Source organism: Astatotilapia calliptera, chromosome 22 (genome assembly GCF_964374335.1).
Source record: "Astatotilapia calliptera chromosome 22, fAstCal68.1, whole genome shotgun sequence".
Taxonomy (NCBI): Eukaryota; Metazoa; Chordata; class Actinopteri; order Cichliformes; family Cichlidae; genus Astatotilapia; species Astatotilapia calliptera.
This window is the reverse complement of record NC_137442.1, coordinates 22,110,718-22,339,940: the sequence shown is the minus strand read 5'-3', so window position 1 is coordinate 22,339,940 and position 229,223 is coordinate 22,110,718. Positions and strand designations below refer to the sequence as shown.

General features: G+C 40.9%; 6 protein-coding genes across 14 annotated transcripts; 1 reads left to right on the top strand and 5 right to left on the bottom strand.

Moving 5' to 3' along the window:
• Nucleotides 1-95,530: 95,530 nt before the first annotated feature.
• On the bottom strand, nt 95,531-102,543 carry trappc3 (trafficking protein particle complex subunit 3). The gene is made up of 5 exons (XM_026157468.2): nt 102,354-102,543; nt 101,461-101,558; nt 98,870-98,969; nt 97,259-97,441; nt 95,531-96,129 (listed from the first exon to the last, which is right to left on the bottom strand). Exons 1-5 carry the CDS (start codon nt 102,393-102,395, stop codon nt 96,010-96,012), a joined length of 543 nt encoding a protein of 180 aa, XP_026013253.1. The 5' UTR covers nt 102,396-102,543; the 3' UTR covers nt 95,531-96,009.
• Nucleotides 102,544-102,870: 327 nt separating this feature from the next.
• Nucleotides 102,871-121,201, top strand: smap2 (small ArfGAP2). 3 transcript variants are annotated; one of them, XM_026157462.2, is made up of 9 exons: nt 102,871-103,554; nt 114,518-114,651; nt 115,818-115,982; nt 116,134-116,193; nt 116,904-116,961; nt 117,197-117,354; nt 117,448-117,628; nt 117,730-118,169; nt 118,248-121,201. In XM_026157462.2, exons 1-9 carry the CDS (start codon nt 103,449-103,451, stop codon nt 118,371-118,373), a joined length of 1,428 nt encoding a protein of 475 aa, XP_026013247.1. In that variant the 5' UTR covers nt 102,871-103,448; the 3' UTR covers nt 118,374-121,201. The 3 variants fall into 3 exon arrangements, with proteins under 3 accessions (XP_026013247.1, XP_026013249.1, XP_080152683.1); XM_026157464.2 differs by having other exon boundaries at nt 102,873-103,554; nt 117,727-118,169; XM_080296557.1 differs by lacking the exon at nt 102,871-103,554 and adding an exon at nt 114,293-114,311 and having other exon boundaries at nt 117,727-118,169.
• Nucleotides 121,202-121,980: 779 nt separating this feature from the next.
• rims3 (regulating synaptic membrane exocytosis 3) lies at nt 121,981-174,329 on the bottom strand. Of its 4 annotated transcripts, none has more exons than XM_026157465.2 (7): nt 173,815-174,329; nt 152,983-153,305; nt 129,791-129,932; nt 129,591-129,703; nt 128,894-128,995; nt 128,671-128,810; nt 121,981-128,343 (listed from the first exon to the last, which is right to left on the bottom strand). In XM_026157465.2, the coding sequence occupies exons 2-7, from the start codon at nt 153,245-153,247 to the stop codon at nt 128,131-128,133; spliced, it is 975 nt and encodes a 324-aa protein (XP_026013250.1). In that variant the 5' UTR covers nt 153,248-153,305; nt 173,815-174,329; the 3' UTR covers nt 121,981-128,130. The 4 variants fall into 4 exon arrangements, with proteins under 4 accessions (XP_026013250.1, XP_026013251.1, XP_080152687.1 ...); XM_026157466.2 differs by having other exon boundaries at nt 173,822-174,329; XM_080296561.1 differs by lacking the exon at nt 173,815-174,329 and adding an exon at nt 157,806-157,905.
• A 3,571-nt stretch (nt 174,330-177,900) lies between these two features.
• Nucleotides 177,901-182,830, bottom strand: nup42 (nucleoporin 42). Of its 2 annotated transcripts, none has more exons than XM_080296558.1 (7): nt 182,556-182,830; nt 181,444-181,738; nt 181,248-181,336; nt 181,085-181,161; nt 180,322-180,408; nt 179,868-179,970; nt 177,901-179,637 (listed from the first exon to the last, which is right to left on the bottom strand). In XM_080296558.1, the coding sequence occupies exons 1-7, from the start codon at nt 182,722-182,724 to the stop codon at nt 179,126-179,128; spliced, it is 1,332 nt and encodes a 443-aa protein (XP_080152684.1). In that variant the 5' UTR covers nt 182,725-182,830; the 3' UTR covers nt 177,901-179,125. The 2 variants fall into 2 exon arrangements, with proteins under 2 accessions (XP_080152684.1, XP_026012850.2); XM_026157065.2 differs by having other exon boundaries at nt 182,550-182,829.
• Nucleotides 182,831-183,804: 974 nt separating this feature from the next.
• On the bottom strand, nt 183,805-194,418 carry LOC113014732 (gasdermin-E-like). 2 transcript variants are annotated; one of them, XM_026156445.2, is made up of 10 exons: nt 194,225-194,415; nt 192,746-192,981; nt 192,442-192,634; nt 192,027-192,204; nt 189,471-189,591; nt 187,416-187,565; nt 186,959-187,080; nt 186,592-186,712; nt 186,407-186,477; nt 183,805-185,867 (listed from the first exon to the last, which is right to left on the bottom strand). In XM_026156445.2, the coding sequence occupies exons 2-10, from the start codon at nt 192,951-192,953 to the stop codon at nt 185,640-185,642; spliced, it is 1,392 nt and encodes a 463-aa protein (XP_026012230.2). In that variant the 5' UTR covers nt 192,954-192,981; nt 194,225-194,415; the 3' UTR covers nt 183,805-185,639. The 2 variants fall into 2 exon arrangements, with proteins under 2 accessions (XP_026012230.2, XP_080152294.1); XM_080296168.1 differs by having other exon boundaries at nt 186,407-186,712; nt 194,225-194,418.
• Nucleotides 194,419-200,629: 6,211 nt separating this feature from the next.
• LOC113014677 (oxysterol-binding protein-related protein 3-like) lies at nt 200,630-225,218 on the bottom strand. Of its 2 annotated transcripts, XM_026156352.2 has the most exons (22): nt 225,093-225,218; nt 214,988-215,178; nt 214,533-214,649; nt 213,773-213,826; nt 213,557-213,670; nt 213,211-213,363; nt 213,023-213,113; nt 212,788-212,891; nt 212,140-212,229; nt 211,849-212,020; nt 211,579-211,703; nt 211,341-211,466; nt 210,628-210,721; nt 209,509-209,744; nt 208,362-208,499; nt 207,967-208,030; nt 207,511-207,589; nt 207,274-207,418; nt 206,622-206,766; nt 206,377-206,503; nt 203,914-204,036; nt 200,630-201,530 (listed from the first exon to the last, which is right to left on the bottom strand). In XM_026156352.2, exons 2-22 carry the CDS (start codon nt 215,048-215,050, stop codon nt 201,434-201,436), a joined length of 2,457 nt encoding a protein of 818 aa, XP_026012137.1. In that variant the 5' UTR covers nt 215,051-215,178; nt 225,093-225,218; the 3' UTR covers nt 200,630-201,433. The 2 variants fall into 2 exon arrangements, with proteins under 2 accessions (XP_026012137.1, XP_080152577.1); XM_080296451.1 differs by lacking the exon at nt 212,140-212,229.
• Between the last annotated feature and the right edge of the window lie 4,005 nt (nt 225,219-229,223).

The window sequence follows — 229,223 nt, the reverse complement described above, 5'->3', positions numbered from 1 at the left end:
TTAGTCCGCCTCATCTATTCGTGGCACGTATTACAAGTATCAACTATTCCTCATCTTTGAAGCGTGCCAGGCGATTGCCGGGAAAATAAGCAAATTCTCATGAAAACTGGTAATGTTTTGGATGTTTGCTAACAACCTGGATGAGCCACAGCCATCCCTTATCATTTAGTACAGGTTACTTCCCACACAGCAGCAACTTAGTAGGATCAAAACAGACTTAGCATTCAGTGTTTAACTGGCAGCGTGCTAGCTGGCTCTTTGCTATGGTAGTGGACCTTGACGAGCATGCTGTTCCACGCTTCTGATTGGATACACTGGGAGGAAAGCTGGCCTAGCCTTTTCCTGAAAGACCTACTGGGACAGAGCCACTGGCTGATTTAAAGATCAGATAGAGACTGGGATTCCAAACAGATCCGCACCAAGAGGAAAGAGAGAGAGAGAGGGAGAAACAATAAAGAGGATTTTAGAGTTGCCCGAGTTCTTCCCCTCATTATGACGTTGTGCCAGTTATTGGTTTATTTAAGGCTCTGTCATTTCGGCAGCATCCACTGATTCATTGCTTCAGTCACTCTGCAAGTAACAGAGAGTTGTCAAAAGTTGGCAGCCCCACGGCACTTTCTCTCATTCATGTTTTGCACATGAGGAGTAATAAACGTCCCCAGACTGTGTAATCGACCAACTTTTAGAAGCAAAGTCGGGCTGAAGTCAGCTTTTCCTTGCATGAGAGCGTCTCAAAAGGGCATATTTGGATCATTATTATAATATTTAATGGGGATCTGCTTTTTGAAGGGTGCCATTATGGCAAAATTTATAGTGCAAATGGGGTTTTATGCATTTTATTTGCACTCTTTTGAGCAAATATCAAGATAGCAAAGTGATTAGACGTGCATGAGAGGGCTAAAAAGGAGACATCTGCAGTGATGGATGGTCATAAATGTGACTGCTGATAATTGCCATAAGTGCCATCGTGATCAGCTAAAATAAGTATCCTGTTCACGACTGGAGCCGACCAAATTGAATAATTAAAAAAAAAAAAAGCAACAGGCGTCATTCCTTTGAAAGAGCCATGGTGCAAGTTGAATGGTCCTCTGAACATATAAAGGGTGGAGTAACCATATGCCCAGTAATGATGTCATCAATAGGAACCCTGTGTAGTAGTTAGGCCTGTCATTCATTCCCCTCCCCAGGTGTATGTGTTTCTGCGTGCATGCGTGCCGCTTGTTGATCACACCCCGCCGCACAAGTGATCGCTGTTTGTACCTCAATGGGGCAAAAAAAATCAGTCGGCGGAGGCTCGCATACAACCACAAGAAAGCCTCCGCCTCTTCCAGTTATGGTACAGTTGCACTGAAGAATTCCACCTCGGGCTCATCAACAAATCTCAGCTAACCTTCTAATACTCTCACACAGACACAAAACAAACGCTTATGTTCACTCATTTGGTCAGCCTACACTCACCCCCTGAAAAGTCCCCACACCACTCACCACTATAGCATGGTACGAAAGCCCCCTCCCACTCGCTTTGCTTTTACAAGGTGAAACATTCCCGAGGAGAGGGAAAAAACACCTGGTCGTCATAAGTTTGCCTTTTTTCACTCCACTTTTTCCCCTCCGCTCCATTCCATTAGTAAGAACAAAAACAAACAGTGGCTGGAAAATCGTTGCATTGCATCACACGGACCCGCTTTGCTCTTGATGTTGGTCAGAAACCCCCAAAATAAGACATCAGGGACAGGTTGGCGTCACAGATAAACTACACCCTACACCACGCCTAGTGTGCCCAAACATAGACTCCCTATGTACTAACGTATGGGGGTCTGTTCTCAAAGGTGGTGTGTTAAGGGTGGAGGGAGTTTGTCTGGGGGTGCACTGAGCATGTGTGTTCCTTGTGTGGGTCCTGTGAATGGCTGGAGTGTGTTATAGGGTGGAGTTGCTTTTGAGCTTGATTGAAATTAAGTTTGGGGTTGTAATATGACCTTGTTTATTCGATTCAGTGGTCACTCTCTGAGTGAAGTATTGTATGGCAGTGACTGCGTTGATAGCATAAGCTAACATGGGTAACGGTTAAGAGTGTTTGGAGACATTATTCTGATTCACAGCGTTCATTCACTTTTCATAGCAGGATTAGGAGCACCTACACCTAATGCACTTTCCTTCAGCTAAGCCCCTTTTATTCAAACAAGCCATTGATATCCATTAGCGAAGGTCAGAGTTGAAGGTTCACACAAGGACAACAGAGGACAGGTGTTCCTCTCTTCCATCCTGCTCTTTTCTCCTGTGCTTCTATAGTCCCTCTTTTATTCACTATCAGCCTCTCTTTCCCTTGTGCGACAATTCAAAAGGGCTGTTTTCTCTCAGGTGATGTGGTCCACCTTTGTCTGTTCTAACCTTACAAAGGAATGCCTGGCATTCACCAGGCTGTGCCTGCACAAGGCAGTTTAAGATGAGTGAAAAAAGCTGGTGAGGGAGGAAGGGAAGGGATAAGGCATAAGAAAAGGAAATTTCAAGAAGGGAATAATAAAGCAGCACAACAGAGATGCAAAAAACATTAAAAAGCTAATGCGAAGAGGATAACCAAAAAGGAAAAGACAGAAACTTTTAAAGAAGGTGCCATACAGAAGCAAGGGAGGAATGGAAAGTGAATGCTAGAGTTATTGGAGGTTCAGTAGTTTCACACACTGTGGATAAAACTTGAAGCCTCTGAAATTTATGTGAATTTCAACAAGGAAATTCCTCTGAGAAGGGCTTGGGGCTCTGCCCTTAGTTGGCATGAGGGTGGAGAGTGTGGGTGGGGTTATGGGAGGGCACAAGAGAGTAGAGAAGCGAGAAGAATGGATAGGTGGATGGATAGAGCGGGTAGAGGAGGAGAATTTTTTTTTTTTTTTTGTGGCTAGACTCCTCTTGGCTCACCTGACGCATATTGTTGCCGAGCTCAGTTTCCCCCTGGGGTAATCATTTGACACTGATAAAAAGGGGGAAGGGGAGAGAGTGGAGAGAAAAAGGATGACAGTGTTTCCACCCTGGGAAAAAGCTCTCTATGGAGATTAGAGGACAGCTGGGGTAATTCTTCCGTCTGTTGGACTGGGGAAAGGGAAGACCGGGGGAAAAGAAGAGAAGAGAGTGAACAAAAAAATTCAAGAAGAGTTTCAGGAGAGAATAGCAGGAATTGTTCTGCATTTTGGAAGGTGTTGTTGAAGTAATTCCCCTCCCTTTCTTCACACGCGCCACACATGCACTAAAATGACTGGAGACAGAAAGAGGAGAGGCAGGGGGTGTTTGGAGGTAGAGAGGTGTGCGCACATTTTTAAGTGTTTCCACAGTCACAAGTCCAGATTTCTAGCTTTGGCACACCTATGTGCACATGCACACGTATACACACACAAACACACACACACGATGCTGCAGCATGTGCAAATAGAAGAGTGGCGACTGAATGGTATTTTACTGCTTCTGTATTTATGGCAGGTTATTTTGACCCTGGGTGGTCCCCGCTGAAAGACTTCTGGGGTCATTAATCATCAGTCAGGAATCAGATGTCAGGTGTGTGAGTGTGTGCGGGAGAAAGGAAAGAGAGTTGGTCAGTAACCAAAGAAGAGCAAGCCCATTTACTGTACTGTACTGTATTGTGCTGTATGAGCAGGAAGGGTAGGGAAAAAAAACAGCAAGTGTGTACGTGCATGTTTGAGGTTTGCCTCGCAAACCAGTGGATATCCTAATCAGCTGAGCTGGTGGTGAGATGAAAGAATGTGAAGATTATTGCCTGGTAATTGTTTCCAGAGTGCAACAGTGCTGCTATATCTCAAAAAACTCTCACTGAGCTGTTGTACACATCCACCATCCACCACACATTAGGGTCATGGGATACGTGCATGCCCCAAAAGGAGCAGCCCTTTGAGTTAAAGCCAGCCCACCAGATCATCGGGCTATTGTCTTTTACTGACTGATCTCAAAGGTTCATCCAAAGACAAACACACTCTGAAACGGCAATTTCCCTACCCGCTAACTTTTTTGTCAACATGCTTGCGCACAAACAGCAAAAACAAGACGCCCAGAGATCTGCGCTTGACTGATAAGCTCATCACTCTATCAGCTAGTCGGCTGTTAGAATGCCATTTTCTTTCTACCGCTTGTTGACAGCCCCTCGTCTCAGCCAGCCGGCCCTGAGAGGGCAGAGGGAACTGAGATCAAACAGAGACAGAACTGTTTAGCTTTTGTTTTATTACATTTTTTTAAACCCATGTTCCGTTTCCGAACCATTGGGCAAGACAGCTATTTCCTTTTTACAGCAGGAGCAACAGAATCACGAAACCCAAACAATCGGGTTACAATAAATAAATTTGACTGCCGGAGTTTGGAGATTTCAGCAGAACATCCAAAGACTCCACCCGAGTTAGATATGTGGCACTAATGCTGTGGGTCAAGGATGAGCATCACTGAAGGGTATCCTAACTATGATTGATTTGTATAAGAAAAAAACATCAAATGTCTTCTGTGTAAACAGGATTTCCACTGGAGAAAGCGACAGCTGAATCTGAATGTGTTATCCTTCTTCCTCCTAGAATAACAGAATTATCTGAATCGTCTCTGATTAACCTGTTTCACAGCTGTGACTTGATTATCTTATTATGTAGTTATATAAGATTTCACTTGTGTGGCGCCAGTTGTTGCATCTCTTAATCGCATTCGTTTGCACACATGATTTTAATCACAGTATCAAACACACTGACTAGACGTATTCTCGTGATCACTTAAATAATTCAATCTGACTCGAGCATGCTTTTGTTTTGACTTTATTGAAAACACTTCAAAACAATGAACGTACCGTCTGGTTATTTTCTGCTCGGCAGCCCTGGTAGTTACTGAGTAATCACGGCTGCTCTTCTTCCACTGTCCATATCCAATGGGTCAGGTCCACAGAGCACATTTATTGGTGCGATAAACGGTTTACTTTGACATAATGATACACTCAGACTGTAATTACAAGAAAAAATGTGTTTGATATGTCAAGATAGCAACCTAAACTGTTTTCTCAGGATAACTGGCAAGACACAATGCATATTTGTTATCTCTAGATAATTAGATAAGTAATTTGCCAGAAAAATAGGCTCATATGGAAGAAAAAAAAGCTAATTAAGCTGTGATCTTGCGATAACAGGCTAAACAAATATGATAAGTAACCATTACAGAATTCCTGCTTTGAAAACTAAAACAGGATTGTCCCAGTGAGACGGGTTAGAGTTTAACCCAGATGAAGTGTTGTTCTTGGTCTGTCACACAATATACAGTTCAGTGAAAACTGCTGTAATACTGGTCTATGTAACACTTCTTGGTCTATGAGCCTACTTGTCTGAGCAGCAATGCAAAGATATTGAACTAACTTATTCAGTTATCAAAATTACTCATCTATTCAGATACTCATTTCACCTCACCTAAATGTGTAGTCATGCGAAAAAGAAAATGTCTCTATGCAGTCCTATGAAGAACTAAGCCTATCCTCACCGTTTCCATAGGAATTGAGAAGATAAGTAGTAGCTAAGTTGGCTTGTTAAATGTTAAACTTCATAACAGTGGAGTTGGAAAAGGACTGAACAAGCATGGCTGGTTTGAAAGTGTAGAAAGCCTCTTCTATATAAAATGACCATGATAGCGCGACGAAGCTTTAGAGAGTTGCTTCTGAACAAACCACTGAACAAAGATTGGAACAAGAAAGATGTTTGAACATAATGTGCAGAACCATGTTTAGTGAAACCCAAACATTGCATTTTAGCGCAAACACATGATACCATCTGTCATGCACGGTGGTGGAGGGGTAATGATTTTGCTTTTTTTGCATTTTTGCTGTCAAACATGAGTAGACAATGATCAGCAAGTTCAGCAAGAACATTTACAACAAAATCGTTAAAAAAAAAACCAATCACAATGTCGCATTGGCCTGATCAAAGTTCAGACCTCAGCCTAACTCAAACCTTTGGTGGATCTTCAAGAGAACTGTGCATAAGCGAATGAAAATAAATCTCAAGGGACTGATGCAAAGCCTTTTGACCAAGTCGTAAAGACACGTGGGTCAAAGGTCATCCACAGTGATGTGAAAGTCTGATAAGGTGTTTGATGTACTTGTTTTTTCACACAACAGTATATTAAAAAGTAGGATTCACTGGTACACTGTACATGTAGGGTGAAAATTGAGCTGAAATCTTTATCTTTCCCTTCTTAGCCATACTGGATATTAGTGATGGGAATCGAGAACCAGTTCCTGGTAGTTCAATTCCTTTGAATTGATCATCTGCCTGCCTATCAATTGTGTTTATTGGTTCTGCCTACTCTTGCGTAACAATTAGCTGATTTCAGTTTGTGTGCGGGAAGAGGAAAATGGTGGTGCAGCATAAGGGTGGATATCGACATTACTTTTATTTTTACTGAGCAAAGGGACAAGAGTGCAATGGTAAAGTTCATCCAGAACAGAAACATCTGCATTATCTAACTAATTAAACTTCAGCTCTTTACAAGCACCTGCATAGACAACATGCTAATGCTAAGCTAGCCAAGAAACCAGAATGATGATAAAACAGAGTTTTATCATCTACCCACAGCCTGAACCTTAACAGGTAACAAAAGCAGTGAGGAGCAGTCATGCTGTGCACGTTCATGTATCTGAAGTAGAATCACTGTGGTGATCGCTTTTTGCTAGTTTCCATCTTTGCTTTGCGTTGCTGGCTTTGTGTTTGTACCCAAGTACTTTGAGAAAAATCATGCATGTGGCCTTATTAGGATAAGGATTTGTTTTGGTGTGTGTGACTGTGGACTATCAGTGTATATTGTTAAATGGTAATTATGAGAAAATGCATTTGAGCTCATTTTACAGAGAACACTAAACCGATATAAGGAGTAGTATAAAGAATTACTTTCTCCTGAGAGTAAAATGGCCTGTATTTGTATAGCGCTTTACTTGTCCCTAAGGACCCCAAAGGGCTTTACACATCCAGTCATCTACCCATTCACACACTGGTGATGGCAAGCTACATTGTAGCCACAGCCACCCTGGGGCGCACTGACAGAGGCGAGGCTGCCGAACACTGGCGCCACCGGGTCCTCTGACCACCACCAGTAGGCAACGGGTGTCTTGCCCAAGGACACAACGACCGAGACTGTCCAAGCCGGGGCTCGAACCGGCAACCTTCCGATTACAAGACGAACACCCAACTCTTGAGCCACGATTGCCCCAGTAGTGAAGTAATGTACTGCATTACTTTTAGGACAAGTGTTCTGTGTAATATGTGTAACCCATTACTTTTTTTGAGTAACGACTCCAACAAGCACAAACATGTGGAGCCAGTGAGAACCCAATGAAAATCAATAAGAGAATCGATAAGGAATCAAACCGATAATTGATGTCGATAATAGACTCAGAATTGTTAGCTTCTTATCAATTCCCATCCCTACTGGATTAGCAGAATTGTTTAAAGAGAAGCTAATAGAAACCTAGAAACATTAACTTTATACAGTGATAAGACAACAATGCTGACAGCCAGTACTGTGTTTGCAAGTATTGCTTTCCCAAGCCTTACAACAGCCTGGGTTGTGACCTCTTGAGTGGCAGCAATCCTTTTCCCTGACCTTTGGCCTCTGTACTCCCACTAAGCAGATTCTGTGCTCCTGCTGCAAATGCCTTAGGTCTCCTCAGCCCCCTCAAACAAGCTGTTGTAAGTTTAGTCCTATTATAACAAACTAATTTATTCACTTGACCACTTGCTGACCCTGGATGAGCTTCTAGTGTTGTTTCTTTTGTGTTTCAGTGCCTGAGAAGCCAAATAAGCTTTTGTCTGCACATGCACACTTGCTCACACTCATGGGCTGTATACTGGTGCCCCGTCTCACCTGGCGTCCTGTCTGGCTTTGTGAGTGCGTCCTGACCTTGGCGCTTACAGGAACCTCCTCCCTAAACAGCTGTCCCAACACCCAATGTCGTATATACACAAGGAAACAGAGAAATTGCACTACAGGATCACGGGTCAATTCCCGCACAGTCTGTGGGTATCACATCATGAATTTCGCATTCGGAGTGGGTGATATGTCCTGAGAAATGCATCTGGGAAAGCAGTTTGAATAACACAAAATTGGTTCTCAGTGGGACATTAAGAAATATTAACTGTCGGAAGGGATTGTTTTTCAACTTTGATCATTGTGGGAGAATAAACAGCAAACAATATGACCTTGTTCAGATCAGGGTGAATTAGCTATAAAGCACCGGTGACTGAGTGACTGTTTCATGCGTAATGCACTCTTTGGGGAGACCATTTTTTTCACGCAAAATTCATAATGTTGACTTATTCCTGAGAAACAGAGAAGACAGGGCGGAGCAAGGATGGAAATATGTGTGTGTATATTACACAAAACAAGCAGTCAAAATGAAGGATAAATAATGAAGCTGTCAACATTAGTGCCAGGCCTTTGCCTACAAACCACAGTTTATGTCAGAAGAACAGGGCTTACACTAACTCTCACATACACACCTACTGGAGAATGTGGCAAGTTAGGTTTAAATGCAAAGCATTTCTGTTATTCTGCCTTGCTGATCCTCCGCCCTACTTTTGTTCTCCACTCTTTTGCCCACTTTCTCCTTGAAAGCCTGCAGATGTGTAGATACGCAAAAGAAAACAGGCAGCGGGCCTCCGGCTTTGGTTAACATGGTAAAACACGCCAGAAAAACAAAAGACCCGTGAAATGCACAAACACCACAGTAGAAAAACTGCAGCAAGGACCACCCATGAAGGTGGCAAGTGAGCCACTAAGACCTAAATCAGTTTCTTGGATGTGGGTGCTACTAGATAAAGAGTATGACATGCATGGATGGGTAAAGAGGCAGACACAGATGTGCCACAAAACAGTTGCAGTAATAAAGAGGAACACAGAGAGGGGAGTAAATGGACATGTGGCTTCGCCATAATGCAGTTCAGCATCTCCAGGAATTATGTTAACCTTGGGTATTCTCCACCTCACAATTTATAGTCAACGTTCAGTGCAACTACTGAAAGTAGTGTGCCACTATGTAGTGATGCATAAAATAAGGGTGTGAGGGTGTCCAGTGATTATACTCTATCCAGTATAATTGCAAACAGTATAACTGCATATTGTCAGAGACACTGAAGAAGTTTAGTTTAGTCCAGTGTACTCTTAAAATTCATCGAGAAGAGTCTTTATTGAAGGAGATACTTCTCCACACAGACCCCCACATGTCCTGGTTATCTCAATATAAGCAGGAGATTATGGATAAAAGAGTTCAAAGTCATTGATTAGATATAAAAGATCTGAAGTAAGGCCAATGTGGAAATGGCTTATACCTGTATTTTCTCTAATGGCCAGCAGTGGACAACTCCTCCGGCTTCAAAGCAAGGACCATCTGGTTCTCTTGAGCCATGAGTTTATGAGCTCAATCACTAGCTTCAAGTCGTGTCCATGTCTTGAATTAGGTTCCTTTTTCATGCTTTGTCACAGTTAAGTGGCTTGACAAACAAAATTTCTAAAAACGGTCCGGTACAAGGACTGGACTAAGTGAAAAAGCAGCCAGTGTCCAAAGAAAACCTTGAAAGGTCTTCAGAAAGTTTGTTTCGCAAGAGCACTTTAAAAAACATACATGATACAATACAAATCTGGCTCTTTTGAAGCAGATCAGGAGTGGCTCAAGACTTTTGCATGTACTGTGTATTCTTTTTGATTTGTATGCTTTACCACAAAAGTAGACAATGTGTTACTAGGTACATGCTGTAGCCTTAGGAAATGTTGGGATTTCAGCAGTAATGTGGTGTTATGGGACTAAACAATAACAGGATGACATTGGGTAGTATAACAGAGTTTAACAAATTTCCCATGTGTGGGACTAATAAAGGTTATCTTATAATATTACAATACCACTCAATTACATACATATAATGTTTATAAGAAATACCTCATGCATGTGAAGGCAGTCTGAATCTAGCCACCTAGCAACCACCAGTAATGTCTACACACTGGAAAGATGACAGTCTAAAGAGGTCAGTTTTATTTACCTCTTAAGAAGAACCAGAGGTTACCTGCCAGGAACACAATCATGTCCTAAATTTCTCCATGTTTTCTACATCCTGATCTTGCAGAGGAAGAAAGAATCTGTAAAACAATGGCACCGAGTGCTGAAAACAAAACGCTAAGATTGTAGCAGAATGTAGTTTGTCTAATAACATGCTTTCATATTCTCAGGTCCAAGAATGTCACAGAAAATCTTCTCTAGTTACCGCTGCTCATTGCAGACTCAGGCCTGAGGAGAGCTTATCTCTCCTCGGGCTTGTGTCTTGTCTGTCTGCACATCTAGAAGTGTTTATGGGTGACAGCTGTTGGCTTGAAAATGTGCAGGATATCTACATTTTCTCTCATAGATTTCCTGCTTTGACTAGCTGCTACCGGCAGGCGTGTCTTTTCTTTCCTGAGACAGATGAATAAACATTATTGTTGGAGCTAAGGCCAGCAGCTTGTATAATAACTAGGTTGTGACTTTTGTCAGCTGTGCATGTGTGTGCTCAGGAAAGAACAGAAAATAGAAGAATGAAAATAAGCAACAGGGGATAAACATTCCAAAAGCAGGCATTAAATATAGTCATTTAAGCACCTGCGAGGCTGTGAAGCTGTGAATTAGGAGTTATTCAAACGGTAGATAATTCTTTATTCAATCAATAATCTTGACAACAGTTTGAATGGGCTTGTAATTGCAACCTTTTCATGCACAGCATGAGTAGAGACTGCAGCCATTTTCAACAAAACCATAGTTATCGTGTTGTTAATGTGGCTAAAATCCAGCACAATCAAGTCCAGAAGAAATTCCAGGGGGGAAAAAAAAGTTTACACTCCGCATCCAATATTGTGCTATTCTTGAATGGTAAAATACAAATAACTTGCGGAAGGACAGAGCTGAGCCTGCGCACGCTCCCGGCCAATTTCTCGTGGGAAGAGAAGCCGAATAGAATAAGAACATTTTGAACAAAAGCATATTAATGATTGTTAGCGTTGCAATTACAGTTAAATTGCGTGAAATTGCTGCTAACACAGTTGGTGTAATTCATGAAGTCTCAAATTTTAACACAGCATGCAAGGCTGTTTAATGTCTGAGTATGTTTTAAGTGTTTGTACTAGATTTGGGGGCATGATAGAAAGCTGTATAATATATATATATATATATATATATATATATATATATATATATATATATATATATATATATATATATATATATATATATATATATATATATATATATATCTACTCTACATGGCAATGATATTTCCACATGTACCTCATGAACTCTGGATCTGATTTATATACATCTCAACCAATATTATGCTAACACACATATATATAGATAATTTCATCCACATAAAGCCAAGCTACATCTTATGTCTTACATAAATATTTGTTTTCTTGCATGAGGTTGATCTTTCATCCTCTCTTATTGCCTTATAGAGATTAAGTCATGCTATCCTGGAAAAGATATTTGTCTCTGTTTTATATGAAACCTAAAGCCACTAACTGTATTTGAATAACCACTTCAACATAATATTCTGCAATTCAACATTCATTTCACTAAGAGCTGGCATAGGTTGTAGTAGGGAAAACAAATGATAGGTTCAAGGTGGATTAAACCCTATACATACAGCTGTACTTGAAAAGTCTTTGGCTTACTTCTGATCTTTTGTTCATCGTCTTTCTCCTTCTAATGCTTTTGTTCTCTCTGCTGCAGCCTCTTGCCCTCCATCCTTTACATATTTCTTCCTTTGGTGTGTGTGTATTATAAAGCCTTCAACCCAACCAGTGGGTTGCGGTTCCCTCCTAAACCATTCACATGGAACTGGTTAAGAAGACATTCCTTCCATGGAGAGAATGTCTGGCACCAAGCGCCTGTAATACAGAAATCATAAACGGGAGGTCCAGCCTAATCACATCCCGTGGCACTCTCACCCTCTCTGAGCTCCCTTTTCCTCCTTCATCTTCCTCTCGTCGTCTCTGAGGGGTTATTAAGAACGGGATTGGGAGACCAGGAGCGTTAGCTGAGTCTATCTTTTCCTTTCCCTAGCAATCTAAGAGTGTAAATCAATTGTGGATACTGATCTGAATCCGGTGGTTGGCAAATGTTCCTGCTTATCTGATGTGCTGTATCCATTCATGAAAGATGAATTTTGTATTTGGGTAAATAAAGCAATACAAAGAAAAACATGATAGAAGGAAAAAACTATTTGTGGTGGATTGTTTAGTTATTGTCCAATGCTAGCTAGCTTTGCTAGCAAGATGGATTCAAAGATCATGTGGGTGATCTGCACAGATATAAACATTTGCTAATTACTGCTAACATTAAAGAAAACTATACTAGAATTTCACAGACAAAGAAAAAAACACAATACAAACCTCTTGTATGGGCTGTTGGTACAATTAGCTAGTCATGCAAGTTACTGTTTCTCATCATCTGGAATAAAATGGTCAAAACGGCTCCAAAACAGTTGGGAGGTCTTACTTTAGGCCTTACCCAACTTCAGAGCGTAATGAGTAATGAGTTACAAAAACATAAAAAGAAAAAGAAAAATCACCTGGTAAAGTTGTCATGCAGAGAGAAATTTCCCATACAAACCAAAACCGCTTTTGCACCAGGCTGTAAACATGTTTATTTCTACTATAAAGTCGGCATTTTAACACGAAGGTCTGTGGGGACTGACTCACTTTGGAAGCCAGACTCAAGTGATCAACGAGCCTTAGTTTTTGGCACTGATTTGTCAGATGCAGCTGACAGGATAATAACCCAGTGCAGTGGCGCATTCCCAACAATGTCTAGCACCACAACAAGCATTTACAGCAGAGTGTCACACCAGCTGATCAAATTTACCACCATCACTAATCTCCTGGTTACTAATTTCTTGTTCCCTGTTTATTTTCTACATTATTCAACTTTGTTTGTTGCTCATTCCCTGAACCTGTACCACTCATCCTCTCCATCATCATGAATTCTTCCTTTAAAGTTTCTTCGTTCCATGGTATATTTAACCTGTTGCTGAGGTTTCTTTTTGTGTAATGCAATGAAACCTCATTCGAAACTGGAGACTAATTGCACTGTGGCATGCAAGGATCAAGCCGGGAGCAAAGGTATCAGAACATGAAATAGGGAGTCTGTAATTTTGATCTCATCTACACCATTTATAGAAAAATGGCTCATAAAGATAATGTGGATAGTGGGATCAGGTTTGGTGTGCGCCAAGTAAGTGCTCGTGAAACATTGTTAAACTCAATATAAAGCATCTTACAAGTATAAACCCAGTGAAAATAGAGTGTTGTGCAGAAGTCTATAGCCAACCCTCATTTCTTTGTATTTCACTTCCAAGGAGTGAGACTTTCCTGTTATTGTGAAAGTGGTCTTGAGAAATAGTTCTCCGTGTTTTCTGAAGGTCTTTCAATGTTTTACTTTGTGGTGGTGTATGTGGTGCTTTTTCACACAATTCAAGTCCACCTCTTGTCCTGTCCAATCATGAAAAAGATACCAGGAGTAAGCTTTGTTACCAGTAGCCTGTAACGCAAACATTTTTCCCCATTTTTTTACTTCAAATTAGTTAAAAAATATACCAAAAATAACACAGTTTCGCAGGTATAACATAGTGTTTTGGCATGAAAAATGTGATTCCCAAAGAGCTATTAGACAAAAACTGAAGAAATTAAAGAGACATGGCCTAAAAAAACTATATACAGCAGATGGATATTATCTGAAAGTCATGTTCTAAAGAAATAGGGAAAAATTAAAAGACCTGAAAGACAGGACCTGAGAGATGTACTGTACATGGCTCTATTTACTGATGCCTCATCAAATGGTCTCAATGGCTTAAGAAGTCATTCTTTACATATGAGGAGAAAGGGCTGAGAAAGGCTGGACTGAAAATTGGTACCAAAAGGTCTCATAGAGTGATGGATCCAAATGTAAAATCTTTGTTTGAAATCATTAGCGAGGAAGAGATTAGGAGAGAGATACAACGGAGAGCATCTACAGCTGTCTGTAAAACACCGTGGCGGCTCTGTCATAGTTTAGGATTGCATTTCAGCTGGTGGTGCTGGGCATCTTGTTAAAATTGGTGGAATTAAGAACACATAAAAGTGATTTGAGTTGATCTCCCATGTAATACCAACTAGAAAGAAACTGATGGGTAATATCTCCACACACTTCCATTGGAGTAAAAGCATAGCTTGATAGAAATACACATACTGGATTATTATTATTAGTTTATTAGTCATGGATTCGCTTCCCCATTGCCCAGACTTCAAACATTACTGAAGCAATGAAGGATCATCTTGGGAGAGAGAAGAACAAAAGGCAGTTAAAATCCAAAAACAAGCTTTGAATGCCATTCAAGATGCTTGGAGAACTATTCCCGAAGACTACTTGAAGATTTTACCAAACATTTCAGGCTATGTTGACGAACTCTTTTTTCGCCTGCTGTACTGTAATTCTGTGTCTGTTTACACCTTTTTCAATAAACTACTGCACCTCTTTCGCATTTTAGCAAAATATAAGACAATAAATGATGGCTTGGGACTTTTGCACAGTGCTCTATGTGCATTGGGGCGATCGTGGCTCAAGAGCTGGCAGTTTGATTTGTAATTGGAAGGTTGCCGGTTCGAGCCCAGGCTCCGACAGTCTCGGTCGTTGTGTCCTTGGGCAAGACACTTCACCCGTTGCCTACTGGTGGTCAGAGGGCCCGGTGGCGCCAGTGTCTGGCAGCCTCGCCTTTGTCACTGCTCCCCAGGGCAGCTGTGGCTACAATGTTGCTTGCCATCACCAGTGTGTGAATGGGTGGATGACTGAATGTAGTGTAAAGTGCTTTGGGGTCCATAGGGACTAAGTAAAGTGCTATACAAATACAGGCCATTTTAACATGGGGTATTGTTAGCATTGGCATTACAGTATCATTTTGGGTATTACCACAGGGGGTCTCCAAAGCCAGATATTTTCCAAATATAAACAAAGTCAGTAAAGAAAAAAACTACTTTAGAAAGAAAATGTTCTTGATGAGTTCCAACTCAGTTAAGCCTTTTTAAAATAGCCACATTCACTAATGCATGACTGATGATGAAATAAAGATGTGGCTGTAAATACTGCTTTTTATTGTTTATTGTAACAAATCAATTCTCTCCTCACAAGTCCAGTTTGTATAACTAATAAGCACAAATCTATATTTCTTCCAAAAAGGATAAATGAGTAGTTGATCTCTGCCCTGCTCTTCTCGCTCTTCCTCTGTCTTCTTGGAACTGTGTGCCCTCCCTAATAAGCTCCAACAAGTCTTCGTCAGTCTTTCTGGCTCAGTTTGGGGAACCTACAGATGTCTCTGCCTGTGTTTCCTCCTCCTGTTTCTCCACTGCTGCACTTGGCCCTTGTTCTTCCTCTTGGAGAGAGGCAATGAGAAACGGGGCGGCAGAGGATTGCCTCTGTCCCAGTGCCTCATCCGAACGCCAAGTAGAAGTGGGTTTCCACTTGATGTTCCCACTCCTGAACTTTGGCAATTGAAATCCCAAAATAGAGAAAAATCAAGCTCAGTCTAATTTTTTAGCTGACAGCTTTAGAATTTGCTGGCTGAAATTTAATCTTCAGATTTTATTAACTTTTGGTAATTAGCATTAATTACACAAGTTTGTCAAACTATAGTAATGACTATAGTATGTTTTAACATGTTGTAATTTTGCATGGATATTTAAAACAGGTCCCTCTTGAAAATGAGACTTTGTGTCCCAATGAGATTTACCTGTTTAAATAAAGGTCAAATTAAATGTTTTAAAAACTTTCAACATAATGTTTGTAATATTCTGTCCATTTTCTTTGAGAAACACAATTCTGTACAATTTCAGCAAGCAAAAAAATCATCATTACCCAATGACACTGAAGCCAATTGACCTGTTGATTCAACAGCAGTGGTTCTGACATTTGTTTTGCAGAGAAGGGGGGGGGGGGGGGGTAAAAACAGCAAAGATTGAAATCACTGTGATGCATTTCCAAGTAGGTTACAAGATTGGGTGCCAGATAATTCATGCTGTCATCGAACACAAATAGTATATTTACTAAATGTATGAAGAAAACAAGTAGAAGGCAACCAGTGATTGTCCTAATTTCTTTCCTGTCTCAACCGTTACCATCTGTCTCAGTGATTTTAGGTCTTTCTCATCATTTTGTCTAAATACTGTGGCACCTCCACATCTCTCTCTGGGTTTGGGTTTCTAAAGGAAACACCCCATCATTGAACCCTTGAAAAACTGACCGAGGGAAACAATGGTGCCCTTGAATTTCTCCTGCTCATTTTGCATGTAATGATATCTAGATTAAACACAATATTATTGTTGGCCCATGCAAGCCAATCGCGATTTTCTCTCACCCGTGTATCAGTGCATGGCGAATGTGGAAATAGTCCTTATTTCAAAACATCAGCTTTACTTACAGCTTCCTGACGGTAGTTTTGGGGAGAGGGGCAGGAAAAAGAGAGGGTAATTACAGTGTAGAAAGGAAAAGAATACTGAAGCAGCAAAGGAACAAAAATGCATCTCCAAGATCAACTGTTTCACTGAAGATGGAAAAAGAATGAATTTATGCATGTTCACTCAGACATCAATGGACTTTTTTAAGGTTTATCATGATCCATGATTATTAGTAGCACAATTTGTGGTTGAAAGAAAAATACTCATTTACTTTCTTGCCAAGAGCGAGATATGAAGACTGAGATCTCTGTCTGCCCTATAATTATCTTGACTAAGACTGAAAACACAGCAACAGAGCTGTGCTCTCACCTATAAATGCACCTACCAACATTTCAGTAATCCGATTCATGTGCATTGAGGTTTTCAGTCCAGCATTCTATCCAGCTGAATAATGGCTCATGCTTTCCATATGTATCTGTAAATGTGACTGGCAGCATATTTTGTGCTATATACGACCTCTAAGCACTTCCAAAATGAGAGCGACCCCAACACACTGTGCTGAGAAGCAAGTGAACATCAACTGGGCTGGAAAAACCCAGCTGGAGAACAACTGAACTATGTATGAAACAGCACAAGAAGAGAACCTGAATGAATGGCAAATATTAAATGATGGAAATGTTTGTTTCTCAAATGGAGATAGACTGCACCCTAAAGTGTTTGCAAAAAATGCATTCTTCATTTTCTTCATTTCGAAAAACCTGAAATACCCAAATGATCTGATGTAGATCTGTGATGGACAATTCATCTCACCAAGTTGAACTTGGTGACGCTCAGGATGCTGCCAAAGCAGTAACAACAGTAACAATAGGAAATAACCTTTATTTTAAATTATATGTTTAAAAACTGTGTTACTGGCAACATGTTACAAAAATACAATTTGTTCCCATTTCTTTAATTCAATTCAGTTCAATTAAATTTTATTTATATACTACTAAATCAGATCAACAGTTGCCTCAAGGTTCCCTGATTTTGTAAGATAAAAACACTGCAATATGAGTAGTTTCATTGTTTAGTTGATTCTAATAAAAATGCCAAGGATAACACGGTTTGGCAGGCATAAAATAGTGTTTCTGCACCAACAAGGTAATTCCCAAAGAGCTATTACAGTAAAACTTGGCATAGTTTGGTATGGTGTGAAATGTATCCTTAAATAAATTCAGGAAACTGGACAAAAGAAGAAACGGTAGGCCTAAGCATGTATGTTGCACTTAAGCCTATCCTCACTATGCTGGAGGAAAATGTGACATCATTTCCGGGGTAAAACCGCAAAGGATTGTAGGTACGAGTGGCAAGCAGTACTAGTGCACGCAGGCTTTCACATGAAAACAGTCACACAGCAATAAAAAGAAACACAAATAATGGCAAGAAGCTGTTGTATTATTAACTGCAATAGCCGGTCGCATGACAGCCACGGGAAGCCGACTGGTAAAGAAATTATTTTTTATCGGATTCCGTCGTGGAAGAGAAATTGTTCAAGCCATGTTTCCAAAGTAACAAAGAGCTGACGGATGGCCTGGATTGCAGCCATTCGAAGACCAAATATAACGTTTCAGAACAATCCAGCTCGCATGTTAGTGCTCCAAGCATTTCCACAAAGGTAAATCTTCTAGTAGTTATTACGTAATTTATCATAACAAAATTGTTGATGTAGGTTACAAATAAGTCTTATATTGATTTGAATTGAATTTGTTGCACTATGTTGCTTTGTTTATTGTGGCTTTGTGGGCTAATATTTGTTGTGTTTTGTAGGAAAACAAGCCTGCAAAATGCTGGAAAAATTAACAACAGCTGTGAAATGGAATAGTCCAAATCACCGAAGTAAACTGGACCTGGGTTTGCTGCAGGGATCTGAAGTTACTAAGCATTTTGTGAGTGTATGCACTCACACTTTGTCATAAACTGGCTGTGTGGAGGCAGATGAGGACCCAAACGCAAAACTCACGGAGACAGGAACTGAACTCAAAACTGCTTTATTGCAGTCTTCACAAAGACACAGAACTAAACTGGGAATGCTAACAGAGGGCCGAGGTAACACAGAAAGGCACACAGGTTCGGGGAGGAGACATTGGCGACGCGACACTGAACTGAGGGAGACTTGCACATAAATACACAGAGGGTTAACGAGGGAAGTGGGAGCACACGGGGAACACAGCTGACACAGATAATCATAACGAGACACGGCAGTAGTAAACACAACACTGACGGGAGACTGTCAAAGTAAAACAGGAAGTACAGAGGTGCAGACAGGGGGAGAGAGAGCACAGGCATAGCGGGCTGGGGAAACATGGAATAAAACACAAGGAGGGGAGACGAGGGCTCACAGATACAGAGGGACACACAGAGGGAAAAAGTCACAAGTGGAAATCAAAATAAGGAACAACTTAACAGAGCAACCCAGAGAGGAACCATGGAGGAACCATGGCCTAAATAAAGAACAAAATGCAAAAATACCCGAAAACTAAGAATGCTGGGCCTGGATGGCCTGGATTGCCCCCCCCCCCCCCCCCCTCCGCCCTCAAGGGCTGGCTCCCGACAGCCCAAACCCAAGAACCAAAACACAAGAAAAAACAGAAAACAACCCACCCAGGGCGGGAGGCGGGGGACCAGGACGGAGGGAACAAAACCAAACAAAAGACAAGGAGCATGAGACCAAAACTGAGTCCACAAATACACAAAAACAGTTCAAGACAGGGAAGCAATGTCCAAAGAGGTCAGAAGGTCAACCAGGGAGGCGACAGCACAAAAGTTCACAGTTCGGCTGTTCCGGGGGCCGGCCACGTGAAAAGTGGCCGTGTGGAAGACGGCTCTCAAGCGTCGGGTGTACTGGTCGAGGCTTGGTGGGCACAGGACCAGACGAGGCAGGACCAGACGAGGCAGGACCAGATGGTGGCGTGGCAGCCACAGGCAACGGAGCTGGACCAGACGATGGCGTCTTGGACCCTCCAGCGGAGACGAGGAGCGGCTGGAGAGGTTCTCCTGAACCCCCAGCGAGAACAGATGCAGAGCCAGCAGGTGTGGAGACTTCTGGCTGAGGGGACGCTAACTGTAGCTGCACAGGGCACACGGCTGGGGCTGTGCAGGGCAAACAGTCTGTCCAAAGTTTGTCAGTACCACGCAGTCCTCAGCTGGCGGTGCAGGGACGAGCTGGGCGGTCTGCATCTTCCCACCGCAGGGAAAAGGGTAACACCACCTGGGTCTGGGTGCAGTTTCCCCCTCCAGGGGCAAGGGTACCTAGACCCGGGGCTTAGAGTACGCTTGGGGAGTGTGATTGTGTGTACAGTGTCTCTTTATGTCTGTCTCCACGTTGGGTGAGTGTTGAGTAATTTAAAAAAAAAAAAAAAAGGGACGAGCTGGGCTCTGGCTACCTTTGCCCTGGGGGCCGGTGTAGGTGCAGGAGCTAGCTGGACCTCTGCCACTCCCACCCGAGGAACTGAGACAGGTGCAGGAGTCGGCAGGGTCACAGTTGACCTCACCCGGGGAACCGGAACAGGCGCAGGCAACAGCTGGGTGTCCATCAACCCCACCCGAGGAGCAGGTATGGGTGCCGGGATGAACGGAGCCTCTGCCAGGCTGGAGACAGAAGCAGGGACCAGCTGGACCTCAGCCACCCTCACCCGAGGAACTGATACGGGTGCAAGGGAAAGCTGGGCCCACGCTGCCCTGGGTACAGGAACTGGAGATGGAGAGCTGAGCTCAGGAGCAGTAACAGACACTGGGAAAACCAAGTTAGTGGAGCCAAACACAGTTTCAGCAAACAGAGACTTATGGCGGGCTGGTCTTAGCAACTCTGCTGTACTAAAGTTGTCCATGTCATAATTAGCAGCCTTTAAAGGTTGGAAGACACACAGTTCATTTTCCAGGGGGTCCCCTCTGGTTTCAGCAGGAACAGGAACCTCAGGACTGTTTGTTTTTAATATTTAGTTCACAGGTATGCAACTCAAAAATAGTCTTTTGCTTTTCTAAAGTGAGATTATCAGTTAATTACTGCTGACCTGGGAGGAGCAAAGGAAAAACAGTCATTCTCAAACACGGGCGTGAGGGTTTGTAATGCAGGCTCTGGATTAACTGTCCCAGAAGACACCGAGTTAACGGCCTCTGGGATGACGCACACAGAGTTTACAGTGTCAGAATTATTTCGTTCAGCCTGAACAGCATGCATCATGCTTAATAGGTGCAGAGGTGAACTTCGAAACGTTATGAGGCTTGCAAACACAGTCATTTTCAAACTTATTATTCCTCTCCGATGAGTTACAGACATGAAAAACTGCGGACTCAGGAACAGAATATTGTCCAATTTAGTCAGGCTCGGAAGTGGCATGGAAGAAACACTCACCACCAGGGTTTGCTCAGTAACTTTAGGGTGGCGACGGCGTGAGCGTCGTTTTTTCCTGGTAACTGTGCCGTGAGTTGCCGGGGCTGTAGACGCAGGCACCTCTAAGACGTCGGCTGACTGAGCCGATGACGGGCCGAGCTGCGTCGAAGAGACAGGGAGCTTGTGCAGCTCCGAGCGTGGAAGTCCCAGGAAGAGCGCAAAGGACTGCAGCGGAGATAGGCTGCATGACACACTTAGGACCATATAATAATAAATATGTGGGTGATGAAAGTTGGGCAGCATGCTCACATCCTTACTCCACTCTGTATGCTCGTATGGGTCTGACCCTTTCACTCCTTTGATTTTTTCCTCCTACTGTTTTTTTTTTTGCATTTTCGTCAAGTCTGTCTTTGTACTGGCCTGCCGTGTTCTCTGTCGTTTTGTACATAACTGTTTTGGGGCATATAAAATGCAAGTAGGGATTAAAACCGCAGAATTAATGATTACCGGTGCTGGAAATGCTAGCGCTTGATGCAGTGTTTTGATTTTGTTGCCACTCGTACCCACAATGCAATGCGCGAAAGTCACGTAGTCTGTCATTCTCTTTTCCCTGCTGCTGCCAGCCTCTTAGGAGTGGACGTCGCCGTGGATAGCGGCTACATACATGCCGGCTACGGGAGTCGGCTGGCGTGCATGTTGATTTACTTGATTATTAAATTAGAGTAGTCGGGCGGACGGCAATTTGGAGTAATACAGTAATACAGGTTTTGTTTAGTCTGTATGTCTGGCTCTATGTTCTTTTGATTTGTAGTTTAGTTTTTGTTACACCACTGGTATTGTGTATTGTGTATTTTGTTGTACAGTTATTTTATTTTCAACTTTAATTTATATATTTATCTTTATCTTATTCTTCCCAGTTAAATTTACCCTTCATTCTAATTTGTGTTGTACAGTTATTTCATTTTTAACCTTAATTTATATTTTATTCCTTCCTAGTTAAATTTACCCTTTTTAATTTTTCATATTTATTTCCTATCTTATTCATAGCCTTTTCCTTTTTTGTTTTCTTTAGGTCACGAGCAGTTGTCCAAGCATTTCACTACATATCGTACTGTGTATGACTGTGTACGTGACAAATAAAATTTGAATTTGAATTTGAATTTGGTAGGAGGCCCTTTTTCTAGCTGCGGATCACCAGTGTGTTCCTGCAGTTGGGCTAACCCAAGCATGTGCCTATTAGGTTTTTTTGTTTGCTTGTTTTTTTGGAATATATTATAATTTTCTTTGGGGTTTTTTATTCAGATGCTGAGGGCCTGACGTGGAGGAGACCAGGGGTGCCTTAGTGGTGGGATCCTTTGAGTATTACACACCTGCATTTTTAGTTCATTAGTGTGAGTGTGTGACAGTATGCTGCACTTGTGTATTGGTGAGTTGTTGTTATTTTTGTTTTGTTTTTGTGTGTGGCATCCCTGTCCCCCACTGGTAAGCAGTGGGGGACAGGGCAACCTAGACAGTAGAATATTTGTATACTGGTATGTATGCTTGTGCTTTTATATGATGTTTTAAATAATTAGTAATAAATTCTCAATATGTTTTATCATTGCACCACATCTCTGTATTGAGTATAACGAACCTAAATGCCTTCTTGGTGATTAGAATCCTCTTGATCCAGTATTCTCTGGGTGAAATTCCCAGTGTGGTGTTGTTTGCTAAATTGTGAAGAGTATTTATTCCATCCCCACCTCCTGCATCCACAGAAAAACACACAATGGAACACTGACAGCCAAGGTGCTATGACATCATGAAACAAAGCTTTAGTAAAGAGGACTCCATATGACCTATTTCTATCTTTAAACAAAAAGCCATGACAACCACCTTACATAATGAACAGTTTTCTTCACCACTGAACCAACAGCCAGCTGTTGGTGGGTGTTGGTAAGGTTTTGTCCAATGTGAAATGGGAGAAGACACATGACGAAAACCGCATCCAATCATTTCAAGACAATAATGATGTGAATTCCCCTCCCTTTTATTACAATGTGCCCGCTACCACTACCAAGATACCCACATTCTTTCCTTAATTGTTCCCCTCTTATCTTATGTATCTCTTCTCTGTGGACCCCTGACTAACAGGAGCGCAGAGAAACGGAGTAATCTGTCTGGGTCAATGTGCTGGGCTATGCTGGGGCTCATGTTGAGGTCAGCCTAATCACCTTTCAGATCAGCTTGGAGAACAGAGGCGACTGCACCTTTTATCCCAAACCAAAGTCAACAAGGCAGGATTCTTGGGAAGCATTGCAGACATTCTTGAAAGCAAAGTGGAGGGGTGAATTAAAGAGCAAATGACCTTTCTCTCGTAATTTTTAAGGGCAGTAGACAGTGAGGAAGGAGAGAAATAAACGTTCTTTTGCCTGATGTGAAGGACGCTCTAAATGTTCCAGCAATTTTTCTTTTATCACATGTCATGAGTTAAAAATTTGTAGCTGATACTTCCTTTGGAAATATCTTTCAAAAAATGCACAACATTTTGACCTACATCACTGCTTTCACCCCTGTTTTCCCCGAGGGATAGTTAATAACTCCAGTATAGGTGCTGTTTGCACAGATGGACCTCCTCCTTCAGAATTCGCCAACCTTTTGACCGATGCTATTTCCTCTCTACTGTCAACCTGATCTATCACATGCTGAGTAAAAACTGACATTCACTAAAGACGCCAAGCACAGCAGTACTCCTGTAGAAGTATGAAAGTGATAGTTCACCTCGTGGTTGTCCATATAGTAGTTGTGCCTTCGGATTTCCTATTTGTGCATCTTACACCTAACAGATTACAGAGTTCCAGCTAACCTGAATCAAAATGTACATACATGTTTTAATTACATAAAAACAGAACGAAAAAAAGAGAGAGATGGCTAAAATCTCTCATAAGTTTTGAAAATGTACACCCCCTGATTTAGAACAGGGGTGTCCAACTCCAGTCCTCGAGAGCTACTGTCCTGCAGCTTTTCGATGCATCCCTACTCCAACACAGCTGAATCAAATGATTGGATTACCTCTTCAGCATGCCATCAAGTTTGGCAAAGGCCTAGTAACAAGCCATTCATTTGATTCAGGTATGTCGGAACAAGCATGCATCTAAAAGCTGCAGGACAGCAGCTCTCGAGGACTGGAGTTGGACACCCCTGATTTAGAAGCTTGTGGAGCCACCGTTGGCTGCAATAATTGGAAGTAATCATTTTCTGTATGGATTTATGAGTCTCTCACATCACTGTAGAGAAAGCTTGTCAAACTATTTAGACAGCATTGCTAGATCTCGTTTCTCTTTTCATTTTATTGACGTTTCCAGGCAGTTGTACATGCACAGCTCTCTTAAGGTCCCTGACTTGGATTGGGTCATTGCATGTTGATTCTTTTTCAGCCATCCTGTGTGTGAATGGGTGGATGACTGGATATGTAAAGCGCTTTGGGGTCCTTAGGGACTAGTAAGGCGCTATATAAATACAGGCCATTTACCATCCTGTTGTAGATTTGCTGCTGTCCTTGGAACTATTGTCCTGTTGTACGATCCAGTCTCAGCCAAGCTTCAGCTGCTGTACAGGTGGCCTCACATTTGATTCTGGAATACTTTGCTATACAGAGAAGTTCATGGTCGACTCAATTGCTGGAAGGCCCAAACAAGCCCAAATTATCATCCCTCCACCACCGTGTTTGACAGCTGATATGAGGTGTTTGTGCAGTCTACCAAATGGGTTGCTGTGAATTACTCAGATCCAAGATTGCAAATCAAAGCCATTCTTCCACATTCCTTTTAGAAAGAAGTGGCTTTCTCTTGACAACCCTTCCAAAATTGTATTGACATGATTTTTAACCTTTAATATACTAACTAAGGCTGAAAATTGCTCTTGGGCGTTGTTTACACTTTGAGTATTATATTATCTGGCCTGAGGGACACTTTGTGATGTCAACTCCAGGAAAGACTGGGCCATGGCATTGACACATGTCTGAGTTTTCCAGTTTGTAAGCCATCTGAGGTTGTATGAACCTAATTGGGTGAGGATAAGGTTATTTTTTATTATGTTTTGACATGTAAAACCTTAGAATTCTTTTTACCATGACTCTAAGCTACACAAGGTAGCTTAGAGTCATGTTTGGTCTGAACACAGCATTATGTTACTGAGTGCAGTGTGCATTGATTTGACTGGTGAACAAGAGCTGGTCCATATTCAAATAAGACACCTAATCAAAAACATGTCAGCATAAATGTTTTCCCTCTAGACACAGATATGGCTCCTTGTAAGCAATCCTGTTCTTGATGATCATCCATGCTAGTTTATCCCAAGGCTTTGCTGACTACACTTTACTGCAGTGCAGTCTGGAAATATGCCAAAGGAACATATTTCTGTACAGCAAAAGGATGCAAAGGAATTCCAAAAACATAAGAATCCAACACATTAACCAACATTTTGATTCGAAACAGTAATGTAATTACATGCATGTAACTAGTTATATGGAGAAGGTTAATTCCCAGTACTGCTCATACCTTTGTTAATTGAAGCGTCTGCATTCTCTGATTCATAATAACAACTCTGACCACATTCAAAAAGAAAAAAATGAGTGAAATTTAAAGAAAATTAACAGAAAGCAAAAGGATAAGTGGTAGAGAGAAAGTGAATAGCAGTGGCCGTAGGACGATGGGATTGGAGACATTTTGGCCAGGGATGTCAGAAAGGAATCAGTGAATAACTTGGCTCGTTTCTTTGTGGTGAGAACAGCATGGGCTGGAAGCTGGAGCCAGAGCCCACAATGTCTAGCCTGGAAGGTTCTCTCATTAGAAAGATTGGAGCGAGCAACCTCCTGGGAACTGCAGCGCCAGAGTCCTGGGAACGCTTACTCTCAAGGCCAGCTCAGGTATAATGTAGTGGAGATTGCTGTTTTCTTGGGTTTTTTTTTTTTTTTTTTTTTTTAATTGGTTGTCACTCGGCTCTTTTGCCTCTGTCCACCATGTGTCTTATGTTTGTGGTGATGCTTGGATTTGCCCACCCCTCTGAGTTTGACATTTGAGAATGTGTCTGAGAGTATACAATGAGACATGAGCCCAGTCTCTGTACTGCCTCCAATGCCAGAAAAATCCACTTTGAAGGAGTGCAAAAGCATGCCAGTGTTTTTTGTTTAAACACTCATTTTATAGCTTTCAGGGAGCGGAGCAGAGCTGGTTGGCAGGAGCAATGACAAAATGCAGAGAAGGAGCACAAGAGGGAAGGGGGGAAGAAAAGCAAAGGGTACAAATATTCCAGTGTGGGGTCCTCGGGCCTACAGATCATTGGGACCATCTGCGGCAAAGCCTCAGAGGCGATCTTTACCGCTCCCCCATAAATTGGGAGAAAAAATATTTGAACCTGTGTACTCAGCCAGAAACTACAAACGGCCAGAAGCCTTAGGAAGAGCAACGCACATGTAATTGCAACAATCAAAAAGTCACAGGGGTGCACATGTAGAAGTCCGTTCTTTCCTAAATGATTCCTGACATGTGGCTCCAATAGCAGGCCATAAAACACCAGTATCTTTAACGTTACAGAACCTCACTTAGCCTCTTTGGAGGGATGCCCGTTTGTTTTAAAGATGATGAGGATGCTTTTTGTAGGTTATCGCTGACTTAGCTGGTGAGTTTAACTCGTGGAATGGCATGCGTGCGCGGGTGTATATCCGCCTAAATATCTGACTGTCAAATGGTGTGATTTCTGTGAGACGCTCTGTCTGAGATTTTTCTGAACTTGAGCTTAAGCATGTGTGTGGCTTGTCAGTGGTCACATTCAAAAATGTGTTCAGAAATACTTTTATATGCTTAGTGCATGAATGTGATCTCAATTTAAGATTAGCTTCACCAGATAGCTATATTAACATTTGGAAAATGTCTGAGAAATGCTTAACAGAAACAGAAACATTTCCAACTAAAGGATTTTAACTGATGAAGACATCTGACTAAAATGAACTCCAGATTGAAATCAAGGAACTCAGTCAGTCACTGTTGTTTTAAACGTTTCCACTTTGGGTGGGAGTACAGAACATATTCCTTTAGATTAATTATGGCTGTCTCCCAGGTCAGTACTATAAACTTACAGTACCAGGTACGGGTGGTAAGCTATGTGATTTTTGTGAACGATTTTTTCTAGCTGCATAAGTCCCCAAAGGTAACTATGTATAGTGTTCTCTTACCTGACCAGATAGATTCTTTACCGTTTTTTGTCTCAGTTTGCCATTTAGAGTGCACTCAGTGTGAAAAGCTTTAAGGAACAAATTTACTGTCAAATCTCCAGTAAAGTCAAACCAAGCCTTGAGACATGGCAGAGCCAAAGAAAGGACTGAGTGGTCTCACTGAGTCTCACTCAGTTGTGACTCAAATATGGCATCTTCTGTGCAAACAGGACGTGCCACTGCATGACTCACAACACAAATCAGAGCAAATGTGTTTTTTTCCGGTGAAATGAGTCAAATGAACTGCATCCTGAAGAAAAAAAAAGATTTCTTTTACCCGTCCTTCATCTACAAGACTGATATTGTTTGCATGACCAAAATGTAGAGGAAGCTTAACCTCTGCTACACTGTTTAGTAAAAGTGGGAATCACCAGACACCCCACCATACGATATCATGACAATACTTACTTCACGATAAGATATTCTTAAAGTGATTTTTTTTGCAATAACAAATACTGTGATTTATCACCCTTTGCCAACTTCAAATTATGTCCTCAAACTTTCTGTTTTATCCAGTAAGATAAAGTTACCATACATTAGTTATTAAAATGATTGTCAGGCACACCAACAATGTCTGCCATAAATGTCACTCTGCTGCCCAGATTCAAGTTGGCAACTGCATGTAGTCTGTTTCAGACAACAAACCAATTAACTGTGAGAAATCATCAAACATCATATATGTGTTGCTTTCTATATAGACAGAAATTCATTTACATTTGCACTCAGCAACCTTCCTGTTCTACAGGAATATACCCAGAGCACAATCAGCTGGCAGCAATTTCTGTTGAGTTCCCTCGAACTGGGCTCATTGACAAAGACTCATTCAGACTGATGGCAACATGCTGGCAATCAACAAATCAGATCGCATTCATTTGCAAATCTTCAGCAATCCCTCTGAGAGTGATAATAGTCAGTCAATTTGCAGAAAGGCTGCCTCCTATCAGGTGAAACGAGTCTTATTCACAGTATTCCCACGGGAAGGGTGTGCTTAATATGGAACTATTATGCTTTCCTTTATTTTCCTGTTGTACCTATGCTCATATTTGGCTAACTAAAACAATTTCAACTAAAGAGGTCAGCACATAGTTTATTATAGCTACTAGGGTTACCCCCACCCACCTGCTGCACAAGACTTTGCAGCCAATCAGAAGAAAGTTGGCTCAAAGAGGGTGGTGTCAAACAGTAGTTGAACTGAGGGACTGCAGTACAGCCCCTGTATAGAATAAATAAAGAACGTTTTTAGTTATGAGTAATTGAAAGCTGGTCTAGTAGCAAAAATCAATCAATCAATAAAACTGTAGCTGGGAATGTGCATGACAGAGCCCCTTTACCTCTGCCATCTGGTTTTTGGGTCCAACACCCAGGGTTTTAAATTTAGAGAATGATAAGGGTTTTTGGTTTTGTATTCTATATTGCCATTTAGCTAACTCTATGGGTTGTTTCTATACATTATACGAGTCCCCTTTGTTGTATTTTATATCTTTATTTCTGTGCCTTTAGTTCCCTGATTGTTTTAGTTCACAGGTTGGTAATCCCCTTTTGTATTCCCATTCTGATCCTTCAATTGTGTCTCCTTGTTTATGTTCTGTATCTCTGTCAGGTTCACATGTCATTTGTCACTTCCTGTTTTATTTTGTGTGTCATTAGCCTCTTGTGCATCGTGTCTAGTTCTACTTCCTCTGTCTCGTCATGTGCTATTAGTTTCAGCCTTGTTCCCACCGGTTGCCTTTTCCCCCATCATGTGTATATATTGTTTCTGTCTTCCCTTGGCCTTTGTTGTGTTCGTCATCGAGCGGTGTGTGTCTCTCCTTGCGTTTCTCCTGTAAGTGATCGTTGACTTAATTGTTCTTGGTATATGTTACAGTATGTTACTTTTTATGTTTTCACCAATAAAGATGCTTTTGAATTTTATGTCCTACTTTCTGGGTCTTCCTCCGGCTACCACACAGCCGGCCTTGACAGTTTTTGTAAAACGTTGCATACCCAATTAAGTCCAGAGGATGAGGGAAATAACAATAATTGGGAGAATCGTTTTCGTTAGTTTTTTCGTATCACTTTGGATTTAAAAAAAAGTGAGTTTTCTACATTAAGGAGAAAAGAAACACAGTGATGGCTTCACATCCACTTTATTTACTCAACGTTTTAGATGAGAAAACATTAGAAAGCCCAGACATGTAATGGCATACTGTGATCTGTGATGTACGCTGCCTCCATGTAGCCTTGGGAACACGGTGTAAAATAGCCACTGAATCATTTAGACTACCTCAGCACTGGGGAATTTAAAGAATCTGCACGGCCTCGATGTGACTGTTGTGCATCCAGGTATGTCATGCTTTCATGATCTTGTTACCACTCACACTAATTCACTAGGGACAAGCTAAATTGGAACTGAAAATTAAAAGGTTTTACCTGGCATCCACATATGTGGACATCACATTTTGGGTTATTTAGACCAAAATACTCAATTTTGCTCTACAAGGGCCTGATATCCACTTACGAGGACATTATACTGCTACTGTTCTATCGAAATTTTAAACGAATATCCTCATATGTGGCTCTTATTTTTCTTAAAAACAAAAATAAGGTAAAAAAAATAAATCTGGTAATTCTTTGTTTTTACATTTATCGGGCCCCAATATGCCCAAATATCAAAGAGAATGCATGCCGTGGAAGAGTTCAGGTCTTAGGAGGTTAAGTTGAAGTTAATGAAATGCTGTCCTGGTGGTCTTTCTTTAAGTTGCTTGAAGATGTTTCGCCTCTCATCCGAGAAGCTTCTTCAGTTCTATAGTCAAATGGTGGAGAGTCCCAGATTTAAATCCTGTGAGAGTTTCCCCCCAAAGAAGGAACAAAGGACCCCCTAATGATCCTCTACCTAATCACATGAGCCAAGGTGTGAAAACGGGTGTAGGTCACAATCAGCCAGGGTTTTGGGTGAGCTCATTGTGAAACCTGGCCCCACCCTATCATGTGATTTCCTAAGGTCAGATGGCCCAGGATGTGAGTGGGCGTTAAGGCGTCTGGGAAGGGATCTCAAAACTGGATTATAGAAATCAGACAGTTGGTGTCGTAAATCACTACCTCTGTTCAAAGATGGTCGCTCACAGTGGACATAAATGGCTTCTTTTACTCCTCTTTCAAATCACCTATCTTCTCTTTCCAAAATGTGAACATTGGCGTTTAGATGCAGATGGACCACTGAGTCTTCTCCCATGGAGGTCTTGATGGTGACCTGTGCTCCCGATCACACCAATTTATCCTGCTGATTGTTATTACTATTACTGAATATTTAAGGCAAGTAGCAAACTTTTTAATTTTTCTTAAAGATACCAAAATGTTCAAAAAAGCCTCAGGTTACCACTGTGGCGTTCAAGGAACGAGTCCGGTCTACAGCACAGCAGGCTGTTTTACATATAATGCTTTTAATGCAAGTTCATTCTCTATTTTAAAAACGTTCTGAGGCCTGATGTGAGTTTTCAGAGATCCTGGTTGTGACTGAGTAAAAGTGCTGGGTTTGAGACCTGTGTGCCACAGGTGAGCAAGTGATTTCGTGTGTGTGTGTGTGTGTGTGTGTGTGTGTGTGTGTGTGTGTGTGTGTGTGTGTGTGTGTTGGAGAGTCTGAGACACTTCAGAGCCATGACTCAGCGCTCACACATGAGTTTAACTCGAGAGGCTGAAAATGAAATGAAACCATCGCAGAGTGCATGTATTAAACAGTCAAAAACTGTCAGTGCCATTAAGTGCAAACACAAGCAGCTTCTGCAGGGCACTCATGACTCCACTCCAGACGCTTCTCCCTAGTGTTACTGTTTTTCAAAATAACAGCTCGGCACAGTTGCTACCTTCATCATTTTCTTCTACGTCAATCCTCAAAGGTTAGTAGGTTGTTCTTTCCCAAAATACCCAGCCAGAACCTTCCTTCAACATTTACCTCATGAGATGCACGAATGAAAGGCTTCTTGTATGGAAAACCTGGTGATTAATTTTGCCCCCAGCATCATAACAGTGTTGATTGTATTCCCTCTGTGGGACACGTGTCTAAGCTGGCCTGGTCTAAACGAATGGCATTTGACATTCTCGCTGCAAGAAGAGCTTTTTGAGTAACTGACGTAGCCTCTTCCAAGACAATATTAAAATCCTTTTTCACTAACTTGTTTTGACACAGAGCGGTTCAGCACTTTACTCCGGACATGCTCATTAGTTTATAAAAAAATAGTTTGTGCAACGGAAATCTAACCTTTTGGTCTTCTCCTTTAACAATCTTTCAGTTGTGTTCATCAGATTTCTCTCTCAGGGAATCATTTCCAGAACCTTCTTTTACTGATTTCACTGGTCTTCATATGGACATTGTAAATTGAGTTATCATGGCACCATATGTGGCGCTATAGATGAGTCTTTAAATATACAAAATAAAACAAAGCTAGTAAGCTTATGGAAGCATTTAGCTCAAATTAACTGCATCTGGCAAAACTAATTACAAGAAATAATCAGCTAAAATCACATCATTACCCTGCATATATATAGAGAGAGTACATTTATGAAACAACCTATAGTGGAGGATAATATGGCCAGTCAGAGGCCTTAAGTTGTGAGTTTGTGTGTGTGTGTGTGTGTGTGTGTGTGTGTGTGTGTGTGTGTGTGTGTGTGTGTGTGTGTGTGTGTGTGTGTGTGTGTGTGTGTTTGTGTTTAACATATTGGGTAATTCGCCTTCCTGTAGATCAAGTGTGCTAACCACACTGAATGGCTCATGTACAGCATGTTTGGGTGGGCCAGCACTTAGGCCGCAACTAAATCCTAGTGTAAATCCACCCAGGGTGCAGTGTCCTGTGAAGAAAAACACTTAAAGGTCATCAGAGAACAAGGCAGGAAAAACTGCTCAATGGTTAATTCACTGCAATGGAACGATGTATTATATAGCAGGAGACTATGAGAGACGCATCCAAGTACATATTACTGGCATGTTCATGTCTTTCCAATCGCCATGTATTAGGCTGCAAGTGGCTTTGCAGCGAAAACATGAGATGCAACTCAAAAGCTACAGTTTAAGTAATCGATCCATATGTTTGAAACAATATTAGCTGCCAAAACACTGCATACTGGTTGAGAAAAGTAAACCATAACACACCCACTAAGAATGCATGAAAATGCATGATTCCTCTTAATCCGACACTAAGCCCATCCCATGGGTGTCCCTAGCACAGAGTGCACATTCAGACATAAATACCAAAAGTATAAAGGCACTTTTTCTCAAGAGCTTGACAAATCTTCTTACATTCTACTCAAACACCGACACAACAACCCTCGATTTTGACACTTCCCGAGTCAGCGGCAGGGTCTCTGGTTCACACTTGTGTGTAATCAGGTGTGTGTATCCAAGGTTCCCAGGCTATGCACACACCTTAAAAAGAGTACATCCTGATAAATCAAGGCTTCTGATCTTGCAGCCAGAAATTCCAGGCTGCCTGGGCCACACCATTCAGATCCGTGAAATACGGAAACAGCAGCTCCACACACCAAGAATTCAAAGAATGCTATTAGAGTTCATTTGTTTTCCGTGAAGGAAACTAGAATAGGAAGGGTATGGAAGGCAATGAAGGAATGAGGGAATGAAGACATTGTCTGATTTAAAAGAAGCAAAAATAATCCACTTTTAACCATGGCCACATGTTGTGCTTTTGGGTAGACCACACATGAACACATGCAGAAATCTGTGCTCTTGCCACACGCAACAAAAATGCAAAACATAAAGCGCGGAGCTACAAAGTGAAAAAAGATGAATGAGCCTAAAAAGGCACACAGCCACAGGTGCACATACATTCCAGTGCATATCATGTGATCCAAAATAGGAACGTCCCAATTCTATAGTTATAGCGGTGTCAGAACTGATTTTTCTCAAGCATCTTCCATCACATCATGCTGCTCTCAACTAGCTCATTAGTGAGACTGGAGTACTATTACATGAGGAAAGGAAAGGTGGGTGGAACGCACGAAGAACTGCACAGTATCTCAGCATGAGAAACAGCCTCCAGCTGCAGCCTAAACTGTCATCTTCTGTGTATTCATAGTTTCTGAGGAATGTTCCTGATGTTTCAGTGCTTAGATTTAAGGGGAAATCACAAAGGAGAGGTTAAAGACATCAACAAGTGTTAAAGACAATGTGCTGAAAAGATGCTGTAAAAGTGCCTTGTATGCTTGAGTTTATGTGAATGTGGCCTCGAAATTTCCATATATGACAGTGAACCAACATTTCACATGGAAAAGTGTTCAAACTGTTTCACTTTATCACTTTTTCCCATTTTGTAGAATTCATTTTTATTCATCTACACTCAACATTGTATAATGACAAGAAATAATGGTTTTAAAATGTTGTCAAAAACTGAAATCTAAGGAATTCTCTACTTTTTGTGGTGCTTTTCAATGTTAACTCTTTCAGACTAAAAATCTACAAGCTTTTCATACCTGAATTTTTATCTCAATCTTCTTTGAACATCCTATCAGGCTCTGTGAGATTGCTGTCTTTGGGTTTCATTAGTCTCAGGTCATACATATGCTCAATCAGGTTTTCTTTCCAAAGATCTGTTTCTATCTTGTTGGTTTCATCCTTTCATCACCTCTGATCAATAATTCTGTCCCTCCTGATGAGAGGCACCCACTGCATGATGCTACCATCACCCTGCGCAGTCTGTAAGGTTGGTTTATAAGGTAAACAGCTATGCCTGGTTCTCTCAAGATATAGTACTTGAAGTTCTGCCCAGTGTGCAGGTTTTGTTTCGTCTGACCAGAGAGTCAGTTTTCTTCTTTCTTACTAGCCATCTAGCAAATTGCAAGCGGGCCTTGCACACAAAAATGTTTCAGTCTATTTCCTGTGCCAAATTTCTCCAAATTTCTCCCATCTCTGCAAAAGGCTTCTGAAACTCTATTAGACTGACTTTTTGTCATCAACAATGGTTTTAATGTTTCATTATTCCAATTTCAGATTTATTTGTAAAACAAGTTGTAGAGATGTCCAATTTTGCATTATTTTGTAATGGTAGGGAATCCTTCCAAAGATTTTTGTATCCCTTTAAGGAGCTGCATCAACTGCACAAATTTATAATTTCGAAGATGAGGTAAGACCTACTTCTGGTGTATTTTTAATGCAAAACAGACAGATTGATAGAATATAAAGTCAATTTTATTCATTTAAAATTAAATCTACAACATAATAAACTTTGTGAAAGGGTCTGAATATGTTGTGAAGCAAATATATGGCAAATGATAATGATCCAAACAAAATACTTTCTACTTATATATCTGTAATAAGTGTGTTCAACAAAAAGGGTGTGCATTCCTGTGCAGTTGGAAATATTAAAGGAGACACCCGAGCTAGAGTCACACAACTGGAATTTGCAGAAAATGGAGGTAGAAGTGTGATCTAGTGATCAAAAGCTATAAAGAGAACATTTGACATCATAATTTGAGTTTGAGGCCAGCAGCTAAGCCTAGCTCTTTGTTGTGGTATCAGCCTTCTGCTCACATCTCTTTCAGGGAATCAAAAAAACCCCACAATTTTCACATGACAAACTGACTTTCCACTGTCAGGCTCTGCAAGGTGAGACAAAGCCTTATAATTTATTTTAAATGTAATAGAGAGAATGTGAGTGCCAAAGGTGCATTGGTTTAGGTGTTATTCTGTTGCTTTAAGTCTTCTTTTTTCAGAAGAAAATAAAAGTCATATGTGTGGCTTCCAAGACTGACAGTTAAGTCTATCCTGATCAGAGAGCAACTGACTTGACCTCAGTAATGCAAAAGAAAACACGCTCATTGATCTTTTAGAAGCCAAATCCCATTGAAGGAAAATGGGATTGTCATCATGCATCCTTCTCTCTCTTTCCATACATGTGTTTTATTACAAAAATGGAACAACCAAAAAAAATCTTCAGATTGTATTTTAAAGTTGGAGTCCAAAGTAAAACTCCAATCCTCTCTTCATTTCCATGCTTGTCAGGTCATTGCAAAAGGCCAGTGCTGAATGAAAACATCCGCCATTGGAGTACATCATTGCCTCACAACAGAGATGGAGCTGGATGCTCATCAAACAGCAGCTCTTGGAAAAGCAAGAGAAAACATTTCCAAGCATGTCAGATTTCAATGACACACACATCACCACCTCAAACTCAGAAACAGGTAAAAGACAAGCAATGAGTATCTGACATAGGAAAAAGTTTAGTTGGAAGTGATGGCTTTGGGAGTAAAATGTTGGAAGTTCATTTCGAGGGCTGTTCTCCTGAGCTAAAGTCAAATTCTTCCTATATCTGCTAATCTAGTTTTACGTCTTACCAATTTCTTAAAAATTCAATATAATTTCAGACAGACTAAATGTTCTATGGCATTTTGAGAATCAACAAACAAGGTTTAACTTTACCTCAAGTCAATGTATCAATTACTTTAGAGGAGAAAATATATACTTTGGAAATTGCAGTCATGGATCAGAGTGGTATATCGCATGTCATAGACTTTGCTATACTTATATTTGCTCTCTTACTGCTAAATTTGTCTGATTTTCTCGTTTGTGGTCATCCACTGTTGAATTAATTGTACTTCTTCCAATACTTATATTGGAAGCCCTAAACAATAAAACCGACTTTTCCCCATTTCCTAAACCACGGGTTTCTAAATACACTGTTGATCATATAAGTCATGACCAACTTCGTCTTTTGGTCTGTGTCTGATAATACTATACTTCTTGCATAAGACAAATAGATTTTTTTAGTGTTTTTCACTTATTTAAAGATGACCAAGAAGCCAGATTGTGGTTAGGGATACCCTAATGTTCTGTGTATGTTTTGATTTCACCTGTTCCATAAAGGCAAGCAAGGCATGCAGTGCTTGACCAGTGAAATCTAAAACTAGACAACTATGAAAATCTAACAAAATGAAAGGAATCATCCTATTTGCATCTCAAGCAGCATTCTGTCATAAACCTCACTTTTTATATCTCTCTTCTAAATTACTGCTGTATTATGGCCACAGTTGATTACTGTGTCTGGAAGAAGGCTTAACTCTGCTTGGTTACGAGTCACTGGAATCTTTACAGTCTGTTGCTTTAATGGCATATCTCTAACTAAAAAACAGGCTCATGAGTGGGTGATCAATCGAGGATTTGTCACATTGATTTTTTTTGTTGTTGTTTTTAATTTATTTTGTGATAATTGTGTGCAAAAGGGGGGATTGCAAAAAGTTATTCTCAACAAAAAGTTATTTTGGACAAATAACCTCAAAAGTTTTAATGCTGTCAGGGTCCACTAAACAGATTTTACTTTAATATAATTGAATCTGTCAGTTTCATGCACTTTTAAAATTTGCAGCGGCTTACTTGGTAATATTCATTTCAGTATTGCATGATTTTGAATGTATCACATTAAAAAGTAGGCACAGAAAAGAATATGACAAGGCACAGGTCATTAAGACACCGTCTTGCAATCTCTGTGTCACTGAGTCTGAATTCACTTCATGTAAGCCTTAAAGCGTTTTCTATTTTTTTTCTCCACACAGTAACATTAAAATGAAAAACCAGTTTAGCTGATATACACAGAGACCTCCCCAAAACTGCCAAATACCTTTCACTTATATACGGTAGTTTTGTTTTGCTGTACAATTTCACATATTTTTAAGAATGAAATATCTTTAATATACAACTTTACAGTTCACAGCAGACTCACTGGTAATGAATCATATCGGAGTTTTGACACAACGGCCATTTGTAGCTATTTATTACGTACCTGCAGCAACACTCAGCAGCAGAAAAATCAATGACTTAGCCACATGTACACATGTGACATGTGACACAACAGCTGTAACTTCAAGCTTACTTACACTACATCAGTGGTTTCCAAATAGTGTGCCAAGGGATTCTGTGACAACTAGACATCATTACAGCAATATAAAGTCAGAGAAAACCATCTGTCAGGATAAGTTGGCTAAAGCTAGAATGGCGCCAAACAAGCTAAAGAGGCACTTAAAAACCAAACATCCACTCTCAGAGAAAATTACTGCTGGAAGAGTAGCTCAAGAAGGGAACTGGCTCAGATGATTTGCTGGATTGTATGACATATCATGCTTGGTCCAGATGCAGTAAACGAGCTCTCCAAGGTGCATTTCTCTGACAATACAATCAAAAGAAGAACTGATGACATGTCACAAAAAGCTTGAAAACCTCTGTACTAAATTATACTCTTCATCCCTTCTGAGTATTCAATAGTAACAGCTGCTCCACTGAAAAGATGAAATTTAAACCATAGGTATATAATGGCTATATCCTGTGAACTTCAGTAAAGTTTTACTAGCTTTTGCTTTAATGCTCTTTTAATGAAGTGTGGCTTGGAGCCTGGTCTCAGTAAGAGGTGATTAGTTTTAATGTCAAAATGTCAAAACTGAGACTAAACTGACAACACTTCTCGACTTAGCCGTGCAAGCAGCCCCTTGAATACAGGCAAAGTCAACAAAAATAAGGCACTATGCATGCGTACTGCCAGAGTGACATGCAAAAACAGCTACCCTGAGGTACCCCTGAGCAAGGTACCGTCCCTACACACTGCTCCCCAGGCGCCTGCTTAGTGGGCTGCCCACTGCTTCACAGAGTGAATGGGTCAAATGCAGAGAAAAACAAGTAATTTCCCCATGGGGATCAATAAAGTATCCATTATTATTATTATTATTATTAAATGCCCAGCCAGGTGTATCCACGCAGGCACTCAGGAGGTAAAATACACTGAAGGCCACATTTTATAGGCCCTTAAAGCTAATATAAGCTGTTAACCTTTCTGTGGCAAATACCTTCCTGCTCAGAGGCGGAAAATTACATGCGAGGCATTAGATCATTTTGAAACAATGTCCATATTTTTATACCTTTTATTTGAGGTAAGTGACTTATAAGTCTGAGTCTGCACATCAGGGGTCTTGTATAACCTGTGTTTCAACATGCTATCATGTAGTAATATCCAGAGGCTCCACTTCTGTTAAACATTATGCTCATAGTTCCCTACTCTGGATGACCACTCCTTGGCTTTTCCCCTTGCAGTCTGTGTCAAAGTTTCATGAGGTATGCCGGTGTGAAAGAATGCTGAAAATGTGGAGGAATTGCTAAGATTATATCGGCGTGTTGGGGGCAAGACTGGAATTTGTTACCAATGGCAGCATGTTACTACAAGCACCGGACAGGAATGTAGTTGATGTAGTCAGAAAATAAAGTACCATACTTTACCTTCATTTTACCTTTATGTTGCAGATGCTGCCTTTGTATTCAGGGTATATTCCCTTCTGTACTTTTGGTTGAACCTTGCAAAGACAAGTCTTGGACCAGTCTTTGGACTGGGATACTAGACGTGGGTAGATCAAGCCAAAGCCAGTATTGGTATAAGGTCGATACTGCCTTGGCTGGATCGATGCTTTGTTTCTATCCATTAAAATATGATTCTGTCCTTTTCTGAGGTCTTTTTGTAAATGAAAAAAACATACTTCAGTCACGACTATAAAAAATGTCTGAACCTTTTTGTGTTGAGTGTCTCATCTATTTTACTTAGAGCCTATAACACATTTAAACAACAGATGTTGGCCCAAGGTCCTTTAGAGACAGGTACATTTACATCCCAGGTCTCCAAGAAACCCAAGTACATGAAAACCTGAAAGGTGTATTTTGTAGCATTAACTAATTATTTTAGAGAGTGAAAATCAGAGTGATTTTGTGGTCATTAGAATGTGTTGAGTTTGCCAATTGATTAATATTCATCTCATAAATCATGACACATTGCCACCCACTCCATAAGCTGCCTTTATAGGTTAAAAGAAGTATTGGTATTGGCAATACTGGCCCTGTAATTACTTGGTATAAGATCAATACCAAATTTGCACTATTGCACTGTGTTACTGGATACCTTGCCATCACTGAGTCAATCATGAACTCCTCTGAATACCAAAGTATTCCAGAGTCAAATGTGAGGCCATGTGTCTGAAAGCAAAAGCTTTGCCTAAATTGGGTCACGAAGCGGGGCAGTGATCCTAAGCACAGCAACAAATCTACAACAGAATGGCTGAAAAAGAAAAGAACCAAAGTGTTGCAATGATGCAGTCAAAGTCCGGACCTCAATCTGACTTAAAACCTGTGGCAGAACTTTAAACGAGCTGTACATAAACAAATGGCTGCAAATCAACTAGATTTTTTTTTATATGGTCCAAAATTCCTCTACAATGATGTGACTGATAAAGTCATAGAGAAAATGATTACTTTGAGTTATTGTATGTTGTCTGGATAGTTTTCACAGGATTACATAAAGTCCAGTGAAACCTTTTGAGCACATCGTTATTTAAAAATTGAGCAGCTGGTTTCTGGAGAGTACATTTTCTCTTTGTCTTTAACAGTTGAACACCTCAACTGTCCTCTGGATTACCTGTAAGAGTCCTTCACTTTGGCTGCAGGTCAAACATCTTGCCAGCAGATCTGGCGATAAAAGATCACTGGCGGTGCTGTTTCACTTTGTTCAAAATCTTCTCCTGTGTTCTGCGAGAAACGCATCTGACCCTTGCCCTCTATTTGACCTGCAGTAAAAACAAAGGTGACATTGTTCCTTGGAAAGCTTCCCCTTTCTCTCCTCATTGGCTAAATAAACCAAGAGATAGCACACATCTCCTCTCTGACTCTCCTTTTAAACCAAAGTTGCTCTTTTAGTTCCTCTGTAAGCCACAGGCCTGATGATAAATAGACACCCCCCCCCCCCCCACACACACACACACACACACACACACACACATACACACACTGCACATTATTGCCTGATCAGTCCATTAATACAAGCAAGCAAGTAATAATGTGACGACAACAGGTTCCCTTTGGATTATGACATTTTTCATAGAAAAACATATTGTTTTAATTATTTTCTCAACTCTGACTATACACTCAACAATGCCAAGCATTCCGGCTTCATCACTGTCCATTCCTTTCATAAGAGGGCAATTCACAGCTAGTCAGCAATGTAACTTTCCACTAGTCCAATGCATTTCTAGATTTATTTAGACTCCTATCTATACTCCAAGTAGAAGTCTAGACATGCACCTCATCACTACCGATTCTTTTATAAATGAAAAGGAGTTGGGGGGAATGGGCACATTCCTTCCTATTCCTAAAAAGGGAATACAAAGACACATTTTTGCCATAGTTCATGGAAGAATGAAACAGAAAAGACTATGATTGATAGTTTTTGCAAAAGGAAGGATTATAGGTGAATGTGCAACGTGAAACAGAATAGTGTAAAGATAGACTGAATGCAGTGTTAACCTAATGGAATGAAAACAGTCATTCGTCAGCTTTGATTAGGCTGCTTTCCAGTAGTTTATGGCTATTAGAGAGGCAGTTGTTATTTGACTCATGGCTAGGTCAATGAAAAAGCCTTTAGGGAGCAATTCACATCTCACTATAATAATATAATTTCTGTGAAACTCCTAGTGTGTACATCTTCCAGTGTGTCAAAACTGCAAGCCTTCAACTTTAATTACAATTTTAGGGAAGAGGTTCAAGTTGCAAGGAACCATATCTATTGAGAAGCGCGGATAGGGAGTGAAAATGCTGTTTGTCTCAAAGTTAAATAACAAGGTCAATCCCATTGCAATCTTTGACTCAGAGGATGAGCAGATGGGTAAGTTGACGGAGAGGTTGTGGGTTTTAGCATGTTATAGTTAATGGAGCTGGCCGGGTGAGATGGACGAACAGAACAGTAAAGTGTTCCTGTGACAAGAAACCAAATTATCAATAACAAACACTGATATTATTCTCAGTGACTTGGTGACATTCAATAGGGGCTCAGAGGAGAACCATTATTCCTCTGAATCCAAAGGAGCCAGTTGAAGTTCAGGCATCTGAGTAGGATGCGTCCTGAGTGCCTTGTGGGTGATTTGTTCTAGGCAAGTCCCACTAGGAGGAGGCCCCAGGGCATACCCAGGACATGCTAGAGAGATTACATCTCTTGGCAAGTTTGGGAACACTTCACTGTTCTGAAGGAGCTGAAGGAAGTGGCTGGGGAGAGGGAGGTGTGGGGTTCTCTGCTTAGACTGCTGCTCCCATGACCTGGCCCCGGATAAGCAGAAGAAAATGGATGAATGAATGAATATTATTCTAAACATTTAGACTATGGAGCATGCCATTGCTACTACTTCTGCAAGCAGAACAACCTGGCAATGGATTGAAGGGAAGCTGGTCCTTATTGTAGTATTATGGTTGATGACATAATGACATACAGATGTGACACAACACAGTTGAGATGACCTCAGAGGGGACAGTAACCGAATTGTAATCAGACTGTAATGAGAATTGTAATGAGAGTCACAAAATCTCCAGGTGGTAAACTGTTCCCACAGTCATCTGTCGCTCCACTGAAAGATGGAAATGGGTTCCCATCCAGTTTGATATAACAGGTGTATGTTTCAAAAGTCACCTAGTTTATTGTTGCACTGTGTATGCTTAAGCTGCATGCACACTAGGTGGATGAACATATAGGAGGTGAGTCATTATCAGTGACCGCAGAAAGTGAATAACATTCAGCAACTTCAAGCAATTATGGGCAAAACAAAATGCTAGCATAAGTTAGCAGGACCTGAGATAAACTTCTCTCAACTTCCAGGCAACCGACTAAAGTCACTACCAATAGGTGCATGGGATACTGATGATTGACGTTTGACCAGGTATTAAATACATCAGAGCAGTGATGTGGGCCAGAGCCTTGCAGTGGGCTGCCAAGGTACTGCAGGTGAGCCATAGTAATAACAGAAATTCAGTTTGAAATTACTGGCATATACAGTTATATATGTACAAAAATTTATTTATTTAGATAAAAAGTTCAAAACAACTGGCAATAAGTGGTGGTAAGCTGCTTGGAACTACATTTACTGCTCCATTATGGAAGTTTGTGTCCCAGTTGAAGACGTGTCACACATTGATACTTATGTTATTAATGGTACTGGCTGCAGCATTAGTGACATAAATGACAATTTATAGCCAAAAGCTTGTGTTGTTTAGTCGGCCCCATAGGATTTCCTGTTTTTTTAGGTGGGCCTCAGTAATCTTGATTTTGATTGCTGCATTAGAGTGTTACCAAAGCATCCTGAACCTGGAACTTGAATACTTCGGCTTATTATAACCTGCCAAAGGCACAAACATGCACACTTCAGCACCTCCAAGTTCAAGACTCTTCCCAAGCCTCTGGGTAAAACAGTAATGAGTCAAAATATTTGTACATTTTTCATATTCAGAAATAGGCAACAGAAACTGTTGGCTACACAAGAAACTTTACGTTTGTGGCTTTTGTCAGGAAAAAAAACCCAATAGGTTCATCTTCAGTCCAGCAGGCTAGCAGAACAAACAGATTATGATACCAACATTTCATCTGCACATGGACTCAGGTGATGATCTCATCCAACTTGTATGACACTAACAAAGCCGCAAGTCCACAGACTGGATCAAATCAGATTGTCCTCCTAAGGCTCTAACACCTTTCACAGACAAAATTCTGTTTTACATTTTCTCCTCTTCTGTAGCATTTCTAATACTCATGCCAACTTTTCTTCACTTGAGCCAGTCAAAACATATATGGTCAATGTCGCTCTTGTCCTCTCTGAGCATGTATGATCAAAGCCTGTTGTCGAGCGTTTTGCCAGATCCCTTGTAAACCATCACCAGATAATTCCAAAATCCTGCGCAAATCCAGGCCATGGAATTGTTCCGAGCTTCTTCCGGAAATATCAATCAAACCATAGAGGCAAAACATTTCCAAAGCTCTGAGCGGGCTGCACACCTGTGACCACTTGCGGAGGGAAAAAAAAGAAAGAAAAAAAAAACATGATACGCTGGGACAACGTTTTGGAACGGAGAAATGCTAAATATTTATTCTAGCTCTCGGGAGAGATGATGGAACATTTTTTGTTTTGTGTGGTTGAAAAGAAGATTTGAAAAGAGTGAAAAACTGAGAAATCGAGGCGGGAGATCACGAGAGCTTGTCCTTGAATGACAAATAAAAGGAAAATGGATTTCATGTTTGCGATCATTGCACAACTGAAGTGTGCGACCAAAATTCGCTGTTTGTTTTCTTACTTTCATTTTTCCCTCCTCTATTTTGGCTTAAACAAATTTTCTCATCCTTACCAAAATACACAGCTGTCACTTCTCCAAATTTTCAATGTCTCTAGGAGAAGAAATGTTGATTATTTGCCCGAGAGTTCTCCAACGGCAGCAACCCCACAACTGTTTCATCCGTCATTTCCTATTTACACAATCCACAGCGATGGGTCTAACTAGGCTTGCTTAACACATTGGAAAAGGATCTATTGTGCAATTATCTTTAGTCAGGAATTATCGAAAAAGCCAAAGTCATTGCAGAAATGTTTAAAGAGTCTGGGGAGAAGTAATCCATATTCATGTTTCTATCCAACTGTGCAGGCGATCTTACTTAAACACAACAGAGAAATGAGCTTCGACTGGCAGAGTGCACTGCCAGTCGAAGCTCTTTGCTATGAGTTGTGTGTTTTTACTTATTCAACGAAAAAACGTGTTCCTTTGTTTTTTGGGGTCTTTTTTCTTCAAGGATAAATGAATCAATTTATTTTTCAACCACAAGGACTTATTTGGTTTTTGGTTGTGCAAAGACCCTGAATAAAGAGAGTTTAACAACTACAATCAAATTCAGTCTAGTTTTTGGATAAAAACTACTTTTAAGGCCATTACACACCGAGCAAAAAACAACACGAAATTCCAGTTTTTCCAAGATGCGGTGTTGTCGTGTAGGCAGTGGTCTCATTGTTCAGATTCATTGATTCACATCCTAAAAATCTGAAAAAATTCGAGGTCGGTTTGAAACGATAAATACCGCAAATTTATCCAGCAAAATTACACGGCCCATGCGAACAGCAGCATTAAGAAAAGATGAGTCTGAAAATTATTTGTAAGAAGCAAAATACTTGCATGGCTTTTACATTTTACATCCAGTGTGTAAAGGCCTTTAAACACAAACAACAAAAGAGAAAGGAAAAAGATATTCCCAAAGGCATTTCTAATGTCACCTAATCTAGACCCAGGGTTCAATATCCATCGCAGTCCAACACAGGCTAAAAAAAGAGAAACAGACAAGAATTTACACCTACAGTTGACTTGGAATCAAATAACATAACATGCATGTCTTTGGACTGTTAGAGGATGCCAGAATACCAAGAGAGAACCCATGCAACCACTTAAAGAACATTCAGACTTCACACAGAAAGGCTTGTTGGTGGAATTGTACCAAGGACCTTACTACTATAAGGCATAAGTGCTAACTACTGCATCACCGTGTTGTACATATAATGTGTATCCTTACATTTAAATTATATGTAAAGCTAGCTTGTTTTTAATTATATAAAATTCCATTGTAGCATATTTTTCTGTAACCACCACCCGCTGCTCTATCGTATTAGAAGCTCTACAGGGTAACATGAAGAGGAAGTCTGCATATTTAGTTTTATTTCTGTTTATTTCCCTTTACTTACCCTGTCAGGAGATTAAAAATGATGGCTTTCTTGTTGTTAAGAGACTATCCTAACCCCTATACTGTCCCATTTAATGTATTTGACAAAATGAAATGAAAAGAAACAAAGTGAAGCAACCCTGTGAAATAATAGGCACAGCGATAATGCAGCAATTTTGGTTTAAAGGGAAGACTAAAGCCATTTCAGCACCTTGTAAAAGTTAAAACTGAATGACTTTTTACAGCATAGCATGCTGCCATTTATTATGTGGCCACGTAATAAATGGCTTGCTTTGTTTTTTAACGTAGCCTCATGTCAAGCCTGTACTTACTCAGAGTTAGCTTCTTTCCTGTCTGCTGTGATCTCCATTTTCAAAGTGAGGGTTGCATGGCAATCGTGTAGTGCTTGTCACCCAGTCACAACTTGCCCCAAGTCCAAAAACAAGCAGCTACAGATTGCCAAAATACAAATAAATTTTTTTAAAAGATATTTAAATAATCACTCACTATCACCGTGGTTATATTAGATTCGATTCTTTAGGGCCTGGATTTCATTGCCATGTGTAATCTGAGTACTGTACACTTAGGGCCATAAATTGTTGGTCAAAGAGACAGTTTTTGTGTGATTGAAGTGCAGATTTTACAGCTCGTAATCCAAAACATACTATATTATCTGTCAATGTTTCATATAGACGTAGTTATGCATGTATGTCATGTATGGCTGCCAGTGGAACCAGATCACAAGCGATTACTGATGATCTGACCGCTGATAGAAGAAGCAGGCTGAACTGTAAAGTGTACAGGGCTATATGTTCTGCTCAGATTCAGCCAAACACTGCAAAACTGTTCAACTGCTTATTAATGCAAATATCTAATCAACCAGTCACATGATATCAACTCAATGGGTTAGGTGTATAGACATGGTCAAGGCAATGTCCTGAAGTTCAAAGAGAGCATCAGAATGGGGAAGAAAGTTGATTTAAGAGATTTTTGAATGTTGCATGGTTATTGGTGCCACACACATTGGTCTGTGTTCCTGAAATTGCTGGTAATTTGCCATAAATGAAAGAATGGATCCATCCTGTTTTGAGTGGTGGTATTTCAGTGGTTAAGGCTGCTGCTGATGTAATATTGGGGGATATTTTCTTGGCACACTTTGGGGCCTTTAGAACCAGCTGAGCATTGTTTAAATGCCACAGCCAACCTGAGTATTGTTGCTGACCATGTTGATTCCTTTACAACCACGGTATACCCATCTTTTCAACCATCTTTGTGTTATCTTGTCTTTTATGAGGATAACACACAATATCACAAAGCTCAAATCATTTCAAACTGGTTCCTAAAACATGATGATGAGTTCATTCTACTAATATTGTCTCCACAGTCAGCAGATATCAAACCTTTGGGATGATGTGCAGCCAACAAATCTGCAGAAACTGTGTGATTCAAGGTCAGTATAGACCACGTCTGAGGCATGTTTCCAGCACCTTGCTGAATCTATGTCAAAAAGAATTAAGGCAGTCCACGAATACTTATGCTTACTTTGAGTATGATTTTATACTTAGACCATGTTGCTGCTCTCATGCTTCCCTGTGCAGTATTGGAAAAGTTGAGTGACTTTATTGCTGTGCCGGCTTTAGAGACACAGTGAAATCTCCTGCTGTGTAACTAGACAGTGATTGATGACATGGCTTATAGAATAGTGGCTGAAGCCTAAGACCTCCAGCTGCTCTACAGTCTGGAGGTCCACTTATCTACAATCTGCTCCCGTGTATGTGGCAGCCCCAAATCTCTCATATTGTACCTTTATATTACACGGCCACACACACAAACACATGGTCACAAGCGCACAAACATCAAAAACATGAAGTTACTGCAAGAGCTTGTATGCTGGAAAATACATGCAGACACACACACGTGCCAAGAGAAACCTCAGCTGGTAATCCAGCAGCACTTAATTCCGAAGAATCAAATGTACAAAGGTTATCCGTGTTGCTTGGCTCCAGGTTGTTGTAATAAATGCAGAATGTTGTTTGGCATTATCTTGCTGTAATAAGCAAGACCTTCCTTGGCAAGGACAGACTGGGTGGTCCAAAACCGGCATGCAATGCTCTTTTAATATCAAATCGTGTTTTTAACCTGTTGTCAATTAATCTGATAAGAAGTGTGGGGGGGTTTGGCATTGAGCAACTTTTTTCATCTTTTGTTGCCCTATCACAGCTTTTATGAAAATTGTGCAAAGTTCAAAAGAATACAGTAATAATGAGAATATAATTGGGGGGGAAAGCTTTCAAATTCAACATTAAATGTTAATTTTTGTGCAGTTTTTCAACATTTCTTTTTTACTTTTTCCCAGCAAAAAGTAAACTGGACATTTTAAATAATGTGAGCAATGCTTTTCACACAGCTAAGGAGCAGAGGCTGCTGTTGGAGCTGTTCAAGCGAATAGGCTTGGCACAGCAATTTTTGTGTCCTCCATCTGTCTTTTTTCCCCCTTCTTCATTCTTTTTTGTGCAAACATTAAGGGTGAGGATCCTACATACTCTGTGGAATTGTTGCATAGTGTCAGCCCTTTTGTGTAAAGTGTAAGCACTTTATTCCAAAGATCTTAGTTTTATTTTGAAGTTTTTGAGACATCAGTAGCTTTTTTTTTTTGGGGGGGGGGGGGGGGGGTGCTTTGTTTTTTTGAAAACTCAGACTCTTCACGTCTTCCTCACAGACTCGGTCCGTGGGTAGTAGGGAGAAGCAGTGGGCCAGCTAATCATTTGCGGAATGTGGCGTGGATATAAGATAGGGCCAGATTGGGAATGCGCGGAGCCAGAGGAATGGTAATTACTGTGGAAATCAAACACCATCAATTGTGAGGTTTTTCAACATTTCACAGTGTCCCTCTCTCCCTTTCCCCTTCCAAAGCCCCTTCATCACTCGCTCCAACTCAAACGGCCCTCGCTGCCACTCCCTCAGGCCTTCAACCCCTCCCTCCCTCCCTCCTGCCCTCCTTATTTTTTTCCCACTATTTTCCACCCTGCTCCACTCTTCTACTTATACTTGCCTTTTTACCCTCCCATTTATTTTCCTTTAATTTTCTCCACCTCACTCCACCCTCTGCTTTATCTATCCTCACTTTGTTTTCCCCGTCTTTCGCAACGCGCCCACTTATACCTAATCCCACGGCCAAAATGCGCTTCCCTTCCCATCCTATGCGCTCCGCCCAGGGCTCATTTGCACACAAACATGCATGCATCCAGGCGCTCACACAAATGACCACATAACACAAACGACCCTCATCGCTGTATGTCTGGAATGTAAAAACACTGGAAAAACTGGGCCCGAAACATTTGTTACACATTCCATATGGTTTTGGAGACTTTGCACTATGCTGTCTAGCTAATACTAATTCACTCCATGGATTACATTTGATAAATGACTTCAAATGTTTTTGTCTTCTCCAGTGTCTGTCTGCCCTATTCGTCAGACAGAAAAACACACACCGTGATTACTCCGGGCCTCAAGTCTTCTCACATATACACTGGGGTGGCTGACACACACATGCAGACTCAGTGCAATCAAAAGCACTTTTTGACAGTCTGATACATGTGGTCCTGCACATTCCAACCACTTTCTAGCTGTGTGTGTGGGTGTAAATATCAAAGTGGTGTTGTTACATAGCACACACTTTGTTCTGTCCTTCATCTCATCATTCACTTGCCTTTATGACAAAGAGCAAATGTGAATTGAACAAGCAGGGCCTCTGCCATGGGTGACTTCCAGCGATAAGGAGGAGAGAGCCCCTGAGAGGGAGCCAGGGCCCACACTTCATCCATCATTCGAGCCCTGAAACCCCCAGCTGCAGTCTCCAGAGCCACTCCAGTCAGCAGCTGTAATATTCCTGAATGCAGTTCTTAATTGGCTGTTGAGCAGAGGCATATGCCCACACTGCTGATTTGGCATGAAGGATATGCTTGGCCAAGCCAAAGATGTGGACATTTGTCTTATTTTTGACACTGTCTTGAGTGCACACGAATGCTTTATTAATAGCAGGGATGGTATTTGGTGATGTAAAGGTCTACAGGGCTGTTGAAAGTGTCAGAGCAGGACAAGTTGAAATCTTATCTGAGTCCACTTTGCAAAGACAGCCATTCGTCTGCGAGAGGACCAAGGAGGGAGGAAAACGTGCACAGATTCAGACGCACGCATGCACGCACGCGCGTCTGCACATTCGAAGGCGGTCCAGACAGCAACAGCGTTCCCTGCCAAGTGTCACTGGGCAGTGTTTGTCAGAACATAACACTCACACCGCGCCATGGCAACAGGCACTTCCTGCTTCCTGTTCTCACTGCGTGATGAGACAATCTGAGGAAATCAATTTAGCTGCAATGCTGCAAAGCAGAGCAGAAACAAAAACATGCATAAAATGCATGGATGTTTTTTAAAGCACTATGGAAAATATTGGCACAAATGTAATCCATTTTAAAACAATCGTTATTGAACCAGTTACTGCTTTGGAGAAAACACTAGCAGAATGAATTCCAAATATTTTCATATGATGAAACTGAAAAGAAAAACTATTAATTTGCACGCAACAAAACAATGAACCTTTTCATATTTTTCATGAACTAGGAAAAACCCAAAGCCTGGTTGATAAACAAACTTCATAAAAGACCTTTCACTGCAATAAATGGATCCAGCCTCCATGTTTCATCACCCAGAGGAGAAAGTAAGTGTATCAAAATAAATGAATTTGCATACAATACTGTTGAAGGAAACTTTGCTGAGGTCTAAACAAACCGTAATCAAAATAAACTGCACTGACGCTTGGGTTAAAATGCTTCCTGTTTGCGAAAGTGTGCTTATCATAATATCCTGTCTGGGCTTAGGTGCAAACAGCAGATTGGGCATTTAATTTCCCAAACATCTGACAGGCCAGGCTGGTCATGTGGGAAAAGTGAGCTTTTTGGTTGGGTAAACTAGAAATACAGCTTTTCAATGTGAGTTTTCTAACTGAAAAACAGAAAGAGAGTGGGTGAGGAGATCAAAGTGCTGATGATCTTGGAAAAAAGGCACAGATATAATTTTTACAATGGCATAACTGTGATATTAGAGCTTTAACTTTTTACTTCACTGAAACTGTTTGAGTTTGTCACATTGGCCTCAAAACCTCAGTCTTTCCGTTATCAGAGTAATAGAGGAGATTACTACAGTAGCTGAAGTCGGTAAACAATAATTATTGTTTGACCTAAAATTACTCTGTGGCCTTGGCAGATTTCTTATATTAGTCTGATGAAAAATCTTGTTTACGTTGTCCTCCCAGCTAGCAGTAAACTGAGGCCACAGCCAATGATAGAGGAACATACATCAACTGACATAACTGCAAGATGTAATGATAAAGACAGACCATCAGCACTGGCTATAAAAATATTTGGAGACAGAGGGTTTCATTTCCACAGCTACTTAAATCTTTCGGTATGTTTTTTTTACAGCATTTTTTTACTTGTGAGCTCAAAATTGTTTTACAAAATCTTAAATTGCTCTGAGAACAAATTGCTCAAAAAATTGCACAAATTGTTTGTCCATCATGACTATGTTGTCTCTCATGGGGAAAAAAAATTCACAGCAATGTTATCAGTTAAGTCAAAAGTAGGCACACATTTGACAAGAACTTTCTCGGTCAACCCATTTCACCCTGAGGATTTTTCAAAGTAAGAGCCTTAACCTCAGGAGGTAGACGGGTGCAGGTGCATGAACTTGCATTCAAAGATTTTTCCTTCCTGATCTTTAGTTTTTTTCACTAGTTTTGCATTTGGCTGAGCTCTCAGTATCAACTGAATAACTGGCATCATACTTTTCTGTTTAGGGGGGAATTTCTGGTTACCACAGATTTCGCTGCATTTTTCTTTACATTCTTGCATAGTATAGTATCATCCTGCCTTAAAATCCCTAAAAAGAGCAATCAAAAGCACTAACCAAAGTATGCAATAAATGCTGTGAGCTACAACAGGTCTACTGTACATTCTTTTATCCACACTATGGGCGATTAAAGGCAGAAAGAAGCCAGTGGTGTGCCTAAAAAAAAATAAAGAAGTAACAACACTCTAACATGTCACTCAACTTTTATGGATAAAATTCCACTTTTAAATTAATCATCACGGATGCAAGCACCCATGAAGTGAATCGACCCTGACACACACATGCACACAGACACAGAGGCAAACATAAGGGAGCTAATAAAGGAAATCAAAGTAGAGAGCTGCACTTGGTGATGACAGAGTGCCCCAGAGTCTTCGTCGTGTAGCCCCCGGATGGTCTGTCTGCTCCCATGGCAACGCCCGTTCTCTGATCTCATCTCTCTTATAAACAGCATTCGATACTCCTGTAAATACAAACAGTGCAGCCTGCATCCATCATCCAGTGGCCAGAACACACTATTGACTTACAGTTTACTGCTTTGGTGGCTAGTTTTCCCAGTTGTTTTTTATTTGCTTTTGCATTCCCATGTTATGACCACTTGCTGCGTTGAAAGTTTAATGAATGTATGTGTGTGTTTGTGTGTGTGTGTGTGAGAGAGACTCTGTGTGAATGTCACTCATTGTGACGAATGCCTAACACCAAGGGCTACTGGGACGGGCTGATACGACAAAAGTAAACCCACCGTCTCGTAAAACTTTCATCTGTTTTATTCTGGAGTTTCGTGATGGATTTCTTGACCCCAGAAGCATGTTACCAACACAAACACAGACAAGGAAAAAGAAAAGCATTAGCCTGTATGTGTGAGTGCCAAACTCCCTCATGGAAACTAATAATTTAATTTAACAATCTACGACTTTCCACAATTTTAAGTGACTAAAATATATAATTTTAAACCGCATAATTTAGAAATTCTTTGCATGTCATGTCATGGTTTTGAGCACGGGGGCGATCCGCGGTAGTTCGTTAACGGAGATTTGCCGTGTTGTGGCGTTAACGTCATTTCAGATTAATGCTGACAGCACTAGTGGGAACAAAATTAATATGACTGCACATTTACGCCGACATCATCCTAGTGCAAAGACAAGTGGAAGCAGACAAAAACAACAAGCACGCATGCTACAAACTTTAGCCGAGTCATTTAGACAGTCGTTAGCACATGATTCTCCTTATGGGGACCTGATATGTTTAATATGCTGCTGAGAATATAGCCCAGAAGATGCGTATAGTATAGCTTTTATTTTGGAAAGAGCCATTTCTCTGTAATAAAGTCTCTTTTCCAAAGATGAGTGATTCCTCGATCAGATAGATTTATTTTTTTATTACTTTGTTTCAGCAACATTAAATTTAAAAACTGTACTTTTGAGTTAAAATATATATTTATAATTTTAATAAATGACAAATTAAAAAAGCATGAAGGTTTTTTTGTATCAAAAAAATATCGAACCGTGACACCAAAGTATCGAACCGAACCGTGAATTTTGTGTATCGTTGCACCCCTACTACCTACGTCCAATGGGCATAGATTTTAATGCTGGACAGTAATTAACTGAGTAAATACAGAATGCAGTCTTTCAATTTATTCATTAAGGGGAAGAAAACTATCCAAACCTACCTGGTCTTGTGTGTGTGTGTGTGGGGGGGGGAGTCATTCTCCATTTATTAAATCATTAATTAACTGTGATCAACTACATCTTTGGAAAGCTGAGTTCGATTTCACTTGGCACACGCAGGTCTAATTACTGCCAGACCATAAATCGCTTAAACTGAACCTGTCTGAAAAGTGAAGTAGAAGATCTCACAAAGAAAAACATCATACCATGACCGAGAGAGTCAGCCATATCCACCCACCTGGCCTGATTTAAAAAAATAATTCCCCCCAAACAGAATAAGCTGGAATCTAGCATTTGTGATGAATGGTAATACGTCTTCACATCACTGTGGAGGAATTCTGACCCACTTTTCTTTGGGTAAGCGTTGCATAATTCAGCATCATTGGAGAGTTTTTGAGGTCATGCCAAAACCTCTCAATCTGATGTAAGTCCAGATGTTGACAAAAACGTTTATTTTTTATTTATTTTTTTATTTATTTTGGAGCCATTCAAAGGTGGACTTGCTGGTGTGTTTTGAATCATTGTCTTGCTGCATAATTCAAGTGCTCTTGAGCTTCAAGGCACAAACTGATGGCCAGACATTCTCCTTTAGGATGCTAGTAGAGACTAGAATGGGTCCATCTATTGTGACTATTCTTACAGGTCCTAAAGCAGCAAAGTACCCTCAGACCATCAAACTACCACCATGTTTGATTGTTGATATGGTTTTCTATTTATGAAATGTTTTGTTAGTTTTATGCCAGATATAACAGGATGTAAATCTTCCAAGGAGTTCAATTCTCAGTTAAGTCCACAGAATATTTTCCCAAAAGTCTTGGATTTCTTCATGATGTTTCTTTGCCAAATGTGAGACAAGCTTTTGTGATCTTTTTGCCCAGCCGTGGTTTTCTCCTTGGAACTCTCCCATAGATGCCATTTTTGTCCACTCGCTTTCCTATTGTTGAATCATGAAATCTGACCTGAACTGAGGCAAATGAGGCCTGCAGTTCTTTAGATGTTGTTCTGGGTTCCTTTGTGACCTCCTGGCTGAATCGTCGATGCGCTCTTGAAGTAGTTTTGTAGGCCGGCCGTTCCTGGGAAGGTTCACCACTGTTCCAAGTTTTGCTCCATTTGTGGATAATGGCTTTCACCTTGATACACTGGAGCCCCAAAGTTTTAGAAATAGCTTTGTAACCCTTTCCAGACTGACTTTGATTCCCAGCTGTTTTTTTTATTTGTCACATGTTGCTTTTTGAAGTATTTTGGCCTACTTCACTTTGTTAGACAGATTTTTTGAGGTGATTTGTGGTCTGGCAGTAATCAAGCCTGGCAGTGGATAGTGAAATTGCACTCAGCTTTCAAACACAATGTAGTTATTTGCAGTTAATTCATGATTTAACAAAAGGACAATGGCTTTTTCAAACAGGACCAGGTAGGTTTGGATAGCCTAAGTAGTAATATACCTGCACTTTTACAGTCTTATGAATTACAGAATGTAAAATTCAGCTTTTCAGTAAGTTTTAGTTGACGTCACTGTGGCTCATTGTCAGGCAGCCAGTCATGGCTTAGATGAGGAACATGTTAACTTATGAAAAGGCTCTGTTTTATCCAAAAAGAATGACCTTTTCCTTAACACATCTTCACATAATTAAGTGAACCCTCCTGGTGTCCTGGTTAATTATCTGTTAGTTAATGGCTTTCCCAATTCTGCATATGTTGTTTTGGAAGTACAAAGTTAAAAAAAATAAAGATCAGGCAAATCACACTCATGAAAGCAAAAGGCAAGTCACACTTTATTAGACAAAGATAACTTGAGTAAACACAGAATGCAGTTTTTAAATGATGATTTCATTTATTACGGGAAGTAGGCTAGTAGTAATATACCTGCACTTTTGCCATGTAGAAAACATAGTTTGTTTGGAACACATCAGCAGAGAGGTAGAATTCATCGCTGTTCATAAGAGTTTAATTTAATCAAACCTCATTTTACGGATCTAAGTGGCTCCTCATCACTAGCCAATTCACCATTTTATTTAAATATCTGAATTTTCGGACTAATGATCCAAGCGGGACACAGAGGCTGCTAGTTTTACTGCACCAGAATGCAAATATAAATAAAAGCCTGGCTATCCAGAGAGCCTAGCCGCAGCAACACCTTTCTTTCACACGGTTGCCTGGATGTGCGTTGGAGCCGACTTTGCTACCCGCACAGAGCGTTTCTGACAGTCGGGCGTTGCTTATACAACAGAGAAAAGCAACAGCGTGTTTCTCTGCTCCAAGACATCCGCGGTCCTTTCACACGGTAAGCATGTCTGTTATACCCAGCGCATAAATGTCTGTATGTCAGCGGTGATTATTCAAACCCTGTTTAAAATGTGACACATTTGTTGTCCAAAAACAATTCTTCTAATTTGCAAAGTTACGGATTTAAAAAATATATTTTTGAATTTTTAATTGCATGACAAACATATGATAGACTCTTGAACATGTTTTTATAGCTAATTTCACAATGGCATAACCGTGCTAAATAAAAGATGCCCAAGCACCAATGCACTCTAATGCAAGCCTCTGAACTGTATGTTGATAAGTGCATGAAGTGTACCTGTACCTCTGAAAACAGTCTGTATCCACACTTTGAGGATCTGCTGAAATGTTGTTAATGGCACTTTTTTTTTGACGAACTGCAGATGATGAATTTCTCTTTATTGGAGAAACTGTCCCTAAGCTATTGTTGTTCATACTTACTGAGTTCCCTAGCTACTTCCTTACTATGTCAGTAGACATTTTGAACAATAAAAGGTATGGTAGATTTAAAGACACACTTTAATTGAAGCAAAGGAAAAATTAGAATGAATTTTATGTGACTGTTCATATTAAATCCAACAAAGTGAAAATCCAAAACCTGCTGCAATCCTTTGTATTAATGACCTCTCTCTCTCTCTCCCCTTCTGTGTGTGTGTGTGTGTGTGTGTGTGTGTGTGTGTGTGTGTGTGTGTGTGTGTGTGTGTGTGTGTGTGTGTGTGTGTGTGTGTGTGTGCGCGCAGCAGACGTTCTTGCCAAAGTAAAAGTCCTTTCCATTAATAACAGTTTGAATGTAAAGACATACCAATCCCATTCAACTCAGTCATACCGATTCACTTTGCTCTCCATCCTTTAATCTCTGAATCACATGCAGAAAGAAAAAGGGGGTTATTTCAGGAAAGTCAGAATGTATTTTCTTTCTAAACTCCTTCCTTTGTTCCTTTTTCTTTGTTTCATCCAGGACTCTAAGCTTTTTTTTCTTGCAACAGGAGCAAGAAATGTTAGCTTAAGGAATAACACTCAACGTGATGTCTTAGAAATCATGACAGCACTGCAGATGGAAAACATGCAACCAGTGTGCACTTGGTTAAAAAAATAAGAAAACAAAAGAAAGAAAAAAAAAAGTCCTGCCATCTACAAAACCACCTCTGCTTAAAGGAGTTTTAAACTTTATACTAACTCAGTTTGACATTTCGCTGCATGGGACAGTCGGCTGTTGTTAATGGTCTTTAACAGAAAATTGAATTTTCAAACATTTTTTAAAAGAAATATAAGGATACTAAAGCTATTGTTCTTGAGGAAAAAACAGTTTTATCTGTGGAGACAGCCTCTGAGCTCCAAGCCTGGTTTTTGGTTTTTTGGGGTTTTTAAGTACAAACAGTTTGACTTAACTTAATATCTGTCTTTTTTTCAAGATTTACCACTTTTGTGGACCCACTTTTTTATTAAATCCCTTAGATGCTAGCTAATTTTGCCTCTATTCTGAAACTGAAAACTAGTTTGCACGTTTTTTGTGGGGGGAAAAAAAGAGTCAGAAAAACAGCAAAACACCCTTTTTATGTGAGCGCAGAGTCTGAAATAGAAAGCCAGAAAGGGATTTCCAGTATTTCTTTTTTTTTTTTTAATGATTGGTGGTGGCAAATGAATGTCAGGTTTGTCACTTGTTGGCTTTGTTAATCTACTAAGCATGTCTCAAACATGTCTCTATCCTTTTGGCACAACACCTAACACATAGTTGATAATCACTGTCATGATACCGGTTGTCTCTATCTGGGAGTTAGAGTGGAGCGAGCGCTTTGGTGACAGTGGGAAGGAAAGACTCCCTTTTAACAGGAAGAAACCTCCAGCAGAACCAGGCTCAGGGAGGGGCGGCCATCTGCCATGACCGGTTGGAGTGAAGTAGTCCCTAATCCAAAGAAACGCTTCTTAGGATAACAGGTGATTGTGTCCCTTTTATGGTTTTCTCATATAACAACATATATTGTCACATTTTCCCAGACTTTAACCTGCAGCATTGACATAAGGCCAGGTTATGAAATACTCATAAGGAAGTACAGAAGTGTGAACAATGAGACCAATAGATAAAAAAACATGCATATCTGGAGCAAAATACCCATCGTTCCAGAAATTCACTTGTGTTTATTTATATGAGCCAGACAATTTTTCAAAACTAAATCCCAAGCCGGCCCTAAAGTTATTATATTTTTCACAATTTCCTATGGAACAAACAGAAATCAAAGCATCATGTTCTGTATGGGTACTATCAATTTAAAGTTATGTTAACAAATCTGAATTATTAAGCGAAATCCATAACACGTGAGTAAAGAAAATCATCTGTGTCTGAGTTAGTGAACACAAACAACGTTTTTTGTTCCGTTTCTTCATATAATAAATATTTATACCTTCATACAAAGAAAATACACAGGCAAAAAGGCAATCACCTGGCTCAGCTCACATGGGCCTTAAAGCCTGCCAAAGACTCAAAGCTCGCATGAGAGTTGTAAGGCTGCGGCGTGTAGGAGTTGTTCTCTAAAAGCTTTCACTGTCTGGGATCTGATCCTTGAGCTAAAAATAAAAAGAGCCTGCAATGTAAAGTTCTCACATTTGATTATATAACGGGATATCGGCTCTGGGGGGAACAGTATGGAAGCCGTATAGGATCAGGGGTTACTGGGTTCATAAAGTAGTGACATACACCTGTTTTTTACATGCTCCATGTGCATGCACATGCACGCAATTATGATTATATAACGTTGAAAAAAAAGCCTAGATAGACAATAAAAAAGGAAATCACGCTATCTTTTTCTAAATAGTTTATAGTGTTCATGGTCATCCTATCTTATACGGAATACACAAACGCACACAGATCCCGGCACATGCGCGCACACACTCGTGCAAAATGTTGAAAACCAAACAGTGCAGACATAGCCTGGAGCAGAGTTCAGCTGTGGTGCAGATGTGCGGCATAGAGTGGACAGATGGAGTACAACATACACACGTGCACATATTCACACACACAGTTTCGCGCAATTACTTGTCAGTGGAGATAAAGAGGGAGTCTTAAGACGAGGCGAAGGGTGAGTGAGAGATAAGCGTCACATAACCTCTTCAAACAGGTACGATATTAAGATGGGGAAACAAAGGAAATATTCCTCAAAAACAGCTGCAGGGTCAGGAAGACAGAGTGAGAGGAAGTTGGAATGAAAGAGCAGAGGAATGAGGATGGCAGCGAGTGGAACTAAGACTCTGACATGCAATTCAGATTATGATTCGCTGCCATGGGCATCCTAAAAGGAGAAACCCGTGTGCCGATCCCAAAAAAAAAAACTGGCATTGTGGGGCTGGAGGCTCCTGAGAGGGCATGAGCGTTCTGCACTACTGGCAGTGTGGTGAAACAGTGCACGAACAGGTTCATTTATTAAACACAGTACTTCCCTGAAAGTAGGGACATTTGTGTCCCGTGGGGAAATAACTCACACAACATTTAACACGCTCAGACAAAACCTTACTCACTTGTTGGCCATTCCTGTTCCCACGCTGTGTCAGACAAAGTCAGCGTGCATCTCATTTTAAATAAACTGTTTGGAAAAAGCCAGCTGTCATTTGCACACACAAAGCAACATGAAATGATTCATATTTTTTCAATTTCTAATCGCTTGTAATCATGTTTTGTCAGTTAGGCAATGGAAAGCTTGCTCTCATGGTTTTTTAACTTAAAAAAGGCACAACTTTTCCCGAACAAATGATTTATGTTTTTGTGTCTGAGATCTTAATGCACCACTGATAAACAGGTAACACAAATTAGGCACAAACTCTCATATTGAAGTAATCAAAGTGAAGTAGTTTCTAAATGTGTTCCTAATAGGGGCCAGGGTGAACTGTTACAGGGTCTGTTTCTGATCTGCAAGAAAACAAAACAAAAAATTCCACTGAACTCCAAGCAAAAAGGAGGCTCCAGCATCCAGAGAAGGACCACCAGCATCATGTGGACAGACAGGAAGTTATTAGTAGTGTGTGTCATAGTAACAGACAGCCACAATACTTCGTCATATTATTGTTATATCATCTCTTGTTCTCATGTTCTGATAAAATGTCCCCCTAAAGTAATGGTGTTTGTTGGAGTGCCTCTTTGTAGTATTCCATCTGTTCCCCTACCAGGTACAAATAGTATCTTTTGTGTAAAGAATGGGTCTTATTGGCATAGCAGTTTACCAAACCCTTCCACACCAGGCTGTTTTCACTGATTTGTCATAAGAGTCCTCGGGTCCTCAAACTCATCTGCGCCCCCGAATGGCATTAGGAAACCAGACAAAGACAAAGACACCACACACATTTTGGATGGACTCTACTATCCCACAGATATAATCACTTCTGGAAGAGTATCCAATAGTCTGTTTCCCATTTCAAACCTCAACGAATCCCATCCTTATCCTTTAAAAGCACACAGACACGCGTGCACACCATGGCCTGAAGACATGGTTACACTATGTCTACTCAGTGGAAAATTTCAGAACCACAAAAACAAAGGCATTTTTGGTAGAATAGAACTTTCACACCAGTCAGCCACAACACTAAAACCACCTGCCTAATATTGTGTGGGTCCACCTGATTCTCACATTACAGGTCACTGCTGTTGGTGTCTTTTTTTGCCCTGACGGCAGCGGTGGGATCTCTGTGAATCAGGCTTTCTCCTTGAGTTGTTGGATCAGACTGGAATCTAGGGAGTGTAAACCAATGCGTTATTGTGCTCCTTAAGCCTTTCCATGAGCAATTTTTGAAGCGTTATACAGGGAAGGCTGGTCTAAGCGAGCTGGACTTGGATTAAGAGAACTAAACAGAGGGTTAGAAGGTCCTTAACCCATCGGCAAGACCAGTATGTGCTCCTTTACGCAAAGAGGAACACTGCCTGAGATACAAAATGACCTCTGTAGAATAGGTAACAGCAATCTAACTGCCATCAGGTATCAGGATGAAAGCGTTGGACCCAGTATCAGACCCTACGCTGGTGCAGTAGATCCTGGGTTCTTCGTGGTGAACGACAATCCCCAGCCTTATGTGGCGGGAGGGTGCAGGCAGTTCCTTGACAATGAAGGAATGGATGCCACTGAATTGCCCCCACACTTGCTGACCCAAATCCAATAGAAAACCTCTCACATATTATGTATCAGTACATCTAACCCAGCCGGGTTATAGATCAGACTGCCCAGGAGGATGCCCTAACACTGTTAGGCATGCATGAGTACCATTTTGAGCTGCTGCAATGGAATTTACCGTATCCTTTTTTCACTTTGATTTTCAGGGTGTCTTTGAATTCAGCCCTCTGTAGGTTGACATTTATTATTTCCCTTAAACAATGTGGTATCCTTTCTTTTCTAACACATTACCCGTTCCATATTAGTATGGCTATAGTCATGTTTTCTTCATCGATCTTTTAATTTTACATATCCCATTGATGCATGAAATGCCTTTTCATTTAGTTAGGTTCTATGCTGCCTACTTATTTATCCAGCTTGTCAATATCCTCATCATGTGTGTGATAGGGAAATCAATAAGTGTTTAACCTTTAAAGAGAACTGGATTTTTTTTTTTATTCCAAATTTGAGAAATAGTCTACTTAGATGTTTGTGTCAGATTAAAAGCAGAATGTTCCTCATTCATGTTTTTGTTTTCTGCCTTTTTTAAGAACAGCAAAGCCTAACCTTCCAATGAGTTGATCTATTTAAAGACAGTAGTAAGTCCTAAAGCATTCTGCTCTTTCCTTTTCCGTGCTGTATGTCGCAAAAAAAGGAAAGCGTGTTTTTAAGCTGTAACATTCGGTCGTATGCCCTTGTTACAAAAACGGTCTTGGCTGGAGCTGTCTGTTTCCAATGTGGGTTCTGAGGATCAAAATGGAAACATATTGAAACATCGGTACAGATCCAGCTCTCTTTGAGTTGTGTACATTCTTCAACAGCAGTGAGCACTGCTGAATCAGAAAGACTTACATAACAAAGTTGCGAAACAAAGAGTCGCAGGGCAACCAAAAGCTCCTGGTTGTCCTGTTTGTGGTAGTTTTACCTCAAGTCCTTATAAAAATGTAAACAAATTCAGTGCCTTTCACCTGTAAGAAAACCTGTGCATATTTTTGCCATTTCATTACTGTGATCATTCCTGAGAATCTCCTTTTAAAGAGTTTGCAGGATATGATTGTAGACTGATAGAGGCCTTCACTGCCAGTTTGGCTCTGCAGATTCAGCCAGAATTGGACAACAGCAGTTTATTTTGTGCCTTTCCATGGTAGTGGTGGGAGTGATCAAATCATTAATGTCATCTGTATTTACAATTCAATTCACAAGGGAAGAAAGCCAGACTGACCACAGACTGTGCAACCTCAAAGTGGGCCTGAACACAACCATATCCTGCTTGCATCTGATTAAAATCCAACAATACAGCAGAAATGCTTTTACCATAAACAGGGATTACAGTGACACAAAACATGTCTCATACAGGGTAATAACAGGATATTAGGGACAGGGTACAACCAAAACACACCCGATAGTGCTGAGAAAGAGAGAGTTGGGGTAATTATTGTGATTGTAGACATGCAATGGAGCAGTGGTGGTGTTTTGGTCTCACTTGCCACTCTGGGCCAAACTTAAAACTATAGGACGGTTTGTTTCTCATGTTTCTCTGTTTATAGTGCACAGAGAATATCTGTGTGTTTATTGATGTTCCTTTTTAATTAGCACCAAAAGCAGCAGCAGTGAATCAAAGTTGTTACTTGTTAACTTTTTGCATTAACATTGACTAGACCAGGAATTTAGGTGCAGACCCCCAAAGCTAAAAATGAAGCCACTGCACTTAAAAGCTTAATGGAATTATTTCAAAATAATATTACTCATCCAAGAGATTTTGCCTCAGTTCTGGTGTGTGAAACGCTAGAATTTTTTTATTTTTTATTATTATTATTAGGGGGTTTTTTTTGGTTTGCTTTCATCTGCTTGTTAGCGCTTAATGACTAGTGGCAGTTTCCAAAATGCTAACATTAGGGTTTCACACTACAGAGTCAAAAAGCCAATGAGTGGCTTCACTGTGGCTACAGTCTATGGTGCTAATTAGCTTATTTGTACTGACCTAAAATGGCAAGCATGCTAAGTACTCCATCCATCAATTTTCTACTGCTCATCAGCTTAAGCACAGATGCCCAGACCTCCCTCTCCCTGGCCACCTCCTTGAACTAGTTCAGCCAAGCCAGCCAAGAAAGATGTTCTTTGCAACATGTCCTAGGTGTGGCTCCTCCTGATATGCCATGCCTTTATCACCACACTTAAGAGAGCCAAACTTCCTCTGGCTCCACAATGAAAGGAATAATAATATCACACAGAGACTGATGGTGTCCTTCTATCGAGCTACCATTGAGAGTGTACTAACTGATGGCATATGCGTTTGGTACCCTAGCTGTACGGCAGCTCAGAGGAAAGCACTCCAAGGGGTCATTAACACCACCCAAAAGATCACTGGCTGCCCTCTCCCTGTGCTGAAGGATTTACATGAAAACCATTGCTTGGAAAAAAATTCAGAACATGATTAAAGACACTTCTCACCCCGGCTATTCCCTGTTGAAACTGCTGCCCTCGGGCAGATGGTATACGACAAACAAAGCAAGAACAAACAGACTTAAACACAGCTTCTACCCAACAGCAATATCATATTTGAACATCAGCATTAGCAACCGTACCCTGTACCATGCTGTGGAATAACTTGCAACTAATTGATCCATATGTATTGGAATGAATGTGAATGTTCTGTTGTTTTATTGGTATTTCAAGGTTTTTAGCTGATCAAAGACAACTGTTAATCTCGTTGTTCAAGCGACAATGACAATAAAGATATTCAGTTCAATAAAAACAGACATGTCTGCTCACCTTTATGAAGCTGGATCCATATGGCGTTATTTTTGTGCCACTATTCTGAGTGGACGTAAAAAAAAAAAAAAGAATTGAGCGCACGTAAAAGAATTTGCAGGTGCAAGTGTTGCATTTTGAGGAGAAATTTATTTTGAGCGAAGAAAAGCTAAATTTGAGTGAACAAAATTCATTGCTGCATGCAAAAAATGTATTTCAGTGTTTGCTGTTATCCATACACACACAATAGCAGCCCCTCTCGCTCAGTTTTTGCATTTGCGCTCGCTCGCAATGTCTTGCTTGGGATCTCAACATTTCTGCCTGTGAGCGCTCAACTCTTACAAAACTCTTACAAAACTCTTACAAAACCAGCCAATCACAGACTTGAAAAAAAAACTCAAACGAGGCAGTGGCGGAGGAACACAGAGTGGCGGAGTTTGAAATGTTACTCTTTCTGGGTCACAAAATAAACTTTTAAGATATTTTCATGCGATAATGTAGCTGTGTAAACTTCAAATATCTGCTCGATTTATCAAGACATCACATATTTGCATAATTTTTTTTACGTGCGCCCAGAATAGTGGCACAAAAATAACATAGATCCAGAGGGGAGGGGGTGTTTCTGACCACAATTTAAAATAATTTAATATTCGAGTCAGATTCACAAACGTGTGTTTTTTATCATGCATTCATTCTACAGAATGTCTATTAATCAGGTCTGGGTACTGCTGTAATTTTTCATAATTCCTTCCTCACTTAAACAGCAAGAGGCAGGGAGCCATTAAAAATACTCTGCCTGTTTTAGGCGAGGAATTTTCTTGGATTAGATTATGAAGGAGACCTCTCGTGACCTGCAGTTCACCTGCACTATTCTAACATTATCCCATATCAAAAGCTGGCAAGTTAAAGACTGTTTAGTGTCCAGTCACCATTCTCACATGTACCTACACCAGGTAATGCTTAGGAAAGTTCAGGGTTGCAGTATGTATCTGGAAAAAGTTGATGAGAGACCACGTTTCACTTCTGGTGGAGCAAATCAAAACAATTTCCTCTGATTTTAAACACACCAGTTCTGATAAACCTTTTGTCTGGACCTCATACAGCTGCTTATACGGCTGTAGAGTCTTGTTGTTGTTGACAAAGTAGGTCAAATTATGCTGTACTGCCCATTGTGCAGTAACTATGAATGGCTTAATAGCAAGCACAAACTGATAAGAATCTGGGCTCCGATAAATTGTAAAATGATTCTCAGATTTTCCTTTACGACCTCATTTTAGTGACCGTGTGTTGAGTCTGGACTCGCTTTAGGGTTTTACTCTGGTCTTTCTTATCACTCTATTTATTTATTTATTTATTTTATGCACATTGTCTATCCAAGCAAAATTATTTTGAATGTGTAGACATGATGTAACAAAGACTGAAATGGTAATTATGGTGCAAATTTTGTCTGGCTAAATGTTTTCATCCATGAACCTCAAGGCGTGCGTAAGGACTACCACTGAAACCACCTGTTAATACTCCCGTGTACAATAAAAGCAACGCCCACCCTTTGTCATGCCCACTGGTGAGGAAACAAATAGAAAATAGAAGCTCAAAGTGTTCCACAGACCAAAACAAACACGTGGGATCAGATTTGTGTATGAGCGACTTTTCGGGTTTTGATTGGGAACATTCCACATTGGTGTTTACATTTGAAAGGCAGAATGTACAAAATATATCAGCTATTGGAGGGGGAAAAGATGGAAATAAGGTAAAAGTGGAGTCTCTCCAATTAGAAAATAGAAAACACATGTATTGGAGGAAGGTTGCCAATATTTTGTAAGTCTACAGACTTCAAGAATGAAAGCTCACATCACTGCTGTGCTACACATGTGCTACCCATATCACAAGGCTGAAAATTCATGCGTGTTTTTGTACTCATACACACACAAACCCATGCACATTTATTTGCACCACTTTTGGATCCCATGCCATGATTAGCACCGAGCTCAGCTTCTCTAGGGAGTTCAGCAGAGGGGGCAAAATTCTCTTTTAGGGCCCGCCACTAAAAATCTCCAAGGCTTTGCAGCGCATCGATGGCCCAGTGCTTCAAAACACAGTCCAAATCCTGGAGATCACGCTGAGAGGGAACATCTGTGGACTGGGACAGGCTGCAGATAAGACTCCAGAGTGTGTGTAGGCATGCATGTGTTTGTACGTGATTAGCAGATTGTGGCTGAGTGTAGTTAAAGGAATAGGTAGGCCATGATTTATGTGAAACAGTATTTAAATTCATGTACACTGTATAAGCCCTAATTACTGGGGTCACTGTAGTGTGTGTGTGTGTGTGTGTGTGTGTGTGTGTGTGTGTGTGTGTGTGTGTGTGTGTGTGTGTGTGTGTGTGCATGCGCACTATCAAGTGATCCAGGTCTGACTCCCTGAAATCCCAAAGCCATCAGTGTTTCTGGGTATATAATTCTGTAATTGGTATCATATGTGTAAAGAGACAAAAAGGAGGTATGTGTGAGGTATGTGTACATTATCCTTACATTTAACTGACAAGTGACCTCTTGAGTGCATTTAAATAATGATTACAACTGTATAAAAAAAGAAGAATCAGAGTTTTCTTTTCACCATCGAGTCCAAATTTAAACACCCTTAATCTTGACCCTGATGCAGTTTTAGAATGCACACATTCTCAGAAGGATTACACTACTAACAAACTACCTCCTTGTAAGTTCGGTATAACGACTTGGAAATCCCGCTTTGTGCTAAGGCTGCAAAGCCTACACCTCTCCCAGCTACAACGGCAACAACAGACATGCTGTAAAAGTTCACACACAGTGCAAAGACTTGATTACTGTGCAACCAAATAACCTGAACGTTATATGGACAACGTCCTTGAGTCCACATCCCTCACACATGCTGCGCTTTGAGCCAACAGCAACTCTGACAGCTTAAGCAGATTGAGTCTATTTGTTCCCGTCAGGTGCGTTGACTGGCGAGCAGAGGGTTTAAATCCAAAACGCCACTCTAAACAGAAAGTGGGCGTATATTTAAACAGGTCACCACCAACTAGCCAAGGAAAGCAGTGCTAAGTAGCCACCTCAGCAAACAGCTCGATCAAAAAGGATCTACCACCGATTTCTGGGTTAAAGTTACAGTGGAAACATTTGGAGAGAGGGTTGCTATCAACATGAATTACCATTGACATGTTAGCACATTTCAAAAGGAAGGGAAAGGGGGCATGGCAAACAACATAGCAAGGAGTGGAGAAATACAGAAAACAAAAGAAAAGAATAGGGAAGGTGAAAGCGTGGTGCTGATTTTATGAGAGGGGCCAACGACTTCCCCGATATGCGTTTCTCTGCGGGGAGCATGTTGAAGGCTGAGTACGCCCTAGTATGTGGTTTTTCCAAGGCCGAGCTAAACCAGGCTGGCCCGTCTCTTTTTCATAGATACACTGAGTTATACAGCACTTCTCAGAGGGAGGGAGAGGCCGGGTTTTCCTGTTCATGTGGAAAAAAGGGAGGGAAGAATGAGTGGAGGTAACCCTAGCCGCCGAGGTGGCCCTCTGGTAGGGCCCAAATTCTGCTATTCTCCTTCCTGAATGTCTCAGCCGCTCTCACATTTACAGACGCATACGAGCGAACTGAACACATGGGGCGAGGCACCGTGTATGGATGTCGTTTGGTAGGGTGGGCTCTGTATGCTGCTAAAGCCTCTCCCTGTTTTTGACCACAGTTATGGTACTTGCCAGTGGGTGTCTGGTTAAGAAAATAAAGCAGCGTGTTGGCCACGTCCAGGCTCATATATAAAGCATATGTCTCAAAACACAGGAATCCAAATTCCAAAGGCAGGAATTTTAGCAGAGTTCTTAAGTTCGACTTCACTGCAGCATTGAGTGCTTTGGATCCAAAGCGTGATTATCCTCCTAACAAATTGTTTTAGAAATGCATGGGTTTGCAGCATTGTGGAGAACTGGATTTAACTATAACTGTCAAACTCTGGGTTATTTGTGTCTGTCCGTATCTGGTGTCTACTTTCTTTCTGCTCCCTCCATCATCATGTCTTGCTCTTTCCTTCTCACTCCATCTTTCCCTTTCTCCCTTTCTTTCCCTCTCTGAGACACTGTGCAGGCAGCCCAGCGAGGGCTTGCTGAAGAGGGATGTGGATTCCATAAAGCGCTCGGCTCTATAAACGTCTCCCAATCCACATTCAGCACCTGGGTAAATATTATCCCAGCAATGCTGTGGTGACATCCTCAGAACACACGACTGATAATTAAGTTGATATTGATATTGCATATGGCATATTTTTAAGAATATTCATGGAGTTGTACGATAAAAACTGTCCAACAATAAAATACAACAGAAAGCACAAATATTCAGATAGACCATGGCTCACTAAGGGTTTACAAAATGCATGTAAAAAGAAAAATACACTCTATAGGGAATACCTAAAACAAAGAACAAAAGATGCTGAAAATAAATATAAAAAATACAAAAATAAGTTGACCAATATTATACGTGTATGTAGAAAGGAGTATTATAGTAAAATATTGAACAACAATAAACATAATATGAAAGGAATATGGGATGTTTTAAACGGTATCATTAAAAATAATTCTGGACAAAAAAGTTATCCACAATACTTTATCGATAATGGCAATATTATGGAAAACACTGCTGATAAGGTCAACAGCTTTAATCATTATTTTGTAAATATTGGACCAAAACTGGCAGAACAAATTCCTGAGTCACTGCCATCAGTAGAATGTAGTGAAAACCTGATTGATAGGAACCCTAACTCAATGTTCCTTACATCAGTGGAGGAAAAAGAAATAATTGACATTGTACACATGTGTAAATATAAAACATCTACTGATTGTAATGATATTGACATGAAAATCGTCAAGAAGGTCATTGAAGGAATTGTAGGACCTCTAACATATATTTGCAACTTATCATTTCAGACTGGAAAAGTGCCAAACAAAATGAAAATAGCTAAAGTTGTGCCGCTGTATAAAACCGGGGATAGACGCCACTTCACAAATTACAGGCCTGTTTCTTTACTACCACAATTCTCCAAAATCCTAGAAAACCTGTTTAATAAACGATTAGACAAATTCTTAGATAAATATAAATTACTCTCTGACAGTCAATATGGATTCAGATCAAAAAGATCAACATCTCTGGCATTAATCGAATCAATTGAGGAGATTACGAATGCTATAGATCAGAAACAGTATGCAGCTGGAGTATTTCTGGATCTCAAGAAAGCATTCGACACAATCAATCATGACATATTAATTAATAAACTGGAACAGTATGGGATTAGGGGGGTTGTACTGCAATGGGTGAAAAATTATTTAAGTGACCGGAAACAATTTGTGAAGCTGGGTGTCCATTCCTCATCATGCTTGGACATTGCTTGTGGTGTTCCACAAGGCTCTGTACTGGGTCCAAAATTATTTATTATTTATATAAATTATATTTGTAAGGCATCTGATATATTAAAATTAGTATTATTTGCAGATGACACAAATATTTTTTGTTCTGGGGGGAATCTAAAGGAGCTGCTGGATACAATTACTTCAGAAATGTGCAAAATTAAAAAATGGTTTAACAGGAACAAACTATCGCTAAATCTAAGTAAAACTAAAATTATCTTATTTGGGAATTCCCTTAGAAATGCACAAGTGCAGATTCATGTAGATGGTGTGGAAATTGAAAGAATACTTGAACATAAGTTTCTTGGTGTGATTATAGATGATAAATTAAACTGGAAGTCTCATATAAATCATATACATAACAAAATTTCAAGAAGTGTCTCAATCTTGAGTAAAGTAAAACACATTCTGGACCACAAATCACTCCACAATCTCTATTGTTCCCTGATTGCACCGTATTTGAATTACTGTGCAGAGGTTTGGGGCAATACTTACAAATGTTCGCTATCATCAATCTTTATATTACAAAAAAGGGCCATAAGGATAATCCATAAAACTGGTTACAGAGATCATACAAATCCACTATTCTTAAAATCAAAAATTCTAAAATTCACAGATCTGGTTCATTTTCTCACAGCACAAATTATATATAAAGCAATAAATAACCTGCTTCCTGACAATATTCTAAAAATGTTTTCTAAAAGGGAACAGGGATACAATTTGAGGGGGGAATTAAATTTAAAACATCCTCGTATCCGTACAACATTAAAAAGTTTTTGCATCTCTGTGTGTGGAGTGAAGCTGTGGAACAGACTAAGTAAAGATATGAAGCAATGTCCAAGCGTGGCGCAGTTTAAAAAGCGGTTTAAGGATATGGTTTTTACAGGGTACAGGGAAAAGGTAGAGATTTGATAGGGTGTTCTTGTCTAATATTTTCATGTGTGTGCGCATGCACGGGTTTGTTGGTGTGTGTGTGTGTGTGTGTGTATATATAAATATATATATATATATATATATATGCTGGATAGCGTAGTGGTTAGACTACACGCCTTTCGAACAAAGGATCGCAAGTTCGATTCCTGCCTGGGGCGTCTGTATCCAGTAAGGGTCCTAAGGCTAGACCCCCTATGCTAAGCAAGCCTACCGCAGACATGAGCGAGACAGATAAATATGAAGGCATGCCGGCTCGGACGTCGCCCGGATCAACAAGGTCCGCGTCAGGTGTTGAGGAACCAGGGCACCCTGACGAAAAGTGGGCTACTGGAACAAGAAGGCATCGGTGGGCAAGAGACGAAAACAGGGCGTTGTTGGAATAAGATAAGATAAGATAACTCTTTATTGTCATTGCACAGTCATACATAGTACAGTAGTACAATGAAATTGGAAAAACTGTCCTACGTCGGCACTACATATAACACAGCACGACACGATATGACACATCACAACGTAACAAACAACACAACACAGTATATTAAGTATAAAAAAGAAGAATAAGTGTATGTGTATTGCACACTGTTATTATTGCACATTAATTATTATTGCACCTTGTTATAAATATAAATATTATTGTTATCGTTTTAAACATTGTTACCTCCCCCTAAAAAGTCCAGGGAGGTATCCAGTCAGGTCAGCTATTTACATTGATCAGGGCTATTGCCCTGTTGTAAAAGCTGTCCTTGAGTCTATTTGTTCGGGACCTCAGCAGCCTGAACCTCCTGCCAGACGGCAGCAGCTTAAACACCCGGTGTCCTGGGTGTGTGCAGTCCCGTAGGATGCTGCGTGCCCTCTTGAGACAGCGAGTGCTGTACAGGTCCTTCAGGGAGGGAAGAGGATGTCCAATGATTTTTTGGGCCATGTTGATGACCCTCTGGAGTGCCTTTCTGTGTGCTGTGGTGCAGCTGGAGAACCACACACCGATGCAATATGTCAGCACACTTTCAATGGCGCAGCGGTAGAAGACGGTCAGCAGCTCCTTCTTCAGGTCCATTTTTCTGAGGATTCTCAGAAAGTGGAGACGCTGTTGGGCCTTCTTTAAGACCGCAGAGGTGTTAGAGCTCCATTGGAGGTCTGTGTCTATGTGCACACCCAGAAACTTGAAACTGGAGACCCTTTCCACGCACTCCCCGTTGATGCTGACAGGCTGCAGCTCGGACTTCCTCCTTCTGAAGTCAACTACCAGTTCTTTTGTTTTGGTGGTATTGAGGTCCAGGTTGTTGTCTGCACACCAATCTGACAGCCTCTGAACTTCAGCTCTGTATGCAGTCTCATCTCCCCCTGAGATGAGCCCCACCACAGTGGTATCATCTGCAAACTTGATGACTGTGTTGTCTGGGTGGGAACTAACACAGTCATGTGTGTACAGAGTGTACAGTAGGGGACTCAGTACACAGCCTTGTGGAGAGCCGGTGTTGAGGCTGAGGGCTGAGGAAAGATGAGGCCCCACTCTAACTCTCTGTACACGGTCTGAGAGGAAGTCTCTGATCCAGCGGCAGGTGGTGGAAGGAAGTCCAATTTCCAGCAGTTTATCTATTAGTCTGTCCGGGAGTATCGTATTGAAAGCAGAGCTAAAGTCAACAAAGAGCAGCCTGGCGTAACGGCCCTGCACTTCCAGGTGAGAGATGGTGGTGTGGAGCGTTGTAGCAATGGCATCTTCAGTTGATCTGTTAGCTCTGTATGCAAACTGGAGCGGGTCGAGTGTGGGTGGCAGGCAGGACATGATGTGACGTCGGACCAGTTTCTCAAAGCACTTCATTATAACAGGTGTTAGAGCAACTGGTCGGTAGTCGTTGAGGCTGCTAATGTTAGTACGCTTTGGCAGTGGGACAATTGTGGCTGACTTTAGGCACGGCGGGATGCAGGACTGGGACAGTGAAGTGTTGAAGATCTTAGTGAAGACCCCAGCCAGCTGGTCTGCACACTCTTTTAGGACCTTTGCGGTTACCCCATCTGGTCCGGTGGCCTTCCTGGGGTTCACTGCCCTCAGTGTGCGCCTCACCTCATATTCCTGCACTATGAGGCTTGGGCTGCTGCTGTCCGATGTTTTTGCTGCTGCTGCCTCTGGTCCCTTCACCTCAAAGCGTGCGAAGAAGTGGTTCAGCTCCTCTGCAAGCTCCGCGTTACCCTCAGTCAACGTGGTATTGCCAGGTTTGTAGTTGGTTAAGTGCTGAACTCCCTGCCATACCTGTCGTGAGTTGTTGGTGGTGAAGTGGTCTTCGATCCTTCTCTTGTACGCTGCCTTGGCCTCTCTGATGCCTCTTTTCAACTGAGATCTGGCTGCACTGTACTGCATACCATCACCGGATCTAAAAGCGGCGTCACGTTGCTTCAGCAGGACCTGGACCTCTTTAGTCATCCAGGGTTTCTGGTTGGGATACACCCGGAGACGTTTGTCCACAGTGAAACTGTTGACACAGAAGTTAATATATGAGAGCACTGATGTTGTGTGCTCTTCAAGGTTCTGATGTTCGAACACGCTCCAGTCCGTGTTTTCAAAACAGTCCTGCAGCTGATGTGATGCACCTTCTGGCCAGGTTTTCACAGTTTTTGTGACTGGGGGGGCTCTTCTCCTAATGGGAGTGTATGCAGGGATCAACAGCATGGACATGTGGTCTGACAAACCTAGATGTGGTAGAGGGGTTGCTCTGTAGCCTTTTTGGATGTTGCTGTAGGCTTTATCCAATGTGTTTTTCCCCCTCGTTGCACATTTAATATGCTGTTCAAATCTGGGGAATACTGACCTTAAATCAGCATGGTTGAAGTCCCCAGCTATAATGTGCACTGCGTTTGGATGGGAGTTCTGCTGGTTGCTTATTGTCTTGTGCAGCTCCTCCATGGCAGAGTTAGCATTAGCATCGGGTGGTACATACACGGCCGTTACCATGACAACAGTAAACTCGCGAGGTATGTAGACGGGTCTGCACTTCACAGTCAAGTATTCCAAATCCGGGGAACAGTGGCTGTCTACAGTCTTTGTGTTTTTGCACCAGCTGTCATTGGTGTAGATGCATAAACCCCCTCCTTTGATCTTACCGGAGTGGCCGTTCCTGTCGTGACGGTGAACCGTGCGGCCTGCTAGCTCAATAGCCGAGTCCGGAATTGATGGCTGCAGCCAAGTCTCTGTGAGTAATATTATGCTGCTGTCCCGTACACACTTATTGACTGCAATTTGTAATCTCAGTTCGTCGATTTTGTTGGTTATGGACCTGACGTTGGAGAGGAAAATACTCGGAAGCGGTGGCTTAAATGGCTGTTTCTTTAGCCGAGCTAGTGGACCCGCCCTGCAGCCACGCTTTTGCCTCCTTTGTTTATGTTTCCTCTTTGTCTTGCCGCTGGGAAGAACCAACCACGGAGACCCTGGAGCTCTTATTATGTCCTCCGGAATGCTGTGAAAGTGGTGGTAGTCCGATGTAATGCTCCTTGCACAGCGTAATCCCAAACTCAAAAGGTCCTGACGACTGTAGGTGGACTCTACTCGATGTATAATGATAAAAAGCACACACATCCACACAGATACACGTAGAGAAAGTAAAAAACAAAACACCGAACGTGAGGAGCAGTGAGCCGCTGTGTCTGTGCGCGCCGCCATCTTGGACAACAACATCTTGGAATGCTACGGCGGAAGGGGCTACATGAATAGGATGACGGACCTATGGATTCTTCGATACCCAACATCCACAATGACGGCGAAACAACTAGTAGCTCAGTGTTCCAACATTCGAAAGAAGGGACTGCTCTCACAGCTAGAGATTGACGAGGTACAACACAAATGCTACGGCAAGGAGGAGTCAGGACGCCAGGTCAGGGGGGAGATATCATCACCCCCACCCGAGATTGGGTACATAGCCCCAAGTGCGATAGGAGAAGTATCGTTGAGTGCGAGAGGAACTGACCTGAAAAATAGGATAATGGCCAAGCTTGAAACCTGGATACCCCGTAGCCGGTTACCAAGATTACGTGAAGTACCCTCAGAAGGTCTGCTAGATGATGTTAATGCAGCACTACGGACAATACCTACAACCACGATTACCGACACTAACAAGCTGATCTACAATACGGCAGCAGTGATCAGTGAGATGCTTGGCTACAAGTTGAACAGCCACAAGGGGCAGTACCCTCCATGGAGAAGGAGGCTAGAGGGCAAGATCAAAGTAGCACGGAGGGAGGTTAGCCAACTAACGGAGTTGCAGAAAGGTGCGACAAAGAAGGTGCATAAGAAATACAGCAAGCTGTCCATACCTGAGGCCTTGGAAACTGCCAAGCAAAGACTCACAGCCTTGGCCAGCCACTTGAGGAGGTACACCAGAGAGATAGAAGGCAGGAGAATAAACCAGCTGTTCTCCACAGAACCAGCAAAGGTGTACTCTCAGTGGCAAGGGAACAATAAGAGAACAGCACCACCAAGGCTGGAGACGGAGCAATACTGGAAGAGCATATGGGAGAAGGACGCAACCCATAACGGCAATGCTCAGTGGCTAGTGGATCTGAGGGCAGACCACAGCGACCTCCCTGAACAGGGTCCAGTAACCACCACAGTGGCAGATATCCAAGAAAGGGTCTCCAGTATGAAGAGTTGGACAGCACCAGGGCCCGACATGGTTCACGCCTACTGGCTAAAGAAGCTGACTGCACTCCACGAGCGTCTGGCAGCACAAATGAACCAGCTGCTAGTTAACGAGAGACACCCGGAATGGCTAACCGAAGGTCGGACGGTCCTGATCCCCAAGGACCCCAAGAAGGGACCGGTCCCCTCCAACTACCGACCAATAACCTGCCTCAGTACTACATGGAAGCTCCTGTCAGGCATCATATCGGCTAAGATGAACAGGCACATGGGTCAATACATGAGTGGGACACAGAAAGGAATTGGCAAGAATACCAGAGGCGCAAAACACCAGCTACTGCTAGACAGAACAGTCAGCCGAGACTGCAAGACCAGACTGACCAACCTGTGCACTGCCTGGATTGATTACAAGAAGGCCTATGACTCAATGCCCCACAGCTGGATACTGGAATGCCTAGAATTGTACAAGATCAATGGGACCCTAAGAGCCTTCATCAGGAACTCAATGGGGATGTGGCGTACAACACTAGAGGCCAACTCCAAGCCCATAGCACAAGTCACCATCAAGTGCGGGATCTACCAAGGAGATGCTCTGTCCCCACTGCTGTTCTGCATAGGCCTGAACCCCCTCAGTGAGATCATTAACAAGACTGGCTACGGATACCGACTACGGAACGGAGCAGTTGTCAGCCACCTCCTGTACATGGATGACATCAAGCTGTATGCCAAGAGTGAACGAGACATCGATTCACTGATCCACACTACCAGGCTATACAGCAATGACATTGGAATGTCGTTCGGACTGGAGAAGTGTAGTCGGATGGTAACAAAGAGAGGGAAGGTAGTCAGAACTGAGGGGATTGAACTACCAGAAGGCAACATTGCAGACATAGAGGACAGTTACAAGTACCTGGGGATCCCGCAGGCAAATGGGAACCATGAAGAGGCCGCTAGAAAGGCTGCAACCACCAAGTACCTGCAGAGGGTCAGGCAAGTCCTGAGGAGTCAGCTGAATGGTAAGAACAAGATCCGGGCCATCAACACGTACGCCCTGCCCGTGATCAGATACCCTGCTGGGGTAATAGGCTGGCCAAAGGAGGAGATAGAAGCCACTGACATAAAGACAAGAAAGCTCCTTACCATGCATGGAGGGTTTCACCCCAAGTCCAGCACCCTGAGGCTGTACGCTAAGCGTAAGGAAGGGGGCCGGGGACTGGTGAGTGTCAGCACCACAGTCCAGGATGAGACAACGAACATCTAAGAATACATTGGGAAGATGGCCCCAACTGACCGAGTGCTCAGTGAATACCTCAGGCAGCAGAAACCCAAGAAAGAGGAGGGAGACGAGGAACCATCATGGAAGGACAGGCCCCTGCACGGTATGTACCACCGGCAGATAGAGGAGGTGGCTGATATCCAGAAATCCTACCAGTGGCTGGACAAAGCTGGACTGAAAGACAGCACAGAGGCACTAATCATGGCAGCACAAGAACAAGCTCTGAGCACAAGATCCATAGAGGCTGGGGTCTATCACACCAGGCAAGACCCCAGGTGCAGGCTGTGTAAAGATGCCCCAGAGACAATCCAGCACATAACAGCAGGGTGCAAGATGCTAGCAGGCAAGGCATACATGGAACGCCATAACCAAGTGGCCGGCATAGTGTACAGGAACATCTGTGCCGAGGTCAAAATGGGACATGCCCCCAAGGGTGGTGGAGAATGACCGAGCTAAGATCCTGTGGGACTTCCAGATACAGACGGACAAAATGGTGGTGGCTAACCAACCGGACATAGTGGTGGTAGACAAACAGAAGAAGACGGCCGTAGTGATCGATGTAGCGGTTCCGAATGACAGCAATATCAGGAAGAAGGAACACGAGAAGCTGGAGAAATACCAAGGGCTCAGAGAAGAGCTCGAGAGGATGTGGAGGGTGAAGGTAATGGTGGTCCCCGTGGTAATCGGAGCACTAGGTGCGGTGACTCCCAAGCTAGGCGAGTGGCTCCAGCAGATCCCGGGAATAACATCGGAGATCTCTGTCCAGAAGAGCGCAGTCCTGGGAACAGCTAAGATACTGCGCAGGACCCTCAAGCTCCCAGGCCTCTGATAGAGGACCCGAGCTTGAAGGATAAACCGCCCGCAGGAGCGTGCTGGGTGTTTTTTTTTTTTATATATATATATATATATAATTGTAGGTTGTGTATCCTTGAGGTGTTAATGGGGTTATTGAAAATGTGTATATGTGCGTATGTGTGTATATACGTATGTATGGATAGATAGAAACATATATGTGTATATATTAAAAAAAAAAATTACACATAACATATAATGTAATTGCAAGGAGGTATTTCTGTAGTCTATTGATACTAGATAGTGGAAAAGGGGTGGGATTAAATAAGCTTATGCTTCTTCCTGCTCCTTTTTGAACATGGACGTTATTTGGAGTTGTGGTTGCTCGTTTTCCTTTTGTTTGCTTTGTTCATTTGTCTCTTTTAATTCTATTTTTTTTATACTTTTTCAACATGTTCAAAATAAAGATTCAATCAATCAATCAATCAAAGTTTAAAAAAATTGTTATACAAACTTCGTACAAAAACCAGTGACTTCTTAATATTTACTTATAACTCATATTTTTTTAAAATGTCAGGTCATAAATATTCAGTATTGGGCAAAGGTCTTGAGACAGCCCTCATGTCAAGGAGCCACACTCTTTTGTAATTTTTTTAAAGTGGTCTTGAGCAACAGTTCTCCAGGTTTTCTGAAGGATGTAGGAACGAGCCAAACCATGAAGGCCGTGTAGCCAAACAGGAGGATCTTGAAATTGATTTTGAACCTCACTGGCAACTATTGGAGAGCTAAAACAGGTGTGATATGATCTCTTTGTCGGGTGCCTGCGAGGAGCCTACCAGCAGCATTCTGGACAGGCTGGAAATGAGAAAGAGAGGACTGAGTGAGTCCAGTATAAAGTGAATTGCAGTTTTCCAAGCGGGAGGAAATGAGAACTGAATGACAATTTTGCCATCTCTCACAGAAAGGAAGTGCTTCATTTTTTTTTTTGATGTGACGCAGAGATGGAAATAACCTCATCACAAATAGTAACACTGGAAGGACGTCACGGCGGCTTATGGAGGGAAGAATCCAAATTTAACATTTTTAGTTCAAGTCGTCATTATATGTGAAGGAGAGAGGTACAGGAGTGAGTGTCTCCAACCATCTGTAAAACACAGTGGAGGCTCTGTCATGGTTTGGAGCTGCATTTTAGCCAGTGGTTTGGGGGTCTAGTCAAAATTGATAGAATTATGAATAATGAAGAATAACATCCGCTTTTGATCCACTATGTTTCTGATTGGCAATGGCTTCATGGTAATGACCCCCAAACACTCCAGTAAAGGCATACCTGGATAAAAGAACACACAATGGATGGTTGTAGCTAAGGGAGAAAAGCAGTTCATCTATTAATGGGAAGGTTGGTGGTTGAATCCTTAGCACTATAATGAATTATCCTATGAAATAGGAACAATTTATTTTAAAACATCATACAGGAATTTACTATTTATGTCTGGCTATCATAAGTTAAGAAGGTTACCAACTAAGTTTAGCAAACTCTCAGCTTAGGTATAACTTGAGCTAATTTCTATCTTCATATTCTTATTCTTGGACTAGCATTGCAAGAGTCACAGTTCTAAACAACCCTTGTTTATCTTATACCAGGCCTTGGTGCAGCCCCTCAGTTTACCCACAGTCTAAAAAGAGACATTTTAGTTCTTTTCCTTTTAAGGTCAACTTGGTTTTTTATTAGCTGTAAATGGCCAATTTGAACAGCACATGGGTGGGACTATTTCTGCCCTCACTGACATACAGAGCCAGCAGTTCTAACAGTTCAGACTAATGTGAAGCCTGAGATTTAGCATACATAATTTTGCACTCTATTACCTTATTATCTGCCACTTTATAACATTATAACCTTTATTAAAGCGCTTTGGGGTCCATACAGGCCATTTACCATTTATTAGAGTATGTCCCAAAAGGTTGATTCTGTTCATCTGGATATAGCGTTTTCAGTGGGAGAAACACTTCGTCACTTATACAAGAGACTTCTTCAGTCTCAGCTCACTGCAGGTTTCCCCAACCTTATAAACAGTACATTTGCACAATAACTGAAACCAGCCCACTGAATGAACAATGGGCTGTGAGGTCAGTTCCTTGATCATTAATATGCAAATTGTCATGAACATTGATCAACAACCACTGATTAAAGCCCATTGATTAAAGGGTATGCAAAATAAATGACAAAAAGTATAAAAGTCTCCTTTAAGCATGTATAATAATAAATACTTGCATACATAATTTTGTTTTTTTAGTGGGGGGTAATGCTACACATCTGTTGTGTGGCTCATTTTTATTGGCTTTGTTTATGTGACCTCTAACCGCAATAGGAAACTAAGGTAGGAAGTGAATGGATGCCTTGGGAGAAAAATTTGGTTACTATATTACAGCAGATGAATGCAGCATTCAGCAACACATTTGCTCTTGTGTCTGAAAAGGCATATCTTCCAAACTCTTTGAAAGCTGAAAAGCTCCCTTAGATACCCAAGAACGCTGCTTTGGTACACTGAGAACTGGCTTGCTGTGTTTAGTTGCAGTTGCTAGGCTAGGGCTGGACAATCACTCCTGTGTGGAGCAATTTTTCCACTCACACGCAGCATATTGTGTGTTTGTGAAATAAGTAGTTATTTTTGACTGAATCTGAAAGCTGCAAACACACACACGTAGGGCAGACCTAATATGTGACTGAGACTGTTTATTAGAACTCCGGCACCAACCTCCTCGACCACACGCAATTACAAAATCAGAGAAGTTTGTGAGGATGAAAAAGACTCGAGGGTATGGTACTTGTAAGATGTCTGTTCTATTTATCATATATTACCTTATTTTTGGTGGTTTGAGTAATGTAACAAATAAATGGCAGCACATTAAAAACTTAAATTACCATACTGTATTTAATGAGAGAGAGTTCATGTGACCCAAACAACTGGAACAAAAGTATGTGACAGCTTTGGCCCCCAGAAACTCTCCCCTCTACTTGGAATGAATTCTGTTCAATCTCTGTGTAAAAGAATGTGTTGCATTTTGAAGTACGACCACAGTCACGTTTTTAGGATTTTATGACGAGAATGTCTTAACTCAGAGGCATACTGCACCATTAATAACTGCAGGCTTGCTGAGGAAACAGGCCAGGGGTAGTTACGGACAAATGAAGGGGAAGGAGGAATAAAGGAGCGATGTCTCGTCTCATTTTAAAGAATCTGTGAATTAAGGTGTTTGATAAATTAATAGCACGTCACTGGCTTGCAAATTAGATGCATTAGCAGGTCTTGTTGCAGCTGGCTTAAAGTCGATCCAAGCCTCATTTTAAATCTCACGTGAAGTCAACAGATCTTCGTCTAGAGTCAATCTGATTTTAAAAAAATGGTCCTTTTAGTTTAATCTCATAGCTAGGCCCAGAAGTCCAACATGCTCATTTTTAAAGGGCTTTGGTGGTTCAAAATAAAAAGCGCTCGAGTTACCGCAGCTGCACTCTGCACGGATCAATTTGGGAAACCAGTTTGGAAGGATGGATCCAAGATAGAGATGGGTTCCAGTGGACTCAATACGACCTGGACTACCTCAGCCAGTGCACACTGACAGTGATGGAGAAGAAAAACAAAGGGCCGCAGGGAGGGGGGGCGAGGAGTCGCAGAGGAAATGAATATCTTACAGTAACACATGGTGTGAAAGAAAGAAATGTCTCTCTGCTGACCTCCTTGTGCTTTTCATTCCTCCTCTCTACCCCCCCCCCCCCCCTCCCTCTCAGCCTCCCTCCTCCACCCTTCACTTGTGCTCCATGCCGATTGAAATATGCAAGCATAATAGTCTGGGAAATAGGATCAAGAGGTTTATGTAGAAAAGTGTGTTTGGCCTGGGGCTGCTATGCAGTGGTAAATGACTGTCTTTGATCGACAAAAAGGATTTATGCTCTTAAGGTAAATTGAAGTTATCACACTGCAACCACAAAACCTCAAAGAGAAAATGATGCAGAGAAGTGTAAAGGACGAGGATAAAGGAGAGTACTGAAGAAAGGCAAATTAATCAATGGTTTAGGCTTGAATGACTTACTGGACAAAGGGGAATTTTACTTATTTTATTCATCGTGGGCCTCACAGCCTGATGCAGCTCTCCAAACTTTAATTGCTAGCTCACCGACACATGCTGAAGAACAAGCTGGGTCTGGATAGTGACAGCATTCGTCGGTCCATACAAGGTCCATACAAGGAAAATGGACGAGCCAGGCAGACTGTGGTCAGACTACAAAGATTTAAAGATAAACAATTAATTTTCTCATCTGCCAAAAAACTGAAAGGTACCAATCTTTACATCAACGAGGATTTCTCAGAGTCCAGAACTGTTACCACAGCTGAGAGCGGCCAGAGACAGAGGTGATATTGCCGTCCTGAAATATGACAAATTAATTGTTAAACCGAGGTCACAGAACGCCGGAATTAATATTTAGACTTCAGCAATGTTGTCATTTATAGCTGTTGAGATCAATCGGTCTGCAAATGTCTGACCCTATACTTGTTCCCGGATTCTCTGGTAAAGATTTTTCAGTAGCTCATGTCAATATTTGTAGCCTTAAATATAAGATTCTGGAAATTCAGTCACTGTTGTCAACAAATACGATAAGTGTGCTGGCTATTTCCGAGACTCATTTAGACGATGCCTTTGAGAATAATGAATTTGAAATAAAAGGTTATAAATTGTATAGGAAGGACAGAAACAGATTTGGAGGGGGCGTAGCCCTATACATTAATGATAATTTGGCAAGCAAACTACGTATGGACTTAACACTTGACGATCTGGAAATTGTGTGGGTTCAGTTACACCCGCTCTATGGCAGGCCTGTATTAGTAGGTTGCTGCTATAGACCCCCATGTAGTAATATGTTGTATGATGTAGAACGAATGTGAAATGCTGGAAAGAGTAACTGAGGAAAACAAAGACATGTTCTTATTTGGAGACTTTAATATCAATTGGTAAGCTCCTTGTTGTCCTTTAAGGAAAAAGATAAGTTCATCAGCGTCGGCTTGTTGCCTGTCTCAGATGATCACCATTCCCACACGGGTCACGGTCAACGCAGGAGGTCATAGGTCATCATCGTGTATTGATCACATATATGCAAATGTTCCTGAGCATTGCTCTAATATTGTTTCTATTCCAGTTGGTTATAGTGACCATAATCTTGTAGGTTTGACCAAGAAAATGAAACCACTGAAAACTGCACAAAAGATTATTTTTCATAGATCATACAAAAATTTCAATGCAGATAAGTATATTAATGACGTATAAGGAATTCACTGGACTGACATCTGCCTCGAGCGTGACCCTGATATGGCATTATCTATTATTATTGAAAACTTTTGCTACCTGGCTGACAAACATGCCCCCTTTGATTTACTGATTTACTGTTAAAAAGAACTACACACCTTGGCTAGATAATGAACTTAAGGCTGCAATGTCAGAAAGGGATATAGCAAAAGCACATAAGTCTGTCAGTCCACAAGAGTAGGCAAGATATCGCGAGTTAAGAAATCAAGTAACTAAATTGAATAGGCGCAAGAAGAAAGAATATTATCAACTCAAGCTCAAGGAGGCCAATAAGGACAGAAAGAAGGTGTGGAAAGTTTTAAATAATATAATGGGTAGTAAACTGCTCAAAGTTGCAGCCAAGTTTGTGTCCCTTCCTATAGGTCACATATTTAATAGATCTTTGGCATGCAGCTTATTTCCATTGCAGTGGAAAGAATCGAAAATAATTCCCATTCCTAAAAACAAGAATGACGTTTTTAATAGTGTCAATAACAGACCTATTAGTCTACTCCCCATTCTAAGTAAAATTATGGAGAGGATTGTCTATGAACAAATTCAACATTACCTAACAGAAAATCAGTTACTCACTCAGTTTCAACATGCCTACAAACCTGGTTATTCCACCAGTTCAGCTCTCATTCACATGACAGATAACTGGTATAAATATCTAGATAATGGGAATTTGGCCGGGGTGGTATTTTTGGATTTTAGTGCTGCATTTGATTTGATAAATCATGATCTTTTGATAGATAAACTAAAATGTTATGGATTTTCACCAGCTGCTTTGTGCTGGATAGAAAGTTATTTGTCTGGAAGAAGGCAAAAGGTTTATTATAATGGTTATTTCTCGGAGGGCTGTGAAATGAACTGTGGTCTCAAGGCAGCTGCCTCAGTCCACTTCTCTATTCAGTCTTCACGAATGATTTGCCGTACGTCCTGGATAAATCTCATCTTGTAATGTATGCTGATGATTCCACCATGTTTTATTCAGCCAGTAGCCACCCTGAATTGACAAGCGTATTACAACTAGATTTGCTGAACGTGTTTGACTGGATAAGTAAAAACAACACGATTTTAAACGTGTCTAAATCCAAATCCATGTTAATAGGAAGTAGAGTACGCTTAGTCAACAGCCCACAATGAAATCTTTCCATAGCTGGATCGGTATTAGAACAGGTCACCCAGATTAAATTACTTGGTGTTACCATAAACCACCACCTTTCATGGTCTCAGCACATCAACTCTGTTATTAAGAAAATGGGACAGGGCATAGCTATAGCTAGGAAATGCTCCTTTTATATTACTTCTTCAATTATGAAAGATGTCATTAATGCACTAGTATTATCTCATCTAGAGTACTGCTCAATCATTTGGTCAGCAGCTAATAAGACAGATCTGAACAGACTTCAGTTAGTCCAAAGTAGGGCGGCCAGATTAGTGTTAAGGTGTTCATATTATACAAATATTGATAAAATGCACGATAAACTTTCTTGGCTTTCTGTACAAGCTAAATTATACTATGGCTTACTTGTATTTTTAAAGAAAGCAATATTGGTAAACACGGTATCCAGATGAAATACATAATCATGCTACACGATTCTCAACTAACCACAATTTAGTAACTCCTCGAGTTAAAAGTAACTTTTTGAAAAACTCTGTTATATTTAGAGCATCTTTTCAGTGGAATAAGTTGCCTTATACAATTAGAGAATTGGCTTCTATTCATAATTTTAAAAATCACCTAAAAGCCTAGTTAGGCTGTTTTTAAGAGGGTAATGGAAATTGTGTATTTTGTTTGAGTGTTTTTTATGGTTTTTTTATATTTACATGCTTATATTTTCAGAATTGTAAAACCTTATTGTCGATGTAAGAGCCAAATTATGTGGATATTTTGCATTCACTTCATTGAATGCAATTAGAGAAAACCTGGCAGATGATATTTACGATAATAAAATACAGGAAAATACTCAAATAGAGATGCCTTTCAGACAAACGAGAGCAGTGTGCAAAAGCCCCAGCTAATTGCACAGTGCTAATTGCACTGTTGCCAGTTTTGATGGCCTTGGAAATAGTCCATGAAACAGGGCAGGCATCAAACACGAGAAGATAACTACAAACATGAGGGGAAAATAATAAAAGGACACAAGAAAAAAAACAAGCATTTTAATCTCAGAGCTGATGCTGGAAAACTTTCCAATTTGTTACTTCTAAGCAAGGCATCAGTAAGGTTAATATGGGTTCAAACCAATCATTGGTTCAAACAAGGGTGGTCAAAAAACCTGAAAGGATCCTAGCTATCCCAAAATCCTTCACAGCATTATATGTTCTGCCCAGTTTCACCTCAAAGTCACTTTGAGGTAATAAAGGCAGAAGGATGATGAAGCATCTATCTCCCCTATTCTGCATTACAGCTTTGTCTGCCTTCACTCACCCAGGAGGATAATAGATACCAATTATCCTGCACCACTGATTTCATAATTGCTTTAAAGGGATCACTACAACACACACATTCCCATCTTTGCCTGTCAAGAGAAGCTAATCAGATCCCTAAATTAGACTGAAGTGATAGACTTATTAGGGACTAATTTCTGTATTGCTAAACTAACAAAATCACCTGTCCAAAACCAACAAGAAATGATGGTCTTGATCATGTCTAGGTTGTTCTGATTATATCTTCTGATCACAGTGTCATGTTATCCCCAGAGAGCACATCACTCCCAGACTGCAGGCTTAGTTGTAGGTCCCAGAATTTCAATGATTAAGATGTAAGACAAAGGCTTTTCCAGCTGGATCAGGAGATGCTGAAATATCCCTCAGTTATGTTGCTATAGGCTCAAGCTGTTGGGGAACATCCTGTGATTCGCTGAGCATTTCTTCTCCACTCCCCCCTCTTTTCACTCCTTATATGTTTATATACCACCACTGCATCTCATTAGCTTTTTGGCCCCTCTCCCATAGTTTATTATTCCTTGTCTCTTTATGCTCTTCTTTTTTCTCTTTTTTTCTCCTCACTCCACAACTACTCAGCGGGTTCTGCTGAAGTCATTTTGCTTAAGCAAGGGGTTCGTCCTCCCTACAGTCGGCAAATTGATTTGCCAAAAGGGATTGTTTGATTGTTGGGGTTTTCTCTCTAATATTGTGGGCTCTCTCACATGCAATATAAAATGCCTTAAGGGGATTGTAGTTATGAAGTGATATAAAGACATGAATTTCAGCCTTCAGTTTAGCTGGAATGGAAAACATTAAAAAGGCTAAAATTTCTGAACTTTCCTTAGTTTAGATTCAATCTAATCTCAATGCATGATGCCCTATCAAAATTCAACACGCTGCACTGATCAGGCGCTATTGTAAGGTAAATCAGACAGCGATGACCTAAGCCGGCCCCAGATGACGACTTACATTTCCTATCCCCGGTAGACAGGTCACACAACTGCATCCTACTTCCTTTTCCTACAGGCATGGACATTCGTCACACCTCAGTCTCCTGGTGGCCTAAAACGGAAACATCAGATGGGAAACGCTGTTAACACCCTACAATATTCCCAACATGGGGTTGTGACTATTTGCGTATAGAAAGTTTACAATGGCTAAGACATACATCAAATGATTTAAATAAATCATCACTATAAAGATCGTAGTGTGTCTGCATGTTTGTTCTGAAACTTTTCCTAGCTAACTGATAATATAATATATTTATATAGCACCTTTCAAGAAACCCAAGGTTGCATTATACAGAAAACTCAAAGCCCACAGGCCTCCAGTATGTGAGGAAAACTGAAGGCGTTTTCACCATCTTTGGGAAATTAAAGTCATTCTCTGTTGCTTGGCCTTTAGAACGCCAGAAGTGAGGGTGGATTCAGAGGTGGTGTGGTGTGATGTGACTCTGCACACATCATACCACCACATCATTTTGGTTTTGAACACGTCACACACTTCCATTAGTGGCCAAAATGTGCAGATGGAAACATCAGATGGAGTTTTCCAAGCATGTTAATTCTTGCTTCTATTTTAGGATGCAGTGTACCTTTTTTAAATGAGGTACACAAGTCTATAAAGAGGTGCTAATGAATGACTCACACTTCATGGAACCCTCCACTATGCGTGTCATTCTTTCCTTGCTGGGTCCACACCTTGCACCACTGACTACTGACTAGAATAATTCTATTATTTTCATCACAGTAGCAATAAATACTAGTCACAGATCATGCCAACTCTCTTCTATCATTGCTTTTCACAACCCCTTCATCAATCCATCTGTTACTGTTTCCATCACCAGTCCCACCAGTCTTTCTGGAAGGTCTGTACACCAATATCATAAATGTGTTCTACGATTTAGGCAAATTCTACTACACAGCTTCTGTTAACTCTACACAAACCATCTGAATAAAGTTGCTTGTAATTCATCAGAAACTGAGCAATATACTTTGTGACAAATGCTTAAAAAGGAAGAAAAAAAACATTAATCATGGGCCAGTAAATTCAACCCCCAGGTTAAGTTTGCCATGGTGGAGCTCTACTGTAAAGTCCTGAGGTGTCTGACTGAGGACACTCAGAGCAAACCAGTCTGAAGTTTGGCATGTACCAGTATTGCACCCTATCTGCCCTGCTCACCAAAGTTGGGTCCCTGTAACATGTGTCCACTTCCACCAAAAAGAAATTCTAGTTAAAGGTTTGTCATTTTGAAACACTGAAGGACATCCAACACATATTAGACACACATTTACAGGATATTAAAAATTGCATTTGAAGAGGTCTAGAGGTGTAGAAGGAGACAACCTTGAAGTCGCCAATAAATCAGGTAACTTTTTCAAAACTTCATCTGTGTAAGTTGCAGAACTTGAGTTGCACTGAATACTAGGAGAAAGGTTTCATAAATATGTTTTCATAGTGCTTAAACATTTGAAAATAACTTTTGCTGCCTTTTCATGTTTCTGCAGGTCCATACAATGGACAAACCAAACACTGAGAGTCAGTCAGAGCCCCTTTAATGTTTCTGTTTTTGTTTTTTCTTCCTACATATATTCAGCTGGTTGTAATCTGCAACCTCACCAGTAGATGTTACTAAATTCTAAACATTGCATATTTAAGCAATTGTAGCTTCTGAGTATACTGGGGTCTACACTCAATGTATAGCGCATTATGTTGAGTATAAAGATGTTGAGGGGAGCCTCATGTATCATAAGACCCACTGTGTCAGTATTTTCGCCAGATGTGGCTCATAGGTCACTGGGGTGTGAAGGAGATGCGGGAAATGAAACTGACGGCACCTTGTTGCTAAATAATTACAGCTATGTTCAACCCTAGATTTCTTCCGAACACATTCATGTCCTGAATTGTTATTTTATGTTTTGTTTTGTTTTTTTCCCTCTCTCGTGTGCCGGTCTCAGTTATATCCTCCACTGACATGTTTTCTCAGAGTCTGTGTTATTGCTTATATGGTTAGAGCTGGAAAACCAAACAAAGCCTGACACAGCACTCCATCACCTGGCCCGATGATGTCATGATGTCTTAAGTGTCCCACTTTGACTGTGGCCCCACCTTCCTCTCAGCACATGTCAGAGGTTGGTGAACCATGCACAGGTGTGTGTGTGTGTGTCTGCGTGTGCAAATCAGTGACATATTTTTGGAGGCTGAGAACCCCCACAGGTTGTAAAGTTGTTCCAGACCACGTTGTACCGGAGCTGGGTGTGAATGGGGGTTATGTCTCTGAACAGTCCACTCTTTGAGCTTCATTTCCAGGTCGACCCCTTCCAGAGCATGGTTCATGGTAGAGGTGTCGTCATCTGATTGGTTAGAGCTCCTGGCCTCACATTTTGCTGTTCATCAATCAAATCTAGATTTCCATTACTACCAAGTAGACCTGAAATTTCTTATTTCCGCTCAGTCTTCTTAGTACACGAGCCTTGCTCACAGTATGCTGCACTCATACTCCATTGACCTAAGTTCACACTTGCAGTTTCTTAAGTGCTAGTCAGAAGTTCTGCTAGTGCTTGAAGAAAACACTACTATAATTAAACATAATGATGATTTACATTGGCCAGCAGTTGAGCATGCTCCTTACAATGAGAGTGCCAAGATGCTGATGTTTGTTGGTAACATTTACCAAGACGAAAATACTCCATCCACACATTAAAGAGGTACTCATGTATTGATTTGTGGTGAGAATATTTGCTTCTTCGGAAAAAGTTCTGGATTTGCTGTCATGTGGACAAAGCCATGATCTAGTTACTCATGCCAAATAACCGGACTGCTTGAAAGAGCGTGTCATCACTTTCGTCTTGGACGATCCACTTCCTAATTTTTCTCACAGCGTCATCTATTTGTGCTCATTCACATCTGCCAAGAAGTAGATAGAACCGGTGGGAGGGATTTTGAATGTTGGATATCCCTTCACATTCACAAGTCATTCTTTTGCCTTCCAAGGCACATCTCCAAGGACATCCAGGTCTCATTCACTCAGCCCCACTGGCTTTTATGTCCACTGAAAATGTCTCAGTGGTGTGTGCCGCAACTTGAGTGCAAAAGAAACCAAATGTGGTATTCTGAAAACAGACTGTCTATGTGATTTTGTTACATTGTCTTTTGTTTCTGTGGAATACAGTTTTGGTTTAAATTATTATGGTTTAATGTCTAAATCAAAGAAACGCTTTGATAGGATTAAAAGAGAGGAAATGGGAAATAATTATATGGTCTCACAACACATTAGCAACATAAGAGGTTCATTGTAACAGTGGAACATGAAACCACAGTGTGCTCAAATGATGGTGGCTGGAAATACTACAACAAACACAGAGAGAATCTCAGTTGATGACAATCAACTGCTCTCTGTTTACTGAAAACAATAAAACCCCTCTGCTGACACGAGGCAGGCTTCTGGTAGAGTCTGTCCGTAGAAGAAACATTTAATGGCTCCATGTGGGGTTGTTTGCTGCTTAATCTGTGGTTGTAACATCCACTCAGACATGTGTGTCTATTTTTTCCTGTTTCAAAGCGTATGACATTCCTTTAACCGGATAACTGATGTGGATTCTGACAGTTGGTGGGGCCAGATGCTGACCTGGCTCATCAGAGGCCTGGAAACAATCCAACAAAATGCTACACAGCTTTGGAGAACTCCCTTCCTTTTTACTTGCTCCATGTATCCCTTTGGAGCAAGATGTTGCAGGTCAGATTTACAGTAGATCTATGCGCCACTGAGCCGAACTTGGGCAAGCTAATTGGAAAAAGGATTTGTACGTTATGTGGCCCGCAGCGGGTCCTTTCAGCAACCAAGCAAGGAAATCACAAAGGACGGCACACAGGTGAAGCAGATGTACATATGAATGTGTGTAAAGATATATCCTCCACAGTACGAATGCATGCACAGGGCTCTAGAGTGCGACCAATTTGGTCGCAAATGCGACCAAATTGCAGGTTTTGTCTCTCTCCAACCAAAATCCACCGAGCCAGCAGCAAAAGAAGCAGCAAACTGCGCTTCACATTTGATCAATGTCGTCATGAATTTTGCTGTTTTGCTTCCACGACTATTAAAATCACACTCCATGCACAGCTAGCTCTCTCTCTATCTCTCTCTGTACTTCAAGAACAGTTTCCCGTCTCCAATCTCTGTTTTCTGTATTATTCATTTGCTTATTACCCACCAGTCTACCGTTGTTTACAGCGCTGTCGGCTGCTGTCTTTTTCTTTTCTTTTTTTCACTTAAATGACCTCGGACAAGAAAGCCTATTTTTTCTGTTGTTCAATATTGAAGAAATTTAAACTTTATATGCAGAACGTTGTAGAATATTTTTAAGGTTATCTGCTATAAAAAGCCAGACCAGGAAAATCTCCTTCATGTTTTTCTGTGTTTTATTCTCAGTTACTTTCACACAAAGGCATCTGCTGTGATGTTCACAACTCTGAAGAAGTCAGTACTGATAAATGATCAGAATTATAATATTTCTGACTGTCTGAGGCTAAGTTGAATCGAATCGGGACTTTGAAAACCGGAATCGAATGGATTATAGAAATCAGTGATGATACCCAGCCCTAGTGAGCAGCCTAGGCACCACAGAAGTGGATGTAGCTGTAATAGGAAAAGAACTATTGCTAACTTTTCTGTTAAGTTAAGGCCTGATCCTTCTGAAATTCATAGCCAGTGCTCTGACACGGTGTCATCAATCTTTGAATGCTGAAAAAGCACAGTGTGTCCAGAAAAACACATTATATTATATAAATTATTATAAAATTTGTGTGCGCCTAACTTTTGTGCGCCCATGGCAAAAAGTTAGTCTAGAGCCCTGATGCATGTGCACACAGAATGTTTTGAAGACCATAAAAAATTAAGAAGTGATTTTGGCACGCTGCTCACATTACTGAATGACATGAACAAGGAAATGAGGAGGTTGAACTTTAAGTTACACATGTCTGGCAAGCACATTGCCATCGGAGAATACACTGACAGCATCCCAAATATATGTATGCATGTGTTATATATGAAGGGGAAAAAGATCAGGCATCTATACATGTAGAAATATGACTCATTTCCTGCACTGAAAACACTGTACTAATGGACTGTTCTGCACTCTTCTCATGCAATTTTAATTCTATTGTGTTTCTAACCTCATTTTATCTCTGATTTCCATTATGGATTGCCAAAGAGGAACCCTCTGTCTGATAAAAATGGTCCATTACATAAATGGCTCATCATTCCGAGGCCTTTGTGTGTCTGCCCAGCAGGTGAACAAGAGGTCTTCAACTTGGCAAAAATAGAAAGACTTTGAAGACTTTACAGTTGGAGAGACACATCATCACAGACTCCAGCAGTAATGGGACACAGTAACACTACACCTGATGAAAATAATACTAATAGTGACAATGTGAACAATAGTCTGGTCTTGTCATTCATGACAAAAGGTTGATGTCCCAAAATGATTATTAAACCTCATTATATCTTACAAGTTCATTTACTACAAATGTTGAGTTAACTATTATAGAACAAATTCTTGAAGTTGGTTGAAAGTGATGGACTTGTCTACCAACACTAGTGAAACTGAAATTGAGACTGTTTGCCTTCAAAGTAAAAGTTGCACCTTTTGAAACATGTTGGCTGCAATGCTGAGGCACAACTTTACTACAAGCAAATGTGGCAATCTACTAGAAACCAAAGCAATTACTGAGGGGGGAATACAACCTGTGGTTGTATCACATCCAATATGGCAGACAGCTGTTGAGCATTGTGCACATGACATCACATAAGAAACCTCAATAAAAGATGGACGTAGCCTCTGCAGGGCAAAAATGAAGCCAATGTGAAAGTGCCTTCTAGTGAAAACTACCTGAAAACCACTAGATGGCAATAGCTGTTGTCTAAAAAGATTTCTGCTTAAAACTTTAAGGTAGAAAAGCGTTTTGACTTGACTTGAGTCCAAAATAAGGTCATTTTGTAAATCTTGGTCATACAATGTTACTAAAATGAGGATTATCTATGGTAAAAACCACATTCTGACATTCAGACAGTTACAGTGATGCAATGTTGAAAGTTTTAATCTCTAGGCTTCAAAACTGGGCTTTAGAAACCAATCAGTGATGTCCCAGTAGCCATATCCATCCTTTATACTCTCTATAGCTAGTTCAAAACCTACCACGCTAACGCAACTGCTCGGCGCAGCTCTAGCGTAACAACAAAAAGGCGCACCAGAAAAACACACAGTTGCAGAGAGGGCGTGTCACATGGTAACCATGGCAACATAATGCTGCCGCCTGAAACAACAGAACACAGCTGTCAAACAAAACCCAAAACAGCCCTGACCCGCTACAATATTTTAGCTGAAATAACAACCATCTAACATTTTAAAATAAGACAGTGACCACGATTAAATATTGTCTGTTGGATGGATGGATGTTAGTGAGCATTCTAGCAGAAATCAGTTCAACGTCAGTTTCCGTGTTAGCATTTAGCTCAATGTACTTAGTGTCATAAAGCTACTAGGATAGCTAGGTAGTCATTTCCCAGAAAGGCGAAGATCAGTATTGTAAATTAAGATTTAAAAAAAAAAAAATTACAAAAGTGTTCAAATGTGAGTAACAAAGATCAAATTTGAATCTGTAGAGAGCAGTTCTAACAGCTACAGTTTTTCCAGATATACATTGCCATCGGAGAATGGTAATTTGCAGATAACACTAACTATACAACAATAACTATATAGCACTAACTATACACCCATGTGTAACATTTTCAGCATAAAATTTGAAGAAAATATAAACACACTACTCACCTAATATTAACCTTTACAATGAAAATGCATCCATGGCTAAATCATTTGTTAGCTTGTTTTTAACACGAAGAAGTCATTTAATGTGCTGACTTATTTTGACTTTATAACCTGTGTTTTGTTTTGCTTTGTTTGTTTATTTGTTTCAAGTTTGAAATGGATGAAATTATAAAATGGTGGCTACATTTTATCCAAGAAGGCAACACTGACCTATGAGACGTCTCATTAATTAACTTCAAGACACGTTACAATGTCAAACATAAACTGTCCAAGCTTTGATCAAAATGCAATATTTGCTACTATATGGCTTCATTTGCCATTACTTTTTCATTTTTTTAACATGCATAAAATGCACTCAACATTTAAATAGCATCATACTATATATTGCTACATCATGTTATTGGTCAGGTGAGCCTCAAATTCCAGTGTATTTGAAGAGAGAGTCAGTTTTTCAGGCATGAAAATCTTTAGCCTCTACAATGAGACTATCCAGAGCCCTTCTAATCACAATAATTTGCATAAAACAATTGCTTAAAATCAGGGGGAAATAAATGTTTTGCTGAAGATATAAATCCTAGAGCTGGTGTCTGGATTTATGCCTTGCATACTAGCATGGATAACGTACTATGAAATGTAGATAGATGGCCAGCTTGACTCATTTGAAGTAAGCTGCCCTAATTAGTGTACAGTCTGTTTTGTCACTCAAATTAGTGTACAGTCTGTGTGTCACACAAAATATTAATGTGACACACACACACACACGGTCAGCTCATGCTTGGCAGCAATGAGCAGTGACATCCCGTCCAGTGCAGCTGGTCTGCAGCCTCTAGGCAGTCCTACGCTCTGGGAGGGAAGCCTGGTTTGATTTTAGTCAAACCAGGGCAAACCAGGACTTTCACATTCCAGCTTTTCAACTGAAATTATTTGTTACTGCCCCAGAGACTCATAGAGCGCTTACATATATGAATTTTGGAGGAATAATGTCTTAAAGTGTTAGCTAAGGTGCTGTTTGCCCTCGGGCTAGCCAGTGTAAAATTACACACACCACTTTTTCTTTTCCTTTTTGCTCTTTCTCTCTCTCTCATTCTCCTTGCTCTATCTTGAAGTGAGGCTGTTCCAAGCTGGAAAGTTCTGCCGCTGTTACATAAACTCCAGCTCGAGCTGGGTCAAGAAAAAGGGAAGAAAAGAGGGAGAAAAACAAGACAAGAGCTGAGGAATATTGTGGGAAAATAAGGGCCAAAGATAAAAAGGATCTGGATTGGGTAAAACCTGTGTCATCAGGAATATCTAAAAAAAAACCTCCTCTTCATAAGATTCCGGAGAAAAGAGGAAGAACAAAAGAGCAGGAGGAAATTGGAAGCAGAGTGAAGGCAGCTTAGCAGCTCCTATCCAAAAAGCCTGGAAGAAAGGGAAGAAGGAAAAACTGAAAACAAAGCATTAAATGGCTTGGAATTGTCCAAGGCCCGCCTGAAACCCTCTCTGGAACCAGCCAGGCCGCCGCTGATACACAAAAGAGCCAACTTCAACCTGACATGTCTTCCTGTTGAAAAGACAGAAACACAACTTTCCCGGAGCACTGGCGATCCAGGAATTCATTGTGTGGGTTACCTGGTGCCGATCTGTTTTTATTGTTGGGAATTGAGGGGTTTTGTTGCTAGTTTAGTTTCTCTTTTCCTGCCAGCACACTTAATGACCCAAACATTACTTTGGGAAGCCTAATAACTTCTCACTTTCTATTGGATGTACAACCCATGGTAGATGACTGAGCGAAGCATGAGTTATTAGATTTATAGGAAGTGCTCAACAGTTTGTCTGGAAGTGGGTAATGAATCATATTCCAAATGGCTTGCAGATGCTGTAGCAGATCTCGGTGGGTACATGCTGCGACTGAATACCAAATCAACTTATAATTACCTCTCGAAACCACATCCACATTTATTTACTGAGGTGTTTATGCGCATAAATCCCAATCGAACATCCCCTCAAACCACTAAAAATCACACGGAGCAACAGGGAGGTGTGTTTTAGCAGACAAGGGACGTTCCTATGAATAACTCCTGTACTGGCAAGAGCATCTTTTCAGGTGTGCACGCTCATTAAATCAGCCACCTCTACTGCTTCACTGCCCAGGAGCATTTTTCAGTTAGTCAGGGTTTTAATTTACCATGAATCCACTTGTATGCTGACTCACTGCATTTTCTCCTTTTATGAAGTGCTGTCCGTACTGCTTTCATCTCAGCTGTTCTCACTGACTAGCTGCAAAACACACACACACATTGTGGAAACCTCTGAAAATCCTAGGTGACTGACTCTTCGGCCAGCCTTTACTTCACCTGTGAGGCAGCACGATTCCCAGCAGATACAGGACATTCCCAAAAACTGCAAAGTAAACAGGTTGAATAATGGAAACATTGTGAAAGTCAGAGGGAAAAAGGAAAGGGGGGGGGGGGGGGGGGGGGGGGCTAAACGTTGAGAGGATGGGGTTGGAAATAGATGGGGTGGAGGTAGAAGAAAGGGATGCGGTATTCAATAAGCGCAGGTCCATTACCAGGCTGTGTGCTGGGCTTTACTGTCACAGCGTGCCTTTCACCATTTGTTTCCCATAAAGGCCACATGGAAACATTTAGCTGGCTTAAAGCAGATCAGAGCACGCTGTCTCAGGCCCGTAACATTTGCTACTTGTATTCCAGGTCTGTCCTAATAAAGTTTTCTGAAAAATATAGGCAGCTGCAATAAATAATATTAATAAATATTTTTTAAATGGCAGCACGTCCGCTTGTGGGAGACGGCGAACAAACTGCCTGCATGTTAGGAAGCATCGTAGACTGTTTGAAACTATGAGACAGAAAGAAGGGGAATAAATATGAATAGCATCTTCAAAGTAGTTCCTCGTGGCTCGATGAGTCTTAAGTGCCTCAAACAACTCTTTTTTTCTCTCTCTCTCCCTCCCTCTCTCTTCTGTGACACCATCTGCAGTCCTGCAGAGGGAATAGAAATCCCAGATGCTCAGGTTATAAGCAGAGCGCTAGTTAGTCTTCATACTTTCTTGCTTAATGGGTAAAACTGTGAAAACAATCAACACAAAGCTCTCACCAAGAGCCGAGAAACAGTTGACTGTTTGCATGATCGGTCCTTCTAGAAAGCATTAACACCGACGCGAGAGTGCTGCGGCGGTAATAAATTCATCCTCGCTTTGGGCTCCGTGACCAGCATGTGTGTATGCATTTGTCAAGGTAAATTCCTGTAAGCATATGGCAGAGGGATACCGGTTTTCACAAGTACACAAACCCAGCTGTCTATGCATCCCTCAGGTCCAGCTCCAAACCTGCCAAGTCATTTACATTAAGCTTCTGCACACAACCACCCAAAAAATAGATTTCCTGAAATACTCTACATCCAACATCCACATGACAGGCCTACAGGGTGCATAGATACGCGCGCGTAATGTGTTGAGTGCTCGCCTAATGGCCTGCCGAGTTTATTGTTGGCCCTTGTGGTGCCTCCGCTTTCCATTCTTTATCCTTTTAAATGAGCGCTACCCCAGACGGGAGTAGGCAGATGCTTCAGACAATGCATAATAATGAGAAATCCCTCCCTAATACATCTTATAAAGTAGAGTTGACTGTATGTTGTCAATGTTTCTCTCATCTCGAGCCAGATCAAAGCTATTAGCACCATCTGAAAAAAATAGAGCCTTATTATTTACGTTTTCTTGCAGATCCGGCCAGTACTCCCACAAGTAAGGGAATGTACACCCCCACACCGCAATATATCCATCTTTGGCAGGAAAAAAAAAAGTACATCGTTTAAACCACATGCCCGCAGAGGAAAGCTAATGTACACAGCAACCTCTTGTGGCTGTTTGGAGAATTGACCTCAAGTCAACAGAATTTGTCATGGGTTCATGTAATAGCACTAGTAGCTATAAAATAAGAATGTGTAGGGCCTCGAGGTTTCCAGCAGTTAATGGCTGACAGATTTCTCCAAAAGGAAATCCCTATCTGACAATCTCAATCTCTAAGTGCTTTCAGCAGACTCGTGAGTTTGGTACTCTTGCTGTTCTGTTACACAATAAAAAAATGAATAAAAATGAGGAATTAAGAAAATATTGCTAATGTTCTCATTGTAGCCAGACCAATTTTTTTTCTTCCTTTCAAATGTGGAACCACAGATAGATTGTGTGTGTGCATGTGCTACATCTCATGAATGGCCGCCTGTGTTTTAAGTTATTGATGAGGTGTGCAGCAGGTCTGACTGAGAGGTTCTGTTCATTACTTGTAAGGGAGCTATTCACAGGTGTGACAGCCCCAACTGGTGACTTTTCTGCACCCATGCAAATTGCTTCTATGGGCCCTGAACAAACATAAGAGAGAAATTAAGGTCGGTTATTGTTTGCCTTTGCAGAACAGCTCCAAAGAAATAACTTCCACAGTACACTGAAACATTTTGTGTGTTTGTGTAAGAAAGAGCTTGGTTTAAAGTGTTCAAGGTCCCCAAGCAGGCATGTTAGAAGGTTTCAAATCTCATAAATGGATGAGAAAAGCATCGCATCAAATATGTCACTTTTACTGAACATCATCATAAATTAACATGCCAAATAATTGGCAGCAATAAAGTGTGATTTCATTAAAAACAAAGAAGATAGACCCAAAAAAAACCAAACAAACCAAAAAAAAAAAAGAAAAACTTGGCATAAGACTTACTCGCCTTGTGCCGATCAAAAATAAACGAAACACTTTATTCATGAGAAAAAGATGTCAACGAGAGTCTTTAAACATGGGTTAGTAACAAATAAATGGTCAAACTGAAGCTACGAGTCGATTCAGGTATTTTTAGTGAATCATCCATCAGCCTCTTATGCTCACATCGACTCGTAGAGATGTTATGTTGCCAGAAAAGTAACCATCCTGTTAAAGTTGAGCATGCGGTCTGATGGTGTGAATCGTGTTCATCTTTTAAAGTGTGAAAGTGTTCTGTGTTTAAATCAGTCCTCCCTCTGTGGGATGCAGGTGATCTCTGCGTTTCCATCACTCGTCTCCCGCAGGCAGGTTTTCTTCAATCCTCTTAATGAACTTCATGCGGATTTCTGTCACACTGTCCCCTCTCAGAGTGTCCTGGGCAAATTTCACATCCACCGCCATCTGGACCTAAACCACATTCATAAAGATTTTGTTTTAAAAAAAACAAAAAGGAAGACAGACTTTTATCCTCATTTGTTCATTTTCCACTATTAAAGTTGTGGTCAGAAGTTGTATCTCATCATGGGCATGAATGTTCATCAGGTTTTATGTCCACAGCAAGTTTTACATTGTCATAGATTGACAAGGTGCTGACCAGGAAAGAAGCACCTGCTCCAAAATCAAGCAGCTTTCGGAAGAAAAGTATAATGTGAGATAAGACAAAGTTTGAGCTATGTGGCCACAATGACAAGAGATGTGTTAGGCTTTCAAATCTAAGAGCACGGCGCCTACTCAAGTATGGTGTTGGCAGCAAAAAAAAAGGAGCATCATGCACGAGTGAAGGAGGACAACTATCTCGAAATTTTTCTATTTCACCTAGAATCAAAATCTTGACTGTTGAAGGCTGGACACAGCTGGGTGTTCAACAAGACAATGATCCCAAACACACAACAAAACTGGTGTTGGAATGGATAAAGCTGGCCAACATTAACATTCTGAAAACTTCCCAAAACTCCACCCTGGGGGGGCTGTAGCTCAGGAGGTAGAGCAGGTCACCTACTGATCGGAAGGTTGGTGGTTCAATTCCTGGCTCCTCCAGTCTGCATGTCAAGTATCCTTGGGCAAGATACTAACCGATGCATCCATCGGAGTATGAATGTGTGTGAATGTAGTTAGAAAGCACTACTTGTAGAGAAAGTGCTCGTGAGAATGGGTGTGATTGGGTGAATGTGGCTTGTTGTATACAGCGCTTTGAGTACTTTGGGAGAGTAGAAAAGCGCTATATAAGAATCAGTCCATTTACCATTAACCCTATTGGAAATTTGTGGACTACACTTAAAAGCCAGGTCTGTGCCAGAAAACCAACCAATTTAAATAAACTCTACCAATGTATTTATATATGTATTTGTTTGAGCCTGTGTGGATTAGAGGAAATCCAAAATAAAATTGGTAGTAGACATCATTAAAGATGTATGCCATCATTTTACGGCATAAACTAAATGTAACTGTGCACTGGAACCATATCACCATTGTTTCTTTATATTTTTCCATACATCCTATACACGCGGCACCTTAAAACTTCTGAGGTTTATCTTACCATCTCCAGGGCTCCTCTGAGGACGCCGCACAGAAGGTTGGAGTAGATGAGTGTGCTGTGGTTATCTGGCAACTCCACAAAGTCTACCAGTGGATTATTCTCGAGGATAAGGGAAAACTCATCTCCTGCAGGGCTCCAGTTGGTCACGCTTGGGGTGATTCCTAGGTACATTTTAAAAGCAACCTAATGAAGACCCCAATATTAACAACAGAGGAGAAAAAGGGAAAAAAAACATCAATCATTTACAAATATTTTCTGATAAAGTCATCAGTTTTTTTGGCTTTTGTTCTTCTTTATCACTTTTTCATAGAGGGAACGGCAGGCTTTCTCATTTTCTGACAAATAAAATTTCAATGGCGCAAACAAAATCCCAGTTGCACGCTCCAATTCCAACATTAAGCTGGCCTGGGCAGATTTGCACTCATATGTAAAATGTTTGCTGTCCTTATTCCAGTTTTTAAACATCACTAGCCATAGAATAATAATGAAAATATGATCCACAGCTGTAGAAAATCTGTTGTGACCACATAACAGACCTCTTCTGCGTCTATTTAACTGAAGAATTGCTGAGGTGATTTCAGAGTTTAGCTAGAGGTCACGAGATATCCTGAAGCAGTCATTCACTGCACCTTCCAAACCGCTGTCCCATAGTGGTCCTCCATTTACAGAGCTGACCTCTCTCTTCATGACCACGAGCCAGGTCCCTGAGCTGGAGTGTTGTTACATCTGTGGAATGACTCCCTTTGCACGCAGATGTAACACCTCGAAAGCAACTGAAGAGGCTCAACGTGCCCGAGAGCCGCCTTCCTGGTCTGTCTGTGTCCTTTTGTCACAAGGAAGTCATATGGAAAAACTGACAGCCAGGTGACTTAGTATAAAACCAGACTCAGTTATGCAGCCCTGTTGCCAAAGCTGAACAGAGACCCATTTTGTTAACTTCCAGCTATTTTAACAACTATGCATGATTCACATTTGAAAATAATTCTTATTTTTCTTATACTGGGCCTTGGTAAAGCACATCACTACATCTACTACACGAACAATAAACAAATAAATAAATTGTTCCTTTTAAGGCCTGTAACCTTCTAACTGGCTGCCGCTCACTACCAGAAAGTTTGAATAGCAGGTGGGTGTGGTTTCTGTGCTCACAGTCAGTATTTAGAGCCTTTGGTTCATAGGGATTACTCTTAACTTGTTACTTTGGCCATGACAAATGTGAGCGTCTATGATAGCAACAGCAAATATGTTAGAGAAAATAAGGAAAAGCTTAACAGGTTCTCTTTCAAAATAAAAGTCCAAAGATGGCAAACCAGAGATGTTTCACTGAATTTGCATCACATTTCACATCGGATCATTTCTACACACTCACACGAATGTGATTTTAGCATAAAGTTTAGAAATATGCTTCATTCTGTGTTTTGAGCTTTTCTTGTCTACTTACCCCTTACCCTTATCCTGACACTCTTTCACCCATCCTGTGTTAGGGTGTTTTATTAGAAATGTTCCCTCTAATCTGTCCCTTCTGTCCCTTCCTCCCTCTCCTATTTCCCTCTGTCTATCTTGGGAGAAGTCCATGGTCATGCTCTGATTGGCCTGGAACCTTCCAGTTACCTTAGCAATGACATCGGCTGTTTCTCGGAAATCCTGACACCTGCCGATGCTTGAGCGTGCCAGGAAGTCCTCGATCAGACGCACACCAATGTTATAACCCCTGTGGAAGTCAGAACGTCAGAGAGAGAGAGAGAGAGAAGTGGGTAAGAGACAAAGTCATGTTTTCTTTTTATATTAAAGGAAAAGTAGTTGGGGGGAAATGACAGGCTAACCTGCGGCAAACTGTAAAGCCAAGGCAGACAGCTTCAAATCCTTCAAAATATTTTTGGTTCATATACTTGCCAAATAATGACATTTCTGATTAAAGAGTCCAGACAACTTAACCTAACAGCAGAGTCTGAAGCCAATGGATGCATCCCAATCCTAACATGGTCCGTCTCTAACCAGCTGGATGGCATCTGGCAGATTGGGCAGTGCAGATTCACTGCCTTCTAAGGCCAGGTAAGACGAGCCCCGTCCTGACAGCTCAGGGTTACCGCACAGCCAGAGAAACAAAGTACATCCAGTCCAAAGGTCTGTCAGCATGACAGGATAATTTAAATTTCTTAAGTTAGAAACCAATCATTTTGTCTTAATCTTATTCTGGGGGAGTACTGTCTCCTGCTTGGCATTCCTAAGATTCTTCTGTCTTAATATTAAATATTTGCTTCTTCAAAAGACCCCATCCAAAGAACTTACAAGAGGAGAAGCAGCAGTGTAAGAAATGAAATCCGATAAGACTACGTCTTTGCTCCATTTTGTGTCAAGCTATGTTATGAACTGAAAATAGGAAAACGCTTAAAGAGTATAATGAAGCTGTCAGCTATAAAGAGTCACCCAAGAGGCTTCAAAAATCCCAAAGGATGCATGATTGAGAGCATCCACTGAAAACCACAGGCTCAACATATGCGAGACAGAAGAACTGAACTTTGTTACAGATAAATACTCATGTACAGAATACTCGGCAATACCTTGTCATCAGCATTGTACTTCCTGTGATACGTTCAAAATTATGTATGATGTTATAAATTGTGTGTTTATTGCATTATGGCTTTGTGATGCACACCTGCACATCATAACAGTTATGTAGTGAGTTTCAGCGGCTTGGAATTATCTACCAGAAGAGCCAGGTTTATGTTTCTTAATGTATCAAATTAAACAGGCTGAATGATAGCACATACTTAATGGTACATAGATGAACTTATTAACTATAAATTAAACAAAGGGTGCCTTTGTTTTGACCTCAGATCATCAGATTGAGATGATCTGAGGTTTGGGACATGGTACTTAATCCTGCTGGAAAAAACCATCAGAAGATGGATACACTACACATTACTACATCACCAGCTTGATGCCGGACTGATCCATGCCTTCATGTTATTTAATAGCTTATCAAGCTTTTACGAGCTTAAAAGTCAGTTTTCTGTGTCACAAAAGTGGCTCTCTTTTTACCTAGCTAAATCACCGTGGTAACTTATGTTGAAGACCTGACCAGGTTATGTTCCAATTTTCAGTTTAAAATAAGCTGGATGGACCATGTTCGCACAGGTTTTTTAATTTGGTGCCAAATCTCTTTTACATTGCTGGAATTGCAGCTACCAGAACAAAACACATTCATTTCACTTTCCTCTGCTGACAAAGTAAAATGATTTCCACATCTCCTTTGTTAGGCTACAGAACAGAAACCTTTAATGTTTAAATGGAACTAGTTCAAAGATTCAAAGCGCAAATGTGCCGCAGTCACCTTTAAAATAAATAGCAGCACATGGAACTGTTTATTTACCGCTGTGTGAAATAAATCCCAAGATTAATGTTCTTCAGTAGCATTCTCTTTGTGACAATGGTGCATTTTACTGGTATATTTTTAATCACCATTTTATGATCATTATCTGAGGATCTGTCTCTTATTGCAGTAGGTGATACTCACTTTGTGTGAAAGAAGAGTCACATGACCTGTAAAATCACTATTTTTATGTAATCATTCACATAGCAGAGCAGAAACCCAGCTTAACAGAAAGGTGGTAAAAAGCACTGTGGTGGCTATTTTCGGTGACTGGGGCTTTTGACTGTGTCAAGCCAGCTAACACAGAAAAAGCGCTGTGCTTTTGAACTTCTGCTGCTGTATCCCAGTGTTTGACACACCGTGTATTCACAGATGCTCTTCTACATACCTTGGTGGGAACAAGTGCTTATTTGAGTTACTGTTGCCTCCCTAACAGCTTGAGACAGGATAACCTAAATGAACTGAGGTGTGATTGGCTGATTAGGAATTTGTGTTGAAGGGCAGCAAATAGGTGTACCTCATAAAGTACCTAGTTACTGTTTAAGTGATGGAAAAGTTTACCTTCTGTGTTTCTAATTAAGTAATGCTTTTTTGTTTCACACAGCAAGTGCATTTAACAGTATTTACACAATTTTCAACCGACAGCTGGGTGTGAGCCCCAAAAGAGGATTTGGCAAGACTCGAGCTTAATTCAAAGTTTGTTATTCAAATGGTCACAAATTGAAGCACTAATGTCTGTCGGTTGTGCTTTAAAAAAAATGCCTTTGCTGTATGTGGAGCAAATGGTTCGTTCAAAGACAGGAAAAATCCTGCTTGAAAGAGTACTCACATCTTATCCAGCTGTTTATTGACCTCCTCATCATTCTCATAGTCTTTACAAAGCTGGGTGACCAGGGCCCCATAAGTCAGTGTGAACAACTCCGAGTTCTAAAAGACAAACAAACAAAAAACCAACAGAAACCACACAGATCACATGTTATGTTTGCCACACACAAATCTGGACAAATGACAACCTTTTTACCAGCAAGAAAAGCCTATATAAAATTTTTTAAATTAAATAATAATTTGGGGATGGGATATTTTTGAACATCTAGAAGTTAAACAGATCGTCCCAGGGCAGCTCCTAGAATTGAACTAACGTTTGATGCCAGCTTAGGATTGAATAACGTTTCATTAATATGTGGCACATTTTTCTATTGCTGATCTTTCAGTTTTCACACCAAACTTTAAAAGCTATACAGATCTAATGCTATGACCATAAAATAACTGTTAAGATTATAGCCACAGCTGACATGAATGACCTGTCACGGCACAGGAGCTACGATACCTGCTTGGAAAATAGTGTTTTAGCGTCGTTTTTAGAAAGGTATATTACAGTTTTAGTCAGCTCAGTTAATAAATTGCAAATTCATATACGTTCAACTGAAAAATCCTTTAAGAAATAGCTTTTAAATGTGTTTTTGTGTTTTGTTGTCATAGCTTAGCTTGTAGCTCCACTTCCTGTCAAAGCCAAACCCGGCATTAAGCAACAGTGAAATAAATGTTAAACAGGTACAAATATACCTCTTGTACCTAGCCACACGTGCAAGATAAATATGCATAATTTGGCGAGTAGCTCAGCTCAGAGACATGAGTGAGTTGTTAATTTAGCCTTACAGCCACGGTTAGCATCCTGCTAGCTAAGCTTGCTATGTTGCCATTAATCCTGTGGGAGTCGCCTACCATCTTCTTGCTGTCTGTTGCCCGGTTGGCTTGTCTGGACATTGTGACGGGTGTTACGGGCTTACACAGGTGGTGCACTCGATATTAATCCTTTATTTATTTGATTCGGGCTAAGCAGTTATTTCCGTAATCGCCTGTTTAAGTCGCTCTCGCTGTATCAAGCGTCATGAGATAGAAACATGAACTTCCGGTCTTACTTAAAAGTAAAAGCTTTATTGCGGGAAATTCGCGAGTAAACCATTGAAACTAAAGAAAACGGTGCAATGAGGAATAAAAAGCCTTTAAAATTACACTCTGTTGTTGCCGATATTTAGACAAATGTAGCCTCTTATGTATAACACCAGATAATACACTTTATTTTGAAAGAAACCCATTTTTTCCTACAGTTTTAGGGGTGTGTTTGACGCCGTTTTTGTTCAGCTGCTTATCTTACCGCCCTCTGGCGTCTTGGAGGGGAACCGAGGACCGCAAATTCTTGGTCTCAACAAAATCTTCCCATAATTGACCACACGATGGCGATATGGGCAATATATTGATAAATTGGGAGTTTTAAAAGCCTGCTTTATAAAATTGTAAGATTCCTTGACAAATAATTTGAAACCTATAGTCGTTAAAAAAGTTTTTTCTCAATAAGTGTAGTGATTACTCTTGCTCATAACATAACTTTTAACTCTACAGATATTGTCCGTGTGTGAAAGAGAGAGAAAGTGAGGTAGAGGGAGAGGGAGAGAGAGGGAGAGAGAAAGACGGAGGAAGGGGGTTCACACACACAGAGAGAATATAGTAGTGATAGGTAACAGATGTGCTTCAAAGTCAGCATCACATTTTAAATCTCAGACATCACATGGCATCCTCTTCGTCCTGATTGGGGGTATTTTCACCTCGAATAAGCCGCATGCTGGTTGGTTGAAAGGCAATCATCCCATCGTCGTGAAGCAAACTCTGCGCTCCACGGCGAGGAAGAGGAAGAAGAGGGACGGCGGAGCAGATCGCCCGTGCTCACACTTTCCTTTTTTTTTTTTTGTTAAGGGCTCGTTTGGCAATAGCCGGCACAGACCGCAGGAACTGTTGTGTTGGTGGTGGTGGTGGAGGAGGATGATGACGGGCAAATCTGTGAAAGACGTTGACAGATACCAGGCTGTCCTCAACTCTTTACTGGCGCTGGAGGAGAACAAATACTGCGCTGACTGTGAATCGAAAGGTAGGTGATTTCCATCAGGGTCATGTTTCCCCGGGTTTTGTGCCCGAGGCGCGCGCCCGGCGCTTGAATCGACCCTCTTTGATCGTTTACTACGCTGGAAAAAAAAATGCTGCACTGCATTCATCATCCCTCGGCCAATTGCATTGTACTATGGTGCAAAGACGTGGAGCCACATCCTTACACGGCTGGAGCATGGCATGCAGTTACATCATGCCAAGCTACCTCAAGTAATAGGATCCAAAAAGGTTTTAAAGGGTGAGAACTGCGTGGCGGGATGAAGTGAGAAAATGCGCTCATTAGTGAAAATGACTCCAGCTATCGCCGCTCAGAGATGGAGTTGAAGGCACCTGTGCTGACTTTGAGTCACCCTGAACACACTGTTCTTGCAGACTGGGAGCAGGCAGTGAAACCCAACTCTTAACAAAGAGGCACTGCAATGTTCTTACAACACTGAGCTGCAATTCTCAGTGATTACCTATATAGCAAGGAGACTTATTGAGTTGCTTGATTGTAGTGGAGCCAGGCTGTCTTTTTATACACTGAATCACCATAATCAGACTGTCAGGTGTTCTGTGTGTTCATTTGTGTGTTGCCTCAAGGAGGCCTTGAACCTTTATTTTTGCCATAGGGGTGGGTAAACACTGGTGTTTTGGTCGCAAATACACTCAGTCAGAGTCTTGAGTCAACAAACAGACTATTCAAAGGTTGCTCTTTATTTGGTTTTCGGATGAGCCATCAACAAGTTGATGAGGCCGTGGGGCTGTTTCCTTATGTTAGTTAAAGAGCTCTTGCATATTTTTCTGGAAAAGGAATGTTTTTGTTTACATGCATGTTGTGTGGGCCTTGTGGGTGGATTCTGTAGAGCATACAGCCGGTGTTGGGCTTATCGAGATCAACATCACTGACTCTAAATGTTTGAAAGGAAGCGCTGTGTGTACACAAATCACTGTAACGCAGGAGGACACCCTTGGTAAATACAAACTTTGAGAATGATATGTAGACAGATCCCAGTTTAAAATGGGAGTATTCACTATATATGCGAAAGTTACTGACCACTTGGCAAACATTAAAGGCAACCATCAGAAGATGGGCACACTGGGGTCATAAAGGGATGGACATGCTCAGGAACAGCACTCTAGTAGGCTGTGGTGATTTAAACGATGCTTAGTTGGTATGAAAATATTCCCCACGCAGGATGGATCCATGCTTTCATGTTGTTTCTAGCAAACTCTGACCCTAACATCCAAATATTGCAGTAGAGATCTCGATTCATCAGACTGGGCAACATTTTTACGTCTTCTGTTGTCCATGTGTGGTGAGCTTGTATGAATTGTAGCCTCAGTTTCCTGTTCTCAGCTGACAGGATTTACACCCAGTATGATCTTCTGTGGTTTGAAGTACATTTGCTTCAAAGTTTGTTGTGCCTTCAGAGATGCTGTTCTGTATACCTTGGTTGTAACGAGTGATTCTTTGTGTTTCAACATTAAATCTGTCTGGCCATTCTCCTCAAACCTCCAACATCAACAAGGTATTTTCAGGCAGAGAATTTATGGTCAATCTTCTGTTTACAAGGGGCAACCAATCAGATTTGGCTTGTCTCAGACATAGGAAGATCTAAATGAAGATAAATAAGGATTATTCTGAACTCTGATTCATGCAAAGCTACTTTAGCAGAGTCCAAGACTAAAAACACAGACTTAGTAGTGAGCATATTAGTATCCTTTTTTTTATAATAATACCGAATTATATGCAAAGTTTTGCCTTAATAAAAAAATCTAACATCTATAGGCTAAACTGTATAGTCAGCTAAGTCTATACAAGTTCAAGTGTGTAATTAAAGCTTTAGAAAAAATCAGTTCCAGCTGTCAAGTCAGTACAGCACATCATCTGTCCTGGGAGGATGTTAATACTGTATCTAATTTGTGATAGACATTTTTTTCCTTTTAAAACACATTTGTACATTACTTTAGTAAGATGACATGTGACCACAAGGTCTTAGTTGTATTTAAACTGAATAAGTCACCAGATCTATGAATACAACAACGCAGGGTTTTGTTAATGTTCCTATTGCCTTTGGGTGCTCTTTTAAACAAGATATTTAGAAGTGATGCTGTTCGCCTTCAGGCAAACACACTCGTGACTGCTCAGTGGACAGTTTGAAAACAGCACAGTATGATTGGGCTCCTGCAGCTTATTTACATACTGTTTGAAGGCTCGGACGCAGACTTCAGAAGCACAGAGAATAAATGATATCTTAGAAGATTATATTTGCATATGTGATGCTAATACGATGCTAATTTTATGACTTTTTACTCCCAAATCAGGCACATGTGGAGAGAGAAAGGGTATTTAAGTTAGCTACACAAGTTTGATTACTACTACGTTTCTCCTTCTTCTTGCATATTAAAATCATGGTCACAAAGGCTCTCTTGGTGTGAACTCTTTAGATTTTCAATGTAAGAGCTCGACATCCCTGCCAACCACACCCACACACACGAACAAAAACATGTTTTCTGTCAAGATTTCACACATTACAAAATCTTTGTACAATTTGCTAAAAGGGTGTCCACACAGGAAGGCTCTTGCAGCAATGTGACGAGCAGTGACCGTGGGATGACAGTAAAAATTTGAATTGTGGTCACAACAGGAAAAATAACCACTGGCGAGTAAGGGAATTAACCACCAATGGGTTTAAAGAAAATGACTGACATGTGACTGTGTGATTCATGAGTACACCCTGGACAGGTTGCCAGATCTTATTATTTTTGATTTTTAAAATATAATGTTTTGTTCCAAAATAAAAAAATTTCCAGTAAATATGAATACAGTTTTAAAGAACAGCAAATATTATTTTGTTATAAAAAGCTTTTATTTTGAAAGGTTACAAAGTCCTGGCTGACTCTGTGATCTGAGCTGATGCTCAGAGAGTGTTTTTTTACCTCTTTGCTGAGTAGTGCATTTCTCAAAACTGTAAGTACAGATTCCAGACTACACACTCGAGTCGTGCACAGCCGCACAAGTGCACACCTCAAGCACATTAGTGCCCTCCCCTGCCCTCTCTCTCTTATCAGGTTTTCTTTTTTCTTTTTGGCCATATGGCTCATGATGGGGTTTGGTCTAATCTTGTTTGCACCTGATTGCCGTTGCACGTTCATCACCTACCTCTCTCCCTCCCTCCCTCCCTCCCTCTCTCAGGATGATCAGAGAGGAAGTGGTGTGGTGTATGGAGCCAAGAACGTGTTTATTCCAGCGAATGCAAACACACAACAGCAGCACTCTCAGACATTCCCCTGTCTATTATATACTGCGCCGCTTAACAATATCTCTTTCTCCGACTGTAGATTACTGCCTGTGCGCCGCAAACTTCCTGTCTCTGTCTGTTTCTCTGGGCTGAATGACTTTGTGTGCTATTTGTTTATTTATTTCTACCACTTCCTCATAAAGTCACACCCCTCCAGTAAATCCTTAATACTGCCAGGAAATAATAAAGAGACAGGGGGAGAGGCAGAGGGTTAGGCAGGGTGCATAATGTAGTCAACACTTCAACCTCTGGCTTCAGTCTCAAGGGGCTGTGTACATGTGCGTGCATGTGTGTGCATGTGTGTTTGAATGAGCATAAAAGCATGTCTCCCTTATTGTCTCTATTGTACTTGTGTTTACTCATGCTGGGCCCTGGTTGCTGTGGTGATATCACCTGATGATGCCAGGCTGTCTACCTCTACCATGAGCTCTCAGTCCCCTCCTCCCCTCGGACCCTTTTTAATCTCATCCAATGAGAAGTCAGCAGAGATTTCCATTCAGAGAAGAAGGTTATTGGACGTGTGTGTCGGTGTGTGTTTGTTTGCGCGTGTGTCCTTGGCTGGCACAAAGTACAGAGCCTCAGTACCAGAGAGAGGGTGGCACCGTGCTACATTGCTGTGCGCACAACTCTCTAATACACAGCGATGGCCAGATTAAGCTGCAAAGGGCTTTGGGACAAATAAGCTGCTGGGTCCCTTTTTAACAACCCTGATCCTGCTTTTACACCTGCAAATCGTATCACTGCGCAGGAGGACACACGCGTCTCGTGCTAGTGACAGCGTGACAGGATGTAAACATTAAGGGAGTCCTTCCTCAGCTGAGCTGTAATGTTGTCAGCTGCATGCTTCCTTACCAAGAAAAGGACTCATACCAGAAACTGCTCACCGTAGTGTTTTGGAGTAAATGGGTCACGATTTCTGGAAAAAGATGCTACTGTTGAGTTAGTAAGCAGTTTTTAACCATGTATTTCCATTATAATGAAAAGAAGGCACAGCTAACATCACCAAAACTAGTTAACTTTATTAACACAGAATATCAAAACAGAGGAAAAACCCATACATTTGCTTTTGGTGTGAACTATCCCTTTAAGAATGCTGAATATGTAAGCGCCAGCTTAGCAATCGCTAAGCAATAGTGGGAAGGAAAAAGTGTCGTTTTAGCAGGAAGAAACCTCCAGCACAACCAGGCTCAAGGAGCTGCAGCCATCTGCCATGACTGGCTGGGGGTGAGAGGATGGAGACACAGGACAAAAGATACACTGTGGAGGAGAGCCAGAGATTAATGATTAAATGCAAAGTGGTGTATAAACACAGAACGAGTGAAAAGAAAATCAGTCTGAGGCTGAGCTGGGCTCTTAGAGAGTTCTTGTACATTGAAACTTTGGCCATTTTTAACATGAGCACTGACCACTGTAACAATTTATAGGATAAAACATAAAGATATTGCCCCTCCGTAAGACTATCCTAAACACGACTTTTCTCGTGGCCCCTGAGTTGCCCGTTTGGACTGATTGGTGATTCAGCCTTATACAACCATGTAGGAAAAACACACAGAAGTATAATAAGGTCACACGTCAGTCTGCTGGGGTTTTTTATCTGTGAATTGGCCGCACAGGAAGCAGACAAAATGTCAGGAGCAGCTTAAAGAGAGCAGTTATTAAAAACCTAAAAATCATATAGCTGTGAGCTCCTCAAAGGTAAGTTATGTCACGTGAATTGTGCTGTTACTGTTTCACCGGGTGATAAATTGGTTCTAAGGATGCGTTTTAGTTCTATAGATAGTGGTTATCTTAGTGTAGGGGATTGCTCTAATAGCTAAGCAAATAACACAGATGACTACTCAGCACAATAACCTTATAACATTTCAGGGGATAAAAACAATATGTGGGCAATAAGATTAAAAAAGACATAAAAGCAGGACTAAAAATTTGGACTACCTTACTCATCTTTTTATATGTAACACTGTTCGACCTCAATTACTCACCTGCAGGATCACAGTCATGATGTTTGCATGGTAACACAGATGGTGGGTGTGCCTTTTGTAAATTATCAATAGGTTCCATCTGCTTGGTTCAGATTGGGTCACTGGGTGGCTCCAGGGTATCTGGATTGGTTTAGATGCTAATGGGCTAGAGAGTAAGGGACAAAGGGGTGTATGCATGAGTGTGTGTTTTGTGTGGCGGCGGAGCAGGGCATGGGATCCGCTGATGGCTGAGATGCTCCGTGGGATTAACTGGGTACATGCAGAGAGCACCATTTATCCTTGTGGGATGTAGGCTAATGGACCATATGTACCTGCTCATGAACAAGTGTGTATGTGTGTGAGAGTCGGTGGACCAGTGTATTTGTGTAACGTGTGCACCTGTGTGTTTGTAACTGTAAGGATTCAGACAGGGTTTTAAACAGAGATGTGTTTAAGATGAGAAGTTAATGACTAAGTCGCCAGAAATGGTATGGAAAAGCATTCAAATACGTGTGTGTAAATGACAGCGAAGTTCATTACAGATCTCTGTGTGCGCTCTCTGCTCGTCATACCCCCGTTACACCCCAGCAGGACGTCTAAAGTCCACCATTTGATGACTATAAAAATCCCCTCCTGCTTGTCTCTGTTTTTGGCTCTCGCTGTGGCTCTGCCTTCTCCACCCCTAATGTGCTTCAGCCTGCGTGTTTCACAACCATGACCACAGCCATTTTTTTTATTTAATTATTTATTTAGTTTTGCCAGGGTGATTCATCAGTTGTCTCTGCTTTTGGATGCTTTTCCGTGTAAAAACTGAGAAAGGGACTTATTAGTCAGACCTGGAGAATTTAATTAGACCTTTAAATGATGTTGGCATTTGCTCTTTTGATCACATCAAGAAAAGAGGACATGTATTCACTGCTGCTGGTGAACAGTGGAGCAGTCTACACTCACTGTGATGCCAGCCACAAAGAAAAAGTGATTCATAGGGATCGTTGGTTCAATCTTTTCTTCCCTTTTTAGACGTCTCCTCCACCTACTTCCTTGTATATCTGTTCAAAGCACCTGTAGGTGTGCAGTGCTGCCGGACAGACGCACTGCATATGGGTTCTTACTCAAGCATAGCATTGATTGGAACAAGAGAAGGCTGCTTCTCTGTGGTGTGCAGGTGTGATCTGCCTTAAATGTAGCCTTCATCTGTGTGCTCTTTCTGCTCCCCCGGCTCACCGGATCAGCGCACTCGGGTGCACACCTGAGGACCATGACTCCAAACATTCATAATACCCAGCTGGAAGCAGATTAAATCTTCGCATGAGGGGAGAAAAATAACAGGCAGTGTATGGAAAAAGGACTCTGAAGCCATGCTAGCAGCTCAGTTGAACTGTATAACAGCGCTTTTAGCTAAGTGCTAACGTCAAGATGCTAACAGTGACGGTGCTGATTTTTACTGGGTATGTTTATCGGTTTAGCATGTAAAGGCTGATTTGGACTTTTGTGGTGAATCTTTGTAGAGCCTATGACCTACATACAGTGGCTTGCAAACGTATTCGGCCCCCTTGAACTTTTCCACATTTTGTCACATTACAGCCACAAACATGAATCAGTTTTATCGGAATTCCACATGAAAGACCAACACAAAGTGGTGTACACGTGAGAAGTGGAACAAAAATCATACATGATTCCAAACATTTTTTACAAATAAATAACTGAAAAGTGGGGTGTGCGTGATTATTCAGCCCCCTGAGTCAATACCTTGTAGAACCACCTTTTGCTGCAATTACAGCTGCCAGTCTTTTAGGGTATGTCACTACCAGCTTTGCACATCTAGAGACTGAAATCCTTGCCCATTCTTCTTTGCAAAAGGCCAACTTTGTGCGGTGCATGACTAATAGTTGCCCTATGGACAGATTCCCCCACCTGAGCTGTAGATCTCTGCAGCTCGTCCAGAGTCACCATGGGCCTCTTGGCTGCATTTCTGATTAGCGCTCTCCTTGTTCGGCCTGTGAGTTTAGGTGGACGGCCTTGTCTTGGTAGGTTTACAGTTGTGCCATACTCCTTTCATTTCTGAATGATGGCTTGAACAGTGCTCCGTGGGACATTCAAGGCTTGGGAAATCTTTCTGTAGCCTAAGCCTGCTTCAAATTTCTCAATAACTTTATCCCTGACCTGTCTGGTGTCTAGATCCAATCGAGAATCTGTGGCAAGATCTGAAAACTGCTGTTCACAAACGCTGTCCATCTAATCTGACTGAGCTGGAGCTGTTTTGCAAAGAAGAATGGGCAAGGATTTCAGTCTCTAGATGTGCAAAGCTGGTAGAGACAGACCCTAAAAGACTGGCAGCTGTAATTGCAGCAAAAGGTGGTTCTACAAAGTATTGACTCAGAGGGCTGAGTAATTACGCACACCCCACTTTGCAGTTATTTATTTGTAAAAAATGTTTGGAATCATGTATGATTTTCGTTCCACTTCTCACGTGTACACCACTTTGTGTTGGTCTTTCACGTGGAATTCCAATAAAATTGATTCATGTTTGTGGCTGTAATGTGACAAAATGTGGAAAAGTTCAAGGGGGCCGAATACTTTTGCAAGCCACTGTAAGTGGCCAACACTGTTACTAGTATTCATGCTTGTGCATGGTGCATTATGTGTTATTAATTATTTTGAATGCTGTACCAGCCATGACAGAAACATATTTCTCCGTTCCCTCATGTCCACTCCAGTAGTTTGTTACGGCGTTTGTTACATCTTAGGGTTTCAGAGGGGTGTGCGGTTTTGAGTTGTGTTACAGTGTAACACAGAAGTAAGCGAGGACAAGTGTTCCCTAATTGACAATAAATAGAAATTACAGCTGAATTTTAGTGTAATTCCGTTAATCAAGAAAGAAAAGGTGTGAGGTTGTTCACTGTCAATTACTAGTGGACATGCATGCTCCAGTCACATAGGTGGCTGGCTACCTCCCTTAAGCAGGGGTTGGGAATTAATTTTCCCAAGGGGCGACATGAGAAACTGGGACTGTTGTAAAGGGCCACACCAATAAACTTCTTCTTTTGGCTGCTCAAAGTGGGTTCTGTTTACTAAGGACCCACCAACTTTGAGTTACTTGAACAGAATATTGTCATTTTACACATTATGACTTCCTGATCAAACCTGACTAATTTATCAATGTTTACATTGCATATCATCCAGGTAAGTAAATCCCCAAAAGTTGATTCTGTTCATCTGGACGTAGCGTTTTCAGCGGGAGAAACGTTTGGTCACTCATCCAAGTGACTTCTTCAGTCTCAGCTGACTGCAGGTTTCCCCAATCTTATAAACCGTACATTTGCAAAATCACTGAAACCAGCCCACTGAAGGAACAATGGGCTGGGAGGGCACCTTCATCATAATTATGCAAATTCTCATGACCATTGATCAACAACCACTGATCAAAGCTCATTGATCAAAGACAATTGATCCATGGCCGTGAGTACCATTCACAGAGTTGGGGAATGGCTGGAATCACAGCATTGTAAGATGGCGAAAGATGTAACCTTAGGCCCCCTCCTCGATTCAGAGATGGTCTTTCCCTTTTCGTATGACTCTGCGCTCACACCAGCGTTCCTCCCTGTCCAGGATGTGTACATCCTTATCATTGAAAGAGTGTCCACTGGCCTGTAGGTGTCTATAAGATTGGGGAAACCTGCAGTCAGCTGAGACTGAAGAAGTCACTTGGATGAGTGATGAAACGTTTCTCCCACTGAAAACGCTACGTCCAGATGACAGAATCAACTTTTGGGGATTTACATTGCATAGTTTGTCTACCAGACGGCACTCTACAGCTTCCCTGCTGGCAACATAACAACCAAACAACCATCCGAGGAGAGTCAGACAAACGAGGCCAAATGAGTAAACAAAGAGTTACACGTAACAGATGTTAGGGAAATCTATGTTTTGTGTGTCTAAAGGGACAAAATACAAACGTATAGTGGTTGGGCTCTGCCTGTTAAAGCAAAGTTAAGCTATTGTAACGCATGCCATAATTTCGAAGACATTTCAGCTAAAAGCACAGACATCAGCCTCATAATGATGACTGAGAAGAGGTCAGGTCAGCTATGATTCATCTTCTGAACATCAGGAGCACCTAAACTATGTTTCATGACAGCTGATCTAATTGTTATTATAGACTCGCCTATTTTTTTGTAGAGACATCAGTCAAAACTGTGCATTGCTATAAAAAAAAAAAGGAGAAACTTTTCAATATGCAAATGGAAAAAGCATTCCCACAAATCGCAGAAAACATGAGGGCAGAAAATAAACAGAAAGGAAGAAATGGAACTGGTGTGAAAGAGATATAAGCAGACAAAGGAGAACATGAGGGAGGCAGCCGTAGTGAGAAAGATAAGAAATGGCGGCTAGAGCACAGAGGGAGCATTAGAATAAGAGATGAGAAGGACAAACTAATTCCAGTGTTCAGGGACTTCAACACTATTGACAGCGTCTCTGTCTTTCTCTGTGTCTGTGTCGGCGTGTACAGTGGCTAAGCAGGCTTTGCAGAGTAATTCTACTATTATTAGCCAGTAGACAGCTAATGCTGCAGCTAGACAGTGAGGAAGACCAGTGCACATGGTGTTTTTTGCATTTGTGATTCGCAGTTTAAAAAGATGGAGAAAACTGAAAACTAACTCTTAATAGTGCAAACAGAATTCTAGTAGGATTCAAGAAGGAGCCTATTCATTGCAGTGTTTTTCTCAGAGGAAAAGAGGAAGGCGCTGCATGTTTTTCCCTTCTCAAACTCGACTTCCCCTTTCATTTGCATAGAATGGCCTTTTCTTAAGCTCTGCACAATGCCTTTATCTGCCAGAAGAGGAGAAATCCAAATCGAAAAGCTGCTCTTCCCCCTAGTGGCGTGAAGGCCACAGTGCACGGACCTGTGGCAGCAGGGTTGCAGGGACTCACAGCAGAGATGGTTTGGAGAAGTGGAGGCAGAGAGTCGCAGAAAGAGATGGAGGCAAGGAAAGAGGAGGAGGGAGATATGGTAAAGATGTAAGAACAGCACAAATATTATCTTTGAAGCTGAGTGCAGTCCCCAAAGAGGATGGTTGCATATCTTGAGCAAAAATAAATAAATAACGATCTCATCTATGATGTTTTTATTTCTTTTATGTTCTGAATATAGAAGAAAGATTTGCAAGCATGCTTTTAAGCTAAAACATATGCAGCATAAGCAATAAACAGTCTCCACAAAATCTGAGTGGATCCATACGTTTGGCTCAGATCACAGTGCTCCCACACACACAGGCTCTTGATCAAATGAGTAATCATCCCTGCAGGTATCCAGGCCCTGAGTGTGTGTGATTGCTTGTGTGTGTGAGGTGCGTGTTTGTGGGACTTTGTACTCCTCCTCTCGCCTCTCAGTTATGTAGGCTAACTCTCGTATTGGATCCTGTTATGTGTTAGGCCACCGCATGACTTACACAGGATTAGATGTGCTCCCTGCTGAGTTCAGACTCATAATTGAGGTTTCAGACTTGTCTCTTTATAATTGGTCTAAAATTAATTGTTTTTTTCCCTCATGTTTCTCTAGTCTACTCACTTAGCCCTCTTTCTTGTTTAACCTAAATCTCTTTTATACGTTTAGCTTGGCTTATCACCACCTCCTTGCATCGCTCCTCTGCGAAGACTCTCTCCTCTCCTCTAAATTTCATTCCCCCCGTTGCTCTTCCAGGTCCACGATGGGCATCCTGGAATTTGGGCATCTTCATCTGTATCCGCTGTGCTGGTATCCATCGAAACCTGGGGGTTCACATCTCCAAGGTCAAGTCTGTCAACCTGGATCAGTGGACGCAGGAGCAAGTCCAGGTCAGTGGTCTTCACTATGAAAGTTTCATAACCACTAAAAAACCCAAAAGCTTTTAAATATTGGGTTAAATATTTTGAACTGTCCCTGATTATTAAACGCTATAAATGTTGGCTTTCTTATTTGTTTTTTGGTTGTCTGTTTGTTTTTCAAGTTTCTCTAATTAGCTTAACTGACACTAGCCTGGCTCAAATTTCCTTGTATGGTCATTTCAGACTAGAAGGTGGCTTACAAGGCATGGGTTCTGTTTGTGGAAGCCAAGTGAGGGGCATCCAATCAGAAGAAGGTTGTCTATTAAGGAGTGGCACATTAAAGAGACAGCTTATTTCAGATAGAGGATAAACTAAGGGGATGTATTATGACCCAGTAAAACATGTGTAATGGGGGGCGGGGCGGGGGGCGGTATACTGTGGATATAATCCAAATCACAATCAATCAATTAGCTTAGCATAAGATCGAGAAAAACCACTACTGTTCACTTTTAAACTGGTTACTTAAAAGTTGAAGTAAATAAGATTATTGTGTTAATCAGTGAGTTTGTTTTAAAATGGTCAGACATGTTTGGCTGACTCTGTTTTGAGTCTTTATGGTAAAGCAACACAAATGAAATGTGCTGGTTATATCTTTAGATTTTTAAGTTAAATTTTAAAATAGGTGGTATTGTTCATTGCATAAGACTGTTAACAAGAAAACACCTGTTTTCCCAAAATTCTAAGCTGTTGCTTCTTTTGTGAAAATCTTTCAGAAAGTAAAACCTTTAAATAAAATAGATTTCCATGCAATATAGAGATGGATAGAAAATAAACAACAATATAATTTTTTGTAATTTAGTAATTTTATTCTATGTATATATGCTTATTTTATCTGGTAGTTGGTATTTTCACATACAGTATAACTGACGATTTTCCACCTCCGAGTAGCCTCTTTCTCTTTAGTATGCAGCTCATCTCGTCTGGTCTGATAGACAAGACAGTCAGCGTGATGCTTCTCAGTGTGAGGGGATTTCTTTGGTCAGCACTTTTTCTTTAGTTCTCTACAGCTCTCACTGTAAGAATCCTGCTTTTTCATATAACCGCACTTTAACAAGGACACCTTGGATATTGCATTTGAACATTACTAGATTTCTTTGCAATGTGTCAGTTTTTTTGTTCTCCGTTGGTATCCCCAGTGTGTTCAAGAGATGGGAAATGCCAAGGCCAAACGGCTCTACGAGGCTTTTTTACCCGAGTGCTTCCAGCGTCCCGAGACAGACCAGGCTGCCGAGATCTTTATTAGGGACAAATACGAAAAGAAGAAATACATGGATAAAGTCATTGACATCCAGATGCTCAGGGTGAGTCCACACAAACAGATCCACGTGTTTGTTCTTGTGTCTCCAGCAGAATCTGCAGAACAGGTTTGGAGAGTGAATTTCTCTTACTTTCCTGCTACCCTCGACCAACCTTGAGTGTCGTCAAACAAAACCACTTCTTTTCTTTGTGCAGAAAGAAAAGAGTTGTGACAACATCCCAAAGGAGCCAGTTGTATTTGAGAAGATGAAATTGGTAGGTGCATCATTCCATGTTCATATCATAGACCAGAGATTCCATTCTGGCCTTTGTTATTTTGGTTTTGTTTATTATATTGTTAAGTTGCTAAATTGATTTAAAAAAAAATCAAGAGGCAACCAAAGTCTAATGCAGTAGTAGTCAATCGTCGCAACCACACTCCCTGTCTTCAAGCCTGAACAAGATTTTTGAAAAAAGCTAACCCCCAACCGGTTGCCAGAGATGGTTGCCCCTCCCTGAGCCTGGTTCTACCAGAGGTTTCTTCCTGTTAAAAGGGAGTTTTTCCTTCACACTGTCGCCAGGTGCTTGGTTGGCACCGATAGGAGGTTGTCTGATTTTTGGGGTTTTCTCTGTATTTTTGTAAACTCTGTACCTTACAAAACAAAACAACTTGAGTCAACTGTTGTGATTTGATGCTATATAAATAAAATTGAATTGAAGTGATATAAACATTTTAGCATCTGGACAGATGATGCATATTGTAGATCATTCTTGTTAAACTTAATTATCAAATACAGGTCATCCCTGTATTTGAAAAGGCGTCAACAAAAGGCAGAGAAAAGCTGGTAACTTTTATTGTGGTGACTTGAATGGAACAGTCATGTTATACCACTAGTGAGTGTGAAGAGTAAAAGAATCGGCAGACAGACTCATTCGCCAGTGCAGAATTGTTGCATTAATTACACTGATTTTCTCTGTTGTGACAGAAAAAGGACGTCAGCCCAAAGACAGATTCCCAGTCTGTCACAGACCTGCTTGGACTAGGTATTCTGCCTTATGCACCTGCACGCATGCGCTTACACTAACACAGAGTCCAAAAAATTTGCACACCAGGAAACTGCTGTCTTAATATAGAACTGCTTTATGTTGCAAGTCTGCACCTAAAAAGCAAATAAACATGCCAGGCATCTATTTTAGGACAGAAAGCTGAATCTTAATTAGATGAGCTGCTTTGAACGTGGATACCTGAAACGGTTGTTATCATCATTACCTCTATTAGATGCCCCAGCTCCAAGCCCTGTGGTGTCTAATGGTGGAGGATGTGTTCCAGACAGTAATGAGAGCCCAGTGGTGTCTAACGCAGCCCTTGCACACTCTGCACTGGATCTCTTCAGCTCCCTTGCAGCCCCCTCCCCTGCTTCCTCTACAAAAAGCACGGTAGTAGACAACACACTGTACATGCTATAAGCTGCTGAGTTTTTATTTGCGTACATTCAGACAGACTTTCATCTTTGCCTTGTGTCTGTCCAGTCTGTTTCCAGCACCATGCCTCAGAGCAGAGTGACTGCCTCAGTGCCTGAGAATCTGAGCTTGTTCTTAGACGCAGCACCCAAAGCAGAGGAGGGCACTGTCAAGAAACTATCCAAGGACTCCATTCTTTCCCTGTACGCCTCCACTCCCTCGGTACATGCCAGCAGTATGGCTGCACATGGTAAGAGTTTATAAGATTTCTGTCAGATGTGGTCCAGATCTGGATGTTGACACGGTGATAGTCTGCTCATCGTTATTGGTGTCTGTGATTGCTCTCAGCAGGCTTGTACATGAACCAAATGGGATATCCAACACACCCGTATGGTCCATACCATTCTTTAGCCCAGGCGGGGGGAATGGGAGGCACTATGATGACATCACAGATGGCCATGATGGGGCAGCAACAGAGCGGGGTGATGGCAGTGCCACAAAACAGCATGATTGGAATTCAGCAGAACTGCATGATGGGGCAGCAGAATGGCTTAATGGGCGCTCAGGGTGTCACGGCTCAGCCTAGCGGCGTTGTGCCGTCGCCCTACATGACAGGAATGATGGGACAGCAGCAAACTGGAATGATGGTACAGCAGCAGAACAGCATTATAGGACAGCAACAAAGTGGGATGATGGGGCAGCAGCAGCAGGTTGGGGGTTTGCCCGCATTACCCCAGCAGCAGACTTATGGAGTCCAGCAAGCCCAGCAGCTACAGTGGAACATCAGTCAGGTGTGTGTTTGTTTTTTGGGGTTTTGAAAGTTGTGAGAGGAGTGGATCCGTTGCTAAAGTTCATTTTGTGCCCTTCAGATGACTCAGCACATGGCCGGCATGAATCTTTACAACACCAGCGGTATGATGGGATACAGTGGTCAACAAATGGGAGGTTCAGCAGCTCCAAGTTCGGCACACATGACAGCGCACGTGTGGAAATGAGCTTGTCTATCTGAGATTCGATGGAGCGCCAACGACCCACAAAAGGAGAAGAGAAACGACGTGGATCAGACTCTCCATTAAACATTTTCTGATGCAAGGGAGGAGGAGGAGGAGACTGAGGTGGAGAAGAAGAAGAAGGTTTGAGAAACCACTACTACCTCTCTCTCTCCTCTCTGGCCGCGCTTCCTCTTGCCGTCTCATGCATAGCCATGTTCTGCAGATTTCCATGTTTGCCTTCAGGACCTTTTCATATGACGACTACGACAAGGCGGTTCTGAGGCCACTGGTTAGGACTCCAGAGCTTTCTTTCTGCCCAGCCTTTATGAGAGAGAGCTTGTGTGCAGAAACATTATGAGGGTATCAAGCAGCTGCAGAATTGCACTGTTTCATATTTAATCAGATGGCACTGGGGTTGGCATTGGGGTTAGCCTAGCTTTAAAAGCTCAAATAGACCGAGATATATAATCTGGCAACCTAAATAGGTGGCTCATACTTTACGCCCTACATTACCAGTATTTACGCAACTGATGGGGCGACATTTAGTGATGATATATACAGTGGCCCTGAGAGGTCAAACACACTGCTGCCTAATAAAACACCAGCAAAAATGAAAAATGGTGCAAAATCACACAAAAAATAATTGAAGTTCAATAAAACCCAATGGAAATGGAAAGAAAAACACTGGAGAAGCTAACAGAAAAAACCCAAACAAAACACAACAAAAATGTTTTTGGCTAACAGCTAACAGTAAACGGCTAACAGCAACCATGTACCTACAGTGTCCATTGTGTTTTGTCAGAATTTTTTTTTCTATGTCCGTTATGTTTTAATCAACTTCTGTGGTGCTTTTGCAAAATGTTAATGTTTTGCTGGTGTTTTCTACAGTTGCAGTGCATGTGACCTCTCAGGGCCACCGTAGACATAGCTACATTTTAACAGCAGCCATATTTGCAAAGTGTAGCAGCTACAACTTTATTCAGCCAATTTCAAGTTCGAGATTTAGAGCTTTTCAAAAGTATATTTTCACATAAGTGATATGAGCTGCTGCTAATTCACTTAATAATCATTAAAAAATATAAAAGCTAGGCTAGCCTAATAGTCCCTTCATGCTGCATGCAGAAGACAAATACGCATAACCATTTTTAGCCACATATATCTAGAAATTCTACTCATCTAACAATATTTAATTCAAGCAACAAATCCTACCTACACAGCCCGTAATATTGATGTCTTCATCTGAATATCTAGAGGGCTTCTTTTAGAATCTTTAATCTTCAAATGTCAAAAGTCCAAAACCATATTTTGGGAGACCAAAGATCAACACTAGCTTTACTGTAAGTGGACAGTATTCCTGTATGCTTTTTCCTGTTCAACCACTTAACTAGTGATTAATAGAAAAAAAAAACAGCAATTCAGCAGTCCAGCATCACTGTCTTCACTGTGCTGTTCTTTCACCAAGGGTAGGACACTTAAAAAAATAAAAAATAAAAAAAGAAGAAGAAAGAAATAATTTTGCATGCAGTGTCATCAGCGCCCGCACACCTCCAGTTAAGAATCTGCCTGGTGCATTAGTGGCCTCAAATAACGTTGAATGTCTGTAAATAGGAGGTGAACAGAGAAGTGGGAGTAGAAACGGAAAACTTCAAGGTGAAGGTCAGCCGGGTTTCAGATGTTTCCACTGAATTGCATGAAAAGAATGTGTATCTAGCTCTGATTGTATGTACTGTACTGTATGTTTGTTAAGATTTGCGAATGTGTCTCTCTGAATGTTTCTCCCTCTGACAAAGTCTTTGATAAAGACTGACAAAAAAACAATAAAAAAAAAATGGGTAAAACATGTGCTCTGAATGTGATCTCGGTTGACTCGTTTGATCGCGCGCACTTGGGTTTCGATGTGTTTTTGTTTTTTATATATTCCTCGTCTAGAAACGTGCACCTTGTGTCTCTCGAACGTCTGTGCTCGATGGCATCCTGTGGGTTTCCAGTTTTGCTGTAACGGCCTCACCTTTACGTTGGGGGCAAACAGTGAGCTGTTGTTTTGTTTTTTTCTTTTTGAGAGGGGATGAGAGTATTCAACAAGCTGGCCAAACCACATCGTGAAGCATAAAGCGATTGTACATCCGCAATCTGTCACATCTGTTTTAGCTGATGCTTGTACGCTTCTCCCACACAAACCATCTCTGTGCCCCGATTTCTCTTAAAAGTGTTGCTAAATCTGCCTTTTCTGATGAATGCTTATGGAAATGCTGTGTTTCTGTTATTTTAATTTTATTTGACACTTGTGTTAAGCTGGTAAGATGCTGCTTTTAATGTGAGTGGCAGCAATATAGGAGGTGCCTATGTGCAGCATATAAGGACTTATTTCACAACAGTGTGACAGCAGCAGTCACCTTCTCCACTGAGAGCAACATTTATATAAGAGAGAGCACATCCAGCACAGCAACAGCAAATCTGTCAGTCAACAAAAGCTTCTGGAAAGGCAATGCAAGTCCACCTCTGTGGACGCTAAGGCCTCACCTGAGCTTTTCCATTTGTGATCAGGCTACTTTTTTTTTTTTGGTCCAATATTTTTTCAGTGAAATAAAAACGAATAAAGGAATGTAACTTTGTACGTACTTGTCGATCAAGATACTGTATATTTTAATTCTTTATCAGAATATCGCTGTATATTATGTTTCTTAAACAACATGTTCTGTATATTAGTTTTTCTTTTCCACATGCTTTGCCCCACTTTACACAATTTCAATAAAATTTAACAATGTATATGTGACATATGATAATTGTCCCCGTGAAAACATGCAAATAAATATTGTTTTCGTTAAATTTTATGTTGTTTTGTTTGTTGTGTTCATTGCTGGGCTTTGTCTTTAGTCCCTTTTCGTTATTTCTTACACTATTAAACCACGCAAATGCCTGTTCACACGATTCTTCTGCATGAATTGTTTGCATTCTGCAGAAAATCGCCTATTCTGCTTGACTGCTGTCAACAAAAAAAGGAGTGGCTGCACAGATGTTTAATACTACTGTGGAAGTTTGTTAGTAATTTTTTTCTGGCCTCATGTACAGGTCACAAAGGTCACGAAGCTCAAGGTAGTTTGAGTATAGACACATTATAGACACATTAATGTTGCTCTGCATGTGCATGACTTAAACAGTAGTAAATGGTTTCCTTGTAGGCTCTCAAAATCAACTAAAAGTGCAACTGTGTAATACTATAAAGCTTGTTTCTACTGCCCACTAGTGGCCATACATGTTCATGTGTGGCTGACTCATATGCTTTGTTGTGTGGCCTACTTCTTTGTCCATTTTAATCTAACTGAGACCATAATTTATAAAAATGAGCATCTTGTTGTATTAAAAATGTGTGAAAGCAGCAACTGAGGCCATATAACCAAGAGAAAGGTGTTTGCTGAGGTCATTAATGGTGTTTTTTTCCTCATAGACTTTTATACGTTTGACTTCTTTTTCCATAGGGAGGAGGTGCCCCCTGGTGGCCATCGGAAAGAATGCAGCTCTTCTTTTACGTGACTTGAACAAAGATTCATCAAAGATACACAAAGAATGCACGACCTGCATTAGAAAAGTGAAGACACGGAGAATGAATGTCTGTGATTCAAATAAACTTTATTGACTTTGCGTCCAGATGTCAAAGGGCATGCAAATACAGGCTTCTGAATCCCATTGTTTTTTTTCCTTTTCTCCTCAGTTTGGTTCTATTTTCTTACAAAACTACGTGCACCTTAAGTAATCAATTTTGCAGCGTACAAACCACAAAAATACCAGTTTTACATTATCAAATACTGCACATAGAAAACATTTACAAAGCACAGGTATAAAATTACAGCTCCCTTTGTTTTGTTTTGTTTTTTCCTTCATCTTTGCCATAAACCACATCCTTTCATCAGCCAGGCAGCTACGCTATCCTTCGTTTTGCTTCTTGGTGGAACGTTTAAGGCCTGTTCAGAAAAGACAAACCCTCATTTACCAAAACAGCTATTCCAATTGAACTGGGATGATGAATCCGTAATTTGCAGGGAAAAAGAGGCATCGAGTCTACTACATGTGCTTTGGGAATGTGATTGTGGTCCATTTAAATATCAGTTAAACCATTAGTTTGGGTTGTGTTCTGTGCTTTCCTAGGCTTGATAAGATAAGGTTTGCCTTGATAGCAGGGAGGGGAGCTACTATGGACCTAATACAATCTGACAGACGGCGAAAAAGGACAGAAAGGTTACAAAGCAAAACTTGTGCTGTGATCGCTGACATAGACGTGGATGAAGACAAACGAACTGAGGCCGTCAGGTCAACGGCAATGTCTGTGTTTGTTCTCATGGACAGCTGTAACGCTGGCAAATCAAACACCTGGAATGCATGCGTCTGGAATGCAACGTCGAAGAGAAAATTAAACTTGTTGATCACGAACTCTACTGTCATACAGCAGTAAATCACAATGCACTGCATGCTTTGTTAAATTTATCCCAGCGCTTAAATTTATGGTTACACTTTTATCTTATTTATGGTAGCTCAACTGATACCAGTGTTGTGCCAAAAGCCAGAAAGTGATTTCTGATGTTTCCATGAGTTTCTTTGATGTCTAATATCTTTACTCATATCGGTAAATAGACGGTAGATGTATGAAGGGGTCAAATATGAATAAAGAAATAACTGGTTTTTCATTGCCTTTTGGTCCCTTATAGTGTGTTTCAAGAACTGTGATGTTGTATTTGACGCCCTCTCGGCCAGATCTCTCTTGAAAAAGACATTTTTAATGTCAATGAGACTTTTTACCCGAATATATAAAGGAAATATAACAGTCACTTTGCCAAAAAACCTGATTCAAGCTTCTACCTTGTGAAGGGGAACTTCTTTCTGGCTCAAAATGACTTGATATCATTCATGAGAAATAAGTCCGATATATTTTTCACACAAATTAGGCCAATCACTTTTTGGGCGAATATCGGAAATCACTTTCTGGCGCCACATGCTCAGCTCTGGGGTCACGAGAGAGAGAGAGAGAGAGAGAGAGAGAGAGAGAGAGAGAGAGAGAGTGAAGCCGTGGGCGAAGGCGCCCACGACAGCAAATGCTACAGCCAATGTTTATTGCCAGAAGAAAAACATCATAAAATGTAAGGCTTGGCTCATGCTACTGCAAGATAACAGTGTTTTTAATCATAAAAGTTCTTTTGCATCTCTCTGGATGCTGTTCTGGGTCTGATCGCCCCCACCGCTGTCGCTTGTTGGTCTCATCGTGATCAAACCATCATTAAAGGTTAAATACAAGGTCAGAAATGCAAATATCAGAGTAACCATGCGGCAAATATTTCCTAGATCAAAATACAAATATAATAATTCCATCAGCTTGATAGACAAAGGGTTGGTGGCGGGGGGAGGGCAAACCCTTCTGCTCAAAACCCATCTTGGCGATTGAAATAAATAAAATAACCGCATCTCGCCAGACGGAATTCATGCTTGTTTACAAACACAGAGCTGTTCCTTTAAAACACAAATCATAAGACATACAGTATTACAGTACAGGAAAAGTAGGGGCCGCCTGATTGGGTGCAGGCGGGGTCCCCGGAAAGTCTCCAGAAGAGACAGTATAGCAAACAAGATGACGAAAAAGAGTTACACTCCTCCTCGGTGTTAGGGTTTAGAAATACATTCATAAAACTATACATATACACATAGAGAACTTCGGTACAATATCTCAAGCAAAATACATTTGTTCAAAACTTTCAGCTGTGTGCTACAAGAGTGAAGCAACGTCTCCTACGCAAAGTAAGGCCATTGTAAACTGAACAAGCCCTCGTTTTTTTGCAAAAAAAGCTAAAAGGCGGGTTTTGCCCACGCTGTCCTCCTTCTCTGAATAATACCTCTGTCCTTAGAAAAATAAAATACATATAATACTATATTTCGATATAGTGCACAAACTATGACTCAGGTATGTGTTATTAAGATGCGTTACACACAATACATTTTTTGGGTTAAAAAGATGCTTTTTTTATAGCAAGTTTGTGGGGTTTTACATTCTGAGCATTGGCAGCCTCTCCATTCAAATGTCACCTGAGCCGTGTCGACTTCATGCATCTGGACACCTTCACGTTGACAAAAAGAAAACGAAAACAGTCTATGCGTCACTCAGCTCCACAAAAGCAACCTGCTTGATCTCCGTCCCGTCATCCCTGCTGCTAATGAGGCTTCGACCCCCTTTTTTTGTTAATTGTGTGTCCAAATAAATCAAATGACCTTGTGTGAGACAATGCACAATGATCAGGTGACACTACAGTTTATATATAATATTTTTTTTTCTTTAAATGTAAGGTAAAGAGAAAGTTCAAAGTTAATGTTGGCGTTCATATCTGAAAACTCTGATCCACTCACACCTTGCTGCCCTGTCGCTCATTATGCATCACACTAACACACTAAATGCATCTCTCTAAAAGACATACACCCGCACTACACTTTAAACAAAGGCAATATTTAAAACTTATCCTCTAGGTTGCAAGAATCAAAGGATTTGGGCAAGTTTTGGCTAATCCTGCCTTTCTTATAAGATATATAATACATTTCTTTGCATCTATTCAATCATTAGAATGGGTAATGCTCTGAGGATGATTGATATATAGCAAAGGGACACACATACACACGCAGTCTCATAAAAGCTCCACACATTTTCAACAGTATTTTGATAGTTTACCAAGGAGTGGAACAATCAGCAGGGAAGTTACACAGATCTATAAATTTCATTATCTTGTTTTTTGAGGATTCTTATTCCTTTTTTTTCCATATTTGTATAACATGCCAGCTGTCCCAAGAAAACAAATCAATACATGAAATTACTTCCTAGGCGGGACCATACAAGTACAGATCCAGCAAGGAATAGCTCCGAACCATAAAACAAATGACAACACCTCTTTAACAAAGAAAACATTTTGTATACATATGATAGGAGGATTAAAAATAAACATCATAAATCATCCTCCCAAAAATTCAAGAATGCCAGATATCCCTTTAGTTTATCCAAAGTTCAAAAAGCATTGAAACGTGAATTGTGTTGTTCTGAGGTGCTGCGAGACTATAAAAAACCTCGCATTTTCCCTTTTTTTTTGCAGAAAGATGAGGAGAGAGGAACAAATGAGGTGGTGATAAAAGCAAATTCAGAGCTCATAAACACGCAGAAGCTTTTAAGAGAGGAACTCGAGACTGTGTCTTTGCACCTCTTCAAAATATGAGCTCTGTTAGCGCCTTTGCCCGTGTTCATGTATATACAAGGATTGATGTTGGTCAGAAAAAAATAAAATAAACCCTCCCCCCCCAGACATCTGCACCTTAAATAAACCAGTAAGAAAGCAGTAGCTTAATTTGGATGCTAGTCCCTCTGCTGCCAGTGAAGACTCCATTATCATCACACCTTTAACTGTTTTGTTGATTTTTTCTGCAAACACCCATATAGTTAGTGCAAAGCGGACTCAGAGGAAATGTAAATGGGAAAAGGTGGCTGAACAAGGTTAAAAGCCTTCAAGAAGTCTAAATCCGGCAGCAGAAGTCACCTGGATCAGCTGTTCTAGTGCACTCGACTTACATTTCCATGCTGCAATTCAAAACAATTGCGCAGCGCAGTGTGACCAAATAAAAATGCAAACGAAAATAAAAAGAAGAAGCAGTCAACCGCTGCGTGCTCCGCGTGAATATTTTACAGTAAAGTGCTATTTAAAGAAAACGCAAACACGCCGCCTGACGGGAAATATAAAACGAGAGTGCTGGAAATGTGTCACTGCCACGTTTGCACCTGAAACAAGTAAAACCACCATATGGCAGGTACGCTAGTAAATGTAGTGCTGACATAATAGTCGGCTATCGCAAAGAAATTCAATTCACACTGACACATTTAAAAGAGGTTTAGTTAGCGTCAAAGGGAAAGTTAGGAGGGTTAAAGGTTTCACAAGCTGTGCGCATGTTAATGTTTCCGGTGTTGTCCCAAAAAGTCATTCCCGTTGTTCCTGTGTGTTTTTTATGTATAATCTCTTTGCTTATATTGGTAAACAGACTACAGAGTCTATTGGATTTCTGAAGGGCTTATATACAAAATGAAGAAACTACCTGTTTTGAAAGCTTCTTATCATGATTGTGTATTATTTGCACCTACATTATAATCAATCCAGTCTCTTCTGGCTTTTCTAAAACATTTATGCTATATTTGTTGCAATTTCTGTTGCCCTCTTGGCTGGATTTCTATTACAATAAGACATTTATAATGTAAATTACACTTCTTAGCTAGATAAATAAAGGATTTATAAGAGTCACTTTGCCAAAAACTGAATGTATCTTGTGACAGGAATGTTGTTTGTGGCTCAAAAGGACTTGATATCATTCATGAGAAACAGGTTTGACATATGTTTCACAGATTATAGGCCATTTACAACAGTTTATTTTTTGGCACAACACCGGCTACATTTGATCGGAAAAGGAGAGGTGCAGAGGCACGCCGGCCATCTCCCCACATCCCTCATCAAGTAGGACGGGGAAAAAAATGGGGAACTCAACTGGAAGCTGGAACAAGTCCAGGTGCTGGTAGAGGCCCTTTCCCCAGAATACGCGAGGACGGGCTACAAAGCGGTCACATTTCTCCGAACGCCTAAGGTGAAGGCAGGGATCATAAATGTGTTTGTCCGCTGGCTGGCTTATTTTGTTCTCGTCTTCTGCAGATAGCGATGACAGCCAACCCCTTCGCTCCGCCATCACCACAGCCCTATCCTTCTCCCCAACTCAGTGCGGTGTGCTCCCTTCTCGGCACAAAATAAAGCAGCACTACACTGCTGTCACATTGGTCAAAGCAAGCTAAATGAAAAAGGTTTAAGCACTTTAAAATGTCTCGCAAGCAAACATGCAGAATGCAGCCGACACATATATATAAACACAAGTAAGTTTTTAACTATATATCTATTTTGATATATATATATCTATATATAAACTCTGCCCTGTGAAAATTATAGAATAGCAGTGTTGCTACCTCACATAATAGCCATTATGTGAATATCCGAGCCTGTTATCCAGGTATGTGTATGTGTTTGGCCTCCCGTGCCCAGCTTGTGTGCGTGTGCGTGCGCGTGCGTGTGTGTGTATCGTCATTTTTTTTTTTTTTTGTATTACATCTAAGTCATTGACTCTGCTACATATCCATATTTTATATTGTATACTAGTTCACCTACTACTTATAATAGTAATATTAACAACAATAACAATTGCTTTGGTTTAAAAAATAAAGTTTTTTTTTCTTAGTTTGGCATAGAGAGTTTAGAAACTGGCATCAGGATGTGCCCCCGGGATGAGCTGTGCCACGGAAAATCTTGGACTGCAGAACACCCGGTGAATCCTGGTTTTCGTGGTATGAGATGTTGGAAACAGGTGGGTGGAAAAATGCTACATGTTCAGGTAAATTACGCCTTCTCCTGTTTTGGATCTGCTAATCGTTTTGCCAGTAAACACTGAGCGGTGGGTGAGAGTGTGAACGGACAGTCGAGAGGATATTCCAGTAAAGACTATGGCAGCATGTTGAGAGTGCATGTGTGTCAGTGTGGCTGGGATCAGGTATTTGTGTGTATGTCAAGTGTGTCTTCCTGCACGGATGCATCGCTTTGTGTATGTATGCCTACCTGGCTTTGCACTTACATAGTCGTCGTGTATATACAGTACGTGCGCCTGTGTGTGCGTGACTCTGCCTTGCGCGCGCGTGTGTGTGTGTATGTATTCTGGGTGTCTAGGTGCATGAAGGGCTGGTGGCGCTCTCCAGGGAGGACTGAGAGAGGCGTCGGGTGAGGGGTCCGATGCTGGGGTCTGCCAGGGAGGAGGTAGGGAACAGCTTATACCAGCCGCTGACTGTGGCAGACAGGTCCAAGTCCTCCAGGAGGATTTGGGCCATTCCCATGAAGCACTTGTGGTCCATACGCCCATAATCCCCCCACACTATTACCTGGAGAAGAAATGACAGCAATTTTTTTTTTTTACTGCTTTCCAGTGCTGTGGAGACTTCTCAGCTACTGGAAGACCCCAAATCTATTTTTCATACAACAAATTTACTAACTCAATAATTATAAGTCCTATGAAGTTTTTGATTGGTGCATAAGAACTTTCAGTATCACCCAGTTTAAACCTGTGAGACCAGCAAAGACAGCGTAAAATCAATTATTTGGGGTGTTCGGGATCAAAAGAAAAATGCGTGAGACGTTTCATTTTTGGGTGATGAAGCTTAAAATGTTTGGCGGAAAATTGTAAAGGCTAGAAAAAGAGGATTACTTACCTGTAGGACTTTGCCCTGAGGACTCTCATCGAACAACAAAGCCTGCTGGTAGGTGGGGTCCAGAGTCTTCTTCACTACTTTGGTTTTCTTCTTAGCCAAGCACACGCCGTTCTCCAGAAGATACACCTTCACATAGGTTGCTGCAGAGGAAAAAAGAAAAAGTGAGCCTCATGCATGTGCTGCTAAGCCCACAGAATTGTAGCTTTCATCAAGAAGTGAGTACCTGGTATGTTCTTGGAGCCTGGTTTGGGGGTCAACCCTCTGGCCTGGTTGACCTCCACCTCTAGCTGCCCTCCTCTGTCTACCATGCCTACATTTACATCCCCTATAGATCAAAACAAACCAAAACTCAATATAACACCATAATAAAAAATTATTTTTTTTTTAAAAACCCTGAAGTTTCAATGCAGCTGAGATCTCTGTGGTACTCAGCTAACAATCAAACGAGAGCCTGGACTGCAGCTGCAACAGACAATGTTCAGCAGCAGAGGGCCACATAGTGCTACAACGCCATCTTCACCACCAGATATAAAGGAGCACACTGCTCTGGGTAGTTATTTTTTCAAAACCAGTAACCTTTGCATGAAAGATTTATAGCTCACGCAGGAATAACTTCATTCCTGCTGAGCGAATACACGATTACTGGGCAGTATTTCACGATGCTGTTGTGCATTTAAGTGGATGCATGCTGCAAAAAGTTTTAAACAGAAACCGGAGGTTCTGATTGATGATGTATTAACTGAATGATCTGACTGTGCTGGTGTGCGATATATTGTCCTGCTTATATGCCTCACATTTCAATCAAACGCTATCAAGTAGAAACAATTGATGACTTCTACTAGTTTTGTATGATAAAAACAGATGAGAATGGAGTGGACTGCACGGGACTAGATGGTGATGCTGGCCGACTTCACGCTTACCCATTGGGGGTGTGGCTAATGTTTGCCGGCCTACAATCTGAGCGGGGCCTAGTCCGTCCAGGAAGTCACTGAACTGGCTCTCAGGGCCCAGGCGTGTGGTAGGGAAGACAAACCTGCAAGAGGAGAAACAGACATGCTGGATGAACAGGTATTGTGTATATGGACGAGCGAACGGATACACTGTTGGACGGGACACGCACGTTCCATCGGAGCTGTTTGAGTTAGTGCTGCCGTCGGTTGAGTCCTTGCTGCCCTGCCGTGTCACTCGGTTTCTCATCTCGACGGCGATTCCGGTCTCCGTGCTTCGCCGGATGGTGCTGCGGAGCTTCTTTGTCCCGCCATCTGAAAGCAGAACACAGAGGTCATGTTCCCTTCTTTAAGTACCTTTATTTCAACAGGCTAATCCACTAAGTATAATAATCCAAGGATTATTAGAGCTGCCTGTTAAGGGCGCCAGGGGTTAACGGTGAAATTATGTGACCCTTATGAGAATTTAAGATACTTCGTAAAGCCAAGCAAAGTTTACACACATACACACTCAGTTGCACAAATTGCCTAAAAATGTCTGATGTTTCTCTTTAGTTATTTGTGAGTGTGTTTCTGTGTAAAATGTTTGCTTTTTCAAAGCTACCTACCACAAATAATCAAGAATTCAAGTTTGCCTAGAAAGCTCAGATTCCTGCACTCTTTATTATGAAGCGAGGCCACTCTAGCGAGAAGGCAATATCCACTGGGGTGTCCCTGCGCTACTGAAAAACAGCTCCACATCACAGGTATAACTACAGTCCATTTTAAATGCACAAAGCCCATTTTGCAATGGCTGTTGCAACTAGGGAGCAATAAGCCTTTAGCAGGACCTCCTGAGCCTCGGCTTGTAAGGCAGAAACACAAATTGGCAGCATGGGGAAGAGTAGTGGGTGGCAGGGCAAGGGGAGAGGTGAGAGGCTGAGCTCAGAAAGATGAGGAGATGAGAGGAGGAGAGGGGAGGGTTATCAAGGCTTTGCAAGTCCTGCTGACGTTAGGAGAATGAGAGCAAGCCAGAGAGTGCTAACCCCAGAAGAAGCTTTCAGGACATCATCCCCTGTAATGACACACTGTATCTCCGTGTGACTCGGCATGCTGAAATAGCAGCAGCAGGGCACAGATGAAGTGATTTGGGTTCAGGATATGAAGTGTAAGGTTGTGCAGCTCTTTCCTTCACTTTTACCACTCCACACCTCGGCCTCGATGTCATTCTTGTAGCATTAGCCATAGAGTTTTAGGTCAGTTTTATCAAAGAGTTGGCATTTGCCAACTCTTTGATAAGAGATCGATGTTCACAACTGTAAATTCACACCTTTACACGGGTATGCAGTAGGGGTGCAACGATATTCGTATCGATATTGAACCGTTCGATACAGTGCTTTCGGTTCGGTACGCATATGTATCGAACAATACAACATTTGTAATTTATTTTATCAATTTTCCTTCTGACGATGCTGTCTGTGTTGAGCGCTCAGTGAATCTGTGTTCGACTACTCCGCCTAGGCTGCACTGTCCAGCGCAGATCCACTGAGCGCTCAACACAGACAGTATAGTCAGAAGGAAGAGCGCAGGGCACCTCCCCCACCCTCATTCAGATCTGGCGTTTGGAATTATTTTGGTTTTCATGTGACGTATGACCCTGAAGGTAAGCGAGTCATGGACTAAAGTAAAACAGTATGTTGGATGTGCCATGCAATGCTCAATTACATTGGTGTGAACTAGTGTGCTAGCGCAGTTAGCTCGTTAACGTGTTGGCCGTCTAGCCCCATGCACAGAGCGATCGGCGGTAGCTCGTTAACGGAGATTTGCCGTGTTGTGGCGTTAAGGTCATTTCAACGAGATTAACCTGAAAGCACTAGCGGGAACACAACGAATATGACTGCACATTTACGCCGACATCATCCTAGTGCAAAGACAAGTGGAAGCAGACAAAAAAAAGCAAGCATGCTACTAACTTTAGCCGAGTCATTTAGACAGCTGTTAGCACATGATTCTCCTTATGCTGCTGAGAATATAGCCCAGAAGAAGCGGATAGTATAGCTTTTATTTTGGAAAGAGACATTTCTCTGTAATAAACTCTCTTTTCCAAAGATGAGTGATTCCTCAATCAGATACAGGGCTTGCAATATCGCTAGCCCGACGTCCCGGAGCTAGCGATTTTTTCAGTCGGGCTACCAAAATCTATCTCTGCCCTGCCCGTCGGGCTATTGTAGGAAAAATATATGTCAATGCTTTTGCATTCTTTCAGAAATGTAGCTGGGTAATTATGTCATTGGCATCGGTGAGCCACTGTCATATGTGACATATTGAAGTCGCGTTTGAATTTGCGCTCGTTTTTTTGCTTTCACTTTGCAATCGTGCGAACTGTGTATAGAGAGCGACAGCACTGATCTGTGAGTGATGATAATTTGTGCACCAATTCCTCTGACATCGTCTTATTAATCGTTAGCTTACTATGCAAACATGACAAGTGAAATCTCCCGCAGCAAGCTTAAACATGTGAGAGGTTGATCGCGCAGAGAATCGCTGAGCTTATGTGAGTGAGTGTGTAAAAGCATTTCAGTTCTGCTGAGCCAAATAAGACAGGTCAGGGTGAAGAAGTGACAGCCAAAGAAAAGCTTACCACAAAACGGAGAAGTTATGACAAATCAGACTATAAGGCAAAAAGAAAGTGCAGCTTTATGGTTTCATGGACAAAAGAATTTCTGTGGCTGCGATATGACGAGCTAAATAACCAGGGCTGCACATAAGTGGTCCGCAGGTGCGCATTCGCTGTCAAAATAAAAAACACGCACAAGGGTTAGGGTTAAATTTAAAAACTGTACTTTTGAGTTAAAATATATATTTATAATTTTAATAAATGACAAATTAAAAATGCATGAACATTTTTTTGTATCGAAAAAATATCGAACCGTGACACCAAAGTATCGAACCGAACCGAACCGTGAATTTTGTGTATCGTTGCACCCCTAGTATGCAGCTTGCGCACTCACACCTCTGTGCAACATGTGCACAAAGTGTCTGCACGTGAACAGCCCGGGCCACACAGTGACAGTTTAGTCACACGGGAGGATGAGAAAGCAGCTGTGAGCTGTCATGTCAGCAAAGCTCACTTTAGAAAAACCTCCACAGTGGCTCTGACTAATTTCTGGGTCAACCCTATGAAAGGAGATTTTCTGGCCAAAAATATTTTTCAAAAACTTTCCAGTGGGGATTAAAAGCTTTCCTCTTCTTTGAGCTTGTTAATTATGAGGCAAATGGCTGCTTATCAAAGCAATAACAAAGAGAAGTAATACATCACAGAGCGCCTTTACGACTACAGCGGTGGTTGCTGTAGAAACATGTACATCTGCCCTGTATAGGAGCCTGGATATATAGCAAAACAGCACAGTGAAGGCACAGCAGACTTAACAAGTGGTTCCTTATCGCTGCCAGTTAAGCGAACACCCAGCCGTCCCACTTCATTAGCCCGAGCATCTCCAGTCTCATTAAGCATCCTTACCATGCCAGGCTCATTACCATGACAACCACAGACACCCTGCATCATCACCATCACTGTGGAGATAAACAGACAGCAAAACAGAGGCCCTTGATGGTAGTTTTGGGTGTTAAAATGATGATAATGACAGACGAGGACAGATCTATGTATCTCTCTATCAATCTGCTAGACCTTCTCTTGCTTTCACCTGAACAAATCTTAAAATGCTACAGGTTACTGAACAGAGCTCTTTTGTTCCAGCTGAAAATAAACTGTTGTGCATCCCATGTTAACAAAAATGCTGTCGATGTCTGCAACAATCTAAAAAGATGCATGTTAGGTTGAAGCGGACTAGTATAAACCTTTACAAAAAAAATGCTGCATCTGTGGGGCTCTAAAGAAGAGAGAGGACGAGTGCTGAGGATAGATGGGTGAAAAGGAAGATGAGAATGATAGGGTCCCATGGGCATTGAAGATGAGGAGAGGGGTGCTGCCTTCTGGTACCTTCTATTTATAATCCTGCAGTAAAGAGTATTTCCAACAGCCTGTGTGTGTATGTGTGCGTATGTGTGTGTGTGCGTGTGTGTGTGTGCACGAGAGAGAGACACCGAGAGAGAAAGGGAAAGGTCTGTATGTGTTGTAGCATGACACCCAGACAAACTCCATGCACTCCTGCTGCCATGACAACCCCCGCCCTCAGATCTGGACCTCAGACAATGCCACCTGAGACAACTAGCGCCATAGCGACAGGCTCATCCGCTATTGCCTTTTATTTTATTTCATTTAAAAAAAAAATAAGAATCGTAACTTGTACAGGAAATACTTGACTGTAACTTCTGCACTAACTTCCTCTCCAAAACTTTGTCCTCGCTCACAACCAAACCGCACAAGTCTGCTGAAGAGTGTGTTTAAATTTTAACACAAGTGCGACGACGCCTCTGTTACGATGAGTAGTTTCATGCACACAAGTGGGAGAACTCCAGTGTTAAACTATCGAGAAGCTATTCATTTAACTCCATTTCCACACTTGTTACTCGTTTGTCTACCGGCCCCTCCCCTCTCGTGAAAATAGCCCCCTACACAGTATGAGGCACTGATCTCTTCCTTCCTATTTAATCCCCTCCTCCTCCTCCTTGTCTGCTCTTTCCCTCCATTCGTTTCCATGGCAATGCCTTCTGCATTGCACCAAGAGCCCCGGCCGGCATGTTCGCTCACAAGCCTTTCCCCCTTACTCATATTGTCCCCTCCACAAGTCCCACTCTTTGAATCGAGCCTCCACTGCTTTTCCACTGTCATATTCTCCTCTTATTGCTCCTCTTTCTCTCCAGCTTTTTGTCTGCTAGTTATCTTATGAACCCCTTCCTAACCAATTCCTTTTCTTCTTTTCTTATTGTATCTGCCTCATCTTATTTCCTGCTTCATAATCATTTTGGATGTATTTTCTCCCAACCTGCTGGTGAATTCAGTCTGTTATACTGTTAACATCAAAACACACAAAGCACACATCCCGGAAGAAGTAATTAGAGGTTGTCTGACATATATGCCATTTGAGCAGCTAAAACAAAAACATTGCATAAGCTGTTGTGCTTTATTGTGCTACAGTAGAGGGTTTTCAGTTTCTGTGTGTTACAAAAACAGTTAAAGTGTCTCCTGTTGGCTTCACTACGATGAGTAATACCCCGCCCCTGTAAACAACCTCATGAATCTCGCGGAAATGCGAAGCACGGGAATAAAAAACACTAAACTTTTTTTCTCAGCTGCTTATGCACATGTTATGTATCATGGTAGAGGAAAAAAATATAAGGGTGTAACACAAAAGTGTTAGGGTGGAAAGAACTAAGGCTACGTTCACACTGCAGGCGAAAGCGCATCAAATCCGATTTTTTTGACCCTATGCGACCCATATCCGATCATGCTATGACAGTGTGAACGGCGCAAATCCGATATTTTCAAATCCGATCTGGGTCACTTTCGTATGTGGTACTGAATCCGATACATATCCGATGTTTTAAAAAGCGACTGCTGTTTGAACGGTCAAGTCGCATTAAATCCGCCTTTTACGTCACCGACACAAGACTGAAGCCAATTATCAGCGCCCGAGAAGACATCGCGAACGCTTCCTAGCCATCCAGTGTAGATGTCAGTGAAACTGTTGGGAAGACAACGTAAACATTTTATTTGTACTGTATAATCTGCAGATTCTGACAGAAATCTGCAGCTATCCTTTGAAGCACCGCTCCTCTCTTAAACAGCAATAAGGATAATTATTAGGTTATTTACATTATTATGTAAATAACAAAATAACTTAAAGCAAAAATTGGGAAACGTAAAGTCCGAAGTCTTTATATTAACGGCCATCAGTCAAACAATACTGTTTGTTCTTGGTCTAAACAGAGCGCGTTGTGTGTGACATCTCGTTTTGCGCATGCGGGCCGCTTTGAGCGTTCACACTAGAGCGCGTTTGCTGTCGCATTTTATTTGTAGTGTGAACGAGGAGACAAAAAAATCGGATTTGATCAAAAAATCGGAATTGAGCATTAAGACCTGCAGTGTGAACGTAGCCTAATAGGTTCAACACTGAACACTATTAGGAAGGTGAGATTGCTTAAAAATGCCAACAATGCAGAAAAGAGCCACACACTGTGACTGCATGCACACTCACACATGACATATAGCTTCTTTGTGTGTGTGTGTGTGTGTGTGTGTGTGTGTGTGTGTGTGTGTGTGTGTGTGTGTGTGTGTGTGTGCTCAGTAGATCATTAAAACTGCTCTGACATTTGGAGAGCACACTGATGAAGCCATTCTCATTATATGCTGTAATATAGAATGCTGTTTTTAGACTCCCGGGTTACGCCGACATGCCTATTGGATGCACCGGTGACGGCAACGATCCACCATGCATAGCAACAGTAACCAAGCATGGGTGTTGGAGATGAAGGATATGTTGTGGTATATTTACTGCCAGACCCCAGCTAAATTTGGACTAAGGGAAGATTCAAAGTGGAAGCTTAAGTAAGACCAAGAGGTTATAGTGTACATATGAATCAGAGATTCAGAGCCATATTTACAGTTTACACAATTCATGTGTCATATGACACATTTGGAGCTATTCCTGTATTATGGAGTTTATTCAAAATGAGTCAAGCCAGTTAACAAACAGCAAATAAAAACTTAGATTAAGTTTAAAGGTTTTGTTGAACACCCCACAATGTAACCCTCTAGTTTTTACAAAATAATCAACAATCACTAGCGACCTCCTTTGCTTTACCTTAGGAAGCTAAAATCCTGAAAATTAAAACTCCTAATTAGCCTGGCATTATTGCACTATTTGTGACCACAGACTGTATATAAAAGATGGAACACTCAAAAAAATCACCCATTGGTTTTTTGACTACTGCTTTAACATCTCGAGTCTGGTGCTTTGGTCATTGCTGTCGTGGTTTAATAACGTCGAGAAGTGACAAGATCTGAATAAAACTGAAAACATTATCAGGTAATGCTGGTTATCTTGATTAGCAATGTGCGTCATATAAACTGATATACCCGCCAATTACTCACAACGCAGAAAAAACACAATGCTAGAATTTCAAGTAACAGAAAAAGATGGATGATTAATACATTAAGTTCACAGCAAAACATATTATTAGTAACATCACTTTTTTAAATAACCCAAAGCAATTTAATTAGTTAAGGTGCAATTTGGTAGACAGCTAGCACCAATTATATTAGCCTCCGTGACACTATTAGCATGCTTCTGATAATGCATCAAGTCCTTACACAACACAAACTTCACAGCAGCCATTTTGATATGAAATAGTAGGTAAACACAGGTTTTTAGCGTATAATTAATTTGTTCTTGTTACAAAGGCAAAGGTTTAATGAGTGTGACAAAAGTATCATTGGATGTGTCTATTATTTTATGTCAAATTGGCTTAAAAAAGCAAACTAGCTAAACCGGTATAATTCAGCCACTGATGAATACATGGTGAAATTAGCTTAAAAGGCCCACACTGTTAAAAAAAAAAAAAAAAAAAAATAGGACAAACAAGCGTGGCAATCTTTAGAGAATGATTTCTGATCTTTTAGAACCAATTTCAAACGGCTGTTGGAGGATCAGCAGTTTTTACTCCAGTTAGAAAAAAATAGTCTAATAGCAGTTGGTTGACTGGCCAGTTTCACTCTGTGAAATGTAACCAAACCACATCTACACAGACGTAACATTTTTTTAGTGCAGGGCATAGTTGTCTTTTGATAAATGTCTCAAATGTGCATTTGTAGTTTTTGCCAAGAAGTCTGTAGGATAAATACAACTCTCATTTCAATACTAAAGACTGGATTGATTCAGATATGAAGAGATATACAGATATTTGCAAAGCCAGTTATTTCTTTATTTATATAGAACCCCTTCAAATATCTTCTTCACTACAGCCCATTTACCAATATCAGTAGAGATATTAGACATAAAAAAAAACTAAAAGAAACATCAGAAATCACTTTTTGGCAATCCATTGTGTCAGTTGAGCTACCACAAATAAGATAAAAGTGTAACCACATTTTCAAACACTGGGAGCAACTTAACAAATCACGCAGTGCATTGGGGTTTACTGCTGTATGACAGTAGAGCTTGTGACCAACAAATTTAATTTTCTCTTTGATGTTGCATTTCTTTTAGAAAGACGCATGCATTCCAAGTGTTTGTTTTGCCAGCGTTACAGCTGTCCATGAGAACAAACACAGACATTACCGTTGACCTGACGGCCTCAGTTCGTTTGTCTTCATCCACGTCTATGTCAGCGATCACAGCACAGGTTTTGCTTTGTAACCTTTCTGTCCTTTTTTGCCATCTGTCAGATTGTATTAGGGCCATAGTCGCTCCCCTCCCTGCTATCAAGGCAAACCTCATCTTATCAAGCCTAGGAAAGTTTAACTTGGAGCCTCTAAATGAAGATAGCTATGATAACATTTAAATAGTGATAACATGTCATTAAATAGATCATAATCACATTCCCAAAGCACATGACTTAATGCCCCCTTTTTTCCCAATGATGAATTATTCAATCAAGTTGAATTGGAATAGCTGGTCTTGGTAAATGAAGGTTTGTCTTTTCTGAACTGCCCTTAAACATTTCACCGAGGAATAAAAAAGGCAAAGCAACACATAACAATATAACAAGTAAAAAAAAGCATGAAAATCACTACAGCCAAGTTAACTCAAACATGTAAAAAGCAGAAATTTACCGAGCAAGTTGGCTCGGCTGGCTTTTTTGTTTTATTGATTCCAATCAGCCCTCCCAAGAGACCCCGGGCATCTGTCTACAGTCACGAAAAAATAAAGGTCCACCTCTTTCAGTTCTAAGGTTTTAAATATTAGTAAGTACACCCCATGATTCAGTATCTTGTAGAACCAAATTTAGTCATGACTTTATCAATGTTTGACATCATCATGGAGGAAATCTGGGCAGCTCATGGGGCCAAAGAATTGCTTCAGTTCATTTTGCAGGCATTTGTTTATGCACAGTTGTTATCAGTTTGATGTTTGGACTCCGAGTGGACCAGAGCAACATTTTTATTTTCTTCTTTAGAAATTCTGTTGTAAATGGCCTGTATTTATATAGCGCTTTACTAGTCCCTAAGGACCCCAAAGCGCTTTACATATCCAGTCATCCACCCATTCACACACACATTCACACACTGGTGATGGCAAGCTACATTGTTGTTGTAGATTCTTTGCTGTGCTTGGGATCATTGTTCTGTTTTAAAACCCAGAGTTGGGCAACTTTTAGCTGTAAAGTAGATGCCCTCACCTATTTTGTCCCGTGGCTGTAAAATAAGGCCAAATCATCACCCTCCACCAAATGTAACACTGTGCTTTATGACCAATCACCTCCACTTTGGTATCCTTTGAGATCTGCACAGTCTGAGATAGAGCCTTTTGTTCTTTGCAGTTTTTTTCTTTTTTCTTTTTGATCATTGAATATATATTGACATTGGATTGCATTTGCTGAGATGACCACTCCTGGAAATCTTAGTCACAAATATTTGACTAAGATTTCCAGGAGTGGAAATCTTAGTGTAGAAAGCTGAAACTCAAACTGTTTGAAAATGGACTTATAACCTTTCCCAGATTGTCTTCCCAAAGATCGTTGATGATATCTTTCCATCTTGGAACACACCTGGTTGTTTACTAACCTTCCTGATTTCTATGGAAGCAGTAAGGGTGTACTTAATTTTTTACACAATGTTTTGCATTTTGGTTTGATTTTTGCTAAATAATGTTGTAATCATTTGGTTTTTGCATTCACCTCATTTTAAAACCAGCCAAGGATATGATTTGTATTTATTTTATTTTTTACTGTACAGTGAAAGCAGGACTTGATCAGCCATAATCATGGTTTGTTTCCCCATCTGTATGCTAAGATAAGCTAACTACAAGTATTTCTCACTTTGAACCATTTGTTTAAGGGCATATCAGCTTTTTGACAAACAACAGCCATAGAACGAATATAATGTAGGGGCAACAGTTCAGAAAGTGCATAAAAACTATTTACAGTACAAGTAATTAGGTTAATGATCGTGACTTCTCAAAATTGGTTTATTATGTTGTATTAATGTGCAATCATAAGCTTTGTTTCCTTGTTTTTTCCCCCATTTGCTGTGCTGCATCTGTATTTTTATCCTTCCAAAAGAATCCTTTTCTCTATAATTTAACCATTTATGAAACACTGCCAGCGTTCCACTTTTCCAAGTCAGTTATTTAACTCTAACAGAGCATGCAAAAACAAATAAATGTGGTCGAGGGTTAAGTGTAGCCTAGTCTTACCCCGTCTTTAAAGATAATGCATGGGAATTAAACAAATCGAATTTCCCCTTTGTGTGCACGTGTGTGCACGTGTGTGCACTGTCGCTGTGTGTGAACTGCAATGCAACATTTCAGGCAAAGACCTAAGTTAGGGAGTGGTCAATGTGAAGTAAGTGATTAGCGCTTCTCAGCATCGGGTTGCATGGGAAATTATTTCATGAAATCAAAAAAAACGTTCATGTATGGCAGGATGTCTGTCAGCGAGTTAATATGCCACACAGGCTCTTGTCTAACGGCAATTAATTACGATGAGGAAAAGAGTAATTTAATTTAGATGTAATTTCCTCTTGATTACTTGACTCTGTGGCTGATGACCAAAGGATTAGGGATGGCAGAGCATTTCATTTTTTTTGAGAAAAAGCAGATGAGAAAAAAATAAGACAATATGGGCAAAATATGGCGAAAAAACAAACGAAATCACAAGACCTTCTGCTGCTTGTTAAACTACCACTAACACACAGAGCAAAACATGTAAAGAGCAAAACAAAACTGATCTCAAACCTGCCTTTACATAAATGCTTTGTAAAATTCTACTACTGGGATGGAATATTTAAATTTCCTTCTGATTTAATTTAGCTGTTTTCCAGGTTCCAGCCAGTGTATCTTCAATAAAAGCAGGATTATGAGAGCAATAACTTTTCATGAAGAAAATTTCATTTAGGTCAAGAAAATTCCCCAAACAACCTGATCAGAAGGGGAGCTCTATATCTAGCTTACAGATACTTTGTGCTCCGGTTCAACAGGAGATAACATTTCAGGGTAGAAATTAAATCGCTTGTTGAGCGCTTCCTGCAGTGCAGCAGCAGCAGCGTCTCTGTGCCATGAAACAGAATTAGAAATCAATCTGCCTGTATGTTCCCATTGCTTGAGAAAGAAGCAGAACTGTGTGCTGCTCCTATGCACCAAAAGCTGTTCTCCCCATCCCCATCCAAAACACCACACGGCAGGCAGCAGTAGGCTTGCGTATGCTCTGTGTAAGCGCAGTGTTTACTGTGCTTTTTAATTTTACCTTAGACTTAGATATGTTACATATGAACACGTTGACTCATGCCTCGCTTATTGACATGAGCAGTTTGGGGATATTTATTGAGAAAAGACCACTCTGCTGTCAAGTACAATTACGTGACTTTGATCAAGTGTAGAGGTCTAACATTTTGCAAAATGTGTTTATTAAATACACAGAACAGCAGACAAACAAGATAAAATACTGCTTCAATGCACCGATGTATGCAGAAGAGCGTCTCTGAGTGGACAACACGTTGAACCTTAAAGCAGATAGGCTACAACAGCAGAAGAACACACCAGGTGCTCTTCCTGTCGGCCAAGAAGAAGAAAGTTAGGCTGCAGTTCATACAGGCTCACTAGAACTGGACAAGAAAAGTGTCACACTTTTCCCTGTTTCATTACCACTCACTGGCTAGTTGGCAGTGTTTGGACAAATGTACAAACCAATTTCATCTAGCGACAATCACCCATCTCTGGCAATCACCTGCAAACTGGTCGGGGAACATTTTTCCCTTGCGACCTGTGGCTAGCGGGCGCTTGCTGACTTGTCTTTAAGCCTGTGTGAGTGAGGCATTTGGGGTTGTCAAAAGATTTATAGCCATTTGGACAGTGGGCAAGCCTTTTTGCAAAGTCATAACATAACGGTAACATAGGACACCATATCAGCTAGCATATCAGGCGAGATGAGCTAACCCCCATCCCCACTGAAAATCATTTGAAAATATTGGCAAGTATGCTGCTGTAAACAGTTGCATCTTAAAGACGGTATATCAAATGTCAACGTTGAATCAGATTGCAGGCAGTGTGCTTTGAATCCACATGCTGTTTAGATGTAGTGTTTTACATGCAGAAGCTACACTTCCAAAATTGCAAAGCCACAAAGAAAGAAAGAGTGAAATAGTTCACCAATCTGTCTCGCTAAGAATAGAGCATTGATGGGTTGGTGGGCGAGATTGAGAAAACGTGATAGATGCTGCGTGAAAGTGAGAGCCAAAGAGATTGAGATTAATTGCGGAGAGATAAAGGGGAGGGGAAATTACGATGTCGGCGAGCTTGTGGAAACAAAGGGAGGACAATGAGGAAGTGGAGACATGAGAGGCAGAAAGAGGACAGAAAGTGATCGTCGGTCAGTTTAGCTGTGTGTTTGGCGGCCTCCAGAAGGACCAGTATGGAGGAGAAAGCTTTTAGAGACAGGAGTAAGGTTTCAGTTTCTACAGTATGTGTCAGGAGAGCCAATCACACAATGTTGCTTTCAAAGCAAAAAGACGTGCCAGCGCTTGAAATTACAAAAAAAAGAGCAGTTTCACCTGAAATAGCAGCTTGAAAGACGCAAGGACTTTTTCTTTGATTAGTCATAGTGGATAAGAATAGCAATCAAGTGAGTCATCCACAGAAATAGCTTTCATTATCAAAAGGGCAGCACGTGTGTTACTACAGTTCGGATGCTGCAGAGACTCAGCAACTTTCATTGTTATTATTCTAACAATTCATAGTCTTTGCTCTTGCTCTTTTTGTCCGGGCTTTTCTGAGCTAAAGTGACATTTAAGAATCTCCCTTTGGAGGTGAGTTTTCCCTCAAAGGATCTAAATCACTGTAAGCTTTCCAAGATGCGCCTGCCAAAATTCCTAATGTGTGTTTCCTAGCTTTGACTCAGAAACTGAGCTGGAAGTAGGGCATGAGTCACCACAAAAACACCCTCAGAACTGAAACGCAAGGTCTCTTTAATCTACTATAGTATAGTGTAGAGGACGCGCTTTAACTTGTTGCCTTTAAGTGTGTTGTTGCTGGGCTTATTTCTCCTGTCAAAGCACCCTTTAAAAACAAGAAAACATTATTTACAAGATTGTGAAGAGAGAGAGATCATTTCCTTTCAAAACATTTTCAGTTAAGAGTGAAGAGAGAACCTCAAAAATGAGAGAAAAAGACTTAACTAGATGGAAACGGCTCCTCCGAAAAATGTATCCTTTGCTATCTTCCCTCTGCATCACATCATCCTGTCTAGCCTGAGCTTTTTCAGACTGGGGGAGTACAACCTTCATATTATCAGTATTTAGGAAACTAGGAGAACTGCTACTGGCCGCCTGGCATTGTCCTGCAGATATACCGCTATCAGCTTATATAACGTCTTATCTTCTTTTTTTCTTTCTGAGAACCTGATGCTTGTAGCAATTTTAGAAAAGTTGTCACCAAATCTCTGGCTCCACTGTTTAAAATGCTCTGTGCACTGTCGGCCACACATGTAGCATCACAGCTTAGCAGATGTTGGTGCAGAGTCAAGCAGTCTCTTTGCAATAAATTGCTAAATATGGGTCAAACACTGGCTGAGTTTTCATCCACAGCTGGTTGCATCTTATTGTAGCTAACAGAGTGTACAGTCATATCTAAAAGCACATTTGCATTGGACTCTGTGCAGTCATGTAAAAAAACTAAGCACACCCAGATTCATTGGCTTTAGAAGCAATAACTTGAAGTAATCTGTTTCTGCATCACTTTATCAGCCTCTCACATCTTTCCCTCATGCCTTTACAGCGTTGCTTCCGTTCATTGAGGTTTATGGGCATCCGAACATCCAAAGCTCTCTTAAGTTCCCACAACAGCATTTCAATCAGGTTGAGATCTGAGCTTTTACTGACTGGGGCAACTGCAACACTTTGATTCCTTTCGTTTTCAGATTTGATGCTGTGATTGTGATCATTGCCCTGCTGCATCACAAAATTTCAGCTGAGCTGTCAAACAGATGGCCTCACATTTTAATATTTCGGTACAGAGAGGAGTTCGTGGTCAGGCGCCCAAATTCTGTGCACGGTTGTCGAAAAAATTGGTACCCGGACACTAATCAATAATAGAAATTGCTACTGAATTAAATATTCTTTTGCAACAGTATCAATACCAACAGTGCCATCTTCGCCTCCTGCTGCTGACACACAACCTCAGACAGCCCCTCTCCTCACTAGCAGCTAAAGTAGTTGACGTTTTTCTCACACCTAATGAGAAATTTCAAGAGGTCACTATAGCTCACATTTCAACAGCGTTGAACAGTTATCATAAATGTTAATCTGTCCGGGGCATGCGAGCCATTGAACTATTAGCAGTTAACCAAAAGTAGCATTAGCTATCATTAAGTTAGCGGCTAACAGCTATAGCTAAATAATGTGATAGCATTAATGTGAAAGGTAGGCAGTTATCAGTCCCACCCAAATATAACAAGAATAAAATTGTAAACACTTTCCTGGTATTGGTACTGAGTTTAAAATACTAGTCTTGTGACAACTAAAGCTTTGTCGCTTAAGTACAATTTGTCCTGTGTTGAGAAACAAAAGGCTAATTTAACATAAATTAAGTATTTGCTCTATTTTTTTTCTCCTTTGGTATACAACAACAAAGTAAAATTCACTGGAGGAAACACCTGTGTTATTTTCTTGAAAGACAAATATAAAAATGAGTCAGAAGCACTTAACATTACTGGCAATGGTGCAAGTCCCTCTGCATATTTTTCACAGCCTGGAGCTAGAGTTACAGGCTCAAAAATATTTGTCTGACGACAGCATACTCAGAAATGTGGTTGCTATTGGTCACAGAGCGTAGCTGGAATCATTTTAATAAGCAAAGGAACAAGTATTCTCGTCACGTGTCAAACATATTTCCATTTCTGTCTCTGTTTCTTTTCCGTATCTCTGGCGTCCTTCCAGCAGGAGCTACAGCGTCATAGTAATAAATAATAAATAAACACACAGGAGTCAAGATTTTAAAAAGGAGGTCAAAGAAAAAAAAGCATGGACGCTGAGCTAAATAGAGCAGGAAAGAGTAAGGTGTTTTAGACACATATGAGCTGGGGTGTGTGTGGGGGGGGGGCTTTCAGTGGGACACACAAACATGCATATCTATGCCTGGTTTCCTTTAATCTAACTCTCTTGGTGCACTGCATCACATGATTGGTGCTTGTTTCTCTGAATCCACGTCCCTCTGTGCAGACAGACAGTGCACTGGGAGCGCTCTGCTGGCTCTGTTTTCGCAGTCATGGATAAACCTGCTCAGAAGATAAGACCATGTTCAGCTGAGGAGTGACTCACCCAATAAACCTGGGAAACCGTTTCTGTGTGTGTGTGTGTGTGTGTGTGTGTGTGTGTGTGTGTGTGTGTGTGTGTGTGTGTGTGTGTGTGTGCCTTCTCCTCACCGGTACTAATAATAGCAGGTAATAAATAGAACACAGACAGAACCAAAATGCCATCCCCAACACTGTTACAAAACCCAGAATAATGAGACAGTGGGAGTCGGGGCTTTGAATGGAATAACATGAGGAACACTGAGCTGCATTACGGTAGAAAAAAATACACCAAGTCGGTAGGAAGCGTGAAAATAGTCAAGATAGGGAGCTATACATGGTATCAAATGTTACACAACAACAGAACACAAAGTGTACTGTACTTTTATACAACATGCAGGCACTCGCAGTGTATGTAACCTTATTTTCTATACCACTAGATAAACTTGTAATGTACATACTGTAAGTGTCTTTACTCTGACCTGATGCTTTTATTCATGCAGTTCTCTTTAAAGAGACAGTTGCTGAAACATTTCCACTGAATGACAATTACCCATTTTGCTGCAAAATAGAGACCTGACCCCTAAAGTCTTTTTTTTTCTTGGAAACACCTAAGGGCGCAATTAAATTTCACGCATTAAGACGACGAACTGGCAGAGGTCTCAGCTGTTGTCTGACAGTTCTGACAAGTCCTAGAAAACGTCCTTGCCCTACTTCAAATATGTAAAATCAGTTTATGTATGAATAATATACTTGGATAGGTGGGTCAATTCCCAAAAGCACTAATTAAATAAATTAATAATCTTGTTGCATTCTTCACTGCGCACAGTTTGTTCTCATTTTCCACCTTGTGACGAAGGAGATTTGAGCATGTGTCAGAGATCCTGAGTGCTTTGCCACTGGGAAATTTACCCTGAAGCAGGTTTAACCAAACAGACTGATCTCAAATGATTGGCCTGATGAAAGACACAACACCAGCTCTCCAACTTAAGGGGTTGTGTGTGGCAACACTGATACTTAATCAGCAGTTCTGCCTGGAAATTTACAAGTAGCTGATTAGGAAAGGAATTTTATCTTTGTTACAACCCTAATGACAACTCCTACAGAAACGTGATTCAATGTAATTAAGCCTACCTTGACAAACGGTCAAGAACCCCACTAAGAGCATCAGATGATGCTGATGTTGTTATTTGGGAATCAGATAAAATAAATGTGCTTGAACGCATCTGTAGAAAAAAAAAAGTTTGCATTAGACCTTACCTTAAGTGATTCTGCAGATCGCTGTAAATTGACTGGATCCAATTCACAAAATAAGAACGTACCTGGTAGGAACTGTGACACAATAATACCACAAGTGCATTACCTCCTAAAAGCGTTTTATCGGTAAGATGCTGGCATATTCCTTCAATGTCTTTACATTTTGGTGTCTACCAGTTACCTCGTTGCTAAGTCACATTCTTCATCATTCTCCTTCACCGTGTTCACGTTTTGCACACAAACTGTATTGTTTGCAGCAGCAGAACCATCCATTTTTTTTAACTTGATAACAAGAAGGCTGCTTGTGATCTCATTTTAAAAGTTATGAAAAAATAGAGCACAACACATGCAGAACACTGAAGTTACTGTATATGCATTTAATAGATTTGCGGAGTGCTGTGAGAGTCTGTGTTTCTCCTCAAGGTTCCCTTCCCCAACAACATCCAATCAAATCAATCAATAAGTCATTTAATGAAATAATCTATGTTGAGTTTTGGGTTCGTTTTCCTTTCCCATTCATGCATCCAGTCCAAGACCAAATCTGCATCAATATTGTGTGTTATTGGTTATTAGCTGGTCATCTTTTCCCCACATACCTACCCCCCTCTGGTCAATCGATGCTGGTGTCATTCTAAACATGGAGCACCGAGAGCTGACCGGATTAGGTCATTATTGACTGCCACAAAGAAAAGAAAGGACCCTAATCGAACCCGACCAAGTGAGAAGGAATGTTGTGTGTGGGTCACATGCCTAATTATCTGCATCTGATATGTCCTTCTAGCTGGTGTAAACTATGAGCTGATGACATGTTAGGTTGGAGTAAACAACCTTGTTTTTTTTCTTCCAGCAACAGGTTTTCAGTCTTTACCTGGTTAAGCTTTGAGAAACAGGCAAATTCCTAGTAGAGCAGTGACATAATCTTGTTGGGTGACTGTTACGTAAAAAGACCTGGACAGTGATTCAATTTACACCTAAATCAATTGGAATGTTGACTGTCTGAGCCTGAGCCTACCCTCCACTTAATCAGCTTGGAGATGCAATGGCCAAACTGATTCTGATACTCGGGATATCTATCAGTACTGAGTCACAAAGCACCATCAGTTCTCTCTTTTTCCCCAAAACATTGAAATCGATATAACACTGATGCCACTGTCAGCAGGCTCTGTATCTACAAAGCTGCAGTTGACTCTATGAGATTCTGTTAGATGGGCTGCACACAATTGACCTGTGTGTGTGACCCATCTCTCCTGCTTAAGTGACACTTTATAGCTCAGTTTATCAGATTGGCTGCTAGTAGCTTATTTTTTTTAATAAGATATTGTGTCCACGGTCATGATCTAAACCACTCTACTTTAGAATATCTTGTTATAGGACTGAGAACAGATTTCTTTATTCATATCTCGTACTGAGTCTCAGCTCATCAGAGGTGTGCTTTAAAAAAATCATTTCATAACCTGTTGCCAGCGCAGCAAAGTGAGAAAACTAGCGAACTTCTAATGCGGTGAGATGTGGTATCGACAGAAGAAGAAGAAGAAGAAGAAGAAAGAGCCATCTACGATACTGTGATTTTGTTCCAGGCACAATGTGCTGCTCCGGCAGCTGAGAACATCTAAATTTAGATGCACCCCTTGTCTCCCCTTCCTCTTCTCTACCTCGTCAGCCCCTCCTAGCCTCCCCATCTGCACTTTCCCTTTGTTGTGCTCTCTTCATCACCGCAAACACGACACGAAAGCCCCCGTGGTGAAAATATCGACAGTTCTCCCTGCGTCAGACAAGTGTCAGCTGTGATGAGTGAAGCAAGCTCTTTGTTTGTGTCACTGTGTATGAGTGTGTGTGTGTCCACAGAGCCCTGGTTACAACAGCCATTTTAAGCTGATTTCAAAGGCAGGTAATGATAGGGGATAACAATGCAGAATTATGGTGAGTGGATGTGTTTGCATTTATCTAATGGTTGCTTTCTTCTTACTTATCCTTCAGGATAAGCTGTCGCTGGAGACAGAAAGTAAAGCTAAACTGCCTGGCTTTGTTACATTTGCGGTACAAATAAAAGCCGATTAATAAGTGAATCAAATGACCTTGTTTGACAAACATGCAGTCCTACACATATCAAGATGCGCTATAGCCAGAAAATTTATACTTCGGCTGCTATACAGTGTTTAAACACTGACCCAAATTTTTTACTTAAATAAATATAATGTCAAATTATAACTTACGGGACATGCCAAATGAGTTCAATAAAGAATCTGTACATAAAAGATGGATGTAGCTGCTGTGTCTGAAGAGTTGATACAGATGTGCTTTCTTTAAATGTTACAATTTACCCCCTAAACTGGAGTCAGTTACAGAATTTGCTTCTCTCAGTTAAATAGCTCCAAAATAAAGTGGTCTGCTACTGAAAAGCAGCACAAATAATTACCCGGACAAACCTGACATTTTTCACTTTACCAAACAAAACCAGGCCGACAGAGTTATATAACAAAACAAATTTCAAGTACTTACATCATTTTCCAGCATGTTTTTAAATTCACCAGACACTTGCACTTTGTAATTATCCCCATAACTGCTTTGATCCTCTTGCTCTTACCAGGGCAGCTGGCCTCTGGCTGGCTCTGAGCTCTGGACAGCCACTTTGCTTTTGTAAGCCTCTTTAAAGTGTCCATGTTCAGGCTGAAGGTGATTTAAGTGTCTGATTAGTTCTGTTTTTCTGAACATTTTCATGGTTGTCCCCCTACAGTTTACTTTGTCAAACTTTGTTTTTTCACTCTGCGTGAAGAGCTACCACACTAACTGCATGCTAGCGTATGAATGTGAGCATACAGCTATGTGCCTGCGCCGCTGTGCATGTGTTGCCCATGCATGGAGCAGACCAGTTCATAATAGGACTTTCATTAAGCTGAAAAGCTGGGCCCTATTTCAGGAAGCCGGTTTAGTGCAAACTCTGAGTAAGTATACCCTGAGTTAACGAAAACTCTGGGTTTTCGGTTTCACAAAGCGAGTTTAGATTAATCCTGAGTGAGTTACTATGACGACACACTCCGTGAAGCTAACCTGCCCCCTAGCAGGTTTACTTCAACTAACCTTGACTTTCTCCGCCTCTTTGTCGGAAACCTGACTGTAGGAAGTGTCAGACATGGCGTGCTCCTTCCTTGAAGAGCCAGTAGATGTTGAAGCCCAAATTCTCCGCAGAGCTCTCCGCCGGGAGAGAGTGATTAGAGCGCGTTCGGACATTTTATCATTTCCTGATGATTTCCTGTGTGAACGTTACCGTTTTTCAGCACAATCTATAATTTATTTGAATAACATCCTCAGGCCTAATATTGCTCATAAGACACATCGCGGACATTCTCTCAGTTCTGTACATATTATTTGTATTGTACTTCGGTTTTTTGCAAACGGGAGCTTTCTGTATAATATTGGTGACGCTGAGCACGTTTCCAAGGCTACCGTCTGTCGGGCAGTCAGGAATGTTAGAGTTGCACTGAAACGTCTCCTGTACTCGTTTGTGGTGTTCCCCGGTCATAGACCCACAAGATTTATCAAAGAGGGATGCCACAAAATTGCAGGTATCAGGATGAACAAAACTTAATTCATGATGTGGTGATACTTGAACTACTACTTAAATTTTACATTTATTCTCACGGTTCCCAGGCGTGATTGGCTGTATAGATGGCACTCACATTCCAATCATTGCTCCTTCAGTAAATGGAGGAGACTATGTGAACAGGAAGTCTTTCCACAGCATTAATGTACAGGTACACAGTTCCCTGTAGCATTTCAAACTAACAAATTATTTCATCATAGTAATGGATGCTAATTTGTGTTCTCTGCACTGTGAAGATCATATGTGATGCTGCCAACATTATCACAAATGTGGAAGCCAACTGCTCAGCCTCTGTGAGTGGTGGTGGTGGAGGACCCCCACCTGTTTTTCTCATAATACAATTACACCTTACCTGTTTGGACTATATTTTTATATTTCATTTTTACTTGCTGCCAGGAACGTTTGGGGCCTGTTGGGTTGCACCTGCGCTCACATCACATCACAAAATAAAATGTATGAAATAAAAAATAAAATAAAATAGAATAAAATAACGTGTTAAATGGGTGGAAATCCCTAGATCAATGTTTAAATTAACACTCACGCATTGACTCTGTCGGCTATGTTTTGCCATGCATGCTCTCTTTCTTTTGCAGCTGAGGCTGTGTTACTTTTTTTCCGCAAAATTTGCATGTTATCGGCATATACTGCCATCAAAATTTTGGCCTCAAGCGCTGTAAAACACATTGACCGCGCCTCCTTTCCCTCCGTCTCCATGGTGACTCGCTTAATCTGTGCTCCACTAATCAGGGCTTTATGTATCCTCGTGTGCGCGCTTAATTTGGGGTTAAAGCAACTCCGCGTTGACTGAACTAATTGTTATCAGCCTTTCTGAAACCGAATATTCCGAGTTGGACAGTTCGGGGTTACTCAACCCCGTGTATCATTTTTAACTCTGAGTTTTCTAAACCCGCTTCCTGAAATAGGGCCCTGGTCTCTGGTTAGGGCACAAAACTGTCATATGCCAGCCGTTGGCCAATTACTCGGTGGAGTTCTAAGAATAAATCACAATTCTATGAAAAATAATATGCTTTAAGGTCCAAACTTAGCATCCCACAGAGTATCACAGTGTCAATTAATAGCCACTAGCTCAACTTGGCAATATACCATCAACTATCACAAAATGTGCATGGGGTCGTTGTAGCAACGCAGCCAAAAGTCCTGTGACATCATTTATATTCAACACCAACACCACAACAATGGAGGATGTTGAGACGATGGTATACCTGCTGCTCGTTGTATGGCTTTTTGTCAGACTCGGGAACCACTGTGCTGATTTTTGTGTAGCCATTTCCCATATTGCTGGAATGTATTTTCATGAAGGGACTCATAGGGCTCATGACTCATTAACTGAAGCCACTGACTAGCCAAACAATTGGATGCAGTCTGTTGATGTCACATTTTCACCTCAGATCGCTTGGAACCCTGGCCGAGTAGGTACTAAAAAAGTACCTGGTACCAGATACTACCACTTTATGGAAAGCCCTAAAAACAGCATCAACCCACGCTGGTACTAGTGGAAAAAGGCTATAAGATATCTAGGGCTAGAGTTAGGCCCCACTTGCATAGCCAAACATGCGCCATACGGCAATAACAAATTGCGAGGGGAAAATGTGCATTCTCCAACCGATTGCTGGAGCAGTCACTGTGAAATCGAATGCTCCACTCACAAAAGCCTTTAGACCGGTTAATAATGCCCACTTGTAAGCACTGTTACCCAGGGATAAGTGTGTATTCTGCAACCAGTTAGCAAGTGATTGTTGGAGGCTGCTGGGAGTCACTAGTGTTAAATTTGGCGCAAAGAGCATAGCACAACTTCTACTTTGAAGGTGAATGTTCTCCGGTTTGTGCTACACCTTTTTTGGTTTCAAAACAGCTTAAAAAATAAATGGCAAGTGTTTGCAGATGAGTCAACGCCGTCTATTGTGAAATCTTTCAATTGCACAGTTTTGTCTGACTGACAAATATACACAACTGAGCAGGTACAATAAATACGTATTTGACATTTTTGTTTAAAATAAAGCGCTTATATAATTTAAAGTACCGGTAAAAACACGCTGCTGCACAAAGCAGCAGAGAGCCAGATCTTGTGATATATTTCAACACTTACACAGAATTAGACACAGACGGTGTACAGCTAGGCAAGAAGAAAGAAAGAAACATGCAGACACGAACACTCTGTTCTGTAAAAGTTACAGTTTGATGTGCTGAGACGAGAAACAGAATGTGTAAGAGGACACGAGGAGATGAACAACTTCTTTCATACTGACAGATAGAGGAATGAAAAAGAAAAAAGGAAAAATTTGGCTGCACTCAAATAAGATGCATCCCCTGCTCCCCTTGCCCCTCCTGCCCATGCCTCTCAGCCTTTACAAAGTCTCAGTGTGTGACATGTTTTTCTTATTTTCCACCAGGAAAGAGTAGGTTTGTGTTCGCCACTGAGGCGCAAAGTGAGAAACGCTTTTCTTGCAGCTGCACAGGATCTGTAATTATACGCCGCAGGAGACGCATTAGAACATAATGCCGCTACCAAACAATCACCATGCGTACTTGCTGCTGCCGCTGCAAACCCGCTGCAGAGTTCAACACATGGCGACGCTCACAAATGTGCTGCAGCCTTTCAAAAAGGACTCGCTACAATACTAACACCTTAAAAGATAAAGCTTGTTCAATCAAATACTGTAGCTGTCAAAATAACCCCAGATACACTTTAGAGTGGATTATGCTAATGTTAACTATAATAATAATTATTCTGTTATAACAGTTTTAGTGTCATTTTAACAATTGCAGCAAGGTATTTAAATCAATTTAAAGGAACAAGGGTTAAAGAAAATTCAGGAGGATAAAAATGATCCTCCTTCCTCTTCGAAATAACAAAACCCCAATTTTAAAAAGAATCTAAAATCTTCAAACTTTTAAAATCACAATAAAACAGATGGGGAGAGACCAAGGTTAGAACTAAGGAAAGGATACAGAAAGAAAAAACAGAAGCTATGAGGATGACGGCTGGGGAAATGAGGAAAAACAGATGAATTTGCCTTGGTGAAAGTGTCAGAAAGGTGGAATCAGAAAGTGAACATACATAGAGATAACGACTGACAGATTAAGTAGTTTAGACTGTAAACTGACCTTGCTGGTTGAGCTGCTGTGTGCTCTTGCTCCACTGTGACAACCCCACAATGGCCACCATCTTGGCACCCAAACTGGAGCGCCGCTTCTTAGTCCCAGTCAGTGATGCAGAGTCTGGGCCCCCGCTGCCAGGACTTTTCTCCAGGCTGTACATGGCCCCTGAGATACTGGAGGAGCGCACCACGTTCCGGGCAGCCGTGCTCAGCCCGCTCAAGCCACTCATCCCTCCCGGGCGGGGCACCTCCACGGAGCTGCTGAGCATCATGGTCCTGTTGGACTGGAGGGCCGATGGGCTGGGGGGGAGAAGGGGCCGGAAAGTTTGGCTTGACAAAAGAGACGAGAGAGGACAGAGAGTCAGGTGATCGTGAAAGAACAAATAGGGGAGAAGAGCTCAAATAAAAGGACGTCTTGACGTGCAGTGTGTCTCATAAAACACAGTGGAAAAGCTTGTCTTACAGCCGCAGCAGCAGCTCCCCGGGGCTGAAGGACACCAAGTTTCGATTTCAACCACAGTTTGGTTTTACACACTTACTGCAGAGGCAGAAAAAATGAGTTCTTACACCATAAAAGACACAGTGAAAAAGTGAAAAGCTCTAAAAAGTCTTTTTCATCTTCAACAGTTTTGAAAACTGAGAAAACAAAGAACACAAAGGTCAGCAGGCGAGGACAGTGCAGATGGCAGCACACTGTCCAAGTGAGGTAAACTATATCTGTGGCATCACACACACTCACGCACACAAATGTCAGGACTGGCCTGCTGTTGAGGGGTGACCCTGTCAGCTGGTATTTGTCTCCTGTATTTTTTTTAATCTTTTTTTTTTTTTTTGTCTGACCTTAAACAGCGACAGATGATAAACTCCAGAGCCAAGTCATCACTGGCTGGCTGAATCATGGCAGTGCGCGCGTGTACTCGCTCGCCAAACTCTGATCACCTTTGTATTCTCAAACTGATGTGTACGCCACCTTTTGTACTGGCAGAGGTACAATTCTACTAATAAAACTTTTTTTCACTAGCTATTAAATGGGATTCAGCCATTGCTTACACCTGCAGTTGTGTTAAGCCAAAAAAAAACCAAAAACCATCTGTGACTTGGGACCTTCTTTAACTCTGCTCCTTTTCTCTCCCATCACAAGAGCGATCATACGGAGGCTAAACCGACAGCCTGGAGGCACATTAAATATGTAGTTGTGCTGTGGCCGACATTGTGCTTTTATACTCACCCTAAATATTTCTTGTTCATCACTGCGCATTTTCTATAACGCTTATCTCATTGCCTCATAAAATTTGTATCACATATCACACTCAGGTAGCTTAGATGCCTAAACTTAAAGTAATGCAGATGAGAACTAGGTTAAGACAGTCAGAATTACATCACTTCGACACATCTATTGAACCTTAGAAGATAGCTCTCTTTCAAATGACAATGGCACAAATAAATGTAAAACAAAAAGAAAAGAGCGGTTTGGCCACCCTTTCTTTTGCAAATTTAAGACCTCACAGTAGGATAATATACTGCATTAATTTAGAGCCTTAGAGCTTTCAACCAAGTGCCCCCTTGTCTTTGGGTCTCTTTCTCCCGGACCTAACTCACAATACTGATTCTCTCCCGATCTTTAAAGCCAGTCATAAAACACATATTTTATTTAAAAATGGCCTATTCTGTTTGAATTTGAGGTTATGATGTATTAGCTTTTTATTCTATGGCGTTTCTTAACTACTTTATGTATACTGTGACTTTGGTAAGTAATTCCTTGTCAGGTGTTCTTATTTAAAGGTGAAAGTCATCTGTACATGAAATGTATTATTAGTAGTAGTAGTATTATCCTATCACAGCACTTCACTCTCAGACTGTAGGCTTACTTGTTTTTCCTAGAGTTTTGAAAAGTAAGAGCCTTTAGCTGTCAGGAGACAGACAGCATCTCTACTTTCAAGATCAGGCTTCGAAGTTTTTCATATTTGATAAAGCAAATACTTAGAGTTGGATCAGCTGCCACAGGCTTAGGCGTGCCAGAAGATTTCCCATAATGCAATGAGCACCTCTTCTCCACTTCCCTCTTTTCAGTCCCCGCGTGTTTAAATGCCATGATTGCATGCCATTGAGTTTTGTCTTCTCTCTCCAATGGCTTCTGTTTGGTCCTTTGTTTCACATAGCTGCCCCTCACTGAGCCTGGTTGTGCCGAGGTCTCTTCTTCTTCCTTCCCACTGTCACCTAGTCCTCCTCATAGGGCATCTATTATTCTAACATCTTTACAGTCTAAAGCACTTGGAGGCGATTGTTGTTGTGAATTGGTGCTATATAAACAAAACTGAATTAAATTGACTTTGCCTCCCTGTGACTTTATTTACTTCCCAATGGTGAAACGCAGTGAGGTCCAGCACACATCAGAGGAATAAATACAAATGTGGTTTTAGGGCTTTTTTGTTTGTTTATTTTTTTACAGAGTGATCCAAAAACTGCAAGCACACTTATAACATTGCAGAGGTGCATGAGAAGATCATCTTAAGAGAAAGATCAGTCCAAGTGTATGTATAAGGTAAGGTTTTGGATTTTTAATAGAGTAATGTCTGGGATTTTTGGTCTTCTCGCATATGATGCTAAATGAAACAATTAACTCAGGACAACAATCCTTCATCTCAATTCAGCCAGACCTATTGGAGCAGCAGAATACAGTTTATCATTCCTTACAATTGTACTACAACCACTGTGATGTCACAGTGATGCATAGTAATGTGTTTGACGCACTGCAGCTGAAATTGCCCTCTTTTAAGAAGTTTTAATCGCCCTGTCCTACCATGTTTACCATGCATGTTTAGCATGCTACAATGTGCTAGCCTAATCTGATGGTATAGGAGAGCTATGGAGTTCCTCAATGTCAGTAGAATTCATCATTTTAGGATTTTAAATGTCAGTGGAAAACTTCATGGCAATCCTTCTATTCATTATTGCCAAAAAAGCAGTGGAAATTTCCGTCTCTCCAGCCGTCCCACATGTGTGGCTAAAAGACTCAGTCGGTGATCGCTGGAAATGGCACAAAATGAGTTTACTATTAAAACATCCCCACTGCTGGAAATCATAAATAATATATACATACATGCAGTAAAATATGCCCTTTATGCATTTTTGGAAGAGAATACATGTAAAAGCAGTGTGTTTCATTTGTCTGCGTGAATCATTCTCCCAACCACTTTCTGCCACGTCACCATAAGCCCAAAGTAGCTGGCTGATTTTTAGAAGAAAACAAAGCAAAAAAATGACCAGAATAGGCAAAGTGGATTATTTTGAGGAACAATGAACTGATGTAGCAAAGGGCAGATTTTGGTATTTTGTAATGAAAGTCATAATAATAAGCTGAAGAGGGGGAGGAGGAGGTTGAGGCAGCGGGTCTGCATGCTTTGACATTTGTTACTGAGAGGAAACAGAGGCAGCAGGAGGGGGAGGAGCAGGGGCTTGAAAACAGAAATCCAGGTGAACATGTACTCCCTGTATATTCTTCTCATGTCTTTCTCCTTTTCCCCTCTCTTCTCTTCTCTCCTTTTTCTCTATTCCAGCTCTCTCTTTTCTGGCTCTCTTGGAACATGCAGTGATAGAGCGGGAGAAAATGAGGATAGGATAGAGATAGAGAGAAGGCTGCGAGAGATAAATAGAATAACTGTGGGTTTTAGAGAGGACACACAAGAAAAGTGAAGGAAATGAAAGGATGGGGACTGAAACGTGGGAGGATGAGAGATGCTTCATAATGAATGGACAGTGTAAAAAAGGGGGGGAAACTGCACAAAGCTGCAGTCTGATCTGTGTGAAATAATGGAGAGAAGGAAAGAGGAGAGGGAGAAGAATATGACACTGACAGTGACAGTAACTGAGACATCTATCCCAGCCTCCTTATTCTTTCTAATGAGATCTTCCACAGTATCAGTGAGTGTGGATCACAGGCTTAAATGTGACACAAGCTAAACTGAATGTGTGCTTCATATATGTTAATTTGCTACATTAATGTATTGCATTAGAAGCTAACAAAAGTAAGTATGTTTGTTTCTTTTTCACAAACAAAGAGTTAGAAACAGGCTGTACATACAATCAGTTACAATTCATTATTACTTATTTTCATTCGTTATTAATAATCTCGGACTCTCTTCCACCGCGTGTCTTTTGTCCTGTCTTCCTCCCCTCACCCACAACCAGTCATAACAGGTGACTGTGCCTCCCTGAGTCTGGTTCTGCTGGAGGCTTCTTCCTGTTAAAAGGGAGTTTTTCCTTTCCACTGTTACCAAAATGCTTACTCATAGGGGGTCATCTGGTTGTTGGGGGTTTCGCTTTTTTCTCTGTATTTTTGCAGGGTCTTTAAAATTTAAAGCATCTTGAGGCAACTGTAGTTGTTATTTGGTGCTAACTAAAAATTTGAAAACACACTTGATATAGAAACCAGCTCTGCAAAGTGGAGCCAATTCAGAAGGGACTTTAATCTGTGTTCATTGTAGTACCCAGCAAGGGGAAAACTAATCTGCTTGTCGAAACGACCTCAGTTGAATTGGCAATCATGCTCTTAAGGAGAGTAAAATAGAAGATGAAAAAGAATATTATTTTGGGTTTGCTTACATCGTGATTAACAAGCCATGTGAGATTCACATTCATGTCATTCAGATTCACCCATCTGGTTTAAAATAAAACAACAACAAAACCCACAAGACAAAATACTGTCTCTGTTTTAAGGCTTCAGAAATGGATTTCCAGTGGGTGGCGTCACTGTGGCTAAATCCATCTTTTATATACAGCTATGGTTCAGAATCAATGTCTTAAGCACTTCTCCACTTCCTTACACTGTACCTTAAATATAGAGCCGTGAGACGTTATCTTAGCCCAGCGTTGCAAAAAGACTGCAGAAACAGCATACCTGTCTCAGTCCATATATAGTAAATCTGCCTACCAGCAGTTCTGGTTGTCTCCAGTGGTTTCCTGGCAACCAAGTCAAATGGTTTGGGATACCACGTAACTGCTACCCCCACAGTTTGTTTCAACTGTCAAATCTTTGTCGCATACCACACATCCCTCATTCTTTGCTCATTTCCTACCTATCAAAAAACCCTTAACCTCCTAAACAGCCACACATTTTCGGTTTTTACATTTTGTTTTGTTAAACAAAGCAGACATAATGATGAGCTTTAAAGTCACTAAGGCTACGTTCACACTGCAGGTCTTAATGCTCAATTCCAATTTTCTGTCTGCTTGTTCACACTACAAATAAAATGTGACAGCAAACGCGCTCTAGTGTGAACCCTCAAAGCCGCCCGCGTGCGCAAAAGAAGACGTCACACACAACGCGCTCTGTTTAGACCCAGACCAAACAGTATTGTTTGACTGATGGCCCTTAATATAAAGACTTGTTTCCCAATTTTGCTTTAAGTTATAACGTTATTTTGTTATTTACATATGGCCTAATAATTATCCTTATTGCTGTTTTAGAGGAGCGGTGCTTCAAAGGATAGTTGCAGATTTCTGTCAGAACCTGCAGATTATACAGTACAAATAAAATGTTCACGTTTCTCCAACGTTGTCTTCCAAACAGTTTCACTAACATCTACACTGGATGGCCAGGAAGCATTCGCGATGACATAAAAGACGGATTTAATGCGACATGACCATTTAAACAGCAGTCGCTTCTAAAACATCAGATATGTATCGGATTCAGCACCGCATACGAAAGTGACCCAGTTCGGTGCACACCATTGTTTTTCTTGTGACATTACCAATAAGTTTGATGTGTCACATGGCCCTCTTCCTATTGAAAAAACAAAAGTTGTATCCAAGATGGCCGACTTCTAAATGGCCACCATGGTCACCACCCATCTTGAGGAGTTTGCCCCCTCACATATACTAATGTGCCACAAACAGGACTGATTGGAATGATTTTTTTCCCTTACAGTGTGCCATGATGTATCAAGCCAAACAAAATATAATACATTTAAAGTGGGTCAGATCATTTCAGTAATAAGTAATTCTTTTGTTCGTTTGTATACTGCAGTGACATGGTTACACCGCCTAACATTCTTTCAGTCTGTCTACTTCTAAAATCTAAGATATAATGTCACTGCTCAATATGGCACTATGCACCTGTCCCCATACAGCGTTTTCCTCAACCTACAGGCAGACTCAGAGCCCATCCATCCTCATCTCTATGTCAGACAGCTCCCTCGCCATATGTCTCTGTGCTCTCTAACTTCTCATCTCAAAGCTCATTTATTTCCCCTCCTGTCAGCAAACCACCCTCTCCGCCCATTCTGGTGGCTCTGAGCTCACCCTCCACACCTCAACATAACCCGTCTCCAGCCCGCAGAACCCCTAGCTTTCACTTATTAAAGTGCATCAGGTGGAGTCAAGTAAAAGTTTATATCTATAGTACATTTTAACAACCTCAATTGATCAAAGTGTTGTACATGTTATACAAAACATACACTAGACATAACAGTTACTAAATTAACAATAAATATACCGTACAACTCATCCGGTAAAATAAAGTGAATAAGACTGCTTAGTCAAAGCCAGGGTACCCTTCTCAACTGGAACTGAAAGCAAACGGGAATAAGTAGGTTTTCAACTTTATTTAAAAAACAAAAAACAAAAACCTCTTTCACTCCCCTAAGGTTAAATATGACTTAAAGTTAGCATGTCAAAACCAATTCACTGTTTCGTTCTTTACCTTTTTTTAGGCTTTTGTGCAAAGTCTTTTTCTGCCCTGTGCCTTCACATGTTTTTAACACAGATTAGAGAAGCATCCATTAAAATATGAATTTGATGGTCCTCTCATTTAGCTTTCAGTAACAACACAAAGCATGTTTACCGATGTTCATGTGTTTCACAGTTAACAGCTTATTTTGGTAGTTAACTGGTCAGAAAGGCCCATAAAAAAACAAGGAGAGCATTTATATATTCAATTGAGTTCAATTCAATTCAGTTTTACTTATATAGATCCCAACAACAGTCGCCTCAGGGCGCTTTATATTGTAATTAAAAGACCCTATAGTAATACAAAGGAAATCCTAACAATCAAATGACCCCCAATGAGCAAGTAGTTGGTGACAGTGTGAAGGAAAAAACTCCTTTTTAACAGGAAGAAACCTTGGGCTGAACCAGGCACCTGGAGGTGTAACCAGCTGGGGCAGAGAGGAGGAAAATAGGATCAAAGACACAACAGGACAAATGACAGATACACTTCATGTTTTGAGTCTTCCAGGTTTAAACTAATATCAGCTTCCAGAAAACCATGTAAAGAACCAAAAACAAAACTGGACTGTTTATAGGCAGCATAATTCAGCTGCTGAAAGAAAGCCCAGAGAAACAAAGGAGCGGGGGAAAAAACTTCTCTTTTCTCTTCCTCTCGTAAAATGCCACAACCTTGTAATTAGATATGGCTGAGCAATCCATTAATGGTCTCTTAAAAGTTGCTCTCTACTATGCAGACTACACTGGCCGTGCACTTAATTAATTGGCAATTTAGCAGCAGTGTAGATATTAAAGATTTACTGTACAGTAGGTGTGAGTGTGTCATCAGGTGACTCACCCCTCAATGTAAACTGACCCCGATAAACAATCTTACCTATTTTAACTTGTCTTTTCTCATCTGCTAATGCTGTTACTATTTACTCCCTCTGCTGATAGTTATTACTGTTTTTAGTTAGCTTATATTATTTTCTAAGAGACATATCTATTTTCATGCATCCTTGCCAAAAGCTTTTGGCTGAATTTTCCCACATGGGACAGTGAAGGGTAAAGTGAGCTAGATCACAACTAAATTAATATGGGGGAGTATATTAATTAAGACAGTGTTGTTCATTTGATATCAGTCAGATGACATCAGGCATTTAGAGGCACACAATACACAACTTACACTATGACAACCAGATGTTAACTATAAAGAGCGTGTATATTACTGAAGTGGATAACAGCTGTCCTGGCTAACAGCACTTTTTGGTTCATTTTAGAGATGACATGATACCACTTTTTTATCTCAGATACCGATACCGATATCATAAATTTGGATATCTGCCGATACCGATATGAATCCGATAGTGTTTTTTTAATCAATAAAACTGTTTTTTAATATCTTGCTGCATTTTGTATAAGTTCATACTCAAATTTAAAAAAAATAACTCTAAAGATATTCTGTTATACCTGTATGCAAAAAAATACACTGCACCCAAAATATTTCATAATTCAGCAATACTGATCAGTCTAATAAACTTAAACCTACACCATCCTCCCTATTCTGGTATTTTAAAGAGTAATTAGCGTAAATATTAAGCAACCTAACTAACAGGGTTCCAACTCCCAGCAACAAAAAAAAAAAGGGAACCACCCCCCACGCTCCACCTCATGATGCTTAATCAACGTAATCAACCTTAATTTGATGCAGTGTGAAAAAAAATGCACAGAAATCAATTATTTTTCAAGAAATATTAAATAGATTCAACATCTTTCTTCTACAGAATTGCAGACTGCACAGTTGTTGCCTTCCCAAAGGAAACTTAATAGTTACTATATACAGTAATGGACTTCTATTCATTTTACATCAAATTAAAACTTTGGGTGTAAGATTCAGATAATTATTTAATACAAGCGAGAATAAGAAAGAAAAGTATGTATTTTTGCCCCCTTTTCCCTGTTAATGCCCTACCTGCCCCCTTGGCTAAACTTTGCTAGATCCGCCCCTGCACAGTTACCAGCCGTCAGCTACGTAGAAAAGGATCCTGGTGTAGAAAGTAATATTAAATAGATTCTAACAACAGCTTATCAAGGTTAAACGTGCTGCTGTTGTTTATCCGCTGGTTTCCTCTTTCTGGTGCAAAGTGGGTGATAAACAAACAAGAGAGACGGAGTCGCGACAGAAAAGCCGATCAGCTGATCATTGATCAGTTTCACGATTGAAGTAGCAGCACGAGAGGGAGGGAGACAGAAGAAGCAGTCGATCCATATATCGGTTGTTAAGCTTAACGTGGGAATGCTTTACAAACATTCAGAGATGAACTTACACACTTGCTTTACTTCTCTCTGGGATAACTTTGTCGGAGATGAAATGCCGGGTTGGTAGCAAGGCTCCAAATGCTCAACCAGACCACCGACAGGTCTTGCACGCCACAGCCGCTCTATCACGTGATGCATACTGCTCCGACGTGCTAAGGTTATGAGCCGAGTTACGCCATGTCACAAGTTTTGTGAGGTGCTTTCGTTATATTTAATGGATCGGATTACATTTTTTATTTCTCTGCGATATCCGATCCAGTAATTTAGGCCAGTATCGGACCGATACCGATATGTAATATCTGATCGGTCCATAGTTCATTTCATTATAAATTAAGGAACTGTGCAGATAAAATTCCATCCAGCACAGAAATTGATATCTGAATTCTGACTAAAGGAACAACATGCCAACTGATTAAAAACAAAAAACAAAAAAAAAAAACAGAATCTGAGTTTGTCATTGTTCCCTGTGTCTCCTCGGGATGTTGTTGTTGTAATCTCTCTCTCTTGCTCTCCTCTGCCAGGGTGGAACTCATTGCGGGTTCCAGCAAATAATCACGCACCTGCTTCTTGTTCTCCGGACACTCCAGCTACTACTTAAGGTGATGGCTCAGTGTTTCTCATCGCTGGATCGTTACGACACTTGTCGGTGTAACCCCATCCCTTTCTTGTGTATTCTCATTCCCGGTGTTTTTCCTGGCTTCCAGTCATGTTTTCTAGTCTATAGATCTTGCTGGACCCGTCCCCGTTTCCACCCCTGGAGTTGTGACTGTGAGCGTGAGTGTCTTTGTACAAGAACCATACAAGGACCATGTTAGGCAAATTCTCCAGCAGCTACTTGAGAATAAACTGTTCATTAAGGGGGAGAAGTGCAAATTCCATGTTGAGACTGTTCCTTTCCTGGGGTATATCATTGAGGAGGGGAACCTGAAACCGGACTCCGTCAAGGTTCAAGCTGTTGCTGAATTGGCCCGAGCCCACAGATAGCAGGCAGCTCCAACGTTTTCTCGGTTTCTTTAACTTTTATCGTAGATTCTTTTCGTGACTTTAATAAAATTGCTTTTCCTCTAACCCACGTAACCTCTCCTAAGATTTCTTTCCAGTGGGATTAGGATGCCCAAGCTGCCTTCACACTTCTCAAGGAGCACTTCGCCTCAGCTCCCAACTGGATCTGGGTCTCCAATTCAAGGTGGAAGTAGACACTTCCAACTCGGGGGTGGATGCCATGCTCTCCTAACAAAAGGATGGAGTAAGCTCCCTCCATGTGCCTTTTTCTCTCACCATTTGTCCCCTGTAGAACACAACTACGACATGGGAGATCAGCGTTGCTGGCAATAAAATTTGCCCTGGAGGACTCGAGACCCGGCTCAAGGGCACGGTCCAACCTTCATCTCATGGACGGATCACAAAAAGCTAGCGTACCTACAGTCCGCCAAACTGTTAAACCCCCGGGCAAGCCAGATGGACCCTGTTTTTCACCGGTTTCCATTTTTCTATTACCTATAGGCCAGGTTCTCATTATGTGAAACCGGACACTCTATCCCAGCTCGTCTGATTGGGTCCTTCTCTGAGGACCCAACTGACACTGCACCCATCCTGCAACCTACCTACACCATTGGGACCATTGCATGGGAAATTGAGTCATCGTTCCAAGAAGCACAGGGACCAGGCCACTGGCATGCCTCTGTCTTCTCTATAAAATGGACTATGGATTCCAGGCCACGGGGGGAGAGGATTTCAGTATCTGGCGGACTGGGAGGGCTATGGCCCTGAAGAACACTCCTGGATTTTGCGGTCAGTGGTTCTGGACAAAACCAAGCTTTGAGAGTTCCACCCCTGCATCCTGGCAAGAATGATGGGTCGCCAGCAGGCTCCCATTTAAGTTCGGGGGGTACTGTCATGGTTCCCTGTGTCTCCCCAGGCATGTCTTTGCTGAGTGGTGTGTGTGGCCGAAGAAGAGTGTGCCCCCCCACCCCACCACCACCACCAAGTTTTCACTCACACTTTGTATATGGCACCTGGTGATTGTGTAAATTTTTTGCAACATCAACAGAGTTCTGCGCCTGAGTCCGGTCATTCATTGTGACAGAGTTTTAAACACATGCAAATCTAAAATAGGTACAAACCTATTCTTCTCCTTTCCACCATCACATTTGTATTCTTAGACTCTAATAAGAGTGGCTTAGCATGAATCACCGTTCAAAATAATCCTCATTTACCATAGATTGGGTGTTGGTGCAGCAATGCCATTCTTGCAATATCTCAAATAATCCATTTTAGATCCTCTCCCTTTAAGCCAGATTTCTTCTGACTGGCTGCCCTGGCAAACAGAAGGTCTGAACAGCAGGTTGATCATCCATCTGCACTTGCAGCTAGAGTTGTGTGCCTGAGATGAGCATTTTAAGGATGTTCCTCACCCTCCTTAACATCATGCAGAGCCAAGAGTAACAGGAAAAACTGTCTGAATTTGAGTCTTCACAGTAGTTGGAAGAATTAGCTTTTTACTCACAGGGATTAGTTACACATCCATCATTTTCTCTAAACTGAACACCCACATAAAGAACAGTATGTAGGCCTATATATATGGTAGAAAATAATAAAAATTGAATAACATTGTCGCTTTCAACGACTTAGTATATTAGTTTCTTCACCAGCTGAAACAGCATATCCTGATCATACACTTTGTTTTGTACATCCTGGTAAGTAATGAAGAATGAAAAGAAATATGAAAGAAATTTAGTACACAAGGGCAAGGCAGCACCATTAAAGCACTTCGTCTTGGGGCCACTATGGAAACTTCCCAGGTTATGATATTGTACGTGTGAACCCCAGCGCCTGCTGCCATTGTATTATACCAGACCTTATGCCGTGTGTGTGTGGGTTAGGGGAGTACTGTATCTCTGTGATCATAAGGGGTCTGTGAAGGCGAGGAAACAGAAGGCCGGTTATACAGCTACACACAGAGGAGAGCGTAAGACTGCCAAGCTGTGGGAAGACTGGGAGCCAAATGGATCACACACGTAATCGCACACAGAGAAACGCAGCATAGTGCAAACACACATATGCTGTGCTGAACGTATGTGCCAGAGTGGGGCAAAAGACAGAACCAAAGTATTGAATGACATAGGGTGTTGACACTGATGTCTTGGCTGCTGGTCTTGAGCTAATATCCAAATCTTCTGTGAACCACTCGGCTCACACACTCAGATCCGATTTCTTCAGTCTCACTTCGACTTGAAAAAGTACAAAGTATCAGAAGGCACGCTGACCAATAAGTGAGAGCACCACTCAATATTCACAAATTTCCATTTCACACTTTGCAGAGCAATATTATGCCTGATGCACACAGACACAAATCTGAATCAAATGCTAACAGCCATGAAATGAACAGAAAAGAGAAAGCTTTTCGCTTTCCCTCTCCCGTTGGCCCAATCAAATTTTTATCCAATAAAATCTTTAATGAGGTGAGTCACCAAGTCACTCCCTCTACATCACCTTGTGACAGCAGACATAAATTCGATTCGTCACACCACGTTTTCGCACAAACTGCTGAAATCATGTTGAATCGGCTGCGGCAGGGAAGCAAAGCTTTGAATTTTCCCCAATCACTGCTACAATTACAGCTCAAATTAGCCTGTCGGAGGTTGTTAACAATGAAATGTGGCATTAAAAAGTGCACATCTGTAAGCAAACAGATGGATGACACTGTGTCTTACTACCATCAGGCAAATGTCAGCCAATGACCAACATCTCTTTAAAGTTTGTTTTTAATTGCAAAAAGAAATATTTGTGATTAAAAACAAATTGATGATAATACAGAAAAAGCACAAAAAATGTTAGGTATTAAACAAAATGGAAATTTAGCTTTTTCTCTACCTCAAATAAACAAATTGCTTAATATAGATGGCCAATCTATATACAATGGCCAGCAGGGGGCGACTCCACTGGTTAACAAGAGAGGTTCAATTGCATGGAAGGTTGTGAGAAAATTATGCTACTTTATGAATTCAGGACTTCAGCAAACATTTTCCTGATGAGCTCTTAGATTAAAATCTTCTTTAATAAAGTCTAATGTTTGCTTTGTAGCAAAGTGACCCATTCAGAGCAAAAAACAGACTCTAAATGGTATACGATAAACTTTAAGGTATAGCCCACTTCCAATCGATAAGTTGCGTCCTCGTGGACATCCAGTTCAGCAGTTAGTTTTGCTCGTAGATACGAAGGATGTACGGGCAAAACTAACTACGAAGGACTTGCCAATCAGTTTTTCTGTGAAGCGCATTTTGTTTTTTTGGGGGTTTTTTGGTTTTTTTTTTTGGGGGGGGGGGGGGGGTTACAGTGCATAATGGATACATCTCACTAATCAAACTAACAAGCAGCAGCTGCAGCTTATCAGCTCTGCCAACCTTCTAAATGTTCAAAATATCAAAAAAAAAACTGCACAGGTTGGTGTTAAAATATATTAAATATTCACTCACTCATCCCCACTTTTCCAAACCTATTTCTCTATCATTGAGCTAGAAACATTAGACTTTCATTGAATTAAACACCTTGTCCTGGATTTGAGCCCACAGCTTTTTGGATGAGGCTCATATCATCATCGCATGCCCCACAGAAGCCTCACTAGCTCACAGGGTTTCTCTCTACGCACCGCCATGGGAAATCTGGTGTGAAAACAAGACACACTTTATCACTGCGCTGTCTTCTTTATCTGCCTGTAGTGACAGAAGCGAAATAAACTTCTTTTAATCATTATGTTTATCGTAAAAGCTGTTTGGTAGAAGACAGTCCATTTCCTCGCCGTTTCCCTTGTTGCACTACAAAGGTTGACCCTAAATCACTTTCCACTTTCATCTCTCACTGTAACCTGCAATCTGTCCAGCACTGGACTATTCTCGTTGCACTCTCTTTCTCTTTTCATCACCATCAAAAGAAGGATGCAGAGTTACTCAGTCAGCAGGGGGATGGAGAGCCAGCAGAAAATAGAAAAATAAAAGTCGGAACGGCTGGGCTGAAAGGAAAGTGGGTTAAGAGGGACGTGATGGATGAGACGGCGAGCTTTCCTGACTCATGGCCTGCTTTTGCTGGTGACTAATGTGGCCAGTGACATCTTTCTCACTATCCCTCAGCCCCCACGCCCCTCTGTCTCATCCCACCTGGGACACTGGTAGTCTGCCTGGGGCGGAGTATCACATAGGATCTCACCCAGCTCAACATGTCAAATCACCAAGTTCCAACTTAGAATGCAAGGGCTTGTGTTGTGAGGTTTTCGAGGGCTGCAGTAGGTCTGTAGAGAGATAGCTAGGTTTAACCAAAGCACAGCTTTCTGTCTTATTTACAGCTAAACATTTTAAAGGGATGTGTGCAATGGAATGCATACAGATCCTCCAGGAAGACAGGATAAGAGTTACATGTTTATCTTATATATATATATATATATATATATATATATATATATATATATATATAAATATATATATATATATAAATATAAATATAGAGTGGGGCAAAAAAGTATTTAGTCAGCCACCGATTGTGCAAGTTCCCCCACCTAAAATGATGACAGAGGTTTGCACCAGAGGTACACTTCAACTGTGAGAGACAGAATGTGAAAAAAAAATCCATGAATTCACATGGTAGGATTTGTAAAGAATTTATTCGTAAATTAGGGTGGAAAATAAGTATTTGGTCACCTCAAACAAGGAAAATCTCTGGCTCTCACAGACCTGTAACGTCTTCTGTAAGAAGCTTTTCTGTCCCCCACTCGTTACCTGTATGAATGGCACCTGTTTGAACTCATCATCTGTATAAAAGACACCTGTCCACAGCCTCAAACAGTCAGACTCCAAACTCCGCCATGGCCAAGACCAAAGAGCTTCCTTTAATTTTTTTTTATTATTTTGTTGTTTTAGCAACATTAAATTTAAAAACTGTACTTTTGAGTTAAAATATATATTTATAATTTTAATAGATGACAAATTAAAAAGGCATGAACATTTTTTTGTAATGAAAAAATATCAAACCGTGACACCAAAGTATCGAACCGAACCGTGAATTTTGTGTATCGTTGCACCCCTTCTTTTTTTTTTTAGCTAGACCTAAATGTTATTCTTGTTTTGCTGATATAAATGATTTCTTAATAATAATAATAATGACTATTATTATATTTCAGGGATTTATTTTTATCTGCAGCTGAATCCATACTGTGTTTTTACAACATAACATGCAATCAATTATTATGTTTTATTATTATAAAATGACAATCCTAGGTTTCTTCTAAGGTTTATCACAGTTCGGGTTCCTCTTCTTTTTCTTCTAAATGTGTGTCAAGCAGCAGTGCTGAAACTAGCTCGTGACACAGAACATCACCACTTTGGTGGGGAAAGAACCTGAGTCAGTGTGAGGTTGAGAGATACTGGCTGGATACAGTCAAGCTCACCTCAATTCATGGCTTGGGCTCTGGAGCTAGCGTCCTGAAGAGAGGCCGAACTCTAATAAGAAGACCTTCAGTTCCCACATTCAGCTTTGACAGCATTCCGAGGGAGGCTGGGGACACTGAATCTGAATGGACCACGTTCAATGGCTCAGGAAGCTACACAGAGCTGGCCATCAGAAGTGATGAGAGCCATTAAACGGAATAAAGGGTCCTATCAAGGTTGGTTACCCTACAGGACTCCAAAGACAGCTGCCAGATACCAGCAGGCCAATCAAAGTGCAGCTCTGGTAGTAGCTAAAGCAAAAAGTCAGGTATGGGAGAAGTTTGGCCATAGAGCCAGACTGTCAGTTGGCCTTGAAGCGATTCTGTCAAATCATCACACAACTCGGGAGGCGGAAGCAATGCTCTGCCCACACAGTGTTAATAGTGCAAGTGGGATATTGCTGCTCACAGTAGAGCCAATTCTTCTACACACTGAAAGAAGCTAGTTGAGGTGGTTTGGGCACCTGACTAGGATGCTCCTAAGCACTTCTAGAGTGCGGTGTTTTAAGTATATACCACCAAAAGAAGGCCCTGGGTTAGACTCAGGAGATTATGTGGAGAGATTGCTGGAGAGATTATACTGTATCTCTCAACTGGCCTAGGAATACTCCATTGGCTAACCTGAAGGAGTGTGGCTGAGGAGACAGAGATCTGGGCTGCAGCTGCACAACCCAGTGCTTGATAAATAGCAGATAGCAGGTAGCTGGATGGATGGATAATTGGGCCAAAAAATGAATACACAGACACTAATGGATAGTAAAAGTTAGTGTTGGATTAAATACTCATTTGCAACAGTACTGTTACCGACACTGCCATCTTCGCTCCTCTAACTGACACACAACTGCCCATAACATCACTGCACACAGGCCAGAACACTGGTCTTTCAACCTGGACAATTCCCTCACTGTGTCATGAAAAATGTAAACTTCAAAAATATAGGTCAAAAACCCCCATCACATCCATATGGGCTGACCTCTTCTGGGCAAGGTTCAGTCCAAGTATGCAAAATAATCTTATATAACACCTTAGTGTCTCAGTGGTAAGTCCAGTTTGGAGTGGGAGGTGAGGCGCGAGTCAAGCCAAACAATAATCGTCAGCCAATCACAACCACCGCCATTGATGACACATACCAGTTGGCTAGTGAATTGTGCCCCACAGATGGCTGTCCACGAGTGCACGCAGCGACATACGGTGCAACAATAACACACATATAAATAAGCACCCAGACACGCACACCGGAGCCTGTTCATTGCTATGATAAGTGTCTAGCTCTGCCTCTTGGTTGTTTTCATTTGATTTTCATTTCAAAGAGCACCAGAACCAGCAGCGGGCAGCTACAGATCTGAAGTGTGATCAGATGTGTCAGTGCATTTATGAGTGTGTGTGTGTTGCACTGCACTTTGCCTTTGCCCTTTCCAGCTATTGGTTTTTAGTATTGTGTGTGTGTGTGTGTGTGTGTGTGTGTGTGTGTGTGTGTGTGTGTGTGTGTGTGTGTGTGTGTGTGTGTGTGTGTGTGTGTGAGCTGAGGCTCTTTGATGGAAGATGATATAGTGCACAAAAGTCAGGCTGGCCTTTGGAGCAGCTCATCTGATAATATGTGATGCTACTCTCCCCACCACTAAGACTCAAGACTATGCACAATCATACAATTGTGTTCACAACTTTACATAATATGATGGTAATTTGAGACTTTTATTCATTTCTTTCAACTTTTCTTTGTCCACAGTGAAATTATTGTACAGCAGACATGTTTACTGACTTAGTGGCTTATTTTGGATTTTCTCAAATCCATACAGTATACAAACGGACGTATTCAAACAGAAGTTTGCATACAGGCTCAAACATATACATAAACTTACTCAAAATCTTTCATTAAATTGTGCTGGATGTTCTACAAGAACTAGTCCAAGGTCATCAGTTTGAATAATGGTGTGTCAAAGTTATTCGGACGCGTCTCCACTTTGCCCAGGTCTGGCAAAAGACTCAAACTGTCACCCTCAGATGAGAGGAAATTTGTTGGGATGTTAAGGAACAACCCAGAAACCACCAAGACTAGAGCCTGCCATGAACCGAAAACTGTTGGAACGCCAGCATCACTGTCCACAGCGAAGCAAGGTTAACAACGCTGACTGAGAGGGTACTCATCATTTTATGGTCAGAAAAGAGACAGATTGATGTTTCTGGCCACAATGACAAGAGATATGTTAGGAGGAATAAAGATGAGGCTGTACTAACTGTCAAGCATGGTAGCGGTAGCATCATGCTCTGGGGCTGTTTTGTTGATATTCATACACTGCACAAAGTGGATGGAATAATGAATAGTAATCAACGACTAGACGAAACTTGGAAAAAACTGTGCGTTCCAGCAGGACAATGAACCGAAACACACATCAAAACTGGTTTGTGACTGGATTAAACTTCTGGAATGGTCTTCCTAAAGTCTTAACCTCAATCCTACAGACTATGCTTGAAATCCAGGTCCATGTCACGGTTCTGGGTCGGTTCGACCCAGCATTTTGAGTTTATTATGTTTTGATTTATTTTTGAATGATCGTTTTGTTACTCTTGTGCTTTGTTGATCATTATTATTATTATTATTGGAATTCTATGTGTCTGTTTATTCATGTTTTAGGAATTGTCCTTCGGTTGTGTCTGTATAGTATAGTTCAAGTTCCATGTGTCATTTTCTGTCTATCTCTCAGTGTCGTGTCTGCGTCCTTGTGTAGTGTTTTCTTGTTTCCTGTTTTATTGTGAAGGTCGGCGTCTCATGTGAGTGTGTTCAGGTTTGTCTCGTCTCGTTAATTACTCCCAGCTGTGTCCACCACCTGTGTGTAATCTCCCTGTGTTTCTCTGTGAGTATTTAAGTCGCGTCTCCTGTCATTGTAGTTGCTGGTCTGTCTGTGTATCCACCATGTCTCACTCGTGTGTTTTCCCTGCTGTCCGTCGTCATTCTCCGCTGCTCATCCTCCGCTGCTCATCCTCCTTCATGTTCATGTCCTGGTTTGTGTTCACTAGTTTAGTTGTTCTCAGTTTAGATAGCCTTCTGTTCCTTTTGCCGTTTGCCCATTTTTATTTTGTGTTTAATAAACCACCCTCACACCTTTACAACTGCCTGCGTTTGGATCCTCCTTTATTTGCGAGTGAGATGAGTTCATGGAAATCACTGTATGTAAACTTCTGAGCACAGCTATATATTTCATCCAAGTAAATATTTTACAATAAGAGGCTTTTGTTCCATCCCAGACTTGCAGCTCAAAAGCTGCTTGGAAAGCCACACCCAACCAAATCTGGAGTAAAACTGTGACACGAGCACATGAATACTTCATAAGCAGACATGTGAGCTAAATGGCAGCTTTTGAGGATATAAAATGGGATGAGTGATCCTTGGTCTCTCTTAAATCGGTACAGAATAGCAAATTTATGAAAACTGGCTTCTGTGAATGTGTGAGTTCAAATTAAATGGAAGTACAGGGCCACAGCTTTCCACAGCACAAGTTTCAGTCTTTTTAAGATTTTATTTACTCAGTTGCGTTTCATTGGATTATTCAAAGGATCGAGTCTGAGTCACGGTAGCATTTTAAGAGTTAAGCATGAGGATAATTATTCTCTTTCTCCTTGAAACAGGCCGAGAAGATACAGTCCTTTAGTGCCAGTTAATGCACTTACTCGCTCTCGCTTACTCATGCTTAATACTAACAATTACAAGTGTCACAAATATCAAACTGCCTTCATACTATTCCCTTCACACGATTGAGAGAAAGTCAAAGTACAGCTACTTTGAAACCAAAGACTCTTTATTTTAAAAGGCCTTAGAAGTGTTAGAGACAAAACCTTTTTCTTTCCATCACTGTCTCATGCTTCAGAAATATAATATCTTCAGTTTTAAAAATGTTTAAATATTTACTTTTGCTTGTTCTTTTTATAAGATCCTACATGGACTTGCTCCACCCTCACTGAGTGAGTTCATCATGTTTAAATCCAATATCAGTGGAAGAGTAATCAGATCCTCTACTAGAAGGGATTGTACAGTACCTTTGGTATCTCACTACCTCTGGCAAAGATACTGAGATGTGGAATGGTATTCCAGCTGTATTAAGAGAATGGACTTCCTTCAACACATTTAAAACTAATCTCAAACGATGGCTAAACAGGAATCAGATTTGCAATCACTAGTTTTATATTAATATGTGTTATTTTTAATGTTACATATTTTGGGTTTCATTGTAATATAACATTTTGTGCTGTAATTTCATGTATTTGTTGTCTGGACTAGATTGTTGTACACTGTCTGAGGGTTTGCTAAATTCCGTATTTATTGTTTTTGTCTGACCTGCCAGGTGCTACAGATGTAAATTTAGCCTGTTGGCTAACTCTGGCATATTTACATTGATATATGTTCATTAATATGCGCTGTCTCTTTTTATTCAAAAGAAGATCCTGAGTCACATGTTTCAGTTTCCTTCCACAGGTGGGGAGCACAGTCTGCGCTTCCATTCTGGTGTTTGCATCTCCCTTCATTTGTGTGCATACACGTTCATGCAGCCATCTGATACAACCTCACACCTCAGCGTGCACTTGGCACAGGCAAGGGGCAGGCATCTTAAAATATGCTCAGTTTCACTCACACTCCCTCCTTCCTCTCCATTCACTGTCACGTGCAGCATAAACAAACACCATAAGAAAGGGGCAGCAGTGCATAAACTGAATTATAGCGAGGCACCTTTATGCCTTTGACCTCATGCAGCCATCCACAGATCACCAGAAGGGCACAGCTGACCTATGACATGCCTGAACTTTCTCCCTACATGTCTAAATCAGCAGAGACAACTGGTTCCACATCTCTTAAGCAAACATCAGTGTAGACTAAGAATCATCAGAATCAGAATACTTTATTAGTAAAAGTGAAAGCAAGAAAATTGTGTCTATGAGTATTTAGGCCACAATGCTATATCCACCACAGCATCACTGTGCATCATATATACTGTCTCTTATGACCGTATTAATCTCTTTAAACACTTAACGAGATTAAAGTAAGAAAAGACATGAACCTGTAAGCTGTATCGTGGCAATTGCTTACTAACAAAGATGAGAGCATAACAGAGGAAACCAAGTATTTCCAGCTGATGTGCTGCAAATAATCTAATCCAGTCCACTACCTCCAAAATGCCTATAGCCTGTACACTGCAAGATTAAACACAGTTTAAGATATCTGCGCCATGCTCCTCTCATCTGCTCAGATATCAGTTGTATTATTCCGATCATCAGTCCATTGGTGCGATCATTGTCCTGCACGGACACTGAGCACCGCGAGCCGCGCAATTAAGAAGGAATCAGTGCACTTACCACTTACAGCAAGGAGCGGCGAAGGCAAGGTGCGGGGAGTCGGAAGTTGTCAAATTAATGTTTGCTTCTGTCGTTTTTGTAAGTATGTCATCGTTTGGGTTTTATTTTCGCTGTGCTGGTGTGAGGACGGCGGTTCGCAGGACGGCTTGTCGGCTCGGTGATGCTGGTCACACGGCATGCAAGGCGCGGCGAGAAACGCGCTGCTGTGGCGAAAGGGATAGGAGGGTGGGAAGGAGGGAGAGGAGAGATGGATTACAAGCAGGCCCAGCCGCTTGGAGAAGACAGGCAAACAGCGACTACGCGTGGACATGTGTGGAGAAAGCGTGGAGGGAACTGTAAATGTTTACCTGTGCAAAAGCGTCCACCTGTCCTCACATTTATCATTGTGATTCACCTTTGCCATTCTTCGTTTCGGCCTCAGGAGGAAACTGTTTTCAGGCTGGAGAAAGTTACATTTTACGTTTTATTAACTGCTTTGCACCAGCTTTTAGCCCAGTGGTTTTCAAAAAAACTATTTCTGGCATGACCCAGTTGTGAAATAAATTTTACAAAATTATAATTTTAGTTAAATAAAAAAGTAAACACAGCAACCTTTTATTAAATAATAATGCTAATGATAATAATGTAGCTGCATTTAAAAAATATGTTACAGGAACTGCCTTTTTAAAAACCACTATAGGCACTATAAACAGCTAGCAGTAGTTGATATGCAGTTAGCATATAAACTAGCTTACCAAGCTAGATAGCAAAGAAAACAGGAAGAATAGAAGAATTGAATAGCCAATTTATAACGTTAATCACATAAAGTAACAGCTGTATGTGTAAATAAGCAAACAGGGTTTTGGGGGGGGTTTAGCTAAAAAGGTTATGTTGATGTTCTTGTCATAGTACTTTTTTTATTCCCCCAAAGTGAAATATTAATCATAGCTGGTGTGTTAAATCCATAAATTTAGGGTTTTCATGTAGCAAATTCACAATGGGGATGAGACTCACTCCAACAAGTCACAGTCCATGGCTGTGAAATAGTTAACACACATTATAATGTGTTAATTGGCGATTTTTAGATGTGTTGTCATTTTTGCAGAGAGCGGCAATAACTTTGCCACTCTTGCTGTTTTGTTAAGCTAATGGTCTCCTGGCTGCACAAATCAAATCAAATCACTTTTATTGTCACATCACATGTGCAGGCACACTGGCACAGCACATGCGAGTGAAATTCTTGTGTGTGAGCCCCACAAGCAACAGAGATGTGCAAACACAACAACACAAACGAGCAAAATACAAGAATGGCCAACCTGAAACTAATAAATATATGTACAATATATAATAGTGTATGCATTTCTGGATGTGTATACTAAATATTTTCCTACGTGTGTGTGTGTGTGTGTGTGTGTGTGTGTGTGTGTGTGTGTGTGTGTGTGTGTGTATACACATTTTTACAAATTAAATAGTGAAAAAAAAAAAAAATAATAATAATAAAATATATAAAATATACAGAGTTGAATATGTGCAAAACAAGTGGCATTTATATACAGTGTGGAGTGCATAATGTTGAAGTTCCAGTAGTGAAGCTGAGGTGTCTATGACGTGTTCAGCAGTCTGATGGCCTGATGGAAAAAGCTGTCTCTCAGTCTGCTGGTACGGGACCGGATGCTGAAGAACCTCCTTCCTGATGGAAGCAGTCTGAACAGTTTATGGCTGGGGTGACTGGAGTCCTTGATGATCCTCCCCGCTTTCCTCAGGCAGCGCTTCCTGTAGATGTCTTGGAGGGAGGGAAGCTCACCTCCAATTATCCGTTCAGAGCACCGCACTACTCGCTGGAGAGCTTTGCAGTTGTAGGCGGTGCTGTTGCCATACCAGGTGGTGATGCATCCAGTGAGGATGCTCTCAATGGCACAGTGATAGAAGGTCCTGAGGATGCGGGGGCTCATGCCGAATCTTTTCAGTCTCCTGAGAAAGAAGAGGCGCTGCTGGGCCTTCTTCACTGTTTTGTTTGTGTGTACTGACCACGTAAGATCCTCAGCCAGATGTACACCAAGGAACCGGAAGCTGCTCACTCTCTCCACAGCAGCGCCGTTGATGGTGATGGGGGTGTGTACTTCTCTGCACCTCCGGAAGTCCACTATCAACTCCTTTGTCTTTGCGACGTTGAGGGTGAGATGGTTGTCTTGACACCAGTGGGTCAGGACGCTGACCTCCTCCCTGTAAGCCGTCTCATACTTAATGGACAAAAAAGAGAGTAAAAGAAATCTTCTAATGTTAATTTCAGCAAAACAACTAAAGGGTGTATGTGGCAAAATGTCAAACTCGTTTACTCTAAAGCGTTGTAATGAGTTATATATATTTACATGTGTCCTAGCTCCTAAAGTTATTTAATCCAACAAGTGTGAAGAAAACAGTTACTTTTCTTTTGCAGCCACTCATGGTGAACTTCAAGAATTGTTGAACTCTTTGGCGGTCGCTGCCTTTTGCAAGACTGAAATTATTCTCTGATCTAACTCAAACAGCTGCAAGCAATCGCAGGCTGGAGTACGTACAGTAGGCCTATGCAAGTTGAGACTCTTGGCTTGGACACAGCATTTAAATTTTTCCATTTCTGTAATGTATAAAACTCAACAAGTATACTGGATGTTTGCTAGAGATGACTCATAACACATCACATTGTTACTGTCTGAGTTACCCAGTCTGTACAGCACCAGTACACTAGATTAATGTGAAATGAAATTTCAAAAAAAAAAAAAAAGCAGACATGATCTTTACTGGAAAGTATTTTGAATTTATATGAGATCTAATGAAATTGAAATGGCTATGCTTCCGTTTCCACTTAGTGAGTATGCAGCAGTGTCTGCACAGTTAAGATTGATGCTTTGAATTTATTTTCTATCCAGCCTTTTTGGATCTCCAGTTCAATATTTAAAACAAGACCAGCCTTAAATGCAGCATGTGCAGTATATTCTCTAAGCCAACGTTTCTTACTCTCAGTGTGTTAAGCGGAAGACACTAATCCTACTATGAAACCATAAACATCCTCAGCATGGAAACACAAGGCCAGACATGGACCTATAAAAATATATTTGCAGGTGAAATATGTGCCACCAAGGCCTCTTGCAAAAGGCCAGTCAGATAGGCATAAATCAGAGGCCTTGGATCAATGCCCTGTTTCCCATAGGCAAACTGCTGTGGCACAACACAATCAATTCTACCTCTGGATTCATAGCTCCAATTACTAAGCCTTGTTCTCTGCTACAACTATAAAAGGGGTGGTGTGTGTGTGTGTGTTGGAGGGGTCACCTGGAATCATACCCTATTTATAGTAGTTTTGGATTCAACTCAGTTCCTCTGAAATGTGCAGAGGGGCAACCGAAGCGTTTCTTTCTTTCCAGTGCTGACATCAGCTAATGCAGACACCACAGTGGCAATGGAAACAGCGTGCATTTAGTCACCCTATAATAAAGACAAAAATTGCTGATCTGGAAAAGTTAGCAGCAGGCAGAAGTCATAATTCAAAGGGCTGCTACACAGCCGGGGCATGCAGTCTAAAGGAGGGCATCAACCAGACAGACAGCTCCTGTTTTCCTCTTATCGATAGGTGTGTTAAATATATTAAAGCACCATATACTGTGTACATCTGGTTCGTGTTGCTGAAGTCAGGGCACAGTCAATTGGATTACAGTGCACGCTGTGTTGTTTAAGCAGTGATTTCACAGGAGGGTTGGGAAGGGAGGACTGAAGGAGCATATGGACTCAAGTCTTGACGCTGTATTTCCATCATTTTAAATGTAGGGTCCCTCTTGGGGAATATTTAATGATCCATGGGAGGAAAGGAGGGTACGCATGTGTGTTAAGATTACGCACAACTGGTCAGACGAGCAATCCCACATCATCACTGAGGTGATGTATCTGAGAGTGAGTAAATGATACCAATGAAACCCCGTGCGTTTCTGTGTGTGTATTCAGGTATCCACAGACTCATCCCCTCACTCATGCATACCCTACGTAAACACAAGCAATGCTATCGATTTGATGCCGTAGCAAACCTGCTTATTTGGTGTGGGGTGGGGTAACAAACACTCACAAGCACCCTTATTTATCAGTTAGATTGCTTTAAAAGTCACAGGACAGCAATACAAACACATTTCAGCGGCACGAGGGAGCAAGTGCCTTTTCATGAGAGCGTGTCTTTTTCAGTCGTTCATTAATCAGCTGAATTATTTATCATCTTCTAGCAGGGGGTGGGTGGGAGTTTACTGCTGAGGGACAGAGGAGCAGGAGAGAAAATGACTGTGTTGCACACTGTTGCTCACAGTTAATGTTCAGTATTTATAAGAACACAAAATTTGTATTAATTATATCTACAAGGCCTTTTTGACCTGGCTGTAAAACACGGACACACAAACGCAGGCAAACACGAAACCCAGCTTCACCTCCGACTGAAGCTACGCACTCCCCGTCAGCTGAAAATATGCTCGAGTCAGCAGAGGTAGAGCCCCCTCAGCAGAATGGTTTATTGCTGTCACATGGATCACTCTTGCTGTCCCACCATTTGCTCAGCACCTAATAAATACATTCTGAACAGCTTATTTATTCTCTGTCATTTGGAAGCTGCCTCACTTTGCTCTCTGTTAGCAGAAATCTGGTGTGAATAAATGTTTGTTTTTGGTTTCCAGGCCTTGATTTTGTTGTTTTATCACATTACATTGCAAGGGAAAAGTAGCCTGAAGTTAAAAAGTACTTCTAGGTTAAAACACAAGTACACTTAAATGCAGAAAAAATAACAATAATAATAAAGAAAAAAAAACCCTCATGGACAGCTTGTATTGTGACACCACCTTCTGACTGACACATGTAATTACAGCAAGAATTCCTATCCCATGAAACCTTAAATGAAATACATTTATTTACCTTTAGCCCAACACACAGATAATCTCAAATTTACTCCACATAAAGTTCAAGAAGCTGATTTGCTGAATTTTGCATGTTTGATCATTAAAAATTAAAATAAACCTTTAAAAGATTTTTTCCCCATCAACTTTTCTTGCTGTACCCTTAGGTACTTAAAAGGGAAAAAAAAAATCAACAAATTAAAACCCATGCAACCTAAAATCGTTCAAAAATAGAACTTTTTATGACAAAAGATAGCTCGAAAGTACACAGCACACTTCCAAACTGAGTTTTCTCCACCTACACCGAGGAGAAGTGTGTGGATGTCAGCCACATCTTCAAAATTACTTGCACGGAAAAGGTTTAAAGCTTAAAGTTTACACAAAATTATAGTTTTTAGTTTAATAATCTACCCATATTCTCCACAGTATCACACCACTAGCAGGTTAGAAGGGGGGGGCTTCAGTGGAATCTGTCCCAGAGTGAATTTCTTAGCCTTGAACTGACTCAGTTCCTCTTCGGTCAGTTTACTCTCAGGGGAAAACAGACTATCTGACGCCCCTTCGGCAGACCCAGTTCCTGAAGTGGGCTGAGTGGCTGCTGCCCCAAATCCTCCACTTGTCTGCCCAAAAAGACTGCTGCTTCCTGTTGTCGCAGGGGCTCCAACCCCGAAACTGCTGCTTGCTCCAGTGGGGAAACTAAATCCAGAGGCAGATCCAAATCCTGACGCAGGTGCTGGTTTGTCCGTGGTGGTAGAGGCGAAGGAGAAACTTGAAGCTGAAGGTGTAGAGGAGGACGCAGTGCCGAACCCAGAGGGAGGCTGTGTGGGAGCTGCTAAGATGTCACCAAAACCTGTTGAAGATGACTGTGTGGCTGCAGAGCCAAATCCACTATTTGAAGCAGAAAAGCTGAAACCGCTGGCCTGGGCTGGTGCACCAAAATCTGCAGGAACAGAAGGACTTAGAGTTATCATGGAGTGATGGATAATTTTATAAAATACCTTTTATTATGAAATTCTGAAAACCTATACTTTGATTAATTTAGTGCTAAAATACTAAACTACATGCAGTCTCTGTAAAATCTGCTCAAGCATCATAACTCATTAGAAATGGGAAGTACCTTCAAAAAAGAAAGACAGTTTATGATTCAATGAAGAAATCGTTAATCTTTACCTTTGCTTCCAAAGCTGGAGATTGAGGATCCAAATCCAGTTGCTGTTGTCGAACCAAACCCACCTGAAGATCCCTGAGGTGCGGCACCATTTAATTCTGCAAGCTGCAATGAAAACAAATGAAGTAAAAAAAGAAAAAAAGAAAAAACCACTGAATTAAAAGCCCCAAAACAGACAGGAGCAATGCTAGTGTCAAATCAGAACGTCAGCATTAAATCTAAACCAGGTGTTCGATACGTTCAAAGAGTAGAAGGAAACTTTATTAAACGAAAATGTATTCTGACATTTCCATTGCTGCACACTGCTGACATGCACACCTAATGGCAAAAATCTAAACACATCTTCTCAGTGCTGTTTGGTTTTCACGTCTCATTAGGGACCAGTTATGGACTCTGGAATTGTAACAAATGATCTAAAGTTGGGAAGCGATGTTTGTGAGGATCTGTGTGTCTTACCAGTGCCGCACGAGTGGCTGGATTCATAATCTTCAATTCCTGGACTCTGTTTTTCCACTGACTGAGCAGCTGATTGATGCCATTCATCTAAGCACAGACAAGAGGAATTTCTTATACTCTTAGAAATACTTAAACACATTTAACCTTTTGCCTTCCGATATTAAATTAGAGCTTGATTATAATAATCAAGCCCATGTAACAAAAAGACTTGGGGCCATGCTTCTATCCACGACGAAGATGTGATACCGCGGAAGCACTAGCTGGTAGTCGGGCCGTACGCGTGTCTTTGTGGATTATGTTCAACTGCACTAAGTCCGCTTGTAGTCGAAAAACAAACAGGCAAACATTTATTTCCACAGTTTTGAAATACAGTGATCCGTTTGAATGTTCCTGTACACTGCAAACACAGTAAGAAACTGTTTTTCTCCACAGCTAGTTAAAGCCCCCGTAGCTCCACACTGCCCGTCGCGAACGTTCCCCCCGTGCACAGTTACCGTGTGTTAAAGGAACAGTACGTAAAAATTAAATAAGGCAAGAAAATACAATTTAACTGTAAATCTTACGCTAAAGAAATTATAAAGTAAAAACTGAAATTCCCCATTATCTTACACTTATCCTTATCCAAAATGATTCAAATTATTAACAAATATACACTCTGTGCAATCTGAGTAAACTAAGAGATGATTAGACCTTTATCCTATACAAGATGAATACTGACCCAAAGCCAAACAGACATGACATTACTAAGGAACACTACACTTACGTAGCCCTGCAGATCTCCTGAAGGTCTTGTGGAGTAGTATTCCAGCCGGAGCTCTTCAGGGGAGAGGTCAGTGAAACCTGTAGTCAAAACATAGGAAACATGTTCAGGTCCAGTGTTTCAGTTTTTAAAAATATACATTTAAAATGAAAAATCTCATACACACCAGATACAAGTGTCTTGAAGCTATAATAACACGAGAATCCCCACTGGCCAGACTTCTCCCAAACATCCATGTCCATCTGAATAACTTCCCTGGATAACAAATATGACAATGATTTCCTTACGACTGATAAAAAAAATTTGTTTAAAAAAAAAAAAAAAAAAAAAAAAGAACATTATATTTTCTCATAAAGACTCACAGTTTTTTGTCGTCGTCTTCATCACCAACTGTTCCTCCCGCTGGCCTTCCTCCCCCCCTGCTTCCCCTGTCAAAGGTGCTGGGAGTATTAAGAGCTGAAAATCTGTTTTGACTTGAGAAACTAAAGTCGGAGCTCTTCACATTTTCTCTTCGCCCTCCACCACCACCACCTCCTCCTCCCCCTCCCCCACCTCCTCCATGACCCCAGTCGTCACTTCCGTGAGAAGAGAAGGATGAAGGCTGGATGTAGTTTCCTTTTTGCTGGGAAGGATTCACCCAGACTCTGTTTCCAAACCCTGGAATCAAAATACAAACCAGTGTCACAAAGCATTACAAATTGTGTAAAATACACTCCATAGTGCATCATCATTATTAACCAATTTTAATCCTTGTTTAAATCACTTTATTAGCTCTCTGGATAGCTTTATCCTCAACTTTCTGCTTTACTGAAAGCTGGTTGTCTGCTTTACATTCATTTATTTGATAACCACCATGAGGTCTCATGAAGTGGTAACATGAAATTAAATTGCTGTTGTTTAGCACACACCTGACCTTTGTAAAATATGTATTTGTTTCTAGTATAACTGCATTGGAAAAGAAACTACGACACAGTAACATTACCCATCCCTCCTATACTAAATGTGCATTCATGTGGCTTCAGAATAACAGGAAAACCTCTTCTGTGATGCCCATTCAAGTTTGGGAAAAATAAAAAAATAAAAAACCCATATGCCAAGTTGTTGACATACTTAAAACTTAACAGAGTTGATATTTTTGACTGGGCCCCGTGCTATGAAGTGAATTCAACATACTCAGGCTACCCTTCCATTTCTAAATAAGCTAGCATGACGGGGACACACCCCAGTAAGAAGTGAACCACAGTTGAAAATCCAGGGTTAACTCCATGGTTAAGTTACCTAGATAAGCACAATCTCAGCCCACTGTTCAAATACCCTACCCACGAAGCAAACTTAATTTGCCTACAATTCAGTGGAACAGTAAAGGAAGGCTAACAAAAGCTAGCTAAGAGAGCGAAAACATCACACGAAGAATGCTAAAGAAACTGAAAGTACGTTTAGATGAATGTTAACTTATCAAAGACGTTACTTCCACCTCCACTTCTGGGCTGTTGCTGACCAGAGGAGCGGTTGCTGTAGTTGTTGTTATATCCTCCACCACCTCCTCCTCCTCCTCCTCCTCTGCTTCCTCCTCTTGGGTGCTCATTCCAACATTTTTCGCCGTAACGACAGCGGCCCTGAAGAAAGAAGTTGCACACAGGCATTTCCAAAAGGTGCTAAAGGCGTCTTTTAGAGCGCAAAAACACCACTTCCACTCGGCAATATTTTCTGGCCGTGTCTGAACTGCGGTCGCACGAGATTTACGTCACCACTCGTCCCACGTGGTCTTTTTTTTCGGGTGGGATTCTTTTTTTTTTTTAATTTCTTTACCAGATAATTTCTCTATCAGATATTTTTTAATTTTAACAAAAGTTATATAATAATATAAAATAATAATATTAATAACAAGAAATTAAATAATCATATTAAATTAAAAACACATTTTATTTCATTTTTTGTAATTTAACCTTTACCAAAGGAAAAACAAATCTGTATTTTTATTTTATTTTATTTGACCAAAATGTAAGGAGAAGAAACTACAGATACCTGAAAATTGTAGTAGTATTAGTATTTGTACTTGGTAAAGTATGGTAAAGTCCTTGGTAAATGTTGTTAAATAATGTCACAACTACTAACTCACTCAGCTACTAACTTATAAGATCTTATTAAACATGACTCAGCTAAAATAATCACTTCTAAAATGTAAATTACAGCTACAGCATGATGTGTAATAATGTTAAAGTTAAAAGTGATTTAATGTTTGTAAGACCTTAGAATATTTAATCATTATTAAATATTTGCACAAACTCTGACTAAAATCCAAGATACACCTTTCATCACGCCTTTGTGGTTTGGAATCTCAGAGTTGGAGAAACTTTTTGAACCTATGAAAAAAAGCACACTGAAGATGTCAAACACTTTCTTACCTACAGTTTGTAGCTGTCAGTAAATAGTAACCTTAAAAGCTATGGTGGAACTATAAGAAAGTTACGGTGCTTACTGTAATGTAAAAAAAATAAGTAAACACTAATTTAAGATAATTAGAAATGGTGTAAATAATCTGTATCGATACCTCACTGATACACAGCGACTACACCACACTCGTTCTTAATTTCCAAAAATGTAAATGTAAAAGATGATCATTTATAGTTTTCAATACAGAAATCCCCCAATGCACTACTTTCTCTAAACGTGTACAATAAAATGTAGCTTGCATCACATTTATTTTTCTATGGAGGACACAATTCACAGAAAATATAAAAGTTTTATTTTTGCTTTCCGTGTTATCAAAATGATATACTTTGATACAGACAACTACATGCAAAACACTTTCTTTGAAAGCCCAGTAATATAGTCTTTCTTAACAATAAATTAGAAAGTAAGTACCAGTAAGGTCATGAGAAAAGGAATGTCATAAAAACATATAGTTCATATATGAAAACACACGATCTTCTTAATAAAAGCTCTACTTTTTAAAAATGTCAATACTGTATTTTATAGTGTAGCTTGTTTTAACAAAGTCTGGTCTTCAAGAGAATATTAAAAATAAAGCTTTCTTTAAGTTAAAAAAAAAGTTTAATGCTATTTTGATTATTAAGATGAGCAGCAATACAATGCCGTACCATTTAAAATTAAAAATCCTTGCATGAATTGGCATGTAGCATGTTTTTCACCACATAGATATGGAAAGGCTAGTTATTTTACATACCATAGGCATGGAACAAACTTCAATTTTTTTATGTTAATTGAAAAGCTTAAAATTGCAGAAGTGTAGAGCTGCCAGCCAGGCAAAAGAAAAACAGAGCTATATTACGTTATGACATGAAAAATCTAAAAATATACTTTTGTTGTTTGTTACATATATTTTAATGTTAGTACAATATCCTTTTTTACGTTTGAATAACATAATATCACGTTATTACAATATACATAATTATCACGTTTGTACAATATAATATTTATATTGTACGAACGTAAACGGTTTTTTGTTATAACGTGATAATTATGTTTATTGTAATAACATGATATTATGTTGTTCAAATGTGAAAGATATATTGTACAAACATATAAAGTATATTGTTAGATCAATAAACGTTTCACGTTATAATGTGATATAGCTCTATTTTTCTTTTCCCTGGGTGGCAGCTCAACGCTTCTGTATAAAATCATCAACATGTAAACATTTCTTGAGCTGAGAAATTTGAACTACCTTTAGCTTAATCGCCTTTCAAGTGATCCCTGGTTAGTAAATTTTCTAAACGATGAGATTTACTAAAAAATTTAAAAAAAACTGTGTACCAAAAACTAGCAGATAAGAACGTCTGGATTGAACTTGTAGGACAGATTACTGTAAGGCAGTTGTCTCGAACTCAAGTCCTCCAGGGCCGCTGTCCTGAAATGTTTCCATGTGTCCCTGTTGCAACACACATGAATACATCATTAGCAAGACTCTATAGAAACAATTCAGCCATGTGATTCATGTTACAGTAGCTCATGAGTGAATGAACCTGGTGCAATAAAAGTACTTTTAGAAGTACATTTTTCCAAACACTTATACTTGAGTAGGGTTATGGGTTGCCACTTCAGCATGCAATCAAGTTCTATACTCTTGCTAATGACCTACTAATTTTATTCGGGTGTGTTGCAACAGGGACACATGTAAAAGTTTCAGGACACCAGCCCTCAAGGACTGGAGTTCGAGACCCCTGCTAAGGTGTCTAATCAAACTCTGTGAAAAGTAAGAAAATGAAACAATATATCATATCAGGGCTTCCCCACAATATATCAAATCCTCCTTCAATTAATCACTATCTATCAATATATATTTCTTTTTTTCAAAATACATGTTATACAATGTTTGTTTTAGATAATAAAAACATATTTATGAAAAAAAAATTTTCCCCTGCTCTGTAATAAATCTAAAGCAATGTTTTAAAAGTAATAATGATAATAATATGAAAAAGTCTTGTAACAAACGATAGCAAGCTTACATGTAATAAGATTTTAAAATAAAAAAAGAAATGGTGCAAATACAATCAATAAAAAAGGAGAGGGAGTGCACACTCAGGCACTACAACTATTAAAGTGCATTGCAGAGCAAACACAATCCATGAATGCTGAGGAAGAGGACCACTGGTAGGACTCCTGCATTATCTCTGGTTTCCATCCACAGGAGGTCAGCGTCTCTTCTTAGCATCACACTGGCAGAGGAAAGTAACTGCTCTGCCAGCTGAAAGGCCTGGTTATCCTGCAGCAGGGCAGGAAGAGACTGAATGTTGAGAACATCGCTGCTCTTTAGCTTGCACACCTGGGGAGATAGGTAGGTGGATCAGTGGACAAGTTTTTTGTTGCAAAATGTTGGTTTACAGATTCGAATTCTACTTTCCTCAAAGAACTAAAATAAAGAAAGATGAAATGGTTTAATAAATACTATAAATTTATGTCATAACATTAGATATAGAGCTAAAACCTCATAATTGGTTGTAGTTAGCTTAGCATAGCTAGCCTGGTTAAAGCAGCCACCAGAAAGTCACAAGGAATTTTGGGGGGTAAAAAATACATAAAGTAGAAATATTATTATTAATTGAACTTTAGAAGGTCAGATAGGTGTGTATTTTGACACCTCTGGAACAGAGATAGGCTAGCTAGTTCCCCGTTTATACTAAGCTAAACAGGTGCTTGTCATGTTTAGAGATGTAAAATTTATTTTTAATACATAGTTTTCTTTTGTGTGTGAGTGTGTTCTACGTAAATATTGAATTATTGAAATAACTCAACCACCAATGTACTAATCATGGTACCAATCATTACCAACAATGTGTACTAAACTGAAACAAGTTAGCTAACCAGCATGTTGAAAGCCTGCAGAAAGTCAGGAGCGCTCTTGCTCAGAAGTTCCAGAGTTTCTTTGGGCAACTCTATAAAAACATTAAACAGAACACATGATGAGGTTAAACCCACTAAAAAAAAAAAAAAAATCTGCAGCACTGCTTTGTATGCTGAGCTTTTTTTTGTCTGTAACTTCCTCTTACCTTCCATGGCACTGACCAACAGGTGCGCTGCATTTAGGGTGCTTTCAGTGGGACTCTCTGCACTGGGCTGCTCTTCTTTTGGGGTCCCATTGTGTATTTCATTGCTACACAAATCTTCAAGCTGACATAGAAAAAGGGCTTCAGATTAGACGGAAAAATAAACATTTTGGGATGCTGTGGTTACACATTTATTCACACAACCAGACAGACTATTTTAGCCGACTGGCTAGTGGTCACCACGAAGATAAGATAAGATAAGATAAGATAAGATAAGATAAGATAAGATAAGATAAGATAAGATAACCTTTATTAGTCCCACACGTGGGAAATTTGTTTTGGTCTACAGGGCATTACCAGTTTCACTCACCACAAGCTGCAGATATGACAGAGCAGCACTGTCATTCAGAGTTTCTTGGAGCTTCTTGAATAAAGCCCATTGGGTCGGCTGGGGGAGCTTTGCCAGAGGAGAAAGGACTTTTTCCTGCGATTCTGCAACAAACCAGAAGATACTGTTTGTTTATTATCGATTATTATAACCATGTGACTGCTGTTCTTTCATATTGTCATAATCATTTTTTTAGGTATTACAGCTAGTTTTAGTGGCAGTGTTTACTACTGAGGAAAGTCAGCTCAGCTATAATGTTTGAGAATAAACCAAAAAATGCAACGGCATAGGCAACGTTTCAGTGAGACGGATAAAATAACAGTTGTATTTGGGACAAAAAGGAACCTTCCTCGGTTTGCCATAAGTCTACTGTGTTTCATTTGTTATATTTTTTTCCATCAACAAGTAATTGTGTGAATGTATGAATGAAGGGACAAACCATTATGAAGTGCAATAAGGGGGGCTTTCTGTGGAACCTTCTGCTCGTTGCACTTTCCATCCACTGTGTCGAAGCAATCATCAGAAGGCCAGGACCTCGAGATGGAGTCTGACTCAAAGCCTCCAATTGCACCAGGTTGTAGACATATGTCTGAAAAATACAGAAAACATCATAAACACATGGGCAAACACATATCACACACAAATGTTATCTGATTATTGAGTGTGTAAACAGAAGAACTTACTGTTGCTATTCTATCCTCTAACCATGTTTGGCTATCTATCACTAACACTTCTATTCCCAACATTTTATTTTCCCTTTCAAAGCATCTAAGTCAAGAAGAATAACTGCTCTTTATAGTGCGGCTTCCATGTATGGGTGTAATATAGTGTGTCCTATCTGATACACACATACACACACACATAGCAGCAGCAAAATGGCTGGACAGGAGATGGTAAACTGAGATAAAACTAGAAAAATTTACATTTCCTGCGAAAATGCTGTGTGGATGCCTTAACGCTGAAGTTGTCTGCTGAAAAAGCTGAAAAAGTTGAAAACTTGCAAAAAGTTATATGGCGGTGAAGAAACTGAAAATTCTGCTGAAAACAGGTGAAGAAGCAGAAAATTTTTGCTGAAAAGTGGTGAAAAGCCAAAAATTCTACTGAAAAGGGTAAAGACGGAGAAATTTTTGCTGGCCCTCCTGGTCTCAAGGCGGCTACTCATCTCACTGAGCCAAACTTATTCTCACAAAGAAGAGGTGGAGAGCCTGACAAATCTGCTGAAATGAGCAGGAGCTGCTGAGAATTGTGCTGATAAGAGGTGAAAAGGCTGAAAACTTTGCAGAAGAGGTGAATAAGCAGAATTTGGGCTGAAAAGAGGTTAATGAGCAGAATTTCTGCTGAAAAAAGTTTTTTTCTGAAAACAGTAGAAAAAACTGAAAAATTTGCTGAAAAGGGGTGAAAAGGCTGAAATTTGTGTTGAAAAGAGTTAAAAAAGTTTAACTGTTAACTTAAAGAAATGTTACCATAAGCGGGATTTGAACCCGGGCCTCCCAGTCTGAGAACGGCATCTCATCTCACTGAGCTAAAACACAGGTCAACCTGGCGAGGAAAATCAGTGACCCCACTGACAATGTGGAAGAAATGGGCAAAAAATATTGCAAAAAAATTTTTCAATATCTCAAAAGTATAGAAGTTATGAGCACCAAAAGTCATAGGACCCATTAGCAGAAACAGCAGAATTTTTAAAAGTTTGAACAGTGAAAATTGGCTGAAAACTGAGGGAGTAGTTAAGTGCCAAAAAACGTACGGAAGCAACTAGATTATAGTGGAATAAAGAATAAAGAGAAACAGGAACTCAATAGTGTGGATGCCTTTGAGGCATCCACACAATAAAAGATTACCCTCTTCATAAGTAGATGGCAGCTACACGTGTTACTATAATTACAACAACACCTGACGAGCATGTACACCCTCATTAACCTCTCCTGTCTCTAACAGCAGTACAATACCTGTAAGCGAGCATTTCATCCGTGGCAGGGGAAATGGCCAGAGGACAAAAAGACTGATAAGACTGTTGATTGAATACAACCTGCATCATTGCTTCATTGTTGTAAATACTACCGCTGCCATCTTGGAGGCTGCTGTAGGATAGTTGTCGGAAGCTCACCTGGGCATTCCAGGCAATATAAGCTAGCCCCAAGAGGAAACTAAAAAAATGAAGCCAACATGGAGTCCCAGTTTCTAAAGTTGCACTTGAGGCTAGTTCCAAACATGAGTCAATCCCTATAGACTGCCATTATAATCACACAAATATCAGCAGGGTAACTTCAGGCCATTGAAGCAAACACCTATGTGTGTTTAATCAAAGCAGAGACCGTAGAAAAGCTATGATATCCATTTAAAACCTTTGCCACACACAGCATCAGTTTTTCAGTGATTTGGTTGTATGCTTGGTAAGTGAGATCACACCAGAATGTTAAAGTGATATTGTCATTCTCACGTTCATAACCACACATGTGGTTTACCACACACACTCTCACTCACACACACTCACAGTATTGTCCGTCTTTTTTAACCTCCAGTTCCAGGATGCTGTACGCGATGACTGTACCAGAGGGGATCTCCACAGAAACATCGCTGTCTATCTCAATGCTGTTGCTGTCCTTCACACACACCTGGGAGCACACATATACAGGGAGTGCAGAATTATTAGGCAAGTTGTATTTTTGAGGAATAATGTTATTATTGAACAACAACCATGTTCTCAATGAACCCAAAAAACTCATTAATATCAAAGCTGAATGTTTTTGGAAGTAGTTTTTAGTTTGTTTTTAGTTTTAGCTATTTTAGGGGGATATCTGTGTGTGCAGGTGACTATTACTGTGCATAATTATTAGGCAACTTAACAAAAAACAAATATATACCCATCCATCCATCCATTCGCTTCCGCTTATCCTTTTCAGGGTCGCGGGGGCGCTGGAGCCTATCCCAGCTGTCATAGGGCGAAAGGCGGGGTACACCCTGGACAGGTCGCCAGTCTGTTGCAGGGCTCAAATATATACCCATTTCAATTATTTATTTTTACCAGTGAAACCAATATAACATCTCCACATTCACAAATATACATTTCTTTTTCTTTTTTTTTTCTTTTTTTTTTTAAAGAATCACGGTGTTGCAATGGCCCAGTCAAAGTCCGGACCTTAACCGGATTGAAATGCTGTGGTGGGACTTCAAAAGAGCTGTGCAAAATGAAATGAAGCAATGTTGTAGGCCAGAATTCCTTCACAGAAACATGAGCAACTGGTAACGTGTCTCACGGTGTTGAGGAGACAACTTGATAACTTGTGATATACAAGCTATTAAATCATGCAAAATATGCAGTTTTTTACAGACAAGAAGGAGAACAAGAAAAACAATGGTCTACTATCTGTAAGAGGTTATATAATTCCTTTAAATATTTAATATTTTAGACATAAATTTCCAAAAGCAATTATTATTTTACAATAAGAGGAAGAAGTGAAGCAATGCAAGGCAGTGATACTGACTAAACTCCAGTTGCTTCTCCTGAACACAGATTACGAGATATTTGTCGAGTTATGACATTAATGTTTGCACAGCATTTACCACTCAGAGGGCAATATACATTTCTGACATTCAAAAACAAAACAAAAACAAATCAGCGACCAATATAGCCACCTTCCTTTGCAAGGACACTCAAAAGCCTGCCATCCATGGATTCTGTCAGTGTTTTGATCTGTTCACCATCAACATTGCGTGCAGCAGCAACCACAGCCTCCCAGACACTGTTCAGAGAGGTGTACTGTTTTCCCTCCTTGTAAATCTCACATTTGATGATGGACCACAGGTTCTCAATGGGGTTCAGATCAGGTGAACAAGGAGGCCATGTCATTAGTTTTTCTTCTTTTATACCCTTTCTTGCCAGCCACGCTGTGGAGTACTTGGACGCGTGTGATGGAGCATTGTCCTGCATGAAAATCATGTTTTTCTTGAAGGATGCAGACTTCTTCCTGTACCACTGCTTGAAGAAGGTGTCTTCCAGAAACTGGCAGTAGGACTGGGAGTTGAGCTTGACTCCATCCTCAACCCGAAAAGGCCCCACAAGCTCATCTTTGATGATACCAGCCCAAACCAGTACTCCACCTCCACCTTGCTGGCGTCTGAGTCGGACTGGAGCTCTCTGCCCTTTACCAATCCAGCCACGGGCCCATCCATCTGGCCCATCAAGACTCACTCTCATTTCATCAGTCCATAAAACCTTAGAAAAACCAGTCTTGAGATATTTCTTGGCCTAGTCTTGACGTTTCAGCTTGTGTGTCATGTTCAGTGGTGGTCGTCTGTCAGCCTTTCTTACCTTGGCCATGTCTCTGAGTATTGCACACCTTGTGCTTTTGGGCATTCCAGTGATGTTGCAGCTCTGAAATATGGCCAAACTGGTGGCAAGTGGCATCTTGGCAGCTGCACGCTTGACTTTTCTCAGTTCATGGGCAGTTATTTTGCGCCTTGGATTTTCCACACGCTTCTTGCGACCCTGTTGACTATTTTGAATGAAACGCTTGATTGTTCGATTATCACGCTTCAGAAGCTTTGCAATTTTGAGACTGCTGCATCCCTCTGCAAGATATCTCACTATTTTTGACTTTTCTGAGCCTGTCAAGTCCTTCTTTTGACCCATTTTGCCAAAGGAAAGGACGTTGCCTAATAATTATGCACACCTGATATAGGGTGTTGATGTCATTAGACCACACCCCTTCTCATTACAGAGATGCACATCACCTAATATGCTTAATTGGTAGTAGGCTTTCGAGCCTATACAGCTTGGAGTAAGACAACATGCATGAAGAGGATGATGTGGACAAAATACTCATTTGCCTAATAATTCTGCACTCCCTGTACACACACATATAGGATTGATTAGAGGAAGGCTGACTGATTTCTTTTTTTCTTATATTTTGGGGGGTGCATAAACAGAATTTCACAAATTTATGGCGATCAAACTACAAAATAAGACATATGCTGATAATAATTTACCTGATAGAATTATTGAAAACTCTCATGGCATCATGACTAAAAAAGCTTTTAAGAGGCCTACCTTAACCGAACTCCCCAGCATGCCAACCAGCCCGAGCACCCCTTGAAAGGTGCACTCTTCCACTTTTGTCTGGGTGATGGAACAGGGGCTGGTGGTGAAGATCCTCTCCTTCACTAGCCCCACCACCTCAGCCCGCTTCTCTATCTGCCTCACCAGCACGTGCTGCATGTCCACCGACCTGATATGAAGAGAAGCTGGTGTTAATGGTTTGAGACAGACTGATTGACAAATGGAAAATGACACCACGCCGCTGTGGTCTGAGGTGTTTAGCATGTGATGCCTGAAGTCCACATTTATAAGGAGTTCATTACATCACCATTGATGACCTCATCTCCTTAATCTTTGATTACAACCTGTATATGTGAAAGCAGTTTTTAAAAATAAAATAAAAAGCTTTTAAAATATTACATCATACCTGTTGTCCGAGTCAAGTAATAGCTTCTTCACATTCACCTCCTCTTTTTTCAGCTGGCCAAAACATGACTGGAGCTTGGTAGTGCCACGCCCCTCCAGTCTGATACTTGCAGAGCCGGCTTCGGGGCCCAGATCACTAGCAAGTTTAGCTCCATATGTCCCCTTGTAGGTCAAGAATTCTGACTCTGACACTCCTGCAAAAACACAAGGTGTTACCCCGATATCAGCTTTGTTGAAATGTGTCTGGGAACTCACATGCACGACATTTTTCCTGTAACAACTTAAGTTTTAATCTGTACACCTACCCGGGATGATCTCCTTGTCACCCAGCAACAAGTCGCCGAGAGTGAAATCTGTTGGTTGGTACCTGGGTCTCTGCCAAAACCAGCGCTTGCGTTTGATCACGAGGGCCATGGGAACCAGTTTGTGAGAGTCATTTACTCGAGAGACGTGGATGAGAAGTCCTTCGGGGTCAATCTCACGGACGAAGTTGGCAGTGGCCTTGGAAAACATGACTCCAGAAGACGAGCACCACAGACAGCTGGAAGAGAAAGAAATTAAAGGTTTCAGCTTGGGCTTAATTTCTCTCCAACAGCAACCCTAATGTGTTTTATTTAAATATCTAAACAACTGTAGGTGATTTCCAGTTGGTATTCTCTCCAGCTCTCTACCCTTGATTGTTTATGAGTGACTGAGAGGCCTGTGTGTGTGTGTGTGGGGGGGGGGGGGGGGGGGGGTTAACCCCCAAATAGCAAGAAATCAGTGACTCATCGGACATAGAGGAAGTCCCCTGGATGTTAGGATACAACTTTAACAACAAAAACATGAGTGCACACAGACACCAAGGTCCACTAATACTGCAGTCTCAGTTTTCATTGTTTAAATATTCACAATATTTGGATGTACAATAAAGAGGGGAGGGGAGTTTGGAGGAGAAGGCTGCGCAGCATTAGATGGTAGAGGAATGTTACATAAAAGAAGATGATGGAGCTCAGGCTTTTGAAAACTATCCTCATGAATAAAATGTAAGAATGTTCAACTTCGCCGTTAAAGATTAAGGCAAACTAACCATGACTTGACATAGATTCACTGTGTTGAGTCACTTGGGTTAAATTATTAAGCAGCTGCCGTAATGTCACCTGGGACTGTCCTTTAACCCCAAACTCGCACTGTAAAAGCTCACATTCTGAATATTTCATGTTTCTTTTGTTTAGTGTGTTCTGAACCAAGGAAACAAGGGGCATAAAAGGAATAACTGTCACATGCAGTAGATAGATAGATAGATAGATAGATAGATAGATAGATAGATAGATAGATAGATAGATAGATAGATAGATAGATAGATAGATAGATAGATAGATAGATAGATAGATAGATAGATAGATAGATAGATTTTCTATAGTAATGTAATGTGTCGATGAGCATAATCAGACGCTTTAGGTTGCTAAAGTTGGACTCTGACAGTCCTGTTTTCGGCTCAGGCTCCACGACCACCCCCATACACACGTGTGCCAGCCCATTTCCCGGTCCGGCAGCCCACTTTTTCCAGTTCAAGCTTTCAAGCTACAGTAGCTGGGGCCGCGCACGAGCTGGCGTAATGAGTGAGGTCAATTGCGCACGAGCCTCAAGACGCATGACTTGGATGAATTTAAAGGGAGCCGGAGACTCAAAAATACTTTGACCGCAAAATAACAACACAGGTTGGGACAGTGAAACCATTCTTAGTCTCGTCATCGCACAGAAACACAGACTGACACGCAGTAGCCAATAAATAAAGTTTTTACCTTTCTCAGAGTTGACAGTCAGTAACGAAATGTGACCGATGATGACGTAAAAAATAAAATCCAAAAGTAGTCCTTTGGCTTTCTAAGTGAAAGTTCACACACAGCTATTTGAGCAAATGACGAAACTGTGAAGCAAATCCCCGAAAGACAGCACTGTCCGGGAGAAGCTACAGGCGAGTGCTGAGAGGACTGTATAGCCAACCCTAACCCTAACAGAAGACCGCCTCCTGGAGTTAATTCTGATCATATGAGCACACTGGGACGTGTATCTGTGTGTGTATCTGTGTGTCCGTTTCGGGACATGAGCAGATTTGCCTGTTTGAACTTATTAATATTATTCATTCATATGTGATGAGTAATCTTTAAAACGGATGTCTTTTTCAGCAAAAGTTCATTCAGCAGCCAAACCACATCTTGCCTCACAACACAACCATTGAGGTGGTCAAGCAATTTTAAGTCTTTATTTATTTATTTAAAATGAGCTAGAACATTAAGCTCAAAAAGATAATTTAAAAAAATAATAAATGAACTCATATTTAAAGGATACGAGAAAGTTTCGTGTATTTAGTCTCTGTGTTTTCATTCAGGTCGTCTGTTTTCCTCCCTCTAAGTAACTTCAGGTTTAAAGTCTTTCATGAGTCTGTTCAGGTCATGTTCATTTTTCGTGTTTTCTCTTCATAGTTCCTCGCATGTACCTCTTCAGAATCATGTTCACTTTTGTCATAGTCATCACAGTTTATGTTTTCCCAGTTTAGGTTTTAGTTTTAGTTCTCACCCCCTGTTCACCTTGCTTTGTTTTTGTATTCATGTTTTTTCAGCCTAATAAACGGCTCGCCTTTTGTTTAAAGTCAGTTCTGTCTCCTTTTGGGTGTGCATTTGGGCCCTCCATCTCACTCCAACACAGTCTACTTCCGCGGACCGTGACATATGGTACTATAACAGGCTCTGTGATCAGGAGGTTTAAAGTTCATAAAAGTAATTTTCATGTTCATTAGTGAAAATGTAGATGCATGAAAGTAGTTTAACCTTTAGTGCCTCTACAATTTCTTAATAATATTGGGGGAAATTATTTTTTAAAAAAGAAGAAGAAACCACAGGGAGGAAAAACAGCTTAGTAAAAAACAGGAGGTGAAACACAAATATACCTGTTCACAAAAAGATGATGGTAATTGTTTTTGATTCATATTTAAAAATCATCAATGGTGATTTTTTAAATTTTGGATATTTGTTTATAAACAGAACATTAAAAAAAGCATAAAGAAAAAGAAAATATGTTCTGGTGCTAAATTTATGATACTGAACTCATCTGTGAAATCTTCCTTTAATTGTAGATGTTATGAAATTTCATATTTTACAGTGGAAAGTTTTAAACAACAGACATCATTGTAATATTACATGCATTATTTTTGTATTGCAAATGTTCTGAAATTATCTATTTGATTATGGAGTGACGATGTAATTGGATTTTTGCCACCGACTTTGATTACAAATATTACTAAATGTAAGTTAGGTCCTGACTGTAAAAACCAACACATTTTCAAATGGCAAACGGCACAACAGTCTGGTCTGCCATTTTTACTATTTAAATTCTGTCTTTTACATCTTAAGTTTCAGTTCCTTTAAGAGTTCAGGGTTGGGTCATTCTGACCTCCAGCGATCCCTTTAGTTGGCACAGGAGTGTAACTAATAAAGGTCCTCTTTTCTCTAAGTCAGAATAACTGATGATTGAGGCAACAGGATGCCTGCTTGTCACCATGTCCCACTTCTTTTTTCACACATTTTCATTTTTCTTCCAAGTGTCCAAGAAAGTAAGATTAATAACCTAACTTTGCCTCCATTAACAGTACTCGCAGCACGCATTGACTATACTGCACAGAAATCAGAATATATTTGATCAATCTGAGACTATTAAAGCAAACTGCAATGACGCACACATGGACACACTATTTTTTATTAGGTACACCTTTCCAGTACCAGGTTGGACCTCATTTAGCCTTAAGAGCTGCTTTCATTCTCTGGTAGTACGGATTCAACAAGCTGCTGGAAACATTCCTCAGAGATTTTGGCCCATATTGACATAACAGCATCACACAGTTGCTGCACAGGTGCTCTGTTGGATTGGGATCTGATAACTGTGGAGGTCATTTGAGTAGAGTGAATTCATTCCAGTATTTAAGGAACCAGTTTGAGATCATTTGAGCTTTGTGACATACAACGTTATCCTGCTGAAAGCAGCTATGAGAAGAAGGGTATACTGGGGTCATAAAGGGATGGACATGGTCTACAACAAAACTCAAGTAGGCTGCGTTTAAACAATGCTCAGTTGGTACACTAAGACCAGCCTGAATCATTCATATTGGCAAGATTGAACCATGCTTTTCTGTTGTTTAAACAAAAGTCTGACCCTACCATCTGCATGCCAAACCAGGCTCATCAGACCAGGCAATGTTTTTCAAATCTTCTGTTTTTAATGAGCATTTGCGAATCGTAGCTTCGGTTTCCTGTTCTTAGTTGACATGAGTGTGACCCGGGGTGGTCTTCTGCTGACACTTTGTGCATTCAGAGATGCTCTTCTGCATGCCTTGGTTGTAACAACTGGTTATTTGAGGTACTGTTGCCTTTAATCTGCTGGAAGCAACCAGGCTCAGACCTTTCTGATGTCTGGCATCAAGAAGGCGTTTTCACCCAGAGCTGCTTCTAAGTGGATATTTGAATGGAAAGAGTTGCTGGCAAGTGATTGGCTGATTAGATATTTGCATAAAGGAGCAGTTGAACAGGTGAATCTTCTAATGTGGCTGAGAGTGTAGTCTTTAATTTGTTAGTGCGTTATCGCAGTGGGAATCTGCTACTGGTCCAGATTCCCACTGCAGTAATTAATATTATGCATCAATGTGTTCTTTGAGTATACCTTTATAATCTGAGCCAATACATCATTTATGTGATTTTTACCAAATATATTTCTGTGCAGGCATTACTCACAGAAATGTTTCAGGTATTTAAGCACAAAAGGAGGTTTATGGTCCCGTGAAATAAAGATATTCTCTTTCTGATTGACAGGCATTCCTTTGAGAAGATCTTGAGAACTAAGAGCAAGTAAAAGTGGAGGTTTTTGGAAAACAGGAGGACATCTGGAGAATATTAAAGTTAGGAAAACTGATCGTAGGAACAAGAAGCATTTTGCAAATAAGAACTGACTATGTGGGAAAGTCATCAGATCTAATGTGAGCTGGGATTCAATGGAAGCTCGCACAACTCTGCAAATGACACGCAGGTCTACATAATGGATGGACAGTGTTTTAAGATAAGATAAGATAAGATAACCTTTATTAGTCCCACACGTGGGAAACTGTTTTGTCACAGCAGGAAGTGGACAGTGCAAAAGTTATATAGCAAAAATTAGAATACAATAAGAATAAAATACTGTACCCAACTGTACAGAATAGAATAAAATAAAATACTATATACAGTAGAATAAAATAGAATAAAATATACAACAGGATAAAAATAGAATACAAATGCTTTATACAACTGAGTAAAAATACAACTTTGTCAGAAAAAGAGTGTTGCACTTAGTGTTATTGCACATGTGTGGATGTGTGTGTTTGATCAGTTGGAGTCTTTGCTGTGGAGTCTGACAGCAGTGGGGAGGAAAGAGCTGCGAAATCTCTCCGTCCCACACTGTGGGTGCCGCAGCCTCCCACTGAAGGAGCTGCTCAGTGCTGTCACAGTCTCCTGCATGAGGTGGGAGATGTTGTCCATCAGGGATGACAGCTTAGCCGCCATTCTCCTGTCACTCACCACCTCCACTGGGTCCAGAGGGCATCCTAGAACAGAGCTGGCCCTTCTAATCAGCCTGTTCAGTCTCTTCCTGTCCCCAGCAGAGCTGTTGCCACCCCAGCAGACCACACCGTAAAAGATAGCTGATGCCACCACAGAGTCATAGAAGGTCTTCAGGAGTGGGCCCTCTACTCCAAACGACCTGAGTCTCCGCAGCAGGTACAGCCTGCTCTGCCCTTTCCTGTAGAGGGCGTCTGAATTATGAGTCCAGTCCAGTTTGTTGTTCAGATGAACACCAAGGTACCTGTAGCTGTCCACAGCCTCAATGTCCATACCTTGGATGTTCAGTGGTTACCAGCTCCTTGGTTTTACTGGTGTTGATGTGGAGGTAGTTCAGCTGGCACCATTCCACAAAGTCTTGGGTCAGTCCTCTGTACTCCTTGTCGTCCCCATCAGTGATGAGGCCGACTAGTGCAAAGTCATCAGAGAACTTCTGCAGGAAGCACTGGGTGGAGTTGTGGGAGAAGTCTGCAGTGTAGATGGTGAAGAGGAACGGAGCCAGAACCGTTCCCTGTGGGGCCCCTGTACTGCAGATGACCCTGTCCGACACACAGCCCTGAGTTCTCACATACTGTGGTCGATCGGTGAGGTAGTCCAAAATCCAGGTAGGGAAGTGATGGTCCACTCCTGAGTTCTCCAGCTTGTCCTTCAGGACCGAGGGAAGAATGGTGTTGAAGGCACTGGAGAAATCAAAGAACATGATTCTCATAGTGCTCCCAGCGGTCTCCAGGTAAGTGAGGGAACGGTGTAGGTGGTAATTGACGGCATCATCCCCTCCAATGCCAGGCTGGTAGGCAAACTGAAGTGGGTCCAGTGATGAGCTCAGCAGGTGCTGAAGCTGAGCCAGGACCAGCCGCTCCAGGGTCTTCATCAGGTGGGATGTCAGAGCCACCGGCCTGTAGCTGTTGAGGTCCTTGGGGTGTGAAGTCTTTGGCACTGGTACAACACAGGAGGTTTTCCAGAGCTGTGGGACTCTCCCCAGCCTCAGGCTCAGGTTGAAGAGGTGCTCCATCACCCCACACAGTTGGTCCGCGCAGGACCTGACGACCCTTGAGCTGATGCCATCTGGGCCCGCTGCCTTCTTGGCTTTAATCCTCCTCAGTTCCCTCCTAACCTGGGTGGTTGAGAGATACAGGCTGGAGCCTTGTGTGGAGTGTGTATTGGCTGCTGTTATTGGGGGTGGGGAAGAGTGAGCAGGGTGAGTAAAGGTGTGAAGTGTCTGAGGTGTCAGAGGTGGAACAGCAGCAGTGGGGGTGGGTGAGTCTGCAGCTGATGTTGAAGACTGCCTCATGGATGAATCAAATCTGTTGAAGAAATGATTCAGTTCATTTGCCCACCTCACATCCCTCCCAGGCAGAGAGTTCTGCTGTTTGTGGCCCGAGATGGTTCTGAGGCCTCTCCAGACTTCACCAACGTTGTTTTGCTGAAGCTGCTTCTCCATCTTCTGCCTGTAGCTCTCCTTCCCATTCCTTATCAGTCCCCTCAGCTGGAATAAAAAAAAATGGGAGTGCAGTACTTCCGAGCATGTCAAATTATTTTATCAAAGGACATAACTGAACCTTATTGTCTGCTTTATCTGCTGACTGCTAAATCACACATAATTATACTTAGTACAAAAACAAAGTAACTTTATGTTTATCTTTTATTTTAATAAATGTAATACTTTTGGAAAGCCTGTTTATTTCCTCTAAATGGAGCCACATCTGTGAGGAAAATGCACTTGTGGGTTGTGCCCATGAAAAACTTCTCTGCCAACGTCAGGCAGCTTATTCTGCTATTGAATCTTGTTTTGAGGTTGACCACCCCAGGTGGAGTCAGCAACATTCATACAGCAGTTGGATCAAAGGGTCAAAGCGTAGAGAAGATGCAGGGAACGCTATGTTGATTGCTGCATCGATGAGATACCAACTTTTGCTGTGTGTGTGTGTGTGTGTGTGGGGGGGGGGGGGGGGGGGGGGATCTCCTTCACGTGAAAAACAAGCTGGTCATCATTGGAGGCAATCAAAATGCAGAGACATATTGACATGAGATTCTGCAACCAGTGGTAATCTAATACTTTCACATTCTGGGACTGAACTTTTTCCTTGAAGATGAAAACCCTACCAATACAGGGCGGGGTTTATCAGAGACTACTTCCCCTCCAGAATGTGGGGATAGAGAGGATGGCATGGCCTGCCTCAAGCCCAATGCAGTGTGTGACCAAGCTGCTGACCAGCAGGAGGAGGTCGTAGGCTGTTGTGGCTGTGTACGATTCTTCCGCATGCTAATAAGCCCCCTGTTTATCAAATATATAAATATTAAATTGTCAGCATGTCTTGTTTCTTCAGACTTTATTTATCAAATCAAATAAATGACACAAAATAAGAGTAAAAAGCAGAAAAAGCTAAGCTAAAAACTTTGGCATTGGTAGAGAAGCCTTTCAGGGGTGTAATTCACGTACTCAACTCTGCTGCTCATGCATTTTCCTTACAAATTTAAGTGGAAATAAACAGACTCTCCCACTGTGTAAGATTTATTGCCAAGAAGCATTTGTTGCAACAAAGAAATAATCAACCAAACACACGCTTCTTTACTTTATGTGCCAAGTTTATTTCAATGAGGGGGCATTTTTTTGATGACCATTTGAAGAGACTGGCAGTGAGGCAAACAAGAACCAGTGAGACACCATTACTTGTCCATCCCTTGTAGAGTTAATCTTCTTTCAACATGGAGTGTCATTGCCATTTCCTCAATAAAAAAATTGTGCACAGGATCCCATGACAGGATTGATTATAACAAGGCAGCATACGGACTCCTGTTTATCACAAGAATCTCTAATCGGGCATCAGCTGGAATAATAAGAAATTCTTCGAGTCACGATGTTAACTCGATGGAGCACATGAGCAAGATAAAAAAAAAAAAAAACAAACATCTGCACAAGTTCCCATCAGCCCCTGACCATCATTTTCTCTCCAGCTAAGAATCATACTGATATCATTAAAACATTTTTAGTCTGAATAAAAGTGCAAAACTGCTACAGCAGCTCCTTGAATGCAGCACTGCAATGAAAAGGCACTTTGGTAAAAGCAGAGATACAGTGAAACATACAGATATGCACCTTTAGTCTACGCTTACATGTAAATTACAGTTACAGGAGTGAAAGCCTAGGAAGAACCATTGGAAAAAAAAGAATACAAAAAACCAAAACACACCAATAAAAGTTCTATAGGTTGTGCTCAGTTCTAAAAGAGGAAGCAGGAAGTGTGGATCCAGGTTACACTGACATGGAACATTACACAGGCAGGTCAGGACACTTTGAGTCTGCCCTCAGTTCAGTTTCATACTTCCCTCTTAATAATAAGTCGACTGCAGACGTTTGGTTAAATCCAAAGTTCACCACAGCACAGGGAAGTCCATTTTGCTGAATCCGGGATCTCTGCGCATCTCCCAGTACGTGTTGTTGCTCACCCAAGTGTCATCCTTAGACTTCCTGTCAGCAAAACACAAATGATCATGAATTAGTATGACTGACAGATACTGACCGACGCACCACAAAATTACAAATAGGAACTACAGATGAAGATAGAAAAATTAGCTCCCCTGTGAACATTTCCCAAATATTATAAAGCATTTCTCCAAACATCCTGGTTTTATTTGGATGCTTACATTACGTTACTTTGCACACAAAAAACATTTTTTAGTCAGTTATAGTAACAGTGTATCCTTTTGCTGGATAACAGCCTGCAGTAATTTCTTGTAGTTTTCAGCTAGTTTCACTCACGTCTCCTGAGCATCATCAGCCCATTTTTCCTTTGGCAAACCTTTAAGCGCCTCTAGATTTGATGGTCTTCTGGCACAGACCTTGGTCTCAAATCACCCCACAGATTTCCAGGGCATCGTGCAGGTCTGTTAATGACATTCACTTTGGTCTTCTGGAGGTACGTCTTCACCGGGAGCAACCCATGTTTTGGGTCATTGTTGTGTTGGAAGACAAAGTGATGACTCAGACATAATTGTGCCGCTGAGGTTTTCTTTCATTATCTTCACATTATCTTCTTCATGATTCCTTCCACCTTGATGAGATTCTCTGTTCCAGAAGCGTCCCCGCAGTATAATATTCACACCAACGTGTTTCACTGTGGGGACACAGTTCTTTGGGCTGTACACCTCTCCCTATGTTCTCCAAATATAAACAGTTTCTTTGGCCAGGATTTGGCAGGATTCTAGCGATTGTCTTCCTTGAGACTACAATTCCCAACTTGATTAAATCATTCATTAGTGTCTTGGCAGTTCCAGGCTCTTTAGATCTCTCACTAGTTTGAGTCTTTTGCTTTCTACCTCTGCCAGGTTAGTTCTGTACTTTGTGGCTCCATTTGAATTTCTTGATACTTCTCACTACAGTTCTTGACACTTGGAAACACTGTGATTACTTTGCTTTGTGAGCAGCAACAATTCTTTAACCCTTTAAGACCTACCATAGAACCAAGTTCACCAGAGCTTATATTATATTTTTACATGCTGTGGAGCCATTTTTGGGAGCATTTCAAGTTGCTATACATCAATACAACCATTATAGCCCAAACTTTAATAATATGTCTGCATTAGGTGCATAGTAATTACATAAATTGCAAAAAAGTGCAATAAACTACAAAAAAATTGAAAATCGTTTTTGTTTTTTTAACATATATTTCTAGTTAGAGAAATTTAAGAGGCTTATCCCTCAAAACTGTAAATACAAAAAAGTTACACAAACTAGTTTCCCACCACAGGAAATTTATTTTGAGTGTCTTCATAGTTTTATTTTTGAAATACACCAATTTTTATATACTGCAGGAAAAACAAAAATAAATATTATAGTGCAAATTTGCAAAATAACAGCATATGCATCAAAATAAACTATTTCCAGCAGTGCAATATGAGTCTTAAGCATCCCAGAAACGACACAGAAAGTCATAAAGTCAAACATAACTTTTTAAAACACATAACAAGTAAAACACAAGCTCATAAGGCCTCGATCGTAAAAAACTACATTTCCGCAAAATGACGTCACTTCCGGTTTCGGGCAGGTCATGCGGTCATGTGATAGTTCGCGCTGATGGAGTAGGAAGTGTTACAAACAGCTGATGGATCGGCGAAGCGTGTTTCTGGAATATCATGTTTTTGTTGCTGCAAGTGATTTTTATGCAGTTTTTGCAAAGCTATATGTGGAAGGAAACTGTGACCGAGGACAAGCTGATGGCATAAGATGTAAGTACAACTCCTCCGGTTTCATATGCAAAAAAAATTATTGCGCTAGCTTACTTGGTTGCAGAGCTACCGGGATTTAAAAATAGTTACGCAAAACAGAGCGTGCCCGCTCCGATCGGCTGTAAAGGGTTAAAGTCTAAACTGATTTCTTTTGTTTTTGACCTGATGCTTTCTCAAGTGACCGCTCAAACCCTTACTGAAGTTTTTATTCTGTGTGTAGGCTGAAAGATAAAGTCAAAATCAAAATTAGGTTAACTCTGAAATGCTCTAAGCTTTGTTTGTGCTATAGCTTAATAAAACGTTCAGTTTTTCAGGGGATTGATCATTTTGACCCTTGTATTTTTTGTTTTTTCCTGAAATAATTATTTTATTGGGTGCAAACAGAAAACTAGTGCATTTAGAAATGCATGTTGAAAATCATTTGCTCTGCTAAAAGGAACATTATGATAAAAACTTTAAATTTCATACAGGAGCTAATAATTTTACCCTCATCTGTAATTTGAGTTACAACAAGCCCAGGATTATGTTGGGAAAAAAAACAACCAACCAAACAAACAAACAAACAAACAAACAAACACACACAAACACTGCACACAAAGACCTTACAGACAAGGAAAAGAGCATACTTGAAAAAGCGTGGCTGGTGTGTCATGTTGTTGTCCTGCAGCACTTTCCTCCTCTCCCTCTGGAGCTGCTCTATTCTCTGCTTCTGCTCCTCAGCTCCATCTACATTCCCCTCTTCCAGCAGCCTGGAATAAATATACAGAAACACAGTCAGGGTGGGGATCAGTGCAGATTTGTTCCTGCTGTCTGTCAGTGCCATTCCCAACCTCCACAAAAAAGAAAAACTCCAGCTTTCGTGCAGTTTCGGAAGTGACTTGATGCCGCTGTAACAATATTAACTTCTGAATGATGTCACTTAATAACATAATGTTGGTAGTTAATCACTGGATAGCTGTTACACAACTTTGTAAACCTGCTGGATTCATGTTAATAAAACATTTTCTAGTTACTCAAATTCAAATGAAAGAACAAAGATTTATGTATTTATGTTGACTCACTGAAACATGTCCCTTCTTATAGAGCTATTATACTTATAGAGTTATTCAACTATTCTAGGACAGTAGGAATATATCTTTTGAACAAGTAATTAAAAAAAAAACTTACTATACATTTAAAATATTAGACTGTACATAAAAGATGAACACAACTTCCTGGTCTGAAAAGTAAAGCAAATGCATTTTTAAAAGGCAATGTGCATTCTTTGTAATGGCCAGCAGGGGGCAAATCTATATAGAAGAAAACGTTTCTCGGACTCATTTGTCTGTGAACAATCTGCTAATGTGTTTATACTCAAGATCTCTGGTTTCCAATCTTAGAGAATACAATATGTTGTTGTTTTTGTTGATTATGGTAAGAGTGAAAAAGGAGGATAAAGTAAACAGAAACTCCTTAACACAAACTTCTTCAAAACCTATTGTATACAATACTAAATATGCAAAACTTAATGTACGTTCTCAGTTAAATTTGAACAATACAGTCCAGATAAAAACAAGATGGGAAGCTGAAATAAATAGACACCAGAGGATAGGCAGGAAGAAATATGTGCAGGAGTACACATGATAGCCAACTCCAGACACTAGTAATCGTGGCAAAAATTAGCTTAACACAAGCAAACAAATGTTGGGGAAAATGTCAGCCACATGCTGGTAACCATACCTACAATATGTTGGTATGAGATATTAAAGGCACACAAAAATACCAGAGGGCAGTGAAGGAAGAGAGGAATAATTCCTTTAAAGAAATTGTGTATCACTTTTAAGTGGCTCAAACTTGACCCACCAACGTATTACAGCCACAGCTAGGTCAAGAATAAATAACATAGTCTCTGAGAATTCAACAAGATATATTTATCAAACAGTGGAGGCCAGCTGAGGTGATCCTGACATATTGAACTCATCTGAGTTAACTCTCAGATCCAAAACCACACACACCGATGTATGAACATATGAACTTCTTAATCCGCAGGGTTTAATTTAATGCTAGCCCACCTTTGCAACTATAACAGGTTCAACTCTTCTGGGAAGGCTTTCTACAAGGTTTAGGAGTGTTTATGGGAATTCTTACAAAAGCGCATTTGTGAGCCCAGATGTTGGAAGGCCGGGCTCACGGTCTCTGCTCTAATTCATCCTACAGGTGTTCTATCGAGTTGAGGTCAGGACTGTACCGTCCAGTCAAGTTCTTCCACACCAAACTCGCTCATCACCGTCTTTATGAACTTGGTTTGTGCACTGGTGTGCAGTCATGTTGGAACAGGAAGGGGTCATAAACAAACTGTTCCCACAAAGTTGGCAGCATGAAATTGTCCAGAATATCTCGGTATGCTGAAGCATTAAGAGTTCCTTTGACTGGAAATGAGGGGCTGAGCTCAATGCCCGAAAAACAACCCCCATACCATAAGCCCCCCTCCACCAAACTTGACACAATGCAGTCAGTTTCTCCAGGCAACCACCAGACCTAGACTCATCCATCAGACTGTCAGAGACAGAAGTATGATTCATCAATGCAGAGATCACGTCTCCACTGCCCTAGAGTCCAGTTACTCTATCTGATGATTTGTACTGTGCTTGGTGATGGGTGAGTGAATACTTTTGGCAATATAGTGCATCACATCCAGTTTCAAAACACCAAGTTGTTGACAGCCAAAATAGTCAACGTGAGACCTGAAGACGACGCCTCGGTAATTAATGGATGATTTCATGTTCTATATACAGTCTATGTTTAAAGGACAATCTCTCTCTACAAGCAAGGACATACACAATACTCTTCATCTTTCTGGATCTAGACTAGTATAGCTGTTGCTATGGTTATGTTCATACCTCTGCCTTGTGCTGCTTCACACCACATGGGCAAAGCCAGACTTGGCCCAGAAGCTCATGGAACCAAATGGTCAGATTTTACAGCTTTGAATTTATCTATTGTATAAGACCATCTGTTTTTGTTGTTTATTGTAATCAGGACTAAGAAAACAAACTGAGATTCTCAATGTTACAGTGTGTACACAGGAATGAGAGACAAAGAGTGGCAACCTCTGGTCCGGCCTGAAGCGCGTGTCCGATGGGGGCAGCAGAGGTCTTAAAGCAAGGTCCAGCTCATTTAACTCCACCGCAAACTGGGTGAAGCCGTAGTACTGTTCTTGGTCCACTGGCATTGGATCTAAACACAGACAGACATAAAAACAAGCAGCTCTAATATCATGTTCAGGTCAGTTGTGCGCTTTGACTGAAGCGGTGCAAGACAGTGTGACCGACACTTCCAGCGACTCCTCACTTACTTGCTCTCCAGATACACGTGGCAGACGGTGGCTTCCCTTGAAACACTGCTTCGTTCCATTTTCCAAATATGGAGTGCACCACTTTTCCATCTGAATCTGTAACCACACCCTCTATCTCATTCACTGTAGAGCTCCATGTTCTTGCCTAAAAAGGAAATATTTATATTTCATTTTAAAAAGAAGGACACGATACATATACATTACACCATACAAAAGCAGACATTATTTGTATCATACAAACTATGCACTAAATCCTAAATGAATCCTCTTAAATTTAAAAGAAACTGCAGCATTGTTACTTTTTCTGACATTTTTTTTTTTTTACAGGTCAGCTTCTTTTTTGTCCAGTAGATGGTGCTGTTTAAGCTTCTAGCGTTGAAGGAATTTGGCTTACTACTGCTATTATGGCTTTATGTGCAAGAAATGGACATTTGAATGAGCAGTAATTTTATAACAAGCGTGGATCATTTTTACGAGCCTGCTCAGATGATAAGGGAGCTTATAAAAAAAAAAAAATAACATGTTAAAATTACTAATAACAACAGCATGACAGAGAATCACATGTATTTAGCAAAATAATATTACAAACAGTAAGGGGGGGAAAGTTTACTCTAATATTGGTGGCTTACACACAGCATCTTTGTGTACTAACCTTAACAAATGTAATTTTGCACTGGCAGACATTGCTGTTGATGTTTTTGATCGCCATCTCGCCGTAGTGTTCGATCCAACGCTGGCCACTCAGGATGTTATGGATGCAGGATGTCACCTTGTTCCATTCATAATGGTCCCCAAACCTGCAGAAAACACACACATATACACACAATGCACCATTTAGCTTGCACTCATTACACATCCACAACAAAATAGAAAAAAGTAAAGAACCTACGCAGGTAGTGTGACACGGGTGGTTCCCATGGGAACGATTTCCATGGATTTTCCCCAGAATTTATTTTTCCATCGAACATCTGGAGAGAACAATAGAGCATTAAGGGAACAATCTGTAGCTTCTCTGACTACCCAAGGCTGCTCAGTTATTTTTTAACAACGCGCCAGAATGCATCAGAGCTTCCACAAGCTATATTAGTATAATCAATAGAGTCATTTTATAGAGAGCAATGATGCTAAGCAGTTAATTATCACATGATAGGAAGGTACAAGATGATGGTCAAATGAGGTTATTTAGATCGGCTAAGACACTAGTTTCTGCTACATGTAAAATCTACAGCATGCAGCAAACACACAGGAACAAGGTGTGGGAGCTCTGGTGTAATCTGCAAGAAGCCCAGGCAGACAAGAGGGTGGATGTGGGGTGTTTATTCCAAATAATCCCTGCGGGGCTCACCTTGCCAAAAGGTGAAGTTCTTTGAATCAGCATGACATGCTGACACAGGCGGGTGATGACTCACCTGGAAAGTGGGGAGAAAAAGAAAACAATAATGAGGTCCTTTATGAAAAGGTTGGGTCTGTAAGTTGAAAGTTAATTCTTTGCTAGCTATACAACCAATAAAGCATCAGATCACCGCAGGGCACCATTTCACTGCCCTACATTTGTTGCTACTACTAGGCTAGTTTTGTGAAAAGAGTCATAAAGAAAGTGGCATTCATATGTTCCCCTCCACTTTTTGTAAACAGAATCTAATGAAGTTGTCACAAATAATTTGACAGTTGCATTAACTTAGAGATGACAAAGCAGCTGTGTGCAGTCTGAAGAGAATGTGTAAACTTTGTGACTTCTACCTGCTCAGCTATAAACCTGAAGCCCTTATCAGGCCTGTCGCACTCGTACGTCTCTCCCAGGACGGGGTTAAAGGGTTTGCTTCCTGCTCGGTAGTAGGTGGATGCATATGAAGATATTGCAAATGTAGCAACATACACCTGCACAAGGAAGGAAGAAAGGGATGGCTCAGTGAATGACACTTGGTTCCAAACAAGAACAGTAAGATGTTCCCACTCTGTCATTCTATTCAAAAAATAAATATGTCAAAAACACCCTCAGAGTCAGCCACGGGGAAAGCTTGAGCCCCCTCATACACTGGAGCTCAATCAATTTCAAACCCACACTAAGAAGTAAAATAATATTTTTGTTTCCCGTCAGAACATCTTTGTACCTACAACCAACTTCAAAGGTGAGTTTTTGCATGGGTCATATCCCTGTATGGGATGGGTAGCTGCTCTCCTTTTTACATTGCACTCTGATACAAGACCTGATTTGGTTGCAGTTTTAATGAAACAAGATAAAGCAGAAGTTGTCAAATTTCAGCCGACCTTTACATACTTGAGGGCCTGAAAGTCCAATAATTTTCATAGTATGAAGGTCAAATTCAAATTCATTGTTTCACTACAAAAGAAAAAAAACAAAAAGCTGTGAGCAGGGTGGGCTCAGGCAGGAAGCACTCACTATCTTCCATGGAATGAGCCTGTAATTGGTTTCTGCAAAAAATTCACATCCCAGACTATGAAGATAAAACTGTGTATAGGAATTTGTCGGAGAAGAAACTAACAGAGGCAAAATCTGTGTGTGTGTGCATTCATACATGACCCTATTTTAAATATGAATTTGTGTTAAAGGTAATACACCACAGTTTGTATCGTTTTATGTTTTATGTGAGTGACTTCCTTGTAATTAAATATTTATTGACGGCTCCAGAAAAAGTACACATTATACAAAACAAACATCACATTAGCTTCCTGAGGAAGAGCACAGAGCTTATGTCTGCTAGGTGTGTTATTAATATGCCTGTCAGAGGATCTGAACCTCAAACTCTTGTAAAAATAACTCTGTGAATATGACTTTCAAAAGTGTCTCAGGAAAATTAGAACATGCTAATTTGAATGTTTTGCATGTGCCGGTTTGTAGTCCACATGTAAAATATTTCCCACTCACCATGCGCTGGTAGGGGTCTTGAGTCTGATTAGCAGTGTCCAGGAGTTCGCTGTACTCCAGCTCCTCACACAGCTTCTGCAGAGTGTTGAGTGGCTCATTGAGGTGCACGGGCATGGCCACCTTGGACAAGTCCTTGCCTATGTTGTTTCTCAGGATGTTCCACAGGCTCACGCTGTTGGCGGGACAGGGAGAGGGCAGAGTGGAGCGTCGACGAGCCAGCGTCACCACGCTGCTCACTACAGAAGAAATACGATGTCGTAAGAGACAGATTAATATGCATGGCTTTAAAAGACATAAGTGAACACTGATGTTTGCATGGGAGGAGTGTTTTTTTGTTTTGTTTATATGTTAATATGATTATGTATGCAGATTCCAAGTGTATACACGAACTTGTGGAGGACACCAAGAAGACGACCTACAAGGCTGAGTTTGGTGCAAATGGGGAAACTAATAAAAATGGAAAACTGCATTTGGGACTGAATGATTTGATTGCAGGAATGTCGTTCCTTCTGTTTGTGAAAAGATTAAAAACCACAGCTTTCATGCCGGTCACACACTGCATTAAACAACGCTGCACTGAGTTTGTAAACATGTCTGGGAGTCTGTGCCGATTTTCAACACATTTTTGGAGCCAAAGATTTATTTCACTGATACTTAGTGATTGTATTAGCTCCAAACTGGTTAAGGATGTACTGAAAATTGTCCACACGAATGCAACATAGGTCACATTTTCAAAGCATAACAAATGTCAGTATCCATATCAATAAAATATCAGTATGAAATCTTACTGTTACTAGGCATCAATAATTTATTTGATGCTGTTACGTCACGGAAAATGTCCCTAGAGGTCCTTTCCTTATTTACACAGTATAATTTTTGCAGATGTTATTACATCGCCAGCACTTCTGGGCCCAAAATTAGTCCCTAAACCACGACAGGGCCTCCACCGTGTTGTACAGATGGCTGTAGACACTCACTGTTGTACCTCTCTCCTCTCCTCCTCACTACATTATGACGATGATTTGAACTACAAATTTCAGATTAGGATTCAGCTTTTCATACACAGTGGGTGTCACAATGACTTCTCACAGATGCACAGCTTGTTGCCTTATTACTTACCGGAGTTGTGCCTCTCACTCCCCCCAGCGTTGCTGTAGGTATCCACGGAAACACTGTCACTGACATCACTTATATACGAGTCATCGTCAGACACCTTGAGATAGGAAATCAATGATGAAAGGTCAGGGAGCCAGCAGGATACTGAATCAAAGGACAAAAGCACACAGATCTAGAAAGCCTCTGCATCATCGGGATAGAGGAGAACATTTTAGGAGTGACATGTTAGTAAAGCTCAGTTAGGCAGTCATTTTTTTAAATCCCATTTGCAGAATTGTCTTTGATTATTCATTCAACTGGTTGAGAGAAATCTACACTTCTACACCTCCCTCTACCCTGACTTTAAGTTTTAGAAAAACCAACCATGTAACAAAAACAGTGTTGCTGATTTTTTTTGCGTGTGTTTTTAGTTTTACACTATAATTATTTTTTAAATCTCTACACAGAAACTGTTTAATCTGTGTGTGTTTTTCAAGTCATTTCCATAATGTGTGTGTTATGGAACAAAAGCAGACCTACGATTTCTCTGTCATATATAAATGGTTATAATGGTGTCCGATTATGTTAAACGTGGCTAAATATTCAACAAAAACTAACTAACTAATATTTTGGACATGCCAAACTTTTTGTGTGGGAACAACGTTGGAATGAATCAGCTGATCATTTATTGCGTTTTGAACATGGAGATGCAGTTGATCTTGCAGATGATGTCTGACCTCGTTCTCAGAAGAGGAAGAGGACAGGAGGTACTCCTGAGCGTCAAAGAACTCCGTTAAGGACTCTGATCCTTTGCTCTCACTGGAGACCTGGTGCACCAAGGACTGTGGGGCATCTACAGAATCCTGAATTGGATAAAAAGACACCAGGTGAGTATAATCAGACCACTTGTCAGGTATTGTGAGTATTTGTGGTGTAATTCCACAGGACCATAGAATTTGACCCGGTGTCACTCACTGAGGCATAGGCGGTCTTTAGACCGACAACATGCGCAGGCTGGGTGGGCTGCAGGTCAATAGTGTGTCTCAGCCTGTCTCTCTCTGCCACCAGGGAACTAAATGCTGACTTCAGTTTGACGTGGACTGGAGAAAGGCAAATGTCAGAGACGGGAAAATAAGCAGGGACACAGCAAATACTGAGTTGTCATGGAAACAATTTTGTCGTATGGCAGTGAACACACAAAAAAAGCATATTTTTAAATCTACAGTAAACCAGGAAAGGACTCACTGCTGTTGGCTAGTTGGCAGAAGTCCTTTTGCAGATGTGAAGCATCTGCAGGTGATTCTGGGGATTCAGGACAGACTTCTTGGGTGTTTGACTCAGCGGTGGAGAGATTTGGATTGGAGGCATGAAGGCGATAGGACTGGGACTGGGGCTGGGAGGAGATACAGCTTGGAACCTGGCAGTCAAATACAGACAAAAGTGAGACATTACATTCCCTTCTTTCCCACCATTTAATGACTGAACTATATCAAAGCATAAGCAGCAGAGGAAAAAAATAAGAAGCAGGGCGTGAACCTGTAGCGTGGCTTTTGTGTCTTTGCCATTGTTTTTGGACCGCCACCTCCTCGGCCTCTTCTCCTTTTTGGGGATCTCATAAGTAGCTGCCTGTGGCACCACAGACATATTTTGAGGTTGTAACAACATTAGAAGAATTCCAAGATCAGGGTTTCCACCAGTGTTTTCCCATCCCAGCATCCCATCTTGCCTAATGTGACCCTCCGCAGTTTTTTGTTTTTTTTAAAAGACAATGCAATGAATTTACTGTATCCTCCTCCACACCCTTGCCAACTACCAGCTCTAACATTTCTGGTGGAAAGCCTGTATTATTAACATAACAGTTTGTCTTACTAATCTCTTTGAAAAGCAGGTGGACACTACAGCAAACAGCTTTAACTACATTTCCCAAACATAAACTTGTAAATACATTTAGCAATAAAAAGAAGCATTTTTTAATATGTTATTTATCCACCTGTAGGCAAACACCAACTTTTACTGTGAAACTTCAGTGGCTACTAACAACTTAGACCCACCACTTCCTGTCTATGTTCCCCACCAGCATGGTAACTAAGTTGCTTTTGTATTATTGACTTTAATTATATGGGAAACACATTGATTATTATAAAGAACCACTAATGGCAGCTTAATCCAAGTGCCTGTGCTCACTTGTAGTCCACTGATGACTGGAGCTGAGTATGTGCGGTGCAGGACCTCCATGCTCTTCAGCAGCAGGTTCAGTTCCAGCAGATACGACTCACAGTCCTCCAAGTCTGAAAAAGAAAAAAAAAAGAGAAGGTATTATTAGATCAAAGTTGTAGGCACAGAAATAAAAGATTAACTGCACCAAGACATGCTGTGATAGGTAAGAAATAAGAAAGAAGACAGAAACAAACAAACCGACCTTTACAGCACTTGTCCATGTCGTCTGAGGAGTGGAGCCAGGAGTTTATCTTAGACTGGTGGATTGACGCCTGCTTGGTAAGAGTCGCCCTCTATTTGAGATGAATGACAAAGGATGATACACAATTTGCACAACACATCCCCAAGGATGTTTTTTTTTCCTTACACAAGAGGACTGGGGCAACTTACTTTCCTAAGCGATTCATTAAGAGAGGGAGAGGATGTCGCATGGGGGTGGAAGAGATGCTTCTCGTGGGGATACATGCTTATTTCATTCTGCCGAAACAGACGGTGATGACGCAGCTTTGACACCCACTCCTCAAACAGCTCCGGCGACTTCACCTGGAAGCCACAAAGTCAAATTAGCTTGAGGCAAACTTGAAGAACAAAAGCTCCTGCGGGTGTCTTTCTATGAAACACACAAAGGAAATCAAAGAGAAGACCTGCCGAGGTTGAGGCCCTTGCTAGTGAGGATACATCTCAAACAGCAGTAAGAAAAATAACGGGGAATGTAACTAAATGTCTCAAGAGTTACCTTTAGGTGGTAGATGTTGTCTTCCGTATCCAGATCAATGCACATGGCTTTTTTCTTGATTGACATTACAGAGAGACCAACATCTATGCAGCCATGTAGTTTCCCCTTACTAATCTGTGCAATAAATAAATAAAACACTTTTCACTTGGCATTTAACTTGTGCATAAGTTTGTATATACAGAAGAGAGACAGATGGAGTCATAAAACAATACTTACATCGCTTTCCCGCTTTGCATATCTCATGATGCCTTTCTCCAACAAAAAGTATCTCTATGTTGGAAGAAGATAAATTAATTTGTATTTATTTACAGACGTGCCATGGTCTATTAATTACTGCGTATATAAACCATTAAACACAATGCAGACTGTGGAGATTTGCACAACAGTCCCTTTCAATTCTCTTGAACCTGACATTTAAATTTTATTACTGAAGTGAGATAAGTGACCCAAATGATTAAAGATAATCATCATATATTGACATAAGCAGTTTATGGGAACGCTGCATTTTACAAATAAGAAAGCTAAATAAAAGAGTGCGCTGACAGAGCTCAAGGCCTCTTTATCAGGTAAACTATGCTCTGTTAAAGGGGCTGTTCCATCATGTCGCAAGGAAAAAGTTTCCAAGTATGATTACACTCACTGAGATCAGAAGGGGAGGGGGATGAGTCAGGTTTACAGTGTAATCAGCTGGGAGTCAAAAGAATGGAAAGGAGGAAATACAGAGAGCTAAAAAAGTGGAGGAGGAGGAAATGTGGAAACAGCCTGAGGTACAGACAACAAATCAGGATACTAGCACTAGCATCATACTAGTATGCATCATAGAAAGATTACATAAAATGCTGCACTACAACTAACATTTTTAGTCTAAGACTCTTAAATAAAGGATCAACAGCAGTAGCAGAAGGGTTTAAGAGTCTCCTGTAACAACAAGCAGTGCTGCAGTCTGATGCGTTAAGAAGCCAGCAGAGGCCCTCACCTTATGCCAGCCCTTCATGGGCCACTTCCTTCTCTTGAGCAGGAAGCCTCCCTGCTTCTCAGGCTCCTGCATGCTGGCAGGAACCCCCCTGAGCCCTTCCACAATCTCCCAGTTATCCTGCAGGACAACAGGGCAACGAAGCATGAGACAGACAGTGAATGACTGTGTTGTGTGTATACATTTCACTATCACAGCAGAAACACTATGGCTGCAGTTATTGTTCCGCCTGACGAATGTGGCACGCATTTGTAGGAACAATTAAAATTTGGTCACAGTGAACAACCATGAATAAGTGAATCACTTTCAACTGTTTGACAGTGAGACAATGGACACACAGAAACACATTAATAATTTCTCACGTTTTATAGCCTGATGGGCACCACAGTGCGTGATGTTATTAGAATTTAACAAATTAAACATCACACAATAGTAACACATACAGATGTTACACACACCTGGCTGCCGTCATGTTTAGAGGAGCCGCTGCTGTCACTGTGAGTGGGTGATGTTGATGTCATCTTTTTGCGCCTCGACTAATCCTCCACCTACCGCTGTCTTGTATCTCTGGAAACCGTGGCAACAGAGATCACAGACGAGCAGCCAGGAGCATCACGCTGACCTTTGAAGGCCACTGCAACATCCAGCACTGCAGAGAACGGAGAAGGTAGGTTTAAAAAAAACAACATGTGAGAGCAACACAGGTTTATTTTAAACACAACAGCAACACGCAGCATCCATAATCAGGACGAGATAAAAACAGAAGAATCACTGACTCACTGTGCGTCTGTCTGCCTCTGAAATTCCTAAAGTCCAAAGTAGATGTGTTTAAAGGAAGCTAGCCATAAATATCCAAATACAGTCATTTCCATGAGCTCAATATAAATGAATTCACATGGAATCAGACGCAATGAGCTTTACACATACAAAGTCAAATACAGGGAGTGCAGAATTATTAGGCAAGTTGTATTTTTGAGGAATAATTTTATTATTGAACAACAACCATGTTCTCAATGAACCAAAAAACTCATTAATATCAAAGCTGAATGTTTTTGGAAGTAGTTTGTAGTTTGTTTTTAGTTTTAGCTATTTTAGGGGGATATCTGTGTGTGCAGGTGACTATTACTGTGCATAATTATTAGGCAACTTAACAAAAAACAAATATATACCCATTTCAATTATTTATTTTTACCAGTGAAACCAATATAACATCTCCACATTCACAAATATACATTTCTGACATTCAAAAACAAAACAAAAACAAATCAGTGACCAATATAGCCACCTTGCTTTGCAAGGACACTCAAAAGCCTGCCATCCATGGTTTCTGTCAGTGTTTTGATCTGTTCACCATCAACATTGCGTGCAGCAGCAACCACAGCCTCCCAGACACTGTTCAGAGAGGTGTACTGTTTTCCCTCCTTGTAAATCTCACATTTGACGATGGACCACAGGTTCTCAATGGGGTTCAGACCAGGTGAACAAGGTGGCCATGTCATTAGTTTTTCTTCTTTTATACCCTTGCTTGCCAGCCACGCTGTGGAGTACTTGGACGCGTGTGATGGAGCATTGTCCTGCATAAAAATCATGTTTTTCTTGAAGGATGCAGACTTCTTCCTGTACCACTGCTTGAAGAAGGTGTCTTCCAGAAACTGGCAGTAGGACTGGGAGTTGAGCTTGACTTCATCCTCAACCTGAAAAGGCCCCACAAGCTCATCTTTGATGATACCAGCCCAAACCAGTACTCCACCTCCACCTTGCTGGCGTCTGAGTCGGACTGGAGCTCTCTGCCCTTTACCAATCCAGCCACGGGCCCATCCATCTGGCCCATCAAGACTCACTCTCATTTCATCAGTCCATAAAACCTTAGAAAAATCAGTCTTGAGATATTTCTTGGCCCAGTCTTGACGTTTCAGCTTGTGTGTCTTGTTCAGTGGTGGTCGTCTTTCAACCTTTCTTACCTTGGCCATGTCTCTGAGTATTGCACACCTTGTGCTTTTGGGCACTCCAGTGATGTTGCAGCTCTGAAATATGGCCAAACTGGTGGCAAGTGGCATCTTGGCAGCTGCACGCTTGACTTTTCTCAGTTCATGGGCAGTTATTTTGCATAGTTATTAGGCTTTCGAGCCTATACAGCTTGGAGTAAGACAACATGCATGAAGAGGATGATGTGGACAAAATACTCATTTGCCTAATAATTCTGCACTCCCTGTATAAATGAGTCAAAGTAGAACACAAGTGTTATAACCAAAGCCCACTGTTCAAGAAGTGTGTAAAATGAGCAGATAATCATGAGAACAGAGGTACATCGCTTTCCATGTTCTCCTCTTAAAAGTCACACATTACGTCTTAAAAGTAATGCAGTACATTAGGCCTGCACAATAAATCGAAAATTTATTGTCATCGCGATATCAGCCTGTGCGATGGGCCCATCGCAAAAGACGGCATAAACTGCGATAATTGGATACCTTGAAACGTTTACACACATGCTTTAAAGAATTTACCAATCAAAGAAACCCCTTTACACATTTGACCAGTCAAATAGAGCCCTTCACGGCATTAACCAATCAAATGGATTAGAGGCCCGCCTCCTACGCAGGTTGGGAGCGAACAACGCTGCAGCAACAAGTCAGAGTTGTAATGGCTGAGAGCGAGACACATGACGAGAACGCTACTGACTATGAATTTAAAATAAATAAATAAATAAATAAATAAATAAATAAATAAATAGTACCTCGCTTATTTGGAGGTACTTTGGATTTGATAAAGACGACGTTCTCCAAACACAGGTACTCTGCAAAACTTGCCGAACACTCGTGGCAACCACCAGAGGAAACATGACTAATCTCCACCATCATCTTCAATACAACCACAGAGAACTGTTTGAAGAGTTCCAGAAAGACGGGGCTAGCTAATGTTGCTAATGTTAAGCCAAAGAGCACAGCAGTCCAACAGCCGACTCTGTATCCGAGTTTTTCAAGTGGAACTCCTTATGAGAAAACGTCGAAGCAGTACAAAGAAATAACAGAGGCCATTACACATTTTTTGACAAAGACATGATGCCTATAAATACAGTTAGCAGAGAGGGCTTCACCAGTCTGATACAGAAAGTGGACCAGAGATACCACACCCCCTCACAAAACTACTTTTCCCATGTCGCCATTCCACAAATGTACGAAACATGCCGCAAGACCGTCATGTTTGAACTGAGCCAAACTGAAGACTACGCAAGCACTACAGTAAAGTTTCCTCTCCAGTTTCAACTTGCATCATAACTACTTGGTGAGTGAACAACTGAATGAACAACTGCATTGAGATAATTTTCAGTATAATTTAAGTTATGTTAAAGTGCACTTTGTTGTTACATTGCTAATACAGCAGCTTTCTTTAAATAAAACTGTTGCAGTAAAACGGAAATTATGTATTTGTTTTTTTTGTTTTTTTTGTTATTTATTTTATCGCAAGTCATATCGTTATCGCGATATTGATCACAGTTATCGCGCATCGCAGGTTTTCCTAATATCGTGCAGCCCTACAGCACATTATCTAATTGCTCATCACAGAGGAATTATTTTCTTATTAGTCTGTAAAAATGCCCTGAAACACACCAGCACCTGTAAACAATATAAGCCTATAGGCTACAGTCTCACACGCCAACACAAACTCTAACCTATCCTAAGGTGGACACACATATGAGCTCTCTTTTAGTTTTGAACAAAAGTCAACAGCACAAAGATAAAAGCTGAAGCAGTGTTAGCAGTACAATGCAGTCGTTTTTGTCATGGACGCAGTTTCCACTTTACCATCAGCCTCTCGTCCTTTTGTGCAGTAAAAATAAAAGTAATGTTCACGTCTCCACTCCTCAACAGCTTTACCACAGTACCGCTCCACTGTTTTCCTCCTCCCGCATACAAACTGAAATCAGCTGCTTGTAGCACAAGTGCACAGGAAGAAAAACACGATTGTTTGATTGATGTTTTTTTTTTCTATCCGCCTGGACAACTGAAGAACTGACACAAGTAATAGCATAATTGTAACTGTAATGTAATTAATGTGTTACATTACTGCGTTACTGAAAATGTAATGTGATTACAGTACCCCCAAACACTGTTGGCCAACAGGTCTAAGTATCCTGTATAGTGTATGACATCAGTTTCAGCCAAACATTTGTTTAAACTGCTCTAAACCCTAAATTTTAGGAGGTTTTTCTCTTGGTTCTGTATGATGTCACTGAGAGTGGATATCCTTAATAAACTCATTTGTGGCACACAGCAGTAGCTCTGAGCACAGAAGCCTGACAATGTTTCCAATGTTTCCATGTGAAGTTGGCTTCAAGGGAAGGTAAGAGTATAAATAAATGTGTCAATGACACAAAGCTACTCCCTCATCTGCCTTCACTCGCTTGTGAACTTCAGTGACATCCCATTCTTAATCTACAGGGTTTAATATTATGTCAGCTCATCCTTTGCAGCTATAACAGCTTCAGCTCTTCTGGGAAGGCTTTCCAAGGTGTTGGAGCGTTTATGGGTATTTCAGAGTATTCTTCCAGAAGCGCATTTATGATGTTGGACGAGAAGGCCTGGCTCGCAGTTTCATTCCAAAGGTGTTCTATCAGGTCGAGGTCAATCAAGTCCAGGCCAGGCAAGTTCTTCCACAAGAAACTCGCTCATCCATATCTTTCTGGACCTTGCACTAAAAGTTGGCTGTGGAATATTTAGTAGTGAGGAAATTTCGCAAGTGGCATCCTATCACGGTACCACGCTGGAATGAGCTCCTGAGAGCGACCCGCTCTTTCACAAATATTTGTAGAAGCAGTCTGCGTGCCTCGGTGCTTGATTTTATACACCCGTGGGAAAGGACATGATTGGAAGACCTGAATTCAAGGATTTGGACTGGTGACTGAATATTTTTCACAGCCACTATGTCTCCAATCTAGTAATTGTAAAACAAAATAAATAAAAAGGAGACCTAGTTTTGCATGACAGGTTTAAGGAGTTTTTCCTGATGCCTTAAATGTACACACCAACGCTCCATGTGATGCAACATTCATTCGTCTCCTCACCTCAAATGGCATGCTCCAACCTTGCTGTGCTTGTATCTGTGCGTTAATGGCACTCCCTTTTTGCACAGCCCTCTCTTTCTGTGGAAGTACACTGTGCATGTGAGAGGAAAGGGAATGCCTCTGAGGTTTGCGTGTGACCGAATGTATGCAAATGGGTGTAATTGTTTGGATTTGCTGCTAGCTGCAAACTGAGAAAGCTCTGGTGGTTTATGAGCGTGTGTGTAGTCTGTGGTTCCCCTTGCTTGCAGTCAGTCCCATGCTCAGGACGTGAGTCATCAACAGGAAAGAATGCGCACCGCACCGCGCTTCGATACCCCCGGCACACCAAAACACAAGGCTAGCGACAGTAAACACACGGCTAAAAGCAGAATGAAGCACATGGACGGCCCACTTACTTCACAGCTACTGCACAGGCTAAAGGGTCAGACAACATATCTGAGCAGCCCTCAGATTATAAACTCAGGGAGCTCAGTTTAGCTCATCAAGCTGTTCTGTTTGCAATTTTCAGGCTGCGACATGTCTGGCATCTTGAGCTGCATTAGAAGCTTCACAGAAATATGTTATGAATTTACTGCACAGCTCAACAGCATATCACAGCGATGTAAATACACCTGTATGTAGTGTAAACAACAAAAGATTAATGCAATCATACAACATTGCATTTACATATAATGTAGGAGCTCAGGGCCTCAACAGTAAGTTTACAACATCTGAGGCTCTCTGAAAAGCTACATGCAAAATATGTGGCGATTATGAATGAAGAATTATCAAGTACCACTTGAACAAACATGGTTAACATTGCCTCCCTCCCATTCCTGTCATTTTGTTTTCCTTTCATATATGTCAGCAGAAACTCACATTTCTCAGAGCAAAACCACAGCAATTGCTGTGCATTAGTTTATCAGCTACGGAGGCCTTTCTGGCTTCTATGAGACGAGTCCCTGAACACCCCACCGGGTGCTCTACTTAGCTCAGCTGACTGATTACCGTAGGACTGTATCTCACCAAGGCCTCTGCACTGTAAGACTAGAAGTGCTGGGGTTTTACCTTCAGTCTTATGTAATGTGAGTCAATCATTAATGGCCCAACACCTTGTAAGTGATCTCACAAGATGGAAACAGGTCATTCTCATGGTAAGGGCCAACGCTGCTGAGTCACAAGGGCTTAATGGGGGAATAAAAGGTTTAAAGGAGATGTAAAAGGGACTCTTTTTTTTCCCTGTGGGTAAGAATTTGTCATTTTGTGAAGAGATGAAACAAACGCAAATGGAAAATGTGTTTAGACTCTAGACACTGAGCAGCGCAAGAGCTGCTTGGGCTAACAACAATAAATGAATATAACTCTGATATGTTCTTCGTTTGTCATATTGTGGATTTTCTGCACACTGCACTTCAGTAAAAAGTACCTACAAGGCCCAGAATGACAACAGTTTATCCCCTAAACTTCAAGACTGGACTTTAAAGCAGCTTTTAGTTGAGCACACACACACACAGATTCAACAGACAAAAGTCAGACGTGTAAATACAAGAGCGGATTATTCTTCTTGTAGCCATTTTCACAGACTTTACCTAAAAGATAGATGCAGTCAAGGTCAAGTTACCCACTGATTAGTGAAGTCTTATTATGAAACCTGCAGAGGGCACTGAGGGAGAGGACTTATCATCCTTTTTATACTCTAATGGGGGACAGACATTACAGAAGGTGAATGGTGCATTCAATACAACCTGAAACTAATGACTGAGACCATAAACTGAGTAAGAACGTGCTTACAAAGATCACAGTTTAAAGGCCTGATTACAACTTAAAGCGTTATCATTTATTATTTATTCTGTCTTTCTTGACTTCAAATAGGCTAAAAAATATTTTTTTAAACCACAAACATTTTGTAACACTGCAGCACTCTTCCTCTCACATACCGCTGTGTTGCTTTCAATTTGTATTGTGTGTTTAATGTGTTCATATTTTTCCCCATTGCATACTTTCAAATTCCTTTCCTTGGCAACTCTGCTGCCAGTACACTTTGAATTTAGCAAATGACCATGACCTGGTAATTGAATTCAGATAATGGGAAGATCCTGTGGGTATGTTGAACTTTCCAGTGCATGGCTCAGGAGAGCTGAGGGTCATATACACTTTTACAGAATAAGACTTCTTTCTGAAACCAGAAGAATCGCCTCCTAATGGACATTAAATAAAATCCAAGTTTAAGACATCTCCATCGGCTTGATTTTTCAGACCCGAAAGCTACGTTCATCTTTGATATGCAGCCTATGCTTTTCCCATTCAAGACTCACCAGATGCCCACAAGATTACAACGCTTGTGTTCATTCAAAGTATTCCTGAAGAATTCCAAGTATGCTTTTACAGCCATAATATGAAGACCACAGGAATGTCCTCTCTTTTAATTTGAACATGACTACAGGCAACACAGTGATTGCTCACTGGTTTCAGGCTGAAGCCTGAGAAATTGTAAGGCTGGAGTTTCCAGTTCTGGCATGGCAAACACACAGACCATGACTTACCAGCCAATCCATCTGCTTTCAACCACAAACTCTTGCAACAACAGGACTGCAAAAAACCCAACAGTCCACATCATTTTCATATCTGCTCTCCATTTTTACCTGACTGACTCACAAAGCAATGACGAATTACTGGTCAGAATCACTGGGTTGAAGCAGTGCATGATCCTGTTATTACCAAACAGAAAGATTTTCACTTTTTGCAGGTTTCATCTAGCCATTTCAGACATCAATACCCCAAATTCTGTGACAAAAATAAACCCATGTGTGACAGCACACGGTGTGATCAGATGGTGGCAGCAGCACAGTTTATCTGACCTTTGACATCAAGTGTGCATGACTGATAGCACTGAAAGAAATACAGTGCCCATTTTCTTTGTGCCGTTAGAGAAAAAACAAAAAACACATGTGGGTATGAGCGAGTGATCAAAGATACACATAGCAGCCCCAATATGTCACTCAGCAGTCACTGATTATTTCTCATGTGCAGCTAAACAGCATGCACTTAGATTCCTGACCAGTGTATTTATAAAGGCTACATCACAAAAGATGTCTCTCTGTCTGCTTCCTGCTGAGACAAGAGACACTTTGTGTTGCTGCTTCAATCACTGGTTGCTATGGATACAAAAAAAAAAAAAGAGGCAAAGCCAAGAATAAAGTTTGTTGATTCTTTATGAAAAATCTGAGGGACATAAAACACCAAACTATTTATAGAACATGTGGTGTTAAAAGCAGAAAAAGATTTCACACTAGTCTCTGTGCTGACCAGCTGGCTGGCATGGAAGTAAGACATAAGATCCTTTAACTTCATATAACCACAGGTGGGCTATTCTCAGACCAACCACTTGGTGTGTTAGTCTAACAAGAGTCTTCTGTATTTACCAGCTTTAAAGTGGGTGTTACAGAAAGGAGAAAGTGACACAGAGATAACTCAGCGAGTCACGTAGGCCTGGCTAGATGTTTGCACCCAAAATGTTGCAGCAGGGACAAAAAAACCTAACATTTTAGCTGGACAGGAATCAGCTGATTGACAGACTTAAAACCGACTCCCTTAGAGCAATAATCCTCTGGCCTGAGATCCTGTGCCAGGAGAGCAGACTGGAACAGAATCACTTGTAGTGGGAAATTAATATCTTGCACAAGGGCACTTCACCAAGGCAGACGCATGCCAACAAATGGGTTTGAAAACAGATTGCCGCATTTATGGACACTCTCTTGCTGCTAATACTCTGCCTAGGGCCTGAGGAATTACTATTTTTATGCATTAACCAGCCGGCTATTTCTGAGATTAACAGATTAGATCTCTAAATGCCAGAAACATCCCAAATTCCCCAACGAACAGGGTGCCATTTTTAAATGCTGTGTTTTGCCCAACTAACCTTAAGTTAGAAAAGCTGGCATTTGTGCTAATAAACTGGTTTGAAAACATTCATGAATCTGATAAATTATGAACTTTTCAAATAAGTCATCTGCCCAGCAGTTTTGCCAAACAGCCACTGAAAGTAAATCATTTAGAGGTTTTTCTGTTCATATACTCTCTAAATGTGGGTCAATATCGATGCTTAAAATAACAATAACCAATGATCACATATCGGTACTGGCTGATATATTAGCCTTGTTGACAGATATTTTTTTATTTTATCAGCAAGATAAAATTACATGTACCATTACCATTAATCTATTATGTTACAACAACAATCAAAATATGTAGTTCTCTCTTCCTCTCACCCCCAACCCATCACAGCAGGCTGTCCCTCCCTAAACCTGGTTCTGCTGGAAGATTATTCCTGTTAAAGAGGAGTTTTTCCAACGCTGTCACCAAGTGCTTGCTCATAGGGGGTTGTCTGATTGTTGGGGTTTGTTTCTAATGTTGTAGGGTCTTTAACTTACAATATAAAGCATAAAGTATTATTTAAAAAAAAATGAATCAACCATTTTTATCAATTTCAGTATTTCAGCTCTTCATCGTGCTACCATTGAATATTCAGCAAGCACAAAATTCATGTGAAAAAACAGATCAACGTAAAAAAAACCATCAGAACAAACCTGATGTTAGACATGTTAACAAAAACCTTCAGGGCTGTGGTTGTGTTTACATTAGCTTGAATGTTGCTCTGGCACTGTGTACCCACAGCCAAACTGTGAATGGCTCAGCCATCGTCACTCGTGCTTAAAATCATCTTGTCTGGGCTAGATGGTGCATGGTCTAGTTGTTCTACAGTAAAAACGAAAGAGGGTCATGAATTATGGTGAGTAAACAACAATTATTTTCATTATTAAATAATTGCCAGGTTATTTGGCCAGGTTGTTTTTAATATGAAAAAGAGGTTTATGTCGGGTTTGGGGGGGTGTTGTTTTTTGTTTTTTTGAAAAGTATGTGTAATATCCAGTGTTGGTTCAATTAAAGTTATCAAATAAATAAAAGATTTTATTAAACCATGGATTAAATCTCAGCTTCACTACAATGTAAATATCGGATATAATCAAGCTGAATAAAGTAAATGAATAAATACATATTTTGATGACACTGATGTCAGAGAAGCAGCCAGTGCGGATTGGTTACACGAAGCATGCATTCATGAGGACAGGACTCCATGGGAAGTGGGAACCACAGGTGTCCCGTCTAAGTGCACCAAAAGGCAATGCTCGGCTCCTGCTGCCAGCACAGCAACACAAAGTTGTCAGGGTAAACAAAAATTACCAAGATATCCCATGCGCTCGAAACACCCCTATAAAAATACCCGCTATAAGTCGATCCTTACACGTCTATTAAGAACCTGATGTCTGGAGGTGCCCATTAATAATTCTATCGAAAGCGATACTTTTAACGTGAGCACCGAAACACTCACCGACAGCCGCCACGAGAACGCTGCCCAGCGCTTAATGCCAGCGGAAGCTAAACAACTATAGAAAAAAACACACGAATAAATTCACTCGAGAGAAAGCGAAAATAATAATAATAATTCAAAAAGACATGCTTACGTTTCCGTGGGGAAAGCTAGTGCATCTTCTCCCGGTAGTAGCAAGCAGCCAGCAGCCTCGTTTTACTGCCAGAGTGTCGCGGGTGAGGAGGGGCCGCTGAGGGGGGGAAGGAGTGACTGACGTCCATCTCAGCCAATCGCAATCGAGGATAAAATCGGGGCGGGGTTGACATACTCCAGGTTGACGTACACATACGCCTCAAACACCGAATGAAGAGTCAAGGTGAGAGTTAAACATTGGGGTCTACGTGTTGTATGTTATCATTTTATTTTAGTTCAGTTAAGCTTTATTTACACAGCGCCAAATCACAACAACTGTCACCTCAAAGCGCTTTATTGTGAGGCACATACATGATCTTAAGTAGGCCAGAGCAGTGTAGCTCCCCTTTCTATAAGTATAAAGAAGTTTGAGGTACTTTAATACATAAAAGGAGGTGTAATGTCAAAAATAACGGTTTTCTACATTTGAAAGAAATGCTGCTCTGGGCTTCAATTGTAAGAAATAAATGTGTAAAATTATATAAAACAAAATTCTGTTAGCTCACTGTGGAGACTGTCCTGCAATTGTAAAATTGATGATTTGTGTCAACTGAGAGAATTCTTTTACAAAAACAAACAAACAAAAACAGGAAAAACCATCAAATCTCTGTAATTTATTTGTTTATCTAATACTTCTTTCCTTTGGTGTAGTATTATTGGCTATGGTGAAGGCCTTCTTTTTGCAGGAAAAAGCTGTGAATAGCTATCAAACATGAAAGCTGTCAAACATAAGGCCTCCAGGCCATGCCCTACAACAATCACATCATCCCTCCACACCCTCCCCCAAAAAAGCATGTGGCGACTGTGGGAAGGAAAAACCCTTCTAACCCCAACAGAGGTGGAGGTAAGGTGAGGCAAGGGAGACTGGACAAAAGGCAACTCCCTCTTTGCCTTCAAAATATGTAGTTCCTTTGTCTGTAACATGAATAACCTGCATGTTTTACAATCCACACCTTCACCGGGCTTTGACGTCTGCATGATTTTTAACCCTGGAGAACCCATGGGGTCAAATTTTACCCCATGGTTTCCCTAGAAAACCAATGGGGTCGGCTCTGACCCCATTGGTTCTCTGGGGTTAAAAGAGAAATCTTCGCATTCCACGTAAAAAACAACAACAACAAAGTGACTTTTAATTAGAATTTCTGCAGTTGTTTATTAATGACCTATGCCTTACAGTATAGCAACCTTCTTTTCAATACATAACTTGTGATAGTATGCATTATAAGTGGCTTTTTGTTTTAAAAATAGAAGCCACTAGGTGTGGACTGCACGCCTTATTAATTTATCTGGTCTAAGGGCTTCACAACACTGTGCTCACTCCAGTGGTAGATTGTTTGGTGACTGTCCTTTGGTTGCAAAAGATGGCTTTGCCCACAACTGCTGACTCTTTAGTGAATCAATGAGTAAGTGAGAAACTTGGCGTCAGTGCACCCAGATGGAAGGAGCGAGGAAGCACAAACGAGCATGTGTTTATGTGTCTCTGCTTAGTGTCACTCATTTTCTCCTAAACTTCTGCCTGTCGTGATTTCTCTGAACACTCAGTCCACCTCTGCTGTCCTCTCCGTGCTGCCTCTGGATTTGTTTACTCAACAAACCCTCCTTTGCATGGGCATGAGGCCTTCACTTCCTGCCTGGGCTTATTTCTATGGCAACAGAAAAAAAAAGTGGGAAAGCAAGACTCATAGCTGGGCGTGTCCAGAGACTCTGAACCAGCAAAACTAATAGAGTTTGGAGCTTTAAAGGAATGTAAATCAGGACTGGGGAGAGAGCATGAAGTGGGACACTGGAAGCAGAGCAGACAGGGTGAGGAGAGCTTTCTCTCTGTGCCTGTATCACAGGTGCTGCCATTGTCACATCTAGGTGGATTCCCTTTTACTTAACTCACCTTACGAGTGATTAATTGAAGCCACTAAGGACCGCACCTTGACATACCTCACAGTGCAGACACGCCTGTCCACACACACACACACACACACACACACACACACACACACACACACACACACACACACACACACACACACACACACACACACACACACACACACACACACACAGTAAACACCAATGACTGGTACAGACATGTTTACTGAGTGAAGAGATGACAGTGCCATCTGTAGGTCAGCTGTGGTTACTGCAGACTGAATACTTTGTATTCAAGGATAAAAGACTGGCTGGGCTTTAGTGTTGTTTTTCATTGAAGTGTGCAGTTTAATGTTAAGTGTAAGGAGGATATAGTAGCAGCAGGAAATGCAGTTCAACTGCAAGACTTCTCTGTTTTGTAGCTGAGATTCATCCCTGAATCTGGATCTAATAAGATACTCATTTGGATCCTGTGTTTTCCCACAGTTTGTGTCTGTTAGAGACCAGGAAATGCATATAACACACAATGGATGCACAGATATCACAGGCCTTGAAAGTGGATTTTAAATCAGGCCCTCCACAAGATAATTTCACAATATTCATAATATTTCATGATATTGTTCCAAGGCCCCATGAATAAAAAGTACAACTAAACTGATATATGGATGCAATCAGTTGTTTTAAAGGTATGTAAGTATTTAGGTTAGCAGAGAAACACAACAGTGAGTGCCCAAACATCTAATTGGCAGCAGCTTCATTTTTCAGCATGGCAATGATCCCAAACACACTGCCAATGCAGTAAGAACACAGCTGGATAAAAAAAAAGCACACAATGACATCTGATCAGTTATGGATTGGCCTTCTCAGATTGAAGCAGTGTGTGATCACATTAGATCATCAGAAATAGAGCTTTGAATGTCCATCAAAAAGACTGGAGAACTATTCCTGAAGACTATTTAAAGAAATTACGTGAAAGTTTGTTTAGGAGAGTTCTTGCTGTGTTAGACTTTTGACTGTTGTCCAAATATTGACTTTCAAACTCGATTTTTGCTTCATAGACGATATATCCCTGTATGTTTACATGTGCTTCAATAAACTGTTGCAACTATTTATATTTTGCTAGGAAAATGGCAAAGAAATTAGGTTTGATTTAAGACTTTTGCACAGTAAATGACAATTTTATCATTTCACAACAATTCAGTAGTTGAGAGATTTCCAATATAGATAAAAATGTTGATACACATGGCCAGCTAACTACACTGCCTTGCTACCTGTAGATCTGGAGTCTATTTCCTCCTTTCCATCCAATGCAGTGCCACCCCTGGTGCCCTTTATGCACCAGATCTCACTCTGTCCTGCATGGTGCTTTTTGAGATCTACCCACCTTTTAGGCAACAGTCTGAGAAACTATTATTATGTAGGACTGTGGGCAGAAATTGGCATAATTTCCATGGGAAGAAAATGATGGTACAAATATGCCAGTCACTGGTAAATTTCCACCAGCCACTGGTGGCTCCAGCAACTTTTGGACCACAATTATGTGCCTTGCTAACATTTAAAGAGACATTTTCTGGAGGAAATGCACCGAAGCAGTTCTAAATTCTGCAGTGGCATCGCCTCTGTGGAGAGGGGGTATCAGAGATGCCCTGTGGGCTAGATTCAATCTAGCACATCTAGATTGCTAACTTAATCTAAGGCTAGATTGAGTTAGCAAATTAGCTTACTTTGAGCTCTCTCAATGAAAGAGGGCATTTATAAAAATCATCTTTCTCTGGAGCCATCATCACTCTGTGACGTTATTACAGTACTGGCCTACATTAGGCTATAATGTCTGTCAGCAGAGGGCGATGTTTCACACAAGCAGTGCAGTGTGGGGACTGGGACAGCTGCAGATCAGATGTCTCCACTCTCTAAATTACAGAGTGACGACTTTGTTTTAATGACTCATAAAGACCCGCATTTTTTCTGCAGCCTTGTTTGTGACTTGTACTTGTGTTGCGTTGAACTGAGCGATGCTAATCCAGAGATCACCTCCATATGGGCTCTGTTTTTTGCGCTTTCTTTCATGTGTGCAGATGCCCATGCATCTCTGTCACAGTTTTCAAGCTACTTAAATCCCTGAGTGTTATCTTCTGTGCAGCTCAGTGATCTTAAAATCTCAAGTCATTATGCTTCCTCAGTGTCATTATGTGACCCGGCGTGCAGACAGCTGCTATCAAACTTGGCAGAT

Excerpts from the sequence above, each read along its gene's own strand:
- trappc3 (XM_026157468.2), bottom strand. The coding sequence starts at position 102,395 with ATGTCCAGACAAGCCAACCGGGCAACAGACAGCAAGAAGATG. Across the intron at positions 98,970-101,460 it reads AATAAACAGCTGGATAAGAT|GGGTTATAACATTGGTGTGC; the intron begins GTGAGTACTCTT and ends TGACTTCCACAG. Across the intron at positions 97,442-98,869 it reads CAGCCGATGTCATTGCTAAG|GTTGCTTTTAAAATGTACCT; the intron begins GTAACTGGAAGG and ends GGTCTTCATTAG.
- smap2 (XM_026157464.2), top strand. The coding sequence starts at position 103,449 with ATGATGACGGGCAAATCTGTGAAAGACGTTGACAGATACCAGGCTGTC. Across the intron at positions 116,194-116,903 it reads TATTTGAGAAGATGAAATTG|AAAAAGGACGTCAGCCCAAA; the intron begins GTAGGTGCATCA and ends CTGTTGTGACAG. Across the intron at positions 117,355-117,447 it reads CTTCCTCTACAAAAAGCACG|TCTGTTTCCAGCACCATGCC; the intron begins GTAGTAGACAAC and ends GTGTCTGTCCAG.
- rims3 (XM_026157465.2), bottom strand. The coding sequence starts at position 153,247 with ATGATGCTCAGCAGCTCCGTGGAGGTGCCCCGCCCGGGAGGGATGAGT. Across the intron at positions 129,704-129,790 it reads TCAAACAGCTCCGATGGAAC|GTTTGTCTTCCCTACCACAC; the intron begins GTGCGTGTCCCG and ends CTCCTCTTGCAG. Across the intron at positions 128,344-128,670 it reads CTCAGGGCAAAGTCCTACAG|GTAATAGTGTGGGGGGATTA; the intron begins GTAAGTAATCCT and ends TTTCTTCTCCAG.
- nup42 (XM_026157065.2), bottom strand. The coding sequence starts at position 182,724 with ATGCCTGTGTGCAACTTCTTTCTTCAGGGCCGCTGTCGTTACGGCGAA. Across the intron at positions 181,162-181,247 it reads CTTCAAGACACTTGTATCTG|GTTTCACTGACCTCTCCCCT; the intron begins GTGTGTATGAGA and ends TTTTGACTACAG. Across the intron at positions 179,638-179,867 it reads CTCCAGCTTTGGAAGCAAAG|ATTTTGGTGCACCAGCCCAG; the intron begins GTAAAGATTAAC and ends CTGTTCCTGCAG.
- LOC113014732 (XM_080296168.1), bottom strand. The coding sequence starts at position 192,953 with ATGTTTTCCAAGGCCACTGCCAACTTCGTCCGTGAGATTGACCCCGAA. Across the intron at positions 187,081-187,415 it reads CCTTATTGCACTTCATAATG|AATCGCAGGAAAAAGTCCTT; the intron begins GTTTGTCCCTTC and ends GGTTTGTTGCAG. Across the intron at positions 186,713-186,958 it reads TGTCATATCTGCAGCTTGTG|CTTGAAGATTTGTGTAGCAA; the intron begins GTGAGTGAAACT and ends TTTCTATGTCAG.
- LOC113014677 (XM_026156352.2), bottom strand. The coding sequence starts at position 215,050 with ATGACATCAACATCACCCACTCACAGTGACAGCAGCGGCTCCTCTAAA. Across the intron at positions 214,650-214,987 it reads CTAAACATGACGGCAGCCAG|GATAACTGGGAGATTGTGGA; the intron begins GTGTGTGTAACA and ends GTTGTCCTGCAG. Across the intron at positions 212,230-212,787 it reads CAGTCATCAGTGGACTACAA|GCAGCTACTTATGAGATCCC; the intron begins GTGAGCACAGGC and ends GTGGTGCCACAG.